This window comes from Lynx canadensis, chromosome A1, assembly GCF_007474595.2.
Source record: "Lynx canadensis isolate LIC74 chromosome A1, mLynCan4.pri.v2, whole genome shotgun sequence".
Lineage (NCBI taxonomy): Eukaryota > Metazoa > Chordata > Mammalia > Carnivora > Felidae > Lynx > Lynx canadensis.
This window is the reverse complement of record NC_044303.2, coordinates 151,535,759-151,749,433: the sequence shown is the minus strand read 5'-3', so window position 1 is coordinate 151,749,433 and position 213,675 is coordinate 151,535,759. Positions and strand designations below refer to the sequence as shown.

The 213,675-nt window shown below is 37.3% G+C and overlaps 1 protein-coding gene and 2 long non-coding RNA genes across 19 annotated transcripts; 1 reads left to right on the top strand and 2 right to left on the bottom strand.

Annotated features, from left to right (window-relative positions):
- Nucleotides 1-5,401: 5,401 nt before the first annotated feature.
- On the bottom strand, nucleotides 5,402-20,156 carry LOC115520300. Its single transcript, XR_004343777.1, has 3 exons — nucleotides 19,964-20,156; nucleotides 9,748-9,853; nucleotides 5,402-5,463 (listed from the first exon to the last, which is right to left on the bottom strand). It is a non-coding gene; the product is annotated as an uncharacterized LOC115520300 (long non-coding RNA).
- Nucleotides 20,157-25,080: 4,924 nt separating this feature from the next.
- On the bottom strand, nucleotides 25,081-26,269 carry LOC115520296. The gene is made up of 2 exons (XR_003970753.1): nucleotides 26,085-26,269; nucleotides 25,081-25,504 (listed from the first exon to the last, which is right to left on the bottom strand). It is a non-coding gene; the product is annotated as an uncharacterized LOC115520296 (long non-coding RNA).
- MEF2C (myocyte enhancer factor 2C) lies at nucleotides 26,270-178,947 on the top strand. 17 transcript variants are annotated; one of them, XM_030324428.1, is made up of 11 exons: nucleotides 26,270-26,546; nucleotides 82,710-82,902; nucleotides 102,103-102,306; nucleotides 136,598-136,741; nucleotides 145,948-146,134; nucleotides 148,428-148,475; nucleotides 164,900-165,072; nucleotides 166,634-166,657; nucleotides 167,546-167,675; nucleotides 168,271-168,406; nucleotides 174,198-178,947. In XM_030324428.1, the coding sequence occupies exons 2-11, from the start codon at nucleotides 82,849-82,851 to the stop codon at nucleotides 174,517-174,519; spliced, it is 1,422 nt and encodes a 473-aa protein (XP_030180288.1). In that variant the 5' UTR covers nucleotides 26,270-26,546; nucleotides 82,710-82,848; the 3' UTR covers nucleotides 174,520-178,947. The 17 variants fall into 17 exon arrangements, with proteins under 17 accessions (XP_030180288.1, XP_030180296.1, XP_030180255.1 ...); XM_030324436.1 differs by having other exon boundaries at nucleotides 82,707-82,902; XM_030324395.1 differs by having other exon boundaries at nucleotides 26,270-26,636.
- The last annotated feature ends 34,728 nt before the right edge of the window (nucleotides 178,948-213,675 follow it).

The following is a 213,675-nucleotide window of genomic DNA, read 5'->3' as shown; positions in this document are numbered from 1 at the left end:
ACACACACACACACACACACACACCTTTTCCAGTTTGTTTTAAATATTAAGTTTCGGGGCGCCTGGGTGGCGCAGTCGGTTAAGCGTCCGACTTCAGCCAGGTCACGATCTCGCGGTCCGTGAGTTCGAGCCCCGCGTCAGGCTCTGGGCTGATGGCTCAGAGCCTGGAGCCTGTTTCCGATTCTGTGTCTCTCTCTCTCTCTGCCCCTCCCCCATTCATGCTCTGTCTCTCTCTGTCCCAAAAAATAAATAAACGTTGAAAAAAAAAAAATTTTAAATATTGAGTTTCATTTTAATAAGATGTTGTTTGGATTAATAAACCACAGCTGAACTTTTTTTGGAACCAACTAAGGAGACTTTCTATTCTAGCCAAAATGGACTAAGAGGGGCTGTGTCTACCCTCCTTCCTAAAACAACAACAATAACAACAATGGCAAAAATATGAAAAATGGTTTTTAAGACATGGACAGCAGGCAACAAAGAGATCGCTAAGAAATGAGAAGCCAAGGATGTCCATCTTCTCAGTGCACTGCTTACAGTCTTGAGGGTTTCTTAGCAGAGGCACAGGGAGGGTAAAATTCCCTGAATTGAGAACACAGGTCTGAAAATATGGGAGGATAGGCGGCCACAGTTCACAGGACGGAGCACCTGGCAGAGAGCTGCTGTGTAAAGAAAGATTTCCTGAGAGCTGAAGAGTCCCACTTGAGAGTTTAGCAGAGTACCGATTTGGGCAAATGTGAGCGGAAACTTCCCAAGGCTAGGTATTCCTTAACTCAAGGCAAAAAGAGATCACACATCACAAAAAGAGAGAGAACCAGTGCTCTTGCCCAGCCTCCTCCAAATGTATTTGGTCAAGTTCTTAGTCTTAAGTACCAAATAGCAGAAAAGATAAGGAACAGAGGAGCTTATTAAACAACTCCACAGGAATGCATCAGCAAATACAAACTATGGAAAGGTCTACCACACAAATACTCCAGTTTTTTCAATAAATGAGGAAAAATAGGGGGGAAACCTCTAGATTAAAACAGAAGATAAATAACCATTTACAATGTGTGGATCTTATCTGTATTCCATTTCAAACAGTAAAAAGTCATTATAAAAATTTATGAGACAGTTGGGAAAATCTGAATATTGATTGTGTGTATTTGATAAGATTGAGGAAATACTGACTTCTGGGTGTGGCTTGTTTTATAGATGTGATTCATTTTTTTTTTCAGTTAAAAAACAAGTCTTAATCTTATAAAGCTATCTGCTGAAATATTAAAGAATGAAATGATGTCATGTCTAGAATCGGTTTCAAAATAATCTGGGGTGGGGGTAGGAGATGGAAATGGGAATATGTTGAAACAAAGCTGTCCATGAGATAATAGTTGTTGAAGGCAGGTGTAGTTGTGTGAAAGTTTATTATATATTCTACTTTTTCATATGTTTGGAATTTTGATAATAAAAATTTAGATAAGTAAATTAGAAATACATCAATAAATACATAATAAGCTAAAGCAGTGATTCAGGATCAGAGGTCACAGGTCATGATAAAAACAATTTCTCAGGCATGAAGTTATCAGAGAAGATATTTTACGAGGACACTGAAGACTGTGATTTGCAGCGTTCCCGTAATTGAAGACCATATTTTCTCCACATAGAACACTGGCTTTCAAGCAAGGATAGACCTTCTTTCTGAAAATAGACCTGACAGTATGCAAGTGGCTGACTACCTAACTGAGGACACTCAAGGACATCAAAGGAGACCAAAAAACTGGGTCTATAGATGTGGTTGCTACATCTTCCTGTTGTTTTAATAAGGCTGGCTTATGAGAAGTCTAACAGAGCATATGACTGGTATCCTCCCAGAAGCACCCCTAACAACACAGCTCATCCAGTCCAGCCTTGCCATGCCCACATTTCCCATTTGCTCATGGTCGCAATTCCACCTTTCATTCACACAGTTTAGGTTTTTGGTTTTGAGATCAGGGAACTGTCCAAAAATTTTTTCTCATTCAAATAATTCATTAGAAAGTATAATTTTCTAGAATCTGGTTGTTTTGCAGTGGGAGGGACACAGTAAGTAGCTTGTGCAAGGTTGTGACAAAAAGTCTCCTCTCTCCTCTTATCTGAATCCTAACCATCCAAAAGGAGATACCCAAATCCAATAAATGGAGTTCCTAAAAAGATGAATGCTACATCTTCCATTAAAAAAAAATTCCTCATGGTCTCTAGTTCAATATCCCACAAATAACCTATATCCTACATTTCTTGAAATGAATTGATGTGCAGACTTTTTTAAAAAATCAACATTGGGGCACCTTGGTGGCTCAGTTGGTTGAAGGTCTGACTCTGGCTCAAGCCATGATCTTGTGGTTCGTGAGTTTGAGCCCCACATCGGGCTCTCTGCCATCAGTGCAGAGCCCTCTTCAGACCCTCTGTCCCCCCTGTCTCTTTGCCCCTTCCTCACTTGCGCACACACTCTCTCTCTCACACACAAAATAAATGTTTTATTTTAAATCGCTGTAAACTTTAAATTCTTGGTATATTTTTAGCTAATAATTCTGTCTATAATGTTACTGTACTAGTAATACTATTAAAATATCATGATGCATCCTAATGTTCACTTTTACTAAATGCTGAAAAAGCCATGGGAGCATGGCTTTAAGATGTGATTTAAAATCTGATGTGTGCTTTGAAAGCACAATCAGCTTTGGGGACACAAGGCTAGTGAGCATTTTTGTAGACTGGTTACGTTTTGTACTGCAAGATGTATTACAGAAATTGTAACTGAACTTTTGGAAATACTTACCACCATTGTTAGAATGTTCATTAGAGCGTTCTTCTTTTTAGACACAGTCTTGCTTATAATGTCCATTTTAAAAGTTGCTAGGGGCGCCTGGGTGGCGCAGTCGGTTAAGCGTCCGACTTCAGCCAGGTCACGATCTCGCGGTCCGTGAGTTCGAGCCCCGCGTCGGGCTCTGGGCTGATGGCTCAGAGCCTGGAGCCTGTTTCCGATTCTGTGTCTCCCTCTCTCTCTGCCCCTCCCCCGTTCATGCTCTGTCTCTTTCTGTCCCAAAAATAAATAAACGTTGAAAAAAAAAATTAAAAAAAAAAAAGTTGCTACCCAGGCTTATAAAACAAAGTTATAATGTCTTCCCATCAACAGTATTAAAAACATTCATCTCTCAGAAAGTGTTATAAAGAAATTCCACTGCAATGATAATTCAAATATTAAAGTAAATATAAAAAGTGATATATTGTATGATAGGATACCAAAAGATTAGAAATTCTTCACAGGACTCTATTTTAATTTCTGATAAAAGCAAAATACCAGTATAGTAACCAGCCACTAGTCATTATGTCACCACTAGTCACTAAGTAAATTTAAATCAATTAAATTTAAATTATGTTTAAAATTCAGTTTTTCCATTGTACTAGCCACATTTCAAACACTGCTACTGGTTACCATACTGGACAGTGCAGATATAGAGCAATGTCCGTCATCTCAAAAAGTTCTTAATGAGTAATGAGAACTCACTCATTGTTAGAGTTTGTTGGAGAAAACATTACTGAGGAAAGGATGTGCATGTATCAATTTATTTCTACCAAGTCATTTCTCCTTTGGTATAGGAGGCTGAATTAAACCTGTAACATTTAAACAGTTTTTCCGAAAATCTATATTCTCATGCAAATACTTAAAATTGTGCCACAAGCAGTGCAATATAGATTTTTTTTTCTACTCTTGCTATATAAGGAGAATGGAATTTCAAAAGATTCCACTTGCTCAAGATAGGGAATTATGGCATTAGCCAGTGTTCTTCCCTTCTGATTCACATTTTCTTTCTTTATAAAGATCTATTCTAACCCTGCTCTGCTTCCAAGTTTACCCAGCGATAGCCGAGCCTTTATTTTGTGGCAAGGAATTCCTGTTTAGAGGGCAATACCTAATGCCTCAAACTACACACTTGTAGAGTTTGTTATCTAGCGTAAGAAAACTCATTTCCTAGCCAGGTCCTCCTATCAGGAGAAGAGGCTCTTACACCCTTCCAAAGTACCAGCAAATTCCTTAGTCTAACACAACTTCTCATCTGTCAGTTCAGAAAGATGCATTTCGTAACATATGTAAGCAGACAGGAACATAGAAAGGCTAACTAATACCACACTGTCATGTGGGAAAGTGAAATGCTCCTGCAGGTAGATATTGAATAGGAAGGGTCTGTCTAATTCAGCAGAGAAACTGAGTGAGATCATCTCTACCATTTACGCTTAGTAAAGAACCATGCTGCAAAGGAAAGACAGAAATACAAGAGGAACAAAAATACATGAAAATAGTATGAAAAACTTCCAAACAACAGAGCTAAACTTAAAACATTTAAATGCAACTCCTGAAAACCTTGATGAAAAGAAGTATGTCTATACTTAAAGGACTAGATGGAAAAGAAAAAAAAAAAAAAAAGACTAGATAAACCACATAGCTAATCCAGATGGTAAAAAAAAAAAAAAGCAGTCGATAATTACATAAGTATAGAGTTTTAAGTATTTTCACAAAACTAAATGAAAATGAATAATTATTTAGTATTGACAATAATTTGACTTTAAAAGTACAGAGTGCAAAAAAGAAAAAAAAATAATAAAGTCCAAGTAAAGAAATACTTAGTAGAATATTCCAAATATTTATAAAGTGGATCTTTGTCCAGAATAGTGTGTTGTTTGGAAACAATTTCTACAGTAGATTCAGTAGATTCCATGGTTCTGAAAATTAATTAGAATGCTAAAATTAGCTACAGAAATTAGCTACAAACTAATGAGTTAGGGGAAACAAAAATAAAGAACACAATATGCCAACTTTCCAACCCTTTCTGCAAACAGATTTTTCACATTTTAAAAATTACACTTGTTGTCAGGATTCCTTACATTGTTTAAATCTGTAACTTCACCTTTTTGCTCAGTTGCTCGCTCCCTAAGGAAGTCTAAAACCGAATCAACTGTTACAAATGTTTACCAATAAACTACTATTTTCCAATCAGTTTTTTCTTAATTTGTAAAATTTAAAAAGTGTTTATTACAATTAGGTCACTACTCCTGGCACAAGGCCTCTGAAACATTGTTTCTCAGACACTAATGGGTCTTGGAAAAGTTTGAAACTCTCAATTCATTATGACTTTGAGTAGCTGTTTTGTACCTAAGAATGAGAATTGATGGAGAGATTGCGACTAAACACATAATTTTATGAAACATGATGAAAAACATAAGGGTTTTGTTATGACGCACATAACAATCAAGAACCTGTTTCTTTTTAGCAAGCTCCTAAAAAGTACCTCCCGTATAATTATTAAATAAAAACACTCACTTATTCAGTACTCAGCTAGCTTTTAAACTCTGAATAAGAGAAGTACACAGTGAGAGAGGTACTTACATGGTTTCCTTGGATACTGGATGATGCCATTCAGGTCTATGTTTTTATCTGAAAGTGGTGCCCTGCGGAGAAATGAGGCTTGGTGAGTGGCTGTTTATACATAGTAAGTAAATAGGAACTTTGTTTATTTTACAAAGCATTTTTTATTTTGACCCAGATTTCTTTTTCTCATCACACCCAGCCCTTGTAAACAGCAATAATATGGTAGAACAGGTACTTTGCACAATTCTTTTTAACACCACTTAAGAAATCATAATTATTAAAGAGAAGCTCAGAATGCTTTGGCTAAACACAATACTCTTTGGGCTACTTTATATATGTTAACTACTGTATTTATGCCGGACATAGCAATGAACACTGCCTGCCTCTCCATTTTCCTTCAAAAGGAATTGTTCTCAAACTGTCAGTACAGCAATTAATCTAAAAAATTTACATAAACGATAAATGTCCTTACCTTAATCAAAGAGTAAGAGACCTCTAGCTTTACCAGTTCCTAAACGTCCACGGTTTTCCACAAACATGAACAGTCATTTTAAATGTAGTAGTGGGGTCCTAGATTCTCAGTAGTTTAAGGGCTACGAGCACACAATTTGACATTCAGTCTTTCAGAGCTACATGCTGTCTAATTTTGGTAGGATGATTAAACCCTCCTATGTGATAAGTTTTAACGTTCTAATATTTCTCTGGATTGAAAAGAACAAATGAGCTACAGCAAAGAATGGCAACTAACTTTAAGGCTTAACACAATTTAATAATCTGAAATGAAGTAAGTGTGTGCTATGTTTCCATTAAAAAGTTTCCAGCCATAATTAATTGAACAAAAACTTGTCTTGTTCCAAGATTATTCTTAGAAATGTAATTTTAAAGTCTGCGTGAAATGAGGAAACTTACTTTTTTACCATATGAAAGCAATCTCATTTTTTAGGAATGATTTTTGGATAGACTTCCAATTTGATATTTTCCATTTGAACTAGCAGCATTGGGGCTTGGAAGGGGGAGGGGAGCGAAGCAATTCTGTGTTCTTTTGCCAACACTGACAAAGGTCTGGTTGTCAGTGATACCTTTACAGCTAAATTTACCCCAGAGTGACAGGAACAGGTGCACCTCGGCCTGCCAGACACTTGTGCACAGGGATCACGCATCTTACGGCTTGACGATCAAGGGGGGAAAGCCTGGGTCTTCATAGAAAAGGAGAAGAGACAAGCGCAGCCCAAACTGGGGGGTTTCTCTTCAAAGCCAGCTGGTCTGGCTTTATTCTACAGGAATTTTTTTACCTGTCAGAGTTTGGACAACAAAGCCCTCAGCAGGTGCTGAAGGGTACAACTTCCTGGAGAAGCAGAAAGGCACTGGTGAGTTTCAATTGCCAAAATATATTTTTTAATCTTTAAAAGTTGATTTTGTTATCTTGGAAGAGGCACTGCTGAGGAACCTACATTCAGAAAGCTGATGAGACCCACTGGAATCAGAGCCAACTAACTCAACAGTGGGTTTGCCTGGTGTAGAAAGTAGAGCTGTTACCATTTGACAATTTTTTACATTCAAAAAAAGTTTTATAGGAAATACTTTATATTTTGAATGTCGGTCTCTTTCATTACTATCTCCAATATTTGAAAGATGCAAAAGTAATTACACGTATGCTATTGGACTATTAAAACAAACACATAAATAACATTTCATCTCTTTTTTATCTAATTCTGTCATAATCTATTCCGAATAAAATGTTATTTTTCAATAAATCAAATAAAAATGTGAAATGGTACATGCTCTTTTCAAACGTTTCATGCGCTACTATTTTTTATGGGTGCATGTGACAGGAATATGATTAAAGAGAATATGAAATGAATTTTATTTATAATACAATTTAAAAACATGTATTGAATAGAATATTTAATAATTAAAAGTGGCAACATCTTCTCATTACTTTACAAAGAGTTTCTTTGGAGAAAAATCTTTGGAATAAACATCGAAGACATTACTAAAGCATGTTTTTACGTCACTGATTTCCAAAATTAGTACATTTATATATTTGGTATTTTTATTTTGTGAATTCAAAAGTTTAGGCAAAATATTTTTTTCAGAATAGGATTTTAATTAATACAAAACATGGAAAAATAAGACCACGTGTCAGGATATATTTTTAAAAAATGATTCTATTTCAAGGACTCATTCTTTTAACTATGATTCACAGCATTTCTCTACAAATTGTTGTATTATACAAATTGAAAACATTTATTTAAGCAAGTAAGGAGCTCAAAGCTAAAGACTATACATAGTAAACATATGAAACCATTTTAACAACCAAATTCCATATTCACAAGCAACATGGGCTAATGAATGTAAACGACACACAGCATACACTGATCAAGAATGCTATAAATTATCAGCCATAAAATCAATTTTCTGGGCTGTGGGGGGTAGAATTGGTGCTTAAGAAGAGAAAGGCTCCTACCAGTATAAATTACTAATATTATGAGGCAATTGTTTTATTCTGATGATCTCATAATAATTTTCAATCTACATGCTTAATACATAGTTCTATAGTAGGAAAATAATAAGATCTGACTTTTTTTAATGACCACTTCATCTAAAACAATTTTCAAATCAATGATGATATGGATTAGCCACAAATTTATAAGTATCATACTCTTTTAGACTGACTTCGTTGCCGTTTTAAAATTATTAACTATTTGCGGTTTAAAAAATTACTGGAAATGATCCTCCCACCCAAAAAATCTAATATTTTTAAAACATAATTTAAAAAGTAAAACCCAAGTCTGATTTTCATTGTAAATTATTACATGCAGAATATGGTTCATAAAAGTAAAGTATATTTTATTTTTTAGAAAGGAATATAGTGTGGTGTCAAACTGCTATTTTTGTGTGATATTCTATCATCTTCATTATATTGATTCTGGCACCTAAGTAACTCCAGTCACTGCACTTTTTAGATAACTTCATTAGTCTCTTAAAAAATGAGTATGTACTGCGTGCACTTGATATTTCTGTTATTTATCTAGTCTGTTAAACTCTATATTCCTAAAGAATCAGAGCATTTGCTTTTAGAGACAACTACTGCAACACTGAATATACACTCTTAAGTCAACTTTAGAATTACATTTGTTAAGTGTTCATGTGCATTACTATATTGACTATAATTAATATATTGTTTGTCATGAACACTAAATATAAGCCATACAAAATCTTCTTCCAATCTCTTTTTTATGACTCTCGTGAATTATTTAAGTGTGACTGAACCTATTAGAAACAATATTAGGTATAGCCCAAATATTTCTAAATAGCCAAAACTTGTCATTTTAACCATGCCCTGAACTGTGAGCATAATCTAAACTTCCATGGTTTTTTTTTCCTGTAATTATGAAAAGAAGCGTTAATTCCTAGATCAACATGCAGGTACACGTTCGTCCTTTCTGGTAAACCCTCAACTCTTGTGTCACAAAAATACCTATACCAACCCCCTCAATGTAAGGAAATGGTTTCTTTTAATAAGTCTTAGTCAGAAATTATGACTGAAAGTTGCATTGACTCATATGTGTACTAAAAGTTTAATTAAAAAAAATTTTTTTTAATTTTAAGCCTTATTTGCAATATATCTTCAAATCTTAAGGATGGCCTTTTCTATTTATAGTAGAGAAAAATTAATTATTCTCCTGTTTCAGAAAGACATTTGAAAAACATTTTGTTTACCCATATATTCGCAGGGAAAATTTTGATTTTCCCAGCAACTAACTTCAACAAATTATATTGTGAATATCAATCTATTTAATTTCAGGACAATGAAGCTTCCAACTAAAATGGTTTACTTATAAGTATTTAAAGAAACAAAAATACTTTGGCAGCTTTACATGTATCTCCTCATTGACCAGCCACCTGACTGACAGCTGTCAACTGTCTGTGGGCCAAATGTAACCCAGTAAAGATAAAAATTACATATTACTCATCCCTGTTGATAATACCTGGTGCCAGTAAGGTTTTCAAACAGGAATAACTAGACCATAGATATAAAGAAGTAAAAAGGGAATCATTTCCACCACCTATCATTCTGTCTTTGTCATTAATTTATTTCCCCTTCCTTTTCTATTTACCCCACTTCTCTTGATGACCCTATCTCACACCTACAAAGAGTTAACTTCCTTAAAGGGACTTCAGATATACGGAACAAGTGTGTGACCATGAAAATACTGGACAGTCAGGTAATGATGCCCACACATTTCTTTCAATCAAATCTTTTGAGCTCATGGAGTGTTTGAATTGTGGGAAAGACTCTTTGATGCTTTCAACTACTCGTTTTTAAAAAAATGAAATGGAAGCACAAAAATAAAATTTACCCAAGGTCACCAACATGAGGACGTAGATGTAGACTTGGATCTATCTCCCAACTTCATATCCAGAGATTTTTTTTTCTATTAGACTTTAAACATGCGGACAATGAAACTATAAGTAAAAGAGAGCACATGGAAAATTAATGTGAGTGACATTCCTTTGGGGAACTATTTTCAGCCACCAGACTTAATACCTTATTAGAGAAATACAGTTTTATCAGAGCATATTAAAATGTTGCTTTTAAAAAAAGAACATAAACACATTAAAATATCTATAGTACAAATTCTTTTTTAGATTCTCTTTGCTATTTAAACTGATTTCCAAACTGAAAATATTTATGGTGTATATGAAACAGCAGAAATAAAAAATAATCAATGACAGTGTATATGTTTAGAAAATGAACACAGAAATCAGAAGTTCAGGTTGAAAATTTTTTGAAATATTAGAAAATAATTAAAAATACAAAATGTACCAAAGCATAAGCATACGCACATTACCTACGTACAGAACATATTAAACAGTTCATATAAGTGACTCAACAATGAACTAGCACACGTGTGTGTGTGTGTGTGTGTGTGTGTGTGTGGTGTATGTGTGTTAATTACAAAACCTTCTAGACCCCAGAGGGCTCATCAGCAAGTGTTTCCAAACAGCTCAGAAATTCTATGACTCAATAATCCTATATTAATATAAGTATCTGTTATTTATTCAAATAATTATTATATTAATATCTTATATTGCTATAATATATTGTGTTGACAATGCTGCCCATCATACGGATTCGATCAAGGTCATGAAAATATATTCACACTAAATACTTTATTCTTTTCTGACCCTCTAGAAAAGAAATCATTTAGGAGATAACTACCATGTTCTGAATTTAAAAGGATTTATTTTAACCCAGAGCTTTGGAGCTGTATCTGCCTGTGACAAGTGTTTGCTTTAAAGCCCGGACAAGCAAATGAATTTTTTTAAACGGGGGAGGGGGTCTTAAAACATTGCTACAGGATATGGGAGGAAATCGTGGACAGGATTTCCCTGCAAGGGATTGGTCTAAAATAACCTCCAACAGCTCTATGATACCAATTAGCAACTAAATTATACAATATATCTAATTTTACAAATGTATTTGCTTATTCCATTACATTTAGTCCAAATCAACGTTAGTTATTAATCAGCAAATCATTTAACAATATGCAACAACAGTATGCAAAGCAAAATAATCAGTAAATGATGTCCATTTCTAACAATTGTGAAAGGCAGGGGTGTCAAAGCAAAATATGCAAAATCATAAGACTTTTAAATAAATCCAGTCATCTCCCTACATCTCAAAGGGGTGTTAGTGAACGTGAACGACTTGTTTCTCGTTTGCCTTTGAAAGATCTTAAGTGTTTTCTTGTTAGAGCTGAAGAGTACTGTCCAAAGAACACCAGGGCAGAAGTAGGCAGCTGTGAGCTGTAATCTCTATTTCACTGCTCAGTAATTTTGTGACTGGAAACAAGTCATGTAATCTCGGGGAGGATACCAAATGGATGTGACTCTTTGCTGGGCTATGTGTAAATCATCGCAAAAACAGTTCTAGTTATCCAGTAAAAAGGTGTTACCGCTGCTTCATGTGAAGTCCCAAAAGGATTCTGCACAATATTCGTGGGTTTTTGTCTACACTGGCATGCCCTGCCCCCTCCCTACTGCTGAAGAAGCCCACCACATGGCTGCATTCCAAATAATTAAAACTAGCACCAGTTTTTAGCTTCTGAGATGAGTAGCGAAGACAAAATCACTTTATAATACATGACTGATCAGCTAGCCATATTTTTTCCCACTTAGGTACCCCGGTAGCAAAATATGAAAGGCCTCACCCTCAAAATTATATTATCACACATAGCTTTGAAGTTTTCAGTACAATCTATAAGGCTGAGTTGACACAAACAAACTTAATCGCCATTTACATTTAATGTTTTTAGTTTTATAAAATGGGACATTTTAAAAAATGAAAAATAATATATATATATATATATATATATATATATATATATATATATTCACCACACTTGGTGCTGTAAGCCAGCTTGAGAACATGTTTGTTCGTCTCAGAAAAATGCTGGAACAAGAAACAGGCTCATCAGAGAACCCCTAACCTGGAGTGTTAAAAATATCTGGATCCAAAAGAGGTTAATGGCAGCAGCTGGCTATGCAGAGAAGTTAAAAGGCTGGGAATAGGGATCCCCATGTTGCCTGGGATGGCAATGGTGTGAAGGCCCTACAAGATTGCATGGCAGGCAAAGGTACTTATCAAGATGATAAGGAATATTTGTTTTAGTTGAAAATCTTTTTAGTGAAAAGCCACATTTCTCACGTGATTGTGAACAGGGATTGTGATTGTGGTTGCAGGGAATCTAGGCTTATTGAAATAGGAATGGGCTCGCAGCTCAGGTGTCACTAACAGTAGAGGTCACTGGATCTGGAACCCATTTTACAGGTTTTGCTAAGATACCAGGATCTAAGAGCACAGTTCATCCAGAAAAGATAAACACTACCCCTCAGATATGTAAAGATGAAGAAAGGCACAGAAATTTGAAAGTATTAGGTCCCCATATTGCTTAATGGGTTTTCTAATCACAATGGGCAGAATATACATGGCATGTCTTTTTTGATTGTTTACAACATGAGCAAAGGGAGGCAAAAGAAAGAAAGATTCCTATAATTTTGACCTCTCATTGTTACTATTTTGAAAGGTGTTCACTAATTTAAAGGTTCCATAAAACTTAAGATTAGTTGAGAGTGTGGGAACAAATAATGGAGAAGGTTATGGAATTAGAAGACTTTGCAGATCTTATCATCACCCTCACCCTTAGGCAGTGGCTGCAAACAAAATAAACGTAAGAAACACCTGAGGAGCTAGTTACTATGCAGATTCCTGAGGTTCTTGCTCAGGGGATCTGAGGTGAAGCCTAGGAATCTGAGCAAATCTGAGGCCCTCTGAAAAGTTGTTCTCTAGAACAAGAAAATTGTGGTAGATTGTTCAGTCCTCATTAGAGTCTTCTTCAAGAGGGTTGGTTCTCTTGCTCTTCGGTAGCAAGAAAACCAGCACCTAGTGATCTCAGGTCCTGAGAGATCAAAGGAAGCATATGGATACAGCCACAGAAGTTTTATGTCCATTTTTATTTACTGTCAGTTACATTTGCACTTAAATAGTTTAATTATTTTTATGTAGATTGGCAAACGATAAATTTCACCCAACACCAGAGATAAGCCAAAAATCATTCTCAAGTTCTACTTGAGTTTCAGGCACTAAATAAAACGACTTGAAATATGAAAAATGGCTTGAATTGACTCTTCAGAAAAGTCATTTAAAAATAGCACAGACAGTGCTTTTTATGAGAAGTATATAAGCAAATACATTCAAGTTTTAGAAAACTCAGATGATCATCCCTGACCCAGGGAGTTTAGAAGGCTAAGGCCCAGCAATAATGTAAGGGAACCCACAGGCTTTATTCTCCAGTGTGCAAACTGTTTCGTGGCCATACACTACCCAAACTAGAATCTCACAGGTACGCAAGGATGAGGTGAGAATGTGTGGAATGTGTAGATGGATGAACATAAATCCTTCAAAAATAGATAAAGAGCACAAGCACATACCTTATTCGCTGTGAGTTAATCATTATTGTAATCAGAGTAATTATAGTGATTAATAACAAAAAATCATAAAAACTCTTCTATGACCATATTATCTGTAGCACACATCATCAATTATTTAGAAATAAGTTCCCTTGTTAGCAGTTTTTTTTATTTTGAAGTTATTCAAATAAATAGGAAAGTATTATTAATAATATTCCATGATTCTGAAATAGAAAATGTAACTTTCCAAAGCACGAAAAAAATTTTTGATTGTTAATAACCAGTGGTGTGTGTTTATGTGAGTGTGTGTGTGTGTGTGTGTGTGTGTTTATGGCTATACTGACTTTATAACTGAAAATAAAAAATTTACAACTGAAAATGAAAAGAAGGAGCCGAAAAGATGAAGGACAAAAGGGAACGACATGGAAAAGACAGAATTAAATCTATTGATTAGCTATTTCACTATTGCTAAAGGGGTCAAAGGGAGTAAAAAAAGAAGATTGTAGAATGTTTCCTACTTACCCTTCTTTAAATAGTGCTCAAAATCTTTCACTTAGAATCAAATTTCTTCATTTATGAATTTCTTCAGAATACAATATAAAGTACATTTGATATGGATGTTCCATATTTACAGGTTTAATGCCATACAAAGTTGGGAAATATTTAATTTACATGATTCATCTCTGCCTATAGGAAGATGCTTTATCTGTGATTTCATAGAAGTGATAAAGGGTAGAATGTATGTTGTCCTCCAACCCTGAACCTCTCTCCACCCCTTCCAGATTCTAACCTTCATCCAGGGACCAAAACACATTCTCATCACAGGGTTCGTATATCCCTTTCAAGACATTTTTGGAGAAATAGTCACTATTTACACCTCTGATGACTTTTGGGGGCAGAAGGGAGTGCACAAAGGGTGAGACCAAGTGACAACATGGTAGCTATGGCACAAGGGACATGCAGCAACTGTGTGCCTCCTGTGCAAAGAGAGAATAGGAAAAGAGACTGGAACAACAGGTACTAAAGTGTTATTATATTTCTTAAAAAAATAAGTAGACAAATTTTCAAGGAGCATCATGATACTTTGCTCATAGAGAATTCATCCTCCGATCACAATCTCTTCAAAAAAATAAAATTTTTCTTCAAGTAAGAGCCAGGCTTCCCACTTACCCCAGGGCTCACTTACATGTCAGCAAAGTGGGAGGGACTTGAGACACTCGGAAAGTCTCCTCTCTAGAGCATCTCCTGACCAGCTGGGCAGGGAATGTATGGAATTTGTGTAATCATGGATACTCCTTTGGATAATGAACTCCTTCCAGAAAACTTTTGAAGAGAAGTTCACAGAAAGGAGTAACACACTGAGAGTGTGTCATGAGGTAAACTGTTGGAGTGGCTGGCTTCTTGGATAGAACATAGTCCAGGAGAAGACTGGAGCATAAAGAGGCTGCTGAGGAATCAAAGGATCTTGTGGGTCACATCAGCGAAAAGCTGTGAGGAGACAGAGACACTCAATAAAGAGCTATTACTGATTTTAAAAATTGCTGCTGGGTGAATGGTGTATGCCAGAGTGAAAGAGGACAAGTTGAAGGTGAGTATAGGGAGGCTGGTGACACAAAGACAAACTTCAGCGACCTTACAATTTTGCCTATACCACACACATAATATTGATCTAAAAACACTTAAAAACTCAGATTTAATAAGAAGCTACTACTTCTGTGTATTTATGGGAAGCCTCTTTAAATTTAAGTGTAAGAATATGTCATCAATAAGCAGTCTAGAAGATGTCTGACATAACTAAAAAATAAAACCTTGGAGCCTTATTCTGAGCAAAGTCTGATAAAATCAAACATGTACACACACATATGTTTCTCTGAAAAGAATACCAAACAAGGCTAATATAAATTGGCAACCCCAAAATGTAAGGCTTCTTGGTATAAAATATATTGGTTTAATCAACATACTATCCTAAATGTTGTATATTTATTTCAAATATAAAAAGATGTATACTGAAATAAAAAATGCTTTAAGCATGTAAGCTGACAGAAAAGGAAACATCTTCTAAAATATCATTAGATAAATGAGACATTGAAATGTTTTTCAGGAACACGGAGCAGTCCTTGAAAGTGAAATAATATAACATTAGCTAACATTTATTGAGCAATTTCTACATGCCAGGCACTAGGTAGGACTACACCTCCTCTCAGCAAAATTATCATCCTGTGTAGATCCTGCCACTTTCCCTATTTAATAACAAGGGCACTTAGAAAATCGAGTCAAATGGTTATTAAGTGCCTGAGCCTGGATTCTAATCCAGGGTCTCAATTTACCCTTCTCTGCCTGTTGAACATTCCTTGAAAAGGTGTTTCCCAGGATGTTCATACATAACGTGTAACTTCGAATTAGTGTAACTAACTTTTTAAAAATGTATCTGATTTAATAGTGCTACTTGCCAAAATGTCTCCTTACAGGCTACACGTTCACATCAGAAATACCATTGTAAATCCCCTTTTGTATCTACAATTAGTGTCAATTTCTGTGCCAGATAACAAATAATCTGCTTTATAATCACATCATAGTTTCCATGAAGCCACCTTGTTCACCACTTTTGGTTTGGATTTAGTTTCACCAACAAATTCATCATTAATGATAATGATTTGCCAACAAGCAACTGTTAAGGCTGCATAGCAAACCCCTAGAGAGATTTCTATAGCGACTGATGCTAAAGACATCATTACTGAAATAAGCAAACAACCTCCTAAGCTGTCTACCTTAAAGAGAATGACACACGTTATGACATGTATTTGTGAAATATTTTCTGGTGGGAAAAAAAATCGATTATATCACCCCCTGATATCATCATCCCCATAAATGAGCAAAGGTTATAAGTCTAAGGAAGCAGTACGGCATCATAGCTAAGGGCATCTAGTGGAAACAAACCAACCTAGGTTCATGTCCTTTGTCTGGCACTTATGACCTATTAGACCCTGAGCAAGTAATGTCACCTCCTTAAACTTAAGTTGTTAAAATATGTAAAATGGAGAAAACTATAGTGTCTATCTGAGAGGTTGTTGTTTGGATAAAAAGAAAAAAGTTTATAAAACCATTAATACAATTAAATCAATTAAAGCAGTTAATACAAGACGAACAAATAGCGAATGGCCATTAAATCTTAGGCACTTTAAATTGATTTCTTTCAACTGTCATTCTAATAAGATAGTATTATTTTTGCACATATACTACAAATAGCATTGTATTACAAATATGAATATTATTCACATTGAAATACTTAACTATAGATTTAGTAAAAAAAAAAAAAAGTATCTATAGGAAATCAGACCTCTTTGGTTTGGGTCTTTGTCACAGTGAAGTAGAATATACTGGTAAAACAAACTAGTGTTAAGCCCTGACTTAAATTTAAAAGTTCTATTGCATTTTACTTTTAATTTTCATCATAGTCCAAAATAATTTAGAGAGACTTCATTTCTAACGATAATTAATTCTCTTTTTTCCTAGTAAATTAGAATATGGATATAATTACGTATCTCCTTATTTTCAAAGCTAGTATGATTGGGAAGCATTTAATCTATGCATGATCTTGTCTTCTTGAAAAAAATTGTATTATTTTCCTTAGATTAAAATTTTAGGTAAAAAAAAAATATTTAAGAAGTAACTTTAAAAGCTCTCAACTAAGTAAAATACCATCTTTCAGAAAATTACCCAGAGAGATAAATAAAACAAGGTACATTTTGCAGTGAGGTGGCTTTATTCTCTCCTTTCGAGATTTCTTTGTCTTATTTTGGTGTTCTTAATAAGTAGAGTTAGCAGGAATAGGAAATACCAGATATAAATTGTTAACTGTTAACACTTTCTGAGTCCTTTTTTCTTCTTTAATACATATTTACACCAATTGAAATCAATAGAAATCATACACATCCCAAGTGGGATTTTATTTAAAACCAAAAATGCAAAATGTCTATGGCGTCCGTTTTGCCAGAAGCAGCAAACAGGCCTCTAGACATAGCTGTAATGTTGACCATGCATCCAAGAGAGAACAACCTCTAGGTCTCTCTTGAACAGAATGCTCCATTAGGCATTCCATGGGCCCCCCTTCCCGGAAGGCCTCGGCCCAGCCCCGTTGCCATAGATGGCCATCAGACATTTGGAATGACATCAGGAGATAATCTGAGCAGGCTCTGCCCTAAAGAATTCAAGCTAGCAGGAGACTGAAGATATCAATGTCTTCTTGGCTGACAACAGCATTCCAAAGGTCAACCAGGGTGAAAGAGGATGGACTTGGAGTTTCTAGTGCCTTTTCAACAACCAAGCAGCTAACAAGTAGAAAGAAGCATCCCTTAAGACAAAAAAAAATAATAATAATAAAATAAGACAATGAAAGTCTGGAAGTATACTAGAGACACCATGCCTATGAAAGGGAAATAAGAACGTATACCCCTTTGGTCAGGGAATTTTAGGACTGAAGAGATCTCTACCTCTTAAAAATAAAACTGACGAAGTTCTCATCCTGAACTTGATGGTGTAGAAGTTGAAATTCTTCACAGGAGAGTAAGAATGGCTTTTAGTACAGTTTGCCAATTTCCAGTCTTGTGCTGTATGTTGGGTGGCTCATTGAATCCTCATAACGAAGTTTAAGACTATGTTCCACATTTTATAGATGGGGAAACTGAAGCAAAGGGAGGTTCCATAACTCGTACCTGATAATATCTTCATCGAACTTGAGGAAGCTATGCTTTGGTAACAACCCTCACCTGACACTCCCCCCCACCCCCGACCTTAAGAGTGCTTTTTAGCTCATACTTTAAAAGGATAATTCCATTTCCTCAGAATTTTTTAAGTATAAATAAGAACGTTAATCCAACTAGTCTCTTTTAGAAGACGTCATATGAAACTATGACGCTACCAAGAATATATTTTTAGTTTGGGTGACAGTGCTATTCCCTCACACACTTTATTCTTACTAGAATTTCTTCCTAGAGGCGTGCTTAGAAGCATTTTCTCTTCTAAAAGGGTACTGCTGTGGAAAATCTTCCATCAGGCCCCTTTTCTGTAGGGTTCATTTGCCTTAGCCAACCCCAGGCAAGGTGCCCTCGTCTGGCGCAAAGTGTACTAGATAGACCCGCTCTGGTGACCTTATCTTTTTTCTAAATTTATGGCATCGTTTGGGGGTGCATCTCTTAACTTCTCCGGGCCCCACTTGTTTTCCCTGTGAAAAATTAGGTGCTTGTGTTAAATGTTCCCTAGACCTCTTTCAGCAAGAAGATACGGAAATTCTGACTTTAAAACTTTCCACACTGGTGCCAGGAAATGCAAATGCCAAGAGTGTCCTAAAATTTGGCTGGTATCATAAAGCAGATTCTTTCTTTCTTTTTTTTTAACCAGCATTCATTTAAAACTCTAGAGCAGCACATTCCAATAGAACTTTATGCAATGATGGCAATGTTCAACATCTCGCAGTCAAATAAGGTAGCCGCTAGCTGCCTGTGGCTACCGAGCACTTAAAACGTGGCCAGTATAACTGAGGGACTGAATTTTAAATTTTATGTAATTCTAATAAGCTTAAAGAGCCATAGGCGGCTAGCGGCTACCATATTGGTAGCAGCTTACAGCTTCAAGAGCAGGACAATATAAACACTTCACACCTTTGATTTATTCAGCTGAGTACTTGACAATGCCTTTGGAGCATTGATCTTTCCACCACTCTTGCTGCCCTTGATACAGCTCCACAGGCAGATCAAAGGACAGCCGAGACATTTGCATTTCGTGATGGCATTTCTGCAAGAGCCCCCGGCACTGCTCTCACGTGCTAACAAATAAAGGGGACGGCAACGGAAAGGAAGTTTAGGGGGTTTCGTGTCTTTTCTCCCTAGACTCCCATTTGTCGTGTAGCTTGCGGCCTTTCCCTAGCCAAGACGCGCACAGACCAACGAGGCAGCTGAACTACCAGAGCCAGCAGTTGGCTGTTAGTTTTTTTTTTTTTAAATAATCGTGTAGACCCTGAGAGATTGGGCTATAAAATCCAGCTCTGAGACCGCGTCCTTTCCTATTGGTCCGTCAGGTGAAAAACCGGGCTGACTGGCGGGCCAGGGGCGGCGGCCGGACCCGCGCCTGCCGCGCTCCCTCTCCCCAAGGCGCGCACACCACTCAGAGCACGCGGGGCGGCCAGGGCCGCCGGACGCCGACCGCGTGCCACCGCTTTGTGCACCGTGCGTAGGTGGGTTTCCTGGGCGCCAGGCTCGGGACTCAGCCCCAGCTCTCCGGGGTCGTCTTTCTCCAACCTGGGGGAAACAGCCCCACGATCCCCAAACCAGATGAGCGCGGCAACTCCCCAACACCGCCACCGAGCGTTTCTAGGGCCCACCCACCACCGTGGCGCCCTCCTCCCATTCTCCACAGCCCACCACGCGGCCTCGCCGCCAAACCAGCAGCCGCCTTCCCCCGAGCCGTGACATCCCCCTCAAGACACAAGCCGGCACGCTCCCCGCCGAGACAGCCCGCCCCCGCTCCGCGCACCCAGGCCCACAGGCCCCCGGAGGGCCCGGAGCCCGCCTCCTCCTCGCCCGTGGCGCACGCACGTGGCGCACTCACCCCCTACTAGCTGCCTCGGAGCTCTAGAAACACTCCCGGGAGGGAGCCCCCGCCCCCTCGGCTCCGTCCGCTCGGAGGAAAGTGGGTGGGGGGAAGCGGAGACGGGCTGAGCTGGAGTAGGTAGGTCGGTCCGCTCCAGAGAAAAGTGGGTGGGGGGAAGCGGCGATGGGCAGAGAAAGGAGTATATAGGTGGAGAGCGGTGTTGGAGGGGACGACCGACAATAATTGGATGGCGTTGCGGCTGTTGCGCCCCTGTGAACGCCCAGCCAGCGCGGATTCACTTTCCACACAAATCACCCGGAGGGATTGTTGCTGCCTGCAATCAATAACTCAGCGGAGTGAGCTGCTGAAACCAGAGGCGTCCTCTGTCTGGGTCTTTAAGGGGCCGTCCGAACTGAATTCCAGCCCTCTGCTTCCCAGACAAAGAAGGGGGCACCAAAACGCAAGACGAGATTTTTTAACCCCCACCCCCACCCCGATCCTGGATAAAAATCTTTAAAAATTAAAGGGCACACACACACACACACACACACACACACACACACACACACCGAAGTATCTAGAAAAAATAGTTAAAGGGGGAAGTGTGACAATCCATTCTTTGAAGGTTTCTGTGATATTTCGAGAGATGGGATAGAATCAATGTTCCGATGAACATTTAACGATTTTGTAAGTGAAGGTAAAGTCCATTAAATTTAACCATGCATATGGATACTTTTTAATCTGCCACACATTTGCAAGGAAATGACTGATCTAGCCTTATTTGGGCATACTGTTCTAGGAAAAGGAAGAAATGTATCATAATTTGTAGTGGCATTGTTAAAAGCCTTAGCATATCTTTCGGACATTATTCCTTGAAGATTGCATTTCTGTAAGACGAAAAGGCCCTGGGAGATGTGTATTATGATTCCCACTTAGCAGACTGTAAAACCAAGCAGAGCTGGGAGAAAGGGTATTCGGCAGGTCACCAGATACTCACTACCAGTCACTAAATTTAAATTAACTCACTGTGGGCCTGAGTCTTAAAAGACTAAACTCGGCTAACACCCCTAAAATAAAAGTAGCCAAAATTCATTTTTCCTTCACTGAAGCAATTTAAAAATAAAAATAAATCTTAGGGATGTCAACCCAAATATAGAGGCTTTATAAATCTTAATGAGTTTTCACTATGAAAAGTCTTCTTACTAATACAAATGGGTAAATGAATATCGACCACCGTGGTCTGATATGTCTCAAGGTTGGGAGGAGTAGACCCACTCTGAAGCCAAGGAGAAGTTCATTTGTGCGCTCTAAGTCATAGAAAGCTAGTTTCAAGCAGAGACTAGAACACAGGAGTATTTGTCTGCGCTCAGTATAGTCAAACTGCTGGGAAGGAAAAGGTATTATTGGTAATAGAATTCATAAAGGCGACTGAATCCACACCACTATTCCCAAAGTATTTAAAATTGGCCTTTAGGCGACATATACAATAAGCCCTTTCAGCAACTTCAGCTGCAACTTCATTATCCCAACTTGACAAATTTGGTTAGTTTGGGATATGATGGATTTGAGTTTCTCCTTTGTAATTCTTAATCAGATACAAAATTAAAGGTACAAAAATAAAGATAAATATAGGCTCTTTAGATATGAGATAAAGGATATGATTAAACCTTGGCTTGGAATAACAAATCCTTTGCATATTGCAGATTCTCAATCACAAGCAGTCCATATGGTGTATACTGTGCATAGGCTAAAGCTGTACCTAAAGAATTTCTGAAATTTAGATATTTGGCACTATTTATGTTAAAGGCTATAAGTATTTTCACAATTAATGGTAATTTTAATAATTTTGTGTTTAATATACATTCATGTGGTTTAAAATCAGAATTAACACTAATGTTACTTCAGATTAGAAGTTTTAGAAATACAGTTATTTGGATGTACTTTTATATCAACACTCTTAAAAAAAGATTTTTTTTTAATTATGTACCTTGTTGTACTTACACATTTTAAGGTGCCAAAGAAGAGTTGCAAACTGTGAAGTAACTTCTATGAAGAGATGAAGTAAAGAATGGAAGGCAAATGACTGTATGTGTATGTGGTGAGTGCTTAACATTTGTTATATCATTTACCACCAAGTTAATTCGTAAAGGTAAAATTGCCAGACTCTTGGCCATTAGGTATTTGTAATGTAGGCACCTATAAAAGTGATAAAGAGTCATGTGACCATTGTATGCTTTACATTATAAGCAATAGCATGTCATTTTGTTTAAAGCTCACATGTCACCTTTCAGGGCCTACCTTTGCAAGTCTTTTTTACAATTAATCCATTTCAGGGGAAGTTATGTGTGTCATCTGTACTGTAGCTATAAAAAGATATAACATTTTTAATGCTATTGGAATTTGTATCTTACTACTTTTTATATTTTTCTGAACTTCTATGTTCAATTATGTTTGTGTTGAAAGCATTCTGGCTGAAGAACAAATACTACACAGTTGAATAATCTTGAGGGGTAGATTAATCTATAGCCTCTCTTCATCTTAGGGTGGGTTGCTGTGGCAACCGCCCCAGCTTACTTTAAAATAATTTTTTAAAGCTCACTTCAAGAGCTACACCCAGCGTGGGCCAAGCTTAAAAGCAGGCATACCCAGTGAACAGGGTTTTGGTAGACTGCTGATTTAATGTAGGGAAGTAGTAAAGAGAGGAGGGTGGAGTAAGATGGTACACAACCTTGAACAGAAATTAGAAATTAGCTTTCCTCAGATTCAAGACCTCAGGATTATGCTCTCTGGAACTTCTGTGGCACTTAATGAAATAGATTGCTAAACAATTCTTTTTTGGGGGGAACGAGTTACTATATATTTACATATATAATAAAACACAATAGTGATTTCATGAAGGAAATATCCGATGATTGGGGAAAAAACCTTATTTAAATAGTACATCAATCTCAGACATCATTTTATCTTAAATTATTTGTCACCTTTTATTTAACATGATAGGCCACTAGCATCCAATTGACTTACAAGGTATAAGAATTTTTTACTTACCAATCATAGAACTGGAATAGATCGAAGAACTCACTTAACTCACTTCAATAAGCAAACTGAAGCCCAGAAAGGACACACTCATTAGTTAGGCACAAATCTTGAACCAGAGAGTATGGGCCTCCTAACACCTAGCACAAGCTCCTCCCTACACCAAAAAAAAACACTATGATACTAGCCAAGTACCATTAGGTGGCAAAGATCAGGGTGATTTTAGTAAAAAACAAACAAAAAACAAACAGAAAACCCGCAGAGTATTAAAGAAGAATACAAAGCACATTTTGGATTAACCACTTTATGGATTACCAATGAATAATTTTAAATCTCTGTGACTTTCCATTGTATATTTCTGCACAACCTCTTTTGTTCTGCTTCAACTATAAAGGCTCATGGGAAGGAAACTAATGCTAATATTAACTTAGGTCACACATAATTAAGAAGCTAAATCTGCTGAGGGGAATATCTTATATTTTAAAAGGCCAACTGTGATACCTTCCAGATCCAAATTATTTCCAAATTATCCACAGTGAGGGGTTATACGTATTTTTCAATGCTTGTACTACCATTGATAATGATGGGTTTATTATAATGTTTATTATTAAATAATTTCTTAGGATGTTAAAAGGTAAAATAGTTTCTTTTTGAAGGAAAACCATCAAAATCTGAAGGGCACTGTGGTAAATACAAATAATCTATAATCCATCAAAAATAGTATGGTGGAAAGTCATGTATCACCTATGTCCATTTGCTCATGTAAAATAGGCTGTGGCAATTCATTGCATTAATTTCAGGCCTTATGAAAATACACTTAGATGTTCCTATAAATGTTTTGCTTTGTCAACGCATTTGTGAATCTGGAAAAAAATAAATTAATTTCATTTTTACCACCATATATAGACATATCTTATTATTTAAAATGACTATGCCCTTTAAATTTTGGGATTTTTTTTAGAAATTGTACCTTAAATAAAAACCTGATATAGATTATCTCTGCCATATTATTAAAATGAATTCATGATAGTAGTATGAAAAACAAACAGGCAAATAAATATACTGTAGATACTAATCTGCAAGAAATAATACTATTTCAGATGGCTTTTGCTTTGTAACAGTATGCCATGCTTTCCTATAATAAAAGCAAGAGACTCATCTTAGCTGTGCTGATAGTCACAATGCTGATGAGCCAGAAGCCTGAAGATTGTTCAGATCTGGTTGTACTTGCCTGTAAAATCAGCCTTCTCCTTTCAAGTGAAGCCTTGGGGCAGACACCTGAATGTTGAGCCTGCTCTTCTGAGAAAAGCTACTCACATCAAATAGCCCTTACAATGAAGCAGGAGGCTTTTTGAATCACACTGTCCTCATGCATTAAAATAGTCTAGAGGCATAGTGCAGAACTTAACAGGAAATGCAACTAGTCATTGGGTTAAACACATAGTGCTAAAAGGAATTTTTTAAAGTGAGGAATTATCTTTAATTAGTTACAGTATACTCCTATTGTCTACCTCTGTATGTTGTGTTATTTCCCCAATTTCTTTTCTTCCTTTCACATTAAAAAATTTTAATTTGGTTTAAACATTTTATATGATCTATATAGTTCTACTGTCATGCAATCTTGTATTTTCATGGTTTGTGTACTAGTTGGTGTATTTTGATTTTTTGGGGTGTGGTGTAATTGGCTAGAAGGGAAGTGCCCAACCCCTAGTAGCCTTTCCTAAATCTTGAATATTAACCTTTTTTTTTTCCTTTTTGTCTTTTTTTTTTTTTTTTTTTTTTTTTTGGTAAGGTCAAGTGTTTACTGTGCTTCAACCTTAACATAAGTATCTTCCTTATCAGTCTCTATTTCTGCTTCCTGTGCAGCTGAAACTCTTCAGGATAAGTGAAGTCATCAGCTATCGGGATAGGGAAGCCTAATGCATTTGGGAAGTTGGTTTGGTTTACATGCTAATGCTCTGGATAAAATCCAGTAAGGTGTGGAAGAGATAGAAGTAGGCGTTGGGAGGGGGGAAATCTCCGAGGAAGCTGCCGCCTCGGTAAATATTTCCAAACTGATTAGAAAGTTCATGGCCCCGCGATGAAGTCGAGATTTCAAATACTGGTAATTATTTTATTATTTTGTACATTACTAACACATGAGAAGTATTTCGGCACGCTTTTTAGTCCTCCAGCCTTTCAGGGCCGAAAACCGCCTATTCTGGGCGTGCAGGAAAAGCGCGCTGGAATCGAGTGCTGCAGACATCCTGGACGGTGGCTTCTACGCGTGAGTAACAGAGGAGCGCTCGGACCGGTGGAAGAAAGAAGTGGTTAACACGTCTCCAAACCGGGGAAAAGTCACGAGAGCAACTATTAGGGTCGCGCTCCTATTGGTCAGAGGAAAGATTCCGACTTTAGAAGGACTTTCCTGCTGGCTGGCTCGCAGAGTCCCCGGGGAGCGAGCGCGCGGCAGCCGGAGATGGTTCTCCGAGCGTTCTCAGCGGCAGCGTGGGGAGAGCGAGGAGCCGCCGCTCGCGATGTTGTCTTCATTTCGTGCAATAAAGAATTGTCATTAGGTTTGCGTATGGCATGTGCCATTACCCCACCGTAAAACTAAAATTAGCAAAATGTCAGGAATGGAAAGATTGATTCACCAAGATGCAATTATCATTTAAAAGTGCTTGATTGAGGTACTGATGTTCAGTGATTTATTCTGCATACCATATACATAATTAAAGTAGTGTAGTGGAGTAATTTATCAATCTAGTTGAGACTGGAGGGGTGAGGAGGGAACTGCTGTATGTTTGTTTTATTAAAATGCTCCGAGGTCTAGTCCCGCCCCCCTTTTGAGAGAGTGAAACTGATGATTTCTCTAGCTCGCGAGGAGAGAGTCAACGGTTTGGGATTGTGAGGGAGAGAGAGACGGAGAGGAAAAGGCAGCGCGAGGCAAAGGCAAGGGCAAGGACAAAATAAAGGGGAAAAAAGAAGCAAGAAGCACTTCTTAGGACGTGCTGCTTAGAACCCCAAGCCCGTCTGCTCGGTTTTCCTTGCCACCCCCGTCTCCCCTCCCAATATCCTTCCACCACTCCCCTCTGCGCCCCCCCCCCCCCCCCGCCTTTTTTACGCGATGTTTCAAAGGCTGCGAGCGGCTCTCCTTTTCCCATTCGTCTTCTGTCACTTCCTTCCTGGACGCAGTTTTCTGGACGAGTCTGGTTACTTTTAATCCGGCCGGCTGCTGAGAGCTACTTTCTCCTCCTCCTCCTCCTCTTCCTCCTCCTCCTCCTCTTCCTCCTTCTTTTCCTCCTCCTCTTCCTCCACCTCCTTCTCCTCCTCCTCCTCTTCCGAGCGGCCTCGGAACGCGCGAATGCGCGACCCCGCGCGCGCCTCCCCCGCGCGCGCTCCCCCCGCGCGCGCACACACTTCGTCTCCAGCTCTCTGCTCGCTCTGCTCGCAGTCACAGACACTTGAGCACACGCGTACACCCAGACATCTTCAGGCTGCTATTGGATTGACTTTGAAGGTTCTGTGTGGGTCGCCGTGGCTGTATGTTTGAATCAGGTGGAGAAACACTTCAAGGCTGGACGAAGTAAAGATTATTGTTATTTTTTTTTTTCTCTCTCTCTCTCTTAAGAAAGGAAAATATCCCAAGGACTAATCTGATCGGGGCTTCCTTCATGTAAGTACCCCTGACATTTCTCGAGGAAATAGAAATAGCCTGGGTATTGTCTCTCAAATCTGCATCAGTATATTCCACGGCACTGAGTCTGTTCCTCTTTGAAGGCTGAAGTTGAGGCTTGTTGTGCATTCTCTTTTTTAGATTATGTGATTTCCTTGTCTGTTGCTAAAAGTAACTTTTTAGATACTCTTATCCGTTTGCCATCAGTTATTGAAATCACTCCTGACTCGTTCTTGTCACACCAGTGTGTTTAAAGTTTCATGAAGTTAGTTCACGTCATTAGCATGTTTGATATGGTGGAGCGTGTGGAGCCTGGTGGATTTTAATATTTCACAGAATGTTCTGTGACCTTGAAGTACATACCTTAAGATTTAGCCGCTAGTTTACTGTGGAAAGATGCTCCTGTGAGTCCCCCCAAAGACTCTGATTTGCTTTGGGTTATGCTTCTGAGCCACTAATTCTTGGGATTAGTTTCAGCTAAAGCATGGCTGTCTGTCAGAGTATACCTTTGTGCATCTCCTTCTCTTACCAAAGTGCTGGCTTAATAGAGGGCTTCTCAGTTGGTGTGGACAAAAAGTAATACCCTGGCCATGGTAGTCTATACATTTCATAATTTGTATTGGGGTTTCAAGTATATGCATTGCTGTTCAGGTCAAGCCAAATGCATAGCTATTTAAAACAGAAACAAGGTTAAGTCACTTTAATTGCCTTCTGTCTGGACTTTGGATGAAAGTTACCAAACTCAGTGATAAAGTTTGGCACAAAGGCAGTATATATGTAGGCATAACACATTGTTTATTGTATTATTAAATACTATGCAAGGATTTAAATTTAATACTAATGTTATCTTCTTACCAGAATACGGCTATTAATTCTTAAAGGAAAATTTACATCTGAAACATTTCGGACTATTCTAGGTCCAGTGGGTACCATGTTTTGGAAAAAGCTCTTTTCTTCACATTGTAGGAATGTGTGTCTTTTGTATAAAATACCTTTATATGTAAATGCTGACAGTATAATAGGTAGAATCAGGCTCTCTGCCAGTTCTTTAACTGGTCCTCAGTAGAGAATTGCTTTGACATAAAGTGCATTTTACTATTGTGAATCTGATACTAACTCTAATAGTCACTGTCTTGTGAAATGGTTAGTGACTGCATATATTTTCTAAGTGCTGTAAAGGGAACTCCAGCCACCTCATTATACCAGTCAAAAAAAAGTGACCAGCCTCTTTTTCACTGGCACCTTGCAGTGGAATTGTGGTTGCAGAGTAAAGATGTTTATGTAGGGTATAATAACTCCAATCCCTAGAGACTTGGAAGGACATGGAAATGTGACCACCTGTGAACCCCGCTTAACCTCTGTATTGCATACTAAGTTTAGCTTTAAATAGATTAACAATCTCCATTTCTCCAATTTGAAAGTAAAACATCGTATTTAATTTTTAAAATAATACCAGTTGGGGCTAGTCTTTGAAAATGTTCAGCATATACCAATAAGACACAAGCAGTATTTTTGTTTTTCCATCAGTTTCAATTAAATATAATGCAATTATTAAACCATATTATTGTCTCCCAGTGTATGCATAAAATTATTAAGTTAAAAGAAGTAGTTATAAAGCAAGGGGATTCAGAAATTGACAGGTAAAATGAAATATGCCTATCTAATATACTATCTCAAGAGGAAAAATATCTTTAAATCAAAAATCTCAATCTATTTGTAGGAAAGTACATTTGGCTGTATAGCAGACTACAAACTCAATTCGGAAAGTTTTCATCAAAGCACACTTTAAACTCAGTATTTAAAATATGGTTCCCCAGTCACGTTAAGGAGACAATAGTTGGCAGTTATCTTTAAGTTTTACTAAACTTTATAAAAATCTATTGTTATTTGCTACTGTAGTTCACAAAGCTTTGGCATATGTGTGACATATTTTCCAGACTTCTTACTAAAGACAGTATTTTCCTTCACTCATTAATTATGCTATTTACATTCTGATTGCTGTGTGTCACATCAAAGACAATATTAAAGACCTAACTTTTAATAAATATTCATTTGTTTCTTTGGTTTAAATAAGAAATAAATACCTTATAATAAAAAGTCAATTTTCCACCTTTTGTGAGCTGTTCATACTTTAAAAGTATGCAATCACATATAATGTTAACTTTTCAGACCAGGAACACATAACATTAAATACATGAAATTTAAATAACAAGGACTCTATTGTACCTTGCCTCTTTTCTTCTATATATATATATATATATATATATATATATATATATATATATATAACTCAGTTTTTTAAATTTGGTGGAAATGGTTTATTCCAATAGTGAAAAAGACTGTCTAATGATTCAAAGTTGAATCCTGAAAAAACATCATGTTTTATATTTTTCAGATTTCTGTGTATTTCTTCCCTGGCCCTCACTCTTACACCGAATCAATAAATTGAATAACACTACAACCATATCTTTGTAATAAATGACCTATTGTATTCAATTTATATTATAAAAAGCTGAGCTAAATAACTCCTTGGCATATGTTAACATTATATTTCAAAACTTTCTTCTGTTTATTGTAGTATGTTTCGTGGTTTTATTTCCCAACACTACGTGCGGTATATTTTGAGTCTATGAAATCTCAGAAAGTGACAAAAATAGGGAAATATCTGTGCAGAAACACTTGTGCTACATAATAACAAAAAAAAATAGTTATTAAACAGAGAACCCTGGCTTCAGGGACAACATGGGAGAATTTCATGTGTAATTAGGGGTTACAGAGTGGACTTTAAAGAGATTATTGCTAAAGTTCTACTTGTTTCAAAAGCACATCCTCAGAGAACACACCAGGCAGATTAATATCTAAAATTTATAAAAATGCACATATTCATTTTATGACTATAGCGATTGCCTGGGCACAATGAAAATATTTAATCACTGATGTTCACTCTGTGTGCTGCCTGTGGAAGGATAGGTGATTAAGATCCCCGACCTCAGCACTGTACCTTAATCTCATGGGCGCGTGGACTGCCCTGCACTCAGTAAAGCCTGACTGTTCACCGAGATCTGTCATCTTTAGGAAATCAAACCAGATTACAGAGGCGATTCACAAAACCAGGAGCAACAACAGAATCTGTGCACCTTACAAAAGGCGGATTACGCAGTTCACATGTTATTTTGATAGGTCAAAGATAAAAGCTGATTGTTGAGGAATAGCAAGACACTCCAATTTCCAATGATTGCTAGATAAGTATACCACAACCCTGTTGCTTCACCATTATGAACAACGATTCAAACAATAGAAAACTCAGTTTTCAAATGACAGGCTTCCAGTGGTGAAATAAGAGAAAACATCCTTCACTTATATACCTTCATTGCTTAAATTTTAAGTTCCGTCACTTCTTTATGAACAGACATCAAGTTGTGGCTGCTTATGTGAAGCAGTTATCATAAGACTTAATTGCAGTAGACATTTTCAGAGGCGTTGTAGAGAGCACAAAACAGAATTTGCCAGAAATAAAACATACACTCATGGTATTGAATAACTGAGCAGAAAATGCATAGTAGTCAATAGCCACTATGTTATTCTGTTACCAAATATATTCCTCATAAAAATGTGTAATTACATAGTTATGAATCAATACATTTGAAATATATCTTGATAGGTGTTTATTGGTCAAATTACATGTATTTCATGAATGTTATATAGAGATTATTCTTTACAACAAAATATGATGTTTTGAGAGTTTATTTCAGAGAATAAAGTTTTGGTTTACATAATAACATTTTGAAAACCCCAACTTCTTACACATCCACTCTACAGTAATTTCTTGCTTCTTTAAAAATTGAAGTCCTTTTTTACCCAACTGATGCCTCCTAGTGTTTCACACAATAAAACACTAATGAGTCACCCATAAATGTAAACATTGCATTTTCATTGCCTACATTTTCTGTGATACATAAAATTAATATTTATGTGTTTAATTTTCTGTGCATTATTATAAGATAGGAAGTTCTATTGAATGAGATGTTTCATCTGAGTGGATTTGTGGCACACACTTGCAGCTTTTCTTTGACCATAACAATATCTTACTAAGTTTTAATAAGTTTATTATCTTCAGTTCCAGTTTATATATTCACTGTTTATATTCACTCTTATTCCAAGTGAAAAACATAGGCAGAATAGCAAAGCTTCCATTTTCTAGGCCTGGAAACTGGATAGCTGAGTTTATCGGGGAATGCCTGGTGAACAGATTGCAAAGGGACTGACCATTTTATTTAAACATGAAATACTTGAAAAGATATAAAATTTTGCCTACTTGTGTCTTTATACGTGCAAATTTCTATGTGCAAGGGAATAAAGAAAAAGAGCGTTTAGAAAAAATAAAAGTAAAGATAAATGCACAGATTTTCCACAAATACGGAGTATATCACTTTGTTAGAAAATAACCAAAAAACGTGCCTGGGGAGTGTAGTATTCTACATAATAGAAGGAAGACTTGTTAGAACATAACTTCTCATGATCAGCAGATTGTCTTAATGAGGTCGAAGTTAGTGGATACCAACTTTGGTGTGAGTTTTCTGTCATTATGATGAGTATAGACTTTTGATACTCTTACACTCCTGAGATTTCAAACAGCTTTCTGATTGTACTCACTAAGATGAATACATTAGTTTCTGAATATTTTTTCTTTAAAATATTTATGAAAGGGAGGGGGCATTCCCCAAATGGGTCTAAAATACAAAGGATACACTCAAAAACCTGTAACATTTATGGGCCTCCTCCTGAGTTGTCATACAACATACATGTGCCCAAAACATTGGCAGATTTCTTCCCCTGACACTTACAAGTGTTTTGAGCATCCAGATGTAGATACTAGAGTGAACATAGTTCATTCCTGTTACCTATGTATGTGTCATTAGTTCTCGTGATTCAAAACACATAGCATTTTAACAATATTTGACTCTCATTTAAGATTTTCTAATTTGGTCAATAATACAGTGCTATTACAATTCTGTGCATGTTGGACACATTTCAAAGAATGTAAGGGGGTGTGTTCCTTTCGTTTAAGGAAGCAAACATGTAGAAAGGGGTGGACTTTTCCCACAAGAGCCAGACTTCTTCCCTTGGAGAATTGAAGCAAATATGCAGTGTGTAAGTGAATAACAGCATGAGAAAGAAAATAATTTCTAATGGTTTGCTATAGTTACTGAGCAAAGAAACTGTCAGATTTTTTTAAAGCAGTTCTTATTGATAAACCTTTCTCACACTGAATGCTGAAAAAAGGCTATGAAAGTTTTGTAATTTTAACACTAAATAACTTCTGTAAAGTGCACTAGAATCAATTTTGCTCAAAACAAGAATTCAGTAGTACCTATTGCACAGATATATTGAGGCATAAAGAAATAACGGGAGCTAGAAGTACCTACCCCTCTCAAGAACAAGTAGTTAACATCAGAGTTCTTATGTTAGTTGTTTTTGTCTGTGTAAGAAAAATAATTAAAATTCTACAACAAAGAATACTGTTGTAAAAATAAGAGATAATATCTCTTATCTCTTATTTCTTTGATATTATTTTAACATTAACTGCAAAAAGGGAAGTCATGTTACTATTAAGCATGGAAATTATATACCCTTTATATAAATTTGTGTTTTGGTTTCAGATGATAATATCAATAACATTCATTTGTCATCACCATAATGCATTTTTTTGTACGATGTCACATTGTCATTATATTACTGAAGTTAAATCTCTGTATTTATTTTTACAATATAGCCAATGTAAACAAAATTCAAAGTACACATGAAGAGAATCTTTTGAGGGCATTATAAAGAAAATTGGTGATATTACAAGCAATAAAAACAGTAAACCTATTACAGGCAGATTTTTGCAGGAATCATTACTCTTTAATAATGCAGACGTTATAGAAACTTTATTAATTCTTAATGCGGTAAATTTTAAATGAATGGAGCAATGTTGTTCATCCTGCAAGTGGTTGCGATTCATGTAGAATGACAGTGCAAATCTTCTCGTAATGATTTAAATGAAGTACCTTAAACTTGTTTTTAGAGAAGCTGTAGAAACTGATCTCGGAGGCAGTCCCTGGTGAGAACCTGCTTTTTCCAAAAAACATCCTGAGCGTAGTCTGGTTTTCCTCTTGTATCTTGTTGTCATAGATAAGATGTACATGAAGAATTCATAAAAATTGTTCTCAGATACTATGGATCTCTAGCATACCGGATTTAAAAGGCGATGGATATGGTCTCATTCTATCACTAAGAAGTGGTTTTTAAAACAGCTAACAACTACCTCTCTTTTTTTTCCCACACATCTGTGATTCTTTTAGCAAGTTAACAATGATAGCAAGAGAATGCATCTTTCTCCGAACCCCAAAGATAGGCAGCTTGGGCTTAGATATGCTTATTTATCTGCAAAATTAGAAAGTCGACTTACTAATGTAAATAAGTAGGGACAAACAGGAAAATTAGTCTACTATTTAATGGAGTAAACATGACTTTTTAGCCTCCTAATTAATTGTTGACCATGCATAAGGTGTGCAACCAAGGTTTATTATGGAAGGCTGGTATTATTGCTTAATGTAACATGAAGCATTGGGATTTCTTTAAAGTAATTTTGAAGATGTGATTATTTAGCAGAAATATTCACCAGAGCATTTTATTTTTAGAAATCATGGTCACACAAGGAAGCCTTTATAGGACCGACTACCTAATTGCAGTAAAAAATCTCTTTAATGAATGAACACACACTCACACACACACACACATACACACACACAGGGAGAAGAACACAAATTTTAAGAAAATAATGGCCCTATATTTTTCAATTATTTTGCCACATTCTTTATATCTGAACAGAATGTATGTCTAAGCAGATGTTTTAGGTTATATCCTTCATGTAGGTGAGTCTGTAAATGTACCATTTAACTTAAATGGCTTTGTGGGAAGGTAGTTTGAGGAGTTTAAAAAGGAAAAAAAAAAAAAACCTCCAGTTACTATAGTTTCAGCTCTTTCTTTTTAAAAACAGTAATTACACTCAGGATAAGGAAAGAAAAATAAACTCTTTTAATTCTTTGTAACATCCCCAGTTTCTGAGGCAGAGCCCTGGTGTATTTTTATTTCTGAATATGCAGGCAGGTACTGGCAGCAGAGATACAAAATGAAAACTTCCTGGCTACAGACCAGATACAGTGCACAGTGCCACATCATAAACTTCCCCTCTTCTGTCTCGGAGTGATTTCAGCCCGAAGTAATGTCCTTTTTTCCCCTTGCGTAGGCTAAGGAGCAGAGGGCCTTCTTCCTGGGCAATCGCTTTGGGAAAGGAAAAGCATAATGTTTCCCCTCTTTAACTTGAAAATTCTGCCTCTTAAATCACTAAGACATTAACTGCAAAGTGGATTCAGTATGTTTCCTTTTTCTTCCCATATAACAGTTTAGAATGCACAAAACAATAGGTGTAAGATAGAAAATGAGACCTCTTCCCCAATCCCCTCTTGCAGCACATGCAGGCCCAGTCAGATATCAGTATTTTTTTGTTTTGCAGAGAAAAATATAATGGTTTCTTTTCAGTAAGGCCTGTGCATTATATTCCAGATATGTTAGGTCATTTTGTGATGCAAATTAATGTTGAGTGGTTTTTTTGTACTTATCTCGGGAAATAGCAATGTTCTGCCACAATACATGGCACTACAGTAATTTTTATTGATAAACATTCACGCTTTTAATGATTACTAGGTCAAAATACAAAGTACAAAGAGAGAAAATACGGGCTTTAGTTTTCAGATTTGGTTTATGTCCTTCATTTGAAAAGTACAGTGTAAGTAATGTGCTTATTACCATACAACATAAATCAACCCCCAAATATCTGCATGAATATTCTCTGCATTTGAAACTTCAGTCTGAAAACTCCTACTTCTCCTTGTAAAAATAAACAGTCGTTAAAACCAGTCTTTAATCCTGGCTACATTTTCAACCAATACCAATGTGATTTTAAAAAATCTTATTAAAAAATCATTTCTAACAGCCATGGCTCCTTTCAGTTAGTAGCCTAATTCTCATTTGTGTAAAGTAGACAAATTATTGCCAGAACACATCCCTAAAACTAGCCTCCTCTTGTAGAAATGTATTAAGTGGGAGTCTTCAGTAGAAAATGTAACCATGTAAGAAAAAATTTTTCCAACTTTATTTTTAAACTAAATTATTAATTTAACAGTATACAAATAGTGCATAAATGTTAGTTTGGTCATTAAGCCACTTAACGAATTATTAATTGACTATATAACATTTACCAAGTCAGACCAACAGTTAAATGTAGTTTAATTTTATTTCTGTTTAAAGTAAAATAGATAAGAGATCATTTTAATTATCTTTAAATACCTAGAAACTATCTTTCTGTGGCTGCAAGTGTTTCCTTAAAAAGTAGCAAGAAATTATCTTAAAATGTAAAAAGTAGCTCATAAGACCATGATGACAATGACCTATTCTTGCCAAAGGTGTTATGAGCAAAGGTCCTGTACCTGGCACACTTTCAAGGCCCCTTGGCAAGGGGAAAAGATGTTAAACTTTTTTTTGCATATAGTAATATACATAGGAGTCAGTAATTTTCTGACATTTATTTCTTACAGAATTAGGCATTCTATTTAAAAATCCACTTTCAGTCCAATTTAGGACATGGTATGAGACTTCTTTATCTCCTTAGAATTATCCCGGACCATAGGATAATTTGAATCATCACCACTTGATAAATATTGTTAGACACATTGTAAAGTTTCAGTTGTTTAATATGTGTACTGAATAAAATTTTTTAAATAGAAAATGAATTATTTTGCTCTTTAAATAATAAAACTATGCCTGATTAAAACGTGAATCTCTTGGAGGTAATTTTCTGATCAAAAATTTTTAAAATTTTAAACTGCCAACCAATAAATTACCAAGTACTTTGTTAAGATATCTGATTTCTATTCACATTTGAAGAACCTCATTAAGTTTTGGGTGGCCTTTAAGTAAAGGTTCGATGGTTCAGAAAGTAGGTCTTTTCACCCTTCTTCTGTAACAGCTAAAATGTTAAAAAGTTATAAATCCAGTCCTAATTCCATCAGGATAGTCTAAGTGAAGACTAACAACCTGGCTATTTTTTTTTTAAGTGTGTCCATTTAATCATTTCTAGTATTTATCAAAAGACTACTCAGGGTCTTGTATAGGTTATAGGTAAAGGAAAAAAAATTTTGACTATCTTTTTCTTTTCTTTCACATTTGAGTTTTTCTCCCCTTACATAAACCAAAAAGAAATCTATGACATTAATATATTTGCAAAGGGCTGGGCAAGGTACTCAGTCCCATTGTTTATTTTCCTACAGCCCTTTGGTTGAAATGAATGGTCAGTGTCCCCTTTAGGACTGTTCAATCTTTCTTGAGTTAGTGTGAGCTCTATGTGATTCTTTTTTTTCCTTCTCTCATTTCATAGCTGAAAAACTTAAAGAATTCTTGACTTCACCCTTTTTTCCTTCATTTTTTTTTTGAATCCTCTCCTGAGTTCCCTTCTTACTTCAAAACATTTGGTATTGTAATAAAGTATACTTTCAACTGAATTTGACTATACATGTGAGATCGTAGAATGTCTTCTTACACTTGAGAGATTGATGTGGTTCATCAAGCCCAATGCCGTGTCATGAAAGAGCTCTAGACACTGATCTTGAAACAGTGAAGGCCACAGAATGGTATCTTTGTAAGGAGTCACCGACAGACTTAGAGCCAATGGATGGTGTATCCACAACAAAAACGCACAGCATTGTGAAGTCTCAGGATGTGGTACGGTTATCGAACTAGTTGAACCAAATTATGGCTTTCCTCATATTTGTGATGTGTTGAGCCAAAACCCTAAGATGTGAGTGTGTGTGTAAAGGGAAGGGTAGATGGAGGAGAGCAGAGAGAGTGAGAGACAAAAAGCATGGGAGAGTGAGGATGAACGCAGGAGAAAGAGAATATCGATTCTCTTGATTTGCAAGCCTAAAAAGTTTGAAGACCCAGTACCATATTCATATCATTTGTTTAATTTTACACATCTGAGCTCTTAGGTAAACGGGTCCTTAAGCAATAGAGAGTAATGGTTAAGAGAAAAAACCAAACTGAGTTAAAAATCCAGCCTCCCATTTACTTGTTAGTGGCTTTAGGCAGGTTATTTAACCACCAAAAATCCTCATTTGCAGCGTCTGTAAAATGGGGATAATAATACCACCCACTTCTTAGAGTTGTAAGAATTAAACAGGATGTTACATATAAAAGCACAATGTTAGCGATCAGTAATTCGTGAATTATCATAGCGCTACACTATATTTTAATCATTTTATTTTCCTCCCAATGATGAGCACTTAGAAATGCTTAATGGGATCATTATTTTGAACTTTTTTTTTTCAAGAATACTTTCATACCACTATAATTGGGTCACTTTCAGGGCAAAGCACATTCCAGTGCTTTGTTAGGTCAATGCTAATAATGACTGCTAAGAACAATATACTTTTTCTCCAAGAAATTCAGAACCCTTCACAGATCACAGATATTTATGTTCAATAAATACCATATTATTTTTAGAACCAGAAATGGGACCAAAGAAACAAAATAATTCATCTGTGAGTTTTAAGTCACTTATTGAAAGTTCTGAATTCCAGATAGATCATGGCTTAGTTTTGATAGAAGTTCAGTTTGGAGGAAGTGTTTGTTAGGTGGTTTTAATTGAAAAGATGCTCTTACCAAGAATTCTAAACTTTTTTTTTTCTTAGCATTATTAGTATTATCCACTTTTGGAGGATACATTAGTATTCTTTACTTTTTTATTAACCATTTTTGATTGCATGTGGAGATAGAATTAATTTATGAGGGTCATTTTACTCATCTTTCTATTCCTTCACAGTGACTCTTGCCTATGATAGGTGTTCTGTAGACATTTGTTGAATAAATTAATGAATTGTCTTTATTTGTAAAAACAAAATGCATTCTTTATCTGAATAGTTAAAAAATTTTAAGTAAATGATATTCCTACCATGCTTTTTTGTTCCAGATTTAAGGGATCATTTATTTTAATTACAGTTTGTCAACTTTGAGATAATGAACAAATGAACTTTTCGTAATTTGGGTAATTTTCTACATGTGAGAAGAAATATAAAGTAGTAGAGAAATGCAGAATTTTACCTGAGGATTACACCTTTTGATAACACAAGTAAACAGATTTCGGTTGGATGTGGATGAAAATGGAAATGTTTCTGGTCTCAGAGTCTGTCTACCACCTTTTTGTTTAGCTTTTGTATTCACTTAATTTCTCAAAGAAATTCATATTTTGGATGACAGGTAATGTCGATGAGGCCTGCCCACTTAGGGAGCCTGTGGAGTTGCAACCACTTGGAATTATTTTCACGCTCTTGAATAATGCCCCTCTAGTGTGCACCTTGCATTTCAGCTTTCTTTTCTAGCCCTGTTATAATGTAGGGCTAAAGAGGGCTCAGTGCAAGGAATACTTACAGAGTGGACTTCCCTATGGTAAAACAGCATGGACAGCTCCCAACACTGCAATCAAGGATGCCTCTAAAAGCTTTAATTTAAAAATAATAATAATAATAATAAGTCTGCATGAAGATGATGGAGCCCTCTAAGGCACATGGGCTTAGAGAATTATTCCCATCTGCAACCCCCTCCCCCTGCTTAGTAGCCCTTTCCAGGGTTATGATTACTGGAAAATGGCTGTTAATCACCAGATTTTTTTTTTTTGACTGCAGCTGCTTCAGTCAGACTACTAATCTATTAACTTCGTCTCCAGTTTAAAATGTGCATTGTATACTGTATAGAATAAATTTTCATTGTAATCAGAGCATCCAAGAGAACTTCCTGATATGATTTATAGAAGCACATTTGTTTTTATGGATAGACTTCTAGTGTCATTGAACCGACTGTTTAAACAATACCGTGGTTGGTCAGCATAAAATAAAATATTATAGCACTAGTGAGTATCAGCAGCATTTACAGTAGTCACATTTGCAGAAATTTGAATTGTGGCATCTCTAGCACTTGGCAGTGTAATTCCCACATAATTCAAAACTTAACCTAGATATTTAAAATTTGACTTCAACCTGAAAGTGTTTTTAGAAGTTTAACATTCTTGTACCAGACTGTGGTAGAGTGGTTTGGCCTCTTTTTCTACCCTAATGCTTATTACATTTGCCATAATTTGAAGAAATAATCTAAAACCTGAGTCAATATTTAGTGCTAAAAAAGGACAAAACAGCTCTAACATACAAAAGACCCTTTCAAAACACATTCTTCTATGTAAAATTGACAAGCTACAAGAGGTGGTTGGATGAAGTTCATCATGTTGGAAAGAATGTTTCAATTAAAGTTGAGCACTTTCTCTTCCAGGTCTTTTTTTCTCCGTTTTTTATTTGCTGTGCCAAGGTATCCATGTGCGTTTTTCCACTGTCATCTGGCTCATTCCCAGCAGATGCACACAATCTGTTCTGCTGTCACTAACAGGGTTCGGTTTATGAAAAGAATGTGTCAGAACATGCCACTATAGTCACTTTTACAGGTTTTTTTTAAGAGTAACTGAGAATATATGCATTGCCCTAGTTTTATTGTACTCAGCCTTTAAGAGATTTCTAAGAAACTTTTATAATACTCATAGACCTTAAAAGCTTTCTTCCAAACATATTTTGATCACGTATTTACTTTTTCTTAAAAATAAAATTTCTAAAGTTCAGAAACATCTTTAATGATGAACTGAATGTATTGTATTTAAATTAAAGAGTAGATTTTTTGGAATGTGTAAAATAAAACAAATATTTTTACAAAAAATCAAATTTCCAATTACCAAATTTATTTCATAAATTATTACATACGTACCTTATACTAAAAGCAAACCTACTTCCCTACTCTAATCAAGCTTTATTTTAAAAATATTGTGATACATTATTTAGGGTATGGTCATAAATACCAATTATTTGACTCGATAGATAATCCTCATTTTCATAAGTCTTTGAAATCATTAAATTATACCAAAGGAGTTAAACTATCAAATAATTCTTATTCTGTACAGAGACACATTAAACTGTAGTATCTCAACATAATGTGACATTTTTGTTTCGTAGATGTTCACATCATTCTAAAAGCATGGTAGGTAAATATTTCCAAACTTAATTTTTATTTATTAAGGTGTCTCTATTCCTATTAATGATTCTAAATAAAAATTCATTTTTTTATTGTCTTCATAGAAAGCCATCTCTCTGCTTTTATGCAAATAAAAAAAATTCTGAGCAATGGAAACCTGCATTCATTCCTGATATAAAGAGCTTAGTAAGTTAGCAGAATTTGAAATTTTAGGTATATATGTGTAGTAAGTACATATTGCATATATATGTACATGCAGGTACATAATGGACACATTTACTTTTTGTATACAGATCATGGTATTTAAATATCTCCCAGAATAATATTTTAAAAATGAACTTAAATGATAGTTTTAGATTTTTTAAATAATTTTTGATATGAAAAGCAACTCAAAGTTCAGGAGAATTAAACATTTTTTAATCAAAGTTATAATTAACTTGAGCTACAGATCAAAATACAGAAAACTATATTAATGAATGATCACTTATACAAATTAAGCATTAATCATATGTATTTATATAGGAAAACTAGTTCTTAGATTTCTGCATGCATAAAGAAAATTTATGAAATACATTTTAAGACATACTTTCTGTCAGAAAATCTTCTGAGTATGAAACTGATACATTGTCACATGGACAACTCAAGCAATATAAATTAAGAGACTTTTTTGCAAACACTTTACACATTTAGCAAGAAAATAATTTACTTGGAACTCATTGGCTCTCTTGTCACATCCTCTTGATTAATTGCTAAATAAATTGTCTTTCTAGAGTTGTATTAAATGATTGTTATAGAAAATTTTCATAAACCTAAAGAAAGAAGAATCTTTGTTCATTATATTTCAAATATAGCGATGTATACATATGTATCATAAGTTGATTTTGTAATGTGTTTGAAATGTGAACAGGGCACACATATTTAAGATGAGTGATAAAGGACAGTTCTGCAGTTCCTGCCAACATTTTAATTTATCCATGACTTTATGTGTCAGATAACTTTACTTTTTACCTAGTCTAGGTACTTGAATGGTTTTGTTTTGGTAATTCTGAATATTTGCCCTTGGGATAAAAATGCTACTTGACCCCAAGAATCACAGGTGGTGAACTAAAAGAATGTTTGGTCAATTCCCATGGGATGTCAGAGCCTCTTCTCTTCCCAGAGCCATCAGCAGTGGGGCTGGGGAAGAACTGCTGTTGCGTATTACAAAATGGTAGACTTGGCCTTGCTGATAACTATCTACTGGTATTAGGAAAAAAGTCACAGTGATTAGAAAACGACCAGAATCTTTTCTTTTGCTACAATTTGATTGTATGTAAGATTTTTTTGAAACAAAACTCCATGGACAAACTTAATTCTACTCATCCTGAATGACTAATCTTTAAAATCCTCTGTTTATCGCTCAAAGTGTAAATATAATCCTGAATTTCATTAGGAATGAAAAAAACTTGCTCCTCTTAGTGAGAGTCACAGAACTTAAAGACTATTTGGAAATAATGTTTGCCTTGTGAAATACTTTAAAATACCAGATCTTCTAAAAAGGTAGGCTCTTTTACTTAATGATGACTTACAAAGAAATCTGGGGGCGCCTGGCTGCTCAGTCAATAGAGCATGTGACTCTTGTTCTCAGGGTTGTGGGTTCTAGCCCCACCTTGGGTGTAGAGATTACTTAAAAATAAAATCTTAAAAAAGAAAAACAAAAAAAAAAAACAACAAAAGAACCTGATTTTTTCCCTAATTTTATTTTTAAAAATTAAGAGAAAAAATGGTTTTGAAACTTAAAATTTCCCTAGTTCTCTAGGACATGAACTATGGGGCCAATTTATCTCAACAAAATTTTTTTTTTCTTAATTTTACCAGTTGCCTCAATTTCTGACATGGGTGCGACCCTCCTTTGTGGTTGGGAGGTAATGCTTTCTTTGCATTTGCTTAGTCATAGGTCTTTTTGGAGCAAAGACAGATTATTTTTGTGAAGTTGTCCCCAAAATATGTATTATTCATAGACTAAGAAACCCATCAAAGAGTTTCACTGCACGGGTAATGATAGGTTGGACTGCAGTGACCAGAAGGCTCTCCACTCTGCTTTCTTTAGGGAATTTAAAGACAGTTGTATCCTTTTTCCATCTGCATCAACATATGTTGACCAGTTGGTTTTCAATTCCTGCTGGCTTGGTGGTTGGAAGTAAGACTGATCTTCTATAAATATAATTGATACTTTCAACTATGACTTAGGAATTCCACTTTTAGCCACATCACTACTAAAGGTATCACTAATAATTCTAATAACTTTTATGATATGTGTAAAAAGCTGTATTATTAGTTTGAAAGTAATATTAATGACAACTGTTTGTAGGGAGTAACGATCACGGCTAACATGTTTTCAGAGTTTATTGTATATTTGGGCACTGTGCTAAGGGCTTGAGGCTTTAGATACATTAACTCATTTATGAGATAGGCGCTGTTACTATCCTCGTTTTATAGATGAAGAAACTAAGGCAAAAAAAAAAAAAAAAAAAAACGAAAAACTAAGCAGCTTGCCTCAAGTTACCACTTTGTTAATGGCAGAGCTAGAACCTCCCCCATATAGTCAGCCTCCAGAGTCCACTCTTTTACCTACTAAGCCAAAATGTCACATACATGATCTCAGCAGTTAGATAAGAAAAAGAAAATGACTCAACTATGGAAAGCTAATTTTGCATGGCATCTTGGGGGAAAGGTTTCAGTAATCCTAGAATGAAATGTTCATAAACTATGTTTATATGACATGTTAGTACTGTTTTTAAAAAGAAGTGAATTAATTATCGGTCTGTGGTATAGTTTTGTATTGTTAACCTGGAAGAGAAAAAAAATGTACTTTATCAACCATTTGGTAGATCTTCTTTTGACAAACATTGTCTTATTCCTGTTTGTGAAAATCTATTTTTCCAGTTACAATAATAGTTTTCAACTGTAATGTGGATATCTAATTTCACGTTATCAACCTCCAGTTTGCTTCTCACTTTTTAAGCTGTTTTAATTTTTAATCTTTACTTTCAGGAACCATAGTAATTTGTATAGTTTTAATTTAAGAATGTGAGGTGTATGACAGAGTCTATAAATGGATTTTAAATGGATTTTAGGAGTTATCCAGCTAATTAGTGCAGATAGGTATTTTGGAGAATGTGAATTAAAGCACATCTTTTAATTTCTTCTTTGTAGTTAAAAAAGAGAACAAAAAACAAAATCAGAGATAGATGTAAAATAAATACTGACAAGCTAGAACAACTTGCATTATATTCGAAAACTAAGAAATGTTATACCAAGCTTATTTATGTAATGCATGGCTTTGAGTTTTTGACAATATTTTTGTGTTCAGTAAAAGGCATTTTGAAAAAGGAAAAGGGATCACTTTTACAATTTTTACTATGAAGAATAGTACTAACTTTTTTTAAACAGTTTTCTTATTTTTTTTTTCATAAAAGCATTACCATGCTCTTGACTAGATGTGAGGACACAGAGGCTGTTCAGAGGTCAAACTAGATTCACATTTCTGAATTACCAAACGTATATGCTTTAGACTTCAAAATGAATAGCTACCATAGTTTTACAGGCATAGATTCCTTGCCAAATTTCCAGTGCATTTTAGTAACTACATTTGGTACTGCTTTATTTCACTGTTAAAGAGAATCAAATGCTTATTTGGAGTACAGTATAAACCAGTACAAACACCAAAATAACCTGTGTTTTCTGTATTTAAAATGCTTTCATTAGCAATGTGACTTGAAGATTTGGGAATTAGGTGTGTAATTTGGAATTAATTGGTTACAGTGATACATAGCCTTCATGTCATTTTATGGTGCCCGCTGATAAGGGGAGGTTTGCGTGCTTTATGCAATATTAAGTGCCACTGGTAACGCTCAGTGTTCATTCCTGCCTTACTAATGAAACCACTGAGGCTAGTTATGCCTACTTCCTAATGTTATTTTGACTACAGTTGTTTGAATTCCCTCTTTGGAACCTTCTAACTGTAAAGCACACTCTTAAGACTTCATGAAACACCAGATTTATATTTAGTATCCATTTGAGTTCTAAATATACAGGAAACAAGTAGTCGCTATAAAGGCCTGCATTACCCAAACACTGAGGAGGAAGTCATAGCTGTTGGTTAATTCTATAAAAGATAATTACATAAGGTTGTTAGCAATATTTCCGGAAGAAGATTGTGATATAACTAATATTGCATTTCAAAAGCCTTTAATTTTTTTTTGATCAACCAAGGACTAATATCAACTAATAATTTCTTACAAACAGAATCCATTCAAAAACTGGGAGAGTTTGGGTATAGTAAAGTGGCAGAGTCATGGTGTAAAACATTGGTTGTCCCTTGTACCGTTAATTTAGAACAGTAGTTCTCAATCCTCTGAGCTTTTGAGAAGATGTTTTTTTTTAATGTTTTTAATATTTATTTTTGAGAGAGAGAGAGAGAGAGAGACAGAGCATGAGTGGGGGAGGGTCAGAGAGAGAGGAAGACACAGAAACCGAAGCAGGCTCCATGGTCCAGGCTGTCAGCACAGAGCCCAACATGGGGCTCAAACCCACAAACCGTGAGATCATGACCCGAGCCGAAGTTGGGCACCTAACCGACTGAGCCACCCAGGCGCCCCGAGAAGATGTTTTTGTAAATACTGATGCCTGGGTCCCATCTCCAGGTTTGGATTACGTTGGGATGCTGTTTGGTCATTGCTGTTTTTCAGAACTACCAGGGTGATTTTATTTTTTATTATTTTTTTATTTTTTAAGTTTATTTATTTTGAGAGAGAAAGAGAATGGGTGAGTGAGGGAGAGGCAGGCAGAGAAGAAGAGAGAGAGAGAGAGAATCTGACTGCACTGCCAGCTCAGAGCCCAACTCCGGGCTCGAACCAACGAACCATAAGATCATGACCTGAGCTGAAACCGAGAGTTGAACACTTAACTGTCTGCGCCACCCAGAAGCCCCTGGGTGATTTTAAGTGAGGCCTGGGTAAGAACCACTATTTAGAAGAAGACAAATGTGAATCTTGAGCTTAGTCATAAAACTCCATGCATTCTGAAAGTTTAAGAAACAAATAAGCATATAACTCTGTCTATAAAATGTCTACTGCTATTTCTCAACATTTCCCGTTGCACATCAACTACAAATTTATTATTCCACCGGTGCATTCAGCAAGTGTTTAATGGGAGGTGGCTTGCTAGGTATTAGGAATACAAAAGCGAAAGATGGAGTCCCTGACCCTGAGAAATTCAGTCTGATGAGGGAGATGAACATGCCAAGCTGCAATTATGAATGTAATGTGATAAACACTACACTGCCGGTATGTTGAAAGTAAAGTGGGTGCTAGAGTAATGGAATATTCAATAGAATATTGGGAGATCTCTGGTCAGGCCAGTCTTTAGTAGAAGAGAGGACACCTAAGGTGAGACTTAAATGAAGAGTCAAATCCCGGCAATATCCTGGAAAAGGGAATTTTCTTGATTCATCTCCCCTCTCAAAGCGTAACAGACCTTTATGGGTCTTTTATATGGCCTGAAAGATTCTCAATTTTGCCTCCCCATTTGGAGAAGCTGCCCAGGTGATGTCCAGGAATTTAGGTTCTGTTGATATTGGGAGCAGCTGATGAAGCTACAAGGATGGTACCAGACGTAGGAAGAACCTCGCTAATCCCCTTTCCATTCTCTTGCATGACAGAAAAACCTCACTGTTACGGATCTCGAGGTAACTTGGAGGACCTGCTCCTCCTCCACTCCCACTCATGCCCTATTTCCTAGACACAGCTGAAAGGAAGGATGGCCTGATCCATGTCCTCCCCTGCAATTCACTGTTTTGACAAGGGATGTTAAAGAGCACCAACGGTGAGGTACCACCACAAAGATACTTCATATAGTGGAGACTCAACTTGTATCAACTATTTTACAAAAAGTAATTTAAAAAGAGAAACTTCAGGTGGTATTTATCTTTATTTCCCCTTATTCTGAAAAAGCAAAAGTAGGTAAATAAAAGTACTTCAGGGATATCATACCCTTAGAAAAAAATCTTATGTACTTTAAAAGCACTTCTATTAAAAGTATCCTAATAGAAGGGAAATAAGTATGTAAATCATAGCAAACCATGGCCTTGGAGGAAATACAGAATCCAAGAAATTGGACTTGGTTTTTCTATATTGCCAAAGAGACATAACACACGCACACACACACGCACACACACACATGCACACATGCATGCACACATACACACACACCAGTTTCTCTGTGTATGTCAGAAGACAGAACTAAGGGAAGACAGGGTGAGAAAATAAATATTCTGGTTTCATAAGTTACATAGAAAAATGTTGCGTTATTTTCATAAGAAGCTTTACTGTAAAGTGAGACACATGCAGTTTTATGTAAGGAAGGTTGGATGGTGGTCTTGGTTATATAATGGAATAAAATTCCAAATCTATAAACAAACTTCTCATTCCAGCTATTAAGACCACATTACCTCCGCAAACCAGATTCTTCATGAAACAAGCCCAATTTCATATTGGGAGGAACGAGGGGGGACAGGGCTGCACTGCTTGATTATATTATTTCCCATTGACTGGAGTAGAGAATTAAATTAGTTATGCAAAATGAGAACTTTGATCTAAGGACTTGACTTTTTGAAAGTCATAAAATGTACTGAATTTGATCTCAGATATTACATTAACATCACATATACAGTTAGAAAATTATCACCTTGCGTAAATTAAGCATACAACATTGAGTTCAATTTGCGTATTATTAGAGATTTACAAGTCAGTAAATATCATAAGGTAAGATTAATTTTTTTAAATGCAATTGGAAACCCTGGAAAGACTCAGCAGCATCTAGGTGAAAAGGAGTGATTTTAAGCCTTTGAAAGTCGCCAACGTTGGTTTTGCAGGAGAACTCTTATCTCAGAAGGGCAGAGTGTTCTATGATTGCAGGTTACAAACCTGAGAATCAGTGACGTTATCCAGATGAGTTTTTCTTTCATACCGTGATATAGCTGAGAAGCTCATAAATGGATAAACTAGTAAACTTCAAGAACATAGTACATTCCAATTAGAGAATACCACAACATATCTGTAATGCACAACATATCTGTAAATTCTAAAAGAATTTTACACTGTGGATTTCAGATCTGGCTTCACATTTGACTTCTTAGAGCAACTTTTAAAAAAATACTGGGTAACCTGCTACAATGATTACGATTTCATTGGTCTGGGATGGGGATCCCAGGTACCAGTATTTAAAAAATACTTAAAATGATTCGAATGTGCAGTCAGGATTAAGGACTACTGTTAACATTCAAAATCTTTAGAACTTTAAATCATCATTAAATGCTAAGGTAAAGTAAATATGGAACATTAGCATTATTTCCCTCAACTATAAAATTGAGAAGAGAATAAATTGATTTCTTAAGTTACGGCAGGAAAATGGTCTCTTCCATAGAATCTTCCCTTTCCCAGTTTCTGAGACCAGCTGTATCATTCCAGTTTTTAAATTATTGGCATTTCTGAAGATGAAGTAACAGGGGAAGTGATCAACTTTATAAATAGATTGTCTAAACTATTTGGCAGGAGGGGTCAAGATGTAGGCGAAGCTGGAAAAAGACTTTAGTGTGTGTATCAGCCAGAGGCCAGCAGTTGTTGAATTCCCTAAATTTCCTTAAGAAAGGAAAGAGCAAGAATACCTTTAAGAACATAATTTTTTTTTCCTCCAGTGTGTAGTCAGTAAAACCCAGAGGGGGAAAAAATGTACCTTTCAAGCCAAAATTAGGTCATGCCAACCACAGCAAATTGGAAGCTCTACTTAACATGTAGTCTTTCAGGATTGCTGTGGATCATCTTAATGTCATGCACGTGGTGGGGCTGATGCTTCCAGATCATGGCTGCAGGGCTCTGCTAAGCAAGCCAACTCTGCTGACTGAGTCTGACCACCCCATTCAGGCTGCCATTGGCATACACACGTGACCTAAAGTTGTGCCTGAAAGGTGTGCTCTGGAATATGGCATTTTTTTTTTAAGATTAAAAAGTTTGCACTTCCTAAAAAACAACGAATCACAATTTATTTTGCTTTATGATTCTGGGGTTGGAGGGAATGTTCAAGGAAACAAGGAATGTACCAATCCAGCCTAGTGGCCAGCAGGTATGACTTCCTGGTAATTAGGAGAAGGTTGCCAAAGAACTACCTTACCATTAAAGGAAGAAAGGGAAAAAAACCCCTACAAAGTAATAGTTTCATTCATTTATTCACCTGTTCACATTAGAAGTGTCAGGATTGTTCTTTTTCCAGCCTTGAGGGATGTGGAAGAAAACCAGAAGGCACTTCATTCATTTCATTGGTACTTATCATTATTAGAATGTTGAATATACTGTAAAATGCAATATATTTCCATTATGTAGAAGAAACTGCTGCTTTTTTTCCTACTTTCACAGCATAGTATTACATTGGTGTTTCTATTCATTATTTGAGTGTTGAATTGGCTGTAAAATGTAACTTATTTCCATTACATAAAGGAAATTTATACTTTTTCCTTCTTGGAGAAAGTATTTAATGAAATGATAAGACCTGTAAGGTTAAAAAAAACTTTATTGTGGAATGTACTCGAAAACTTGATCAAGTTGTGTAAGGGGAGTATTAATGTCTGTTATAGTGTCCCACACATTTGTTCTGTTCTCAAAAAAACTGAAGTATAATCTTTTGTTGAACCCAACTAAATTTATTCCCACCCAAAATAATCCTCAAATTTTTGGACTTGTTCCTAAATACCATTTCCAGCCGAAGCCTTTGTAGCCATGAGCTTTACATCTATGTCATTATCTATCTGCAAAATTTTCCTCTTCCAGCCTAGCTTTGCAATTGTATCAGCCTAGTTTCCAAATTACTGGTATCTTTTAGGATGAAGAAGCAGTGGATATGTAATATTCTATCTTCTCTGAACTTAACTGGGATATTATTCAGGAGAGTGAAAAAACAAACATTTTCTTCTATAGAATATTGCATTCATATAGGGACTTTCATGCATTAAACAACGTTGTCCTTGGTTTTTCTTGTATGCTGGTTTTACATTTTCTGGTAACACAGGAAATAAAAGACTCAATTGTTACTGCATAAGGATTCTGGAAATAATTCACAGAGGAGAAAACACTTGAGCTGGATCTTTAAGTAAGACCTTGAATATGTCATGTCTTGTCACTAATGCCATGCCTTTTGAGTATAGACTGTAGCATACTATGCACCCAATAATACAGTCACATCCCCAACTTATGCAAAATTTGCTTCCCAAAACTCTGCTTTAATATTGGGAAACCCAGAATTTATTTTTCATGGAAATGTTTTTTAATGGTGATTAGCTTCTCACATGAGCCCACAAAAACCCCTGTACAGTTACAATAAAATTTTTAAAAATAGTAAGAATCCATACAGGTAGTACAAATAACCAAATTATATTGTTCACGTTGTCCTTAACCAGTAATGCTTAGCCAAAGCACTCTTTAACAAGCAGGAATTTATGTGGAAATAATGAAAACAATTTCTAGGTTGGCTAGAAAATGTCGTTGGCTATGTACAGACCTCAGAATCCTATGCACTGTTCCTTCAAAATGCAGATTTACCACCACCACCTTCCTGGAGAGACCTTTCAACATGGTACTTAAATGGTTAGAATATTCATTGCCGTTTCAAGATTACTGCATTAAGACTGCAAGTATTCTTAGTTTATAATTTCTTTTTAAAATAACTTTTTCTGTTCCTTAGTGCAGGTATATAGTGCATTCTAAATATTTATTAGTTATGGTTAGTTAACATGTGGAACATATAAGAAAGAGAAATCCCCAAGGGTAATTTTGAAGAAACTAAAGAGGACACAAGGGGATTAACAAGGATGTGCACGTACATGAGAGTGACAGGAGGATTTGACTAAACAAGCCTTGGGACGCAGGCACTCAGTTGGGCTCCAGACTCCATACCTTATCTGCTGTGCTATGCTGCCTGCAATGTTCTCTGATAAACTCTTACTGGACTGCCTCTTCCAGGAATGCCTCAGGCTGACGCTGAGTTTTAGTGCCCGTGTGTCCAAAATCTAGACTCTGCCGGGCATATGGTTAATAGACATTTGTTAAGTGAATGAGCAAATGGATTCCGCTACTCATTTCCTTCTGAATTATAATCTCTGTGGAGTCTTGTTCATTTTAGGGTCCCCTGGTATGACTAGGAGAGTGCCTCCAACATATTGTAGGTGGACACTACACATGAATTGACTTGAATTGAGGGGAAAAAATGGTGGAACTTGAATTTAGAATCTCTTTTAAGCCTTGGTCATGAGGTGATTTGCGTATCTAGGCAAGTGGAAATGTGTGCATTAAGTTTATTTGAATTAGCCATTCACAAGATGGTTCATAATTAGGAAATTCATAAGTTTGGAGAAATTGAGTTTATAGAGAGTACTTTGCTAAATAGTTTTATGAGTCTAAAAACAATACTCCCAAGTATTTAATGGAAAGAGTTTTTGTTGGTAATAATTAACTTCGTTGTTTTTAAAATCTTCCTTTGGATTTTTCTGTGCACTATCTAGACTTGGACCATAATTTGTATACACATTCAACTACTTTATAGGAAATATGAAGGAAGGGAATGAAATGAAAATTCATACAACATGAAGTGCATTATTTTATTCACTGCCTTTTTATGTTATTTATCAACTCAACTAAGTGTTATATTTTATATTAGAAAAAGAGTCTGAGGGGTGCCTGGGTGGCTCAGTTAGGAAAGCGTCCGACTTCAGCTCAGGTTATCACTTCACGGTTCATGAGTTCAAGCCCCACATCGGGCTCTGTGCTGACAGCTCAGAGCCCAGAGCCTCCTGCAGATTCTGTGTCTCCCTCTCTGTCTGCCCCTCCCCAACTTGCGCACATGCACGCACACATGTGCGCTCTCTCTCTCTCATAAATAAACATAAAAAAAAAAAAAAGAAAGGAAAAGAGTCTGTGAAGAGCTAAGGAAAAAAATCCAACATTATTAAAAAGAGATGTGTCATCTCATTTCTATATGTAGTACTGTCCTTAAAATTTTAATAATGCTTTTCTTTTTTTTTTTTAATTTTTTTTTTCAACGTTTATTTATTTTTGGGACAGAGAGAGACAGAGCATGAATGGGGGAGGGTCAGAGAGAGAGGGAGACACAGAACTGGAAACAGGCTCCAGGCTCTGAGCCATCAGCCCAGAGCCCGATGCGGGGCTCGAACTCACGGACCGCGAGATCGTGACCTGGCTGAAGTCGGACGCTTAACCGACTGTGCCACCCAGGCACCCCGATAATGCTTTTCTAAAAAATGAAGTAATTTGTTTTCAGGACAAAAATATGGTCAGATTATTTAACGAAATAAACTTGAAATTTTAAATGTTTCTCCAAGTATTCTATATAGCATTTAGTAAGACTCTTTCAAATCCCAAAATATTAATAATGGCAATTAAAAATAGGGGCGCCTGGGTGGCTCAGTCAGTTAAGCATCCGACTTTGGCTCAGGTTATGATCTCACGGTTTATGAGTTCGAGCCCTGCCTCAGGCTTTGTGCTGATAGTTCAGAGCTTGGAGGCTCCTTTGGATTCTGTGTCTCCCTCTCTCTCCCCACCACCCCCCTCCCCCGCTCATGCTGTGTCTCTCTCTGTCTCAAAAATAAATGACTATTTAAAAAATTAAAATAATATGTAAGTCCTTTATAAATATAAACTCCTTTATAAATTTTTGTCTATTCTTCAGTTTTCTTCACCTTCTAGGGTGCTCCCCCTGCTTGCCCATCTCCCTTTCTATTCATAGAGCCATTTTAGAAAGTAAACCACACATAAACTGTTCTAGAATGGGTCATTCCATTTACATAAATACTAAAATTAGAATGTGTTCCCAGAAACAGAAAAGTGAAACCCTAAAGACTCTGCTGAAGACAATTATGGTTCATTGTGGTCCTTTTTTCTTATCAAAACAGAAAGAATGTCAACCTTTTTGTCTTCAGTAACCGTGGTTCTCACAGGTTTATGAAGTGGCATCATAAAATGGAAATACTGTACAACTGTAACTTAACCTTAACCCACAATGGATTATAAACTCTTTGAGCTTGGGGATTGCACCACTTTCAAATATCATTGTCTTCTATTTTGTGTAAATGAATCTGTTACGCATAATATATATCCTATAAATATTTGTCAAATTAAATTGGAACAAGTGAATGAAGTGTAATAATTGTCAAATGAAAAAGACTTAACTTTGAGAAGTAAAAACCCTTCCTTAAGTGCTTTCACCATGAGGCTTTTCATGTTGGGAGTTACCTTGCCAAATCTGACTTGTGGAGGACTTTATGTATACCTATGTTATGGTATTTATTAATTTCTGTCTTGTGCTAAAGCTAATATTTAAAGTATCTTTCCCAGTTTGGTAAAATTTAAGTTCTTTGGAAGGCAGAGTTTAGGTTTTATTGACTTTTGTATTCAGGATAATACTGCCTAATGGATTTTATAATCTCTCAATTAACAAATTACTTTTTGCACCAGATTTGCTATACTACCTGACTGACTAAGCAGGTTGATCTTTATTTGAGATCTTTCCTTTGGGGAGACATTCAGTTCCTGTTGTAAGATGCTATTGCCCACTATTCTGTGATCCCATAGTAATAATATCTATTTATTGTATACTACACACATTTTATAGGTGGGAAAACTCAAGTTTAGAAGTCACATAGATTAAAACTTTTGTCCCTGATTAGAAAATATGGTTCTAATAACCACAAAAAGCTGCTATCAGTGGCCTTTATTTAATTTCATTTCATTTGCCAGTAATAGGTGAAGAATGATTTTGTATCATTCTTAATTTATAATATTATGGGTCTTTCTCAGCCCCCCCCCATGTAAAATTATGAATTTTGTGGTTCTTTTTTATGTCATGAGTGAAAGTCATGAGATAATACTGTTGTAACTGATAAAACAACGTTGAAAGACACATTTAGGATTCATTAAAAGACATAGTGTATCTTATTGGCCCTGTTTGGAGTTTAAGTTTTATTTAATCCATTCATGAAACTTGAATTTTTTTTGTTTTGTGTTAAGCATCTGACTAGGTTGATCTCTTATTCCTTTAAATATATGAAGAACAAAGTACATTTAAAAGGGTTTATATCTTTTATAAATCCATTGTGCAGACATCTAACAAAAGCTAACTCAAGTCTTTTATCTATTCCACTAGTTAGTATCAGTATATGAATAAGAAAATAAGAATTTTAATAAATAAGAAAAACAGTATGAGAGTCTAATCATCATGTTTTACTATTCACTAGCCAATCTCAATAGTATATTTGTTTCAATATTATCTAAAATGATAGTTCTTTTTATTTTGCACAAATTTCATTTCATCAGTTTCTGATTACCCAAATTCTTTTAAGTATAGTGATTTATTACTCTTTTTAATTTATTGAATGTCTAGGCATTATGTAGCTAACAGAACATTTCTTGTTAGTGGTCCTAGTGGAAGATCCTGGCTACCAAGTGTACCCAGCTGTTTGATAATTGACTCTTTTTCAAGGGTACACTGGTCCAGCCTCACCCTCCTTATCCCTTAGGTACCCACCTCAGCTAGAGCTACATTTTTAATACTACATTCTTAGGAGCCACATCTGTAACATTTTAATTATCACTTGGAAAATATAATAATTAATGACAAAAATCCTTGTTAAAATTGTTTTCTTGTTGTACAAGACACTTATTTCAAAAGATGGTTAATACAACCAGAAGCCAGTGCTTAAATAAATTAAATGTTGCCTTGAATGTTCTTCTATATGAATTCACTTCAGAATATATCCTGACTACCTTCTCTCATATTTCATGTGCTTCTTCAACTCAAATTTCATCTCTACCATTGGTATTTTTAGATATATAGACTTCTATATTTATTAATAGAAATAAAAATAGCCTTAAAATTAACTTTTCAATTATACATATTTAGAATACATAGTAATGTAGGTAAACGATGAATCATGGGAATCTACCCCTGAAGCCAAGAACACACTGTATACACTATATGTTAGCTAACTTGACAATAAATTATAAAAACATAAATAAATAAAGTAGAATACATAGTAAAAAGGTGCACATTTTTATTTATTTTATTTATTATTTATTTTATTTCTAATTTTTATTTAATTTATTTTTTAAATTTACATCCAAGTTATCATATAGTGCAACAATGATTTTTGGAGTAGATTCCTTAATGCCCCTTAACCCATTTAAACCATCCCCCCTCCCACAATCCCTCCAGCAACCTTCTGTTTGTTCTCCATACTTAAGAGTCTCTTATGTTTTTGTGCCCCTCCCTGTTGTTGTATTATTTTTGCTTCCCTTCCCTTATGTTCATCTCTTCTGTGTTTTAAAGTCCTCCTCATATGAGTGAAGTCATGATATTTGTCTTTCTCTGACTAATTTCACCTAGCATAATACCCTCTAGTTCCATCCACATAGCTGCGAATGGCAAGATTTCATTCTTTTTGATTGCCAAGTAATACTCCATTGTGTATATATACCACATCTTCTTTATCCATTAATCCATCGATGGACATCTGGGCTCTTTCCATACTTTGGCTATTGTTGATAGTGCTGCTATAAACATTGGGGTATTTGAAACAGCATACCTGTATCCCTTGGGTAAATACCTAGTAGTGCAATTGTGGGGTCATAGGTTAGTTCTATTTTTAATTTTTTGAGGACCCTCCATACTGTTTTCCAGAGTGGCTGCACCAGTTTGCATTCCCACCAGCAGCACCAAAGAGATCCTCTTTCTTCACATCCTCACCAACATCTGTTGTTGCCTGAGTTGTTAATGTGAGCCATTCTGACAGGTCTGAGGTGGTATCTCATTGTGGTTTTGATTTGTATTTCCCTGATGATGAGTGATGTTGAGCATTTTTTCATGTGTCGGTTGGCCATCTGGATGTCTTCTTTGGAGAAGTGTCTATTCATGTTTTTTGCCCATTTCTTCACTGGATTATTTGTTTTTTGGGGTATTGAGTTTGATAAGTTCTTTATAGTTTGTGGATACTAACCCTTTATCAGATACGTCGTTTGCAAATATCTTCTCCCATTCCTTCGGTTGCCTTTTAGTATTGCTGATTATTTCCTTCACTGAGGTGCACTTTTTTTAAATACAAATTTTGACTTTTGCTAGAGAATATTGAACACACACTTTAGTATATAGCTCTAAAATTGTTTTCATTGTGTTATCATACCTAAGAAGGTACCAGTAAACCTTTTGTTTGCCACTGTAGTGCTAAAGAATGTGGACAATTCTGCATAAATCACTTCCATATACACTTGTAGTCATTTAAATTTCTATTCGTCATTATGGAGATGTTTCAACCTAAAATATACAGTTTGATAGTTTGCTTGTATTTTATGTATCTGAAATACTTATGGATTGAGTCTGATTGTATCAGTTACATTATAAAGCTTCAAGTAATTATCATTCCCAGTACATTTGTAGTATAATTAGAATGCTTCAATCTTTTTGAGATGCTGAAAATTGATTTCATAATTTCAAGAACTTAGGATAAATATTATAGCCTATTTATATAACTATAAATATATAGATTATTTTAATATAAATAGAGAAGTATACATTATTAAATATTGAATTTTTAAAGTTTTTTTTTACCATTTATTTATTTCGAGAGACAGAGACAGAGTGTGAGCAGGGGAGGGGCAGAGAGAGAGGAAGACACAGAGTCTCATGCAGGCTCCAGGCACAGAGCCTGAAATGGGGCTCAGACCTACAAACCGTGAGATTATGACCTGAGCCAAAGTCAGATGCTTACTCGACTGAGCCACCCAGGCATCCCACTAAATATTGAATTTTTACAACTTAAGTTAACTAGCTGGCCAGTCAGAATGTGAAATAATTAGCATAGCTAGTTTATAGAATGTTAGCATGTAGAAGTAAAAGTTAGCCAAATCTTAGCAGATCGGTATTCACTAAATCTATATCCAATACTTGTTAAGACAGGTAATAATATCAAAATGTGTGAATGTTACTGGAAGACAGAGCACAAAGTCTTGGCATTATTCTAATAATGAAATAAAGTGAAGTTTTTCATTTAAAAATATATGTATTATTTTAAAATTCATTATGTGTAAGTTCTTAATGATATTTGGTTATATACATACACATATATACACATGTGTGTGTGTGTGTGTGTGTGTATCAGTGTATGTTAAAGAGATCAACAAAGTCAGGGTGAGTACTTGAGGTCTAGAAGTTTTATTTGCTGCTCCATGTTAAGATGAAGGGCATCCTTGGGGCGCCTGGGTGGCGCAGTCGGTTGGGCGTCCGACTTCAGCCAGGTCACGATCTCGCGGTCCGTGAGTTCGAGCCCCGCGTCAGGCTCTGGGCTGATGGCTCGGAGCCTGGAGCCTGTTTCCGATTCTGTGTCTCCCTCTCTCTCTCTGCCCCTACCCCGTTCATGCTCTGTCTCTCTCTGTCCCAAAATAAATAAATAAACGTTGAAAAAAAATTAAAAAAAAAAAAAAAAGATGAAGGGCATCCTGGACATCATGGTTCTCCTAAAGTTCAGTGGCCTTCTAAGGTCTGTGTCAACTCTGTATTCCTCCATTTTCTCACCTACCTTGGCAGTTACCATTCAGTAGTTGTGTTCTTAAAATAATAAATCATTTTTTATTAAAATGCTGTTATTCTTTACTATGACGTGAAGAGTAGACATTGGAGTCAGATTGTGTAGGTTTCAATCGTAAAGCCATCATTTACCATGGTAAGAGAAGTCCACTTTGCCTACATTTCCCATATGTAAAATGTATGTAATAATGCTGTAATAAGGTTATTATGAGAATCAAATGAGTTAATATATATCAAGTAAATAGAACAGTACTGGCACAGAATGAGGATTAACAATCATTAGCCTTTTTCAACTTTCACAATCAAGAAATTTTGCATTGAAAGGTTTTTGGTTGGGGTACGTTGGTGGCTCAGTGGCTTGAGCGTCCATTTTCCACTCAGGTCAGATCTTGAGGTTCGAGAGTGCAAGCCCCACATCACTCTGTCAGCACAGAGCCCGCTTCAGATTCTTTGTCCCCCTCTCTCTCTCTGCCCCTCCCCTGCTTGTGCTGTATCAAAAATAAATAAATAAATAACATTACAATTAAAAATAAAATAATTTTAAAAAGAAGGGGTTTTGGTTTTTGCCTTTTGTGGAGAAAGTCTAGGAAATAAATTTTGTAATCACATATGTTCCCCTCAAACTAAAGTCATTAAAGGTGACTTCACTATGTGATTGTATCTTGGCATTAAAAAAAATTCTTATGGTGGAATTTTAATACTTCCGGTTCATAGTAAATTAAAAATAGAACTAGGGAATACCAGATTTACCAAATTCTGGAATTCTCTGACTTTTGAAATATTGATTAACAATAGATAATTTCCTGAAGGAATTTGCAGATTCATCTCCCTGAAACATCAGAGAAAACGGAATCTTAATAGTGGTCAACCACTAATCCTATTGATATAAAGCTAAACATTTAGACACAAATCAAATGGATAAATGTGATCAAATTCCTATTGTACATTTTTAAATTAAGCCCTAGGCAGCTTTGTACTAGCCAAATATCACACTTGTTTTTAGTGTATTTTATCATATGTGTATAACCTTTTTTTTTAACAAACAAGTCTCACAATCCTTGTAGAATAAATGAGAGGTTTTCCATAGAATTCAGTAGAATAGCCAAAAATCATGTGGGGCTGGCTGTTAGATATGTGCATCTTAAGGTTTGGGCAGGTGGAGCATGTGAATTTATGAATGCCTTTTATTTTCAGAATAAATGAAACAAATAAACTAAATATATTTAAAGTGCTTGGAACCATCATTCTTTTTAAAGAAATACTGTACTTTACTACACTGAAGAATTTTTTTATCTATCTGAGGAAACAAAATACACTCATGTGGTCCACCTAGAATTCTAAATAACCAGTCCATTGACATAGGACTGGTCTTACCCAGCTCTTGCACAGAGAACAGTGACATTAGTAAACAGAATTTTTATCCCCAAGTATGTCAGTTTTTGACCAAAATGTGAACTTTGTTTTTTCTCATCTTCCCCAACCATCAGCGTGGGGGATGAACTCATAGCTTTTTTTTTTAATGGGTTTACCCAAGTGGCAAATAACTAAACAGCATGGAGTAAGTTACACTGCTTGTTTTTAAAATATGTCTCAGTTTATCTACCCTATTGTGACTAAAATAATTACAAGAATTAAATAATAAATGTAAAGCACTTAGTATTGCCTATTATTATTACTATGTAGAAAGAGGTAAACGTGTGTAAATTTTTATCTTAAGGAGATGGTTTTCGTCCACATAAGGCTACCCAGTATTCTGCAAAGTAAAAGATATTATATCATTGGAAAGTTGTATCCATTCAGTCACACTTCTGGAAGTAGGTTTGTTATTTTCTACTTAACTGTTTTTGGCCACAATAGCTTTGGATTTGCAAATACAAGTCATTATTAGGTTTTTAAATCATGCAGATTCTCTTCACTACCTCCTTCTGCTATTTGCCTTTGGGGAATTTTTTTTAAATAGCGAATTATTCTACATCATCTTTATAAAAGTTTTAATAATACAATTATAAATCTCAGCTCAAGTATTATATATGAATTTTAGTTACATCACCCTGTGCCAAATTACTGGTTATAATTGTTAAGTTTGCAGAATGGAATTTATTTGCATTTTGTGTATTGCCGTTTTTACTCATGTACCTTATAAATGCAATATATTTGAATCTAATTTTTCTAATTTAGATAATATTTGTATTCAGCTTCAGATTTGAGAAACTCCCTTGTAATGCGTTTATGATCCAAGTCACTACCAAAAATAAAAATGACACAAACAAAATAGAAATAATGATCTTTAGTGAAAGCTAGATTGGTGTCCGATCTGGTCTCCTAACTAATTATGCATCTAACCAGCCTATTAAAATTCTATCTAGAGGTCCTGGAATTATTCTCTCTCTCTTTTTTTTAATGTCATTGTTTTATAGATGAGTTACTAAATGAAAAAAAGAAAAGTGGTAATAGAGGAAGTTGGCATGGAGAATTGTAGCTGTATTCAGCTCTTTTTATCTTTTTCTAAATATAGTTATAAAATATTGTTCAAGTCAGCTGATGTAAGCAGTGAAGTGCTTCTTCATGTCTTCTTTCTTTCCCAATTATTTCAATAATGTTTTGATGAATTAAAATATATAAGTGAAACAAGGAAATCAGCGCCAAGTTCTAATATCAAATTGGGAATTGAAATTGCTAATTCCCCAGATATTTTTAATATATTGCTAATCTCAAGACCAGGACTAAATTGGTATTCCAGGACTAAAGTGGTAAATTTTTAATAGAGATGTCTCTTACGAGCAAGTCTTATTATAACATACTAGAATATCATTTATTCTTTGGAGGATGTGATTTATTCTATTTAAATATAAGCCCTGTAAAGGAGATGTGTTAATCTATTTTTACTCTAAGTACATAAATATGTCTGCTACACTCTAGTCAGTAGATGTATTCAGAAGCCAATATGCCTACACTCTCACATTTCTTCTGTAAATGATGAATAATATTGATAAATGAAAATTACAAATCTGCAATAGAGCTTAACTATTGAATACTAAATCATTCTGTTACTAACTCTGTGTTCCAATGACATTTTCTAGATTAAAAAAATGTCATTCCTACATTTAAAAAATATTTTGTGCTTTTACAGCAAAGTAAGCAAATGTGCATTTGAAAGAAAATTCACAATGCAGCCACAAATAATTCCCTGAGAGACTCAAAGTGCCATTTTCAAAAATGGTTCAATTTTCAGAATAGAATATTTAAAACCTCTTTCCTGCCAGACTTTACATTCCACATGTTTGGTACAATTAAAATGGGAGAGTGGTGGAATGGAACTCTTCCATCTATATTTTGGAAAAACATATTCACTCACCTCAATTTGTCAGTGTGCATTAAGAGGTAGGTCATTATGCAGTAGAAAAAGAAGAAGAAGGCAGCTCTAACTCATGTGACTGACATATACTGAACATGGCCATTAATACAACTTGGCAGTGACCTTGGCAGCATTTACAGGTAATCTCTTAGCAGGGATAAACTATTTGAATGATATTTCTACTATGTTAAGCACAAAGAGAGTTCTCTTTGGAACTTTACCACTTTATTTTCTTATATCCTAACAAAAATATTTTTTAATTGGTCCCTTAATGATTTTCTTTTTACCTTTGCACTCTCAAATGACAGTTTACTCCAAGGCATTGTTGCTGTCATTTTTCTGTCATCATGGGGACTGCTATATATTTGGTAGCACTTTCATAAAGAGTTGAAGTCTGTTTTATTTTTTATTATAGGTATAAATCTGTAGTCAAATTTTATTATACCGCTCATAACCCAAGTTCTAAAAAGCAGAAAGTATATGTAGAGAAGATAATAGGTTGAAAACTCAATGTTGAAGAAAATTCTTTATTATATATTTCATAAAAACTCTCAGCACCACAATTATTATTATTACCATTTAGCATTTATTTAGAGTATATAAATAAAACATATGTTTTTACCATAACTTATTAGATTTTGTAGTAGAAGATTCAAGTGCATAATTGCTTATTCCCTACTTCAGATGAGTTTTTCACATAAGAAGGGAACTGTGGTGCATAGAAGATTCAGGTAAATGAATGGAGAAGATCATGACAAATAGTTAAGTTGTTATCTTATTAAAACATTCTACTGCTATTGTAATCTCATATTTAGTCGTAATTTGTACTGAAATGCCTATAATAAAGAAGTTTCACATAATGGAGATTGGGCTTACTAAAAAGCCTCTAAGAAGGTCTTAATTTCTTACACTTCCTTCTACGTCATATTTCAATACAGAAAATGGACAATGACTATAAAGGAAGGGCATTTTTTTTCCATAATGGGGACCCATTTTTAAAAACTGTTCCTTCCTGAATTGTTTCTGGGGTGGTTTTTGCACTTTAAACCCGCTGTTGATGGCAGCATTTATAGGAGCCATTGACACTGGAGGACATGGCAGTTTCGATTCAGTGTTCATTATTTATGATGTTCATTCTAGTTTAAACTTTTACAAGCAGTCCAAATTAGTTAATTTCTGGAATTAAAGCAAATTCACTGGTTATTAACATTTTGAGTATCACAAGTATATAGAGTATTAGAAAACTGCTTCCAATTAATAGGTCATTTTAGGTGTAGAAGTTGAATTATTTTCATACGTAGAACCTCAAGAATCATTTGATAAGAAGGACACAGAAATTTATGAGGTAAGGCATGTTCAGTAAATTACAGCATACTGCATTTCTCATCAGTTCACCTATAAATTTAATCTTTACCAGTGCCTATGTCCAATTTATTGTCAAGTTGATCTATATAATCAAAATCACTTATTGTGTTTATGTTATTAAATAGATTACACTAGTAAATGCATTACACCAAACAGAAAATTAGAGGTATCTTATCTCTGGCTATAAATTATAAGTATAAATTATTGCTAGTAGCCTATAACACTATTTGAGTTATCCTTGAAATAACTTTAAATAGAAGCATATTAAGGAATATAATTTAAATCAGAGAAAAACTTAGTATTTGGGGTGTATTATATTCAAACTACAAATAACAATATATCTTAAGCCCGATTTTTTTTTTAATTTTTTTTAACATTTATTTATTTTTGAGACAGAGAGAGACAGAGCATGAACGGGGCAGGGTCAGAGAGAGAGGGAGATACAGAATCTGAAACAGGCTCCAGGCTCTGAACAGTCAGCACAGAGCCCGACGCGGGGCTCAAACTCACGGACAGTGAGATCGTGATCTGAGCCGAAGTCAGACGCTTAACCGACTGAGCCACCCAGGCGCCCCTTAAGCCCGATTTTTTTTTTAATTTTTTTTTTCAACGTTTATTTATTTTTGGGACAGAGAGAGACAGAGCATGAACGGGGGAGGGGCAGAGAGAGAGGGAGACACAGATTCGGAAACAGGCTCCAGGCTCTGAGCCATCAGCCCAGAGCCCGACACGGGGCTCGAACTCACGGACCGCGAGATCGTGACCTGGCTGAAGTCGGACGCTTAACCGACTGCGCCACCCAGGCGCCCCAAGCCCGATTTTTAAGAACAAAGTGGAAAAGCCAAAAGAAACAAAATGAAACACTCTTCTCTAATCTAGTAAGAATCAAATTTTGAGGTTTGTTTTTAGGAAAAGCTCAGATCATTAATGCATTGAATTATATATATTTATTCTCAGGTGATTTATGACTTTAACATAAAATTTAAAAATTAGATGGTGAAAATAGTTCCTTAAATTTCATAAGGCTTCCTAACACGTGTGTCAGTATAACAGAGGAATGAGAACCTGGAATCTGGAGTCAGGCTTCCTTGTCTCAAAACCTAGTTTTACTACTTATGTGCAGTAAAAAGTTGGGCAAGTTTCATATATTTTCTCTACCTTGGTTTTTTACCTGAACTGAAATGTAATATGACACATGATTACAACCTTATCCAAGAATAACATCCAATTGAAATAATAGAAATAATATTCCTGGGACATGTTCATTCAATGTTAACATCCTCGCTAGGATGATTAAAAATTGTTTCACAGAAATAAAATAGCAGGGGCACCTAGGTGGCTCAGTTGGTAAGTGTCCAACTTAGGCTCAGGTCATGATCTCGCAGTTTGTGGGTTTGAGTCCCACGTTGGGCTCTGTGCTGACAGCTCAGAGCCTGGAGCCTGCTTCGGATTCTATGTCTGTCTGTCTCTCTCTCTCTCTCTCTTTTTCTCTTGGTGCCCCTCCCCCACTTGTTTTTTTCTCTCTCTCTTCAAAATAAATAAACATTTTTTAAAAAGAAATAAAATATCAAACATAAATTAAGACTCTTTTACCAAAATTCCAAATTTTATTATACAAATCTTTTTTTCTCCAAGTTTCCAACCTGAAATAGAATCTCCCAATATGATAGTTTTCTGGATTAAAGAAAATCACAGATATTAGTTTCAATAGATCATAGATCATAAAATATGTTATTAGACATAGAAGAAATATGTATATTACCTAGTTAATACAGCTTAGTTGGTAGAAACGGAGTCTTAGAAAAAACTGAATTAAATACAAAAATTGAATTTCACAAATACTAATATTATAAATGTGATCATGTAGCATGCATTGCCTACCTAGCAGTTGGTATCGTTTTTGTACAATGTCTCAGTAGAATTCTAAACTTTGATTTTTTTAAAACTTAATTCTAATTCCAAAAATTTGTGGTTCACCATTGATTTTTCAAATAGAATTTAAATAACACACACACACACACACAATATTTTAAGTGATGGAACATGTCTATGTTTCAGTGTTTAAGCTTCAAATACAGTTTTGAGGAAAGGCAAATGGCTAATGGAACAAACAGACCCAAATACGAAATGCTTTTCATGGCATGATTTAAAAAAACCTTAATAAAAACACACAAAAAGCATAAAGAGACATTTTACAAAGTCCTGAATTCAAAAAAGAAATGAGATAGAGGAAACATTAAGGTAAACCAGGCACCACTGCCCAATATATTAGAATCTTCTAAAATAACCCTGTCTGTTGTATCTCTTAGCCACTTGCAATGGTGTGCCTCTCTCTGCACCATACCTTTTTCCAGTTTCTAGGGCAGGGTTAGGAGAGGGGTGAAAGTCTCTATGGGTAGATGGCTGAGCATTGTCTTGTGCCTTCTCAGTTCAAACATTACACTGTAGGATGACACCCATTCCTAATTTCAAGCCTCCTAGAAAAGAAAAAGTTGCCTTTCTTCAGAAGCTAGTGACATCCTAATCCAATATATTACCTTTGAAAATATTATTATTATTCAGGTTCTCATAAATACATGTAAAATTTCCCTAGGAGCTGACATATTGGCATATATCCAGCTGCATATCAGAGCTGTTTTCTTTTTTTATCTATTTTCTCCTCCTGAGAACTTTTTTCAACATATTTAATGAAAACTAAAATAGTGACAAATAAATCATCACCATATCTCCCACTTCTTTATTTACTATAATTCTGATGCCTGATGCTATATTCATAAATTCTTAGGAAAGGATTTTCCTCACCATGTATCTTCATATTTTCCGTGTGGTTTATTTTTGTAATTGCACTCTATTTCTAATCTGTTATCTTTTAGTATACAATAGGGAATCATGGATCACTTGCTTTCATCCTAGTATAATAGAAATATCTAAATATTACACTCACAGATTACCCAGGCATATAGTTAAGAAACAGGAAAGTGACTTGGCTTTCTTGATTTACTAGGATTTTTTGTCTTTCAATAACACTAAGACAATGTTATTCATTAATTAATGCTGTATCAAACCTAGTGATTGGCCAAAAATTCATAATCTCTTAGGATCTAGTCACAAGCAAGAATTAAAGATCTGAAGAATTCTTCAGTATAAAAAGGTGATTATTAATGGAGCATATTTCAAAGGACTTGGAAATACTTTTAAAGTATTCTTAGAAAATTTTAAATGAGGGATTGCACAAGTGATCAAATACCACTTCATCTTGTATCACAAGCATTAAAGAGGAAAGAAAGTATCTGGTTGGCTGAAGAAAGGCCCATATGAGGAATGGAAATTATAAAAATATTATGAGTAAAGAAGAAATTAAAAACAGTATGGAAGTGAAAGTTCTAAGAAATAGTAAAGGCTTAAAATTTGATAAGGAGAATCACAAAGTATGATATTTACAAATTCATTCAGTTTAACCAATAAGAACAACGACAGCAAAGGATAAAATCAATGGTAGCCCATTTTTCCACGTGGAGGTGAAAGTAAATATAGATAATACCAGGAATATTGTAAGTTCCACAAAGGCATGAATTTTTTATCTGTTTTATTCTTTGGTATATCCCTTAAAATTGTTCCTAAAACACAGTAAGTACTAAATCACACACACACACACACACACACACGCACAAAACAACAACAAAAAAACCCTACTGAATGAAGGAATGAATGAAATGTTTCTTTGCAGCAAAATGAGCTCATGTTTGTGGTCACATACACGTGAAATGTAACATACGTACCTATGACCTCTGGAATCAAGATACTAAGGAACAAAGAAAATATCATGGAATGCCTGGACAGGTCTACCTAAAGCTAAGATAATTTTAGTAGCAGGAATTCTTATAATGCAATTGCAGGGCTACAAGATACTAGTCCTAAGAATTTTTCATTATTTTTCTTATTCTGAGAGAAAGAAAGCACAAGTAGGGGAGAGACACAGGGAAAGAGAGAGAGAGAGAGAGAGAGAGAGAGAGAGAGAGAGACAGAATCCCAAGCAGGCTCCATGCTCTCAGTGCAGAGCCGGATGTGGGGCTCCATCTCACGAATCATGAGATCATGACCTGAGCCAAAATCAAGAGTCAGACTCTCAACCGACCCAGCCAGCCAGGTGCCCCCTAAGAATTTCTAATTTTTTATTTATTTATTTATTTTATTTAGAAGTTTTAAATAAAGACTATAAGGTAACTATCAGGGATGATATTTTTAAAAGAAAGCAAAGGAAGCCACTGTTAGTAACTCTCTTATTTGCAAACTTAAAATAGATTAGGAAAAATCACAGATTTGTTGTACATTTTGTATACATTCTCTAACACCCTGGTGTCAGTATGAGCCAACACAGCGTCATTAAAAACGGGTCCTATGAGGACTTTTAACCTGCAGTATAGAGTGTGAAGGAGACGAATTAGGTATAATCTCAACTTTCCAAGGCTTTTGATTTTGTTCTGTGTGACATTCTCATTCATAAATTGGAAAAATATCCTCTAAACCACACATATTTGAATGGTTGCTGAAGGAATAGTGAAATAATTTATTCACTAAATTTAAAAATATTAAGGGTGCATGGGTGCCTCAGTCGATTAAGCATCCGACTCTTGATTTTGGCTCAAGTCATGACCTCAAGGTTCTTGAGATGGAGCCCCTTGTCAGGCTCTGCTCTGACTTTGCAGAGCCTGCTTGGGACTCTCTCTCCCCCTCTGTCTCTGCCCCTCCCCCACAAGTGTGTGTTGTCTCTCTCTCTCTCTCTCAAATAAACATTAAAAAAAATTACACATTAACGAGTCCTATGTAAACAGTGTAAAGTCTGACCCTTGGAAGATAGGATCGGAAGTCAGCATGTCCTTGATAAACTGAAGAAGTGGTCAGAAATCATGAAGCTAAGGAGAAACAAATAACCTCTTCACATACAAAATGTGGAAGAGTTGGCTAGAAACAAATCTGGCAAGGGAAAACAATGCACAATTGAAATAAATGCAAAGATAAACTTTGGCTTTACATTTTATGCAGTGTGTGGATAATTAAAAATATGTATTTGATAGGAATATACAAGAGCCTGTTTTGAGTACTATGTGTATTTTTAGACTACAGAGTTAAAGACAGATATGACTTGAAGATCTGTGAATATGGTGGGGGCGGGGAGTAAGGATAACAAAAACAGATATAATTCAGTATACAGTCTTGAAGTGTATAAAATGAGGCCATGATCATCAAATGTTGTTCTCTGTCCAGAGGGTAGAACAAGAGGAGTGGGCATAAAGTATTCTGTGAGGGATTAGCTATAAGTCAGAATTTCCTGAGTGAGAGTTGTGAAATATCAAAATAGGTTACTGAGGAAGGTTATGTTGCTCCTTTTCCGGAAGGCCTTAAAAATAGGAGAGGTGGAATCTTTGTGAAATAATTTGGGGATGGTATTATCTGAAGGAGGAGAAAACGGTATGACCTTGCATGGCCTCTGCCAGCATTAATATCTGGCATGTCTACTCTTGCCTTGGTTGAGTGGAAATACAGATACATATTTCAACCAAAAAAATTGATTATTTTGAACTTCTCTAACATGGCAAAATTTAGATAAATTTTAAAGTGGATCTCCTAAAGATCCAGTTTAAGGAAATTAAAATTTCTAATCCCATCCTGAAATTCTCCATAATAAGTTTAGAGAAACATTTATTAAGTATTTATCCTACCTTTTTAAAAGGAAATGAATAGAAATTGCTATATTCATTGTTTTCCAATTCATAAAATATTTAAGAGAAGCATTGTTGTATAATTTTTAATTTCAGAATTCTCAGAAGAGTAGGCAAATAATGATTTGGTATGTTAACTAGTTACTTGATGGTAATGTTCATTTTTCTAGCATCTAAAAGTGATGTCACCTCTACACTTATCAGAACTCTTTTATTACCAGACCCACCTACAAGCATGAGTGACCCTGATATAAAATTTATTCCAGACATCTCTTCACTGTGAAAGGCAATATTTGCCAACAGGCGCTTTCTTAACGGATTAGAAATTTCAGAGATTTCCTGTTTACCGTCTTTAAGTGCATGGGCTATAGAAGCAGCCATGTTGAGCTTTCACTTTGCCTAATCAGCAGCTCAGCATCTTAAATTGAATTCAGGCTTGAAATAATGGGTCATTGTGGATTGTGAAGTTTTTGAATGGCTCTGGCCCAGTTTGCTCATCAACCGGTAAAATAACATATGTGAATACATAAATGAATATATATGTACCTCTGTACCCCAGTGCTCTCCCTATGAAAGTAGGAGAAAAGTCTGATACACTGAAAATATACAAACTATTACTTCCTCATACTCTGTAGGCTGTGACAAAGCCAGGCTATATGATACATTGTGGAAAAACTGATGTGAACTTCTGTAATACACCAAAGTGTATTATTTTTCTTCAACAATTATAAATATATTGCCAATTATGTCAACTGTTTTTATACAATTAATAGTAAATTTTATTAGGTGTGTGACTTATAAAGCTGATCTACATAAAACTACTTCTAAAATAATGTATTTAAAGAGTGTGAATTGCATAGTTATAGCCAGAAGTCTCAAACACAAAGAGTTCTAAAGAAGTAGGTAAATGTATAAAATTCTGAAGTGGGAGCTCCACTGCATAAAGAAGAATATTGTGAGAGGCTATAATTTGAGGAGATGAAGGAGAAGCACAATGGGAAGGAAGAACAAGAGGAGGAACAGAAAGGGGGTTGGGAGTAATGATCAAGGTAAAACCAGAGTTAATTAGATCTGGGTTACAAACTTACCCAAGGTCCTTTGAAGAAGAGCAAGATAACTGTCTCAAACCTACAGACAAAACAAAAACAAAACAAACTGTAATACTCTTTGTAATTCTCATCTTAATAATCAATGAAGTTGATGCTCCTGACCCATCCTCAGGAAGGCTCCTGTTTTCACATTTTTCCCAGGAGTTCATGGTGAATGTATGCTGATTCATAGACATTCACCTGATTTCCCTTGTGAGCAACCAATTCGTTTGTAGAAAAGAAGGGGGAAACCCAAGGATGCTGATGAGCCAGTAAATCCTGGTACTCTAATAACAAATATCTAACTCAGGTTTCATTCCCTTCCCCTACGTGGCACAGTGAAGTGAGTTCTTTTTTGCCATCAAGAATAAGAGAATGTTAGATCAATTAAAGAACTCTCTTTTAAAAAGTGCTTCTTAGATTACAGGGTGCCCGGGTGGCTCAGTTGGTTAAGCATCCAACCCTTGATTTTGGCTCTGGTCATGATCTCACGGTTCATGGGATCGAGCCCCACATCAGGCTCTGCTGACAGCATGGACCCTGCTTGGGATTCATCCTCAATCTCTCTCTCTCTCTCTCTCTCTCTCTCTCTCTCTCTCTCTCTCAATCTGTCTCCCTCCCTCGCCCTCCCTCTGCCCCTCCCCCACTCATGCTCGCACATGCTCTTTCTCAAAATAAACTTTAAAAAAATACTTCTTAGATTTCACTAAAACCTTCTGAACGTAATTTTCTGCATAGAATTTTAACTTGAAAGCCCTCTCGTGAATAGTACCTTGCTGCGTGGAGAATTAGCAGAGTATGCAGTTCGAGTAGAGTCTGGGACTAGATTTATATACTTTATAACTATATATATTCTAACACTAGCTTTGTGACCTTGGGCAAGTAACTTAACCTCTCTGTCCTGCAGCTTTTTTTCTGTAAATTGGAAGTGATGAAATAGTCTTTCTCATAGGCTGTTGTGAAGATTGGAGTTAACATATGTAAAGCTTTTAGTGTCATAGTATTTTATAATTCATAGCTGTTATTTATTAAATTTCTAAATGCGATTAGTGGTCCAAAGTGCATAATGTAACCTTAGTCTTAACTGCTTATATTGCTTGAGGCTGAGGTGCACCAACTTTTCAAAGCAAGAAGTGTGGGGAAAAAACAATGTATATATCTAAGGACAATGAGACTCAAAGCAGTTGACTGGCAGCTCATGGGTAGCAGAGCCCAACCAAGAGTCTGGTTACAAATACAGCCTTCTTTTCACTCCACTCCAGCACTTCTTGGTGCTTTAGAACTATGTTGCACTAATTGCTAAATATTTTATTAATATTTTTACTTTAAAAGAACAGCAATTTTCTGCACTTGATATCATATTTATACTTCTTTGTAAAGGTGAAGTATAGTTTTCCTTTGTTTTATCAATTATTCAACAATACTATTATGTTTTCCTTGAGCCAGGCACTAAGCAAAGTGTTGGTTTAGGGCATTTCAGCAGTGCAATGTATTCAGTAGTCAGAAAAAGCTTATTCCTTTCTTTAAAGCTAGCATTTCCCAAAACATATTCTGGATACATTTGGAAATACTCCAGATTTTGGCATCTAGCATACTGAAGAATATGAAAAGTCCTGCAGCAAAGAATTTGCTTTCCTAATTTTTTTTTAATTTCCTGACTTTTTATTTTTTATTTTTTTATTATTTTTTTTTTTTTTTTTGGAATAGCTTGTCATAATCCTTAGGAACCACTAATCTTTGGAATCCACTCTGGGGTTTCTGATGAGAGTCATGAGCTTGCTTCCACCAGTGGGTGCTTTCTTTTAAATCTTTTAGAGAATGGGGATTAAAAAAAACTTCATTTCAGTAAATTTCTGATCTGCAATAGCATAGTCTTTTTTACAGGGGAAGTACTGTAATACTTTCCATGTATTAGTATCTGCCAAGGATGACTTGGGCTATCCTTGAAAATAGCCTGGGACAGAATGTGTAGACAAGCTGAGATAAGGAGCCTCCTGCCAGGCCTTCAGCGTAGGAACCGACTTAGTTTACCCTAGGCCCATGGCGGGTATGCTCTGAAACAAACTTGCTCTGTCCGGGTATATGGAGGAAACATTCTCTTCATCTGAGAACACCTCTATTCCTAGCTCTTTGACAGTTTCACTTTCCATATCCCCTCAGTTCTCAACATGTGGAAGAAGAGATAAAGAAAGGTGATGAAATGAAAAAATGGAGCAGGCAGTGCTACAAAGAGAGAGAAGAGACTCAGATTTACATGCCTGCTTTGCATGCAATTAAGACGGGGTTTTGGAGGGGGAGGCAAGCGTCCTTCGAAGGTCACTTTACAATATAGGCAGGGAGGGAGAGGAGTTTGCAATGTGAAATACTGGTTATCATTGAGAAGAGTCAAACACTATGCTGATTTTTATTAGAATAAATATCTATAACATGATTCACAAAGGAGAGGAAAGAAGACTCTTTTGATTCCAAGAAGAAAAAAAAAGAAAACCTTTTCCAACTTAACGATTCTTTTTCAGGGCACTAGATCCATTATAAATGAAAATAGATTAGTGTAAATTTAGGCTTCATGGTAAATTATACAACTTACCCTATTTTAAAATTGGTAAAGTATGTTCACCAAATAGGAAATAAAAAGAAATTAGTACAATAAAGGATCAAATTTATACTACTCCCCGAGAAAGTGGCCGGGTAGGGAGAATTGAAAGTGTATACCTGTCATTTCTTAAAGTTTTGTTGCATAGAAAATTTTGACCCTCTCCTTACTTAAAATACTAGTTTTTCATTAGACATTTCTGTTTAACAAATTTTAAGATTAAAATGTGTCTATTGCTTTTTACTCCAATTTTTATTTATTAAAATTTGTAATCCTTAATTTTTTTTATTTTTTCTTCTTAAAATGCTTTAATTTAAAAAATACTCGATGATTCAATTTGTCTATTCATTCCAAGTTGGAAATTAATCTGTTTGGCTGGAGGCTACATAGCTTACTCTCATTAGATGGGTATGTCCAAAGATACGTGAACATTTCCCATTCGGTGAGACACTGGGATTTTCAAATATCACTGAGATCTTAATCAAAACTGTTCTGATTGCTTGGGAGTTGGGTCCTGTGAGAGAGGAAATAAATCAACCTACCCTAGTGACTCAGGTACATCAGTAATGTTGTAAGATTGTTTATTTCTAGAAGAAAAGAGGCATGATTTTAAAACTATAATTCTGTATTTCACACTTGCAGAAGTTTTTCATTGTATTTGTCAGATAGCTCATGGTGCTGTGCATATTTAACACCGTGAAAAGAACTTCTTTGCCCAAGAACTAGTTCAGTCAGTGGACACTGATTTAATGAAACACCCACATTTCAAGGGAAGAAGCACCTTTGGATTCACTTCATATCAGTTTAGAAACCGTTTGCATTATACTATATTGTCAGTGCTTCAAAGTGTTTATAATTTTTATGAAATTATACAATGTTGAAGTGAAGGAAACAAGTTGACACAATTAATTTATGAAATTGAGTTGCATCTAACTGAATTTTTACAAATGAATGTGGTGCTGTTTTTTATTTGAGCCTCACAGCCTTATCATAGAATATATATATAATTATTCCTATTCTGTAGATGAGGAAACTGAGGTTTGGGAAACTATGGATTAGCCGAGTTTGTAGCAATAGTGACAGGCAGAGTATTCATGGAGTGTTCAGGCTGGAGTAGGCATCCTCCAAATACTGCCTGCCTCCATCTGTATTTTAGATCTGTCCTCAGATGTCATCTGCTCAGATATCATCTTCCCTGAGAGCACTGTCCAGCTCTGCTCTTTCCTGTTTAGTCACCCCCTCGCCTGTCCTAGTGTGGTATTTTCTTTCCAGCACTTCTCTATCTAAAATCATCATACTGGTGTACCTGTTGATTGCCTCTCTCTTTCACACTTTAAAGTGTAAGTTTCCTCAACACCAGGACCTTGTTTGTTCTGTTCACAGTGGTGTCCCTAGGACCTAGCATCATGCTTGACATATTTATGTCTCTGTAACTAAAGATCAAACTTTTTCATTGATATCTGTAGTATCAAACATCATGATTTTGGTGCACGGTCTCTGATGATATCAATTTAGCCAAGATTTGATTTGCTCGCTTGGTCCACGCTAAAGTTTCATTTAAATCTCCGAGGAGAGTACCCCCCGTACATTGAGTTACGTGTAGTTCATCTGCTCCGAAGCTGTGGCAGGTGGCCTGCACTACGTCATGTTAGAGGATCTGTACTACACACATGCACCATAGTCTCATTTCTCACATTGACGCGTTGTCTTTCCTGACCACCAACCCTGACAAAAGTTCTCAAGTGTCGAAACCTTGAGTCACACAGCCCCAGTGTGTTCTACAGCGAGCAGGACTGTCATGTCGAGTCCTCTTGTTCTGGAGTTCTGCACAGATAAAGGGAGGATATAGTTTTGAGAGGAATGCTATAACTACAAAGTGCATCCTGAAGGCTATTTAGCTCACAATGAAGGTCTGTGTTTTAAAATAGCACTATAACAAAGTAACTACAGAGTTTTGGCAAGGGCTTCAACTATTTATAGAACTAAGTAAGGCATAGTAAATAATACCACAGTACCCAGTTCTCCCTTGCCATAACCCCAAACTTATGAGAAGCACTGTAATTATATTTTTCTCCTTTAAAAAAAAATCATAGTAGCCATTATCAGTTTAACCGTACGGAAGCTCAGGCTGAGATTTCTTTTTTAAATGCATAGTTTTGATTTTCAACAGCTGCACTGGGTCTTTAATCATATATTATCTTTATGAAGCCTTTTTCTAACATATGTTAATTGGCTGTTTTCTGTGACAAATTATGAGCTCTTACTTTGATGAGGTTCAATTGCAATCATGTTGAAGTCGAGTACGTAGAGTTTCCACCCCTGCTGGCTCCTCAAACCACTACAAACATCCGCACGTCACTGCAGTGCTGAGTAATGGCAGGATTTGGGCTGGCTGATTTCACTACAGATTTTTTTTTTCCACAGGATATTTTCAGCTTCTTTGTACTAAATCTGTTGCAGGGTTTGCCCTTTTTAGCAGAAGCGTGCTCTAAAATTAACATCAAACCTTATTGGAGATTACTATAATACAGTGAGAAATATTTCATAATGCAACACCCGAGCATCTTGTTTTGCTTTGCCAAAATTTTAGTACATTTATTATACATTTTTTAAGGTCAATCAGCTGTTAGGCTGTTAGTATTTTCTAAATCATCAGCATTTTGTAGTAAATATTTTGAATTTTCCTCTTCTGAGGAGAACTTTTATTGAGTAGACAATTATCTATTTAGCTATCATAAAGAAAACACGCATAACTATTTTTCTAGGTGTTTCCAAATGTCAATATGTTAAAGATTCTATTATATTTTCCTTTTTCTTTGTAGTTACATCTGTTGGTCAAGGAATAAAAAGAATTGCCATGCTCCATCAAGGTTAATGTCCAATAAGATGCATAGCATCCATTTCAGTTTTCTATCCTAATGTCAGTTTTTAATGTATGATTAGGATGAACAGATATGTTCTAATCCATCTGCTCTGAGAACTGTAACAGATAGCCTGCATCAGATACCAACAGATGATCAGTGATAGCTATAATTAGAATAGATGTAAAAATACAGCACATTTGTTTTTATTCTCAGAAAAGTAGTCAGGATAATTGATTAAGGCCTTCAGAAACTGTGTCAAACACCAGTCATACTGAGATTAATCTAACTGTGTTTCTGCCCTGACGTCGAAGGTAAAGGACTCTGAAAAGTGCGGTGCTCCAAAGCCAGAGCTAGGGGTCAAATTTCCATACAGGTATGAGAGTTTAGAACAAGATGAGCCAGATGTGAATAGGAGCTACTCCTCCTCACGAGGCTGTTTTTAATCAGCCATCTCCCTGGAGTAGCACACAATCAATGAGCTCTAAATCCTGAGGCTACCTGCATTCATAGGAAGGCCTGCGAACATCATTACAGAACTTACAATTGAGCATATGTGAAAAAAATTAGAGCAGAAATTAAGGGTAAGAAAGGTTAACTTCAGAAGTCTTACTTTGGAACTACTCTTTTAGCAGCTCTTAAAGAGACAATTTAAATGCTTTAAAAAAAAAAAAAGGGATGTTGAGCTCTACCAAATGCAGATACTACTCTATTAAAACATCATTGTAAATAAGCCAGATAGAAAGTTGTTGTTGATTTATGTTAGCCACAAGTGTTTGAATATGTGTATTACTTGATAAGGTACATGTATCACTTTCAGCATGGGTAAGTAAATTTAAAGTGTTGTGTTTTTTTGTTTTGTTTTGTTTTATTTTCATTAATAGCACTACAGCTAGAGAGAATGGCTTTAGGAGCCCTGTGTGATACTTCAGTGTGACTGCAAAGTCAATTGATGCACTGTATCTTAAGCTAATGTACACAAGGAAATTTAGTTCCACTTGATAAGACACATACTTAATTGGCTTTAAGAAAATAAACCAAGGTAAAGAATGATGTGCGAATGGAGCAGAGAACTTGGCACTTGACTGTATGGAAGCCCGTGAGCCATGTGGCTTAATTGGGGCCAGTTGGGATCATTTAATGATTGCTGTCAGAAGATCAGATTTAATTCTCCTTATAAGAAGACCACAGTGGGATAGAGTTAAACAAATTGTCATCAGAGGTTTCAGATGAACAAAGCCTTAATTAGGTTGATTAGGATGCTGTAAAAGAGATGAAGAGAATAGAAAAATTGATGAATCACTGGTTTCCATGTTGAGCCACATAGAACAGCAATATCAAATATCTATATTTTGAGAGACATTATTATGGCATTTTGGCTATTATGTATATTAGATGAAAGGCTTTTATGTAAACTTTATAAATTCCTGAAGTTCGACCAAAGACAAAAAAAGTAAATGACATTCAGTGTAAATAGTGGGTGATTTGTCAAGCTTATTCTCCTTAACGTATAACAAAAAACATTGGCAGGAGGACAGTAGTTCTTTCTTTCTATTTCAAGGTCATCTTTAAATATTAACTAAATTAGGAAAATAAAAACAGAAGCAAATTATTTTTAGGACATAATTTTCAATTGTTTAACGTAATATTTGAATACAGAATAATTACTTAGACTGCCTTTTAACCAGTTATATCACTTTCTTAGTAATATTGTGATTATTTATTGTGATTATTTGGTGATATTGTGATTCTTTGATTATTTGGTGTGATTATTTAGTAATATTGTGATTTCTTAGTAATATTGTGATTATTTAAGACTACTCAGGTGTCTTAGAATGTACTCTTACTGTTTTATCTTCACATTATGAAAGACTGAAATGGAGCTTTTCCATTTGCTGCAGGTTTGCACGAAAATGTTCTCCCCACACACACCCAGACACACACACCAATGTATCAGTAAGGCTGAACATGGTGTCTGGTACATATAGGCTTTTGAGAAAGAAATTTATAGAGTTTTTCCACTTTAGTGATGAAATATGATATGAAATTCATATGAATGAATTCATATGAATATGAATTTCATATGATGAAATATGATAAAAGATTAAGAAAATAATGAACATAAAATGTTTTTCTGAAAGGATTATGAGATGCCCAGGAACTCAGATTTTGTTATAGTAACACGAAAACGTATAACAACATCTCCCTCTTCAATCCTAGCTTGCTTTGAAGGCTGGCAATTTTGTTTCACCGATACTGGTGTTGTGTGGTGCTTTACTTGCTTTGTTCAGTAAGAGCGACACAAAATCCAGCTGCGTGTTCTTACTGAGAGGTTACAGCTGGGGAACAGAACGTAATCTGTGATGCCAAATAGTAGCTGTTGCTTTGTGATGACGCAACGCAGGGGTTACCTTTGTGGTAAGCCCTGGCACATCACTAAGTGGCTTTTGAAAGAAAAGGTGGTGGCTGTACTGTTGGGAAAAATTAGGAAAACAAAGACATGATAGAACCCTGAATTAATTACTTAATATGATGTGGAAAGGCAAAAAAAAAAAAAAAAACTGTGATGTGGTTCAACAGCATGAGGCTCTTGACATATTTAGACCATTTGGAGTTTATTTTGGAACGGGGAATTAAGAAGGCTGTTTAAGCTGCAGTGTGAAAAAAATGTTCAAGACAGAATATACCATGGAAAACCGTGACGGGGAAGGTATGCTTCCCTCGTGTTTATTAAATTGTTTATAATGCAACACGGTTGTTTGAAGGTATGCGTGTCTCCTAAATTCTAGAACTGTGTAAATAAAATGATTTATGTCAGTGATAATGGCAGGTTAGGCCCACTTATTAAATTAATTGCAGAGGTTTTCAAAACGAGTTCCTTTTTAGCCTTATTATATTTCTGACATACATTTCATCTCCTTTTGTCCTTGGGGAAAGATATTAAAGTAGGACTAGAAGCATTAATGTAGAGTTTTCAGCAGCCATGGTCATTGGGAAAATTGATATATTTCCCTAGTTATTTCTGCTTTTGCAGCCTGAAGCTCTTCCATGACTGATACTTAAGAGAAACTTCTTAATTTTTATAACACTGTAAATTTTTTTCTTCATATAATGATTATTGTTAAGGAATAAATGAAGCATTACCTGTTAGAACTTGCTCATCATTAGCTCTGGAAAGTGAAGTCTTCACGGTGTACATAAGGACTATGATTCGCTTGGTAGCCTCGTTGTATAACACGACTTTTGTTTTATGCCTCAAAACTGAAGCAATCTTACAAGTAGTAGGTCATGTCTGCAGTGCTGCTGCTGTGTACCCACTTTGCATACAGTACCACACCTAGTGCTCGTAAGCCATCCTGCACGTCAAGAAGTTTGTTCCCAGCTTGTTGTAGGCAAGAGCAAACAACAAGCTCAAGTTCAGACCTGAGCCTCCTGACTCCAAAATTCTTTCCACTTCGACTTCGGGTTGTGAGTTACTCTTATTCCATATATGAGATGCTATATAAATACGACAGAGGATTAAATGAAGTTGTCAACTTGCTTCTGTATAAGCAGAAATATGAAAATATTCTCAGGAATAGTCATTAAAACTAGCAACTGAAGAAAATACATACCTGAGAGGTGAAAATCTTAAATTCATTAATCAACTGAGTTACCGGCTCCTCTGATGTGCCTGGCAGTGGGGTAGATAATGTGATTACGAAAGTGACGCAAAACAGAGTTGGCCCACAGATGTTGAAGAAGACAGGCAATTTCAGTTGTGACAAGTGCTACAAAGAAAGGCATGGTGCTGTGAGTCCTAACGGGGGATTTGTTGTGATCGTGAAAGGATGGAGTGCTTCCTGAGGAGGTGAAATTAGAGCTAAGACAGAAAGGAGAGGAAGAAGTTAAGGGGGCACAGAGGGGAAGGTGGAGCATTCCAGGCAGGGGGGATTGCATATTCAAAGGCCCTGTGGTAGGAAGGAGTGTGGCATGTATGAGGAACTGACAGATGACATTATTATTTGTATGTGACACTATGTTACTGAGACTTGGTGACAATTCCAAATTCCATCATATTGCCACTAAATTGAAATAAATTGAGAAGATAACTTTGTATTTGGCATGATGGTATGTATCCAGAGGTAAATAATAGTGGTTTTTTAAGTACCCTTAGGAAGGTAAGTTTTGACTATGTGTCTTTAAAATGAAATCAGCTAGCATTCATAGCTAGGGTAATACAACATCATAAATTTACTTCAAGAGACATGGAATGACTTTCAGGACCAAGGAAGTATTCCCCAACTCTTAGGATATAACATAGTTGAGTAACAATGAGAATAATAATAATTGTTATGTCTTTCGAAGTTCAAAATACCTCTTAAGCAGAAAAAAAAAGTAAAAGTTCTACTTGTTCATTTTAACCAAAATATAGTTACATGCCTCATATGTCTTTCAAATATGTCCTAAAGGAGAAAGTTAAATGTATCTCTATGTACCATAATAAGCAAAGTTTTCCACTTCAAATAATAATGAATCATTTACTTATTTGAATTACTAATACCAGGCTTGCAGCAACTGGGCTTAAGATCATTTTCGTCTCCTACTAAGCATCCGGTTTGTGTTTATATGACAGTATCATTTTTTGTTGGACATAGTGTGCTTGGTTTTCAGCCTTTAGTTTTTATAAAACTCTGTATGAAGATGCTAGTATTAGTGAAAATGTAAGACAGCGAAGAAGTTATTTGCTAATATGAGTAAAAGAAAACCAGAATTCTTTCTTTGCAGATTGACATCACATATTTTAATGTTTGATCATTTTTCATAGGTTGTTTTTATTTAAGTGACTGCATTGTGCTTATTGTAGCAAAATACATGCTTTGCAAAGATAAGTTTAGCAGAAGAGAATTAATTTCTTCCCACATCTTTTAATGTGGCATGGCAGTCTCACTCTACGATCAAAACACATAACTGAAGGTTGTGTTTAATTTCTAAATCAAAGTGTTGTGGGAAGATGATTGAAATCTGAAGATGACTCAGATCCACTTGATATGTGGTTTTCTTCCTACAGAAACCTTATGGTAGACTGCCATTTCCATGTTAGAAGGAACCTAATAGCGATGAGATTAAAATAAATAGTTTCATTATATACTGAAAGTTTATGTTAGTTTCTTTGGTTCTTTGAATTTTTTGGACAACTTTGAGAACTGCAATAACATAGTCATCTATTCCCCCCACTCACTATATCTTTTTTTAAACTATGGTTGCAAAGAAGTAATGTGTTTTACTAACAAACATTGATTTTTTTTTGTTTTTTGGACAGCTTTTGTGATTCTATTTTTTACCAAAAATATAATTTATCCAATTGGCTCTTTGTCTGTATAGAATTCTTCATTTGCCTCGAAGGGTAAATTAAGATTATACGGCTGCGTTAGCTGTGTCAGATGACTTCTGCGAGACATAGTAAATGGTAATTGTGATGTATCTCCTCCTTGACCAAAGTGAATTCGTTTTCTTGTTCTTATTCCTTAAAGCAATCATACAAAAGACGAAACTAGACCTGAAATGGATTTTTCTTAGGTGCTTTAAAAATAGAAATACAAAATTGTGTCGCCATGTCTGCGTTTCTGTCATTGTCCCTTATCTGAACCTCTCAAAGGCCTCTGTGTGTGTGGCATGCAGCACGGCACACTCAGACAGTTCTGCTCAGAGAAGGAAGTGAAGAGTTTTGGTTCCCATTTTACACTTCTGGAACAGTTTAGGGAAGGAAGCACCTTTACACCTTTTATTGTTCGTGGTTGCTGACATCATATCCTTCCCCGACCAGTCTGTGCGTGTTTCCTGCCATTCTGTCAAGATTCTTCTGTGTGAAGGGGAGGGATTTTGTGGGAGGGAGGGAGAGAGGGAGGAAGAGCGCAAAAAAGAGTGAGGCTGGGAAGGGGGGAGGCGGTGTGTGTCACTCAAGGGAACTTGTTTGTAAATGAGAGAGCTGGGGTGGGAGAAGGATCTTTAGCATCTGTCCACAAGATATTCTTCTCTACTTGGGTCTCAAAACCACTCTGCCTTCATCTGTCTGCTTATGCCAAACTCAAAGTGAACAGAAGCCTGCCATAATGAAGTTCCCCTTTTTAGTAAGCAGCTTGATTTTATTTTTCTTATATTTAGGTTGACGAAAAGAAAAAAAAATGCAGAAGACTGTAACTCCATAGAGTGTAACTGTGGTAGAGCGTTTCTTTTTCTTCTTCTTTTTTTAATTACTGATTGTTTCTCTGTGGCTCTGTCATTTTCCAAGAATGCTTCTTTCATGTGGAGAGAAGTTAGCAGCAGGGCTGGTGGAATTATTTTAAGCTTATGGTTGATTGTATGTAATGAAAGTTCTCAGCATAACTTGAAATTCTGCTACACGGAGTTTAGCGTTTAGCGATTCTCTTCTTCGTATACATACAAAACAGTTTTAAAAGCTACTAAACTTACATAATCTCTTTCTCAGCCTCTCTAGGCCTCCTACAAATTAATACTCGAAACCGACTTTGCAAAATAATTTTTGCGTAAAAATCAGCTTAGAAAAATAGTTATGCTAAGAAAACAACTCCTGAGCTATTGTTGACCTTCCTAACTCTGAATTTTTACTGGCAGCCCTGAAACGTGGTGATCCATAATCAAATGTTCTAAGCCACATCTCGTGACATATTTTACTTCATGAAAACGTCGCATCATCACTGCGTAGTAGTCTGCATGTGTACATAATAATATCAGATTTCGTATTTTAAAAATGTTCAGCAGGCAAGACTTCAAGAAATACTCATTTTTATGGAAAGCAGGAAAATATCTTAATTTTTACTGAAATTTAAGCTTGTTTGTCTTTACCTTGCGTATTTCAAAAGGGAAAACATATCCGGTGGTGTTCTGACCATTTTATATACATGTTTGATATATGCATATAAATTTTCTCAGGCAAAATATTTCCCATCCTTTTTCACTAATTAAAATCCCTGCCCTGCTCTTTTTCAAAAGTGTCTCTCGTTTCAAAGTTGTGAAATATGGGGTGGTGATATGTAGGAACTCTTCTAAGTTTGGCTCTGGAGGAGCGCTCCCTCTGCCTTTCTGAAGAGACTTTTCTCCTGGGATGTTTCTCTGCTTGTTTGGTTATTTGTATTTTGAAACCAGGATCTGTAGAAGTTCTCGTCTTCCCCGCCTTGTCACCACACTCTAATCTGTTCACCCTGACCTTCCACCTTAAAGTGAATAAGCGCTTAGGCAGGCATAGTCCTGTAAGCCGATAGTGCCACCGGCCTCAGCTAAACGAAAAGAAAGGAAATTGTCCCATATGCATTTGCTGTGGATTCATGGGTTGGCTTTTCTGTGATAGAGGAAGCCTGTTTGTCTCTTTGGGGTCTTGCACATGCAAGGGAAATATCAATCTAACGTGCCGCTGGCTTCTAAGGTAAGACTATGGGAAACACAGGAAAGTTGCCCAGTCGAGTGATATTTAAGACTGTTTCTAAAAATAGATAGATGGACAGTGTTTGGCAACAGCGAATATATAATGCAATTGTGCTTCATGAATGTTTTCTATTGTAATGTGATTTTAATGTGTTATTATAGCTAATTTTTTCATGTGTATTTGTCAAATGTGTGTTGTTTATATAACTCTTTAAAACTTTTGAACTACTTCCAACATTTAAAATTACCACTGGAGTTTTGGATGAGCACTGTGTGGTCATGATGTTACTCAACATATATAGTATTCTCAGAGGCACAACTGAGCCGCAGTTTCGTAGAAAGGCATTGGGCAAAGGAGAATGGATGGTCTTAGTATTTAAGCAGCGCTTAATCCACCAGAACTAATTATATCATAATAGCTTCTGCAATTAGATAACCACAGAAAATTTTAATTTAAAGAAATTTACTCAAGGTGATAAAGAATTTAGAAATTAAATTAAAGAAATCAAAAGACAGCTGATGATCAGACCAAGTGTATAACAGCTTTCCTGTTCCGATAACTTTGAATTGGAGCCAAATAATCTATTAAATAGCCAGGACATTGGCTTAGCATTACATAATACATGTGGGAATTTTTCAGGTCCCTTGTCAGACACCAACTAAAACAGGGAAATTCTGAGCCATGTGTAAAGTAGTTGCATTCTCTGACATAAGACTGGATAGGATAATTGGAGCTGTTGCTTGCAAATGAAGAATCCATTGTGGAATGCTTTCTGGTTAACTTCCACATTTCACGGCAATTTATTTTCATTACTTTCAAATATTTTCAGATATAATTTAAAACAAAGTAAAATACATACTTTTAATTCTCGGGTTCTCTGGGTTTATTTTATATTATGGATGATCCTTTCTTTAATTTTAATTCATGACCTAAAGATATCTAGTATATATAGAGTATCAGGCTTCTGTAATTTTGTATCTTACTCCCCAAAGACATATGATATGTCTTTTTAACATATTTAAATTTTGAGAACTGATGGCTTATTATAAAAAGTGTAGTTATAAAAAAAAAGTATCATTATAAATGGAGTAATACTCTATTTTTTTCCCACCATTTCTTTTCTGTGAATGATTATCTTTTTTGATTCTTGTGTTCAATATATAGCTTAAGGGCTTTCAAGAGGAAAAGGAGATCTCAGTGCTGATAGCTGCTTATTATGTAAGATTAAATATCCCATATTATTTTTACAGTGTTCTCATAGCAGTGACTTTTTAAAAATAAGATTAAAGGATTTAGATTTAAATTAGTTGACATTTACATATATCAAATAGCACTTTCATAATAGTCCATCCTATTTGCATAACGAGGGACGTTATCACCTCTGCTGTCAAAACACGAGATTGTTTTCCCTTCAGAAATGAATTAGCTGCCCTACTTAGCATACACAGGTACATAGAGGTTCATTAACTCTCTGATTCAGGTAATTTTTCATAATAGAAGGGTGAAAATAGTCACCTAATTTCATTAAAAAATATTAAGAAACTCGTTGCAAAAGATACATTTCAAGTGTTGGGCTTTAAAGTACAGTTTTTGTCATTTAAATGACTTGTTATATTACTTATGAGATTATTTTAACTGTAAAAACAAACTGTTCCTATTTGACATGCTCCTGCATGAGATATACCATGTGCTTTGAGTACATATTTTCATTCATTTGATTGGCTTACTTCCATATAGTTTTCTTTTTTAAAAAATTAGAATACGATAGTTCTTATGAAACTGACTTTCAGTTAAAGTGGCATTTAATTTTTCTTTTTTGTCCAGCAGGAACGAATGCAGGAATTTGGGAACTGAGCAGTGCAAGTGCTGAAGAAGGAGATTTGTTTGGAGGAAACAGGAAAGAGAAAGAAAAGGAAGGAAAAAATACATAATTTCAGGGACGAGAGAGAGAAGAAAAACGGGGACTATGGGGAGAAAAAAGATTCAGATTACGAGGATTATGGATGAACGTAACAGACAGGTGAGTGGGTAGACTTTTTCTTGTATCATTATTTACATGGACTATTTATTACATTTCCCCAGGTATATTAAAGGTACCCTGAAAACATTCCAAACTTGTGAGCATACATTAAGAGAAGTCTTAGTGAATTAAATGTGGCCAGTTTAAATGCTAATATTCTATCATATGTCAAGGGGGAAGAATCACCTTATCTGTTAGACAAGTAGCTTACATGATTATTCACTTTTTATTTCACAATAAATTTTGAACGGGAGCTATCCCTGTATAACATGAATAGCTTAATAATTAAGAGTTAATAAGCATAACATTGCTGCACTGCACGCATCATCAAACAAAGATATTCCTATATTCATGGGAACGAGGACTTTTGTGGTCATGCACTTAAAGTTTTAGGATATAGGCTTATAAAAATGGCTTTATTTGTGTTCACACTAAAAGAGACTTTGAAATGTCTCTAAAATATTTAGCATTGTGCTGACAACAACAACAAACACCCTCACGAAATATTAGTAACTTAAAACACGTAGGCAAAAAGTATTCATTAATTCATAGCATTTTCTTTAAACCATGAATTTTGTAAACAAAGAGGCAGATGATGTTACCATTTTTTTCTGCGAGTGCAATGATAATACTGTATGATACCATCAATTTGTTCTAAAGATTTTATATCTCTAAATGTTCTATTCGACAAAGACTTGTATATCATGAATATTTGTGATTTGACTATTTTCCTTCACACTTGGGGAGAGTGCATTTGGTTAGGTGATACAAGGATAGTTGGGTGGTTTGTATGCATTCTAATGTTAACTAACAAATTGTAGTACTGCCAGATCCCAACCATTACAAATGGATGATGGAACTTGCAAAACTGGCATTCATTCCTTGACCATGGGAGAGAGGAATGTTTTGCCTGTTGCTCATTTATTCTGGGGAAAGTTAAGAGGATAGCCTTTGGAGATGCCCTCACCAGACTAATTTCCTCCAAATAAAGACACTCTGGTCTGTCTCCCCTTCTGTCTTCTTGGAACTGCAAGTGAGACTAGAACTGATTTCTGGTTTAAGTTTTTTCCTATGTTTTTTTTTCCAGTTTTATTGAGACGTAATTGACATACATCACTCTATAATTTTAAGGTGTCCAGTGTGTTGGTTTGATTTACATGTATTGTGAAATGATTACCACAATCAGTTCAGCTAACATCCATCATCTCATATAGATATAATAAAAGGAAAAGAATAAGGAAACAAAGGACTTACTCTTAGCAACCTTTCTGTGTATCACACAGCAGTGGTAGCTGTAGTCATCCGGTTGTACGTTACAACCCTAGTACTTATTTATCTTGTAACTGGAAGTTTGTACCTTTTGACCACCTTCCTCCATTTCTTCTTCCCCCAACCCTCCACCTCTGGTAATCACAAGTCTGATCTCTTTGGGTGAGTTTGTTTGTTTTTTAGATTCTACATATAAATTAGATCACACAGTCTTTGTCTTTCTCTTTCTGACTTATTTCACTTAGCATAATGCCCTCAAGATCCCTCCATGGTGTTGCAAATAGTAAGATTTCCTCTTTTTTATGGCTGAATAACGTTCCATTGTGTGTATATGTGTGTAACAACTTATTTATTCATTCATCCATTGATGGACACTTAAGTTGTTATATGTGTAAATGATAATGAATACAAGTTGTTATTTATGCCATCAAAGCCAGTATGTCATTAAGAGATAAAGAAACTTTAGATTTCCAAGTTTATACTCCCTTAAATTATTATATTTAAGGTACATACACATGACTTGAACTATTTTTGGCTGAAAATTGAGTTAAAGGATAAATAAAGATTTTTGATGGATTTCTTCATTGTTTTCCTACACATTGTTTATTGCTATCGGTCAAGCCAAAAAGTAATAATTCTGTCAATATAAACCACAGTATTTTTTTGTTGGCTTACAGCTTGAAATTGAAATTAAGACTGAAATATTGAACACCATGTACCATTGACTGTTTAGACCCAGTTATTTGTTCTAGAATCTATTTTGAGTGCTGTCAAAAATTATAGGAATTAGCACCTAAGTTCGTTGATAATACCAGGTAATTTTTCGGTTCATGAAATTCATAGTATCTTCCTTTTGCCTACAAAGAAAGGAGAAAATTTCTGCAGGTTGAATTCATGAGCTTTCATTATGCTTTATAAAGGAACATAAAACTCACACAGGATGGAAGAATTTTAACACATACTTTTGAGCTAATAATCGAACATCTTATCTTAATTTATATATGCTGCATCTATAGTTACTGTTACTCTCATCCATGTTAGAAGTCATGATAATTGTAGGAGAAGAAAAATTGTTTAAATTCACTTCAATTTAGATGACTTTTTTAATCCTGAAGATGAATTCCTTGGTTTTATTCTACAGAATTTCAGATCTGTGTAGTCCTCTCCAACCTTTAGGTATAGCAGGTCCTTCACTCATACTCTTCAATTGGTAGAAGTGAAAACTGCCACGTTTTAATGCATATTTCAGTGATTATTTTAGTGGCTATTGACAATCTCAGACATCCATCTTATTTATAAATGTTTGTTATGTGCACCACTCACCTACTACGAGAGTGGACATGAAAGCTTACAAGATGTAGGTCACTTCTAATAATCACCACCACTAGCGAATCTGCAGGAGCCAATCATCCCAAGTGCGGAGGCTCCCCCAGCCTGGGCTTCCTTTAAACTTGGTGTTCACATGTGGAAAAGAAAAATGTTAACTGCTTTGCCCTTTTTGAAGCTTACCCCACTGCAGACTCCATAATAGAACCTCACACAATGGCTCACTGTCATCTTTTCTTAAAAGTAGTAAAAGCCCACTCTGCCATTGCAGGTGTTTATTTGGCTATACAGAGAACAGGGTGTGTTTTTACAGAATAAGAAGTAGAGACTTAAAAGTGTGAAATGAAATATTACAAAGCTGATGTATAAGTTGAATATCATTAAGAACTAACACTGCTGTAAAACAGCAGCTAACTGTTTAAATTTAATTTTGCCCTTACTCTACCTTTCATGATGGAAGTAAGGAGAACAGCTAACACTCAGAAACTCCAGTTGTATACATAAAATAGTTTAGAGGAGGAAAAAAATGAACAGCTCATTTTATTTTTAAAAATTTGTCCAGCGTTTCTGAGTTTATGAAAACTACTTATTTCTCAATTTCTTACTTAAACTACATACATTACTTAAGCGAGTATGTAAAAATAAATAAAATCATGAATTGTTAATTTGTCTTATAGAAATTTCCAGATAACTTAATAAAAGTAGCAACATGTACCAAGAATTACGTATGTGTTATTTCATTTAATTCTTATTAACCCCACTTACAGGGGAATAATTCACTTATTTACTAAATCAACAAATATTATTAGATTGCAATATGCTTAACATTAAGAATTCAGTGGTAAACCAGACGAATCTCATACAGCTTATCATCTGCCACAGAGGTCAGCAAAGTTTTTCTGTAAAGGGCCAGATAGCAAATATTTTTGGCCTTGTGAGCCATACAGTCTTCATCTCAACTACTCAGCTCTGCCCTAGTTGTGAAAGCAACCTTGGACAAATGTGTAAATGAATGAATGTGTCTATGAATAAAACTTTACTGACAAAAATGAGATGGGCTGTATATGGCCTGTGGGCCAGAGTTTGTAGATCCCTGGCTTAGTAGGATGAAGCAGACATGAGATTTGCAAATATATAATAAAAATGTTATAAATATGTGGTGTGAATGAAATTATCAAAGCGCTATCAAAGTATAACAAGAGGTGCTTTATTTAGATTGGGGATTGGATGAAAGGCCTCTCTGAGGAAATGCTAAAAGATGAGAACTAAAACATGAGTCAGAGTTAGGCAGGTGACAACATTCCAGATGGAACAATATTTGCAAAGCTCCTTAAGAACGGAAAGAGCTTGCTAAGGAGCCAAGGGAAAGCTTGTGGAACTTGAGTCTGGTATGTATGACTTTGGAGAGATGAGAGAAAAGATTAGATGCTAGACAGGGCCCAGATCATGCAAAGCTTTCAAGTCAGAGAGTTAATACTAAGTGGTGGCCAAAATTTGGAGCCCACACCTTTCAGATTAAAAAAACAAAACAACGCATGCTTTTCTCAACCATGTCAGGCTACATCCTGTATAATATAATGGCTAAGAGCATGGTTTTATGTCTTTGCTTTTCCCAATTACATCATACTGCATCCAGTGTAACATAATGGTGAAAAGCATGGGTTTTAGACACAACGAACCTAGCTGTGATCCCAATTCTGCCACATACTAGCCCCTCTGAGCCTTATCAGTTTCCTCATCAATAGACTGAGGTTTAAAAAATAGTACCCACCTCAAGTCATTGAGATAATTAAATTAGGGCATAAATTTAAAGCATCTAACATATAATAAGTGCCCAATGAATGTACGTATTAGCTGTTCCTATTAAGACTCATGCTTTTCAAACCATTAGCTTTTATAACTTAATGTGACATCCATTAAAACAACTCCTGAGCTGTGTAGAACACTAAAGAGTGGTACCTGAACCTCATTTCAAGAAGGTTCTACCTTTTAAAGGCTATAAGGGAGCTGGAAGAAAAATGGAATAGAGCAGAGCAGGAGCACAAAAGGAGCCTTTGGAATCTCACAAGGGGTGAGAGAATCCTTTCAGAGCAGGAGTGGCTGATAGCAGAGGATGGCTTGTGGGCTGGAAGGAAAATCACAGACATTTGCAGGGCAGGGCTTGTGACAAGGATGAGAAGGAGTAGTTTTCTAAGTTCTATGCTTGCAGCACTTATTTTCAAATATATGTTACTGACCAAGTTATTTTGAACTACTTGTCACCATTTTTATCAACTTCCAGCATCCACTTTATTCTAACACTACGATTTCAGTGTCTCCTTCTGCATTTCTTATTTTTACCCCCAAAGTACCTTCAGTAATCAGGCAATAATCTTACCCTACTTCATATGGTACCAGTAAATATGCTCCTGAAAAAAAAAAAAAACAGATTTTTAAAGTGAGTTTTACCCTTGTCTCACTCTTTTTACAAAAGCAGAATATACTTAGAAATCTGTTATATCTGTTGTATCAAGAAGAAAGATATACAAAACATAAGCTTGTTTAACCTAAACCTGTTTATACTTGTATGTTTGTATTTTAAATTTTCAGTTTCCCCACTTTGAAATGATAGGAGAGGTAAATCCAAATGTATTTGTGTGACTTGTTATAAAAAGACATTTAAATATTTGAATAACTGTAAGGGAAAAATATTTGCCAAATAACACAGTCAGGACCTAATATAGTAAGCTAAGGGAAGAAGATTTTTAAAAGTCTTAAGTTCTCTTCCATCAGGTCTGGCACACTAATAGTTTTTGCCAGCAAACAAAATTTCATGTAATTATCAGTGCAATAACTGGAGCACAAATTAAAGACAATTAGCAACATTCTGCTCTTAATAGAACAAGAGAATCCCCTTATGACTAAAAGGAATTCAGAGATCATAGTTGTTAAATTTTCTAACTTTTTCTCTTTTCTTAGGTCCCTATGTCAGTTTCTTTTTTTTTTTTTTATGTTTTTAATGTTTATTTGCCTATTTTGAGAGAGAGAGAAAGAGAGAGTGTGAGCAGGGGAGGGTCAGAGAGAGAGCTAGAGAGAATCCCAAGCAGGCACCAGGCTGTCAGCACACAGCTGGACAAGGGTCTCTGTCCCACAAACTGTGAGATCATGAGCTGAGCTGAAATCAAGAGTCCGATGCTTAACCATCTGAGCCACCCAGTCAGTTTCTTTATATAACTTATAAATTATTTTAAATAGGCTCAGAAAAAAAGAACTCGGAGAAATATGTTCAGTGTAGATGCAACCTGTGAACAGTTTCTACATAAGGATGTTTTTAAACGAAATCTAATCTTTTTTAAAGTGAATAAAAGAGGGGCGCCTGGGTGGCTCAGTCGGTTGAGTGTCTGGCTTCAGCTCAGGTCATGATCTCACGGTTCATGAGTTCAAGCCCCACATCGGGCTCGGTGCTGACAGCTCAGAGCCTGGAGCCTGCTTCAGATTCTGCGTCTCCCTCTCTCTCTGCTCCTCCCCTGCTCACTCACTGTCTCTATCTCTCAAAAATAAATAAAGATTAAAAAAATTAAAAAAAAATAATAAAGTGAATAAAAGAGATTTATTGATTTCATCAAATGACTCTCAAAAGAAACAAGCATTATTCCTTAACGTTCTGCTACTTTCCACTATTTTAAGCTGTTCTTAGAATTTTAGCTAAAATTTCAGTGAAAATTGTACTGTAATGTTCCTTCAAGGTGATATCCAGAATGCCAGTAAATAAAAGGCTAATTACAGTTCTAAACCTGAGGGTAAAAACCTACTAACCTACTCTTTAAATGTGAGGAACTTGATAATTTAGAAAGACAAATAAGTGGCTTCAGGAAGATAACTTTGTAATTAATTCTAAACCATGAGTTGAACAGATTATTCCAGTCATACTTTTTCTTTTGTCATCTGCACGAACAGAACTTACAGATTTGTCCATTGCCTGTATGCATACCAAGCAAGTATATAGTATCTGAGAGGAAATTATACTTAAATTGCTATCGAAGAGTTATACATGTTAGTCCATGAATATCTGGAAGCTTGTTTTAAATCAAGTGAATCAAAAGGTTAAATAGGGATGCCTGGGTGGCTCAGTCGGTTGAGCATCTAACTTTGGTTCAGGTCATGATCTCCCAGTTGGTGAGTTCGAGCCCCACATGGGGCTTGCTGTTATCAGTGCAGAGCCTGCTTCAGATCATCTGTCCCCCTCTCTCTGCCACTCCCCCGCCTTGCATGAGCACATGGCACAGTCTCTCTCTCTCTCTCACAAAAATAAATAAAAGCATTTTTTTTAAGTTTTAAAAAATCACAGAAATGTTGATTTAAATCTAAAATAAATTCACAGATAACTGATATTGGTGATTATTAAGCCTTTTTTACTCTCAGTATCATTTCTTAACAGCTAAACTGCCTCCCTAAACTTGGTATCAATAAATAATTAGAGTGTATCATAGTAATGAATTAGGGCATAAAACATTTCAGAATTGAATTATAGGTATATTGATGCATCCTGTGGGCTCCTACTTAAAGGTTCCCCAGCATTTAAGTTAAATCATTCTTTCATTAATCTTAAAATCACCAGGGGGAAAAGTTTTTGTTCAGAGAGCTGGAATTACTGGTGATTGAAGATACTGAAAAAGGAAACCAGAAGGAAAAAAAATGTATTTTGTGAGTTTCCAAATCAAAGAGGTAGCTAGAGTGTTCCGATGTACATTGAGCAGCTATGACATCAGGCCACTCATTTCTGTTCTGTTCCTAGCAATTTAAAAACAGTTCACAAATGGTCTCCCCAGTATATGGGTGAAACAGAAATAGTGCGCCACACATTTACTATACATCCCATACATGTGAGCTATTTTATATTTATATCCACTAACTCTATTCCTTGACTACCAGAGAAGTATTGTCTCAACTGCCATCAAATTCATTCATTAGGTTTCCTTTGATAGGGAATCCAAGAGGTGCCAAAATTTTCACAAGGAATACAGTAACAATCTGCACAAACTGGAGGGCTTCAAGACGTCTTGTTGTTTCAGTTCTAGTTTGTATATCTCATTCAATTTTCATTTAAAACTATAATTTAGAGAAATTACCACGTTTGTGTTCATTGTATCTTCATCAGTTTGTGTAGAGAGTTGGCATTGAATGGCACCTTCCACCTCTGTGAATGCATGCACACCCCATTCTGTTTGCAATAAGTCACCTTTTGTTTTGCAAATGCACAAACCAAAGTGTGTGACATTGTATTACTAAGAAACCAACCCTAAAAATATTAACATTATAAATAGACCACATAAACCCAGAGGTTTCTTCCAAACTGTAGATTAAAGAACGTGTTGCTAATTTTCTCAAAAGCTCTGTCCTTTGCAGTCTAGACTTCCTCTAACATTATAATTTATTCGTTTAAAATAAGCTCTTTCAAAAATTTGATGCAAGTATTTTTAACGTTTACATCCCCCACATACTCTTATTGAAGACAATATGGCAACTCTCCATCCCCACCCCCAGAATAATAACTTTGGTCTAAAAAGAAAAATAACGTAATTAACTTGAAGTAAATGAAATTGCATAATATGGAATATATATTTGCATTTCTTTTGAAATATGTTGAACCACTAATAGGAATAAGAGATCCACTCTAAATGTTTGGAAATTTGACTTTTAATTTTAAGTTGGAACAGTTTAGCTTAAGAAATCACTAACATTTAAATAACATTTCAACAAACGCAACTGTTTGGAAACTACAACGGAGACAGCCTCCTGCCTTCTGTCTTGTGAGGATTGATTTGGAAGGCCCTGAGGGAGAAAATATTGGAGTTAGGAGGTAAAACTGAAGCCATCGTGGAAAGGAAGAAGTTACACTCTTCCTGTTATGACAGGAAACGTAGACAAATGTGCTTCCTGAGCATTTGCTCAGCAGGGAATGAAGTAGTCTTTGACCTTTACCTTAGGTACATTTTGGCTTTGTTAAACTAGTAAACATGTTTTTGCCCCCAAAATATTAATCTGGTTTATTTAATTTGTCTCATATTCAAATATTTTGTACGTATATGGGGTATAGAGAAATAGATAGAGGTATTTATTTTATGGCTGCATTTACAGATTGAATTTAGAACATAAATCAGCCTTTTAATGAACCAAGGAGACCTGAATAGCACATATAAAAAATTAAAAACATACTGTGTTATAGTCATCTCTTTAAAATCCAGAACATTTTTAGGCTTAAAAATGGACTACAACAAAATCTTTTAAATCCTGGTAATTTTAATAATTGTAGATCATCTTTCTTCCTTTTCCTCCTGGAAACAGATGTATCAGAAATTAGCTATCACAAGTTTTAAAACCCAGACCCTGTGAGTCTGTGAATAAACATTCAAGTTTATTCATATACATTCAACTATTTAACTGTGATCTAACCCATTGTTAATTATTTTTCCTCAAAACAGAGTGCAGTGCACAAAATTTTAAATTTTATTTTGGGGCTTGGGCGTTGGCTTAGGGTGAGGAGATGGTAGAGTTCTAAATTCCACACTCTCAAACCCCTGTTTTCATTCTTTTATTCTGTTCAGAATTTTAGGAACTACTCCTTGCAAACCCTTTGGAAATCCTGCTACACTGCAGTGAAACGCGGCTCAATGCGCTTGAGGCCAACGAGGACAATAGTCCTCTTTGCAGCAGAACACATTGCTGTCTCATCCTCGCAAGTTGTGCTGGAGGGTTACAAGCACATGGTAGCAGTCTGCTTAAAAGAGTCCCTCACTGCTCTTTAAAGAGCCTTTCATTTACGATGGCAGGCCCCGTCATTGTATAAAGGAGCGCTTGTCTAACACGAGTCTGCAGTGGCATTACTTCCTCCCACCGAGAGTAATCATCAAGCCTAAAGCTCGCAAGCCTTTCTAATGACAGACTGAATTAAACAAAATAAAATTGAAGAGGAATAGTGTAGAACAGTTGTACCATTACTTACTGTCAGAACAAGCCAGGGGAAGAAAAAGAGCATTTAAGAGGGCATTTCCCTTTTTTTCAATTAGAGATTGTCGTTGCAGACTCTTGACTCCATCCCTAACCCATTAAACACATAGGAAGACTTCGTGGCTCTGGATTAGAGAGGGCATTGTATCTATGAACTGTCCATCTTGTCCTTCATTAGTCGCTCCATTTCCTTAACCAGGAGGAAACTGAGAAACTATGTTGGGAGTAAGGCGGAATGGATCTAAATCTAAAATATTTTCATAGGATGCGGGTTATATTTCTCGTGACTCTTGTTGGACAACAACAACAACAAAAAGATAAAGCCTCAAAACTTTGAAAGTAGAATTAGTTGGGTATATTAGTCCCAAATATGTTGTAAAACAAAGAAACTAATGTCACTTTATGAATTAAAGAACTGAACAAAAAGTTTTCCACTCATTGAGCAGTTCAATTAAGATTCAGCTGACAGTGTTCTGGGTGGTGGAAAGAAGTATCAGGGACCCATAGATAAAGTTATTGTTGCTTTCCTTAGCAATGCATCGAAGGTTCTAGAGTTCAGGACTCAGTTATTCTCAGAGATGTGAATAGCTGCTGTTTCCAAAGGTCTTTTCTTTCAATTTTTCAGAACTCCTGTAAGATACGAGGACTCTCACAGTTTATATGGCAGGAAAGTTCTCCTGAGGTAACTTTACGTGAACAGAGCCCAGATTGGGAGGGTGAACGGAACAGGCACACATGTGGCCGGGAGACTCATTATTAAATGCCCCTTCCATTACACAGTAGTCACACTAATATCCCTACCCTGTAGGAAATGATACAGGTCTTGTCCTCTGTTTTTAGAACTTGATATTTACATTGCCTGTGTGTAAATCAGAGTCCTACCTTTTTTATTCTGGCTGTAAACAGAGCTGTATTTGCTACCAACCAAAATATTTCTCATTTTGTGAAATTTAAATAAACATCCATAAATATAGAACTAGTGTGTGCCCACTGGTGCATGCATGTGGTTCTCACTGGCTTTAGTGGGAATGGCTGGAGGTCCTGAGGGCAGAAGTGGCTGAAGCACCCACACAAAAGGAGCTTTGGTTTATTGTGAGAACATAGAAGCCAACTTCTTCTTAATTTCTGTATTATTATTTTTTTTTACTTTAACCTAGAAAGCTATCCTTACATGAATTAATAGTTCATGCACTATTCTGCTTGTACTCATCAGAATTGCTGACAATTCTTAATGTGCCTGTACACTGCTCAGTGAACAGTTGATGGGATTCATACTGTGCCGCCCGTCAGCCCCTGAAATGCATGGCCAGCTAGAAGAGGGAAAAACAACTAGAGGAAAGAAGGATGAATTTTGTGTGAAAAGGGTTGTATTTCTAGCTCATCCAAGGACTAGTTTTGTGACACTTTATGTCTTCATTTACAAAAGTATCATCTGAGAAATGGGGATGGTAAGCTGTGCCGTATGGTAACTTAAAAGCGATACCGTCAAATGTGGTGAGATAACTTACTATAAAGTCTTTAACTTCTTAGAAAAAAAGTCACCAAATGAAGTCAACACTTACCAAAAAAACAATCATAAGAAATATGATAATTTCACCAACAAACCCATACACAAAATTTGGCCCACTCCAATTTCTGTTCTGAATTTCAGTTTTACCAAAAGCATATTTTCCCCATAAGTTAATATGGCAAAAAAGAAAAAGAACTATGTGAAATTTTCCTCTCGGTGGCAAATTTCCTATTCCTATTAACGTAGTTTGAGCATGCACTGAAATTCATTTTTAGCCATTCATTTTGGGTGGCAAAAAAGGTGTAATTGCTCCATGCATCTATCCTTTCATTCATTCAACAAATATTTAGCCAAGTTTTGTTCTGGGACTTCAGGACATAAGATTGGAAAAGAGAAGTTCTGAGCTTCCACGGAAAGTTCAAGGTAGTTGAGAGAGAAACTCTAGCCTAGACATAATAATGTTAACCCAAGTTGGCAGGTTCTAGGACAGCAGTCTTTTACCATATGTAACAAGAACTAACTGAGCCTGATGCATCAGAGAAAAAATACTACCTGCCTTGTAAAGTGTTTCACAGTCAACAAGTCACTTACACTTTTATTATGGCCCTCGGTGAACTCTCATGACTCTGCAAGATGTCCATTATAACCTCCACTTTGTGGTTGAAGAAACCAGGACTCAGATAAGTTAAACAATTTACCCAAGAGCACACAGCTCATAAATGGCAGAGCTCCGACTTGATTTTTCAATTCCTATATTTTTGCTTCTATACCACACTGCCCCAGTAATGATGCATATATACTACTTCTTTAAAAATATCTTAATAGTGTGAATTTTCTATTTTATCAATCTGGACAATTATTTTTCTGTGCATTTTCAGCACTGTCCATAATTTAATATTGTAACTCAAATTCTTTACAGTCTTTGTATCTCATCTAACTATAAAAAGAAAGTGACCCTGTTTTACTTCTTGGAATATGGAAATTAGAGGTGATTATGATAATATATTGATGAGATTGGATAACCAAAACACAGGCATTTTATAGAATGAAATTACAGGAATAGATTCTTGTTTTCAACCATATTACCATTCAGTCAAATTTTCCCCTTGACCTAGAAGCGTGTGCTATCTAGGCATAGAATCTGAACATCTAAAATCTGAAATAAATATTTTAAAGGTCTCTGGTCCAGCTTCTGCTTAATTCAGGAATACCTTCTGTACCTTCCTTGGTATGCAGCTCTACTTAAACATTCTCAGGAATGAACTGCTTCCTACTTTGTCAGACTAGATCCACTCTTTGATAGTTCTCCTCCCTAGATGTTCTATTTTGAGCCTCTTTAAAAGATTTTCAGCAATGCTTTCTAATATGTAGAGTAAAACAGAATAACTCATCTGCCTCTTTACATGGCCAGAAATCTTCAGATCTTGGAAAGTGTTTAGCAAATCACTTTTAACTCTATTTCTCTGGATTGAACATTCCAGATTCCTTTAATGATTTCTAATGCAAAATTATTCTTACATCCTACATCAACCTATTTGCCATCCTATAGACACTGATTTTGTCAGTGTCATGGTAAAATGTAATTCTCAGAACTGAATACAGTGCCAAAGATTAATTAGTACTAACAAAAAGATCATTAGAATAATTAATTCCCACTCTGGAACACTACAACTTTAGATCCTTTCCCCCATATCAGCCACCACATTAATTTTCCTCCAACCTGAGCTTCCAGAATTGTTTTTTTAAAAAATATGAACAAAGACTTTAAAATTAACTTTTTCATCGTATTGTTTGTGACCAGCTTTCTAGTCTGTAGAGGCGGCTATGGATAGACACTCTACCAGATTTATTTTATATGCAGATCTTATAAGCATGCCTTCTACATCTTCATCTAATCCAATGATAAAAATTACTACCAGCTAGTATCAATTCTATAATACCGTGATGAGGACTTCGTTGAATACTTTCTTTGCCAAATACATGTTTTTTGAAAATCTTAGCTCATTGGAAAGTTCAGTGAATTTTTGCTCAAAGAATGCATTTTGCAGATCCTCTCCCTTTATCTCTGTATCTTGTGACTATAAAATTAAATTTTTATCTTCACACTTTTCCATCCTTCATGATGAATCATCTAGGAAAGGAATAAAGACCATTTTTCTCTGAACTTTTTGATATATATTTTTTCTTGAAATCTAGAGCATATGTACACGTGTATTTCTCTCTAGACACTCTCTAGCTTCTCTAAGATTCCAAAGTGGTGTAAGTCTTTGTCTCAAGATTCCTGTCACTAACAGGTGAACTTTTTAGTAAAACAAATACATATATCCAAAATCTATTATTTTTGAGAGATTAAATTGTCAAAAAGTCAAGTAAAAAAAGGTATATACTTTCAGCAGAAAATTATATTGACACGTTTAGACTTTATTATTTTTCTCTCGGGAGCAAATTTTTATTGAAATCTTATAAAAACAAGCTTTATAAGAAACCAACATAATTGAAAGTTGGTTTCTTCCTCTAAAACCTTGAGTGTTCAAACCTTCAAGTGGTTAATTTGAAAGGTAGCAAACAAAACAATAAAACCCCTGTAGCAGATCCTGTTGAAATACTTTTTTAAAAATCTAAATGAGCTTAATCTTTGCAAAAGCTATTTTAGCTCAAAAGCTATAATACAAAGTTATCTTATTTCTACAAAAAAGGGAGAGGGTCTTTGACTTCATGCCACAATTTCTTTAGAACCTCATCTTTTTCATCAAATTTGGCCACACACCAAACATTCAGACTTTAAAATCGACTATTTCCATTCCATAATCCACCAGCTCAGCAAATGTTCTTTGATTGTCCACTGCCTAGTTTGTATGAAGCCCAAGACAGGATCTTTGGAGAACTCAAAGCCAATAGGAGAGGCAGACTCCTAAACAACAAACTCTATAATATTAGAATAAGTCTCATGGTAAAGGTTTGTAAAAAGTTCTAGAGGACCACCATGAGGGAAAAATGAGTTCTATCTGAATGTAACAATGAAAGCTTCGTAGAAGAAATTGACATTTACACTAATTGAAACCTTGCAGCTTGATGGGAGCCTGCCAGCAACCAGATGGAAATGGGGAGGGGCATAATGCCACAATCATCTTTCACTAAGAACAAGATAAGAAATAACCAATATGGTAGGCTTCATTTCATATTCACCTGGTTGGGTTAACATCTACTGTTATCTTTCTTGTTCGGTCTAGAGAAAAGGTTGGTCAGAAAACACAAACTGAATTCACCCAACTCTAGATAAAAATGTGAAATCATTACACATGACTGAAAAGATAATGCTATTAGCTAAGTAGTGCATTTTTTTTTCAAATAAAGAAAATCGCTTTTAAGCATTAATGAAGTAAATGACTATTTTTCTCCAGCCGTGAGGAAGAGACGTGAACTCTTCAGGAAGATATATATGTAATAGAAGGCCCAGCATCTAGCACAAATGTCTGACATGGAGAATAGTCAATAAATATTACTTCACATCTGGCATATAGAAAATGTTCATTCAAAATTGCTTGAATTATTTTTGTTTCTGTGAATAGATTTACCAAATTTCTTTATAACTGAGTTGTATGGATCTGTATGTTTAATGAATGTGACTTTTCTCAATTTCAAATTCTAATTTCAATTCCTGATTCATACCTAGTAAGTTCTAAAGTAATTGTAAATGTAAGATGTGTGATGCTTGCCCATATGCTAGGATTTAAAACTCGAGGTTACTGAAACCTCTTACTACAACATCATCATTATATTTGAGGCTGTTTCCAGAAGTAAAGAAAAAAACATAAAATGGTCATTGCTTACAGACTAATTTTGTTTTCCATGCATATATTACATATTAAATCTCTTTAATTCTGAAAACTAAATGCCGAGTTACAATGTCCACTAAACACTACTGGCTTTATTCTCTTGTCAGTGCACCTTGATTGATGTAGAACACTGGAAAAGAGCATCTCTTTGCCTAACCACTTATAAAAACAGTTTTCCATCTCACCTAAGGTTACAAATATGTTATTTAAATAGAAACGGACTTGTCCCCGTCACAAATTATTGTCAAGTTATGAAAATGTAATCATTACAATACATTATTATATTTAAGTATAAAAGCTCTGAATTGCAATCTTTGTCATTGAGTGGCATATTTTAAACGAAGAGTAATATCCCGGGTCTCTTTAGAAAGCTTAGTGCTTAAAAAACCGTTTTATCTAACTATGCACAATGAGAAAAAGCATTATAAAATACATTTTGAGTATGCTATGAAGAGCATGAACATAATACAGAATTAAATTTAGAGCAATTAAGAGTAGATTTTGAAGATATTTTCTTAAATGCTTTAATACAGTCAGCACCATTTCAGTTTGCAGTTTTAATGAAAAGAAGCTATATGCACTGACTCTTTTAACAGGTATTATTAAATAAGTATGCATTATCCACTAGCCTACTTGCTTACACAAAAGTTGAGGAGTAACTCAAAGTAAACACAAATAGTAGCTTTAGTGATATTTCTGTGCTGAAACGTACTTTGATGGCGAGTGTTGTAACGTGCTAAATTCTGAGGTTTGAGTACAACAGAAACCATACTGTATTGAGACATTCCACCTACAGTTTGTGGTTATGAAAGTCTGATTAAAAGTGGTTTTAGATATATGAAAGTATTTTGGGCCAGTGCCGTCTGCATTGAACCTACTCTGTACACTGTTTCACTAAATAAAATACCCATGTGCAAGTACATTTGCACAACCGAATTTCATCTAAAATAAATGTTAAAAAATATTTTGTATGTCTATGTAATTAATTATTATGATTCTTTATCCATTCCAAAAAGATAGCCTTTTTTTTGAGAGAGAGAGAGAGAGAGAGAGAGAGACTGATAGAGAGCGAGGGAGGGGCAGAGAGAGAGGGAAAGAGAGAATTCCAAGCAGACTCCACACTGTCCGTGCAGAGCCCAACGCAGGGCTCGAACTCACAAACTGTGAGATCATGACCTGAGCCAAAACCAAAAGTCCAATACTTAATGAACTGAGCTACCCAGGTGCCCCTCAAAGAAATAGTCTTTATTTACCTCATTATTAATATGAATCATGACTCATCTGAATGTACTAGAATAAAAGTATCTAAAGTAGTATAACTAGATATGAAATAAAACACTAGCTATATTTTATTAGAAGCGCTTTAGAAAGACAGTCAATAAACATAAAACAAAAGGTGAGACATTGGCAATTTTTACAAAGAAAAATTGTCCCAAGTTGAAATGTAAATAACATACCTGAGTAGATAATTGACTAGCTGATGTGGGCTGATAAATACCGTATTTTCCAAAGAAAGATCAGTACGGATTCCATAGTTCAGCTTTATCTTTGTATTAGGCATAATAAGATCTTCAAATAGCCTTAATCAGTAGACTCTTCTAGTCACCAACATAGACATACTTCATAAGCTCTTCTTCTTCTTGTGTAAATCAACCAAGTGAGGAATGAGAAGTAGTTCTTTTGAGCTTCAGTGTTAAGTACTGTGCTTAATACTGTACGTGTGTTTATTTTATACAGTCCTCACAGCAACTCTTAAGAGTAGGCATTCTCTCCGTTTTGCAGATGAAAAATCAAACTCAGAGAAAAATTCAACTGAAAGAAATTAAGAGAATTTCTCATGACTAGTAAATAGCAAGTTCCACATTCAAATCCGGGTCCTCTGAATCCAAGCCCCATGTTCTTCCCTTTCTACCATGCTGCCTTTAATGCAAATGTGATAAAAAACAATATAATCATTAAGTATAGATTTTTTTTTTAATTCTGCTTATGAGTTGCCAAAAATATTGCATGGGAAAAGCTATCACATAATTTTAGATAGCGTCCATCAATTTGATATTTCTGAAAACTTCACATAGAGTTTTCCTTGTTTGAGTTTTATACTGTAGATTTTTACCATGAGCCCATATGTGTCTGCTGTTCCAAGCACTAGGCATTCAACAGTGAACAAATACAAATGGCATATGGCCTTGTGGAACATGCACGGTAGAGAAGGAGACAGACATTAAATAAATGATCACACACAAAAATAAACAAATTATAAAATGTGATAAATGCTATTAAGGAAAATATAAAGGGTAATAGGTAAAACAGTTAGTATTAACAAAGTGTGGAGGACTGAGGAGACCAGGAGGTCAGGTTTTCTGTCTGCTCACCCACAGTTCCTGTCAACACATTTATTTAGGTGTGTGGGATGGAGCAGGATTCAAAGTTCACTCTGAGGTCTCTAGTTTGGGTGATTGAGTTTATTGTGAGATGGCCAGTCCAAAACGGGGAGCAGATTCGAGGATGAAGATAATGGGCTTAACCTTTGGAGGTTTGAGAGATTACTATGACGTTCAGATAGACGTAGGACTGGAGGAGATCCACTGGGTGTCTGCAGATGGAAAAAAAAAAGCGAGGATTGGGAATCTAAATTTGGGAATTACACACAAATAGGTATTAGATAGAACTGAGCTGGCCTCTGCAAGATGGGTTGGATTAGAAAGCAAGAAAAAAACTTAAATAGTCCCTTTAAAAATCAGCTGAATTAGGTACACCTGGGTGAGTCAATTCAGTGTTTGAATCTCCATCTTAGCTCAGGCCTTGATCTCAGGGCCATGAGTTCCAGCACTATGTTGGGCTCCACACTAAGCATGGAGCATACATAAATGCATACATACATCAATGCATACAAGAAAAATAAATAAAAATAAGCTAAGTTAATTTATTCAGCATTTCCTGGAGCATATGCCTCAAAAACCTAGCTTTAAAAAATGATAATAAGTGCCCCTGTAAATAAATAAATAAATAAATAAATAAGCAGAGAAACAAACATTCTGTCAGCAATAGGTTTGGGCAGCAGATTAAATAGTTTAAAAGACATTTTCAGCCTTTAATCTTTCAGTGTGCTTCATTTCCCAAATGCATTGGGCCACTAAACGTTTTGTCTTATGGGGTATCTTATGGGGTATTTTGTAGAAATGATATTCCACAGAAGACTTGCTGGGAAATGCTGGACCATATAAAGTCTTACAGTGAAGAATGTCCATGGTTTTTGGTGGGCAGACTGGAGTGTAATCAAGAGAGGAATGAAATTGGGAATACTGAAATTTTTATTTACGTTTGGTAGCCCTGCCAGGTAGGAAATAATTCGAAGTCAGAGAAAGGGAGCTGTTGCAGAGGGCACATCAGGAGAGAAAGGCAGTGTAAAGAGTGGGGTTTTGAAGACCGGGTATGAATTGAGGAGGGAATGATTTCAGACAGGGAGATCATCTAGGACAGGAAACCGATAAGGACAGGAATGATAGAGCCGCCTGGGAAATAGACAAGAAAGTGTGAACCTGAGAAACATTTCAAGGGAAGGAATTGTGGGACTTGGTAATAGATTAGATTAAAAGAAGAAAAAGGCAAAGATAACAATACAGTTTCTGGCCTGAGAGAGGAAGAAAGATACACAAAAGATTGAAAACAGACCCCTAACAGTATTATGGCTAACATACTTCCCAACTTTCTGCTGTAGTTCTAGAAAACAGAATACAATACTGTCTGAAAGCATAGTCCTATCCCTTCGAATGTTTTCAATTAAATGGCAAGAAACTAAACAATTTTAAGAATTTTTGAACACACACACACAAAGACTTTCTCAACACACATCTAAAATGCTATGTTCAGTCTTTAAGTGGTCAAAAATAAGCTCCAGACTTATAATTGGGAATGATGTTAACCATGCTGAAATTAATTTTCTCAAATCTTAAATTGCTCCAAAAAACATGAATAGTTCTCTGGTCACTTTCATTAAAATCCCCTACATTAAATCTGGCATTTACAGTTTCACATTCAGCAACAAGCTAGAAATCACACTTTTCAAATTCTAAGCAGAAATTAGTTTTAGATTTATTTGCTTTCTTTCCAAATGTGTTAGTGCCCAAGGGCTCTGACAATGACACACTTTGTTTCACAAAGGAAAAGAAGACTGTTAAAAAAAAAAAAAAAGAAAAAAAAAAACCTATGTGTTTTCTTTTCCCAAAAAAAAAAAAAAAAAAAAAAAATCCCTGCCTGCTTTCTATTTTCCAGGTGACATTTACAAAGAGGAAATTTGGGTTGATGAAGAAGGCGTACGAGCTGAGCGTGCTCTGTGACTGTGAGATCGCGCTGATCATCTTCAACAGCACCAACAAGCTGTTCCAGTATGCCAGCACCGACATGGACAAGGTGCTGCTGAAGTACACGGAGTACAATGAGCCGCACGAGAGCCGGACAAACTCCGACATCGTGGAGGTGAGAGCGCATGCGTGGTTGACGAACCAATAATAATGGCGGAGCCGCGTGGTCCTTGAACCTCTTGGCGCACACCCCTTCCTTTTCTTAAGTTGTTTGTATCTCCACAGATGTCCCCGTGGTTATCATCCCAACATTACCCCACCCTTTCTATCCCCACAAAACGGAAGTTAGAATGATAGGTGATAGGGACAATGTAAACCTGGTCCCTTCTAGAAATCAGGCACCAGTGTCAGTGTATTGACCTGTCCCTTCTAGAAATCAGGCACCAGTGTCAGTGTATTGACCTCATCCTCCATAAGTCATCATTGCCCACGGCCGTGTGGGGACAAAGAAATTGTCCTGTCCCAGACTTGGGAACTGTGGCCAACAGAGGGCTTTAGAATACTTTTGATCATTTCTTTCAGATATAGACTAGTTTTACAACACAGTCAAAAGAAAAAAGTGATCTCACCCCAGCCTTACACTTCAATTTTTAACTTTGTCTCTTCTTTCTAATTCATTCTTCCTAATGCATTCTTACTGCAAAAGTAAAGACAGTTATTATGCTAGAAATGTTTTCCCCCAATTATATGATTTAGTGTAGCATTGTTCATGTACAGGGAATCAGAAATCTGATGAAATGAATTTCTAAATGTTAGCATGGTGTTTTATCAAAGTCAGATTTAAAACGTTTTATTGTGCCAAAAGTAAATAAGCATCACATTAAAACTCAAAAATGTTGTTTATGTTTTTGATTCATATTAGCATAAGTAGCATTGCCATACAGTTTTAAACACTTCTTGCTTTAAACACAGTGTTTAAATCGCCTTAGAGTATCCTTCATAAGCACTGAATACTAAACCAAAAAGGACGCATAATGAAGACTGTCCCCATCTGTCTGTTTTCCTCCCCTGTCTCCCCATGGTTTCTTAGACTGTGATTGCTTTTCCAGAATTAAGAGAAAATTAATAAGTGTTACAAAAGTATGTATTCAGAGTCAGTTTGCCAGAGGACAAGTTATTCTTGCCATTACTTGGACCGTTCTATATTATAAAAAAATCTAGCACTAATCTTGACCAAATTAATCAACCTATCACTTCCATCTTCTCTTTACCTGTTATAATTCCTGAAACTGATTCTGGTTTCTTTGCCTTTATTGGGAGTTTTTTAAAAGTGTTGAGCTCATCAATTTTTTTAGTGTTTTGCCTAATAGGTTAAGCAAATAATTTCAGAGAAGCAAAAGTGAATAAGTAGACTTCATGTGGTATATGTTTAAAATACTTGCACATTTGCTTTACTGAACGTCACTTTGGTTTCTCATTGACATGATTTTAATTGTGTGCTTGCCTTGATTCTGAAATTTAAGGTTATTTATAAAACTTACCTACTGTTATTTCAGATAGTATTTTATCCATGTGTACATGTAACTGTGAAAATACATAAACAAACATTAATATGAACAGAACTAGTTGACTGTCAAATCTCATAGGTGCTTTTGTGTGTGTGTGTGCATGTGTGTTCACACACACTTAACATAAGTCCCAAACACAAAACAACTCTATACTCAAGACTCATCTCATTACCAAAACCATCACAACAGACATTTCAGGGTAACACAGAGTTGAGTTGGAATTTGTCGTTAGATCTAAACTGCTCCAGTCCTTAACATGCTGTGAAATGCAGTAGAAATATAGTAAAGTAGTTGAAAATTTTGTTGACTTTTAAAATTTGCTTTCTTAAAGGAGTTTAAAAATCTAGAAAATTCATCTTCTGAGAGCATTAGTCAGGATGATTTGATGGTGACTGAGAACTTCACATTCTCGAGACTTTCATATTCTTGGACAGATGGGTATCTGAGCCAGACTTTTTTTTTAATGTTTATTTGTTTTTGAGAAAGATAGACACAGCACGAGAAGGGGAGAGAGTCTAGGACAATAGAGAGAGAGGGAGACACGGACTCTGAAGCAGGCTCCAGGCTGAGCTATCAGCACAGAACCTATCATGGAACTTGAACTCGTGAACTGCAAAATCATGATCTGAGCAGAAGTCAGATGCCTAACTGACTGAGCCACCCAGGCGCCCCATGAGCCAGAGATCGTTAAAGGCCATGAGAAGTGCACTGGATTGGAAGTCAGAGGGCTTGCATTTGAATGCTTGTCATGCACAATCTTGCTATGTGACAAGTTAGCTATTTCTCTAAAGTTTTCTCATCTTAAAAATGAAGGCATTGAATTTCAAAGTCCTTTGTAGCACAATCCTTTTAAAAGCAATACTTTTAGGGGCACATGGGTGGCTCAGTCCATTAAGCGTTCGACTCTTGATTTTGGCTCAGGTCATGATCTCACAGTTCAGGAGCTCTAGCCCCATATTGGGCTCCATGCTGACGGCACAGAGCCTGCTTGGGATTCTCACTCTCCCTCCCCCTCTACTCCTCCCCCCCACCTCAAAAATAAATAAACTTAAAAAAGAAAGCAATACTTTTATTTTTTTTTTAAACGTTTTTTTTTTTATTTATTTTTGGGACAGAGCGAGACAGAGCATGAACGGGGGAGGGGCAGAGAGAGAGGGAGACACAGAATCGGAAACAGGCTCCAGGCTCTGGGCCATCAGCCCAGAGCCCGAGGTGGGGCCTGAACCCACGGACCGTGAGATCGTGACCTGGCTGAAGTCGGACGCTTAACCGACTGCGCCACCCAGGTGCCCCAAGAAAGCAATACTTTTAAAAGAGAGTGAAGCAGCAGCTCCATTATCTTGCATTTAATATCAGTAAATTAAAGCTCTGAATCTCTCGAAAAGGCATTCTGGGGCTCCTAGACCAAAACTAGGGAAGGCTTGATTCTTTGAATGAAGAGAATATAAGTCAGTCCTGCTCAACTACCTGAATCACACATTCTTCACCTATTTGGCTTTTCCAGTTTAGTAATAACAGATAATGGAAGAAGAAGTAAAGTGGGATCCCTAAGCTTGATAAAATTTACATTACCCCCAAATAGAATATTTTTGAAAGTGCAGCTCATTGAAATCACTATGCTTGAAATACTTGGTGGAGAAGAAGGAATCTGGATGGAGAGCTGCATTTATAACTGGTTTCACAAGTAATTCTTATACACACTAAGTTTGAAAACCTCTGCAGCACTAAGACATAAATCGTGTTGGAAGTTAAGAACCTGGGATACATCAGGGACTTGAGGAATCCATTCTAAGAATGAATCTAACACAAAGTTGGGAGTTAAGGTAGTTTACTACTTCTGGGTAAAATTTTAAATCCTATTTATTTTAATTTAATGGAATACATTTAACTGAGTAAGTTTAATGAGGAGCATAATATGTTTCATGAAGGGTCATTAGTTTTATATTTCCCATTTGGACTATTACCTCTCTCCCTTAACCCTCCAAAAACAGTTTACTCACAAGAAAAAAAGATTGGCACTGAGAGAGAAATAATATGATTCCCAGCATTTAGACCAAAATATAAATTTGAGGCCATACCAGAGTAGTGTTACAGGGTCATAGGAAATTGTGCAGTGCGTGGGTGCTGTAAAAGATTCCTTCTTTTAGCAAAAAAGCTCTGTGTAATTATGTCTTTGCTTGATAATTAGCCCTACAGTTACAATGGCACAAAGACTTACAAAGACTTAATAGACAGACTGAGATAGGTTTTTTTAATTGTTATATTATAATGCAGCTTGAATATCTGTTTAGATACAATATATAAATATGCCAGATTTAGTAAATGTGTTAAATTTTTAATCCATTGGTTTAAAACAACAAAACCAGTTACTGTATTAAAAGTGCTTCCTTTGAAGAAAGTGCATTTTATTTAACTATGTGACAAGTATACTGGACATTTACTCAAAATAGTAGCTTATGAGGTCATTGAAATTCAGCAGGGATTCTGATGATATTAAAGAACTGTCCGTTTCATCTCTTCCAACTGTCTTAGCTCCTCCACTTCTGGTTCTCTTAGCTGCTTTCCTCCCCTCCCAGTTGATGTTGGGCTCTATTCCTGGAAGAAGATGTGGTGTTGAGCACTTCAAGATGACCTGAAGAATTCAAGTCCCACAGGACATGCTTACAGGCTGTCTTTCTGTTAGCAATAATTTAGCACATGTCAGGTTACAGTCAGCACTGTACAAGGGATTCTGAAACAGCAGAAGACAGGCATTCTTGTTAAGGATGTAGAACATATAGAAAAATCAGTGTGGGAACAGTTGGAGGGCAGGGGAATAATAACCTCATTAACGTAATAGAAGCTACTGAAAGGAAAACATAAGCTAAACAGTTTAACAAAACTCATTCAAACAGGTCAGTGATCACCAGACCATTTCAGGTGGCCTTTGGAGTGACAGAAGTCCCAGACAGGTTACCTCCGTATCCAACACATGTTTTCTAACCACAAAACCCATAGGAGAGTGTCACTTAGCACCTGGCCAGGAGGGAATGTGTCACCCTTCAGTGATTCAGTGATTCTCTTGAGCTGCTCATCCAGTCTGGGACAATAGTCAAGTGACTAAGCGTAGGAGGGGAATGGAACATGGCGTCCTCTGCTGCTCCCTAGGAAATGAAAAAGGTGGACCTAACTCCCGCAGAAGAAACATTTGATTCACAACTGACTCAGTGGAGCATTACTGGTTTGTTTTTTAGATGTGCAAATGGGCAAGATAGTGTGTGTGTGTGTGTGTGTGTGTGTGTGTGCGTGTGCGTGTGTAAGAGAGAGAGAGAGTAAAGTTAGAGATAATGTTTACATAAAATTTTATTTTCTGTTATCTGAATCTTGTTTGGATTTAAAGACTTCCAAGAACAGTTGTCCACAAAAATGTTTCCTTTAACAGTAGTAATTAAGGGCTGAATTAGGACTGGAAAGATGTTAATAGGTTATAAACTTTATTGTTTCGCAGTGCTCCTGGAGGTTATCAATAAACTAACTACCTTTACATAGTATGGTAGAACTTCGTGAGTGTAATTTTTGTTGAAAAACAAATGCAGCAAATAGTAGAAATGGACTTTTTTACAAACTGTATGATCAAATTCGGGAATAGATATAAAATATGAAAATATGTTTATTTTACCTGAGCTTTCATGATGTCTAATTAAATAGGTTCCAATTTTTATTATAAAATATAGGTATATGAAGTTATTTTTATGCATACCTGTAGGTATCTATTATACAGGCGTACTTTTTCCTTTTTATTATTTTTTTTAGTTTTTTGCAATGAGGTAGCGTGTGGCTCTTTCCATAGGCTTCTTTTTGTTTGTTTCAAGTCTTTATTTAAATTCCAGTTAGTTAAAAAATAAATACATAAATGAATTTAATTAGTTAAAATTCCAGTTAGTTAACGTATAGTGTACTATTAGTTTCAGGAGTAGAATTTAGTGACTCACATATAACACCCAGTGCTCATCATAACAAGTATATTCCTTAATATACATCATAGGTACTTTTCGTAAGAATAAAAGCACATTCTCTTATTTGTTTGGTCATTTGTTGTATTTTTATTTTTTCATGCATTCACTGAATAAAGATTGGTTGAATTTTTGTATGTGCTTTGGAATGCCCAGAGATACAAACATAAACCAGGCCCTCAAGGACTATTGGTTTTTAAGATTGCTCACAAGGCTATACATGATCTGGCCCCTGTTTATATGTTCCTCTCCAGCCAATCGCCTTTGCTGTTTCCCTCCCCCACCGCTGCCATCCTGTATTCGGGCCACCAAAACATGTTTATATTCCTCAGCTTTTCCAATCCTGATTTGTTTTGTCTTTAACACTCCTTACTAGGCCTTTTCTTGGCCTTTATTTATCCTTCATTCAGGTCAAGTCCCAATTTATACTTTTGGAAAGCCATCCTTGTGTTTTTTCTGTATTAGAGTTAGAATTGTATTTTCTCCATCAAAGCACCATGTTATCCAATTACCTGTTGCACACTGGATTTTAAACTCCTGGAGGGAAGGGACTATGCATATGTTGTTTACCAGAACTATCCTATCTCTGTTGTTTACCTACAGAATATTTGGCCCTCAGAATATATTTGTAGAATAAATAAACAGGGGGAAACAATTATAACAGGATATATACCAGTGATTATCATGCAGCATAATGTTACTCACTTAAAGTATAAAAAAATGTTTTTATAGCTCCAATGAAACAGTTCGTTAAAATTTGGTTTTCTCAAAGCACAATCAAGAAACTAAAATAATCCAAATCTGTGTTAATACAGTAACCACTGGCCACATATGACTAGTCACATTTTTTAATTTTTTTTTTTTTTTGAGAGAGAACACATGAGCAGGGAAGGGGCAGAGGAATAAAGAGAGCGAGAATCCCAAGCAGGCTCCATGCTGTCAGCACAGAGCCTGGCATGGGGCTCAATCTCATGAACCGTGAGATCATGACCTGAGCTGAAATTAGGAGTCAGACACTTAACCAACTGAGTCCCCTCGGCCCCCCATGACTATTCACATTTAAATGAATTAAAATTAGGTGAGATGTCCAGTTCGCTTCCCCATTGGCACTAGCCACATTGCAAGGGCTCAGTAGCCACATGCAACTAGTGACTGCTGAATGGGACATGGAAGATGTAAAATGCAGTGATCATCATGGAAAGTTCCATGCATCAGCGCTGGTCTAGGTTAAAATGTGAAAAGGAGGCATTTAATCTAACTGTGTTCTCAAATTCACACCAAGATTAGTTTTTCAATATAAAATCTGAGGAGTGCATTTCAAAAGTAAAGAACCGTGGAACCGTGGATTTTAGAATCCAGAGCATAAATGTTCACTATGAGAGACACCAATTGAGAACTAAACATTCAGCCTAAAACTAAAAACATATTTTACCCCTAAACCAATAACCACAGAGTCGATCAGTAAACTTACTACCTAGTCAGAAAGCACTTGCAAGTTGTCCAGACTGACAGAGAGCTAGGCAATGTGTGCTGGGTTTTTTTTGTTTTTTTTGTTTTTTCTGTTTTTTTTTTTTTAAGTGCAAAGCTTGTGAACGGAAAGGGGGTAGATCTTTCTTGTTACTATTTTAAAATTACTTGAAGCAACATGAGCCAGTATTTAACTTTATAATTAGTAATTTCATTTCTTCAGAAAAGCAGGGTTTTTCTTTATGAAGGAGCTCAGAAAAATAATATTCTTGAAATACATTAAAAATTCTTCTTAGGTTACTATAAAATATAATTAAAATAGTTCTTACGGTGATTAGCTCAGTAACTCTGCCCAGTCCTCTGTTAAACCAAGTATATAATTGCTTTTCAATAGATAATACTGAAAAATGAAGAAAGAATTAGTATATTCCAGACAGATTTAAACTTTCATTGTTGAGGCTTCCAAGGAAAAGGGGAAAAAATGATTTTGTGAAAAAAAGGTTTAGTAAATTTCTGCTTAATTTTAATGTTCTTTTTGCTTATGTGTCTTTAAAAGACTTCTACTAGTCCCTATAAATCATACTTATATTTATTCCCCAAAGTCTAAAAGAAGAAATGGGCCTAAAAATGTATTCATATTTGTCATAACTACCACAGTGGATTTCTACATATCAAATTTGAAGATTCGTTTCTTTTTTAAAAATAATGCTCTTGCTTAATTTACATGTATTTTGTAAACATGAAAAGATGCTTCACATCTCATTTATTGAACAGATCATTGTTGAGCAAATAAAGTGCATGTTAGAGCACTAAAGTTATATGCACAAGGCAATAAAATGGAATTTCCTCTCACCTGTTACTACACAGCTCTAATGGCTTATAGGCAGTAGTACTAACACAGAGTCGACAGAAAATTATTTAATAATAGTAGAAAAAACAAGAGGTTTCAAAATACAGCCTTTTTCTCACTGATGTAACCGTTTTGTCATTATTAATTACCACCACTTTATCATCATCATTTTGCATGATCGTTCTTGACCTAGTAGAAACCAATGTGTTTACTTTTTGTTTTTTCTCCCCAGTATATGAAAGGGAAAGGGGGAAAATATTTAGCCTGGATCATTATAGTCACTTTTTAATGATATTTACAGATTTCATGGCATATGGAACTTGGTGCTGGACAGCATATTTGAACCATTTGTTAGCCGTTGATAACACCTCAGTAAAAGTAGTATTGTTTGGCTTTAACGTATCTGGCTTTAAAGTATCAAATTAGATACCAAAGAGTAGAACATCTTTACGTCCTCAGGACTGGTTACTGAATAGCACTGTGGAATATTCAAAAGTGAAGTTTTAGGAACAATTCCAGAGTCCTGCCTAGAGTAGAATAAAAGATGATAAATCTTTTAATGAAATGATATTTATTATTTCACTTACCTCACTGAATTTTTAAAAAGTTATTATAAATCTGTTTCCCTTCCCTGAAAGACATAATGATGTTTTATCTACAGCTCTAACTCCAACTGCCATCTCAATGAATGGGACATTGTAGACATTCAATAAATATTACATATATATATATATATGCATACACACATGTATTTATGCATATATGCTTATGTGTATATACATACATAAATTAAAAGAACTTATCATTATAGTATAAATAAAATTAAACCTTGTCAAGTTTTCTTTGTTGAAGTCAGATATGTTCTAATAATAATAAAGGTGAGAATCTTTCAAGTGAACCTGAGATGAATAAAGTTGTTGCTGTGTAAGAAACAAATAAGCACAGCAGACCACATAGAAATATTACCTGTAGTAATGGTGGAAAGTAAAAAACCAATATATGTAGGTTTCCTAGGGAAGAGAGAAGCAACCTGTTGGTACTTTGTCCAGGATGTGACAAGAGGGATCAGTGGGTCTCAAACTTCATCATTTCTGTCCTGTGAATTCTCTTTGGGCAATTGAACCAGGTTTCAGATTCTAGTCCAGTCTGAGTCACTGGGGCTCTTGCTGAGAGGCTGATTGGGACTCACTGGTACGGTGCAGAGCCCAAGACTACATTTCCGACCAGTTCCCAGGTGCTGCTGATGCTGCTAGTTTGTGGACTGAACTTTGAGTAGCAAAGACTCAGACTTCCCTTTCCAAACATCTGTTTTCCCCAGCATGGAGTTTGAAAGTACATTTTTAAAAGAGAGAGAGAGAGAGAGAGAGAGAGAGAGAGAGAATCCCAAGCAGGCTCCAAGCTCAGTGCAGAGCCTGATGTAGGGCTTGGTCTCGTGACTGTGAAATCATGACCTGAGCTGAAGTCAAGTGTCAGATGCTTAGCCAACTGAGCCATCCAGGCACCCCAGAAGTATATTTTTAAACACTTATTCTTTATAGCTTTACCGAGGTCTAGAATCATACCATAAAATAGATTTTTTAAAAGTAATATTTGGTAAAACTAACTCTTGAAAGCAAGTGTGTTAGGTTTCCAGAAGCATGATGTAAAAGGCCTGTGACTACTCAGTAAGGTGAGTGACCCTGTCTGTGGTGAACACTGCATCTCCTGACCTGGTCTCTGCCCTTGTGAGTGCCTGTCAGTTGGCAGTGGCTGTCTGTAGCACGTGTTGAGGAAGATTCTGAGCCTGAAAGCAGACTCGGCAGGCACGTGTGATGTGATTGGGTAGGCATGTGTGCCAGGGTGCACAGAGAAGTGGAAGCTCTGTGCTTTCCTCCTTATCTTCCTGGTCAAATAATCCATAGGACATTCTGGGAGAAGACTCCAGACTTGATCACTAAAAGGACTGGAATTAGGCAAGTGCTGCGTATGTGTACAACAGATTGGGTGGGTAGATTATATTATTGGAAATATATCTCATTTTACTAATAGCTACTTTGTATATTATCCAGTCGTGTCTCAATGGCATTTAGCGTATTCTCTGTTACCCTGAAATTTAGCCACCCAATGGAAGTTTCTGAATAAGGGGAAAAAAATTTCCTGTCAATTATTTCTAAAGGTCATAAAGTTAATGACTAGCTGGGAGGTTAATTAGATTCTCAAAGCCTCTTCATATCAATTAAATCTCTTATCTTTATGTTTTAGTAAATAAACTCGATAACTATTTAGAGCTACTGTTTTAAGATAAGAAACACTGTAAACAGTAAACTGTACAACTGGTATTTGGGTTTTTTTCCTCACATCTAAGAAAGCATGGTTACAAAATAAACTAATACATGAATTAATGGTAGTATCTCTTATTCTAGAATTTCTGAATTAAATAATTTACTTTTCAAAATTACATGCAAATGACTCCTTAATCATAAACAAATACCATCTCTATGACCTTGAGAAAACTGTTTCAGAGACGAAAAACTAAGGTCAGAGTTACCCTGAAAATGAGCTACTAGTAAAAAATCAACTGCACTCTCAGTGGTTCCAAACACCAAACTCCTTTCAGAGTTACTGTACACATTTATAAATAAGTGATATATTTAGTGCCTATAGCCTAACAATTACAAACTCAATCACTTCTGTCATGTAATTTCTCTTTGGATAATAGAAGCAGATTTCAAAATGAAATGATATTGATGTGCATTAATCAGTAAGGTAGCCACTAGCTCTATGTGACTATTTAAATTTAAGTTAAATAAAATAAAATTGAAATGAGCTCTTAGTCTCACTAGCCACAAGCAAGTACTTGATAGCCACATGTGACTCGTGAATTCCGTATTGGTGAGACCAGTAGAGAAATACCCATCACCCTGGAAAAGTTCTATTGGGCAGCACTGATGTAGGAAGTGAAACTGGTGAATCCAGTGCTCTTGTTCATGAACTAACTAGCAGGACGGTTGATGGATACACCTAATAAAGAGCTTGTCAACTGGAGGGGATGCAGGCGGCCATTTCACCTTTTGCTCCTAAGCATCTACTCCATGCTCATAGAGTGTCAGGGTCTGGGTCAGGGCACAGAAACCAAAGCGGGAAAGCTGAGCCACTCAGTCAATGTTTCCTCCCAGGAGTAGAGTATTTGTTAAAATAAATGTGACTTGGTGGAGTGAAGGGAGAGGGTAGAGGGAACACTAAGGCTTGAATTGCCCCAAGGAAGAAGAGAAAATGGAGGAAGGGATAGGTAAGAAGAGTCATAGGGAATCAGAAACAAGGTAGGTCAATTCTGGACATTCCCACGAGGAAGGAAAGAGCACACGTGCACACAATTTCTGATTTTTCCTCATTGGAAATGTGAGAATTCTGTCTTCATCCAGGGTTCATGACTGGGATCTCCTTAAATTTAGTGGTTCTGAATTAATACTGGGGGGGAGGGGGCGGGGAGCAAAGCTGCAGAGTGATTTTCCCAAAGAATGTTGTTGAAGCATTATCATGAGAGTTTACCTTTAAAATTTTACATTTAGGAAATAGAACTTCAAAAGCCCCACAGATTTGGAGAGAAATTAAGTTCTAGTTATAGCAACATCACACACTAGCTCTCTAACCTGGGGCAAGTTATTTAACCATCTTGTCTTCGGGTTCCTGCTCTGAGTCAGATATTGTCCACCCTGACCCAGCCTTCTTCACTGTTGTGAAGGCTGTTGTGATGATTACAGGCTATAAAAGATGTCAGAGTCTATTGTAAACTGTTAAGTCATGTAAGATGTTTTCATTTTCAACATCAAGGGGAAAGTTTAAGTAATAAAGTTGTTTAATCAAAAGAGAGAGAAGAAGCAAGTTCTTAATTTGGAAATAAATCTATAATATTTTATATTAATAAGTATATTAAGTATACTATTCTTATATAAATAATGATAGTATTTTATATAAATTAAGATCTGAAAAAGCCACTGAGTTTTCTTTTCCCCAAGCATTTGTGAAATATTCTCTTTGTGCAAGATGAGTGGGACAATGATGATGTGTCCACCACTCTCCAGGGCTGATAGTCCAATGTAAATGAAACATACACAGGACTTGTTGTTTCATTCCGCAGATATTGATGAACATGAAGACCATGTGCCAAACATTGTGCTAGTTATTGGTGACACATCTGTGACAGTCCTACCCAATGGTCCAAACCATAAGACTTAGAGTACAGTGGGATATCTGAGGCAAAAGAAAATAATTGCAACTGAGAGCACCTGAAAACATCTCATAGTGGTTATAGATGAAAGCATGACTTTGAATGATAAGTAAAAAAGTTGATAGGCTAAGCCAATCTGCAAGTCATTTATTCCCATTTAAAATAAAAGCAAGACTAATAAAGGTAGTGGTGTATAGACATATAAACGCATAGATACATATATTATACACACACACATATACACACACATTTATGTGTATATGTATATTATGTAGCAGCCTTGATTCTGGTTTCTGGTTGGCATTGGATTTTTTAATATATGGTTTCTCTGTAAACATGTGGTTATCATTTTTAGAGAAAGTCTAGAAAATACAAATGTTAGAAAAATGCACTGAATATAATTGCCTTTAAGTTTGATAAAAGGTTCTCTGGTGCTAAGAATGGAAACCTCCGGTTTACATCCCACCTCCCTGGTATAACTTTACAATGAGGTTTCCCCTCATCTCTCTGAATTCTAAAACATGATACAGCTGGCTGAGAGGCTGGAAAATTGTTACATGCCTGTGTTACATTCTTATAACCTAATTGTTCTACAACTTTTCTGCAGTTTAATCATTGGAGAATGTTCTTTGTTTTTGTAGTCACTGTTTCACATAGTAACAGCTTGTTGTATTTTGGTCTGTTTGCCAGAGGGTAGGTTTATTTTTAAAACCCTGAACTCTGAATTTTTCTTTATTTTTCCAAGATTGAAAGCAGCTGAAATGCCTGGAGTTACAGGTTGAAGGCTGCTTTACAATATGTGAAGGGAAGCTTCTTTCCCTCCTCCCTTTGTGTGTGTGTGTGTGTGTGTGTGTGTGTGTGTGTTTAAATTTTTTCCTAACAAATGTCTTCTAACTGGTAGTTGTCTAAAAATAGAACACTGCCTAACTAAAAATAGCCTGGCTCTCAGTCGTGCCAAGGAAAATGGAGAGGAATAGGCGTGGAATAGAAGGCTGAGTAATCCAGTTCTATTCATTCAGAGAAACCTTTGAGAATGCGGGCGATGATAAAGTGCCCTCAAAAAACCACAGGCTTGACTCTCTCTTCAGACTTCTAGGTGCCAATAAACATTCTAGCCCCAGGATACATTTTTTTCTCATAGGTTGTAAACATTTTCTGAAAGACAAGGCTTTGTTTCACAGGACCTGACAAACTGCCATAGCTAACTAACTTTCCTAAGGTCTTAAAAATTCATAATTGTAAGAGATATTTTAAAAGAGCATCTTAAATGAAAGTATTGTAAAATAATGTACATCATGTAATAATTAGGAGAAAACTGTTACAATAAAAACTGCATACTGCTTGCAGTTAAACTCAGAACTTTAAAGTTTTGCAGAAAGTTATTCCTGTGACTCACTGTAGCTAAAGAGAACAGCTGACTTAGTTTAACTCCATTAGATACAAAATTCTCTTAAGTGTATATCCCCTTGATGTGCCAGTATTTAGTCTCTTTCCCACAATTATAATTTTCACTCAGGCAGATTTTCTGTTTTAATTTTTTAATTGGAGTAGAAACTACTTTGAAAAATAACATTTCAAGAGTAGGATGACTTGAAGTTTAGAGAAAGGGAATTTTGAGTAAGTCACAAAAAAAAAGACCAGTTTCACAATAGTAACTCCTTTTTTTTTCAATTTTGTTTTGCTTAAGTAATCTGAATAATCAGGTCAAACATAGCAACAGGGTGTGGAAATGTCAGCGCAGTTCACGGGGTTATACGGGACTGAGCATTGTTATGTTCAGTTCCTGTAATGATGCTGGTGATAAGACTCTTGAGACAAAGGACTATAATTGATGGAAAGAGCCTTAAATCATTGCTAGAAGAATCAAGGTCCTTGTATCTGTGTACATCGACTCTTCTGGTCTCCTTCCGTCTTGTAAAGCATTTTGTCGTCTTGCATGGTGGCCCCCTACTGCTCTTTGTAATAGATGCAGACCACAAGTGATTCCTTCATGCAGCATACAGGGTGTAATTGTGTCTGTGTGGTGTATTAGTAATTACCAAGCTGAATTCCCATATTGTATCTTTACTGCAGGCATGGAAAAATAGGACATACAATCCTGCATAGACATTTTCAACCTAGATAGTGAACCACTTAGAGCTACATTCCAGGGACAAAGCCTTTTACATGCACACTTTTTGAACAAAATTTTCATTGTTGAGTCATTTGTGCTATGCAGGATAAATTCAGTTTTGGAAATAATTACCTCTGATATAGTCATTTCTGATTCTTCAGCAAAACCTTTGTAATACGGAAAATATTTGCTATTTTTCATTGCTAAAAAATCATTTTAATATTGCTAGATAAAGTAGTGATATGAGATGTAATAATTATTATGCTAGACCACCTTGTACAAAGAATAGTGCATGGATCACTACATATAACAGATTATATAGCATTCATAAACATTACATAATTGTTTTAACGGCATTTTTAACATCAAATGGATATTTTCATACAATTCATTGATTTTGGCTCAAGCATTGTTAAACTTCAGAAAAAGCTGACAACGAATTTTTGTTACAGTAAACAGATATAAATTAATAATTAATTTCTTTTCTATAAAATTTGCATCCATCCTTTATGTATTATGTAGCTAATATTGATTTGACTACCTCCTAATCATTGGGGATTTGAAATGTTTACAGTATTATTTATCTATAATAGAAGCTAAAATAAGGCAAGCAGGTTGGTTTAAACAAGAGAAGGTATATTTTTTTTCAAATAAAATCAAATGCTTATAATGACAGCTAAAAACTATTAAATGCAATAACAGAGAAATGAATATGGCCATTTCATTAGCAATAACAAATGACATTAGATTTATTTTGTGAATTTTTAATTAAAGCATGTAAGATTTTGATTCCATTTTTACCTTCAAATTCAAAAATGACCTGCCAATATGTATATTTTACAAATTTACTTCCACTTTTGTCTATGGATAGTTTTATTCTAGCAATAATTATTAGATTTCTAGGATGTACAGAACTTTATAATGATGCTAGAAGAAATAGAACTTTGAAAAATACCATCAGTGACATCATAAAACTTAACAGTCTCGGTAAGATAGAAAATATACACGTGCATCAAAAGGACAAAACAACATAAGAGGTACTGTAAGATATTTGAGGGATAGCATAGCATAGTTAGAACATCATTCTGGAGCAAGTCTTCATGAGTTTTTATCCCATCTCCCCTGCTTATTGGTTGTATGTTTCCAGACAAGTTACTTAGGCTGTCTGTTTCTTACATCGTCATTTGTAAACGGGGTTAATAATAGCACCTAGTATCTAGTTATCATGAGAATTAAATTATTGAACATTTATAAAATGCTTGGAACAGGGTCTGGTGCATACTAAGGTTGTTGGTGATGATGATGATGATGATACCCCGATACTTATAATCAAATAATAACCTCTAGGAGGTAGAATTTAAAAAGTCAGGAGTGGGGCATCTGGGTGGCTCAGTCGGTTAAGTGCCTGACTCTTGATTTCAGCTCAGGTCATCATCTTATGGTTTGTTTGTGAGGTTGAGCCCAAAGATGGGCTCTATGCTGACAGGATGGAGCCTGCTTGGGATTCTCTCTCTCCCTCTCTCACTCTCTGTCCCTTCCAGGCTCATGTGCATGCTGTCTCTCTGTCTCTCTGTCTCTGTCTCTCTCTTTCTCAAAATAAACTTTAAAAAATAGTAAAAAAAAAAAGTCAAGGGGCAGTGCCTGGATGACTCAGTTGGTTCATAGTCCAACTCTTGATTCAGGCTCAGGCCATGATCTCACAGTTAGTGAGTTCAAGTGCCACATTGGGCTCCATGCTAACAGTGCAGAGCCTGCTTAGGATTCTCTCTCTCCTTGTCTTTCTGCCTCTCTCTCAAAAATAAATAAATAAACTTTATATAAAAAATAATACATATATTTTTTTTCAGGAGAGGTGAATGTTGAGTAGTCATTTTTAGTTTCATACAAATGAAGTTCAGAAATATGGATATAAGTTGATGAACAGGATGTGGGCAAATTTTTCAAAAGACCAATTATGCAAAGATCGACAAGAAGAAATGAGCAAGGGCATGATATGAATAGAATATTCACATACAGAAGGAGCTTTAACAAAGATGGCAAGGTAAATGGAGAGAAGGGAGACAGACAAATCAAGTGCTTAAATGTTTGGTGTAGAATTAGATGCAATACAATAGGTATGAGAAAGATACTTCATGGCCTCAAGCAGTAGAATAGCGAATGACAGTCAATTCTTGAGAAAAATTCTAGTGGAAAATATAACTCTCTAGATAGAAGCAATTTAGTTGTAAAAAGTGGAAATGCCAGGATATTTAATTTTTATAAGTAACATGTATATGTGTGCATGCTAAAAAGCCTAAAACCTTTCATTATATTTTTAAACTATTTATATCATTCTGTAAACATCTAGGATTATATTAAAAAACAAGTTGTTTTTGGAATATTGCATACAGGGGCATCTGGATGGCTCAGTCAGTTAAGCACTCCACTTTTGACTTCGGCTCAGGTCATGATTTCACAGTTCATGAGATGGAGCCCCACATGGGGCTCTGCAGTGACAGGCGAGAGAAACCTGCTTGGGTTTCTCTCTCTCTCCTTCTGTCTCTCCGCCCCTCCCCCTGCTCACTCTCTCTCTCTCTCTCTCTCTCTCTCTCTCTCTCTCTCTCTCTCACACACACACACACACACACACTAAATAAACTTAAAAATGTTTAAAAAAATATGCATACAATTTCACTTTGCTCTGATAATATGCACATGCATTTTTCTGGCTAAGGACTATTTGTCATATATAGTGTGTTAAAGGAAGAAATTATGGAGACCTCGGGAGGTATATATAATAAACTATATAACATTCTCTAGATTAAGTTGAAGAAGAAATCAAAATCTATAAATTTAGAAGTTCCTAATGAAGTCTGTGTGTTTTCAATGACCACATAAATGGTCAGGATTCTGGATACAGTACTTCAAATTATAAAATCTCTACCCTCACACTTTCAGGTTTATAATCTAAAAGTCCGGGCTTTTCACTGTAAGACAGTCTGGTATAAGAAAAGAGGCAGACAAATTTTAGACTCTGCCAAGACTGCTTTCTACAATCTTCATAAACCCCGTGCTTTGGGGCAAGTTTCTAAACCTCCACAAAATCTCAGCTTTCTAAGCAGTAAAATAGTGATAATAAATCTCACTTTTGGTCTTTTTGTAAGAATTAACTTACACCACGTACGTATATATCCACTAGCACATGTTGGGCACATGTGCTCATAAACATGTTATTTCCCTGCTTCTCCTTCCTACAGGTGTAAATTTAGGCAAAATTTTCATTTTTTACTCTTTCTCACACACATACATACATACACACCTTGGACATTGAAATCTTTGGCTTGTTTTGTGATCACATTCAAACAAAATGTCACATTTTATAAATTGTTACATATATGTGTAACTGTATCTTGCGTAATGAGGTTATGAAATTCTTTAGAGGTAAAATTTTGACTATACAGATTTTAAAGCTACAGAAAAGGTAGAGAGAGGTAAAAATTTGGACTCTATTAAGTAAAGTCAAAACAGAATTGATAAAAATAGGTGGAACCCTGTCAGAGGAGCTTGCCCAAGTTCTGCTGGTGACCTCTGGTATATAGTTAGGATATAATTTATTCCCTGGTGTTCCCTTTGAACTACTATGTATCCATGGAAGAGCCCAGTTAGACAATGAAAGGGAGGGCTTGGGAGAAAGAGGGAGGGGGGAGGGGGAAGTTGATTAAGATTTTAAAGCAGTGAAAGTAATTAGCAAAGCAAAGATAAGAGTGTCCCTACACTGCCAGTTCTTCTCTGATCAAAAACAAATAATTGATTTTATTAAAATACTAGCCAGCCAACAGTGTCTAGTATGATGATATTGTTAACAATAAAATATATCTATCTTACATTGCTTCTAACTTGTATCTTTGCCCTAGCTCCCTGCAGTATTTTGATGGCAGTAAGGATACATGCTCTTGGAAATGAGCCAAGCACATACTAACGCATTATACATTTGGCTTGGTTCCAAGTGAACAGGTGTTTTAAATATTCCAGTCACATACCCACGATGTATATTGCTACTGAGGAAAGGATATCATTTCTGAACCACTGATATTTGTTTGACTCTGTTCTGAACCACACCTATTTTACACTCTGAAGATGTAGCAAAGATGAACTGTGGTTTGAGAAAAGATGACCATCAGAGCCCTACTTTTACTGATAGTAAGTGCAACAAATTTATAGTTCTGAACTCTGCACCCGATGTCTGGCTATGGAGATCAAAGCACTTGCTGATCAACATTAGGAGGGAAACATTTTAGTGCTCTCCACAACTGAGTTCCTGCAAACATGAGAGATTTTATTCATATTAGACAAAACATAATAAACTATATGATAGAAATTGTGTGTTATATTATGATGAGGGGAAGAAATTTCTTTTCCTTTAGAAGCCAGGATTCAGTTTGCAGACATACTGCAATAAAACAACCTGACTTTTCTGGGGTCTAAATTACAAAACTGAAATACTTCCTTATGGAGAAAAAAGATAAAAATAGCTATGCAGAAACATATCTACCCAGAAATAATTCTGAAGATCCTTTCAAAATTAGCTTCATGCTGTGCACGTGCCTGCACACACACACACACACACACATACACACAGATATGTACACATACAGATGTAGTTAATGTGAGATTGGCAGTTTCCAGAGATGAACTCAGATATATAACTTCCATCTCACTCTGAACAAGTTCCTGTGTCCAATCAACAAAACTTTCATTGCTTTCTGTCCCTTTGGCTTCAGCAATAAAATAATTCAAGAAGGTGGAGGCGGGGGTTGCCGGTGGAGGGATTCTAACTTCTCCCAGCCACCTGCTTTAACTTCATATTTCATCTCGATATAGATTGGATTCCTCTGGCCATTAGTCAACAGTATGCATTACCTCATGGAAACAGTCTTTGAACTATGTTTTGCTTCCTCTTTTAATGGTACTGTTTCCCCTCATCTTTTAACCATGGTCTTTAAAAAGAAGTGGGATTCTATTCAGAATGATGGTGATGGCTGTTTGGGGCATTTTAAAACTATTAGGTGGTTAATGTGTGGTTCATATTATTTATTCAACAGAAAATTGACTTTAAACCCATGTAAAAAGCCAAGTATCATAACTGTAAACTTCTTTTAAATGTTATACAACTTTGTTTAATTTCCATTTTCAAAAACTTCAGTTTCCCATCTGAGAGATTCATGTATTGGCCAGGCTGGGGAAGCCTCCAGAGAAAACAGGGCAACTCAGCCACTGCGGAAGCCGCGTCGGTGACTGTGGGTGGCATTTCTCTGCTGAGTCACGTTTGTGCCAGGCCTTCCCTTGGTTTTTACCAACAGTGCGGATTTTCTGACAAGGTGCAAAAACCCAAGTCTTGTGGTTCTTGAAGCTCTCCTACAGTTCTCCCCTGTTCCTTGGGACTCGGGAAATTTTCCCTTTAGAAGATTCCCATCCTTTTGTGTCTTCCTTGTAGCTGTTGAAAACCTTGGGAACTTTTGCAGTCATTTCCTTCACCTCTCCTCCCTTCTGGCCTGTAAAGTAATACAGTATTATCAATCTCATTTTGAAAACAAAAGAAAGGGAAGAGCTTCTGTACCTATGTTTTAAAAGTGGAAATTTTATAGTTCATACATGATTTCTCCATGATCCCACAGTATCGGCCAAAAAGAAACAATAGTTTCTCCATCAAAGTGTATGTTTCTTCTCTTTTTTCCCCCACCTACCCCCACAACCCCAGCAAAATGTTACCAGCATTGGTATCCCTTATCTGCCAAAACAAATTGGAGAGCTGAGCAGTTAGCTTGTGAATCTGAAGAATATAGGCACTGAACAATAGAAAGCAAACGTTTTCTATTAATAGAGAGTTAAAATTCTTGCTAGTATTATTTTAATAATTGTGACAAACATACACTTCATTTTACCCAAATATACAAAATGTTATTGCAGAGGACTTCCTTCCTAGTCCTAAAAACGTAGGAATGGAAAAACTTAAGCAGCCTTTCTTTTCAACAACCTACACCTCATTTTAACTCCATAGCTACCAACTAAATATTGAAGAGGCCTTCCCCTCTCTTCAGTGGATATTACAATAACACAATAGGAAAAACATTTTAGATAAAATTATTCATCAGAGGGGCGCCTGGGTGGCTCAGTTGGTTAAGCGTCCAACTTCAACTCAGGTCATGACCTCGCAGTTCGTGAGTTAGAGCCCTGCGTCGGGCTCCGTGCTGACAGCTCGGAGCCTGGAGTCTGCTTCAGATTCTCTCTCAATCTCTCTCTCTCTCTCTCTCTCTCTCTCTCTCTCTCTCTCTCTTTCTCTCTCTCTCTCTCTCTGCCTCTCTCTGCCCCTCCCCTGCTTGTGCTCTCTGTCTCTCAAAAACAGATAAACATTAAAAATAAAATTATTCATCAGAAGGTGAATTGTATTGCAAATATATCCCTTCATGAAAAAAATAAGATTTGTCAAACATTTCACCAATTTCAGCTGGGAGTAAGTACTCAAAGAAAACATTGGCTGGATTTAGGCAATCTTTATAATTGGACGACTTGCAGAGGGAGAATAGTGAAACAGCTGTGACAGGGTAAACCCTGGAGCTCCTATGTAGTTTATTAACTTGGTTCTACCACTTACTATAACTTTGTAAACCTCCGCAAGTGCTTGGACCGACCACCTTGCACCCCCTTTTCTTCATCTGTAGAATGCCAATCATGGGGAAGAGTAGTTACGAAGGCTTTAAAAAAAATCCATGCAAAGCTGCAGACTCAGTTCCTGGCACATAGGAAATACTCGATTAATGGGAGGTGTTACTGCTGAGGAACAGATTCAGTTAAGGGGAAAATTAATATTTTGATAGTGCGGGAAGACTGGTTTAATTTCCTTTTCATGCCATAGAAGAGGAAATGTTGTTTTTATAATTACCTAATGAATAATATGGAAGAAATTATTGTGCAAATGAAAAATCTAAGTTTGCCACTGAGCTAACAAAATCACTGGGAATTCATAAGGTATGGAAATTGAAATACCAAACTTAGAAGTCAGGTTGCAGTACATTTTCAGTGATAATGCCTGAAATTATTAAAGCCCTGGCGACTACCAAAGCCGATAGCTAACGCCACGGGGACCGGGAAGCCAAGGCCACAGAGCCTCCCCAGAGAAGGCTGTGTGGGGCTGGAGGACAGAGCAGTCTGTGGGACTGGCAGCCACCACTTGGCCTCATTGAGTTAGACAATGGGTGACCAGCTGCCGCCAGAGTTGGATTTCAGGATGAGCAAGACTGCTGATGGCCCCGTGAGAAAGCTCTATGTAAGATCATAAAGTGCTGAATCCAGGCACAAAGAGAGGCCAGCTTACCTGCTGGGGGATCAGTTGATGTGCTCACTGAATTATTTTTCCCTTTCCCCTTCAAAAGACCCTCAACTTCTCTCTCATTCTCATTCCCTTCCTCCCTCCCCATCCATCTATCTATCTATCTATCTAACACCGTCTTATCCTCTCTTTCTCTCTCTCCTTCTTGTCCTTCCTTTTCTTTAATATATACTCTCCATACCTCTCTGTTTTTCACTTCTCAGTGCTCTCTAGGTTTTGTAGCATCGTATGAAATCCAAAGTGACTGAATGCAAAAACCGAAGAATGTTACTTATCTGTGTAATGTATGAAGTCATGGGAAATGTGATTTTGTGAAGGAGTTGCTCCAAGATTCAGGGACCATATTCATCATATATGCATAACATTCACAGCATAAGGAAAATAAATTAAAATGAGTTTGATTTTAATTATTAGTTAATTTGATTTGGAAACATAAATTTAGAAAAATTTAAACCTACACATAAAATAATAAGGTAGCTTAGCCTACGTAGGCTTTGATTAGCATTTGACATTGATAATACTAGCCTTTCCAAAACATTTCTAATGAATTACATTTTATTTGAAAGTATTTCATCTAAGAGACAGGATCTCAGTTTGCCAAAACGGACTGCATAGTAGGTGTTTTCAGAATCTCCTTTGTAGATAGTTTGTGTCCTATTTATTTTCAATGATTATGTTCAATTCAGTATTGCCTGTGCTAATGAGAAAGGACCTTTTATTCCTTTTAACTCCAGTATAGTTAACATACAGTCTTATATTAGTTTCAAGTGTATAGTATGCTGACTCAACAATTCTATACATTACTCCGTACTCATCATAAGTGTATTCTCAATCCCCTTCATCTATCCACCCACCCCTCCACCCACCTTATTTCTGGAAACCATCAGTTCTGTATAGTTAAGAGTCTGTTTTTTTGGTGTGTCTCTTTTTTTCTTTGTTTTGTTTCTCAAATTCCACAAATGAGTGAAATCATATGGTGTTTGTCTTTCTTTGATTGGCTTATTTCACTTAACATTATACCCTCTTTATCCATTCATGTTGTGGCGAATGGCAAAGTCTCATTCTTTTTTATGGCTGAGCAATTTTCTATCAGACTGGCCTCTGACCAGTGACCATCTCATTCATTGTATCTTGGGCACTCTTTATTAAACAGGAAGTTTTCCAGTGGGGGGCGCCTGGATGGTTCAATCGGTTAAGCGTCTGACTTTGGCTCAGGTCAAGATCTCATGGTTAGTGAGTTTGAGCCTTGCATTGGGCTGTCTGCTGTCAGTGCAGAGCCTGCTTCGGATCCTCTGTCCCCCTCTCTCTCTGCGCTTCCCCCACCCTCTCTCTCTCAAAAATAAACATTTTAAAAAATTTAAAAATCTTTAACAAAAAAGTTTTCCAGTGTACAACCAATAAAATGAAAATCCCAGGGGATTTTACATCAAAAGACACAAGTAATAAGGCTAGAAACCAAGGCTGCTAGCCTTTGGCAGACCTAGCAAACATTACTGATGTTGAAAGAAGAGAGAAAAGGTGCAATGTTAAAGGAAAGGTAAAGCTTGGATCCCCACTAACTTTGGCTTAATATTTCTGAGCCTCCTTATTATATGTCATCAGGCTCTCCTTGGCTGTCCAGAAGAGTCAACCGAATTGTTGCAGCATTCTACCATCAGATACTGCCCTAGTTGCTAAGGATAGAAAGCTCTCAAGAGATACTTCTTGTCTACAGGGATCTTATAATCTAGAAAATGAGACAAAAAACAAGAATGCAGAGAGCAACATTATGAAATGTGAATTACAAAGCTCTGGAGAAACACCAAAGAGTGACACATTAATTCTCTTAACTCTGTAGTCCACAGGATTCTTTCCTTTTATAATTTAACTTTATGTGTGAGGCTGGGAGAAGTGGCATTAAAGAGAGTGGGTGGTGGAGGCAAAAACTGCCTATACTCTGAGCACAAGTCCAGCAGCTGCTGTCTGTGGCTTTTCAGCCTCCATTGTGATTCCATCTTAAATAAGAATCTCTGTCACTGCAGCCTTGTTTTTTTTTTGCTTTACTTTATATTTGAAAGACAAGACAGAGAGAGACAGCATGAGTGCGGGGAGCAGAGGGAGAGGAAGACACAGAATCCAAAGCAGGCTCCAGGCTCTGAGCTGTCAGCACAGAGCCCAACTCAAGGCTTGAACTCACAAGCTGTGAGATCATGACCCGAGCCGAAGTTATACACTTAACCAACTGAGCCACCCAGGTGCCCCTCTTTTACTCTTTTATTAGCTACAGCAGTTTTGGTTGGGTGTCATTCATGGGTGGGACACAGCTTTCAAGTTGCTGTAGATAAAAAGGAAAAAGACAATGTTTCTGCTCTTGTGGAGATTTATTCTAAAGCACCGAGGCTCTCCCTTCATCTGGTAGCCACAGTAGCTGTGATGTACATATTGTTCTCACACAATCCCTTCAATGCTCTGGGGCCCTGATCCCTCATGGTCACACGTCAGAGCAGTATGTGCCTTGAGCAGTGTGTGCTAACACAGTTGTGGATGTCACTCTCTCGGATGGCTCATCCTTCAGAATTAGCTTGTAGGCTAGTTTTCTCAGGGCATACTCACAGGGTGTGCTAGCTGGGAAGGCAAAGGCTAAGAGGCCCTTTCCCATCATTACTATCCAATCATTCTAGAATAACCAAAATCAAAACTTTTCCATCTGAAAGTGTCTGTATAGAATGGCGTATAGCCACTCATTGGTGAGCCGGCTGGTTTATCAGGAGAGAGATAAATCAATTAGAAAGAAAATTGTTTGAATGTCTGGTACTATGGGGAAGGAGTTGAAGATTCCATAAATAAAATCTGTGTTCACAATCTAGAATTGGTCCCTAAAAATCTCTCTGCCATTTAATAAACAGAGGGATAGAACAGAACTTGGGGAAGTATTTTCAGTCATATCCCAGGCTGAAATCTATTATTGGTGCATATAAGACCTGGAAACTACAACAGCAGGAGTGAATGGCAAACAGGAGTTTCCCCCATCAGTCCAAGGGCCAACCCAAGAGAGAAGTGGACCAGGGTCAAGCCCGCTGGAACTCTTTACTCTCTTCAGCCTGGCAGAGGCCTAGGGTAGGAGATTGGTGTTAGGAAAAGAAGCAATTTAACCTTCATCTGGGAGTCCCTCGCTATCTCAGAAATGAGAATTTGGGTATCTCAAGTACAATTCTCAGGTGTGATCAAAACTGTCATGACACAAGTCAGTCAGTTGTGAACCTCACATCTTCTGTGTTCCCTTATTGAATGCTCTGTGTACACTCTGCTTTTCACATAATCTAGTGATAAACTGCAGATCCCAACTAACAGATTCTTCAAATCACATCAAAGGTAATGCCCTTTCTCCTAAAGGAGAACCTAGAAATAGAGAAGACAATCCCCAAAAGCACCTCTTGCAGTACTTTCTCAATATGTTATGTCTTCCTGGTGGTGACTGAGAGTACCGGGAGCTGGAAAGGAACAGCCCGTCCTATAAAGAACTCTGAGCAATCGTAAACACACACACACACACAAACATGACCATTTGCACCCCCTATAAAATAGTCTCTGTGTCACCTCCACTGTTTCCACTGCCAAAAGGATATTCTATTGCCACAAACATGAAGTGATTTTAGAACTTGCTTTAACTTACCAGAACTTGTGTTCTGTGCATTTTTCACTTAATGTTATTAAAACAAATAAATAACCCTGCCATCTTAGGAGACTACCCAACTCATTTCAGCAAGTCTGACAGTGTTAGAAAGTATGACTGTCAGGCTTGTTTGCTTGTTCATTTATGTGGTAAACAGTTACGAGAACATTTACTGAGCCCACATGTATTACTTCAGCCCTCTAGCAGGAACCAGAGATACCCAGCTCTTACAGAACTCACTACCTAGTGGTGAAGCAGACATGCAGTAGATAACATGAGAAGAGGGTCCCCAAGTGCCTAGACAGAGCTTCACGGGGCAAGTGATGGCATTAGGTAACAGGTGGCCTAGGATGACTAAGGTTCGTATATCAGAGAGCAGAAGTAAACATATTCTAGACAGGAATGAATGACATATCAAAACAGTGTTATTACAAGACCTACCTGACTTGGGAAATGGTAGGAAGTTCCCCATTGATGAAACCCAGAGTGCTAAGGGAGAAGAGAAGGAATGAGGCTGGAGAAGAAGGGGAGGACTTGCTGTGAAAACTAGTGGTTGTGGCCATTGGGAGCCACCATGGTTTATAAGGAAAGCACTGCTACGATTAGATTTGCATTGTCAGGAGACCCTGCCAAAAGTAGGATGAAGGATTGACTGGAAAGTGGGATCAGAGGACAGACTGAGGATGGGAGACCAAACAGAAAAAATAGTAATTGTTGAGTCAAGAGATGGTGGAGTTAAGGGTGGCTTCTGGATTTCCAGCTTGGATAACTAGGTTGTGAGGTTTTCCAGGAAAAGAAAGATGGGAGGGGAATGGATGAAGGGATAGGTTATACTCAACAACATAAGTGGGGAAATAAATGAGAAGAAGAGATCGTGGGAATCCTGTAGAAATGAGGAAGTATGGTGACTGAAAATGGCAGTCCTGAGCTGATGATAAATATAGGCAGTGGGGGCTACTCCCACATCATGACTAATCATGCACTGACCCAACTTGAATAAAAAGGCATTTACAGCTAGATAAGAGCCAGCTTGGAAGCAAAAATAATGATTTAACTTATGTATATACATATACATCTTCTTTTGTTAAAATAAGTCATTAATGGTTTTTAAAAGATGCTTCAACGTGTTATTTTTAAAGAATCACTGCTCCCAATATTCTTCCTTTTTTGTCCCCGTAACCTATTTGCAAGTAAAATGTCATAGTTGAAAAAGGTTAGTAGGTGAAGTTACATTTATATTCTAGACTTTCAAAAATCCTCCTTCCCAATCTTTGTTAATTTACTCCTCTCATCTCTTTCCCAACCTTTGTTTAATTTGTTAGTTCTGTCCTATCTTTTCCTTCCTTATTTAAGAAGTCAGTAACATCATTCATTCTTCAAACCCACTTCCAATTTAATCCTTCATATGCCAGCCTTTTATTTTTTTATCCCATCTTTTATTTTTTTAGCTTGCTTTTAGAAAGACTATTAAGATTAACTGCATATTTTAGCATGCATTTCAATCATTATATATTAAATGTTCCCTGCTTAGTACTTTACTTCAGATCTCTCTTGGATTCAGAATATCAGGGAGCATTTCATAGCTAAGTGTGCCAAACTTCTCCATCTCAATCCTTTTCCGGTCCAGCCTCATGATGCATGCCTTGTCCAGGTTCCAGAAGAGGTGTGGTGGAAGAATTCCTAACAAAAACATCAACCCACTGACCTATCCTGAGGCAGCCTGAATCATCTGATTGGCCCTAAAATCACCCTGATTTTCCATGAATCCTCCAGGCTAAGGTTGGCCCAGAATAAGATGAATGTCAAAGCCCGGGAGAATAGTGGAGCAGTAGACCAACATCCAAAAATGGGGGAAAAAGATGAACTTTGCCCAAGAATTTTAAAACATGCTTATTTCAAATTTATAGGATCTGATTCACATTCACAAAAGTTTCCCCATGCTCTTCACTATAAAGTTTCAGTTTTTGTTTTTCTACCCTTACACATTCTGCCTAGAATACCACTCCCTTTTTTTCTTCCATGCTGAATTCTGTGCCCTCTCTTCTGCTACTCGTTTCAAGGGCTGAGATTATATGATTATGGCTTTTTTACCTTAAAGCTTTCGTGAATGCATAGTTCTTTCTGACACTCTGTATTCAGACCAGTACTCTAATTTTTAAGTGTGTAATGATATAAATCTCCTGAGTTATAATCAGCTTCATACTGCATTGTTTTCTCACTTAAAAATGATACTTTTCAGGTGGCGTGTGGGTGGTTAAGCATCCAACTGCAACTCAGGTCATGATCTCACGGTTTGTGGGTTTGAGCCCCAGGTCCGGCTCTGTGCTGACAGCTCAGAGCCTGGAGGCTGCTTCAGATTCTGTGTCTCCCTCTCTCTGCTCCTCCGCTGCTCACACTCTGTCTCTCTCTCTCAAAAGTAAATAAACATTAAAAAAAATTTACAAAAGTGATACATTTCAAAAAGTAGTCGATTTATAATAGTTACTTTAAAAGAGCAAAATAATAATGGAGTTTTAACATAATGTGAAATAGTAATATAAAATGGTGAAAAAGAAATGACAGTTGAAAAAATACACACTAAGACTCCTCTGCCTCTAGTATCTGAGCATTCTTTCCTGTTGTGTTCGTCCATCCATTCAGTCTCTCATTAATGCTGCAAACATTTATTAAGCTTCTCCCATGTGCCAGGCCTGTGCTAAGTCCTGGTGATACAAAATGACTCGTAAACAATCCCTAAGCTCCAGGAGTTCACTTATGGAAAGAAAATCATGTAAACAGAAATTCTTAATCATATCTTCAGGAATGCATCTCTGTATCCAGAAGACCTCACGTAACACCGGACACATAGTAGCACTTAGTAAATATATATCAAGAGGTCTGGATCCCACTGCCATTTCTGCCTCTGGCCAGACAGACAGCTTTGGTCCAGTCTTGAAATATCTGCATACACTAACATTAAAGTGGAAATGTGTGTTCTGTTCATTCAACAAGCATTTCTTAAGCATCTACAAGTGTGTCAGTCTCTGTTCTATATTGAAACTCCAAAAGTGAAGAAAGGAAGGCACTTTGTTAATTGCTTCATGAGCTAGCAAGGGAGACAAAACATAAGTAATAATATGCGATAAAGGCTCTAATAGGAAAATGTATACAATGAGTGAGTACATGAATGAGGGAGAAATCCATTCAGCTCTGGTGATCAGAGAAGTCTACAAAGAGGAGCTAATGTGTTAGCTCTGCCTTGAAGGAGGACTGTCCAAATCCAAGGAACAATAGTGGTGGGCTCATTCCAGAATTAGAGTACCAGTAGTTCTAGGAACTATCACCATCTGATTGTTTTTATGAAACAATTTGTGGTTATTAAAAGGCATGGGTGGGTGTTTATGTTGTATACATTAAAAGTCTTCAAATCTTTAATTAGTCCCTTTTATTTCTATTATTTAAAGATGAAGAATTGTTCAGTGAAAAAAATTTCAAGTCCAATATTACGATTATCTTTTCGGGAAAGGAATAAAATGAAGCAATGAAAATCTCCAGTGCTTCCCAGCCTTTCCTCAGTAGGAGTTAATATCTAGTTAGAATGAGCATTAATTACCTAGAGGAAATATACTGTTAAGGTTTATATTTTCAATTTTTTATTAATATTTTCACCACTAATGAATAAGTTGGGATAAATTTTAGTTTTTTATAGTCTGTACTAGATATGATTTGCTTGTCTAATTAAAGTCTACCTAGTGATTGTAGTAACTTTGCAGTATTTTAATGTGTCTTTTCATTTCTATATTAAGAACAAAGAAGAACTATGGAACAGGAAAGATAGTGCAGACAATGCTTACAGTTTTGGTAATTAAAACCTATGGAGAAATTTCTTTCTATCTGATCTTTCCCCTGTCTAAGTAATCTGTGCTAGAAATCACACACACACACACACACACACACACACACAGCACATATTATAGGACAGTTCAAAGATTTTTAATTTAAATTTGTGCTGCCTGCTTCTCTAAAACATAAGTGCACCAAACAGTGTCTGTGTGTAATAGGTTTTCACTAATTGCTGACGGTATTTTAAGTGAAGGAAGTCCGTGCGCACAGATCGCCCTGATGGCCACTCCCCACGGGGCTCAGGGCTGCTGGGACTAACAAGGCACTTGGGAGCAGCACACAGCTGTGGGACCCTCAGAAACTTCACTTACAGGCAGTGTCCACTTCAGCTGCACCTCCTTTTCCTATATGGATTTACTACTTTCTACAGATTATTCTGCTTGCTAAGAGCGGGTGCTTATTTTCATAAAGCTATGAAAGACAAGCGCGAAAATGATTTAGAATGAAAGAAAAGGAAACTACCTTTTCTAAGTTGATGCCTTTTTTTTTTCTTGGCTTTTGTGTGAACATGACATTCATGCAACTAGCAGAGATAATTCCTGACACGTCAACCCTCTGAAGTAAGGGTAATGCTAGCTGTACAAGAAAGGTTGATTATTTGGCTTTTAAGAAAATTAATGAGTATTTGGGGGCTTTTAGCAAAAGGATTTGAAATTGCTGCTGTAGAGCAGGTAGGTACAAAGAAAGGAAGATGATGAAGATATATATTCTTGAGGACTAATACTGCAGGCATGGAAAGAAGTTGAACGATTGGAAGCTTTAATCTGTGATGGTGGCTCTAAAAGAAACTTAATTTTATGTAGATAGCAAAAATATAAAATATATAGCTTCATTTAATTGAAAAAGACCAATAACTTAGTTATTTCTGTATTACTAACAAGAAACAATTAAAAAAAGGGAAATCAGTTTTAACCATTGTATACAGAAGGGATTTGATAACATAATGCCTAAGATGAGAAATGAGAGCTCCATGTGGCATTCTTTTTCATTTACATTCCTTTCAGTAACGAAATGGAATCTGTTCCCTACATCTATTTCATTAGAATTTTTGAAGCACCTGTCACCTATCATCATCAGTTTATATGTATTTCAAGTTGTCTTGATGAACAAATGTACTAATGCAGGGTCCATATGTCCACATGTCTGGGAGGGGAGATTCCACGTGGTTTTTGGATTACCTGTCTGGACTCCTTTTCCCGTTTATTGTTTGGAGTATGTCACCTTCTGTCAATCTAATTACTTCTCTAAGAAACGGCTGTTCTCAGCTCACTGCATGACAATCTCTGCCTTGTGAAAACATCCCAGAAGCCTCTGCAGTCAATTGATCTACCCCAAAAGTGTCACTCTCACATGGAAAGTTGAATTCAATGTACAGACTCACTCAAGATTTACAGAGTTCTCTGAGGGAAGATTTTCTTTAGATACGTAGCCAGAGAAGCTGGTTTCAGTAGATCTCTTGCCTTCTCTTGACATACAGAATAAATCTTTTCAAAACGTAGTCAGCTGACACAATATATACAGCCAAGACTTCTAGCCCCTGTAATAATAATGATGATGATGGTGATGATGATTTAAGTGCCTACATTACCTGACCAATAACATTTGTAAAAGATCAGAGAAGCTTTCAAAGACCAGAGGCAGAGATTTTGATTAAAAAAAAAAAAAAAAAAAAAAAAGCCTGAAGAATAATGCTTATTTACCCAGTTAGCAGTCCCTTTAGTTTATACTGACTGTTTATTACTGTGATAAAGACAGACTTGGCTGAATCTAACAGTAATTCTTTTGCCATCCCCAAACAGCTATAGATTTTTAATATAATAAAGATAAGACTGCCCATACAGTTCCACATTCACATGATAGTATTTAAGTTTGTGCCATCGCATCCATTTTCAGAGCTTTTTAATTCTACCATAATCATCTGTTCTTGGCAGAAATGTGGTCTACAAGCTCTCAGTTGAGGATAATATTTTTGAACAATTTTTTCAGTGTTCTAGTTATGTGATTATGGGAACTTGGAACTCAGCATTAATTTGCTCTTGGATTTTGTATTTCTATATCTCAGAATGCCCCCCTGTTTAAATAATGCAATTTAACTTGAAATAAGACTGCAATACACCTTTCCCTCTTAGAGATATTTCATTACTTAAATACTGGTGATATTCAATGAAAGATAATGTAATTAGATACAAAAAGAATTTATTAAGAGAAAAGGAGCCTCTGTTACCCTTCTCCCTCACCGTTGTTTCCTTTGTGACTTCATGGCATTAGCTTTGTTTGCTTAACAGTTTATGTAATTCTTTAGGTACAAAATGAGCTCTTGATCTAATTGATTTTTTAATCCAAAAAACTGATAAGTGCTTTATTGAGTAATAAGCATTCCCACTCTAAAATTTGACATCTAAGAAATACCAATATTTTAGCAATATTCTCATTCTTAAAGTTTTCCCACAGCCTAATTTTTAAATTTTTCTGCCTTGGGGTGCCTGGGTGGCTCAGTTGGTTGAGCGACCGACTTCGGCTCAGGTCATGATCTCACAGTTTGTGGGTTCAAGCCCCGCGTCGGGCTCTGTGCTGACTGCTTGCTCGGAGCCTGGAGCCTGCTTCAGATTCTGTGTCTCCTTCCCTCTCTGCCCCTCCCCTGCTCACGCTTTGTCTCACTCTGTTTCTCAAAAATAAATAAAATGTAAAAAAAAAAAAAAATTTAAAATAAAAAAATAAAAATAAATTTTTCTGCCTAATTTATTTCAGCGTTCACTCTACTGCTATAGTCACATATGAGTGGGAGACATCTATTCCACATCCCTCACTTTACGAGTGTGGGAAAGGCTGGGCAGGGGAAGGTGGCCCCACGTCGCTCACCGCAGGAGCCTGAAAGGCCAGTCATGCTTGGCCATGCTGGTTTGAGACCCGGCATGAGGTTTCCCTAAACTCTTCATGAAGCACTTGTGAGAGATAATGAGTTAACATTTGTGGAGATCTTTCAATGAACTGTAATTGATGTTTGAATTTTTATAAACCGAATGCAGTATCTCCCCTCAAAAGCTTCATAAGAATATTTAGCACACATGTATGTGCCAGATGGATAGTAATGACAGTTGATAGGCCTCTCCTAGCCCTTGCGTTCTGTTGTCAAAAATCTGCACATCAAAACAACTATAATTTTTACAATAAGATTTATTGGGTAATTTTTTAGGGTGCACATTGAAGAATCTACTGTCTAGATAAGACTATAAATTAATGTTCTATAAGATAAGATTTTAAACTGAAGGTTTACATAAGAATATTCCTATTATGCCTTATAGAAATATAGGCAGATTTTAAAAATTCTCAGATAATATTTTCTTGACCTGACATCTTTCCCTACAAAGGTGAGTTTTTATGAAAAATATGTGGAGTATGATGCAAGGCACTGCAAAATTATTCTTAAAAGCTCAAGGATATATGGAGATCAAAGCAGAAACATCATAATATAACAAATAGTTATCACCCAGAAGAATATGCTTGTGGTTGAGATAATGCTAACAAAACAGCCTAAAACAGGAAATTAAGTTAGTGAATAAAACTATTATTGTAATGTATTGTGACATTCTTTGTAATATTATTTTAAGAACTCTCCAGAGGTATTTATTCTGGATAAAAATGATGGCTATAGATCTGTGGTAGGGGGACAGGTGGCCCCACCAATTATAAATTCCCAAAGATTATAAATGTATATATATATTATCATCTTGTGTCAAAATACTCATTTTAATATTCAAACATTATACCACATAATAAGCTGTAACCATATGTTTATTTGTTATATTATACCACAATAACATTAATAAATATTTACAGAGCTGCAGTGTCTCATAGATGTATTAGAAATTGTAGCTCTCTTAGTTTGATTTTAAGTGAAACTCTTTAGTGCCTCAGAAAAAAGCTAATTTTAAGTGTTACATTTGTTACACATTGATAAGAGCCAAGGAGTTTAAATTGTTAAGACTGACACTCCCTTTATAACTCACGTTGTTTTATTTATTTTCCCCAATTGCATGAATTAAAGATGGAGTGTTATCTCAGCTTTGAATTCCTTAGCTTGATGTCACAGCTTTTGCTTTATTTGTATGTGAATTCTGTCTTTAATAAAGATGAGCTCCGCTGAACTTTCCATTAATGAGAGACACTTACGTACCCAACTCTTTAAAAACGATTTTGGTAGTACCAGGAAAATTCAGAAATGTTGCCAGTCTATTAATAATTGACACGGCATGCTGTGTGATTAATCAGAAGTTTTATGATCTCTAAAAACATAACATTTTCTTTGTAAATCAGATGATGTACAATTAACTTGACAACCATCAGTTAAAAGGAAAGAGAGAGAGAGAGAGAGAGAGAGAGAGAGAGAGAGAGAGAGAAAGTAAAACTCAGGACTCCTGACTCATACTTTTTCCATGTTACATACGTATTTATCCTTCTGTGACAGCTGAGACTAGACCAGACCTACATTCAGGAGACAGGAGGTTCAGGATAAGGCACCGACTTTTCACTTTCATGTGTCAGGAGACAGTCTCAGGGTGACCTTACTCAGCTGGAACCAGGAAGAACTTTTGCTAGTTTGATAGTTGTTGACTTAGGTACCTACTTTCAGCATTCTCTGGCTTCCTTATCCAGCTGATGGTAAGCTAAGCTCAGGTGTTGCGACTTTTCTTTCAGCCTATGTTTAGGCAGGTAACTTCTCAGCATTACCACTCTCAATACATATTTTCACAAGTATAGAACTCTAAACAAACTACACAGAGGTAATTCTCCTTACGATCACAGCGTCTGAACATTCTCACTGGGTACTTCGTGAGAATATGAGCTGGGTTCTCTTACGGCATTTTGCTGTCAAGTGCATATCCTAAGGGGGTGGCAGGACACCATGAGTACCAACGATTACGCTAAACCCGAACTAGAGCTCTGTTTCTGACATTTCTGCTTTTGTCGTGATCACAGATTCTGAAATCATTGTGTAATGCCCTAATTTCTAGTTTTCCTGTGGGAAGATAGTGATGCAATTTGCCACCTTACTCGTATTCTTCTGTAATTGTCTCTCACTGGATGTTTGAAGCGTGTATGAATTCTGTACCATGAAATTTCAGCCCTCATGCCATCTTTGTTTATTGACTGAATTTGGTTGTAAGCGGAATATTGCCCTTTTATTTTTCTGTAACTAGCAATGAGTGCACTTTTGAAATCACTCATGGGTTCTCTCTATGGTTTCTTTAATGTAAAAAAGTGTATGTAATAAAAACCCGAAATACTGGACAGCTTGAACTTCTATAACACCCCTGAATGTCTCTTACAGCCTCTGTCTAGGTTTGAACTTTCCAAATTATGTATTTCAGACGTTGAGAAAGAAGGGCCTTAATGGCTGTGACAGCCCAGATCCCGATGCAGACGATTCAGTAGGTCACAGCCCTGAGTCTGAGGACAAGTACAGGAAAATTAACGAAGATATTGATCTAATGATCAGCAGGCAAAGATTGTGTGTAAGTACTCGGAACACCCTTCATTTTTTTTACTCTTGATATTTCTCTGAACCTGGCAGGCCTTGAACAAGAAAGAGAACAAAGGCTGTGAAAGCCCCGATCCCGACTCCTCTTATGCACTCACCCCACGCACTGAAGAAAAATACAAAAAAATTAATGAAGAATTTGATAATATGATCAAGAGTCATAAAATTCCTGTAAGTACCAAAGGTAGATGGCTGGTCTGCTGATAACCGCTGCAGTAACATACCTTAACCCTTTCAGTGATGACTTTCTGTAAGAAGCATTGGAAAGTCAAACCAATAAAATAGCCATCTCACCCCACAGGGCAGTGCATTTAGAAAGCAAACCCCGAGGGATGCTGAAATTATGTAATCTAAAAGAGTTGCCATCCAGAAGTTCATTCAGAGGTAGAATATTTTCAGGAAGAAGAGAAAGATCTATGCAACATGCCCTGAATTTACACAATCTTTTAAACACACAGCTCACACAAATCACAGTGCACTAGTAAAACGCTGGAATGTCCTTCTGAACAAGCTTGAGGATTTACTATAGAACATACGTATATTTGTACTGAGACCAGATACACGATGGGAGCCACAGTTCTCTCATGTAAACTGGCCATCAGCCCCCCAAAGAAAAGCTTGGTTCCAAATAAAGCTGCTTCAGCCCCTCTCCCTAAACATGAGATTCAGCAACAGCACTGAAGGGTTAAAGCTAATGCTCGCTGCAGGGAAACAGACTGCATGAAAACCTAATGGTAAGATTTCAACATGTTTGTGTGCTGGGGTGATTTTAAAGCTTTATCAGAATATTCGCTTTGCCTACACCAACATTTTCCATGCTTTAACATTTGGCTAAATTTTGTCTTAACCAAGTCAAAAAATTTCTAACAATCAATCATATGCCTTGCCAGATATTTAAGAGAAATAACTCTGCATGTATTATTTTGTTTGCCCACAGAATGAGGGGAAACGTACATACCTTTTATTATATTCTGTCATCAATCAAATGATGTTAATTTTATGACATAAAAGTGATGAAACTCAGAGGCTCACATGCTTTCTGAATAACCAATGTTAGTGTCTGAAACCCTCATTTTATACAAGCTCTTCAGTGGGTAATTAATTGCTTTCTCAAAAAAAGAACATTTTTTGTAAGTTAGCAAGATACCCTAAACTTGAGGGTTGGGAAAGATTCGGCAGTGAAAATATGCCTCAGCAGTTATAAGTGCAGATATTTGGGGACAAGAGCTCTAGGCTAAGTCCACAACTACACTCACAGGATAAATTAATGCCTTACACATAGTAGGTGTACAACCAACCTGTGTTGAATTAAAAGGAACACTTTAAAAGTTATTTATAAAATGTATGAACATTAAACTTTCTATCTTCATCAGTATGTCTGCTTCTTTTGTTAAGTGAAATAATGTCAGCGGAAGAGATTTTGTTGAATCATTATTAATACATTGTATCATGAAAGAAAGCTTAAGTGCCTTAAATTCTTAAAGGTTTCATAAAACCGACTACTGTATACAACACACCCACAGTGGGCACTTTATTCAAAAATAACATATTTCCCATCAGATGCAGTCATGCATACCTGTCATACCCAGAATTCTTATGTGATAAAATACCCATTGAGATTTTATTTTGCCCAGAAGAAGGAAGAAAGCAGTTCCCTTGAGCCAGTTTTTTAAATGTTTACTTATTTACTTTTGAGAGAGAGCACAAGCGAGGGAGGGACAGAGAGAGAGAGAGAGAGAGAGAGAGAGAGAGACCTAGAATCTGAAGCCGGCTCCAGGTTCCCAGCGGCCAGCTCCGTGCCTGACATGGGGCTCGAACCCATGAACCGTGAGATCATGACCTGAGCCAAAGTCGGACACTCAACTGACTGAGCCACCCAGGTGCCCCTCCTTTGGGCCAATTTTTAGTTCTTACAGGCTGAGTTTCTCCAGCTATACAATACACTGTTTAGAGCTGCCAGGCACAAAGGTTTGTGAATAGAAGATTGTTGGTGTCTGCGACAGGAGGAATCCCCTGCACAGCTAGGAAAGAGCAGTAGTATGTGTATTACAGCGGATCACTCTCCCTGGCCATGTTCTTAAATGTGTATGAGGCTTTAACCCCCGAAGCTCTGGGAGAATGCCCATATTTGCACACTGGATCCTTTTTCCCATGCTTTAGGAGTAAGAGGTGTGATGCATACCTCAGCTCCCTTGCAGTATTTCATCCCGTCCTGTAAAGAGTTCAAAATCAGGATACATGATTTCTTAAGAGGTGCAGTGGTGTGTGGTGGGGGATGAAAACCACATGAGAGTTTAGAGGTCGGGCTGTGAGAAGGACTACACAGCTCCTAGCTGTGCCGCTGAGTCTTCCTCTCTGTAGTAAGTGCTTCAGCCTCCACGATGAAAAGCGCAGTTTTCGCACATCGCTTTCAGTTGCTGGAAGTAAATTTTGTTGAAAGTTTCCACAGCTGCTAAAACATTTACAGCAGGGCAAGGACACTCTGCCCTTTGTATGTAGGGAGTGTCTCCACCTCTTTAAAAACATTACAAGACTGTTTTTCTATTTCAAAGACCCGGTTTGAAGAGTTTCCCTTTTAAAATAGAAAATTTAATATTGCAAGCGCCTGTTACGATATAATTTATGCCCATATTCCTCAATTACATGAAATAATCCATGGATGATTTGGAATCTTGTTGACCAGCATTTCCTCACGCGGGGCTTGCCACGGTTCATGCTGGGCATCACAGCAAGAAAGAACAGTTCCATTTGAGGAACCAGGAATTAGGAAATGGGCTGAAGGAAGGAGGGGTGGTTGCAAGATTGGTTGAGAGAGAACAGGAAGGGAGGAAGTGGAAGGAGTATGTGTTTTCTTCAAATAGCAGACTGTGAAGACCAGGAAACACTGCTGTAAGTAGGAGCAAGGAAAGAGTTAAAGGCCTGGAGATTATCTGCAAAGGAGGAATGCTCCAGGGAAGGAAAAGATCAGAGGTATCAGCGATGGAAGTAAAATGGCAAAGCTACTCCAGGAAGGGGAGGATGGGATCGGGACAGGAAGAGCACAGAGTTACAGGTAGACCCGTGACCTAGTTAAGGGGGTAGATGGGCAGAGTGAAGCTGACTGTACCACCACCTGGTGACTTCTCTGTTTTGTATTGAACTTAGCGTCTATAGATAGTGAGGTGGGGCACTAAGTGCTGAGAAGAGGACCAAGAACGATGAAGGTATAGACATTGCGAGAAAGCGAGAATGAGAAGGGAATGAGCAAGTACAGGCCAGAGTCGTCAGGCAACCTTGCGGAGATTTGGATATCAGCAATTAGTAGTCACTAGTCAGCAGAGTTGTGTGATTTGTTTTTCTCCCCCCAGTTCTCAGCAGCGTGGGAATGGTTGATCGAAAGGTAAGGGAGTGTCATTCATGGCCCAGTAAAGGGATTCAGTTTAGCCATTCACATTAAATAAAAAAGGGCCTGTTAACTAAAAATATTTTATTAAAAATATTTTATTTGACTTTTTATTGGACTTTTCCTTGTGGTAAGTTTGGGAAAATAGTGGGTTTTGGGTAAGAGTTCAGATACCTTTCTGACCACGATGACTCACTTCAGCAACCATGATCAGTTTGCTCAGGGATAGACACTAAAAGCTTTTTTTGCTGTCATGCCTGTGTCTCTTATGCAGGACTGGCATTGTGGGCATGTGACCTGTGCAGTTACACAGGGCCCTGCCCTCAGAGGCTTTGCCATCACCATCTTGAAATTCTTCATAATTTTTTAACAGGAGCCCTTCATTTTCATTTTGCCCTGAGCCCTGCAAAGTACATAGCAGTCCTGCCTACAGCATTTTATTTAATCACCCCAAATTCCCTCTTCCTTCCTGTCTCAAGTATTGTAAAATTTGGAGCCTGGCCCTGAGATATTTGTAAGTTTGGAGTTCTTAACTATATTCTGGCTTTCAATTTTTAGACAAAAATATTTTAAATAGATGCTTCTAATTTCCCTAATTTTGAAAAGTCAAGAAGAAAACAAGTAATGACAAATTCCTGTAAACATTTATACATTATTGTTGCCTTTGCATTCCCTAAAACATTTAGAGCTGGTTCATCTCTTTATGTTTGTAAACACTTCATGTCTCAGATCAGGTCAAGGGAGATTAAATGACTTGCCTGGTTCAATGGCAATTTATTACACAACTAGACTACAACTGAGATTTCTGATAGAAAGTAAGTTGTTCTTTCTGAGTCTCTGCATTGTCTCCTTAGTGTGCTCATTTTTAAGCTTATAATTCTACTTTAAAACTGTGTAACCAGTTCCTAATACAGATAAAGAAGCAAAAGAAACAAAGCAAAAGGTTTAATGCAAAAGGTGTTAGCATGTTATTATGAAGTGTGATTTTTTGAAGTATGCTTTGATATCAGAGCTCTACTGACCACTGTGTGGCCATTCACAAGAGAATTTTATACTTATCATCGAAATTGTTTACAGTTCAGAATGCTGGAAACTGAGTAATTCTTTGGGATGATGGTCAGAGGAAGAGAGGAGTAAAGAGATTTTCACTGAACTGGTTATTAGAGTGGTTCAGAATTTATTAAATAATTATTAAGAATCCTTTTTATTTTGGATGTGCATGTAGTGAGGGGAAATGGGCTTTGCTCTCTACAGAGATGCAGTCAACACTCTGTAGAATGTTCAGGAGAGTAGTTTGATAGCAGATCCTTAAGTACCCAGCAATAGATAAACACTTAGAAACACTAATAGTGAATACAAATTAAAACACTCATAACTAAAAAACAGCTTTAAAATACCAAACCTGTGGGGCGCCTGGGTAGCTCAGTCAGTTGAACGTCTAACTCTTGATTTCAGCTCAGGTCATGATACCAGGGTCTCAGGATCAAGCCCCACATTAGGCTCTGCACTGGGTGCGGAGCCTGCTTAAGATTCTTTCTCTGTCCCTCTGCCCCTCTCCCCTGCTCACGTGCTCGCTCTCTCTCTTTCTCTAAAATAAAAATTAAAAAATAAAACTAAAATAAAATACCAAACCTGAGTAAATATGGAAGAGGAGGAGTCTTTAAGGTTTATTTTTTCCTAAGCACAGAGCTCACTCCAACAGGGATGCTCACCCACATTTCATAAGAACCCCATTTTAGCTCATTATTTTCATGGTACACAAATAAGCTGTTAACATGAAGCCCATACTCACTTCACAGTATCATTTCTGACTGCAATATTTTATTTCTCTCCAAAAACTTATACTGTGTTACACAATGATTTAATTGAAAAAGCAATAGGCTCAGTCACTTACTAGTTAGATGATCTTGGGCCACTTAATCTCATCTATTTAAAAAGGAAAGGATTATATCTTACAGTGAAGGGATGTTGAAAGTGTTGGATCATATAATGTGTGTGACTTATATAGTCCAGTGCCTGCTTGGTAATAATACACAGTAAATTGTAAGCTTGTATTTTCATATTAGTATAGTGTCTTCCTAAAAACCCTCCTTTAATGAAAAATAGTCAATTCATATAACAAATATTAGACTAGGCTCTGCATTACCTTGCAGCAAAAGAGCTTTAAGAGCTTGATGAAAGGGGACATTATTTGGCCAACATCATAAGTAATGTTACAAGGGAAAGAAAAGCAAGAGAAAGAGATCAAGAGATGGATGGTTGGTTGGTAGGGCAAGCTGTATGATTAAATAAGGTGGTCAGGGTGGGCTTCCTTGAGAAGGCCAGATTTTGAGCAGAAAACTGAAGAGGTGATGGAGTTAGCCATGTACATGAGGCAAAAATGAAGGAGGGAGGAAGAGGACAATAGGAAACCAGATAATGAAGCCTAGCGAAAGCTGGAATTTATAGGACCTTATAGAACATTGGAAGAAGCTGGGCTTTACTACGAGTAAGGTGGGAGCTTCTCAGGGTTTGAAACAGAGGGGTGTTATGATCTTACTTGGGCTTTAAGGGATCTGTTCAATTGCTAGATCAAGAATAAAAAGGAGAGCAAGGATAGAAGCAGGCAACTCTTAAGGAAGCAACTGCAGTGATCAAGGCAACAGGGGATGATGCTGGAGACTTTAGAATGAGAGGTGGTTGGAGAGTGGGTATGTTGGAAGTTAAGCCAATAGGATTTCCAGATGAAGTGGGTGATGGGGAGAAAGTGAAGATTCACGGGTAACTCCAAGGATTTTATTCTGTGCCTTTGGAAGCATTGAGCTGTCATCAGCTGGAGATGAAGAGAGGTGTGAGTGGAGGTAGGTTGGAGTTGGTTTTGAGATGTCTATTAGACTAGACATGAGACAAGTAGAAATATTGAGGTTGTTGTTGGATATGCAAGGCTGAATCAGGAGAGAGAGCTGAACTGCAGATAGATAAAGGACCATGCTACTCTTAAATTCAGAGAGCAGAGAGAAGAGAAAGAACCAGCAACAAAAATGGAGAAGGAGAGCCATCGAGGTCAGTAGGAGGGAAAGTTCAGGGTCTTGAAAGGAAAGGAAGTTTGTCAAGAAGGAGTGACCAGCTGTGTCCCAAGTTGAGGCCTGAGGACTTACCATTGGAAAGTCAATAATGACTATGACAAGAGCATTTTCAGTGAAGGGGCAGAGGAAAACATTTTAATGGAATGAGCTGAGAGAACACACTGCTGTATTTCAACCCAAATTATAAAAGCAGAACTGCCATTGGTGACATGAGTTTTCAAGATGGTGAACAATTCTTAATGAAGTTCTTTACAAAACGAAGTTAAATATTCCCTCAATGCACACAGTAATTGCATTTCTGGAAATTTCAGAGTGTAATAAAATCTGTGTTTCAATGTATAGAAATACCTTGTGTTCGTAGAACAAAGTTACTTCTGACTCACATCATTGGAAATGGGTTTTTTTCACACATGAATGTGCAGAGGGGCTTTGGAAAGTTGAATGGGGTAAGAGATGTTGTGTTGAACTGTCCCACATATAATAGGATATACATCATATCTGCCTACCTACCCAGAAAATACCAGCCACACACCCCCAATCATTGTGACACCCAGAAATTGTCTCAAAGATTTCCAAAGTGCTCCCTAAGGAGATAGTCCACCCCTGAAGAGTACCACTATTCTAGTTCTAGAGAGTCACTATTATGGCTCTGGTGGGAAAGGTGGAATTGAAGGGAGTTTAGTAAAAGGATTATTTGTCGATAGGTAGCGTTCCGTGAAACCCAAAGGAATAGTGAAGTATATTAGGGCTTACAACCTGGAAGCTGTTAGCACATCTAGGCCTGAAGAAGAAAGAGGAGAGAAAAGAAACCAGAGCACACAGAGCAACACCTAAGTCTATGAAGATGGGACCCAAAAAGAGGCATGACCTTCACTAGTCCACCCATGGCTCAGCAGGGAGGGAGCTACAGTAGAAAAACACCATGATTGCTCTCCTATTCTCCGCACTTCTGCTGGTCCCTCCACTGGTCCAGCTGAAGCCAGAGGGCAAGAAGAGCCAGGCAGATGCAGGCTGGAGAGTCAGCCTCCTGGGCCCACAGCAGTGAAGAGGGTGGAGAGTGCTTCTGGAGGGGCAAATGGAGAAGACCTAGCACAGTACTTATCTTTGTTTCCTTAGGTATTCTAAGTAATTCCTATGTGGCCTTTGACTATAGGAATACAGTATTTCATTCATTGTCAGACATATATTTTACAGCATACACCAATAGTTTTTGTTGTTTAAAAGGCTCTAGAAATTTGGGGATATATTCATTCTTTGATGTGTTATCAAATGTTTATATTTCATTATATGACAATGTTTATCCAAAAGTATTTTTGTTACTCTCTTTAAGATAGTGTCTTAATAAAGAATGACTGTTTTAATAAAGCATGTGAACATTTTTATTTTCCTCTAAAATAGTGAGGAATCAAAGACATGTAAAAGAGTTATGAAACATTTGCTTCTGTCAATATTGACATGTCCAGATCATGGAAAAAAAGAAAATAGGACAAATAAAGTATAAGAGAACATCAGCATAAATAGAAAGTAGTAGTGAATTCACCATCAGGATAAACAGCTTCTGCAGAGTATGCCATATGATGCAGGCCAGCCAATGAACCAGTAAAAGAAAGTTGATTTTAAGATTACTGAAAAAAAAGGTAAAAAAATAAATAAAAATAAAAACCTTTCAGTCACATGCACATGTGCTTTTAAACTGACACAGTGGCTTATTTGAGAATACTGAGGGAATGTTCTATATAAACCCTGTCTCTAATATATATATTAGATACACACATAAACACGCACATAAATCCATTTTTTAGTAAGAATGCTGTATGCTCTGACACCATGAGTCCTCTGGCAATATATTCAAACAGTGTTTTCATTTATAATGTTAATTTTTCTTTTAGAAAAAAGGAGGTAGGGAGTTGTAAGTATGATTACCTAGTACAAGCAGAAAAATAAGCAAGATTTTGCTTAAATTGCTAAAATAATACCAAAATATCAATAATTAGGACCTGACTACTCTAATTAGGTACCCACACAACTTCAGGTCCCTAAATATTTGCTCACTTTCTCACTTGAGATAGAGGTCTTTCCATTTGTCAGTGTCAGTATATCCCAAAATGTGAAGTGTAACATACATTATGAACTATCATTTTAAAATATGGATCATTGAATGATACATGCTCTGTTGAATTCTGGATCTTAAAATGTCTATTATCTTTAGAGTTACTATCAAAAGACAGACTTTTAAAAATAATAATTAATGTATATGTGCTATTCACATGCCTGGAGATGATTTTATATCATTAAACTTCTGCATAAATATGCTTCAATAAGCAATTAAACTGAAGACTCTGGTTTGCATTTTAATCCTCCTTTTTCTCTGTGAAGTCATCACAATCGTGTACCTTTGATCTTGCAGTCATTTCTGGCACCAGATTCAGACATCACAAATGAACAATTATTACTTAATAGAATGGAATTCAAAGACAATGGAGTCTAATGAAATGGGGCTTTGTTTTAAACAAAAGTGAAACGTTTTCTAATAGTTGCAAAGAAAGAGTTCTAAGCCCATTAAAGAAATCAATTTATGATCTGAACATGTTGAGAGCTCTTCTTAATGGTCTTCTAGACACCAAGCAGCTTGGAATTTAAAAATTTTCTAGGAAAAGTAAAGGCTGCCTGTCCTTGAGGGCTTCTGTTTCTCTTCTTTCCTTTTACACATATTTTTTTTTTCTGCTCCTACAGGCTGTTCCACCTCCCAACTTTGAGATGCCAGTCTCCATCCCAGTGTCCAGCCACAACAGTTTGGTATACAGCAACCCCGTCAGCTCACTGGGAAACCCCAACCTTTTGCCACTGGCCCACCCTTCTCTGCAGAGAAATAGTATGTCTCCTGGTGTAACACATCGACCTCCAAGTGCAGGTAACACAGGTAGGTCCTCATGAGGACACAATGTTAGCAAATCAGTAGAAGGAGCCACTCTAGGCAAGATGTTGACTTTTTCAGTTTTCCATTTGTTATGTTCCTTCGTTGCTTAATAGCCCTATTTTAGGTCTTTAACCTCGTTAGCCTGTCTTGTGAGATCTTTCATAATCTGCTGTTTATCTGTTCAGACCATCTATCACCAACCTCTCATGTGGCTATATTTTAACCACATGCTTTCTCAAACAGAAAGTAGAATATCCTGTCTCCCGTCTTTTGCTTCTGCTCTTCTCCCACCTAAAATGCCATTTTCCCTTTTCCTCTTAGCCAGATATCACCCCATTCTGTGAAATCTTCCCCTCTGTCCTCTGATAACATTTGTGCCATTTAGTTATTTATTATTTTGATCAATTTTTATTACTTATACAGAAACTTATACCACAAAGCATTTAAAATGGAAAAGAAATGTGATAAAATAGCGTAACTTCTAAGAAGTGTGAAATAAAAATAAAAAGAAATGAAATTAAGAGCCCATCATAAGAACATATACACCTGCCACAAATTCGTCTCAGTGCTTCTAAGAAATCCCTACTGTTGTGCAATTCACAGTGTTCCAGAGAAAAGAAATCAGTGGTCAGAAAAAGTTCAGCCATTCTTCATACTCAGATCAAGCAAAACACACTATGATGTGCTATATTGAATATGTGTCTGTTTCCCCACTGGATTTAAAGAACCTTCTTGAAGGGAAGAAAGTCTTCCTGATTTGCCAGCTTCACAGTTGGAACTAATTAGATGCATATTAAATACAACCAAACAATTCCTTCACATTTCCAAAAGAAGCACCAAAAATAATTGTATTTCTAAATCATACATAGCAAACCATTATACATTACATGTTATTTTTTTTTCAAGGTTTTTTATTTATTTTTGGGACAGAGAGAGACAGAGCATGAACGGGGGAGGGGCAGAGAGAGGGAGATACAGAATCGGAAACAGTCTCCAGGCTCTGAGCCATCAGCCCAGAGCCTGACGCGGGGCTCGAACTCACGGACCGCGAGATCGTGACCTGGCTGAAGTCGGACGCTTAACCGACTGCGCCACCCAGGCGCCCCTACATGTTATTTTTTAAAAAGCACTCTGTAGGAGAAGTTTAATATGTCTCAGGCACACATAACTCTATTAAAAGCAGTTTATTCACAGAAGACATTTTCCTTGAGAAAACTTCCATATCTGCCTTATAATTAAAACTAAACATGTATTACTACTTAGTACGGAAACCTTATATAGAAAATATAACCAAAATAGCCAAATAATAAAATCTTGCTAAATCTTGAGTCTGAGAGATATGTATAAAGGACTTCATTATGCCATTCTCTCTACTTTTGACTGTGATTGAAGTTTTTCATAAGAATTTTCAATAACTGTATGTTATTCCTTTCACGTCATACTCAAATGCAGTTGAATTTCCTGTTTGATAAACTCATGCTCATTTTTTTTTGAAATTTCATACTTTATTTCCAAAATATTATTTGTTTGGAAATAATAAACATTTCTTAAAACATAATGAACATTTTCTTCAAATTCCAAAAAAAGAACCAACAAATAATTATGGAGTATCTCTTAGAATCCATTAGAAAATAACCTAGTTGATACTCTGTTCTTTTGGCTAAATCTTGTTCCTTAAAAACTAACAGTAATTATTATTTTCAATATCTTACTGAAACTTCCCAGCTCTTATATTTTAACACTGCCAAATGTTAATGTACTTTTTTAAGTTAGCAGTGAATAAGCATACCTTTCTAACTTTTTAGCCAATGAAACCCATTTTATGGTGTCAGTAAGGAAAATTCAGGCAATAAATGAGGTCATTCACTGTGGGTAGGTTCATGAAATGACCAAAGTTCTGGACAATTAGCATTTTACAAAACTAATTATAGAAAATATATTTACAAAGAATTAAACATCAAATATATGGTTATTTAAATATATAGTAAACCTTACTCTTTTTTTTTTTTTACTTTCAGTAAAACATCCAAAAATAAAATTTCAGAGACCATTAAACACTGGATTTTTAAAATGTAACCTTTGTTAGAAAGAAAGATTCTGCAAAATGTCAGTGATTGAATGTAGGTTTAATGTTTGAGCACAGCATGTCATAATAAAACAAATGTCAGCCTTCCACCTTATTTTACAAATTTAGGACTCTTGGGAGAGCCAAAATACTGTGGTTGCTAAAAGTAAAGTGTGTTGTTTTGTGGGCCTTTAGCCTTTTCTCCTTTTGATCTTCCCCTTTAATCCATAGGTGGTCTGATGGGTGGAGACCTCACATCCGGTGCGGGCACCAGTGCAGGTGAGTAGACTTCTGTATTACAGCAAGTGTCATTGTTCAGGGTTCCTTTACTGGGTGATTTGCAGGAAGTAAGTCTTTTGAACAAAGTAGAGAGATCTGTGAGATGCATGGAAAAATGGCCCCAAGAATTTCTAAAGCATTTTTATGAAGCAGGAGGGGATGGATAGTAACTTAGAAGAATACTGTTAACCAGAACTTTTCTTAATCAAACTTCAGCTAGTCAACATAATCAGAATTGAAAGCTCTGATCAAACCAATTTAATCCTGGATGCCATCTCTGGATGCAGAAGTACCTTCAGCAAGCCTTGCCAATTGAATTCTGTGTTAATCATTTCACATTTAATGTGAATCTCTCTCCACCCAAAGAAATACCAAACTCCTGTACGTTTACTTCTAAAGGAGAATACATTTTTAAAAGGAGAAAGTGAGATTATAACCATTCAACAATATTGTTAATAAAATAAAGCCAATTTTGGCATTAAAATGAGCTCCTAGAGAATAGGAATACAGTGTGCCCCCAAAAAAGCTCTTTAAATATATTATACTCTTAAGAACTTCTTCCACTATGGCCAGTCACACTTCTCCACAGTTCCATATTAATTCATACTATTGTGATTATTGAGATTGATGTCATTTTCAGTGCAGAGATAAGACAGCACAGTAGTTTTTAATGCTCACTGCAGCTCACTATTGGCATAACAAGTAACCATGGTAATTCCTGCAGCTGTAACATGCTGTACATTTAAAATAGTACAAGACAGGCATGAATGACACAAGGTTATGTTTGAAATGTCAAAAACATCCAAGCTTATTGAAATATCCATGGACAACCTAATTAAAATATTTTGCCAGGGTCAAATTTACTAGCCTGCTAATTTTAAGAAAGAAGATAAAGAAAATCAGCATACAAAAACATTTTTATAAATATATCCACTTGGGAGTAATGTTTCTCCCTTCTGATATTGGCTCTGCATTAATTCAGTGACTAATGAAGAAAAAGTACTAGAACTACACAGTGAATTAACAAACAGAATCAATGGCACTAGCCTCCTATTTTATCTATCTTTTAAAAATTAAGTAGAGGCAAATTAATGAATAAACTCCATATACTATCTTGCTGAACAGTGAAATGAAGTACTCATTTTTCCCCTGAAAAATACTTTGAGGTTTGTAGCCTCAAAATTACAAAACCAGATCAAAGCCAGACCAGTGTTTCTTGGATTCAAGCCTCTGCCAAAACTATGGTTAGAGAGAATGTTGGGGACTAAGAATTGGGGCTGTCACAAAGACCAAGAAAAAAGATAAATTTAAAAAATGGTTTAGATGTTATGATATTTTATCCAGTATCTCGATGCTTTTATAGGAACAGCCAATAGTGGTGATTAAAGTTATTAGAAGTAGTAAAAAAATATATGGGGGGGATGGGTTACTTCGCCTTAATGGAAATAGACTCTTGTTTCTACTTAATAGCTAAAATGCTTTAGGATTCTCTATTGAAAATAAGAAGTGTTTGGTTGTTCAATTATGCTGTCATTGTCAATTCTCTGACAGCCCACTAAGTTTAATGGCCCTCCAGGGAGAGAGAAGATACTCAATCCTGTACGTGTAAAAGTTAGCCACATGTATGGCTATAGCGTCATTGAACTAAAAAAATCTTACGAGCTTAGCAGATTTATCTTCCTACTTCAGGACCTCTGCCATAGACAGAAGAATCTTCTGCTTCAAAAATAGAAGGAAACAAGAAGGATTGCTCCATCCTGATATAATAAACATTATATCTGGATGAGTGTATCTCGTAGCCATGAGCATGTAACTTTCCCAGTTACTATAGACTTCTGAAAAGGTTATTTCCCCACTTTTCAAAAATAGAGGAAGCAGCCCTTTGTAGCTCTGGTTCCACAAACACCTGTTGCAGATGCCATTTAGTAGGCTTCAGCTTAGCTGTCATGTCCTGCTACAGGCTCAACCATCTTCCCCTTCTTTCTCAAACCCGCCAGTATCATGTGTCAAAGCTGAATATATCTGTGCTGATGTCAGAGAATCACATAACACCAGGGGAAGCAAGGCCAGCCAGAATGTCTCTGCATTTTCAGAAAAGAAAACTAAAGCAAAATGACCAAAAGGTATCTTCCAAATTTTGAATATTGTCATTGAAATTCAAGGTCTCAGATAAAGTTAGAAACTCTGAAGCCAACTGTACATAATTACTTTTCAGTCTTTGTAATTTTTATTCAAAATCAAATCATCTCAACCTGTAAAGAGGAGAAAATACCATGCAAAAAAGAAGTAAATTTAACATTTAGTATGTGCTTATAAATACCAAGAGACCAAAAAGATAAGCATTCTCTTTTTTCAGCTCAGCTTGATGATAAAGTATAACATCTTTCCCATCCAATCCCCGAGCTATACCTCTCTCTCATTCCATCATCCAGTGAATCAAGTCTTACAAACTCAGCCTCCAAGGTATTTCCTAAGTCTATTCTTTTCTCTCCATTCCTGTCCCAATGCCTTGGTTCATGTTCATAGCAACATTCCAGGGCTGTTTCCAGAGCCCCCTAATTTGTCTCTCTGCTTCACATTGTACCCCACTCCAGTCTCCCCATGACTGATTAGCCTTTCTCATCATTCATGTGCCTAAAATCCAGCAATGCCATCCCATCTCTTTCAGAATTAACCATGGGCCTCTTATCTCTGGCCTAGCCCTCATCTCCATTCTTAAACTTTTCATTCTGCCACGGCCAGCAAGAACCCTGCACTCTAATAATAGCAGACATTTAAATTGCTCTTACTATGTGCTTTATAAAAAGTAACTCATTTTTTCTCATTATGGCTCTTTAATGCAGATACGCATATTATACCCTTTCTATAGATGGGGACACTGAGACACAGAGAGGTCAAAATAATTGCCCAATATGGAACCCAGGCAGTCTGTCTCCAGAGTCCATACTCTTAACCACTTCATTGTGCTGCTGCTTTCCAAATAGCGTGGAGGCCACCTGCCTTCATGTATGCATTCTTGTGCTCCTTCCCCTCAACTTCCTCTTGATCCTGAGCATTCCTTGTCATCCCTCAGAATTCAGTCCAGCCATTCAGGAAATTTTTTCTTCTGGAAGGAATTATGCATCTCTTTTCTTCCATGGCAGCCTGTGACCACATCACTTACCTCATTGCATTGCAGTTGCATGTCTGGGCATACATCTTCTTCTTTTTGTTTTAATGTTTATTTTTGAGAGAAAGAGACAGAGCATGAGTAGGGGAGGGACAGAGAGAGAGGGAGACACAGAGTCTGAAGCAGGTTCCAAGCTCTGAGCTGTCAGCACAGAGCTTTACCTGGGGCTCAAACCCACAAACCGCAAGATCATGACCTGAGCCAAAGTCAGACGCTTAACAGACTGAGCCACCCAGGTGCTCCTGGGCACACATCTTTCCCCGGATTCTCAGCCCTCAAGGGCAAACTGTGTCTTTCTTACTCAGTTTGGATTCCCAACACAACACATAAGACATAGTCATGGCAGATGCTCCATTAATGGTTGTTAGCTGAATAAAGGAAAAAAATGATCTACTGGTTATAAATTGTAATCATGTTGATGCAAAAAAATGGAAGAATACTTCAAAGAAATGTTAATTTTAAATATGAAAAGATAGACCCTTGATCTGTAGTTTACAAAAATAATGTATTCTTCTGATACTTATACAATGAATAGTGAATTGTTTGATTAAATGGATGAGCAACATTGACCAATAAGGTTTTACTCACTTTTCTATCATGCTAGAAATCTAAAGAAATGATATGCTGCAGTAAATGAAATGTGTGTTGGTACCTCAGACCATCACAAATCACCTCTTAAAAAAAATAACCTCTTATCACTTAAATTGAAGCAATTTCAAAGATAAAGGCAAATGGTAATTAAGAAGTAACAGGATAGGTTTGCACTCTTGGTATAGGGGAAGTATACAGCAGGTCACTATATAATACATTAGTAGTAGTGGCATTTCTAGGTTTCAGTTCAGTTATTCATCCACTACTTAGTCCTTTCCTCTCAACCACCAAAATCGGAAGACGCTGCTTTTCAAATTATATTTTGTCATATCTCTGTGTATTAAAACCTTTAACATGCTAATCTTAGTTGTTATTGAGGATTGTTAAAATCGAGCTCGGTTGAGGTTTTATAATCATTAGATTTGGGAGAAATAAGAGGTAAGCATTCTCTTTTTCAGCTCAATTCGATGATAAAGTATGGCATCTTTCCCACTCAGTCTGTGAGCTACATCGTGTGTTGGCTCCGCCTCAGGGCCTCTTGTGCACGTACAGACTGATGTGGTACACGCACAATAATGCCTTGTGTTGGATTATTCACTATCCTATTAGTACCCTTTGTTTTCACTTTGATAACATAGTTGTTTTTTATTGTGTAGGAAGTACCAGTATGCTCAAGGATTCATGATTGAGACAAAAGAAAGAGAGAAAGAGAGAAGGGGAGGGATAGAGAGAGAAAGAAAGGAGAACCCTTTAGGAATCTCTTTGAAAATTTAGAATTTTACAATTTACATAGCTATTTGACAATAAGGCAAAGGAGATTTATGTATATTGGTTAATAATTTTAATTGGCATTTATTGTAAATTAGATATAATTTTATAAAAAAGAAACTAACAGCTGTTTCCTTATTTTGATTGTTAATTGTTTACTATTTTATGCATTTGGTTGTCAAGCGTTGTCACTTCTGGAATGCTTAATTTATATCAGCTAAATACATGGAGACTCGATGGTGACAGTGTACTGCTGTGGATGAAACACTGAGCAGTGAATAAGGAGCCCCGGCTTCCAGGCTTTGAAAAGACTCCATCTAGCACGATCTTACGCTGTGACTTTGAACCTTTGAACTCAGTACACATATTGGGGATAAGATACAGATATCTTTAGCGCCTTCTTACACCCAATGTTTTATGATTATATGATCATAGAACTTCACTTACATGACTTTCTTTGTAATTCATTTAGTATTGAAAAAGAAAAATTTAGCATCTTATAAAATAGAACTCAGAAAAGGAAAAATATCATACAATGTTTTAATTATCCTGTACCAGTACCATTGTTTTGCAAGTATTTGTTTTTTGAGAATACTTATCAAAAATTTCTTGGCTGACTTTCTTATCAGCCAAAAAGACTTCTCTGCAATTCTTACTCAGTGATTTAAAATATCAGTAAAGTAGTTAAAAATTCAGTCTAAAAGAATTGGCTTTAACAAGTTTACATTTTTGTAATCTAACAATACACAGATTCAGACTGTAATATTCAAGAAAGAGAGATGGATGCCATTTAATTGCTTTCAAACAAGAAAACTACTTTTGTTAGTATAAAATACAACTTTATATTACTTTTTTTAAATACTGTTAAGCAGCATGTGAAAAAAATCCAAATTAATAGTTGGATTCTTGTTTTGAAAGTATTATTCCGTTAGTTTGAATTATTCTGAATAAAAATTCTAAATTCATTTGCAGTTTTACCTTGGGAATTCACCCAAAACATAAAGATCCAACAGCATTGCTTTATTATTATCTGTGAAATTAACTAACAACGATATTTTTAATCCAAACCAAGGTTATCTAGAATTATTGAAAAAAAAAATACTTAGTCCCCTAGTTGGATAATCTACATCAGGTGATACTTAGCCATCGCCAAGAAAATCAGTAGCCACTTTCCATATACAGGACCTGGAAAATTATAAACTGTACCTTGACACCATTCCTTAGGGGCCAATGTTGAAGTGGGAGAGGCAAGTCAAAGAGACAACAAATGAATGTTACAGGCAAGGTTAGGATATCATAAAATCTGCTTTCAACCCCTTTAGTTTAACTTAGTTCTTTGTTTTAAATTTTTTAAAGTTTGTCTATTATTGAGAGAGAGAGAGAGAGAGAGCAGGGGGCAGAGAGAGGGAGACACAGAATCCAAGGCAGGCTGTAGGGTCTAAGCTGTCAGCACAGAGCCCGATGTGGGGCTGGCACCCACAAATTGTGAGATGGTGATCTGAGCCAATGTTGGACGCTTAACCAACTGAGCCACCCAGGCACCCCTAGTTTAACTTAATTCTTAAGGAGTTTGATTTCTGCAGAGAAAAACAAAATTTCAAATTATAGCTCCCTAGATGAGTGTTTAGCAGATTTTAGAGCCCTTAGGGTATCATGATTTCTGTCCTCACAATTTGTATATTTTTTATCCCCATCTTTCTATTATATTCAGTAAAGCAACGTAAAAATTTGTCTCTTCACTAATATCCCATTGATTTAACCTGATAGTGTGACTAGTAATAAAACTTTGGTCATTTGTAATATTAATACAAGCGGTTTAATATTTCCCCCTAAAATACTACTTTACTCAGCATTTGTCTTTTTTTCTTTTAACAGTTCTTTTTCCTCACACACTGTTGGTTTTTCTTCTCCTTGTTTTTGGCATCATCGTAAGATTTTATTTGGGGATACTACAGAAAGGAAAGCTCTTTTCAAAATCATTAGTGATATGAAATTGTGCATCCATGGAGAGGAGATGCTGAAGAAGGGATGTGGTTAAAAAAGCCCCTCTTTTGGAAATCAGTTTTTTACCTACCAGGGACTTTCTGGGGCTTCAAGGCTGTTGGCCAAGAGTGTAATTTGCTGTTTTTAGACAAACTTTTGCCAGTCACTTAAATTTTAAGTTTAAAATTCGAGTGTGTTCACTGGACTCTCAATTCAAAGAGTGTTATAGTCATGATACAGTCTCGTTTAAAAGAGTAAATCAAATACATTCCTTTAGTTTACTTTAAAGGAAACTGTATTGTACCCAAACCTGGACAATTTCAATTGATAACCTATGGATGTGTCCACAGGATGCTTTACTATTCACTGTGTTTATTTATTATTGTTCCATTTTAATTGTTTTAACTGAATTTTTTACTCGTTAACTGTTTACTGAACACTGTGCCCTCCTGTCACAATTTCTTGACCTTGCCCTCCATTTACAACCTCCAATTATGACGAAGAACTGATTATGCTGTATTGGTAGTGTAGGGAGAAAACAACCTGTGATACTATTATAGGTTATTATAATGTAGTAATAATGGCAAATCTAAATCTGTGGTCAATTTCCATATTCAAAGATCATAACATTAATTTTCATAACAATCATGAAAAAGGACCCGGGTTAGTTTAACCTTAAGCAGCTCAGAGAAATCTACAAGATGGTGGAGCAAATTCTTGCGCAAGCAGTAATTGGGGGAAATATTCCTGAGGCAGATATTCCAAGAAATAAAATAACCAATGAAAATACACGATATGCCTAGGATGACGTTACTGCCCTTGGGAAGTCTGTGAACTCCCATTTTATAGGATTGTTGTGAAAATCAAATGAGGTAATGATGCAAGGCAGCACCTAGCACAGTTTGCGCACCAGAGTAAGTGCTTGTTAATAAATGTGAGCACTGTCAGTATTACAATTATCTATGTTCTCGATTTCCTAAGCAAAAACTAAAGGTTAGTTTAATGTATTCGCAGTAATAGTAAATGTTCAGTAAGTGAGTAATGCACCAGTAGGCTTCGCAGAGATGTCTGCCACGGCCCCTACCCTCAAGGGTGGGAATAAATAAGATATATTAATAAACCAAAGGCAGAATCAGAGTGCAGTGCAACATACTTCCCTTTGAACATTATCATCTTCTGATGTGTTTGTAGCAGTTGTGTAAATGTTAAAACCACAAGTAATTATTCTTTCTCTTCTGTCACATTCTCTCTAATTTGTACTGTCTCAATATTTTTGTTTATAAAAATGACTGAAAGAATGAGCGATTGTGTCAATAATGAAGACACCCCCTCATTTTTAGCAAAGAGACAGCCCCAAAATCTCAAGAAGTGAACAATTAAGTGAGTCATAAATCTATCATTCATTGTTAAGTGCAATTTTTTTAAGATAGCAAGGTTCAGTATCATTTTTATGGTGCAATTAAAAACTATCCCTTCAATAAATCAGTAGTCAAAGTAGAATGATATTTTGAGTGCCTTTGTGCATTGAAAACATCAGGTTGTCAGATTCTTCCTTATTTGCAAATGGAGCTTTTATCCCGAGAAATACAAGGATGCGTTCTAAATCTGAAACATCTGGGTTTTGTAATAATGTAGTAGAATCAGCTTGTGTTCTGGATTCAAATAAAAACTGTCCCACTTACCGACAAGTCACAGAAGCTCCCTAAACCTCAGTTTCCTTATCTGTCAAAAATTGAGAAGATATTGTCTGACCCACATGACTGTTAGGACAAAGGAGAGAGTGGTTCGCCAAAACAGACCTGCTTTGTGACAACAGACTCTCAATCTTTGGAAAAACAACTCAGTGAGAAGTAAAATTTCTTTACTTCTGCCTCACAATCCAGAGCCTATTGTATGTGCTAAATGTTCAGTGCTCAGTATCTAGTTGGCCAATAGACTGTTAATTTCACAAAAGATACTAAACAATACACATCCAAGAGACATCAAGGACAAGTGGGGTAGATATGAAACCCGTGAAGGTCTGGTTCAGCATCAGGGTGACATGGTCAAGCAGAAGAGGCAAGCTCTTTTTAGAATGTCTACTGCCCTCTAACTGGTACAGCCAAGAATAGTCTTGGCTTTTGTGTATTCTTGGAGTATTTTTCTAAGAATACACCACAAAAGACACTGAGGTTTTACAGGAGTTTCTTCATAGTCTAACATTATGCATTATTATATTATTTCCCTAAGAAACCCTCAGATAGAGTGGAGACTTTATTTTATGTTTAAAAATCTGTAATCAGGAGTCTTTACCAGGATAAGAATCAGAAAATTTGCTTTGCCCCTATTCCACAGGAGGCATATTGAAATTTTCATCATTCCCAGATTTCTGACCTCCAAATGTTTTGTGGTTGCCTTTTGCCTTAGAGCCATCCCATGAAAAAGATCTCCTTTTCCCTCAAAAAAAAAAAAAAAAAAAAGATTGTGATTCACAATAGCTGAATAACATAGTTTCTAGCACTTTTAACAGGGTTTCAGGCATTCAGGGCACAGTGAGTGTAAGACTGAAGTCTAGAAGGTCATAATATTTTTCTACTAAACTATTTTAAGTGTATAGCTTCCAGTAGAGCAGTGGGTTGTATGAGCAAGTTTACTGTATACAATTTAAGGTAATTGTATACAGTAGAAAGATGTATGTTTGAGATATAAAACAATGTCCTGATATTGGAAACTAACTTATCTTAAAACCCTTAAAAACTCAGATATAAAATTAATTGATTGTAGTGAGCATTATTATCTATGTGGCACCTTTAGTTTAACGAGACTGTATGCTGTAAATGTTTTTAAATTGTTCTAATGCAAACAAACAAACAAAAAACAAAAACCCATGTTGATAAACAAAAACTTTTGCTGAAGTAAAAGCAGAAAATAAATATCAGAGGTTCAACTTAATGCTTTTCTATGGCGGTTTGCCCAAAATTCCAAAAAAACAAAAACAAAATCAAAGATACCATTAACAAATTACTAAACAAAGTCAGTTTGATACACCTATGTATTAGAAATTATTTTCTAGGTAACAACTAATAACAGATACTATGAAATACTGAGCATTTCACTATCGTGTTAAGTGGTTCTGATGGAAGCTGGTCTCTTAAATTGACAATAGGTACATAAATGTCTCTACCCTCCATTTCAGGGAGATAATTGACTAAAATATTACAAAATCTGCCTTTAAGAGCATATTTAATCATCCACTTGAAATAGCACACTGAAAGTTAAACAGTTGTTCTGGCATTTAGTGTTGCTAAACCCAATATTTCCTATTTGTAAATATTTATTTATCCAGGAGACCAGAAATGCGGTTCGGAACATCACCATTCTGTGCCTCTTTGTATAAGTTCAGCATTTTCTGAACCAGCAATGCCATTTATGATGGCCAAGTTGACCATGTTCCTGAAGTTCTCACATCACCTCTGGCTTAGGAAGACCCTGTAGGTCTCACCTCCCAGGTCTCAGACTTGACTTGTTTCCTCTCTTCCTTTGTATTCCTGTAATTATAGGGTGAGATTTGACACAGAAGGGTTTTCAAAATCCCAGAATGTGACCAATTCTCAGGGAACAGGGCTCTGCTGTGCTTCAGAGCTTGGACTCTGGACACACTTCTGGTTCAGTCAGGGCTCCACCAGTTAATAGCTGTTTGACATTGGGCAACTTGCTGGACCTCTCTGTTGTCATGTGTTCTCGTTATGTAACACAGGGATACTATTAGTACCTGAGGGGGTTGTCATTGCAAGGATTAAAGGTGTTTAATATCCATGTAGAGTTAACAAACAATTATATAGCAGTTACTAGGTGCCTGGTACTATTCTGGGTCCTCAATGTGTATGCTTGATGTTGTTGATACTATTGGTAAATAATACTCTATGAAGTATTTAATATTGTTAATATTATTGCATGGTCATATTGGCACTGGCTGCCTCAGGCAAGTGTGTGAGAGTCTCTGATTCAGATTACTTTTATGCTTCTCTCACACTAATGGAATCATTACCTAGGGCTAAGAAAACTAAGGCTCAGTATGGTTGAAGGAATTCTAAATCCAGAACCTGGGTTTATCTACTTTATCCTCTTTTGTCCTTGACTCCTGTCTGCCTTGCAGATCTTTCCAACCTGGCTGCCTTACTCCTCATGTGTTCTGTGGCAGATGAATCCTAACTAGCATCCCTATAGCAGTCTAATCTCTAATCTACCCCTTCCGTGGACACTATTTCCCTGTCACACGGTTAAGGATGTCATTTACCACTCACAAACTAACTTCTCCATAGTATAAAGTTTAGTAAAAGTTTAGTGTAAAGTCTAGAGTATAAAGTTTAAAGTGTAAAGTATAGAGTATAAAGTATAAAGTTAACATGATCTGAGAGGTTTGTGTTAGTCAAGCCTACTTTTCCAGCTTCTGAAGGCTACATACTCTAAAACCACCAATATTGTGTCCTCATGGGAACACTCATCTCTCTCCAATACAGTTGTGACTGGGAGATCTGTTATGCATTCTCTCTCTCCAGAAAGTCTCTCTCTGGACCATCTAATAAAATTCTATTCACTCTTACTTACGACCCTTCCACCGTTTTTTCCTAGGATATCATGCAGTCCATCTTTTGGAGGAAAGCTCTGTATGAGTAAATTATTTTTGAGAGTTATAGAGACAACCTATGGCAGTAAACATAAGCACTCATCAGTATAGAAGAAAAGATGCAGGGCCTCAGAGTTCCCTTTTTCATCAGGGAAAATTTCTACTTTATTTGAGTCTACCACTTGCGTTTAGCTAAGGTAATGTCCTGTGAAATGATTAACAGGTGCAACAAGTGAAGACACAGCTTTCAATTAACTCTCTATAAACAAATTTAGTAGTTGGGCACTTGCATGACTTCTTGACTTCAATATTACATGGTTGATGAACAGTTTGTCTCAATGGTGTCCTTGGTCATCAGCGTGCAATCATTACCTCAAATAAGAAATGTTCTCAAGTAGTGCATAGAGGAGACACCCTCGATATTTGAAATTAGCAAGTTACATATTACATTTTCAGTTCTCTTGTCACATTCCCTCAGTAACTTAACTTTAAGTGCCATTCCTGAATAATTCCTAATTTTTCCAGCATAGTCTGTGTATATGTTTTGCAGGCATCTGAAACACTTAAAGAACTAGTCTTCTGTGTGTATCACTGAAGATTTCACACTACACTACTACTAATTGCAGTAGTGTAGAAGGGAATGCATTCAAGGTGGGCTGCATTGTCTGAAAGGCTGTCTGAACTCTCGTGAAAGAGTTCAAATTCATTTAAGATGAATTTGAATTCAATGGGAGAGCAAACACTGCTAGAGCAAAGACTCAGGCATATCCAGAGGACTGCGAGCTTGGCTGTGGACAGTGGAAATTAGGTGAGATAGAAGGGGTCAAACTATGCGTAGTTCTGAGAGTCAAGCAGGGCCCTGGCCCAACAGTGTTAAGTATGGATGGAAAAAGTAACATGATAGAAGCAGCACTTTAAAAACATTTTTAGAGAAAATCTTGAGACCATACATCAGATTCATTATCACACATATGCACAAAAGTTGGCATACAGATTTAGAGGAGCTTACAGTGTGAAGCTCATCTTAAGTCCTGGCGAAGAACCTTTCAACTGGAGACCAGGGACCCTGATCAAAGACTTAGTCAAATGGTGATGAAAGCCTTACCGAGGATGGTGGCAGTGGAGATGGAGAGAGGCGTTTCTCAAGAAAATTTAACAAGATTTGGTATCTGATTGGGTAGGGAGCTGGGAGATGAAGCTAGTCAGACATGACAATTTGGGAGACTGAAAAAAAAGATTTTGCCAATGAAAAAAATTAGCCTCGGTCCATAAAGACTAGTTTCTGTTTTGTGCTTATTAGTTTTTCGTGCTTGTATTTATAACTGAAAGTCCTGGGAGGAAAAAGAAAAGATTCATGTCTAAACATCCAAGTAAGAGAAAGTTTTAGAACTTTGGGCTCAAAGAGAGCTACATACTCAATTGAGCTCTGTGAGACAAGGCAAAATGTCCTCCTCACAACATCTTAAGCCAGGAATATGTTCTTTGAATTTACAACTTCTTAAAATAGGAGTCAATAAAAAAAAAAAGCAGCAAGTGTTTTCAAGTTAACTGGAGAGAAAAAAATTTTTTTCTCCTAACACCACATTTCAAGTTTTGTATATTTACACTAGTTTTAATATGCATGTTTAGAAACGTGTAACCAATCGAGGTAGATTCTGTTATCCTTCATACAAATTATATTGTGCTTAACTTGTTTCATTTTATGTGAAACAATATTTTTAATCAAATCAAACTATAAAACGAACGGACTCTAAAGTTGGTCTGTTCTTCATTTTCTTATAATCTATAATCAGGAAATCCATTCACTCACGCTTTATAATTTTTGTGCTTTTAAAGTGGTCAGGAGAATGTGACATCTGCATACAGTCACATCTGAATTGATCATTGTCCAGGCAGAAGGTAATTTTAAAACATGGCATGAGGAAAGGTTGAATCTGAATATTAGAACATTACCGAGAAATTAACTTGAGTAATTTGCCACCTCCCTGACCCCCGACTTTGAATGAGACCGTTCTCTTTGGTGAATTTATCTTAAGGGAGGACAACAGCCTCAACGCAGGCCACAGCGTTCTGAGCGAGGAGGCCCGTGGTTTCCAAGCCAGTTTAAATGCAGGCTCTTCTTAGCAGTAAACCACACGCATGTATTCATCATTGATTTTCAAATGATAGGTTTCTATATCGCTGGTTTAGGATCCACAGTCTTGCATTCCTGAATCTATATTATGCCAAAAGAATAACAACTTGGTGGCTGGAAACAGAAATGGTTATTATACGGCTCCAAAATGCTAGCTGGCACAATATGCTAAAAACAGCAGAAATTCACCGGTAAAAGGCAGAATTTATTTGTTCTTAAAAATAACTTTGTGCTCTAAAAATATGGATTTAAGAAGTGTCATCGTGGTTCAAAATATTTTATATTCAAAATGTAAACACCTTAAAATATGTGACTAATCTTCTAAAATGGTATAATTTCCAAATAACAGGAAATATTCCAAGAGAAAAATAGAATGCTTTTCAAATCCATTTTTGAGGCATTTATTGGATGAAAAACTATAATATATGTTTACTTTTTTTTTCCTGCTGCCCTAAGTCATTGTTTAAAAATGTGGGCAGAAAGATGTAGGCTTTGTTGGAATTTCTCAGAGTTTACTGTAGAAAAAAATTTTTTTTTTTATTTTCAAAAAAGAAACCTTTTCTCAGAGCCTCTGTGAAGCATTTCCATTTTCACACACTGGCCCAGTGTTTGTCATATCACAGGACAACACATTTCACAAAGCGGTTTTACTTCCTTTTAGCAAAATAACTCCTCCATGCAAACCAGTATTGGCATCTACCAAGCCAGGGTTTTAGTTTCTTCTGATCTATTCAAGCTTCATTGCACTGCTTAACTGACTTTTTCCCCCCTTCTTTTGAAATTACCCACCTAATTTTCCATTTAATTGTTTATTTAAACCAGATCTCACGCAGGCTTAACAGATAAGTGACATATGTATTGAGTGTATCAGACTGAACTTCAGCTGACAGGAAAGTGTAGTGCACATTTTGTCTTCGTTCTCTCAGTCTCTTTTTATCCAGTAGAATATCTTAATTAAAACTAGAGCCTTAACATATTTGCAAGAATGATTCAATTAAGACACATTAAATATAAACTATTTTGTCAAGAATTTTTGTAAGTGAACATGTTCTTTGTATCTCTCCTAGTGAAATAAGGTAAATGTAGTTGTTTCATATGATAACTTTTGCCACCAAAAACTATCCAAATTAACTGGAAAAGAAAATTTTGGCTGTTGACATATTTAGCTGGCTATAGAGGATTTAGCTTCTTTCAATGAAGTTTTATTATAGAAGTAATTTATATTCAAATTCAACCAACATTTCCTAAGCAACTTCTGTGTACTTGACACGTGTTTGGGGGGGGGTTCATTTATTTTTAATCCCCCCCCAGTAACTTGGAGAATTTTACGGATGATCCGATTGACAGATTTAATCTTGTAGTTATTTGTTATATATTCAGCCTGTTTATTCATGCATAAAATGAGACAGGTAAATGAATGGGATATGAAGAACAAATGTGCTCTACACAGTGTGCCTCAAATGTATTCTAATTCAAAAAATGTTTCCCTAAATATTTCCTGAAATATGCCTGTGCTTTGCCTTCCCAGTCCCTCATCACCTCTAGCTCACACCATCAGTGCCCCATACTCCCAGGCCTTTCTAATTACAGGATACGCCAGGGCCAGTAGATCTCTCTGTCCACTTAGAGGCCTTTGTCCTACTTCTGCTCTGTGACCTTCACGGATCTGCATTGCCACCATTTACAACCAAGGTGTGTCGGGCTGGAATCCAAGATCTCCACGTCCCTCCAAGGTCTTCGACACTCCTCTCTTTTTAGGAGTTCCCTTCTAGCCAGATTGCTCACAGTGCCCCCCGACTCGTGCTCTGTAAATTCCCACCTCAACCCTTTCCCACAGCCCAGTCACAAGCCCAGTGTGTCTTACTGTCCCTTCTCTTTTTTCAAGGCCCATATCAGTTCCTGCCTCTTAGGTGAATCTTTATTGGATAATCTCTTCCCTCCTGGGAACTCAATAACACTTAATCTGGATTACTCTGTGGGCATCTCTCCCTAGGCTGCCTTGTCTTGGTTTGTACATCTCACACATGTGCGTATTGGATTACCATAAAGGAATTGCAGGGCCTTTGAGGACTGGGGCCACGTCCTTGCCTCCTCATGGGGTAGCACACAGTATCATTCATCCTGGAGTAATAGACACTTGTGTTTTAGGATAATGATAATGATGACCAACCGTAACAGCGAGGTTTGATTGTCTCCTTTAAAGTGCTTCAGAAAACAAACATCTAGTTTTACAGCAAGGATTGTAGAGTCGGGTAGTGGGTTTCTCTACCCGAATGAATGAAGCCAACAGATGACATTCTGCCTCAGTTAATGTTGCCTCAACTCCTTCCGTAGCTTTTCCTGTCATGGAGCAGTATATTTTGAATTATGAGAAATGGCATCCTTCAGATATCCGTTTCTGTTAGTAGGGCGTTGAGCATCAGAGATCTAAGAAAACCCCTTCACTGTTCACATCAGATGACTATCCCTGTGCCTTGGTGAAGCAGTACTTTTGGAGGCATCAACCCTTCATTTCAGCTCCTAAGTAGGAGTCCTGCATTTTGAAATTCTGTGTGAACAGGAAAGCAAGCTGTCAGGGTCATACACGGAACTTGTGAGGAGAGCAAACCCGACATAAGAGGACCAGAGGGAGAAACCACTCAAAGAAAAGGGGAAGTCAACAGCAAACTGTGGAAGAGCCTACTGTCCCTGCATGTCCTCGAAATGATAGTCTTACTGGTATGCCCTCTCTTCACTTAAGGACACACAGACACACAAAATAAAACCCAAACCACTGAACTGAAAGAGTGAGTCACGCCAGCCCAGGCCTTTGCCAAGCTAGTCAATTAAAGTGCAGGGCAGATTCTGTGCTTTTCTTAGACCCTGAACGAAGACGGTCTGACTTTCTTCCCAAATTTTTTTAATGGAAAAAAAGTATATGCTGATTTCTGAGCAAGTTGGTATAGATTAGCTGTCTTCTCGTTAAACATTTTTAATCTTCCTTTAGAGAATGTTTAAAAAAAAAAAAACTAACTGGGTTACCTTCACGTGGAGGCTAAGTTGGTCATCCCACAGACTATTTTATAAGTCATACCCTGTTAAACTTTTATTTTTCATCTCATAGAGTGTATCCTGTAGAAACATTCTTGAGTCTAGATTTCTCCCTGAGGGCTTTCATTGTTTTGTGTTAACAGGGAACGGATATGGCAATCCCCGAAACTCACCAGGTCTGCTGGTCTCACCTGGTAACTTGAACAAGAATATGCAAGCAAAATCTCCTCCCCCCATGAATTTAGGGATGAATAACCGTAAACCAGATCTCCGAGTTCTTATTCCACCAGGCAGCAAGAATACGATGCCATCAGTGGTAATGCGAAACTACATTTTAAATAAATGTTGATAATGTTTTGTATATGTTTTGCTGTTTTTGTATTTGTCTAACATTTTGAATTACTTAAGTGCTCCTAGAAAATTAACATATCAATGCTATTGCTGGAGCCCTGTTTGTATTTAGCCATTATTTCTGGTAACTGGTTCGCATTTCCCTTTTCCATGTTAAAAAAAAAAACAAACAAAAAAAAAAACCAACATCCAATAAACTTCACTATAAAACTGGTGTTCTGAGGCAAAGAAACCATTTCCTTTTAAGCTCTCCAATTTATAATTAGAAAAAAATCATTGCTTATTACTCTGCTTATGTTGCATACAATTTGACCAATGGTAGAATCAAACTCACAGAATAGGGAGTTTCATAACAGATTTTATAATGTTGATCTAGTTATGTCCTCAAGGTACTGACAACCAAAAATCTTTTCCATAATTTCTACATGAACATTCTCCTGTGAATTGGCCATTCTTTTCTTAGGTATATTTCAGTGATAATGCTTAATACATCATGTGCCTGTGCTCTGCCTCAATTCATATTTCCATATATGTGCTTCATGCAAATAGCTACCTCTCAAAAGCAAATTGTTTTAAAATCCTACGCATTATGAGAACAAAGGTTATATTTTACAACAACAAAAAAAGTTGACACTGTAAGAAAAAATTAAATAAGAAATAAATAAATAAGAAATACAAGCAACATCCCCGGACTCCATCATTTGTCTTTCTCCTGGGTCTGCAGGCTAAGATGAAGATAATGATTGTGGGGCCAAATTCAACAACAAAGAGACTTACATCAGTGTTCTCCAAATTAGCTTTGCTTAAGAGCGAGAACATTTAAAACCAAGATTCGGTAGACAAATTTAGACCATTCTGCAAACACATTTCTCTTTTTTTCCTTTCTGTGCTCTGTGGCAGGCTTCACGGTAAAACAGTCCTGCAAGCTGATTAGTTTATTATGGCACAGTGCAGATTAATTTTGAATATCAACCCCCCCCCAAAAAAATCACATAATACGCAACATTCCCTTCGGAAAGGACTGAGTCTAATAAATAAAACCTCCCACGGGGCCATAGCCAAGCAGTGTGGGCCATACAGGGCAGGCTGTCTCTATCAGCAGGTTTATTCCAAGTTCCTTAAAACTGATGTTCTCCCAGGAATCCTGTGAGTGGTCAGTACAGCCTCTCACTGGTGGCCAGGTGCAGGTCCCCCCCACCCCCGCCTCCAGCGCTCCATGAGTGGAGTCTCAAAATACAAGCTTTTTTTTTTTTTTTTTTTTTTTCAAAACGTGGTAATGAAATAATGAAGTTTGAGACACTGACCTGTGCGGAAAACTAGATAGATTGTCTTCACATTTGAGACAAACCGCTCATTAAGTGAAACAAAGAATGTCTTTGTAAGGAGTTATCTTTAGAGTCTGGGTTTTAAAATTGTTTAAACTGTTGTGTCTATCAGAAGATGCTTTGCCTTTTGTTGAAAAGGTTTTGCCCAGTTATAAATATTTACAGACACTAATTAATAAAACTCCTTCCCCATGCTCTCAGTCTGAGGATGTCGACCTGCTTTTGGTAAGTAGAAAGAGAACTTCCCTTAAATGATACATGTAAGGAGAAACCCAAGGTGACTTTTAGGTGGAGTGGCTCTAGCAAAATGGGAAGATATCGGAAGTTACCATAATAAGTCAACATTAATTCTGTTTCGGGGCCATTAATTTCAAGTACCACACACAGGTGAAAAGAATATCAGGGTATTTATTTTTCTGTCTCAACCTTTGTAAGTAAAGACCATGTTTTCAGTTTATTTTAAGACCTGATTTATAGTAAAATTCAAACGAAAATAATTTCCTTAGTTATTTAAACCACGAGGATACTTATTTTTCTAAGAATTAAAGTCTCATGATCTTTAAATGTATGTGAATCTTTAATCTTCTTGCTGTAAGTAGTTAAATACACATGTTAGCTGGTTTGCCATGTAGTTCTGAGGGAAGTTTAGAAGAATCTGAAAAAAGTGGTCAGAGCGCCACCTGCTGGTCAGAGTATAGCATGAAATGTGCCCATCTGCTCTGCTGTATATAGAACTGAACATAAAAACCACCATGGTTGATTTTAATTTTTTTTAATTTGCATTTGAATAAAAACTGAAACAATGGAAGTACAGTATACATATTTCATCAGTTTTCAACATAGTCTGTTTTTACTCATAATAAAGCTTATGGTACTTGTTACTAGTTCAGTTGCCTAGGAGATACTGATGTAATGGGTTACTATGGCAACAACTGGTCTCTTGAAGGATTGTAAATGATAGGGTTGGCAGAGTTCATAGAGACACATGTTAAATGATTAATTTCAGGAGATTTGTACCAAGTTATCTCGTTATGTGCAAAACTAATACTGAAATCTAACATTTTTAACTTTTAAAAAATTCTGTCAATAATGTCTCTTTATTTACTTTAAAAGAATCAAAGGATAAATAACTCCCAGTCTGCTCAGTCATTGGCTACCCCAGTGGTTTCCGTAGCAACTCCTACTTTACCAGGACAAGGGATGGGAGGATATCCATCAGCCATTTCAACAACATATGGTACCGGTGAGTAGCTTTGCCATGTTCAAATAGTACATTAAATACTTTTTATTAAAAAGCAAGATGAAAAAAGATACTACCTTTCAGTCTGTTAGGAAGCTTCAGGTAGTACCTGTGGCGTCCAGAGACTGTATGTTACCTATTTCTTGCTCAGACAAAATAAATATCCATATTTTTCTTTCTTAAGTGAAAGTTTTTATTAACCCAACCTGAATTCAATATAAAAGACCAATTTCAAGGAAAATGAGCCATTATTTCTTGATGTAATAGAAAGCTCACTTTCTTAGAATTGTTTAAGACAACATTTCTAGATCATCAAATATGTGTATGCTGTAATGCCGGATTGTACTTCTAATAAATTAAAATTTCAGGCGGTTGTCCTTCAAAGCTCTCGTGGAATACTTATTTTTCAGTATATGATATGTATCTCTTTTAAATCAAAATTGCTCCTGATGCTCTATCTCCTTCTCCCCCCCCAAAATGAGAGAATTTATAATGATCATTAAATAGCACTAATAGAATATTTTTAATTGGAAATGTTTATTTACCATTTTATAATTTCCAAATTAAGTCTTTTCCCTTATTTTATTTGTTCATCTAGAGTACTCTCTGAGTAGTGCAGACCTGTCATCTCTGTCTGGGTTCAACACCGCCAGCGCCCTTCATCTTGGGTCAGTAACTGGCTGGCAACAGCAACACCTACATAACATGCCGCCATCCGCCCTCAGTCAGCTGGGGTAAGCAATATTATTTCTCTCATAAAACACTTTCAGAAGGCATTTTTAAGTGACAAATGGCAATCTCTAAATACTGCGCTCTAAGGTCCCATTAAAGGAGGTACAATCCTACTTTATCGAAATCGGAAAGTAATGATCAGATCGGTATCTTTCAAGCAGGTTTAATATTACTTGGCTTATTTTTTAAGAGGAGGGGAGCCCTGTGATAATGAGGTAAATTATTTCCCTATTGTTTTAGGCTATACTGGTTTCCACTTGGGTCAATGACAAAATTTCATTTAGTTAACTTTTCATGTAGCTCATGTGGGACATAAGAAGGCACTTAAAAGAAGGCACTTTTTGAGATATTTGGGAATCCTTATCACTTAACGTAAACCATATAGTCATGCTAACATTAACCTAGTGCTCACAGGATCTATTATTCTATTGATATACAGATTTCATAGAGTTATAATAATGCATTCATAGTATGGTTGTATATTTGTAGACACTGTATAAATAAAAATGTATATGTATGTGTACATATATATACTAATTACCTAAATTTGGGTATAAAAATAATTTCTGTTGTTTTCTGAAATCAGAATATGTGTATTTCTGCCCCCTTGTGGTAACTTTGAGAAATGTCTTTATCATAGAAATGACTCCTGTCATTTATCTGTAGAAATGTGCAAACCTTTAAAAAGCACTGACTTCATAATTCACACTTTGTGTCAAACAAATAGCTTTCTTAATTTTAAAACATGAATCAAAGATCTGCCTTTCAGTTGACATAATAACTCCAAAACTGCAGTTCATCTTCAGAAGAAAAATACTAGGAAGATATAAAATATTGAAAGATAAATCTTTGTATTTTAGAAACATTCTGTGTGTCTACCTCACTTTTTTCTGCTGAGCCATTTGGTTAGAAGATCTAGTTAGTTCTATACTTCTGTTTCTAAAGAGATAATGAGTCTAAAAACACTGATTACAATAAAAATCACTGATTGACATCACAACCGCATCTCTTACCCCTCGCTGCCCTCCTAGCTTTCATATGGAATCTATTTCACATAGATTAGTGCTCTAGTAATGGAGTCTTCCCCCATTCACTGCCTGTCTGTATCCTGCCCACTAATCACTATTGTTGAAAATCTAAACTTTCATGTAAACCATAAAATAAATTCACACGACATTGTTGCTGTGCTTTCTTAAAAGATTGTTAGCTTTGAAGATATATTAAATATTGATATAGGGTTTCTCTTTTAAATATTGCTAAAGGGTTTCTCTTTTTAGGACTTTTTAAGTTTTCTCAGAAATGTTAACTATGCAAGTAGACATTTATTGCAATAACTTTTTAAGGTAATTATCCCTAAGTACATCGTACCATCATGGCAATCTTAAAATACATACAGGTGACATTGCTCTGCTATGGCTAAGCAGTGAGTCCACTGTATGTGCTTCTTGACAAAAATCAGGGTAGTTTTTTACTTTTCACTTTTCACAAAATTCATCCATTAGAGGACTGGATTTCCTTAGAAATTATCAATGTTAAGAGCCACAGTATTTGCTTTGAATGTGGCTTTCTTTTGTTATTAGTAACACCTGAAAATTTGCATTTTATATATAAAACACATTTATGTATTTTAACTATACCATAATTTTAAAAGTCCCTTTTTTTGCATGTGAAGAGTCTGATTCTCTGCTGCCCTTAATAAAGGCTTCAGTAAATGAGAAAGGAGAGGACTGGCCTAGAGAGGAACCGAATGGCAACAGCCAAGGATGAAGCATTTTGTTTAGTTCCGGTTTCTTTCAGCAACGGTTATCATGGTGCATAATTAGGCTATGAGTTTTTGTTGTATTTAATCACTTCCCTTATCCCTCAGATAGAATACCCCCTTCAGCCCTTCTAATCTTGGATGGCCCTCCTTCTTTCCTTCCTTCTTTCCTTCCTTCTTTCCTTCCTTCTTTCCTTCCTTCCTTCCTTCCTTCCTTCCTTTCTTCCTCTTTCTCCCTCTCTCTCTCTCTCTCTCTCTCTGTCTCTCTCTGTCATAACACATACACACACACAGGGTAGCTTTTTAAAAATGGGTCCCTTCAAATGGACTAGCCCATGTTTACACAATTAAATGTTAAACTGTTTTAAAAAAAAAAAACTCCCAAGTTGTAATATTTATATTTTTTTTTAATTTTTTTTTTCAACGTTTATTTATTTTTGGGACAGAGAGAGACAGAGCATGAACGGGGGAGGGGCAGAGAGAGAGGGAGACACAGAATCGGAAACCAGGCTCCAGGCTCTGAGCCATCAGCCCAGAGCCCGATGCGGGGCTCGAACTCACGGACCGCGAGATCGTGACCTGGCTGAAGTCGGACGCTTAACCGACTGCGCCACCCAGGCGCCCCTGTAATATTTATATTAATAAATTATATGGGGTGCCTTAATTCCTTACAGTGTTAATTAATTTAAAAAATAAGTATCTTTTTAGGCTAAAGTAGCCTCATGCTCTTGTGTGGTGAGTTCACATTCCTTTGGACAGATAACAGTGTTCAAAGTAGATACAGCCTCCAGAGTGGCTTGGCTATTCCCAGCAGCCCAAGATGGTCACCACAATTCTTTCCCAAAATTAAGAGTATAAAAGGACTCTTCTGTTTTGTTGATGGAAATGCCTTTAACTCCGAAACTGTACTTCTAACACTGTCTAGCATCTGATTTTATCTAACCAAGGCAGATAAATGGCATACATTGATTTGATGTAGGAAGCAGAGATGATTGGCCGAAGGAACTTGGCCCTCAAGGGTTAAGTGTCATTTGAATATGGAGATTTGAGAAAATGACCCTCAAATTTTTAAGTACTTTTCTCATATCACCTATAAAAAGGAGCAACGTGTTTTCTGGAAACATTTCTTTACATCATCGTTGTTGATGTGGGTGTTTACAGACGACTTTTAAAAGGTTAGGTTAAATATAGTTCGATAGTTTAATTTCTGGGCGGAGGCAGTACAAAATTTGAACAAAACTATCCGGTTCTGTTTCACTTCTGAACAATCGTGGGGAAGGGTAGGTGTTTTCCCAGTTGGAAGGCATCTGTAATAGATGTAAACTTGCAGCAGGATTTGATATGGGCAACTTGCACATCAGGCTTCTGTCTCCCACCCACCTCTTTCTCACCCACACACATGGAGCATTTCACGATTATCTGGGCCTATAAAGATTTTGTTCTCAAGAACAAGCAGACCAACATGCTTGTATCTGAATCTAGCATGCGTACCACTAAGTGATTTTTTAATGCATTTTCTTTTCAAGATAATACTTTGGTAACAGACACTAGCCAATTACATTTCATGCTATTTGGAATCCTATACCACAGTATACTAAAGCTGAATCGAAGTTACCACGTACATTTCGTTACTGTGGGTTGAGTGTCCCCAGAACTACTCAAAATGCTTCATATATGCGTTCAGTGTCAAATGAAATGCCACCAAAAAGTAAACTTAGGGACTAGCCTATTTGTCTACGGAAGACATAAACAATCAGTATTACATCTCTTACGGGGAAGGCCTGCAGCAGAACCCATCTGAGCCAGTTCACAATGGGAGATATAGTAAATAAGTAGGTAATGCAGCTTCCAAAAGCTGTGTTAAAGAAGCAGCATTTTGATTATACTATTTTTTGCTTAATTTTTCCAGATTAACTGCTTATACTAACTAGTCCAACTCACCGAATTTTTTTTTCTAATTGTCCATGTTTCTCTCCCTGTGAAGAAGCTATCTAAATGTCAGAGGGCAGTCAAAAGCATTTGTTGATATGCCACTTTGTTTTCAGACTCCTAATTGACATTCATTATTAAAGAGTTGTGTGACTCGTAGTAGAAGCATTTAATTAAATTTTAGTGAAATAGTCTTTCTTATCCAGAGCCAGGAAAATTCTTTCTTCCAGAAATCAAAAGATGATTTCCTCTGACATCAAAATGAATCACTAAGTAACTTTGAATCAAGATAAAATAGTCCACCATTACAGATCCTTTTGAAATACAGGTGTCACCCCCCACTTTAATATCTTCTTGATTTGAAGATTATTTAATTAAAACTCTTAGAAAATTAATATGCTAATATCGACTGTAAAAGAAAACCTACAAATAAATAATGACAAGTATAAACAGATGATTGAAAATCATATACACTCAATGTTGGTAACTTCATGTAAATGCTAAGACTGTTTTAATTCTAACACATAAAAGCCAGAGAAAGAAAGGCTTACTAAGGAAACAAATAATTCTCCTTTATGTTATTCTCGACATTAGCTCATCTATTAATAAGAGAAGGAAAGTAGTTCTTTGCCAGTAGGTGGTGCTTTTGTATAAAACATCACTCAAAGATAAACTCATTTTGACTAATTTTATATCTCTATACATTTTGAGCCTGAATCACATCTCCCAAAAAGCCGGCCCCAAGTTATTCCACTTTTTCCTCTGAAACATATACCCATTTTCTCCCTGCTCATAATAACTTTTTAATGTCCTCTAATTCTCTCCATTTGAAAGTAACGTAATCACATACAGGAGTAGGTAGCCTGGCTTTCCTTTGTTTAGAATGGGCGTATCTGGATAGATTATTCTTTCCTGCAGCTCCTCCTCCTCACTAAAAAAGGTATCTGCACTCCCTTGACAACATGGGCAAGTAATGCTGACTCTAGCCATGAATGTCCGTGCAATCAGAATGTGAGAACAGTATGAGCATCTTAAAATTGATGTCGGCAATGTTCTTCTGGTTTATCCTGATCAAAGTCATTGTGATTGCTAATCTACACTAAGGGCTTAATGCTTTTCCCTCCAGAGTTTCAAGTATCTAAATTCTTCCACATTTTGGAAGATCTCCTGGAATAAATGAGGATTAAGGCATATAAACACGATAAAATCACACTAGATCGTTCTTTACAACAACGTTTCCTTAGACAAATCCAGATTCCTCAACTCATGCCAATTATAAATATGAGTGATACCCTACTAAGCACCCCAGCAGGGAGAGATTCACAATAATAAAGCTGAAGCAGTTGTGGAAAATAGACAGCAGTTTCATCCCATGTAACTGACAAACAATGGAGAAAGTCCTACTGTTGATCAGTTTTAGTAGGGTAGGAAGTCTCAGTGTTTTTAAGCCAATAAACTGTTCTGCAGATAACTTTCAACCTCCTTCCCCTCCTTCTCTCCCCTCTTCCAATCTTTTCACCAGATACAGTTATAATTACATTTACATCATTTACAGCTATAAATGTAGCATTTTGTGCATTTATTCATTTGAAATGTGAACTTTCTTCACTTTGTCTGAAGACTATACAACTTAACGTGCATGTGCTTATTACACAGAGGGAAACATTTATATCTATAACTAGCTTTTTACAGCACACACACATTAGTAAATCAAAGGCGTCTAATTCAAAGGCTAAACACTGTATCTTAAATCTTAGCTTATATTTTGGAAGTAGTCTAGGGAGAAATTCCATGGACACAGAAAATGCTTTTTCCAGCATGTCATGTTAAGCCTTTCTGAGCCAGTCACCTGTATGTTTAGGGAGCCTGTCAGAGACTAGAGGTATGATTCATGAGGCCCAGACCAGTGAAATGCTGTAATTACTACCGTGCATCCTAAATGGCTCTGAGAAGGCAATGCCCCTAAGTGCTTCGAGCACGCTCTCCTCCCTCTGGGCATGCTCTGGTGTCTATGCGAGTCTTGAAGCTGATGTGTTATGTAATTGTGAGTTCCTGGGGGCTCCAGGCCTCCTCCATCTGTAACTGGGTTTCCTTTCCTCCTACAGAGCTTGCACTAGCACTCATTTATCTCAGAGTTCAAATCTCTCCCTGCCTTCTACTCAAAGCCTCAACATCAAGTCAGAACCTGTTTCTCCTCCTAGAGACCGTACCACCACCCCTTCGAGATACCCACAACACACGCGCCACGAGGCGGGGAGATCTCCTGTTGACAGCTTGAGCAGCTGTAGCAGTTCGTACGACGGGAGCGACCGAGAGGATCACCGGAATGAATTCCACTCCCCCATTGGACTCACCAGACCTTCGCCGGACGAAAGGGAAAGTCCCTCAGTCAAGCGCATGCGACTCTCGGAAGGATGGGCAACATGATCAGATTATTACTTAATAGTTTTTTTTTTTTTTCTTGCAGTGTGTGTGTGTGCTATACCTTAATGGGGAAGGGGGGTCGATATGCATTATATGTGCTGTGTGTGGAAAAAAAAAAGTCAGGTACTCTGTTTTGTAAAAGTACTTTTAAATTGCCTCAGTGATACAGTATAAAGATAAACAGAAATGCTGAGATAAGCTTAGCACTTGAGTTGTACAACAGAACACTTGTACAAAATAGATTTTAAGGCTAACTTCTTTTCACTGTTGTGCTCCTTTGCAAAATGTATGTTACAATAGATAGTGTCATGTTGCAGGTTCAACGTTATTTACATGTAAATAGACAAAAGGAAACATTTGCCAAAAGCGGCAGATCTTTACTGAAAGAGAGAGCAGCTGTTATGCAACATATAGAAAAATGTATAGATGTTTTGGACAGACCCGGCAAAGGGTGGCCATTGGTAAATGTTAGGAACACACCAGGTCACCTAACATCCCGAGAACGCGCTCACAAACCTGCACGCATATCATTGGCGTATGGCACTCATTAAAAAGGATCAACGACCATTAAACGAGGACCATACCTATTTAAAAAAAAAAAAAAATGTGGAGTTTGAGGGCTAACGTATTTAATTAAATAAATAAATAAATCTGGGTCTGCATCTCTTATTAAATAAAAATATAAAAATATGTACATTACATTTTGCTTATTTTCATATAAAAGGTAAGACAGAGTTTGCAAAGCATTTGTGGCTTTTTGTAGTTTACTTAAGCCAAAATGTGTTTTTTCCCCCTTGATAGCTTCGCTAATATTTTAAACAGTCCTGTAAAAAACCAAAAAGGACTTTTTGTATAGAAAGCACTACCCTAAGCCATGAGGAACTCCATGCTTTGCTAACCAAGATAACTGTTTTCTCTTTGTAGAAGTTTTGTTTTTGAAATGTGTATTTCTAATTATATAAAATATTAAGAATCTTTTAAAAAATCTGTGAAATTAACATGCTTGTGTATAGCTTTCTAATATATATAATATTATGGTAATAGCAGAAGTTTTGTTATCTTAATAGCGGGAGGGGGGTATATTTGTGCAGTTGCACATTTGAGTAACTATTTTCTTTCTGTTTTCTTTTACTCTGCATACATTTTATAAGTTCAAGGTCAGCTGTCAAAAGGATAACCTGTGGGATTAGAACATATCACGTTGCAACACCCTAAATTGTTTTTAATACATTAGCAATCTTTTGGGTCAACTGACATCCATTGTATATACTAATGAGTTTCTTTCATGCTATTTTTTGTTTTGTTTTTGCATTATTATCAAATGCAGGGCCCCTTTCTGATCTCACCATTTCACCATGCATCTTGGAATTCAGTAAGTGCGTACCCTAACTTGCCCGTATCTTAAATTATCTGGTTGGTTTTCAGCCTAGAATTTGATACACTTTTTAGAAATATGCCCAGAATAGAGAAGCTATGTTGGGGCACATGCCCTGCAAATATGGCCCTAGAAACAAGTGATATGGCGTTTACTCAACGCATAAGTTATAAATTCCCACAGAAGAAAAATGTGAAAGACTGGGTGCTAGACAAGAAGGAAGCAGGTAAAGGGATAGTTGCTTTGTCATCCATTTTTAATTATTTTAACTGACCCTCAACAATCTTGTCAGCAATATAGGACTGTTGAACAATCCCGGTGTGTCAGGACCCCCAAATGTCACTTCTGCATAAAGCATGTATGTCATCTATTTTTTCTTCAATAAAGAGATTTAATAGCCATTTCGAGAAATCCCATTAAAGAACCTCTCTATGTCCCTTTTTTTAAATTTTACAAGAAATAATGATGACTCTTGTCTGATACTCGTCTATAAGGGATTAATTTTCAGACCCTTTAAAAAGTGAGTGCCATAAAAAAAAAAAAAAAAGTTGATATATATTGTTTAAAAGAGATTTCAATCCAGGAATGATTTTCCTTCTCTTGGAATGTGAAGATCTGTCGATTCATCTCCAATCATGTGCATTGACATACACAGCCACAAAGATCCAGACAGGAAGAGCGACACTGCTATAGCACGTGTAGGACATTTCTTATCCATTCTTTTCTTTCACTTGCATAGTTGCTGTGTGTTTCTCACTATAAAAGGCTGCCGCTGGGTGGCAAAAGCCGAGACCTTACTAACTAGGCTGTATTTTCTTAACTTGATCTGAAATCCACAATTAGACCACAGTGCACCTTTGGTGGTATCCATATAGGATGCCAGCCTGCCTTGTACTAATGTTTTATATACTGAAAACAAACAAAAAAATCTGTCAACCTTTTCCTATATCCCACTACTCCAGGTATCCATGGAACATGAAAGAAAAACATTTACGCAGAGGAAAAACAGAAAATCATCCCTGAACATAAAACAGACACACACAAACACACACACACACGCACACACACACGTTGACACATGGGAGGAAAAACTAAGAAAGTCATTTTCCTCACCGTATACTTGATCCCATCCTTACAACCATCCTTGTAACTTGATGTGTATAAAATATGCAAACATGTCACAAATGTTGTTGTCATTTCAAAACACTTTACCAATATCAGCAGAGATTTACCAGTGGGTGGGAAAGGGTCATTATGTGAAAATACGAAAAAATAGCCATATTAATTTTTTACCTGCAATTTGCCTCCGCAACAAAGGAAAAGTGAATTTATAATGCTGAACAGAGAGTAAGCTAAAGTACCAGCAGAAGCCTTGGCTATTTATAGCAGATCTGACAATAGTTTTATAAGAACATGAAAAGAACAGAATCACTTGAAAATGGATGCCAGTCATCTCTTGTTCCCACTACTGAATTCATATAAAGTGGTAGCAAGATAGCAAAGGGATAATCTGAGAATTTTTTTAAGACGACTTAATGAGAAGAAGCACAATTTTTATTGTGATGAGTCACTTTCTGTAAACAATCACTGTCTATCTTTACCCTTCTACCTTATCTGTAATTTACCATTTATTGTATTTGCAAAGCTAGTATGGTTTTGGGTTTTTATCACAGTAAATCCTTTGTATTCAGGAGTCTAGGGCAGAGCCCTGAGGGAGTTATTTTACATACCCCATCCTAGGGTAACATTTTAGGCAACATTCTTCATTGCGAGCAAAAGAACCATAAACAGCGTTTTACACAGCTACAAATATTGTTATAGCTAATCCTATTTTAAAAGATTTTTGGTAATATTAAGCTTCAGTACTGGTAACACATGCAAGATACGCAAGCTGCACCACCTGTATATTGTATGCATTGGTGAGTGGAAGGCTGTTCATTTCAACCTTTTTTAAAATTGTGTTTTTTAGTAAAATGGCTTATTTTTTCCCAAAGGTGGAATTTAGCATTTTATAATGATGAATATGAAGATACCTGTCATCCTCAGATCGTTTTCAGGGTGACTAAAACAAAAAAGTTCCAATACACTTTTTAAAAGAATGTCTGCCCTCTCACACTTTGATGTGTTTGTTTTTCTTACATACCCATCTTTGAATTTAGAGATAGCATTTTTTTTTTTTTTTGCCCCTTATCATGAGCTTTTGTTTGTTTTTCCGGAGGGTAAATGTTTTGTATTTTCTTTCTTTAAAAAAAAGTTTTTTTTTTTTTTTAAAGAAGCAGCCACTTGAACCCTCAATAAAGGCTGTTGCCTAAGCATGGCATACTTCATCTGTTCCCATTTGTGCCATCTGCTGTGATGTCACTTACATGGCGTTAATTTCCTGCCACTACAGATCTTTTGAAGATTGATGGAATACTGGTGTCTGTTAGAACACTTCAGACTACAGATGTAATTAAAGGCTTTTCTTAATATGTTTTTAACCAAAGATGTGGAGCAATCCAAGCCACAGATCTTCTACATTCAATTTGTCCATTTGGGTTATTTTCATAATCGGGTATTGCATTTTGCCTTCCCTATTCATACCTCAAATTGATTCATACCTCAGTTGAATTCAGAGAGGTCGGCTAAGTGACAGATTCTGTTGTGGTGTGAACGCAGTACCAAGTGTTCTCGCGGAGCAAAGTAGACCTGGGTCACTGTAGGCATAGGACTTGGATTGCTTCAGATGGTTTGCTGTATCATTTTTCTTCTTTTTCTTTTCCTGGGGACTTGTTTCCATTACATGACAGTAATTAAAATAGCTTGTAAATGAGGGCATACAAGCATTTGCAACAAATATTCAAATAGAGGCTCACAGCGGCATAAGCTGGACTTTGTCGCCACTAGATGACAAGATGTTATAACTAAGTTAAACCACATCTGTGTATCTCAAGGGACTTAATTCAGCTGTCTGTAGTGAATAAAAGTGGGGAATTTTCAAAAGTTTCTCCTGCTGGAAATAAGGTATAATTTGTATTTTGCAGACAATTCAGTAAAGTTACTGGCTTTCTTAGTGATGCAGTGTCCGTGGTGCGTTTTTTTAATCAATGTTTTGCTGTTTAAATTTATTCCACTTAATCATGTTTCTTAAAAAGCAGCTTCTCCCACAAGTGCAAGTGAGCATTCTGAGTTTTCGGCTCAAAATACTTAAAAAAAAGGGGGGGGGGGGAAGGGTATAAACTGGATCACCTTTCTTGGAGTGATATTTGTACTCAGCCAGTGTGAGAAGTTCAAGGTTCTTACCAAGGGGTTCCACTTCTTTATCACGATCTTGAATAACTTGCCTCAACACAGAGAATTTTCCACAAGTCATTCTGAGAAGCACTGCCACGACAAGTTAAATTATTTTTTAAACTAAAATGTGTAGGAAGCATTTTCAGATTCATTTATTTTTTTCATCGAAATAGTTTCTTTACCCAAAACAAAACAAAAACAGGAAAGCATAAGCTTTTATCTAAATACTTGAAAAAACTAGTAAATTCATACATTTTTAGAAACTAAAAAATCTATTACCAAAATTCAATAATAATTACTAAAGGGAATGTCTTTAGAGACACCAACGTAAAGACTAATGTCGGAACTGAAAAGGGAAACGAAGGCACTGGCCAGCCACCTGGAGAACTTGGACTATTGTGCTGACAGTCATTTCCACTCAGCTGGGAAAAGAATGCAGCTTGGGGAAACATTACATGTGGCTTGAAGATAGCAGTGCTTTTCTGTCTATTCTTTTTATTTGTTGTTGGCAAACGTTTATTATGTGCAGTTCACGTAGTGCGTTCTAGGATGAATGAAGATGTAGCCCTTGCTCTTAAGAAACTTACAAACTAATGGGAGATTAAAAGATTAGTGGCATGTAGAAACCGCTCTCAGAAACTTCTGCAAAGTGCTAGGAAGGAACCACTTGAGTCATCTTTGGAGCAGAGCAGAGCATGAACACTTCTTAATTTGCCGAGCAGAGACAGGCTTGGACTTGTCTTTGGAGGGTGGGTAGGAGGGAGAAAGGCCCAGATGGATGAGGGCAGGACTGACTTGTGGACATGTGACTCTGCAGTCACACATGACACTACACTTAGTTTCATGTTCTACTGTCACCATCTTGATAATTTCTTTTTTATGTTTATGTACTTGGGGGTGGGGGGGTGGGGCAGAGGGAGAGGAAGAGAGAGGAATTCCAAGCAGCCTCCAGGCTGTCAGTGCAGAGCCCAACGTGGGGCTCAAACTCACGAACCATGAGATCATGACCAGAGCTGAAATTAAGGGTTGGACACAATCAGGCACCCCCATCATCTTGATAATTTCATCTTTGAACCTGTGTTTTGTAAGTGAAGTTTGTGCGTGTACAGAGGAGATACACAGAAAAAAGTGCAAAGCTTTGATTTTAGTGACTTCAGGGGCATCTTTTTGCTGCTCTTTTGAAAAAAGGACATTTTCTTGTCACACTGAGTCCCACAAATTATGGCTCTGGATGAGGGCATTCTACAAGGAGGAAAATAGGTATACAGGCACAGAGATGGGAAAACGAGAAAAATGGACAGGAATGGTGGCCTATCCTGTTTAAATAAAGTATAGCCATGTATAGGTGTTGGAGGAGGTCATCAAGAGGACATGACTGCCCGTTGACCTGCAGGTTGGACCCGGGCATTTGGAGCCTCCTCACCCTCACCCCTGTCCTTAGAAGTACACTCCCTGTCCCTCAACCAATCCCACAGTAGGAGCCATTTTCAAGGATACAGCCTACAGCCTGGAGAAAGCAATGTGTTGTTGAGACCCACTGGATGGTATATATGACTGCACCCAGTTAAGGCCTCTATATAGACTCTTAAGAATCTGGCAGGCTGGTGTGGAGATGTACTAGTCTTGGAGCCACCAAAGACCAGACTCACACTTAAATTCCCTTCCTTAAACCTGCCACCTACCAGTCTGGAGTCATCTGCCTCTTTCTTCAGTCTCTTCTTGCCTGTGTGTATGAAAACCAGTTTCAGATTGCACCCAGGAAGGTCCCAAGGTTTCAAACCAACAGCAGAGGAACAATAAGAGATAAGACTGGAAGAGTTGGTTGGGATCTGATTATATAATTGCAAGTGAAGAAGTCTGGAGTTTGAGCTGTCAAAATTCAGCAAAAGATTATATTAATAATGGTAGGAGTGATGATAGAAATTGTTAGCATTTACAGTTTTGAGCTTAAATAATTAGGATCATAGTAATGTCTAGATAGGAAATGGAGAGGTCACTGCTGTGTGAGGAAGGTAATTAATTCACTTTTCAGCATGTTGGGCTTGACTTCTATCCAAGTAGAGTATGAGCATGTTGTAAATGTAGGCTTGAACTCAGGATACCATTTGATGTTGAAGATAAAGTTTTGGATGTTCCTGACAGGGAAGTAATAATAGTGAACACCATGACCGTGAAACAAACTTGTCAAGGGGAAGGTCATGGGTGAGTGAAATAGTAGATTTAGAAGACAGTGTTGAAGAGGGCAGACCTAGAGAAGAAAGGACCCGTGAAGAAGTCAAGGGGCTTTTAGACAGAAGGAAATCCAAAGTGTGCTGTCAAGGTAAGAGGTTCCAAGGTAAAAAAAAAAAAAAAAAAAAAATGCAACAGTGTCAAATGTTTTACTGAAGTCACAAAGGAGGAGATTGGAGGAAGGGACTTTTTCTGTGGGTGTTATCTGAGAATCAATTCAGTAACAGGGTGTGGCAGAAAGAGGTTGTCTAGCAGATGTTGTGAAATTTCAGGCAGCAAGTGTGAACAAACCTTTCACAATGTTTGTGATTAAAAGAAGAGTGCTGGTGTGAGGGGCCAGCAGAGTCAAGGATAAAGGGAAAGGTGGTTAAAAGACCAGGTAGTCCCGGAGCATGTTTATGGGTCAGGAAAGACCTAAAGGAGCAGAACACAGACGTGAACCATCGTAACCAAAGGGCAGACAATTACATTTTGTGCCCCTCGGCCCCATTCCTATGTGGTTCTTTCATTTCAGTGATGTTTGGGAGTCTGATTAGAGTTCTTGAATCTAGTAAAGGAAAATTATTCAGGCAGAGTGTCTGAGTTTTCATTTTGTGAATTAAGTCCTTCTTCCATTTTGTTTGCCTATTCCTATGGCATCTTTCCGGTACATTACCCTTACCGATCAACTACTAAACAAGATTCAGATGAAAGAGGAAAGCCAAGTTTGCTCCCCTACTGTTGTCTCCCTTGGATGCCCACTGTTCTTATTTCCTGAGAGAAAATGTCTCTATCAGCAAAAATAAAGCTATTCCCTTAACCTCTCCTCTCCCAGGCAGAGGTTACAGTTAGAAAAACACATGGGAAATGTTCAGTTTCTGGCCCTAGAGTGGTATTTCCTGGTTTTTGAGGGCCAGCTCCATCACACTCAGTCTTGACCAGCTTAGAATTAGAGAAGAATCTCTAGTCCTGAAATTCTCATGTCTAGCAGCCAACTTCTACTGTAGGCCAAATGGAGATGACAATCACCCTTTGACTCTGGTAACTCATGCAAGGGCTGGGCTGAAAGGAAGGAAACATGAACTACCAGGGGGACAATTCCACACTGAGCAGAAAGTACTTTAAAAAGTACTTTACCCAACACTCTACCATTAGAAATGTGGGATCCATATGAGTTCCCATGCCCCGCCTCCCCTCCATGAAAACAGCACCAATGCCCTGAAGGTTGGAATGGCCCAGGGAACCTGAGAAAACAGAAGTTGAAGCTGGTGTGTGAGGGAAGGCAAGATGCTAACATACATCGAGTTCCTTTCTGCAATGGGCTTGACCTACATTATCTACCTGCTCGATGACACTGGATGCAGTTTTTCCAGAGGTCATCCAGTCTCTTGGTTGCGAATCAGCCCAACTTTATCCCACCCAAGTAAAGAAGCATGTGTCAAGTTATCTAAATATCGATTTTGTCACCTATCACTAAACTCACAGGGTTGCTCCGAAGCCCAGTTAAGATGTGTATAGTTGCTAACCACTAAAAATATCAGATCTCTACTCCCCCACAAGTTACTCAAAATAAACATGACTCTGCTCTCTAAAATAATGGTAAAAGAAGGCAACAAAGTTCTGATTTTTCCTATGATGACTACAATGTGCTTTTTTATTTCTTAGCAATTATCACATTCTTTCCCAAAAGACAGTGTGGTGTGCTCCCGCTTTGCTGATGCCCAAAGCACATTTTCTCCTTACAAAGAAAGCTGTGCTTGGGGCACCTGGGTGGCTCAATTGGTTAAGCATCTGACTTTGGCTCAGGTCATGATCTCACTGCTCCTGAGTTGGAGCCCCACATCGGGCTCTGTGCTGACAGCCCAGAGCCTGGAGCCTGCTTCAGATTCTGTGTCTCCCTCTCTCTCTGCCCCTCCTGCTCATGCTTTCTCTCTCTCTCTCTCTCTCTCTCTCTGTCTGTCTCTCTCAAAAATAAATAAACATTTAAAACAAAAAACAAAAAAAAAACAAAGAAAGCTGTGCTTTGCAGTATTCATCCTAAAGCTTCCTACTAATGGTGCTAAGTATATCAACACAGAGAAACTTTTCTAGAAGCAGTAGTTACAATAAGAGACCATATCCTCAAGCATTTATTCCATAAATATTTGATATGGTATGTACTTGCTTCTCTTTATAAAAAAAAGAGTGCTTACGGAATGGGAAAAGATATTTGCAAATGACATATCGGACAAAGGGCTAGTATCCAAAATCTATAAAGAGCTCACCAAACTCCACACCCAAAAAACAAATAACCCAGTGAAGAAATGGGCAGAAAACATGAATAGACACTTCTCTAAAGAAGACATCCGGATGGCCAACAGGCACATGAAAAGATGTTCAGCGTCGCTCCTTATCAGGGAAATACAAATCAAAACCACACTCAGGTATCACCTCACGCCAGTCAGAGTGGCCAAAATGAACAAATCAGGAGACTATAGATGCTGGAGAGGATGTGGAGAAACGGGAACCCTCTTGCACTGTTGGTGGGAATGCAAATTGGTGCAGCCGCTCTGGAAAGCAGTGTGGAGGTTCCTCAGAAAATTAAAAATAGACCTACCCTATGACCCAGCAATAGCACTGCTAGGAATTTATCCAAGGGATACAGGAGTACTGATGCATAGGGGCACTTGTACCCCAATGTTCATAGCGGCACTCTCAACAATAGCCAAATTATGGAAAGAGCCTAAATGTCCATCAACTGATGAATGGATAAAGAAATTGTGGTTTATATACACAATGGAATACTACGTGGCAATGAGAAAAAATGAAATAGGGCCTTTTGTAGCAACGTGGATGGAACTGGAGAGTATGATGCTAAGTGAAATAAGCCATACAGAGAAAGACAGATACCATATGGTTTCACTCTTATGTGGATCCTGAGAAACTTAACAGGAACCCATGGGGGAGGGGAAGGAACAAAAAAAAAAGAGGTTAGAGTGGGAGAGAGCCAAAGCATAAGAGACTGTTAAAAACTGAGAACAAACTGAGGGTTGATGGGGGGTGGGAGGGAGGAGGGGGTGGGTGATGGGTATTGAAGAGGGCACCTTTTGGGATGAGCACTGGGTGTTGTATGGAAACCAATTTGACAATAAATTTCATATATAAAATAAAAAATAAAAAAATAAAAAAAAAAGAGTGCTTCTCAGAATGGCAAACCTATTTGTATGCAAAAGTTTATATGTGTAGTATTTATGATTAAAACATTGAGAAGGTGCCCATTCATAAAGGAATGTTTAAAAATCTTGGGGTGCCTGGGTGGCTCAGTCGGTTAAGCATCCGACTTCGGCTCAGGTCACGATCTCATGGTCCCTGAGTTCGAGCCCCGCCTCAGGCTCTGTGCTGACAGCTCAGGGCCTGGAGCCTGCTTTGGATTCTGTGTCTCCCTCTCTCTCTCTGCTCCTCCCCCGTTCATGCTCTGTCTCTCTCTGTCTCAAAAATAAATAAACATTTAAATTTTTTTTTTGCGTTTATTCATTTTTGAGACAGAGAGAGACAGAGCATGAATGGGGGAAGGTCAGAGAGAGAGGGAGACACAGAATCCGAAACAGGCTCCAGGCCCTGAGCTGTCAGCACAGAGCCCGACGCGGGGCTCAAACCCAAGGACCGCGAGATCGTGACCTGAGCCGAAGTCGGACGCCCAACCGACTGAGCCACCCAGGCACCCCTAAATAAACATTTAAAAAAAATTTTTTTAAATAAAAATCTTGTGATGCATCGACACAATGAAATACTATGCAACAGTATAAAAGAAACAAAACAGAACACAACACAACACCCTCTACATCCTGATATGGAAATTTTCCAAATATATTATGAGATAAAAAAGCAATAATGAAAAAGTGTATATAGTATGCTATCTTTCTGGTAAAAATATGGGAAGCAAAAACATTTGTGTAAAGAAACACTGGAAGCATACACAAAGAAACCAACAAAGGTACCAAAATAACAAGGGGTTGGGAAGAGGGGCCAACAAGATGGAAGCAAGACTTGACAGAATATACCTATTAATATTGTTTTGATTCTTGAACTATATGGATATGCTTACTTATTGAGAAGAAGAAAAGTTTTAGTAGAGAAGAAAAGGCCTCCAAACAAATAGAAATGCCACATAGAACAGACTTTTAGAAATCTCTCCTAAAAAGGCCTTTGGGAAATGCTAGCAAGTAGAGCAAACCTCGGGACTGGTGAGATTGCCTTGAGGATTCTTCAGCTGTCACTTTCTGCTGGATGACAAGAATGAAACCTTAGAGTTAGGACTTCGCTTCTGCAATTGACCACACTGGCCAGGAAAAAGCCTTACTAAAGCAAACAGTCTCCTGTGGTTAAATCGCAAATATTCTTTTCTTAGAATATTTCCATTTTCTTTGCCATTTTCCAAGTCATTACCTACCTCTATTTTAATTTGTTCCATAAGGGGCGCCTGGGTGGCGCAGTCGGTTAAGCGTCCGACTTCAGCCAGGTCACGATCTCGCGGTCCGTGAGTTCGAGCCCCGCGTCGGGCTCTGGGCTGATGGCTCGGAGCCTGGAGCCTGTTTCCAATTCTGTGTCTCCCTCTCTCTCTGCCCCTCCCCTGTTCATGCTCTGTCTCTCTCTGTCCCAAAAATAAATAAACGTTGAAAAAAAAATTTTTTTTTAATTCGTTCCATAATATTTAACTTACTCTGCCTAATCAGAATATGTATATCCTATCTAGCCACCTAATTTTAAGACTGCAAAAATCAGAAGGCTTTGGTTGGATTTCCACTGAACTGACAGCTGCCTCATTCATTGTCACTATACACTGTCCCCACATGTAAACAATTCAGCTAGAGTACTAGAACACACAAAACGTGTCATCCTAACCAACTTCTGCATCCATAACAACCAGCTGAAATAGCATGGATATTATGTGATTTTCTAATTCATCAGCTAGATTTCCAAGTAAGATTTAGAAGGCTCAAAATAATATAACTTTTTCACAATTCCCTACCTTCTTTTTGTCTGCATTTACTATCTTGGTTTATGTTCTTTGCGTGCATAAAACTCTACCATTAAAACATGTTAAATAAACGATTTGGCCAAGTCAAAAAACACATCCCCTACTTCAGAGTTCTACTGACAACAAAGGGTAAGACTTTCTACTACCTCTCCCCCTGAAGTCTCAATGAGTGATGTCCTAACTTTGAGTCCTTTGAGTTCAGTTATTAAGAAAGGATTCAGAAGAATGGTTTACTTCATCTACACGGTGCAGCCTCTCCAGGATTCTCTTTAAAGATACTGACAACCACATGAGAACATATACAACAGCCCTTTTAAGTTCACCTACCTTGATAAAGCCCAGTTTTCTTCTGCCTTTAACAACGTGTTTTGTAAAATCTGGGAATAGAAAAGAAAGTTACTGTGAAATACAGAATCAAGAAATATGAGATAAAATGCACTGAATGTCTGAATTAAGAAATTTTTACATGACTAGTTATTAGATAAACCAGAATGCAATCAATGTTGGTGCTAATTGTAATAATTATTAAAACATCACTCATTAAAATGTGTGCAAAGATTATATTGAGCACAAAAGAGAGCATGTTGTATAATTCTATTTATACTGCACCCTGAGAACAGAAAGAACTCATGTACAGTAAGAGAAATCAGAACAGCAGTTGACTGTGGAGGTAGAGATTGACTGAAGGGGCAATATCACTGGGGTGATAGAAATGCTGTATATCTTGATTGGAATACTTTGTCAAAATTCATCTCCTTGCACATTTAAGATCTGTGCAAAAAAAAAAAAAATTTGTGCATTCTATTCTGTAAATTTTACCTCAATTTTTAAAAACTCCTCATGTGAGGGACCCCTGGGTGGCTCAGTTGGTTAAGCGTCCGACGTCGGCTCAGGTCATGATCCCACATTTCGTGAGTGTGAGCCCTGCATCGGCCTCTCTCTTGTCAGTGCAGAGCCCGCTTCGGATCCTGTGTGTCCCTCTCTCTCCGCCCCTCCCCTGCTCTCTTTCTCAAAAATAAAATAAACATTTTAAAAAAATGCTATGTGAAGAGAAATCTCTAACTCAGAATACGATGTGGGAAAGAGTAGTAAGAGAAGTCACCCCACAGTGCCTCCCATTGAGGTGTAGTGGGGCCTCCTTCACTACAGATAACCCTCACACTTCCATCAAGCCTCAGTTCAAACCAAGATGAGCTGGTCAAAATTGTTTATTCTCTTAAGTACCTTCAGCACACCCCCCCCACCCCCCGCCCCGGTGACAGTCGTTGACAAAGATTCACAATGTTCCTAGATAAAGGGAGATAGGCTTCAGTTCAGTCAAGACCAAATGATCACAAATGCTAAAGGAGTCAGGGTAAATTAATATGATTACACTGTGACTGATGATGTAATACAACAGTGCACATCAAATAAATTGACTACTTCAAGGATGAAGGCATTATGTATTCCAGACTATTAAAGGACTTGACTCTTTTGCTGTCCAGAGTCTTTATACCACATTCTTACCAAGTGTTGCTCAATATAATGTTAAACCTCAGAAAAGAGAGTAAGAAAGCTGGGATGTTTACCTTCTGTCTCTAGACTGTCCAAAAAGAGACTTCATTTGTTTTTCCCCCAGGGAAACTATTTGAAGCCGCAGTACATGTAGAAACCAAAACTGATAGTCAACGCAACTAGTAATATTAAACCACTTTTCCATAAAATTGATCATCCACCTACCTACCCAGCCCTTGAGGGTTAAATAAAGGACAACACAAATGAAAATAAAAGGCCCAGGTGCATTTGGAGCTGCACTTAGTGAAATTAAGTGCAAGGCTTATTTGCTTAAGTACTTTGGAGCTATAGAGGGGAGGACATTGCCTTCTTCTCCTAATTATAAAAAAAAAAAAAAAAGATTTTTGGGGTGTGTGACTGGCTCGGTCAGTGGAACATTCTATACTCTTGAGCTTGCGATTATAAGTTCAAGCCCCACAGTGGATGTTGAGATTGCTTAAAGTAACATCTGGAAAAAAAAAAAAAGATCCTACAACATGAAAACATAAAATATTTTTCATAAAGTATTAGGGGCTATTTGTTTTTATGCATTTAACCAAATTCATATGTATAACTGATTAACATTCAGGATTTACACACACAGACACACACCTGCATATATACACACATAAATAATGTAGAAATAGTTCATGCACATGAATCAGAATGATACAATAAAATAACAGAAAACAGGCCTTGATTTGATCTACATGAATATCTTTCTAAGAATATAAACTCTATGAGAGCAAATATTCCCCACCCAGGCCTTTGCTCACCCTCCTCGGTCTGTCTCCACCACAGAGCTGCGCACACCCAGGCAGCCTGTCCTTGTTGGAGGGCAAGCAGAGGCATAAGAAATCTGCATTCTGCAAAGTAGGTATTTGGACCTAAATTATAAGGTCACTGGCTTCCTGCTCTGTTTTTCCTGGGTAACATCAAAGAATGATTCTTGTATTACTTCCCAGTGTTCCTTCATACTGAAAAAGAGGATGTGGAAAAAGTGCACTGTAAAAGTGCACATGTGGAAAACGGTGAGCAAGCAAGGATCCCACAGAAATACAAAACCACCAACTTTCATCTTATTATAAACTGTCATATAGATTAAAATAGTCTCCAGTGTCGGTGTTATGCTATTTGAAAAATCCTTATACATATAACTGGGTAAATACAAATACACATTTATATTGTTTTTATACACAATTATATGTGTATATATTATGTATGTGAGTATATAAATGTATATGTGTATGTATATATGTCATGGATGTGTATTTGAGTATATATACACATCAATCAGGCACTCAGTATTTACTTGATTAGTGAACTACGTAATATATATATTCACAGCATCTTAGTGAAAAATAAATATACCTCCAACTGAGCTGAAAGGTTCCAGAAAGCAACTGGACACAGTAAATGAAAATTTTCCTTATCTGGAACCAGCCACTAACAGTAATTAACTAAACATTAAAGCTTAAATTAATTATTCATGGTTTTTAAATTAAGGTCACTCAGCAATGGGGCCAAAGGTCCAAGTATTCAATGGCTAGTCCATGCACCTAACCATTCATAAACATTTGGTTTGTAAAGGCTTTTCAAAAGTCAACCCAAAAAGATTTCTAAAAAAACCTTTATTTTTTAAGTTTATTTTGAGATAGAAAGAGAGAGAGCATAAGTTTGGGAGGGTCAGAAAGATATAGAGAAGAATCCCAAGTAGACACTGCAACATCAGTGCAGAGACCGATGTGGGGCTTGAACTCACAAACGTGAGACCTTGGCCTCAGCCAAGATCAAGACTCGGATGCTTAACCGATTGCACCACCCAGGTGCCCCAACCCAAATAGATTTCTGACTCCATCACATTCACTTCATTATACGTTAGTCAGCCAGTGTGATCGAGCTGCTCACAGAAAGTTTTCATCTTCTTCTGGCTGACTCTTGGAAAATGACCAGAACAATTTGAGAGGCTATAGGATACCTATTTGGGAAATTTAGAATTCCACCCTGACCATTACTGGGTACAATACTACTTTCTTTCCCCTAATACCAACCCCAGGCTGACCTAACTGGTACATCCTCCACGTGGCAACCTAGCCAAATCGGGGCTTTATCTGTTTTGTTCACTGTGACATCCTAAACTGCTAAACAGGAACTTGACATAGAATCACCTCTCGAGAAATAATTATTGAATTAGGGAACAAGTGATATGAGTAACAAACTATTCCATAACTTTTTAGTTATGTAAAATAGGTAAGAATACTTTATATGTTTGTACATGCAGATCTAGTTTATTCATTTTAACTCCTAATACCATTTCGTGTAAGAACAAATGGCAATCTTTAATTCCCTCTACTGATGGATAGTTTGCATGGATCAGCATGGAAAAATCTTAAAAACATAATTTTTGGAGAAAAAAGCATATTTCTGGAAATATAAATATGTAGTAAAAGATTTTCATGATGCACAGAAGAAATACACACTAACTGCTGGAGAGTGGTTACTTCTGGAAAGAAAGGCAAGGAAAAAGGATTAGTAGATGGAGGGACAGCTAATTTACAATTTTGTTTTCTTTTCTTAAAAAAAGAGAAATTAAACAAAAAATTAAGATCTTTCATATATGGATGGTGGTTATAAGGATCTGTTATTTTGTTTGCATTTTTCTGTACATTTGAAATATTTCATACTCAAAACTAAAAAATAATTTTAAGAAGATGATAGGGGCACTGGGCTGGCTCAGTCGGTAGAGCAGGAGACTCTTGATGTTGGGGTTGTGAGTTCAAGCCCCATGTTGGGCATATAGCTTCCTTTAAAAAAAAAAATTAAATAAGTAAATAAATAAATAACAAAAAGATGATAATATTTTCTGCCTCTAACAAACTCTTTGAAACATAAAGACTTAAGTTCAAACAAAGAGTACACTAACATAATTAATGCTCAAAATGAATAATTTCTAATAAAACAAACAGTTTTATTTTTATATGCATAGAGGTAAAATTAAATTAAAATTTTTAAGGAGAAGGGAGCCAGGGTGGCTCAGTCGGCTAATAGTCCAGCTGTTGGTTTTGGCTCAGGTCATGATCTCATGGTTTGTGAGTTCTAGACCCGCATCTGGGTCTGTACTGACAGTGCAGAACCTGCTTGGAATTCTCTCTGTGTCCCTCTCTTTCTGCCCCTCCCTTGTTTTCTGTGTCTGTCTCTCAAAAATAAATAAATAAGTAAAACTTAAATTTTTTTTTAATTTTTAAGGAGAATTACCATCACATTCCCCCATTATATTTATAATCTTGTATTCTTTTTTTTTCTTTAAAAAAATTTTTTTTAATGTTTATTTATTTCTGAGACAGAAACAGAGCATAAGCGGGGAAGGGGCACAGAGAGAGAGAGAGACAAAATCCGAAGCAGGGTCCAGGCTCCTAGCTGTCAGCACAGAGCCCGACATGGGGCTCGAATCCACAAACTGTGAGATCATGACGTGAGCCGAAGTCAGTCGCGCAACTGACTGAGCCACCCAGGCGCCACTATAATCTTGTATTCTTATAAATGCACTGTTAGTATAATTTCTCATATCCATTATTTGAGTGGCTAAGAGTGACCCATTCCTAGTTAATTTATGCAGAATTTCCAAATAAACTTTATTATACAGAGGTATTTAAGGGTTATATAATTTTTGTGTCTTTGTGACATCTAGTTTCTCCACTCATACTTCCACACTCATAATTCCACAGAAACAATTTCCTCCTTACTACCACTATACTTGTAACCTAAATCATTTAGACACCAGGATTGCATTTTATGTACAAATCCAGTATGCTTTTTTTTTTTTTTTAAGATTTTTATCTTTAAGGAATCGTTACATCCAATGTGGGACTTGAACTCACTACCCCAAGATCAAGAGTCGCATCACTCTACCAACTGAGCCAGCCAGGCTCCCCTGAGTCTCCTGTATATTGTATCTTGTTTTACCTAAACCCCTCTGGAGACTTGACTTATCTGAAAGAATTCTAGCTAATTTAATAATGTAAGTCTGCTATACCAGCAAGAAGTTACATCTATAAGCAGAAAGAAGTCAGAGTTCTTTAAGTTGGCTAAAAAGAAACTTAATCAAAGCAAGTTTGAATCTTCAATAATCTTAAATTGAAAAACCAGGTACTATGTAGACAGCTTATAATTTTGTACACTATCATGCCAAAGAAATGTGAAGATGAAGTAAGAATAAGAGGAAGAAACAATTATACGTCATCATGTGCTTTTGCATTTTTTCACACAGATCAACATCCCGCAATAGTGAATTTTAAGGAATTTTTTTACCTTATTTTTTTTCTTTTTCTCTTTCTTTAAATTTTAGTTAGTTAACATGCAGTGCAATATTCGTTTCAGGAGTAGAATTCAGTGATTCATCACTTATACACAACACCCAGTGCTCATCACAACAAGTGCCCTCCTTAGTATCCATCACCCATCTAGCCCATTTCCCAGCCCACCTCTCTCCATCAGCCCTCATTTTGTTCTCTATTATTAAGAGTCTCTTGGGGTTTGTTTCCCTCTCTTTGCTTTTTTTTTTCCTACTTTCCCATATGTTCATCTGTTCAGTTTCTTAAATTACACATATGAGTGAAATCATATGGTATTTGTCTTTCTCTGGTTGACTTATTTCACTAGCAAAATACATTCTAGCTCCATCCACATCATTGCAAATGGCAAGATTTTGTTCCTTTTGATGGTTGAATAAAATTCCATTGTGTATATATACCACACCTTCTTTATCCATTCATCAATCAATGGACATTTGGATTCTTTCTATTATTTGGCTATTGTTGATAGTGCTGCTATAAACATTGGGGTGCTTGTACCCTTTTGAAATTGTATCTTTGTACCATTTGGGTAAATACCTAATAGTGCAATTTCTGGATCACAGGGTAGTTCTATTTTTAGTTTTTTGAAGAACCTCCATACTGTTTTCCAGAGTGGCAGCACCAGTGTGCATTCCTATGAACAGTGCACAAGATTCCCCTTTCTCTGCATTCTTGCCAACACCTGTAGTGTCTTGTGTTGTTAATTTTAGCCATTCTGACAGGTGTGAGGTGATATCTCATTGTGGTTTTAATTTGCATTTCCCTGATGATAAGTGATATTGAGCATCTTTTCATGAATCTGTTAGCCATCTGGAGGTCTTCCTTGGAAAAGTGTCTGTTCGTGTCTTCTGCCCATTTCGTAACTGGGTTACTTGTTTTTTTGGGTGTTGAGTTTGAAAGTACTTTATAGATTTTGGATTATCATATATATCGTTTGCAAATATCTTCCCCATTCCATAGGTTTCCTTTTAGTTTTATCGATTGTTTCCTTCACTGTGCAGAAGCTTATCTTGATTAGGTCTCAATAGTTCATGTTTGCTTTCATTTTCCTTGCCTCTGGTGACACATCTAGTAAGAAGTTGCTACAACCGAGGTTGAATAGGTTGCTGCCTGTGTTATCCTCTAGGATTTTGATGGTTTCCTGCCTCACATTTAGGTGTTTCATCCATTTTGAGTTTACGTTTGTGTATGACGTAAGAAAGCTGTCCAGTTTCATTCTTCTGCATGGTGCTGTCCAGTTTTCCCAACACGATTTGCTGAAGAGACTTTTTTCCATCGAACATTCATTCCTGCTTTGTCAAAGGTCAGTTAATCATATTTTGAATAGTGAGCTGATGAATTTCTCATTCTTCCATTATAAAATACATATATTCAGGAAATAGGACCAATATAATGACAAGTTTGATAAAACATGTACAAAGTTCTCAAGTAACCAAGCATGTAAATTCATTTAGACTTTGACAATGTGTTTTTCTTCATTGAGGAAGATGGTGACTGAGCAAGGAAGGATAGTCTTTTCAGTCATTTGTGACCAAAGGACACAACTGAAAGATGGCTGTGATATTCTCTGTTTTTCCCTTCACTAAGCAAATAGTTATTAAATCTTAGGTTCAGACCAGTGGCATTTTAGGTGCTTTGGATAATAAAATAATTTTTCTAAAGTATAAGGCTTGTTTTCAAAGTAATTTGAAACTAGAATGTCCTTAAGAGTTGAAAATATCATCTGTTGCTGTGGCAAAGAGCCAAGCCAACCAGTCCCTAATGGACAGAAATCCAACCAAATATCTTGGCTTGTGTACTCCCATCCTCTGCCAGCTGAACCAAGTGGTTTGGTGACAGGAGTAGTAACACGTGGATTGTAACATAAGCAGTATAATCAAAGTGGATCTCTAGATAAAGTTAAAATATATAGTACTACAAAACTAAATGAGAAAGGCAACATGATAACTACAAAAAACTTATCATCAAGGAAATACAGGTCAAAAGCACAATGAGATACCACCTTACACCAGTCAGAGTGGCTAAAATCAACAACTCAGGAAACTACAGATGCTTGGGAGGACGTGGAGAAACAGGAACCCTCTTGCACTGTTGGTGGGAATGCAAACTGGTGCAGCAGCTCTGGAAAACAGTGTGGAGGTTCCTCAAAATATTAAAAATAGATCTACTCTATGACCCAGCAATAGCACTGCTAGGAATTTATCCAAGGAATATAGGAGTGCTGATTCAAAGGGGCACATGTACCCCAATGTTTATAGCAGAGCTTTCAACAATAGCCAAATGATGGAAAGAACACAAATGTCCATCAACTGATGAATGGATAAAGATGATGTGGTTTATATATACAATGCAATACTACTTGGCAAAGAGAAAGAATGAAATCATGCCATTTGCAACAATGCGGATGGAACTGGAAGGTATTATGCTAAGTGAAATAAGTCAGTCAGAGAAAGACAGATATCATATGTTTTCACTCATATGTAGATCTTGAGAAACTTAACAGAAGACCATAGAGGAAGGAAAGGGAAGGGAAAAAAATAGTTACAAACAGAGAAGGAGGGAGGCAAACCATAAGAGGCTCTTAAACACAGACAACAAACTGAGGGTGGATGGGAGGGTGGGGAGAGGGGAAAATGGGTGATATGCACTGAGAAGGGCACTTGTTGGGATGAGCAGTGGGTGTTGTAGGGAAACAATGAACCACAGGAATCTACTCCAAAAACCAAGAGCACACTTTATACACTGTATGTTAGGCAATTTGACAATAAATTATATTTTTAAAAAAGCAGGCTTTTTAGTGAAAAATACTACAAGCTATTTTCTTTTGCTTCAATTAAATAAGTAACATTTTTTTCAAGAATAAAGGCATCAGTTAAGGAAAACTTACCTGCTGTAAATTAATGATTATATTATTATTTCTCATGTTTGGAATTGTATTTATATATCTCTTCTAACTAGTTGTTTTCAGTGTTTTGTTTTGTTTTTTTTCAGTTCAGAATGCTAGAATTGAATTTTAAATTGTGACAGTGATGATTTTAGGGGGTCTGGGAAACACTGCAGTCCTGGAAGGATATGTTTTTCTGCTGTGTTTATTTTACATAGAAATAATGAGTGTGCCAAGTGGAGAAGTTATTTTAACCCCACTTTGTGAATCTCTCTGGGCAAATCTCATGTATGTTCCCCTCCTTCAGTGCCTGGGTGAGCAGCGGGAGCTCCCTTTCCTCTTAAGAAATGTCAAAAGGAGGAGGGGCAGGCTGGATATTGTGACACTATTGTACAATGATGTAATAGTGAGTCCCTAGGCTTAGTGTTTCTGGAAGCTCCATAACAATGTGGAATGTTATGCTGTGTTTGTTTCTGCCGGTATTTCTGAAGTCTGTGTGTGTGCGCACACGCATTGTGTGGTGACACAGATAACTGTTTGGATAGGTCTTGATGTTAAAACCCTCACTTTACCTTCTCTGCATCACTAATCTTGCAGCTACCTCTCTCTCTTGAGGAATAAAATTGTATTTTATGTAGACACCATCAAGACCGTGTAGTAGCATTGCAATTACGTCTTCAGACCAAAAGGACGAGACTCAACAGTAAGCTGGAATACAGGCTTAATATATTAAAAAAAAACAATGTGGCAGGCAAGAGGTAACCAGCCTTGAAGTAAAAGCCAGAAGTGGGAGACAGTACTTTTTTAGGGTAGGACGTCAACTGGAGATGTCCATATATAATGTGGAATTACAGCATTGGTTCCAATGAAAAGCATAGCTCCGTTAAGGCCACAAAATGTCTTTTAGTAAAAGTCACTAAACCCTTCACTAAACCTCCCTCTCTTCAGAGTCGTTAATAGGCAGTGCTTCATGGGAGAGTTTAGTCAGAACATTTGTCCTGAACACTTGTCAAGGGCAGGGCACAAAGCACTTGGCAGTGAGGATATCATGAGGTTGAGGCCACACAGCACTTTCTTTTGGAGATTCTCACCTAGGCCTTAGGAAATGCTGTGCGTCAGGCCATTCTTACCCGACTTCTGGGGATAAAAGCCAACACAGGCGTGTCCATTTCCCTCTAACGTCCAAAGAAACAAATTCATGCCACCAAAATAATAACAGCTGACACTATACAAGTGCTTATTGTATGCCAGAAACTAAGTGCTTTACGTGTGTTAACCCAGTGAATCTTCACAACAGTCTTGTGAGGTAGGCACAATCGTTAAACGTTTTCTACAGGTAGGAAAAATTGAGGCACAGAGTAGTTCGGTAAATTGCCACAGAGTCACCCAGTAGGTAAATCGGGAAGCCAGAACGTGAATAACACAGTCTGAGCGTATCACCCTTAACCTGTAAATGCTGAGAATTAATGCACCAACCCTTTCTAGGTGCCTGCCCATCCCCTTATCAGTGTAATGAGGTTCATTCTAAAGGTAAGAATTTCAGCTATTATATCACATCAGGGTAGAGCTTTACCAGCTAGTGGAATTATAAACCTCCATCATTCCTTCATGAGTCAGCCAAGGGACAATGTTGTCATGAATTAGCTAATTCAAGAACTCTTTCTGAAGTTCATTTAAAAATTGAATGTAGGAGATTTGAAATAAATGTTACAAAGAATGATAATTCTTTGCAAGTCATTAAGTCCCAGAACCCACATAATTGTAATAAAAGAGAGAAACAGGAAAATATCCAAGATGTTTTACAGGATTTGAAGGGGAAGTCCGTATGGCAAATGTACTGATTCAAGGCAAGTGTTTAGGCAAAGCCTGTGTCAGTTTCGGTCTTTGTGACAAGGCATGGACAACTAGTAAAAGTAGTTAAAGTGTCAAATATGGTGCACAATGAAAATCAAAGAGGGGAAAATGTGAGAGTCAATGTTTGGACAATTTATATAAAAAAAATATGGGTACAATATGGCAGAAGGTGAAAGAAGGTGGCCTCCCCTACAAATGCAATATGCTCAATGAAAGAATGTTTTATTTGGGCATGTCAACAGTCAGCCTAATCTGAAAACCCAACCATCAAGTGCCAGATGAGGGGTGCAAAAATGCCAAGAAACATATCAAGAGGTAAAGAGAGCCAATAAAAAAAACTTCCATCTTGTGTCAGTTTTATGAAAGGGATTTACATAGAAATCAAGGGCTAATAATGAGAGCACACAAATTACTGTGGAAAATGATGATTAGTGATAATAATTGTTCGAGAAAACATGTGTGTCACCTGCCTCTAAATGGTAATTTACGTTTGACTAATGAATAATTCAAGTTCCTAGGCTTAGGACAGGCCCTGCTGTTGTTACTAACCAGTTTCCTAGTCAGGCTAAGGGGAGAGGGCGGCAACTGAATAGACCCCCGGGATTACCTATCCCTCACAGGCAATTTCTTCATTGCCTCTGACTGCCTGGTCAGGCTGGCTGAGGCCTGAGCACCTTTCTCTCCCTCCCTCTCCAGCCCCCTCCTATGCCTGCTTGTTCATCTTGTTCATCTTCAAAGTCTGAATAAAACAAAGAGCTTATAACCTCCAAGTTTCCAGACACCTAAGAGGCTTTGTGTATATAGCATGTAAGACTTTGAAAGAAAACATACAAAGGGATAATCTGCTTGGCAAATTAAAGGAAGACATTGTCTGAATATTGACCCCAGTGCTCAGAAAGATGTTTCATTCAGTTTCTCTGCAAACTCATGTTCTAAAATATAAAATGTATCAGGAGTGTTGTTACAGATACTATTTAAAGATTGAAGAGACATTAATGGAACAAAGAAGTTACTATCAACAATCTTCCCAAAGGAGAGGTATCAGGATATGACCCTCAAAGGAAGAGGGCTATTATTTAAAGAAAAAGGGGAATAGGCCTGCTACAGTCCTAATGTTTGTATCCTCCCAGAATTCATATGTTGAAACCTATTCCTCAGCATGATGGAATTTGGTGGGGGCCTGCAGGAGGTGAAGAGCTCATGAGGCAGAACTCTCGTGAATGAAGTTAGTGCTCATATGAGAGAGACCCCAGAGAGATTCCTTGCCTCTTCTGCCTTCTAGCAAAAAGACCAGAATCTATGAACCAGAAAATAGGCTCTCACAAGACATTGAATCTGCCTTGATCTTGGGCTCCTCATCCTCCAGAACTGTGAGGAGTAAATTTCTGTTATTTATAAACCACATAGTCTATGGTATTTTCTTATAGCAGCCTGAAGGGGCTAAAACAAGGCTCAAAGTTATAATTTTAAATATATTTGGGTGGTGTTTCCATACCTCTTATTGTCCTCAATGAAGGGTCTATATGAAATTTTTAATTACATGAACACAAGTTAATTTAGTAAAAATTAGCTATTAATTCTCCATAAAATATCTTTGCTCAAGGTATAGAGATATTCAGAAAGCATTTCACTGTTTATATGTATGTTTTTGCGGTGATGTTGTTTTTGCAGATGCAACTTTTTTACAACACTTCCTGTGTCTTCTGGATTTCTAGGGAAGAGAGAGATCAAGAATGAAGAAGGAGAAAGAGAAGGAAGAGGAGAAGGATCAGGAAGAGAAGGGTGAGAAGAAAGGAGGAAGAGAGGAAGAAAAGGAGAAAAAGGGAAGAAAAAGAAGAAAATACACTAAAAGTATCCTCCCTCCATGTGTTAAAAGCATTGCAGAAACTTTTACTTGGTTGTAGAAACACCCATGCAGTCTTACCTGTTAGATCTTGCAGAAAAATCCTTTTGTTGTTCAATGCCAAGTTCTCAAAGTTTACAAATAAGCAGAGTAAGCAGTATCCTAGGTAGAGTGATTTCGAAGACACTGACTTTAAAAATAATTTTCTTGGGGCACCTGGGTGGCTCAGTCAGTTGGGTGTCTGACTTCGGCTCAGGTCATGATCTTACAGTTCATGAGTTTAAGCCGTGCATCGGGCTCTGTGCTCACAGTTCAGAGCCTGGAACCTGCTTTGGATTCTGTGTCTCCCTCTCTCTGTGTCCCTCCCCTGCTCCTCTCTCTATCTCTCTCTCTCAAAAATAAATAGACATTAAAAAATTTAAATAATTTTCCCTCCGTTCTGGTTTAGAAAGTCCACAATTAGAGAGGTGTTCTATTTTGTTTACTTTGTAATTGGATACAATGTAAATATCTCTAGGAGACAGCAATGTAGATCCTTTACAGTTTAGTATGAAACTTCTTCAGATATTTTTCTACAAACGATTAAAGAACAAGGAGAGCCTGATACAAAGGGTGTCCTAAGAAGGGGAAGGAAGTGAACGCAAATGAAGAAAGGATTAGACGCCATACAGTTAGTTTTCCCTGACTTGGCAGTTTTGCCCAAAAGGATGGTGACCAGCAGCATGTTGCTCTAACCTCAGGAAGGAACCATGTCAACTGTCTTTACATGCAGAGCACCAGCCATAGAGTAGCCATTCTATGGGTGTTTACTGAATTAATGAATAAATGAATGCAAGTATTTAATGGTTAACATATTCTTGATATTTTTGTATAGTCTATACACATGATCGCTAGCCTCTAGAAAATTGCTTCCGGAGACAATGGCATACATAGCAAGTATTTTTTCCAAGCACCTACTCCTCTGCATTAATTTCTAAACCAGGTTCTGCCTTCCCCCACACCATTTTAGTTCCCAATATGGAAATACCTTATTTTTTTTTTTTTTATTTTTTTTTCCAACGTTTTTATTTATTTTTGGGACAGAGAGAGACAGAGCATGAACGGGGGAGGGGCAGAGAGAGAGGGAGACACAGAATCGGAAACAGGCTCCAGGCTCTGAGCCATCAGGCCAGAGCCTGACGCGGGGCTTGAACTCACGGACCGCGAGATCGTGACCTGGCTGAAGTCGGACGCTTAACCGACTGCGCCACCCAGGTGCCCCAATACTTTATATTTTCAATTAGCAAAGCAGAGCAGGTACTTTTGTGTAGATATTATAGCGAAAGATGGATAATGATAGGGATGTCCAAAAGATGATCTATATTACAAACAGATATATTTCATAATTTACTTAATATTTACTGAGTTACCACGTGTCATGTGAGTAAGGGGGGCAAAATCTCTGACCTCTTGGAGTTTATATCCTTGTAAAGGGAACCAGACCAAAAAAGTTGTCAACAAATATAGAACATGTTTTTGTTCAGAATGCTATGGGTTCTATTTTAAAAAGAGAATAAGGCAGGGGTGCCTGGGTGGCTCAGTTGGTGAAGCGTCCGACTCCGGCTCAGGTCATGATCTCACAGCTCATGAGTTTGAGCCCCGCATCAGGCTCTGTGCTGACAGCTCAGAACCTGGAACCTGTTTCAGATTCCGTGTCTCCCTCTCTCTGCCCCATCCCACTTGCATTCTGTGTCTGTGTCTCTCAAAAATAAATGAACATTAAAAAGATTTTTTTAAAGAGAATAAGGCAGAGAAAGACTGGTAGGGTAGTAGAGTTGGCCTGGAAATGCTACCTGAGAATGCATTCAGAAAGCTGGAGCCATGTTAATTTCTGGGAGAAGTATCCAGTGTGGAGAATAACAAAGGCAAAGTCTCTAGGGACAGAAGGGTGAGTGTGGTTTTAACATAGGAAGAGAGGAGTCTTCTTTTTAACCCAAGTCCAATTAAATTGTGATTGAATGCTCTTTAAAAATTAATGTGTGGGTTAGTATCCAAAATCTGTAAAGAACTTAGCAAACTCAACACCCGAAAAACGAATAATCCAATGAAGAAATGGGCAGAAGACATCCAGATGGCCAACAGACACATGAAAAGATGCTCAACATCACTCATCATCAGGGAAATAGAAACCAAAACCACACTGAGATACCACCTTACACCAGTCAGAGTGGCTAAAATGAACAACTCAGGAAACTACAGATGCTGGTAAGGATGTGGCAAAATGGGGAACCCTCTTGCACTGTTGGTGGGAATGCAAACTGGTGCAGCCACTCTGGAAAACGGTGTGAAGGTTCCTCAAAAAATTAAAAATAGAACTACCCTATGATCATCAATAGCACTACTGGGAATTTATCCAGAAGATATAGGAGTGCTGATTCACAGGGGCACATGCATCCCCAATATTTATAGCAGCACTTTCAACAATAGCCAAATTATGGAAAGAGCCCAAATGTCCATCGATTGATGAATGGATAAAGAAGATGTGGTATATATATATATATATATATATACACACAATGGAGTATTACTCCACAATGAAAAAGAATGAAATCTTGCCACTTGCAACAACATGGATGGAACTGGAGGGTATTATGCTAAGTGAAGTAAGTCAGTCAAAGAAAGACATATCATGACTTCATTCATATGTGGAATTTGAGAAACTTAAGAGAAGACCATGAGGGAAGGGAAGGGGAAAAAATAGTTACAGAAAGGGAGGGAGGCAAACCATAGAGACTCTTAAATACAGAGAAAAAACTGAGGGTTGGTGGGAGAGGGGAGGAAACACAGGAAAGTGGGTGATGGGCATTGAGGAGGGCACTTGTTAGGATGAGCACTGGGTGTTGTATGTAAGTGATGAATCATGGGAACCTACTCCCAAAGCCAAGACTACACTGTATGTTAGCTAACTTGACAATAAATAAATAAATAAATAAATAAATAAATAAATAAATAAAATTTGCATTAAAAATTAATGCTTAAAAGTTAGAAACGGATCTTCTAAACCAGTTTCTAAATTCTATTTTTGTCTTTGCCATTTTTTTACTCAAAAGTCTTATGTTCCAGAGAGGTATGTTCTTTCCTGGGCTTTCTTCATCATTGCACTGATGAGTTTAAGCATGAAGACGGGCCAGAATTTAAAACTTGAGCCTATGTGGTGTGATTATGCAGCCATGACTTGAAGTTAGAAAAGAAGAGTGAGTGCATCCCCTGCAAATACACTCATCAGAATTTACATGTGAACTAGGGCACATGAAGGGACTGTGGCCTGAGATTTGGACATTCACACATTTATAATCATCAGTACATGAGCATGGGTTCATTTTACCATGTGATCTAATCATTGCCTTGGAAGGGAAAAGGTAGGACCCTGAAAGACTAGAAGAAAGAGCTAAATTTGGTTGATGAAGGAGAAAGGCAGAAAAGGCTCAATACATGAAGACAAAGTTATTTTATGCTCCTAGATAGTGGTTTTTGAGTATTATTTTATGTGAGAGTATAAACGTTTCCTTGATGCAATAGAATATGTGAGACAACAAAGCAAATGAACATTTTTTTTCCTACACCTATGACGAATTGCATCATCTTTGTGTGTGTGTACGTGTGTGTGTGTGTGCGCTACAGTTGTGGCCACTGCTGTGTCTCACGAGATGTGCTTTATCTTTAATTTTTAAAATGGTTGCAGTTCTAAATACATGACAGTGGTAGCTTGAAAGTGTTAATTTCTAATATTATGGTATCTATTTTAATTTACCATTACCCTAATAGTATATCCACTGTAGCTGTAAAGCAACATCTTTAAAAACAGCTACCACAGAAGACCTTCTCTGGAATTGCACTTGTTGTTCTGAGTGCCTGCAACAGTCAGAAATGGTTCCTAAACTGGCATATCAGGGGATAATTTTTCTTTCTTTTTTTTTTTTAAATACCATTGGAAGGAAAAATAAAGAAGCTCATTTTCTTGTGTGTCTCAGAAGTTGATTCCAAGGACAAAATGGGTGTTAGGAAGTAGAGGGGAAGAGAAGAAGGAAGAGAAAAAAAGGACAAAAAAGAGAGGAGAAGAAAAAAGAGAAGGAGGAGGAAAAAAAACGAATCCAAATATATTGTAGGAAGTGACTTTATTCAAATAAGCACATAATCTCCCCAAGAGGAATACTTTGCGTGCATATTTTGACACATTTATTTAAAATTTTTAAAATTTACTTTATCATATGTCATAATGAATAGAGAATAATCTCATAATTTTATCTCATTTTTCTTAAATGAGGTACATAAAAATACAGATACATTAAATACCAAAATTTTTTTGAATACAAAGATTCTCCATATCAGAACTAATAAAATTAAAAGTAACTTGTTTAAAAACCATGAAATTTTTTAAACTATCATTTAATTTTCTCTATGTGTTGGCATTATCACCTCAAACATCGAGGGACTAGCTCCTTTATAATCTTTATTCCTGGTGTTTGTTTTCCTTCTTTATATCATTCCAACACATCTTCTACAACTCTCACCACAAGTTGTAAAACTAACCCACCAAGGAAAGTGGCAAAATGTTTGAGTTTCTTGCAGACGTCTGTGGGAATGACCAAGAAGAGATCCAGAGTGCCAGAATTAACACCCCTCAAGGTTTGACTCTGCCCCTGTGAAGAACACTGACTGAATGGAGTGGGAATGTAAGCCTGTTACAAGCTTTCTTTCCTAGAAGGCAAGCCAGCTTCGCCTTCCACAGTTTCTAGTCCTGCTTTTTCACCACAGCTTTTCCTTTTAAATGGGCAACCAAGGACCACAGGTTGGAGGGTACTAGAGAGTAGCGGGGAGGGGGGATGTGGCTCCCCTGAAAACCTTGCTGACTTCACCTAAGACCTTCCGTCTAGGGTCCCATAGATGTGTCCAAACTCCCTCTGCCACTTGCGAGCTCTGCATCTGTGTGAAAGTCATGTAACTGTCTCTGCACTGCAGTTTTCAAACTGGAAGGAAAGGAAGGGACGAAGAGAGGGAAGCAAAACTACCTTATGTGGTTGTTGTCAGCCTTCCTGAGAGAAAAATCTATAAAGCATTTAGCTCAATTCCTAATGCTCTAAAATTATTAAATAAGTGGTAAGTACATTACTTAGCTCATCAGCCACATACTTTCCAGATATGCTTTTTTAAAAATCAACAGAATTAAAAATAAAGTTAAAAAACACTGTTTTCCCCCCATCCAGAGAAATATATGAGCAGGTAAATTCTGTTTTATGTATAGTTTTGTGAGTCTTTTAAATTAACCCTGAAGAGAGAGAGAGAGAGAGAGAGAGAGAGAGAGAGAAAGGGAGAGATTTCCCATGTTTTGGACGGTGCAAGGGTCCAAGACGTAGCGAGGGTAAGGGGAAATCACTTTAAAAACAATAAGGCTCCTTTAAGTTCTTCTAAAGCAGATGGGAAACTGAGGCCAGGAGGAGATTACCCCTCGGCCATGTTCACGGCGGCGGTGGAGCGATCCTTCGGACGTCGCCTCTGCTGGAGACCCACCCCACCCTTCTCTCAACGCTCGAGGGGGTCTGCGAGAGTACTCGGCTCCCCGCCCAGGCTCCACGGTCCTCAGATGCCCCGAGGCTCAGCCCAAGGCTCACCCTCCCCGGGCGCGTCTTTGAACCGCCTTTGAACCGTTCCATTCCGGGTGTTCGCCTGCTTGAACAGCTCCAGGGACGGGCTTGGGAAAACGCACGTAGAGGAAATGGAACGGGACGAAGTCGGAGGGTCAGGGAAGGTGGCTGCGCCAGGACGGGGGTGAAATGCTCTCTGGAACTTTCTGAGGCGGCTCACAGGGGTTCCAAAGGTGCCATTCCCGAAGGCAGAGCGAGAGGCACCGCTTTCCTCCCTCCTTCAAAAGTTTCAGGACAGGAATCCAAGTTCAAGCTGTTGGATTCCCACGATTTCCCCAAACTGCGCGGAGGACCAGCAAAATGGACTTCTATTATCATCATCGTGGTGGTCGTCATTTAAGGTGGAATGAGACATTGAGGGTAGAATAGGTAGTGAAAAATTCACTTGCAGACCTTGGGTCCCACACCTCATTCTCCCGGCGGATCTCCCTCCCTCTTCCCTACTCTTCGCCCAGGCGCTAACATTTTGCAATTTGAGAAAAAGGAAAAATAGGAAAAATACAGGAGAAAAAAGAGCGCGACGCTCTTCAGGTTCTTAAAAAATATGTAGAATGGCTTCAATAGCTCAGATTTATTTTCTAAATTGTTTCACACATAAAGCCTATAGCCAAAAAAGAAGGTAATAGCCGGGATGGCACGGTCCTTGAGCAGAGCTCCCGCGCGGCTGCGGGCTGGGGGCCACCGGTCGCCCACCCGCTCTGGTCCCAGAACTCACTAGGCCTTGGACGCCCTGAACTTGCGACACCGACTCCAGGGCCGCACGTCACCAATCATCTCGAACGCCAGATTTATTTTTATTTCTGCAAATTTTCCAAATGCGCTGTTTGGGAAAGGTCGTCGCTCCGACTCGCAGCGAGGCAGCCGGAGGACGCCCGAGAATTGGGTGGGAAGGGATTGCCCGGCCTTTGAGTCTTTACACCCCCACTAGGGACCGGGGTCGGGTGTGGGGGCGAGGTGAGGAGGAAGGCGGTGGCCACTCGCTGGCCAAGTTCTCAGAAGTTCTAAGGGCCAACTCTTCCAGTCCAGTCTTTTCTAAATCTTACTGGGGAAGAAAGGTCCTGAACGTGCACCATACGAGAAGAGGGCGACCTCTTTCATAGCAGTACCAGGTTGCTGGTTATTCTAACTTGGGAAACAAGGTCTGTCGCCGCTACCCTGGTGGAGAGTGCCAGAGTTGGGACAGTGGCCTGGGGCTCCAGGGCCTGCCAAGCGCCGGAAGCTCGCTGTTTTGACTCTCCTGGATCAGTGTGGGGCTAGTCCTCACCGCTGCCCACTTGGCAGTTGGCTGAGGAAAGTGCTGTGAGCACCGCCAACAAGACCTGAGACCGGGTCCCTGGGGGCCTGATGAGCTCAGGTATGCCCTTGGTAAGTCCCAGTTTACAGGGAGGAGAGCGCTCATTGTGTCTTTGATAACAGGGCAAAGAAGGGTGCTACGTGGCCAAAGGTAAGTCAAGTTCCCATGGGCCCCAAATAGGCAAGACTCCAGTTTGGAAACTACTCTAACCTAGGCATAGACCCCCACCTCTGGCCCCAGGTGTGCAGTCGCCCCAAGTGGTGCCAAGAATGATTTGTGCCATTTCCTGGGGGCACGTAGCTTAAGCAAGGAGGGCAGGAACGCGAGTCTATCCATGCTTGGAGCGCTGCAAGTTTTTTTGTTTTGTTCTGTTCTGTTTTTTACTCCGAAGTTGATGGGGTTTTCTATCCCTTGGTTAGAGGGAAGCCTTGCGGTGAGGTGAGGGGAGGTCGAGGAAAATGTCTACCACCAGATGCCCTGCTGCTATGCGGGTCACGTCTGGGCATTTTAAAATTGAAAATTGTTGTTTCCTGGTCAGTTTACTGATGAGAGCACTTGAAAAACTATTACAACTCGCTTTTACCTATTAAAATCTATTATTTTATTATTGCATTTTTGTTGCAACTGATATTTTATATTTGGGACTTTAAACGCTCATACTTCACTTAAGCAGCTCTCGATCCTGCCTCTTGGGTCTGCAATGAAATACAGCCCTTTGAAACCTTCGGTCTCCATGGGTTCATTCTCATCGCGTATTCCACACCCTGATGGGGTACCGTCCACCCCACGCCAGCCCACCCCACGCCCGCACTGCACTCTGAGAGTCTTGCCCTGAGGGCAGCCACCGCACACCCTGTGGCTTCCTTCCGGCTCTGGACGGCCCCATTCACAGGGGCCCGTTCACAGGGGACCCTCAACGTCTCTGGCCGGAAAAGGAGGGGATGGGAGCTCCCTCTCTCGGCGGTGCTGAACCCCCCATGCCCAGGGTCCACTCGGAAACTCGGCCACCACCCAGGGCGGGGCGGAAGGTGGGGTGGGGGTGGGGGGGAGGCGAGGCCTTGCTCCTTCCTCAGCCTTCCGGCCTCTGCGCCTTACTTCCAGGACATTTCCGAACGCGCAAAGGGGAGAGGGGGAAATTCGGCGAAATAACACTGCCCTCCTCCCCCGCCCAACTCCCAGTCCTGCTCTTCCTTACCCTGAGGTCCCAACTTTATTCTGCCACCAGAGGAGACTGCTCCCCCGACCCCTCTGTCCCTCCCAAAGGTTGTTGTCCCCAGCTATAAGGCCCCAGTCGCGTTTCTAACGGTACGTGCGGGCGCAACCCGACTACTGTTCTCCGGGCGCAGATCCCCAGTCCAGGGCGGTGTGAAACCAGCCCCGAGCCGGTTGCGCTCACGGTGTGACGAGAGAAAAATGCCTCGGCTTCCCCATATCAGCACCCCCCCCAACCCTAAACGACAGATTCGAACACCTGCAGACCAGCCTGGCACAAAGGGAGGAGGGCCCGCGACCGGCTGGAAGCAACCCCGGGGACGGGGTCCCCGCCACGTTCCTGTGGCGAGCAGCTCACCATTCGAGCTTCGGCCGGCCCTCGGGGGAATAGTGCCTGTAAGGAAGGAAGACTACGAAATCCTTAAATGCCCTGAGGGCAGGACCTGGGAGGCAGGGTCCAGGCCAGTCCTCTGGGTCCGCAAGGTTCCCTCACTCACTGCCAGGGGGCGGAACCCTGAGCTCCGAAGTGGCCGGTCGTGGGATTTTACCAAGGCCTCACCAGCTCCTGCGTTCTACTGAGGTGTGCACATGGGGAAAGCTAAAATGCAGAAATATATTTATTCCCCCCAAATGAGCGTTCGGTCTAAATTACTACGGTCCATGCTTTGCCTTTGACTCGTACAGTCCTGGAACGATCTTCTCCGAAACTTCTACACTAGTTTAGCTAACTGATTAAATAAATGGAGGTGAGACAAAACCAGGTCATTTCATTCTCCTCGCCTTTCTCTTTATTTCTAAGATGTGAAAAGGCTTTTTTGTGTTACCGTTACTAGTATTTTGGTGGCGTTTGTCTTCTAATTTGCCTGAGGAGTGTGAACTCAGAGGCATCTGGACTGTTCAACACGTCATTTGCTCTTTTGCTTTCCCTTTGTTAGCCAAATAAGCATCTTTTTAAAAAATTTTTAATAGCAAAAACAGGTCACGGGAGTGCTGAGGAACTTTGGTTACAGAAACACATTCTGATTCCTCTCCCCGACTGGATAAAGGCCCCCTGAGCTTCGAAAGCTCTGCTTTCCTGTAGGTTCGGAAACCAAAGTTCTTGAAGCTCACTTCTCAAACCCCTTCCGCAGGATCTCCCTCCCTTGCTGAAAGGAACTGTAAACAATGACTTGTGTTTAGAAATAAAAACACGTTAGGTTTAGAGTTCAGATGCATCGGAAGGGGGAAAGCCCTGGATCGGCATCCCTTGCTGTGGGTTCTCTTCTCCTTAAACTGGAGACCCGTGTACCTCCCTGTCGCTGGGTTCAGAGGAAACGCCAGGCGTCCGCGCACGCAGAAGTTTTCTCCGCTAAGGAGCCCCAAGTGCAGACTCGCTGGAGCTGCATATCCCCTCGTGTCCACTAGAGGTCACTGGCCCCTCGCAGCTCACAGCGCCGCCGGCCGCCCCCCGCTCCTTAAGCTCAAATTAGCCGCGCGTTAATTAACACCCGAGTCCATCAAGGCGCGTTCTTCGGTACAGTACTCCGTCAGGGCTTATATAGGCAACCCAAACCCAGCCAAAGCAAACCTCCCCAAACCCAACACTTCCAGCATGTCCAAAATGGGAGACAGGCGCCTGAGTAACCCGGGGCAAGGTATAGTGCCATCACGCTTTAACTTTTGTTCTGTGGGGCTTGCTAAATTGCTGTAAAGATAACATTCTCTGCTAGCGCAGGTTCGGCGGGGCAGGCTCTGCGCTCCAGCTTTCGGAGGCTGGGCAGCGTGCGTTCTGGCCCCTTTAGCACACAGGTCCTCCGGGCGGATTTTTCCAACTCGGTAGCCACGGGGGGAAAGGGGTCCAGGTCCACACCGTCCTAGGCGCACACGAATATAAAAGAATGTTTATTTAGGGCGCGGAGTACATAAAAATGCCCAGATGTCTTTGAAATTGGTAGAGCAAAGAAAAGGAAACGACGCCGTTTCTCATGCGTATTGACGCGGTCTGGGGGAAGGGGTGGGGTGGGGTGGTTGAGAGGGACACTAGGAAAGCGACCCTGGTGATTTTAACCTGCGAGGAACCGGGTGCCTGCAAATGTCCAGGGAAGGTCCCTGTCTCTTGCTGAGTGTTCGTGGGGTTTTTTTGGTTGTTGTTGTTTTGTTTTGTTTTAAAGATACACACAGAGCTTGAGACCTAGCTTTTTTTTTTTTTTTCTTTCTTTCTTTCTTTCCCAACTAAAGCCCCCAGAATATTTCCCACTATGGACTGAGGAGACTGAGTCATGTCTTCAGGGCCTCAGCTAAATCCCTAAGAACGGCATGAAACGAAGCTCAGGTTTATTCCAGTAGCGCTGTCCAAGTTTATGATATTTGTAAACCGCCACGACAAGTGCCTTTGCTACGGTGTTCTGGTGGGCGGAAGGGTCACCTGAGGAGCTCATAATTCTTTTGGAGAAAAATTTGGGGGACATTAATACTGGTTTTGATAGGAGTTTACGCGGTCGGAGGTCTTTCGCTTTAGCGGGGAAACAGGAGGCTTGGGAAGGAGGACTGTGGATATCCTAGCAGTTTGGGGACCGACCTTTTGCACGGAGTCATTGGTGCAGACCCCAAAAATCTGGACATTCAGGTCTTTGGGAGAGCGAGATTCAGTGCATTAGCCACGGTTTATCCAAACTGCTCAGTTACAGGCAAAAGATACCTGCCGTGCCCTCATTGTGGATAGGGCTTCTCTTGGGTTGGTTTAATGATGGCCGATTAATAAAGCCAGTACTCCGCTTTCAGTGGGAAGGGACCTCCCATTAGGCCACGCCGTAGCTACCTCCAAGGTCAGCATCAATAGCACCCAGGGGGCGGGTGCAGGCCAGTAGAGAGGGCTCTCGGAGGCCCCGCAGCAGGTGAGTATCCCGCCCTTACAAAGGTCTGAGGGGGCGCCTCAGGTAGCTCACTCTAGCCTGGAGCAGCGAGGGACAACAGATGTCCCTGGAGAGAACTCTGGAACCTAGAAACTGCGGCTTCGATTTTGTGTGTGTGTGTGTGTGTGTGTGTGTGTGTGTGTGTCTGTCTGTCTGTCTGCGAGGTACTGAGAAGCCACCCTTGACACCTCTCCTCCAGGATACAGTTCCCACCTCCCTCCCCAGGCCGAGGCGCCGCCCCCCAGCCCGAAATTCGTTCCTCTTCTCCTTGGCCTTTGGCCCGGGCGCTGCCAAGCCAACGTTCCAGGCCCGATCCGCCGCCAGAACCCGATCCAGCTCAGCACCCACACAGGTGTCAGCTTGAGCTGACATTATGTAATGGATTTGGCAGCCCGGGCTCTTACCAAACGGAATTAAGGAGGGTAGGGTTTTCTCTTTTCTTTTCCTTTTTCTTTTGACTACATCTGGTGTCAGGTGTACTTGATCCTCGGCAGCAGGTGTTTTTTTGCAGGAAAAGACCAAGCGGAATGGCGGCTCAGGTCAAAGCACTCCCGGAGAAGGGCCAGAGACAGGCCTGGGAGCCCTGTGACCAGCCTCCAAGCTCCCCTCCCGGAGCCGCTCACCTGAGGTTGTCCGGCGGCCGCAGCCTCAGCGAAGGGTGGCCTGAAGTCCAGGCGGGAGGGGCGTGAAGGAGGCACCCCCCACCCCCGGCTCGCTCTGTTTTCTGGCGAAAGCATATGACTCTTTGCCTTTTATTAGCCTACATAGCCCCCTGCGAGCCTGGTTGAGTGTAAGATAGGACGCAAAATCAGGAGATTCGAGGTAAACTACCTTCGCAGGTGACAAGGAGCCCAGCCTTCATCTCGGTAGTTTCGCCTGAAAGCAACCTCGGGCAGGCACAGGTCTCTAAAAGTCAACCAGAGAGCCAGTTCGAGACTCTTTATAAGACGCCAAGATTACGAGACTCTTGCCCAATTAGAATTTTAAAAATATTTTACCAATTTTGGTGTGCTGTAGAAGTATATTTCATAAACCGCCAGCCCCCATTTTATAAGACAGACACGAAAGAAAATTTAGGAATGGGGAGCATCTCCCTCTCCAAACCTTCAGTTTACTTGTGGGCACCAAATAGTTGTCTTCATGGATTTCAATGTCAAGGGCTGGTTCGAACTATTAAAGACCCAAGGAAGGGTTTGTGCTTTAAAGAGCCAAATGCTCAATTTCGGGTAACGGGTTTAATTTGGAATGATAACATAGGAAATAATGTTTAAATGACCAACTGAAAGGCTAAATTTAAGTCTCCGTGTTCAGTCACCAATATCATATCATTAAAGGTGAAGTGAAGGCTAAAAAACAAAGGCTGGGAGAGTTATGACAGTAACTGTAAGACAATGGCCAGGGGCTGGGTGTCCAAGTGGTTATTTACAGATTTGGACATGTATCCCAACTCCTTAATTTGGACTGGTGAGTTCAATTGAAAACTCACACTTACAAAGACTTGAGTTGCAAACTACACAAATAAAAAGCTCTCTCCCTCTAAAGTAGCTCTCATATACAGAGGTAAAGCTGGCAAACCTTTAACACTGATATTTTCATGACCCTGAAGTGTCCTGTACCCCTATGTTAATTGTAGCACCAATGATTACCAATAAATAATTTTTTTAATCTTGTGAAGATAAGCAGGGAGAAGAGTAATATCTGCAGAAAAAAATTAAAACAAAGTTTAAACTAGCTCCATTGATATGCACTGGTCAAAAATGTTTAGTCGTGAATTATTGCTTCCTTGGTGCTGTGGAAGCCATGGATGTTATCACAGGAGCTCTTAGCAAAAAGAATCAGGAAGCAGCACCCCACCCCCACCCCCACCCCCCACCCTGTTTTGAAATGCACAGGAGTTTCTTCACGAATTCTGTTTGCTGGATCTCATCTTCCAGCTGAAGATCCTGTAGTGATCTGGGAAGGGACCAGCCCTGACATGCAGCCGTCTGTTCCTGGGAGGAACTTGGAGATAGAGCTATACTTTCATGCCAAAAGGACAAAATGATTTTGCCCAGAAGCAGGTTGTGTTTTCAAGTTACCTTTCCGGTCTAATCACATGGTGCTTAAAAGACTGATACACATAGAGCACACTCATCAGTGCAGTCACGAGTGAACCAGTTTCCGTTTGGGGTTTTCCTCGAGTCCTCCTAAAGGGTCCCAAACCTTCCAAAGGGGCAAGCTGTACATCGTTGGGGCATCAGTGGCTATTGGGTGTCGAATTCAGACATTTCGGGGCATTTTGCTAGTAAAGAAGATGAAATCTCTGAGGTCATCATAGACAATTCAGTAGGGGAAAAAAGGAATGCAATTCATAAAGTTGACTGTTTAAAATACAAAGAAAAGTTCTGCACAATGTTAAGCCTTTTTAAATATAACCGAAATTTCTTTTGTCATCTTCTACCTATCAGATAATCCATTAGTTTCTTTTACCTTAATTGTTCTGTATTTCAGAGCTGTACCTTGTTGAGCCCCCTCCCCTTCCTCTGGGGACCCTAATCCTGAGGCCTCAGGATTAGAAGCAAACAGCAGCTAATAATTTCAAAGAAAGAAGCACGTTCTGTAAAAGTGTATTCAATAAGCAGAGCAGTTTAATTATTAAGCAATTGTTAAATAATGAAAAAATGACTTCTTTCTCCATCATACCATTGTACTCTAGCCTGAACGTTGCCCTTATACAATTACCCCCTTGTAAATGTGCTACTGATCCACGGAGACTGCACTCTCACCCTCAGAAAACAAGCTCCAAACCGCGCGGGTGCGCGAGGACCGGGGTGCTGATGCGCGCGGTGTGCGCTCGTAGCGTAGCGACCCAGTGGGGCAGGCTGGGCTGGGGTCTGCGTGCTTCCTACTTTCTCTCCTATCACGGCTCTCCAAAAGAATTTTTCCAACTCCACTTTGGATTGGTAAAATACGGTCCGTAATTAACAGACTGCACACCGGCTCCTTTTGCTGAGGGGAAGTAATTTCATTTGCCTACAACGAACAATTTTTAAAGAACAACTTCGTTTGTTCCATTTTCCTTCAAAACTGGGGTGGGCACACACTAGCGATATTTTACCATTCTTATTCTTGAATGATATCCGGCAGGTAAATGGGTTCTAAAACATGCCAGATGTTGAGCAGTTTAACATTCAGGGACTTTTTTATGCCACAGAATAGGTCTACAAGTCTATGGCAATACTAATCCCTTAACTAAATATACAAATGCATCTCTCACCAAACCATCCACTGCAGTGGGAGAAGGAGGATGGTTACCGTGACATCATTGCTGTTATTTAAATTAAACTGCTATGGCAGAATATAATTGTTAATAAAAGCCTTCTTCTCCCCGCCCCTCAAGGTTTCCCCTCCCCCTCTGGCATTTTATGACGTGCCACCCACGATAAATGTAAGCAGAATTATGTCGATCCCGGTAGCTATTCTATAACTGTAACGTCGCAGCTACAGGTCAGCAAGGAAATGCAGAGGATAATTACCTTATCTGAGGAATAGTTTGAGAAAATATACTTTTTCATGAGTTTGGGCTGCTGGTGTTTAAACTTTTCTCTTTAAGTGTGTGTGTGTGTGTACCCAGAGAATTCTAGGAACGCTTGCGCGCACCTCTGTACTATCCCCATATTTGTACATTAAAGGCTGCCATGTAATCATTCCATTGGGCTGGCTTAATGCATTTAACAGAACTAATGGGTCGTCTGTGCCGAAA

Coding starts and splice junctions, on each gene's coding strand:
- MEF2C (XM_030324509.1), top strand. CDS start 82,849: ATGGGGAGAAAAAAGATTCAGATTACGAGGATTATGGATGAACGTAAC. Junction 148,476..164,899: donor CGGTGCGGGCACCAGTGCAG/GTGAGTAGACTT, acceptor TTGTGTTAACAG/GGAACGGATATGGCAATCCC. Junction 167,676..168,270: donor TTCAACAACATATGGTACCG/GTGAGTAGCTTT, acceptor TTGTTCATCTAG/AGTACTCTCTGAGTAGTGCA.